At 30.0% G+C, this 278,344-nt stretch overlaps 5 protein-coding genes across 6 annotated transcripts; 1 reads left to right on the top strand and 4 right to left on the bottom strand.

Annotated features, from left to right (window-relative positions):
- Window positions 1-42,414: 42,414 nt before the first annotated feature.
- Window positions 42,415-48,618, bottom strand: LOC136980475 (uncharacterized). Its single transcript, XM_067276594.1, has 2 exons — window positions 48,392-48,618; window positions 42,415-43,086 (listed from the first exon to the last, which is right to left on the bottom strand). Exons 1-2 carry the CDS (start codon window positions 48,458-48,460, stop codon window positions 42,619-42,621), a joined length of 537 nt encoding a protein of 178 aa, XP_067132695.1. The 5' UTR covers window positions 48,461-48,618; the 3' UTR covers window positions 42,415-42,618.
- Window positions 47,159-48,030, top strand: LOC136980393 (putative uncharacterized protein DDB_G0271982). Its single transcript, XM_067276500.1, has 4 exons — window positions 47,159-47,228; window positions 47,299-47,476; window positions 47,545-47,628; window positions 47,695-48,030. Exons 2-4 carry the CDS (start codon window positions 47,360-47,362, stop codon window positions 48,028-48,030), a joined length of 537 nt encoding a protein of 178 aa, XP_067132601.1. The 5' UTR covers window positions 47,159-47,228; window positions 47,299-47,359.
- Window positions 48,619-63,590: 14,972 nt separating the features above from the next.
- LOC136980401 (FAST kinase domain-containing protein 1, mitochondrial-like) lies at window positions 63,591-90,494 on the bottom strand. The gene is made up of 10 exons (XM_067276507.1): window positions 90,398-90,494; window positions 89,779-89,983; window positions 83,215-83,344; window positions 82,742-83,144; window positions 77,706-78,343; window positions 73,157-73,214; window positions 72,642-72,873; window positions 66,870-67,005; window positions 65,387-65,501; window positions 63,591-63,799 (listed from the first exon to the last, which is right to left on the bottom strand). Exons 2-10 carry the CDS (start codon window positions 89,957-89,959, stop codon window positions 63,680-63,682), a joined length of 2,013 nt encoding a protein of 670 aa, XP_067132608.1. The 5' UTR covers window positions 89,960-89,983; window positions 90,398-90,494; the 3' UTR covers window positions 63,591-63,679.
- Window positions 90,495-116,754: 26,260 nt separating this feature from the next.
- Window positions 116,755-134,467, bottom strand: LOC136980466 (sodium-dependent phosphate transport protein 2B-like). Of its 2 annotated transcripts, none has more exons than XM_067276580.1 (8): window positions 134,338-134,467; window positions 134,056-134,258; window positions 133,773-133,968; window positions 130,979-131,251; window positions 125,326-125,517; window positions 120,457-120,578; window positions 120,260-120,371; window positions 116,755-118,409 (listed from the first exon to the last, which is right to left on the bottom strand). In XM_067276580.1, exons 2-8 carry the CDS (start codon window positions 134,074-134,076, stop codon window positions 117,433-117,435), a joined length of 1,893 nt encoding a protein of 630 aa, XP_067132681.1. In that variant the 5' UTR covers window positions 134,077-134,258; window positions 134,338-134,467; the 3' UTR covers window positions 116,755-117,432. The 2 variants fall into 2 exon arrangements, with proteins under 2 accessions (XP_067132681.1, XP_067132682.1); XM_067276581.1 differs by having other exon boundaries at window positions 134,368-134,385.
- Window positions 134,468-156,179: 21,712 nt separating this feature from the next.
- Window positions 156,180-277,307, bottom strand: CenG1A (Centaurin-gamma-1A). Its single transcript, XM_067276506.1, has 20 exons — window positions 277,037-277,307; window positions 218,978-219,036; window positions 207,224-207,311; window positions 199,909-199,994; window positions 197,201-197,342; window positions 195,093-195,227; window positions 191,528-191,781; window positions 188,050-188,256; window positions 186,740-186,814; window positions 186,566-186,670; window positions 184,831-184,990; window positions 172,701-172,844; window positions 168,272-168,345; window positions 168,073-168,150; window positions 167,880-167,973; window positions 166,981-167,098; window positions 164,667-164,771; window positions 163,314-163,398; window positions 160,885-161,055; window positions 156,180-157,723 (listed from the first exon to the last, which is right to left on the bottom strand). Exons 1-20 carry the CDS (start codon window positions 277,212-277,214, stop codon window positions 157,511-157,513), a joined length of 2,571 nt encoding a protein of 856 aa, XP_067132607.1. The 5' UTR covers window positions 277,215-277,307; the 3' UTR covers window positions 156,180-157,510.
- Between the last annotated feature and the right edge of the window lie 1,037 nt (window positions 277,308-278,344).

Here is a 278,344-nt window from a genome sequence, read left to right as displayed (position 1 = left end):
TTTTTTTTTTTTTTTTTTTTTTTTTTTTGTTAATTCGGAAAGCTATATCTTTTTATTGGTCTATTTTTGAAAATAATCAATAAAAAATCGTTTATCTTTTAATGGTTTTATGCTCTTATATTTATTCTGCCCGGAAAAAATAAAGATAAAACTTTATTGGTTAATTTAAAATGTAATTGGCTCATTATTGGTTAGTTTAAATTTACGGTTAGCTATTATTGGTCAGTGCAAGTTAGTCAGTGTAGTTATTGGTTAATTTAAATGCTACTTCGCAATTATTGGTTAATTTAAGCGATGCTCTATTATTGATCGATTTTTAAATACGTATTGATCAATTTATTAGTCAATTTCAATGACATCTTTGTGTTCATTGGCTGATTTTAAACGATTAAATAACCAATGATAGTTCAATATCCGAATATACGCTCCAAGTGTGTGTAATTAACGTTAAAAAATTACTCATACTGAAAATTAAAAGATAAAAATTTCATTTAAAATTACGTTTTTATCTTCTCTTATTAATTAAATTAACTAAAGTAAGAAGTTGATAAAATTTAAAAGAGTTTTATATATTTTTCTTTAAAACTTTTGTCATAAATATAAGAATTAATTTTAATTTATAAATATTATTCCTGAAGAATTATCGAAGTAGAAAATTCTATTATCCTTTCAGAGGAAGTTTAACTTTCTATTGTTTGAATATTCATGGAAAAGTGTGTATACAATATTTAACAGTAAAAAGAATTCTTTAGAAGAAGATTTAACAACACATGTTCATGATTTCTAGCTTCCTTAATTTACAATTTTTCGATGTCGGATTCTTTTATCTGAAATACTTGAATTTTTCTATTGATTCTGTTACAAAAATAGTAAAAGTTTCCCATTACATTATTGGTTGGCTAGAAGGTCTCATGATAAGGTCTTAGCTTATCGCTGTGGGTCCTCTGGTTTGAATCCGATCCAGACATGAGAGATAAAGAGATATTGTTCCCTACTTCGCATCCATGATGGCCGATTCCATTGTAAGAAGTCTGACATAACAGACATAATTGTAGCCAACCACGAAGGCTTTAATGCGCTTTTAAAGGCTTTAATTGATGGTTTTTCTATTCAAACTAGACCAGACACCATTGATTTTTTTCTGTTAGGGCGTCGTTTTTCTCATGCTGATCAGCCACATTGAAGGCTATTCATTGTTATGATTAACCATAAAGCCAATAACGCGCTGATGCTTGTGTTTATGTATTTATTCTAACCAATCTAGACCTTCATAATTTATCATTGACAGTAAAGTCGGGGCATAATTTTCCTATTTTTTACATATTCTAGTCAACCCCATTATGGGACAGGCATGCCTCTAATGGACGTAACTGTGGTCGAGTATGTAGCTTACAGTGCTCTGATACCTAGTGTTATTTAATCAAGTTATTTTATTATTAGCTTCTTTATGAATTGAGCACATAGTTTGCTGAGTATTTCTATCTAGACAACACTAATGAATTTACGTCGGAAAAAAATTTAATTATATCGATAAAGTCGAAACGCATAATATTATAGTTCAAAGTAAAATTTTTTCTAGGTGGCGCTGAGGCGCGGAATTTATGAGAGCACAAGTACAGTACATGCAGCGCCACCTTAGAAAATATCATTTTATCAACTCATATTCTTGGTTTATTGCATATGGGGCGCCCTTTCTGGGATTTTTATAAATTTTTTAAACACTCTCACAATATTGTTTTAATTAAAATCATTGTTTTCATTATTAATTTATTACACGTTTGCTCGTCTGTAGTACATCTGGAAGAAATTATAACACAGTGCAAAACGTACTGTACTTATATATTACTATTGCTATGACATAGATGTCCTATATATGATTTTCTATAACTCTTTATAATTTATATGAGTTATAACTTGTGATTTTTATAACTATTTATATGAGTTTTAGTGCCTAGATGTCCTAGTATTAGTTATAACAGAGGCTAGGACATCTGTAAGCTTAATACTTAAGAGTTTTTTATATGCAGATGAACAATACTTTACAGTGAGTAGCAATGTTTTAAAACTCTGAGCATTTATTCAAGTGTAGAATTGCTAATGATTAAAACAACTGTCAAAATAAAAGAGAAAAAATAATATCTTCTCTTTGAAACCGTGTTTGATGAATTTGTTGGACTATGAACCCAAAGTTGAGTTTTAAGATAAACACTTGGCTTTTTTCCATCTTTATTTAGTTGATGCGTGCATTTGCACGTTTCGGGCATAGAGCCCCTCATCAGTCAACTAAACGATACAATAATTAAAATATTACATTGAGTATTTGACAAACTGAATTAAAACAAGGTATAGTTCTTACCATTATCATATTCAATCTGTTATGCGTACAAGGTTTAAATTCAATCGACACATACATACCTATTTTTACAATAAGCAGAGTAATCCCTTTTACACTAGTATTTATATCTGGTATAAAAACAATGTATAAAGAATACAAGCCGTACACAATAAAATTTTTTAAAATTGTTTAAAAATTTTTAGAAAAAATCTCAAAAAACATTAACAGGAAGTACGCATTACCTGTTGTACATAATCTTTTGCCTATTCCACGATATCCAATTATCACAATATCTAGAAGATGTAGACCATGGTTGTATTTATAAACTTAATATAAATACAACCATGGTACGCTAACATCTTGAATATGATAATGGTAAGAACTATACCTTGTTTTAATTCAGTTTGTCAAATACTCAATGTAATATTTTAATTATTGTATCGTTTAGTTGACTGATGAGGGGCTCTATGCCCGAAACGTGCAAATGGCACGTATCAACTAAATAAAGATGGAAAAAAAGCCAAGTGTTTATCTTAAAACTCAACTTTGGGTTCATAGTCCAAGAAAAAATAATAATTAAATAACAAAATTCCTTTAAATATAGCCTAATTAAAATAATAATTTAAAGCTTTGTAAAGATTGGTTAAAATTCAAATAAAAATTAAAAAGAAAACAATTAGTTAATTAACGAAGTAGAAATTCCTAATGATATACTTAATTCTCCTAGTTTTTTTACTTTAACCAATCTGCGCTTAGATAATAATATAACCAACCAATCGCTGTTAGAATTTATTAGATGTTTTTAACTTCATTTATGCAGAGAACCTATGTTTTCTTCACTTTGTTTTTTGAAAATTATTGCATTAATTAAATAATAATAAAATAACAAATAAATAAGACATATTTAACGATAAGTTCAAAAATTTTACACCAAAAAAAGCTTATTAAAATCTGATTTTTTAAAGTAATTTTCCTTTGTTTTTCTTACACTTCTAACAACTACTTTCCAATTGTATGATATATTTTCTTTATTAAACTTCATCAAATATCTAATTTTCTTTTATCAAATCTTTAATTAAAAAAATAGAAAATTTGTTTTTAAACTTAAACAAGTTTTAATTAAAAATCGAAAATTAATTAATATAATTTTAAAAATATGTCTTATAAATTAAAAAACATATGTATGTATATGTAGTTATATTATGCAACATTTATGGATATGTATAACGAAGATATTTTCCTTAAAGTGCACTTTAGTGATTGGTAATGGATTGCTTTTTTTGATATGGCACAGGGGGAAGGAAATTCTTAGATGGACAAAAACATGTTTTTGATATCACCAAGCAATATTGGCTGGCAATTGAGAAAGTATGTTCCATATATGGCCATATAGGGATTCCAATGTTTTCTTATTATAGGATGATGGAATTTTTGAACAAGAAAAAAAAAAATATATATATATATATATATATATATATATATATAGCCTATATAAGCTCTTATATAAACTATATATAGATCTAACTCCTCTTTAATTTTTATGTTAATTAGTGTATCTAACACAATGTAATATAACTTACTACCAAGTTAAAACATTAAATTAATTATATGGAAGGTTGAGTCAAAAGAGTAACACTGGTTATTAAAATTTGCATATTTCTAAGTTGTAATTTTACATGTAAACTATATTTTTTGTTAATTATTTATACAAATTGTTCTATTATTATTTAATATATTTAAAACATAATAGAAAAGCCACACATTTATAAGTCTTCTTCAATGACTATCCAATCAGTAGCTCGCGATATCTATATTGAAATGTTATAAAATCAATGCAAACATTGCTTCGGCATTTAAAAAAATTCTAATAAAATTTGTATCAACAAATGACATTTTATAGTTGAGCGATTGAGAAATAATACAAAATTGCTAAAAATTTCAATTTTATTTAAAAAATTTTTTTTTTTAAATTAAAGATTTTCGTGTTATTATCTCGTTGTCACTACTCAACAATTAGATCGCGAGCTACCTATTGAGATAAGTAAATAAAAATGACTGAAGAAACTAAAATAATTTATAAAATATTAATCTTAAAGATTACTTTTAAGTTTTAACGAGAAAATCAATCAGAAATATATATATTTTTTTTTCCAAACTCTTTAAAGCCTTTAAAGGGTGTCGAGTTACAGTGATTTTAGAATGTCAACTAATTAAATTAATTATATTTATTTTTATTCCTCTTAACTTACACACGCTTTAATCAGCTGACCAGTTGCAGAAAATCACGTGATTATGCTTTATGAATGTTGTTTGGTCACCCTTTATAATCACTATATCATATTTTGCACCATTGTCGCAATAAAACTGAATGATTGCCAAACTGACTCTGCATAAAATTTTATCATATCACTTCGAATTTAAACCGGATTTTTTTTTCGATCGATTCCATCAACTTTTAACATAAAAAAAATCCTTAAAAAAATCTCTAAAAAGTCCTAAATTGTTTCCTGTTATGGAAATACTTTCCATTTATTTATTATTATTATTATTTTTTGTTTAAGAAATTTTTTATTATTATTTTTTCCATTATTAATATTATTATTAAAAGATCTAAAAATCGCCAATTTATTTCAAGGTTTTTTTTATATTTAATTCGTTTTTTATAATTTTTTCATAACATTTTTGAGGGATGTGACTTTAGATATCGAATAATATAATAAAATTTTATATCTGAAATTTGATTTTTTTGAATTTCTTGGAATTTTTAGTGCTTTGATTTTTGATTTTTGAGGTATTTTAAAATTTTGAATTGGGAATTTTAAAGATTTTTTGTTTTGAATTCTGAATTTTTTGAAACTTGAAATTTTTTATTCTTTTGAATTTTTTAAATTTTTTTGAATTTTTTGAATTTTTGAATTTTTGAAATTTTTGAATTTTTAAAGTTTTTGAAACTGATTTTCCAGTATTTTGGATTACTTTTTAGTTTTGAGGTTCTGATATTTTAAAGTTTGAGTTTATTTTTGAGTTTTCTGAATTTTATTCCATATCTGGTTACAGCTTTAGCACAGAATTTTCTGAAAATATTTTAAAAAGTTCTAAATTTATTTCAAAAAATTTTCAAAATTGAATTTTTTTAATGGAAAATCTAAAAAATCGTCAGTTTTTAAAATAATTTCTGCTTGTTTATAATTCAGATTATATGTAATTTTTCCGGGCCCACCTGTAGCCAAGCGGTTCCGTTCCCTGAACACTGGGAGTTCTGTGGTGGTTTCGCACTAGGATGGGCTAGCCACGTAGAATTTTCTGGTTTTTCTTCACGCCTGAATAGGGCCATTTACCCTTAAAAAGACCTGCTGGAAGGCATCCCTTTAGACATATCTCCCAAGTGTTGCGTTGCCAAAACAAACTGTAATTTTTTTAGATAAAACTTTTTGAATAATGTGACTGACTTTATATATATATATTAACTTCTTTAACTTATAAATGATTTTTTTGAAGGTAGCTCTAATGTAGAATTTTAAAAATACAGTAGAGCATCGATTATCCGACCCCCGATTAACCGACTTATCGGTTAACCGACCGCGTTCTAGTCGGCAAATTCAAATGACCGCTAGTGATGTGGCGCTACAATATTTGGTTATGTCTTGGCTACTTTAATATTATTTCTGTTAAATTTTTGCATGTTTTAGCTGGCAGCACTGGCTCGACCATGAAAGAGAGGCTAGTATTTAAACCAGGCCTAATACACTATACTAATAATGTATTTTTTCAGACTTTTCGGTTATCCGACTTTTCAGTTATCCGACCAACCCCAGTCCCCAATTAAGTCGGATAATCGATGCTCTACTGTAATTCTAAATTTATTTATTTATTTATTTAAGCTAAGACATCGCATTTTAAATCGAAATATCTCAACACTTTTCCCTCGTTACGCCGCAAACTATGAAGAAAAATGAGTTTTTGAAGGTTATATAACTGTCATTTAAAAGAATATATATATATATTATGTAAAAATAAATAAATAATACAGAATTAATTTAGAATTTTAAAATTTAATTGCTTTACATCAAAATATTGCCATTTTTTACACAGTATAATGCTCCTGTAAGCTTAAAATCATTTGTTCTCTTCGAAGAGAGTTTGTGACATTCGATCCATCAATTATTTACTAAATATACGCAGGATGGCCCAAAAATCAGTTTTTGGACCATCCTGCGTAAAAATTTTGACTTTAAAAATCCTCGACGATTTTTAACATAAAGGAACAAGAAATTTCATGAGAACGTGTCAAAGTACACGATAATCTACCTCATTCGTAATCATAAAAACAATCAATTTGCATCCTCCTCTAACTAAGAAAATCACCCGAAAATGGTTCCTCGAATGTAAATAATTTGATTTCTTTTTTACAAAAAAAAAATAACCCCAATCGGAAGACGAAAAACTGCCAAATCTGAAAACCTAAACCCCAAAACCCAAATTTCCTATAGAAACGACGGATAAACGCGTTTGTTTGGATAAGAGACAAGAAGAAGAGGAAGAAAATAAGAGATAAACGAATGATTTTTATGAGAAAAAGTAGAAGAAAGAGATGAATAAGCAAAGAAAACCGCAAATGTCAAATATCTAGAATGACATGTACAGTACAAGAGTAGGCCATGTCATACTTTACTAGATCAAAGTACACATATGGCGAAATTACAGAAGGGGGGACATAAAAAAAAGGCAAAAAAGAACATTTGAGATCTTTAACAAGGTAGGAAATTGCACAAGAAGATCAGAAAAATATCAATTATATTTCAATTGTCCACAACACTTCAATGAACATCAATATAATGATCAAGAAAAGTAGCTTTTTTGTTTTCCTTTTTTTTTTTTTTTTTTTTACTTTTGGGACAAGCTTAAAGTTAACTAAGAAAATAATATGAGAAAATAATAATAATATTATATATAGAGAGTTATATTAATAGGGGTTTACGTACGGAGTTTAATATATAAAACTACGTAAACCCCTAATAATAATAATAATAATAATATTTCTGAAGATTCCCTAATAACGTCTATTTTTGAAGAAATTTTACTTCTTTGTGCTTTAAAATTTTTGCAATTTTTAGGGAATTTCACTTTTCAAAACTCAAAATTCCGCAGTAATGTCTTATTTTGTGACTACCAATGGTTCCAAGCAAAAATAGTCTTTTATGAGGGGTGAACTTTTTAGAGGTGTTTCACTGTATATACATTGGTCTGTCGTATTATAAGAATATAGATTAATATGTTAAGTCGTGTTTGGCTACGTTTAAATTTATACAGATAAATAAGTAAAAATTGTGAGGAAGTTTTAATGATGTCCTACAAGTTTTATGGAATTTTAAGCATATAGAATGTTTTTTTTTTTTTTTTTTTTTGCTAGAAAATTTAGAAAGAATCTCAGCCTTTATTTTGTAAGAAAGTTTCGAGGAATTTTTGATATTAAAAGAAATTTAACCCATTCCATAGAATTTATGAAAATATGTCACGCAAAAAAGAAAAATTTTAGAGGGAATTGAGGAATTTTTGATCTATCTTATAGGCAATTTCTGCAGCTATTTGGGGGAAATGGAGTGATTTCAGAGAGTTTTGGTAATAAAAATGAATTTTTAACAATTTTATAAACATTTTACAGATTATTGTAACGAAAATAAATATATATATATATATTTTTTTTTTTAAAGAAAATTGAGGAATTTTGATCCAGTTACAAAGAATTTCTTCAGATATTTGATGAATTTTTGAGGTTAAAAGTCATTTTTACCCATTTCATAGGAATTTTGAAATTATTTGAGACAATGATTTTTTTCGAAGAGATAAAGAATTTTGGTGTATTTTACAGGAAATTTGATGATATTTGAGGGAAAAAAGAGTTTCGGGAAATTTATTGATGATTAAAAGGGATTTTTTAGCGATATTTGAGAAGAGAAAAAGGAAACTTCTGAAAAAGTTATGCTATTGAAGAACTTGTGAGACATCAAAAGAAGAAATTCCTAGCCAATAAAACATTTAATGAGGAAGTTTCAGGCAAAACAAGGCGAAATTCCCTAAAATTGAAGAGGTTTTCAAGCAGAAGAAAAAGAAATTTTTGGAAATACGACGTTGATTAGGGAATTTTGAGGCAAAGAAAAGTGAAATTGCAACAATTTTGAAGGACAAAAAGGAGAAATGAATAATTTCTTGAAAATAAGACATTATTCGGGAATTTTCTGCCTTTAAAATTTTTGCAATTTTAGGGAATTTCACTTTTTAAGCACAAAAGATTAGAAATTTCTTGAAAATTAGAAAAATCTTTTAAAATTTTAAATTGTTTGATATATTTTAAGACAATAAAATTTTCCACGAAAGTATTGAGGAGCACTCAATACGCGGGATATATATGGAATTCATTAAGTAGTAGGTTGAGAGACAACACCATCAATACTATTTGTTTCTTGAGATTCTACTTCCAGAAAAGACAAAAAAATAACAGAAGTGATTGATTTAATTTTATTTAATCTTTAAAATATTTTATTCAAGACAAGACTAATATTTTATAAATTCTACTCTAATTCTATTAAGTAAGAGTTTTTAACTTTTATTCTATAAGTGGTTAGTGGGCTAGGCAAGGTAATTTTATTGTGAAAATTAGTGAGAAACTGAGAATACCTAGTTAATTAAATTGTTAAATTAATGAGTATCAGTATCTTACATATTTGATGATATGAATGTATGTAATTCATGATTGTGATAATAATAACTAACTACTAGACTACTACTGATTACTTACTTACTACTTTACTAACAGTAATAATTAAATTACTTATAAATAACTACAGACTGATATGTAGAGCCTATATAAGAAAACTGGTAAGACTGATAGCCGCTTAGCCACTGATTATCCGTCATTACATTATTATGATATATTAATACAAATTAATTAGTAGAATTACATTTGCTATTATTTAACTTAGATTATAACTATAATGTAATCTTTAACTAAACATCTAAAGTTAATTATCTCTATCTCAAGTGTTAAACCGAAACAAAGTTAAGTTTACTACCTAAATGTGTAAGAAGTTTTACTGATTTATAGTGACCAGTCTGAATAATAAAAGTTTCTTAAGAATTAAAAAAAATGTATTATTTCTTTAAAAAAAACTATAAATTGCTGGATAAATAGATAGATAACACTTTATTGCACCAAAAATACATTCGCGCTGGATCCAGCTGGAATGATGTTGGTCCAGCAAAAATCCAGCTGGATTGAAAACACTGCTGGATTGCAATCCCTAATCATAACATAAATAGTAATTCCAGACTAAAACTTTCTGAAATTGGCTGATGAGGAATCTTTGTGCCCAAAATACATTCTACTAAAAATTTGATTATGGTTAATTAAAAGCTAACTTTTTGTAAATTTAGTCTATTTTGCTCCAGTCAGTCCCTGATGTGATAAGCCTTCCAATTTATTATAACCATGTTTATTATGCTAATTAATTTAATCTTAATAATAGATTTGTTAGAGACTTTCACAACACAAAACCATGGTGACAAAAGAAAAAAAATTGATGGTAATTATAAATATAACTTAATCAATTTAAAATGTGACTAAATATAAAATTACATTCATCTTTCACAACGCAGTTTATGTTGAGTAATGGATATTCTCACACGAAGATACGTATTTTTCCGGTGCAGCTTTTTAAAGGTTTTTTTTTTGGTCGATGTTTGATTATTATTTAACTACAGTTCGAAAAGAACGTACAGTACCTTTCCTACTAGCAAAATTAGGCTAAATCATTACGAACGGCTCTTGATAAAATATCACGATGAATAAATCCGCTTGTCAAATAATTATGAGCATCAATTGATTTGTATGCTCTCATCTGATCCAGTGTGACAGCGTTAGTTGTTAAAACCAAATAATTTACTACGTCTTCATGTTCTATAGTGGGCCGCATGGTTAAATCGCTGAATGAAAAATCCGTTGGTTTCATTTCATCTGGATCCCATCCAATAAAAGAAATTTTTTCTTTATATTTTATCAAATCATTTTCAAATCGGCTGCATAGCCAGGTAAGATTCTCTTCTTCTACGTCGAAATAATAAAGTAAACAACACGGTAATGCGAAACCAGCATATCGCTTGTGCCAAGGTCCGTATAAGAAGATCAGGACACGCATGACCTACTTCTTGAGCCGCCATTTTGGGGTGTTTTGAGTCGCATGTTTTAAGCAAACTTGTACGAGCAGTCAGTTTTATACGACATTAATTAAACTAAAATTGCATAAATCCAGTGATTTCCAGTTAAAATTATAATAATAACTTCGGATAATTATGCATCCCCAATTTTATGTAACTTTTCGATCAAATAGTTTAAAAGAAACAATCATCCACATCACTTGCTGTCGTATTAAATAGGTGCTAAAACTGATACAATTACGTATATAAGCACTTGGTAAAGTAAAGCAATAACATAATTTATACAAAATTTTATTTTAAAGCATTTACCAATACAATATTAATGCATTAAAAAATAAATACTGGACTAACGTTTAATTAATGAACATTTTTGGCTTTAAGGCCATTAATTAAACGTTAAAACATTTAATAATTTAAATAAAACGTTTAAACAAAGGCTTAAACGTCATATTTTCCTAATTATACAAAATTTAATCAAAAAGGATAATATTAAACACAATTTGATGATATTTTTCACAGAGCTGATCTGAGACATAACTTCTTTCTCTGTAAACACACAAGATACAAATGTAATAAAATACCATTTTTGGAAGTCAGCAGAAGTACGCATAAATGAGTTTTTGCTTCCATACAGTTTTTTTACATTCAAAGTACTGTTCATATCTCTGGCAAAAATATGTAATCTCACTGACAGAAAAGTTGAGATTAACAGTTCTAACTGAGATTCTTCGAAATGAAGCTGAACAACAAATAATTTAATGTGAGCTCACGTATACACTCAAACCTGTTTTTGTGCGGTCTTTTTTGGGCGATTCGTTTGTGCGGTATATGAAAATTTCAATCAAATTGGAACATAATTGACTCCTGTAAAATTTTTTAAAACTCTATTGGATGTTTTCTATGACATCAGCAGGTTTTTTCATTTTTTATTCAGTAAAATTTTTTCTCATACGTTTTTTTCGGTCCCCTCTCATTTTAATAGCATAAAAATCATAAATATTATGTTATATTTGAACAGATGCGGTAAGTTAGCTCCCCTCCGGCTTTAGACTGCGGGTGTGAAATTTCACGCCTTGTTAAATGAAATAACACTTTCTGCAGCTATATTTATCAAATAAAATCATTTTTTAACGATTATTTTTAACTTTTTAATGTTAGATTGGTATTTAAGTGGAAATAATAATTAATATAAAAAATAAAATTCTTAGAGGATTTTTTTTCCCATTAGGGATTGCAGAAAAAGGCCCAAGGAGTTAAAAAAGCAATTCCTAGTTATTTCGTACGGTTTTGAGTTATTTTCTGCGCGAGACTTTTTTTATGCGGTCCCTATCCACCGCATAAAATACTTTTTAATTGTGTTGCGAAAACTATTTTTTATAGCTACTCGTGAAGTTTTGTGCGATTTTTTTATGCGTTTTCTTTTATGCGGTACCTATCCACCGCACAAAAACAGGTTTGAGTGTGCATCTCAAAGACAGTACCTATAGAAAAGTACATAATATACACTACTCTCACATAGTTTAGAATGTTCAGTTGGCTGCCACTTATCCCGTCTGCAGTTCTGCACCCATTTCGCTTTCCTCTGCTTATCTGCAGGAAATCTAAACAATCGAAGGTCGGTAGACTTACTTTTACAATTAGGTGCTTCAACAGCGTGGAAATACATATTAGAACTACTAAAAAAGAATGGGACTTAAAAACCCTTAAATAAAGTTTCTTTTTAGTTAGCTTTGTTTTCTATGTTTTATTTATTTATTTATTTTATTTTATTTATTTAATATACACACTTCTTTCAATTCATTTTAAAGTTAAATTATTTTTTTTTTTGAATTTTAAATACGTAAAATATTCCAAAACGGTACGTACCATTTTGGAACATTTATAATATTAAACCTGACGAACATTTATAATATTAAACCTATATTAGATAGGTTTAAAATGTTTGTAAATATAAAAAAAAAATTAAGCTCAACAAAAATAGGTATTGGTGAAACTGAAGTGAATTATTTGCTGAGAAAGAGGTGGATAGATAGGAAGTTATCAGTTTTAGCATTTCCTCTCCTTCTATAAGACATCTTTTTCGATCACCCACATATTCTAAAATGTCACAAAGTGTAATCATCATGATGTAAACAACTACGAAATCAAATAGGATTAATGTCGGACACAAATGCGGATAAAACGTTTTGACTACAGAGAGAAAAGTTATTTCAAAGACAACACACAAGTAACTCCTATGTTGTCAGGCACGCTATACCCTTTGTAACAGCCATTTTGGTCGACTCACACGTCACCTATATTTACTGGCACAAGCGATATCAGTTAAATTCAGTTAAATCAGTTCAATTATTAAATGTTTTAACGAAGATCCAGGCACCGTGACTGAACGCGTGTAACAGCCGGGAAAGTAAATTGTTTCAGAAATGTATTTAATTTATCGCTACAGAATATTTTGTCTTGTTTAGAAACGTTTAAATAAAGGGTTAAAGAAAAAAATGTCTTGTTTTTTACTTTCAAAATTAAAAAAAACTAACATTAATTCAGAATTTTAAAAACCGTCAGTTTATTTTTAGACGAACGTTGTCTCAATGGATTGTGACAAATGTAGGGTCACTTTGACACGCACCATCTTAGTTAAAGGTTAATTAAATTTTAATTTTAATGTCCAGGGTTCTACCTGACCTATGAACTTATCTTCCGGAAATCGTTACCCGTTATTTAACTGTCACACAACGAAAAAGTAGTAGTATTCGAAATAGTATTCGAATATAGATAGATCACATAGATGAATGGCCAATGGAGTGGCCGAAAACGTTTGTTTTTTTATGATTAAATTTAAATTTAAAGTTCTCAGCATGAAGGTGTGTGTGTCTTACAGTGAAATAGAGTCTGAGTGAGAGTAGGAGAAAAAGAAGTTCCAAAAGAAAATAAAAAGAAGTTAATAATCTTTTAACAAATAATGATGACAATAGTAACATTCTTGAAGATGAATACCATTACGAAATACAAGATGTTAGAAGAATATGATGTTTTAAAATCAAAATATGAAAAATTGAAAGAAGATTATAAGAAAAGAATAAAAGCAACAAACGATTTATTACGATATTACAAAAGAAGAAATATCTGTCGTCCAAATTTATTAAATACATATTAACAAAAAACTTGTAAATTTATTTATGTACACTTATTAAATCCGGAAATTCTATAATAATTTAGTTAGTAGTAATTTAGTAATTAATTAATAAATGAATTTAGTATTTATCGTATTGTATTTGAAAGCATCTGTCATAGATTCAACTATGTGATCTATTCCGTTGACGACATCTGTCCAGGGCCTCAAGCCACGTGTGTGACGTAGAACCGTTGACGTCATACGTCCTGAGGCTCTGGTCATAAACTTTATTTAATTTGCATAAAGCCGTGCGGTAGGATACCGTGTATTAAACGATTTATTCAATCTTCTTTCGTTGGAATCTTATTAAGGTTACGTTTTTTGAATGATTTTTTTGCTTTATTTCAATTAATTACCGATTTTATGGTCCCTTGTCGCGTATCAAATTGTTAAACTGCAATTCCGGTTCGTTTATTACATTTATTACCGCTAAATCGGTCCCCACTGTTTACAGAGCTAAAAATAACTCTTAAGAATGTTCAAACGGTCATTCAAGGACACTAGCTGAGACAGGAGTTGTGGCAGGCGATAAGCGTTGCGCCACGCGACGCGTGACGCGCGCGGCGCGTGTGTCATGCTTGTCAAACTTTTTGTACGTGATAATATTACCGCTAAATCGGCCCTTAGTGTTTACAGAGCTATAATTAACTTTAACACGTGTACACAACGTCTTTCAAGGACAGTAGCTGTGACAGAAACAATTATTTTATTGTGGCGCGCGCTGAGTAACGCGTGACGCGCGTGTCAAAGTTTTTTTTACGTAATAATATTGAAAACATTGTTTTTTGAGACCATATAAAATATTTTGAAATTGTACTTTTAACAATTATTTCTGTGTATAAAAATTTAAGTTCGAAAAATAATTTTAAAAAATTGTTTGTTAACATACTTTATTTTTTATTTATTCATTTATTTATAATGCAAAAAATAAAGAAATAAGAAAAAAGATACAAAATATATACAATATTATTTTTAAATACAATACAAAATTATTTATTATATAAAATAGTAAAAAAATAAGAAAAAAACATACAAATACAACTAAAATACAAGTTTTGTATGATAAATCTCCATACACGGAGTTACACATAGCGCAACATCACACTTCTTGCACTCATATCGGGTTTGAACGCGTTTTCTGGGGTTAATTTTTGAATTTCCACAAACGTGGCATCTTCTGTATGGTTTTTTGCTTTTTTCCGTGGGTGGTATAAGAGAGAGGAAATGTTTTTCTAGTTTTAGTCTCTTTGGATTTTCATATTTACTCGGACGTCCACTTTTTGTATGACAGTAATCATATGAAGGAGTGTATTTATCGACAATTTGCTGTATAAGTTCGAGTCTGAATTCTGAAAAATGTCTATATTTGTTTGGATGTTTATATACTGAACACCCCGGGAACTCGAGAATCTATCGGGGTGAGCACAAGTAACCGTAATTACTCAAATATAACGAGATTTTCGATCATTAAAACAATATGTAAATGTTTATTTGCCAAAACAAGCATTCTTAAAAAATTTTTAAAATACGTTTTTTTATTTGCCGAGATTATTTAACGCAAAGGCATGTGTTTACTTTCAAAGAAAACAAACGCACGTGTCTTGCGTCCCGGGGTTGAAAGTTTATAATTACTTCCTGACTCAACGGGGGAGTGGTGGGGTAACTAGGTCATGTTAAGTCCATTAACGAGTTTTAAACGTATTTTTGCTTCGAGAAGTATATGTTAAACACACTATAAATATTTTTTAAACGAATATTACAATATTCAAATATAATTAGCGATGAATAAATTTTTTCCAGAGAATAGGCAACATCCGGAAGTCATGAGTAAATTTTTCGACTGGAAGTTTCTGATATGTAATCTTCTGGTCTAAATAAAGTCAAATAACATGAAAACTAGTAAAATTACAGCAATAATATGAAGAAAATAGCTATTTCTCAACGTTTGTTTAGGTCTGACTCCGCTCACGTGACTTTGAAAGACATTGGTTCTTCGCGGGAAAATCCTGAATAGACGGTTCTGAGAGAACGCTCATTGGTTAATATAGATTCAATCATGATAGAAATGACTAATTAGAGAGTAAAAGGCGTATAAACAAGAAATTTAAAGCCAATTAACGGCAAGAAAGTCTCCCATAGACTTAATATAGGAAGGTGGTTTCCCGGGAATATTTGACTAGAGATGAACTGATTTGTTGGTGTACAGTCAGACAACCTGAACAAAAGCCAATCCAAGTAATTTTATTGTGAACATTTATTAAATCTTACATATTTGGAAATAATAAAAAATAAGTATCGCTTGTCACAGCGGGGAGCCGCCGCCATGACAGCGCGTGTAACTTGACACTCCCCTGTCATAAATCACAACTTTGAACGTAAACATCTGGCCTTCTACTGCAGCTAGAATAACGCGGTTTGTTTTGATAGACGTAAAAACACTTCAAGTTTGTAATCAGTATGTTAAACAATACAATTTTTTAAATTAATTTTTTTTAAATGAAAATACGTCGAACTTTTGACTTTTTAAAAAACTTTTTTTTGTCAATTATATAAAAAAATACGATAATCAGAGAGACTGAAGTGTTTGTAAACAAAATAAAAAGAGAGCGCGAGTCTAACGCAAAAATTACGAAAAATATGGCAATTTTAAATTATTTTACAAAAAATCCGAGCTTCAAGGCGTGTGTTTTTTCTCATTTTTTTTCAAAAATTCAGTCGTCATCGGGCTATAACAGGGGTGGCCAACTTTTGTGCACATAAGATCTATTTTTTATCGTAAAAATGTGTCGCGATCGACTTGCTGTCATAGGCATAGTCTAAGTGGGGAGGGGGAAGTGTGAAATACATACTATGTTTATACACTGTTTCAGTACGAAGTGCACTCACTGCTTGTGAGTCGAGTCATAACTGCATGCACACAGTTGCGTTCGGTTACAAATATAATACATTAAGTCAAGACATCGCTAGCGATCGACCAAAGTTGGCTTGGCGATCGACTTGTTGGCCACCCCTGACCTATAATGTCACATAGATCCAAGGTCACGTTAACGAATATACACAAAAGTCTGGCTCCAGAGTAAGCATTAATTCTAAATTATACCACTACGGCGGACAGCGCTAATGGCGAGACTCGATTTGTGATATTTTCTGGTCTTGTGCTGCACGCTGAACGCGGTTACTTCTGACACACACATTTGCTACTATGCATGCGGACGCGAATCTAGTAACGAGCGATATAGTTCTCTCAAAGGAAAACCATACACAAGCAAGAAATCTCGCCGGCGAGAGCGAATTTCTGTCTCTGGCAAATATCTGACAGGGTTTAATATTTATCGCGCCTCGCTTCTTCTCGCTGAATACCGCGGATGTTCGCTCACGTTGTGTAGTCGTAACGTAATGTACTCACCGAGAGTGAAAAGTCGCCACCTATTCTCGTTCTGTCGCATATTGCTTGGCAAATTCATTTGCTCCGTCTGCATAATCTCACCCTTATCCCAGGCCTCATAAAGGCTGAAGACGCCCTGAATGTTTGTTTGTGAGATTAGCAAGCAGAGATTCAAGAGTCATTATCTCTTCCTTCATAGGATCTTTATTCAAATCTAGTGTAAAATATACATTCTATTTGGGCTATAATTTGAAAAAGTTATAGATCTATAAATTCCCACTGTCTGTCTGTTTTTCCCAACGAGATAGAATAACATAGAGTGCCAGTAGCAGTGATTACAGCACCACTTTTTGAAGCTGATTGAACAGAAGAACGCCATGACAGTTTCGGTGGATTATTCTATTTCGTTGGTTGATAGCGAAGCGTACCGTTAGAAGTATCATGCCAAATTTTTCTGCCGCTATCAATTGTACCAACAGTTACAAGAAAGGTTCGGGAATTTCATTTCACAAGTAAGTTATAATTATTAATTTTGCTCACACTATATGTCTAATAAAATGTTTAAAGATTAATTTAATAAAAGTAAACGAAAAGTGTCAAACTTACTTTCTACTCGCTGACGAATCCCGTAAGAAATGGCTTAACGAACATCTAAAGACCGTATTTTAGTAGCCCGTAAAGAAACAATTGCAAAGTTAGAATATGAAGTATCATTCTCTCATGATCACACATATTGTGTGCCATCTCCAAAGAAGGTGCGTGAAATGTTAATTTTAACAAGACAGAAATGTGAACAGCTACAAAAGAAACTTAAATATAGCAGACAGTCTAATAAAAGAAATTCAAATAAGATTGTCAATTCAAAAAACATTACCCAAAGGCTCAGAGAAATGCTTTCTAAATCTGATGCTATCATGATAAAAAAATGACTTTAATGGACTGCTTCGTAATCTATTAAAACATCAGCATGTTTTAATAGGTTACGAAATCATTCATTGCCTATATTTCCAAACAACATGTTTGGTAATGTAGGCAATGAATATCCGGAAGTTAAAAAGTTTGCTTTAACTAGGGCCTATTCACTTTTATTCTAGTAAGGCATATGAGTGTCTAAGACAGTTTCTTAAGCTACTTGTTCCTGGTTCTCTATGGAAATGGTCTTCTTATATTGATGGTAGTCCTTGCTTTACTGAACATTCTTTTGTTTTGTTTAAAAATCAATTTCCTTAAAAAAGATCTTTCTTTTAAAAAATAATTGATGAAACTTCACAGTAAAGAACGAAAAAGTTCAATCGTTGTTATTTTATCTGGACCGCATTTCATCAGAGACAAAAAAACTACTGGGTGTTATCTTCGTTATTCTTTATTTTACTATTCATTTCGGATGCAAGGTTTTAGTTAAACTTGCACCCCTCATCAGGTGTTACATTTCTACAAATGGTAGAAAACACATTTATTACAGTAATTATTGTTGTGGAAGTATTACAAGTTACAAGAAGTTATGCAAATTATTACAAGTTAAAAGATGTTATTACAAATTATATTATTTTGAATTATTAACATTATAGTGAACTAACCTTTTTTTAACATTTAGACATCCAGTTACGTAGTGTTGATGTTTTGTCTCCTAAGGCATTTCTAATTGTCGGTTTATTTGCTTTTTAGTCCCTCCTATTTCCTCCCATACTTCGTCAATCTCCATGCCATTATTTAAGTTTATGGTGTTGTTTTTGTTAACGATTGCAAAGTGTTCTTTAAATTTATGTAAATAACTGTCTTTCTCTTTGTGGATTATTTCTACACTTTTGATATTGATTGTACAATACATCCAAACTTGCTGCAGTGATTAGTCCATGGTTATTGGTTATATTTGAGTCTAATTGCTGCTTCATGTTCTTTTATTCTGGTTCTGAGTTGCCTTCCTGTTTCGCCTACGTAAATTGCTGGATTTTTGCATGTGTATTTAATCTCATATACCACTCCCGCTTCGTCTAGTTTATCGTTATTTTTAATTTTATTGCTATTGATGTTGTTTTTAATTTTATTTTTTAGTTTGGCTGCTAGTATAATACCATTTTTTTCTGAAAACATTTCTATATTTTTCACATGTGCCTTTAATATAGGGAAATGACGTGTATGTAATATTCTCGTTCTTATTTTTAACATTGAGTCTGTTTTTTTTATAAATTCTGTTATCCAATTTTTAAATAATCTGTTTGGGTAATTGTTCAAAATAAAAGTATTTATTAGTTCATTTTTTTGTTTTTCTCTGTCTTCTACCTTAGATGTTCTGTTCCATATTTTTGATAGTGCTGTTATAAAATTATTTCTTTTAATTTTTTTTTACAGGACAATACGATTTATAGGTGAGAATTGCTGCTTTTTTGTATGGTTTTACATTGAGGATGTTTTTTCCCGGTTTATAGTTATGTCTAGATAATATAATTTTATTCTCTGTTTCACTTCAAACTTTAAAGTATCGCTTAGTGTGTTCGCATAATTGTATATTATATTTTCATTGGTTATTGCCTTATCGTATATTATTATTATATCATTCACATATCTAGCCATAAATACTATTCCATTTAAGTTTGCTAACTTTTTATCTATTTCTGTCATGCATTTTCGGCGAGTTTTGGTCCTATTATTGTTCCCATACTAATACCATTTTTTGTCTATATATTTTCCCCTCTATGTGGTAGTAATTATTTTTAAAACTATATTTTATTAGCTCTAGTAGCCAGTTATGTATGTCTGGATTGCGTAGGCTTTTTTCAATGAGTTTCCATTTTATTGACGGGTACATAGAAATTATGTCCAAACTTAGTATCCTATATGTTGGTTTCATCTTTACTCCCATCAGTTTTCTTATTAATTCGTCGGTGTTTTTTATTGAGTAGTTTGAGTATGGGATTATTTTTAGTTTTTTCTGTATGAATAGTTCTAAGTTAGATAATATTGTGTGTTTAAAATCTACTAATGGTGTGCGTATATCACCTGCTTTGAGTGTTTTGAGGCGTATTTTAAGTTGTGGTTTTCTAATGTCTTTGTAGTTGAGCATTTGTTTTTTCTCAACTGGTGTTATCTTTTTCTGTTTATATGATTTTGTAATTTCTTTTTTCATCCATTTCTTTTATAAAAATCAGAGATGAAACTAAAATTTCAACTTATCCACTATTATGTTGCTTAGTTATTGATGAAATGGCAATTAAAAAAACAAGTTGATTGGGATGGGAAAGGTAATAAGATATATTGATCTTGGTCATGGAAATCTTGATGCTGATGATACTCGCATGGCAACACAAGCACTTGTATTTTTAGTTACTGCAGTCAACAAAGATTGGAAAATTCCTGTTGGTTACTGTTTGATTAATGGAATACAAAGCACAGTTAAAACCAATCTGATAAAACAATATTTAAAGAAATTATATTCAGTTGGTGCTCATGTAATTGTAATAACATGTGATAGATCTGCATCAAATATTTCAATGTATAAAAAATTGGGAATTAACTTTGATGAAGACAATTTGAAAAACTGGTTTTATCACCCTTCAACAGAAGAAATTAAAGTTTATGCATTTCTTGATGCAGCTCATGTGTTGAAATTAATGAGAAATCTTTTGGCTAATCTTAAAGTTCTAAAGATAGGTGAGAATGATGACAGAATTATTACATTGTTGTTTTTAACACACAATTCAGCGACCACTTGGCTTCTTTTCATCTTTATTTCAGTTGATACGCGTATACATTTCGCGTTTCGGGCTTAATACGCCCCTCTTCAGTCAACTTGTATCTTCTCTGTTTTGGTAGTGTTCAGTTGTTGAACTATGCATTTCTTGCTCTAGCTGGTCTAGCTTGGTCGCTGAATTACACTGCATTGTGTGCTAGAAACAACAATAGAAGTACGACACGGTTTCAAGTTATCAAAAGAATTATTAGGCCTAAATGGTAATATTTTATTCAGTTATATAACTTACAGAGTAAAGGTCTTCGTATCTCAAATATATTAAAATCATATCATATTGAATGGTGGAGACAAAAAATGAAGGTAAATATAGCAGTACAGACATTAAGATCTGTAAGTAATGCTTTTATATTTTGTAAAGAAAATTGCATAAAAGGCTTTAATAATGTTCATGCGACTGCTGAACATCCAAACATTGAAAGTAAATGATATATTTGACCTGCTCAATTCTTGTCAGTTGTCACCCAATGCGGAGATGGACAAAGAGTCCAGTCACAAACAGAAACAAAAACCACTGTTTGAAAATTATTAATAAAGTAATTGATTATTTCAGTAAACTGAATGATTGCAGGGCTAAAGTGACTCTCTTTTCTCGCTTTTTTTCACTTCCCATGTGAAATATTTTTTTGCGTAAATGCGCTCAGGAGCGAAATAGCGACCAGCACTCCCCCATAGCCTTATGGATCATGCGAGACATGATAAGGCACTGTCGTCTACACATGTAGTGTACTGTACATGTATGTAGGCTAACAAAACGAAGAGCTTCCAAGGCTTGATACTCTGCACATGCTGTAGGAATTTGCGCGTGGGTTCTCCTTGCTTGTATCCTTGTGAAATACCGATCTCCGCGGCGCTTCGATACAATCACACTGCATTAAGACATAAGTACACTTCTAGTTCGGCGTCAAGAGTGATTTTTATATGGCATTATTTTTGGCATTCGTATTTATTTAAGTGCAATGGACAAAAGAAATAGATTTTATTTAATACTAACAGTAGAAACTGATGTTTTAGCAACGGAAAATCGTATAGAACCCAATACTTTCTGAAGTAAGTTGCCAAGCAAACGGTCTTTCTACCATTCTTCTTCAGCTTAAACGATGACATCACTCGTTCTTGACTACCGTAGAAAAACCGAAAATAATAATTGTTGAGCGATAATAAATTTGATTTCTACTGTTATTATTAAATAAAACGTTGTAGGACACTCCTTTCAAAGCTTGTATCTTCCTAGCACTCTAAAATTAAAGATCGAGCGAAATCTGGTGCCAGGAAGTACAAGATTTTAAACTAGTATCCTAAATATTAATAACTTCTGTAGAGACAATCTTTAGACAAAGACAAAAGTTTGGTTTTAAGTGGGTGCTTATATATTTGGCATGCACCATGGTTTTCTGCTTTGTAACAGTGTCCTTCATTTTTCATTTCGACAGAAACTATAAAACTCGTCAGGCGCGTGCTCATTCGAACAGCCGCGGTCAATCCGGCACCATATTAAAAAATTAATTTGTATCGAAAAACCGCTATTTTCACTTTAATCTATCTTTTCGATGTGCTTCTAGTCGAACTCAGTCAAAAAACAAACAAAAAAAAATTAATTTAATTATAATTTATTGAAGATTTTAATTTTTTAATATTAGAAGGTAATTAGCGTAAATTACATGGTGTCACGTTTTATCTTTGCTCCAGTTCAAGTAAAAACAAACAGTCCAGTAGAAGTAAAAACAAACAGTCCAGTAGAAGTAAAAACAAACAGTCCAGTAGAAGTAAAAACAAACATCGGCCGTGTCCTAGACACGGCCGATGTTTGTTTTTACTCAGGGCCGGCCTTCTCGATAAAGGGGCCCGGGTGCAAGAAACTATTTGGGCCCAAATGTTTTTCTAAAATAAAAAAATTTACAAACACGAACATATATTAATGCATGTTTATTTAAAGCGTGATTTTGTTCTTGCTAATACATTAATTACTTCAGAAAAATTACTAAAAATACTGCATTCTTGATAATGTTGGGGCCCCCTCAATCGCGGGGCCCCGGTGCGTAGCATCCGCCGCACCCCCCCGATGGCCGGCCCTGTTTTTACTTCTACTGGAGTTTAGGCTTTTATTTCAACCTCGACCGTGTTGTTACGCAAAGTGGGGAGACCGGGCGTCACGTGATCGCGTACCTGACTTTTACAAGTTTCCTTCCTTACCTTGAAAGTTTTATATTTTTTTTCCTCGATTTTAATTATTAATAATTAACTTTTTTGATGGATTCTTATATCTTTGTATTATCTGAAGTTGCAGATATAAATGCGTAAAACTTAATTTAAAAAATTGTTTTTCTTATATTTTAAAATTCAAAAATAAATTAAATATTATCGGAAATGCTAAACTATAAGTACAGTGTGTTTTACATTATTATTGCGAACAGATATAGCCAATTATTTATTATTTTAATTTTTATAAATTATTTAATTTGATGCAACGTGATCAATTAATTACTGTGGCGCGTTAATTAATATGGAGGCGATACTCGATTCAATTACTTTTTCATTTCAGACGTTAATTACAGTGTTATTTTAATGTAATTTTATATATAATGTATGTTTATTATAATTAATAAATCTATATATGAATAATATCTGTGTCTAATAAAACAAAGCGATTATAAAAATAAAAAGCGTGCGTTGCCTCTCGATCATTTGTAAGCGAAATTTTATGATTTTAATTTTTAAGAAATGTGATTTTTATTTATATTTTCTGTAATTTGATCTATAAATGCAATAAACTAAACTTCTCAAATATCAACTCTCTGTAAATAATTTCATCATTTACTTATTGACGTCAGATTTAAATTCCACGGAATTGTATTATTTTTCAACTTCAGGATAGTAGAAAGCTTTGTATGTTTTCTCCTGTGAAAGTAATAGACACTGCCGGTTTCCCACTGTGAAGGACAACAAACTGCTAAACGTTTAATTACATTGTTTTCATAAACTTTCTTCTCTGTCAGTTGTGGGTCGAATGACTACTAACAAATTGTTTTATTGTACTCAGGGGAATAGATTTGGAGACTAGTATTACCAGTAATGAATTCTGTAATTTTATTTTTAATCATCTAAAAAATATTGATAAAATTATCAAATAAATGTTTGGGTCACAATTACTAAGTGGCATTGCTAATGTCAATAATGGCTAATTTTTCGCCTTTGATAAATTTCCGTCTTAAGCAGATTCTTCTTCTCTCAAGTTTTATTGCATAATAATTAAACGACAGAAAATAGTAAATGTAAAATGATGTACAGTCAAACCTGTTTTTATGCGCTCTTTTTATGTGCGATTTTTATTTGTGCGATTTTTTTAACGCGAATTTTTAATTTGTGCGGTATAGTTGGCGACTAGTCTCGTGCGATTCGTCATGTCTTACGTTGACTTATTATAGCTAAATAAACTTATTATAGCATAAATGCACTTATTATAGTAATATTATTGCATGAATATGCGAAAAATGAAATAATTTACTTTTTAAGTCAACAAAACACCACCTGGACAAAAATATGTAAAACAGACGATAGACCAGACGATGCAGTCAAGTGCTGACATCTGTTGTCAATAAATTCTATTTCGTACGGTTTTGAGTTAGTTTCTATTTGAGACTTTTTTTATGCGGTCCCTGTTGACCGCATAAAAAAATATTTTTTTAATTGTGTTGCGAAAACTATTATTTACAGCCATTCGTGAAGTTTCGTGAGATTTTTTTTATGCGTTTTTTTTAATGCGGTCCCTATCCCCCGCATAAAAACAGGTTTGACTGTACTGTATTGTATTTATTAAACAAATCTTATTCGAATAAATAATAATGAAAAATTTAAATCACACAAAAAGCGAAAACGTTTATTTTACTCAAATATTATAATTATCGCGATGAAATTATTATTTATTACAAATGCAAGAATTTTGTCATATACCTCTAAGCTTAATTTCATCGCTTTCTCTTATTCTGCGTAATTACCGGTATTCACGAATGAAAATTCCTTTTATGACTCACTAACCGAAGTTACTGCACTTCACAAGGTCAGATATGTGTAAATATATAAAATGCAGCATATAGAGTCGATTCCATCTATCAGAGCAGCGGGTAGAGGAGATGAGAGGACTCTCGCATTACTGATTTTACTTTGTTTTTACATTAACGTCATTCCTGTAGAAAACCGAATAGTAGAGCAGTCCATTTAAACCGACTGCTTTGCTTTGCCGTTCTCCCTTTAGGATCGATTTACACACAACAGTGACGTGCCGGCACAGTGAGCTGTTTGGTGCATAAACATCAATAAATATCATACATAGCCAATCAGAGTTTCATCTACGACACGTGATCTGTATTCTGTCAATCATGCAAGTGTCGTACATGAAATTCTGATTGGCTGTGATATTTATCGATGCTTACTGCACTGTGCCGGCACGTCACTGTTGTGTGTAAATCGACCCTTTAAACGCCCGTTTAACGGAAAAATAGCGAAGCGAAAGTAATATGACTGTATAATATAATAATGATTATATGACTGAACAGTAAACTAAATTTGAGGATATAATGGAAACCAATATTATGTGATAATGAATTTTAACAATTCTAAATATGTTATAAGTTACATAGAGCTCCAAACATATGAAAAAGTGAAGATAATCGAATGTCATTAACGATCCTCTCCGTAATCTTGTTAATTCGGATAATAGAGAGAGAGAGAGAGAGAGAGAGAGACAATGATGGGATGATGGGAGGAGGGTGCTCTCTTTTAAGAGGATTCGACTGTACTGCTTCTGATTAAATTCATATTTGTATACTAGGCCTACAAAATTCTTAAAGAATGTGCATAAATATTTAAGTCAGTATAAAGGTATGCGAAAGAAAAAATTATTAGTAAGTAATCTCGTATAAAATTAAATTGGCCTAGTTGCAATTTAATAAAAACTTAAGAAATTAATGAATTCGATTACATTATAAGTAATTATCTTTTACATTCTTTTTTAGTTAGTGAAAACTAGGTTTCGTTTGGTGTTGGTTACCATACACCCATTTCTTACAAAGTCCAAGGTCAAACAAGCTTGAACAAGAAAACTAGGTCAAGGACCTTCAGTTGCGTCATATGGATTTTCCACTCTCTTCTCTACAAAATGTGACCCCAAAACTTCAACTAGAGTTCCGTAATGAATCCTTTTGTCTTCCGGAACGATCGATAATAAATCTCTGGCTCTTCCCGTTAGGCTGGCTGCTAAAAACGCTCCTTTCTGTCGTTCGTTCCACTGGCGAACGTTAGCGATGGTCTCGAACTGAATTAGGTAATTCTGCCAATTATCTCGACCGTCGTAAGGCAACGGTAACAGGTCTTTATATTCGTCGCGTAAACAATGTTCTAATTCGTTCACTCTCGCTTCTAAACTTTTCACTCTTGAAATGAAATCGTCGCTGACACTTGTTGTAGTTTTAATTTCTTCTTGTAAGACGTTTAACCAATTTTCGACTATTGTTACTCTTTCCGAGATGTTGCGAAAATACTCACCGACCAAACGAATAAAATATTCGATTTTTTCGATTAAAATTCTTAAATCTTGACAATAGACCGTTGTGTGAAATCCTATCGCCATTTTCTTTATCATTCGTAGAAAATGAACTGAAAATATTTTTATTAACTTCTCGTAATTTTCACGTATTGTTAATGAAAAGTTACTGGATTGGAGTTCGTTGACACAGTTTCTTACTTACACCAGTCAGTCGGAGTTTGAAGATGTAACCAGATTTCCGGTTGGAGATTATCTGTCGGAAGAGGATGGGCGCTGTCGTTTTTTATACCGCGACGCTGAGCCAATCACGGCACTGCGTTGATAGAATTTGATGACATAAGAATTTCTTGACTAATGAAGCGCTGAAATGAGCTATTTCGTTTATCACGTGTTCAGTTTCATTATCACGTGTTGTGCACGTGATAATGAAATTGAAACTATGGCTGAATTTTGTATTTCGTAATATAGTCTAATAGAAGACAATATAAGAAATTTTTCCATAATTTTGGTTTATTATTATTTTTTATTAAATTACAATCACTTCATAGCCAATTGAGAAATATCGGAATTTTTTACAAATATGTCAGGTGTATTAATTCATGCAATCTACTCAACAGAGTTTGCGACGTTTTGTTAAATCAAATGGAAGAATATACTCTACGTCCAGAATCAAATTCTGGAAATAGAGTTTATTCTGTTAAATAACTATAGAAATTATTCACATATTGAATGATACTTGTCAAGGAAAAGGAGTTAATAATTTGACTGAGAAAATAGAGTAACATTTTAACGAGTAACTAAACGAAAAGTTGTAACGTTCAATATGACTAATAATACGGTACACCATTAATTAAATTCTACAACCGCTTTCTAACAGAGACTACCGATGTAATGAAATGGAGGCAATTTATTTTTAAAAATTCCTTGTTTACAATATGCATTCGGCCGGATACTAGGTTCAACCTTTTTCAGTTGTTCTAAAATATGAACAAACAAATGCTTTTTACAATACAACAAAAATTTAATTCTTAACTACAATAAAAGTGCCAAAATATTCACATTAGGTATATATATATATATATATATATATATATTTATAATGTTTAATACATATTGAAGTATTAACACCTAAAAATTCATCGATATAACGATTTAGCCTACATTTTTTGCATCGTGCGAGTTTACATAGGATAGAGATTATTCGTTTTACTATATTGGTTTATGTCATTGCAGCAACTCTCTACATTTTGTATTTAAATTAACTGAATATTTATGTTTTAATATCATACAATGATTTTTTTAAATTCTTCTTTTAATAATATTCTTTTCTAAAAAATTAAGACACAGTCGTTCCGGAAAAATTTTCTTTCCAAGACGATCTCCATTTTTTCTTTTGTTCTAGAACAAAAAATCTTCAAAAAACTTAAAATGAAAAATCGTCGCTAGAGGGACACTGAGTTAACAAATCTACATTTTCCAGCGCTTTTTTTTTTTTGAGTGGATAAAGACCCGAACTTCCGAACGGATATGGATGTAAAAGAAGACGTCGTAAGATCCCATTTTCCAATTTTTATAATTTTAATTGGACTAACTCTGTTTTTAAAAAACGTTTTAATATTAGATGGCTAAGTAGCCTATAAAGGAAGGTCTGGTCATCCAAGGGAAAAAAAAATTGTTCTAGAACAAAAGAGAAAGTGGAGATCGTCTAGGAAAGAAAATTTTTCCGGAACGACTGTGTCTTAATTTTTTAAACTAAAATTTAACATCCGACGGAACTTCAAAAAAATATTCTTTTCGTTATAAAATATTTTAACGTCTTTCTTACCTATATTACAATAGAGAGTCGTAAATCGGCACCCCGGTAATCAGAATCGCCGGTATTCGGCACGATTTTCAGTCTGACTGTATCGTGCTGAATCGAACGTTTTTGATACTAAATTTACTTCTAAAGTATAATTTTCATGTTTTTATATTCTTCAATATATTTATTTTGTTTGTACAAAATGCAGAAATAATTTTTAACGATACGATAGCCTCGATTATTATTATAAAAATTTTCGTTAGGCTTAAAATCGACGAAAATTCAACACGAAGCGACACACAACGGAGAAAAATTTGAACATCGGACAGGTTAATATATTTTTTCGTACATAGACCGTAATCGGAACAAATCCCTAATCTGAACAACCCCAGTCCCCAATTGATTCCGATTTTCGGTTCTCTACTGTACATTTTTGTGTGTGTGTGTGTGTGTGTGTGTGTGTATGCATGAATCAGGGGAAATCTTCGCACCAACGTGCGAATATTGATATTACAGTAGACCCCCTATAACACGGTAGATAGTTCCATGTTATATGAATCCGTGTTGTACGAGTCACTAAATACATGAGCCAATCACGGCCCGGCACGTGTGCAGTTTAGGGGCTACGGCTATTTGAAAGGTTTTCTTCCATAAAATTAATCGATTCTAGACTAATTTGACTAAAAATTTCCAAATCACGTATAATTTTTTGGGAATAATCCATATAAATTATCCTATAAACAAAAAATTGGAGGATTACTTATCGAGTGTGCACCGTTCGAAGACGCCATTGCTGAAGCTTGTTTTCGTCGCGGAGCGGCTCATCGAACGGCGGACGCGTGTTTCCTGGGCCTTGTTCAGTAACGCAGAACACCTAAGTTAGAATTCTGAGTGGCTTAGTGGACGGAGTTAAGAATAGATAAAAGAAGCTAGAGGTGGGAGGAGTCAAGCAGTAGTTAGAAACGAGTTCAACATCGCAGAACAACAAGACTTAGCAAGAATTCTGCGTTACTGAACAGGCCCTGATCAGCGAATTTTTCGCAGAAAAATAACTTACCTTTGGAGACATCATTAATAAAAATATAATTTTTATGGCCGTTAAATAATAATTGGTTTTTAGTAGGTCCAGTGCTCGTTTAAACGCAACGGTTTGTACAATATCCGCTATTGGTCCAGATTCGACCAATCCTGTCGCGATGACGTTTTACTGTGTTATACGAGTCTCTTTTCACCGTGTTATACGAGTCCCTTTCGCCGTGTTATATGAATCCGTGTTATAGGGGTCTACTGTAGTTCAATCGATAATGTGAGCTTCTATTTTACTAATTTTACATATTAAATTATCAGTATTTTGCGTGCTATAGGCTACTCAGAATATGGTATTCGCTTAAATGCCTTTTAATGAATGATTCAAGATAAAAAAAAAAGATAGAATATCTAAAATCAATTAAAATAAGTGGTAAATGCAGACTTGTGTGTTTTTAATCTAATATGTAACTTAGATATTTGTAAATTATTAAAATTTAATATCTGATTTTTATCTATTCTAATAACATATTTTTTAATATAATTTATTTATTAATAATGTAAGCATACTTTTTAATTCTTCTAATGGATCTTGTTTTAATTTTACGTAATTACTGTGATTAACTATCTCTAATTCCTTTTCTTTCACCCCATTTCCTTGTTTTGATTAGTAATTGTTACGCTTTATTTGTCTTAATAATTTATTTTTTTTTAAAGAAATATTTTACATAATTATATTTTCTATCTAATCGTTTTTTTTAACCCCGTTTATCTTTTATTTCAAATCTGTTTGCATCTGTACAAATGTCATACATTATTTTTTTTCTTTTTCTTTGATTCGTATTCTCCATAAGAGTTATTCAATATCTGCAACCATGCCAATAGTCTTATCTTAAACACTTACACCTAAATTTAAAATATATCATACATTGAATGAGATTTAGTATTTATATCCTATTAATTACTAAGTTATTCAGCCAATCATTTCTTTCATTAATAGTTGGATAACTGAATTTTTCTTTAGTTTTAAATCTTCATAACACCCCCGCGAGTATAGAGCAATTTAAGTTGTATTGTTTTATGGTTGTATTAAAAAGAGTAACATTTGTTATTTCTCGAACATGTTTTTATTTTAAACATTTTTTTCCAATTTGCTTTGTTACTTTCATAACGCTCTTCGTATGCGATAAACTTTTATTCTAAAATTGGAGAAGAATGTTGATTGAATTTTCGTTTTTGATTTCTAATTTAGATCTAAGTAGTCTGAAAACGTAATGCTATTCATCCCGAGTGAAACCACGCCTGAATAACTTGTCGGCCTCCTTATGGAATGATGTTACGTCAGTAAAACGTCATTTTACCCGTGAATACTCGGGCAAGTCGACAGTTCAGTTTGAACAGTTGCTAATCGTAATGTACTGTACTTCATATTCTCGATCGAAATATGACCACCTGTGGATATCGAATGGATTATTTTTGATACAGGATAATAGAGAAAGGAATAATATTTATTTTCGTGATAGTTCTACTAGAATAAACTGTGAACGAATAGAAAAATTTACATTTCGAAATGGTAAGTCGTAGATTATAAACAGTTGCTTTTATACCGAATATTTTCTTGTATTTTAAAGTTAACGGTATATTTATATATAATTTGATATAAATTCAAATCGACACGCGAATGTTTTAGCATTATCATTCCGCTTTGTTACTTGTATTAATAATTAATGCATTTTTTTGTTGGTTGTTGTTCAATCCTGGCGTGGCGTTTCGAGTCACTAGCCGCCGCCAGAATTATATCTAGTGACTGTCATTTATGATTAGAATTATAATTAACGTCAGGATTACTTTCAATTTGACGCGATAAGACAGGTTTCAAACTTCAAAACTTGAATATTATTCAACTTCGGTTATGTTCTAAACCACTATTTCCTTCCCAGTAGGGCCCGAGTGGTTATCAACATTTAACTGGTGGTGTTCCGCCTCACTAACTTGTAAGATCACTTTTTCCCACTATTTTCTTCCAAAATTTATCCCTTTTTTCTTACTAATTTTTGGATCCCCTCGCTCACGTTATATCATATGTATTGAAGACTGGTTTTATCGGAAATACCCACTATAAACACGCCAATGTAAGTTGTATTAATGCTTCGCTTTGCACGTAAATCATTGTTACCATGAACTACAGAAGTCTTTAATGTTTTCGAAATCACTAAATGAATATAAATATAAAAGCCATTGTCGCGTTACGTGTGTAGCGTCTGTAACAGTATTCACTCAACCCCGGATACACACCCTGATTTACACACACACCTCCTGTCCACAGAGTTGGACCCACCATGTGGAAAAGGGGGGGTGGCAAAAAAAGACACCTGTTACAGTAATCTGTATATATATGTCGTAATATTATCACGTACTGTACATATATTATCAATATCGTATTGTATATATATATATATATATTAATCTTATTAGGATTAGTTTTTAAGATAAAGAATTGTATATACATATTTATATATATTAAGAACGCCCACTTGGGGGCGTCCCGGGCTACTAGTATAAATATAACGAACAATTTGTTAAATGTACTGTACGTGTGGCCTAATTATTCAAGAATACTTAAAGATTCTTATATTAACACAACAGTTATACAAATTTAACTTCATTTATTAATAAATAATTACTTCATACAATATATAAATATTTAAATTACATAAAAGTTCTAATAATTAACAAATTAGATTATGTATTTATTAAATAGTCATCTTTTAATAATAATAATTTAAAACGTTTTGATAAAATCTTTGTAAGAAGTGGGTTGATGACACAAAGTTGAAGGTCGAACAAGCTTGAACAAGAAAACGAGGTCAACGACCTTCAATTGCGTCATACGAATTTTCCACTCTCTTCTCTACAAAATGTGACCCCAAAACTTCAACTAGAGTTCCGTAATGAATCCTTTTGTCTTCCGGGACGATCGATAATAAATCTCTGGCTCTTCCTGTTAGGCTGGCTGCTAAAAACGCTCCTTTCTGTCGTTCGTTCCACTGGCGAACGTTAGCGATGATCTCGAACTGAATTAGGTAACTCTGCCAATCATCTCGACCGTCGTAAGGCAACGGTAACAAGTCTTTATATTCGTCGTGTAAACAATGTTCTAATTCGTTCACTCTCGCTTCTAAACTTTTCACTCTTGAAATGAAATCGTCGCTGACACTTGTTGCTAAAACTGCAATCTCTTCTTGTAAGACGTTTAACGAATTTTCGATTATTCTTACTCTTTCCGAGATGTTGACAAAATACTCTTCGACCAAACGAATAAAGTATTCGATTTCTTCGATTAAAATTCTTAAATCCTGCCAATAGACCGGTGTGTGAAATCCTCTCGCCATTTTCTTTATCATTCGTAGAAAATGATTTGAAAATATTTTTATTAACTTCTCGTAATTCTCACGTGTTAATGAAAAGTTACTGGATTGAAGTTCGTTGACAGTTTCTTATTTATACCAGTCAATCGAAGTTCGACGGTGTAACGCTATTGTCTGTCGGGGGAGGGAGAGTGCTGTCGCTTTTTATACCGCTAACTCTGAGCCAATCACGGCACTGCGTTGATAGAAGTTGATGACGTAAGAATATTTTGACCAATGAAGCGTTGAAATGAGTTATTTCGTTTTGTACACGTGATGAAAACGAAACCATGGATAGTACTCCTAATATATAAATTTCATTTATTTTAAAATATAAAAGTTTACGTGTATATATTTAATATACACATGCATAAATACATATTGTACTGTGCGTGTGGGGGGGCCGTCCATAAATTACGTAAGGTATTTTGGGGTGGGTGGGGGTCAAGGATTTCTTACGATTTTTTACTCAGGGGTGGGGGTAATAGATCTCGTCTTATGTAATATTCTTATTTTTACTTTTTGATCTCGTTGAGTGGTGGAGTTATGACTTTGGCATCAATTTGGCGGTTTCTATTAACGCTAGCCGAATCACACTCTATACATTTTTTATCATGGGAGAAAGGCTGTGTAGTGATTTCTCTCTCTCTCTCTCTCTCTCTCTCTCTCTCTTTTTTTTTTTTTTTTTTATATAGAATAAGTACACCAGTCATATATAACACTAAGAATACATAAACCAAAATACATGATACAAAGTAAACATAAAATTAGTATTGGGCTTTTAGTGAGAACTAAAATGTAAAACTAGAAATTATAAATAGGCTTTTTTCCCATAATTTTGAACATAATTGTAAAAAGCATCAAACAGTGGCTTCTGAACAAGCTTATCAAGTGAACATGATCACCTGTAAAAATTTCTAGTTTCAGAATAAGTCTATCTTGATCGTAAATTGGACAATGATAGATCATTTGGTCGACGGTGTCTAGGTTTTCTGTAAAGCAAAAGCAAGAGGTATTTTCTGCCCGGTTATACATCGCCAGGTAACTGCTAAAATTATCATACTCAGTAAGTAGTTGAGCAGTAGCAAACGTTAAACCTCTAAGTGGTGATGAGAACCTGCATTCAACACTAGGAAAATAAAGGCTTGCTATTCTACCAGTTTTACTGCTCAACTATTGTTGATACCACTTTTGAACAGTGTTGACATAAATATAATTTTTAGGGCTGCTGCGTGAGAGAGGGATGTGAGTGTAGTTCAATTCAGTGTCCTTTGCAGCTGACTTAACCTCAAAGTCGGTTTTTTCATTTCCTAGTATGCCATTATGACCAGGAACAAATATAAAAGTTATCTTTTTTACAAGATTTTTATGTGGTGCTGGATATATGTGATTTTATTGCTATTGCAATTGAGATTTAATAGAGCTTTTAGACAGACTGAGAATCACTGTAAATGTTGATAGACAAAGTTTTGTTTGGTAGTGAAGTGGCCCACTGAACAGCTTGGTAGACTGCATCTTCCTCAGCTTGATAGATGGAGGTATGTGGGGGCACATTCTAGCATATTTTGGGCAAAATATGTCAGTTTGGAGGAAGATGCAGAAAGTTGAGCTAGTTTTTGGACCTATCTGTGTAGATATTAATGTCTTCATGGAATCCGTGAAGGAAGCAGATGACACCAAATAATCTTGTTTACAGGGTGATGATCAGAGATAGTAGGGTAATTGCAATGTGGTAGTATATGAACAACCGTAGATAGGAGTAGAGACTGTTGTTGAGCCTTAATGTCTGTAGTTTTGATGTAGTAGTTTAGAACCTTTTCTACAACACACAGTGTCAAAGAAAGGAGTTCTGCTAGTATCAGAGAGGCATTAGTAGAAACAATTCTGCAACACTTTGAAATTCTGTGGTTTGCCTTTGAAGAGAGAGAGAGTAATTTACTTGCTACTGAATTTTTACTAGTTACATGACCCCAGCTAGAGGCCGCGTAAACTAGTATTGGTTGTATTGCCCAATAGAGTTTTACAAGCTTTATGATTTAGTCCCCAGGTGTACCTAGCACATTTTAGCAGCATGTACAGTAGTTTATTTTCTTGGCTCAGCCAAGATTTAATCAATATGGCAACGGAATGTGGTTTCTTTCTATTCTCTTTTGTTTTACTTTGTATGACGTTTCTGTTTACACGTTCACTATCTAGTGGATCTGTCAAATTTTTTTGCGTCCTTTTGTGAAAATTAAAATTAATATAAAAATGAATATTGTGACGTTGATTAATGACGATGATAATAAAAAAAATTGTTAATAATTAAAAAAACATTTTTAAAATAAATTGTTCATTCGAATTCATTAAATTTTTATATTTTTAAATTTGTTCACATAAGGTCTTTTGTAAATAATAGTACATAATAAAAACTAATTAATAATTATATATTTTGTACCTAAGGTTTTAAGAGTTTCATAAAAATATTTGTATAAAATCTTGCTTAATTAAATATTACGTAAGATAGGGAAGGGGAGGGGGATCAAAGAAAATCTTACGGTTTCTTACACGGGTGGGTGGGGGTCTAGAATGGCCGAAATCGCCCTTACGTAATTTATGGATGGCTCCTAGGATCAGTTTTTAATTTTATATTTATTAAATGCAATATGTATAATCTTTTTATTACAGTACGTAGCTTATATTTGTTTCGTTGTCTTAGTAAAAGTTTTACTCGATCTTTGTGTTGACAACGAAACAAGTATAAGTTTCGTTGCTAAAACAGCCCATCGTTTATTAAATAAATATAAATAACAAGTAATAAAATGACTATTCGTATATCGGGCTCAGTAAGGATTCTCAAATGGCTAATAAATAATTTATATGTCAATATAATGTGAGTAACCTGTAGGCCTACTGAGTGTGAGTGACGAAGCCTTAGATAATTTTAAACGTAAATCACATTTCTAATAAATTTAAATAATAATGAAAATAGCTTTGTCTTCGTCAAAGTGTTATTGTAATTAACTGTGTAAGTAAATTTGAAAATACAGTACTCGTATGTAGAAAATCTTTGTTCTCTCTCTCTTCCTTCTAATTATCTTTGGTAAAATGTGATTTTTTACTTACTTAGGCCTATACATTTGGTAATTGAATTACTAACCATATAATGGTTTTTTAGTTATATCATTAATAAGTATAACTATTTAGTTAATCTGAATCGCATGTTATTTATATGGTATCTAATTGATTACATTTTCAACGGAAAGTATAATTTTTATTTACTAGCGTAGTGTTTTTCTATACTATATATAAAAAGCAAAAAGAAAGATTGTAATATTTATGAAGTAAAAATGAGTCTAATTGATCTTCATTACGCTAATTAAAAGTATTCAATTACATACATGCATATTCTCGCGCTCATAATCCGAAGCAGGCAAAAGAATACAATCTTATAAACTAACCATTCAGCAACTTTCTCCACGCCTTCCTTTCCAGACACACTCATTTCTGTTTTATCACACTTCCTTGCAATCTCTTTCTGATTGAACACCTTCCGTTCTTTCAGGCACTCATCCACTTGTTTCAACAATGGTCTTTTTCCCTTATTGTTCTTCCTGCCCACCTTTTCCATGTATACTCTCTTCAACAGTTTTTCTTCTTTCATTCTCTCAACATGACTAGGGTCGATTTCCTCACCTTTTCAACCACATTCTTTCATCCCACAGTCTTCCAGCCCTCGTTCATTTTTCACATAGTCTCTCCTTGATAGGCCACGCACTCGTTTCAAATACCTCCACTCACATGCAGTAATGCGACTTTGTGACTCTTCTGCCATGCTCCAGTTTCGCTACCAAACATGAGCACAAGAACCACAACATTCCCATACACAGCTATTCGTGCTTCTTTGGACATCCTTTTATCCCTTGCAAATCTACTCGTTAAACCCATCATTCGAGCTCCAGCATTCACTCTTCTGGGACTTCATCGTCTATCCTACCATTTCTATTTATCGTGCTTCCCAAATATACAAACTCATTCACTTGTTCCAGGTCTTCACCATCTAGCTTAATCATGCAATTCGTTGCTCACCTTTGCGTTAAATTAATGACTTTAGTTTTATTCACATTCACTCGCAGCATATATTCCTCACATGGCTCTTCAAGACTACACCACAAGTGTCTGAAACTCTTCCTTACTCTCTGCTAATAGCATGTCATTTGCATACTACAAACGACAGACTCGTTCATTTCCAATTCTCATTCCACACTCAGGTTCGCTGGATCTCATGCATGCATCCATAAAAATATTAAGCAACCATGGGAACATAACACACCCTTGTCTTACACCCTCCTCAGTTACGAACCACTCAGACACTTTACCATACACGTTTTGCTGTTTTCATACGTTCAGAGTACCTGTACCTACTCACCCGAAAGTCAGGGATTTCCATTAATGTTCGGGAAAAGTCAGGTAACTGTTTGCTTAGTTGCTGCCTTGTTGATTTCGTTTGCGGAATATGGCTGACCAAGTGTAGCCATTTACAGACCGCAAGAAGTAATACTGCAACCGGATCGTCTAAAACTAAAAAAACGTTTCTGCTATATTCATATTTATTATGAATATAGCAGAATTCGTTTTTTATCGAAACATTTTTAGTATTAGAGGATAGTTAAAATAAATTTTGCTCAAGAACTATGCATTATTGAATGGGCTACTAAATTATGTTTTGATAATCATGATGGTCCTTATGAACAGAGTATGGAAGGAAAAATTGAAAACAAATTTTAAGCTGGATTCATTTTTGAAACATGGCCTTGGAGGAGAACAGTTCTTTTAAATAAATGTTATGACAAAATATGGATATGGAATTGGTATATTGTTTTATACATAATTAGAAATTATAATTTTTAAATTTTATAGAAAATATGGAAGAGACAGATATTTTGAGAACAATCTTGTTTTATGCAGGATTGATCTGTGGAATTATGTTTTTCATAGATGGCAAATGATTATATTAATCTATTGATGCATAGGGGGTTGTTCTGACTATTTTATTATAAAATTCATTGTGAAGCAAAAGTAATTGTAAAAACATTGAAAGAAATTACCTACAGCTTACCTTTGAGAAAAAATTATCAAGATGAAACAAAAATAGAAGGTTCTAATGCAGACACAAAGAAAACCAAAAGTTGTGTGTCTAGAATGCAATTTGTGTAAAATTAAAACAAACTTTTTGACACCAAAACTACAATAGAAGAATGGTGTTTTCTAAAGTAGTGTACTTGATACAGTATAATAAAATTTTGCTTTGGATATTCAGAAACATTGGACTAAAATGTTATTCATTAAAGTACTTTGTATATGCTTTTACCATAAACACATTTTAATGTTTTTCAGTTAAATGTGAATGGTTGCTTAAAGTGTCTAGATAATCATCTAGACACTTTAGTAGGGTGGAAGACAAATTTATATGGAATTTCATTTAATGCAGACCTACAGACATACAATCCCCGCATAAAACAAGACCATACTTTACTGCGAATTTGGTAGTATAAGAATAAAGTATTAAACATCTTGAAATTGATATAGTATTGGTATCAATTATAGCTTAATAAATTTTTATATCAAGTATAGTACAAGTTTTCGGCAAGAGTATTCAATTGAATAAATAAATTCATATTAATAATTGAACATAAGTTTACACATACTGTATAAGCATACAAGCTTATATTTAACCAACTAGACAATCTTGTTAGGGATAAAATATACTTGTTTTAATTAATTCATTGATTTGTCACTGTCAATATTTTGAGATGTTTTTATGTTTTTACTTAAGGTTTTGCCAAATTAAACTTCATGTAATTAAAAAACATGTACAAACATTAAAAGATAGGGACTAAAATTTAAAAACCGTTTTTGTTTTCTTTATTTATCTTAAATAAACATAAAGTATTTATTGGCTATGTTTTGAATGTGTGCAGCCACATCAAATAATTTATTAATTAATCAGTAAAATTACCTAAAATGTAGGTTTTTCTATATTTTCACCTTGCCAAAAGACTCACACCTGTATAGCAACCACTTATTCAAGATTCATTATATGTTTTGGCATTTCTTCGATAACTGATACATTATAAATACATACAGGGTTCCTATGCACCTGGAAAGTGAGGAAAGTCAGAGATTTTCATTAGTGTTTGGAAAGTCAGGGAATCTGTTTGCTTAGCTGCTGCCATGTTGATTTCATTTGTGGAATATGGCTGACTAAGTGTAACCATCTGCAGATGGCAGGAAGTAATGCTGCAACCTTTTTTATGAATATAGCAGAATCCATTTTTCTATCAAAACATTTTAGTATTAGAGGACACCACTAGATGTATAAATCTGTCTTTTATAAAATTTTTGTGTCTTTTTTATGTGCTTAACTGCTTTCCTTATCTGATATCATCGAACCATCTTCCAAAACATTGAGCATTTTTTGGGGCTCTTAGTGCCTAGGAACCTTGCACAATCGCATATAATGGATTAATTTTAATTTTATGCATGTAATAAATCTTACTTATTGTTCTATTGTATTGTTAGAATATATTTTAATTAAGACCTTAACCCGAGATATCTCGGGCTGCGCGTGAGGATGCGCAGTCCTTAACCCGAGTTATCTCGGGCAAAGGTCTTAAGGGCCTCAAAACTCAAAAAGGGCCTTGACATAACTTTTCCAAAAATGTATGGATCAGTATATATTCATCGTTATCTATGATCTCTGCAAATTTCATGAATTATTTTGGCCGCGGAAATATTTTATGACGATTTATTAAATTACATAATTAATCGCGCTATTGTTTTTTATGGGAGTTTTTTTAATCAAATTAATTAAATCGTTACAAACTTCTATTTGACCGATTTGACTTTCGTAAAATTTTTTTAAACGCTATTGGATGTTTTTTTATGACATCAGCAGGTTTTCTTTGTTTTTTATTCAGTAAAATTTTTCCCATACCTTTTTTTCGGTCCCCTCGTATTTTAATAGCATAAAAATCGAAAATATTGTGTTATATTTGAACAGATGCGGTATGTTAGCTCCCCTCTGGCTTTAAACCCATATTCCCTTGAAGCATTTATGAGAACTACCCAAGAAAGCAGACGCCAGCTGTTCTCAAGGTCAACCAAGATAAATTGTAAAGAATAGACTGCATGTGTGAAATTTTACGCCTTATTGAATTAAAGAATAACAATCGGTGCAGCTATATTTTTCAAATAAAAGCATTCATTTTAAATTATTTTTAACTTTTTATATAGTTTTTCTGTAAAAATACTTCTTGAACAGCACTTTCAAAACATATTTTGAAAGAGCTTTTAAGAATTCTACATATAAATTAATTAATGGGCTATATGTATAGTGTGTGTGTGTGTGTTGTATTTCAGAAATTAATGATATAATAGTCGAGGACAATATAAATTTGTGATCAATCGTTACATTATATTAACCAATTTCATTCAGGTACAGTTTTTACTATAAAAATTTATCTAAATGAGCTGAAAGTAAGTATTAAAAAACCTCTTCTTGTCTCGAAAATTGTTGAAACTAATATCTCAAAAACTATAGTAGAGATAACAGAGACTTATCACACTGCTACTGGTAACATCAGAATGCAAGTTTATCACTGGTACGTATTTTGGTACACAAGACCCTCATCAGCCATACATAAAAATACATAGAGAAATTAACATTAATTACAATCTATAATTTAAAACATAGCTAAAATAATTTTTATAAAAAACAATATTTTAATTGTAGATTGAGAATTGTAGAATGAGGAGATAAAAGTAAGCAATTATATATGTTAATTAATATAAAGACAATCATTTATTAATTAAAAAGCTTTATTATCATATGATACAATAGCTTTTATATAAAAGTTACAAAATTTATGTATACACTTAACATAGATAGACAGGTAGATGGTAAAGGTTTTGATTAGAAAATAATCCCACCATTCGAATGAGTAACGGAAGCTAATGATCTTTACAAGGTCATCAATTCCGCATGAATATAGACGTAAACTGTACTTCTACATAACTGCACTTAGAAAGTTATTATGTTATTTAATTATTCAAGAATTTATGAGAATTTTTAAATCACACAAACTATTTAAAATAATTTTATGATTCAATTTTTAACAACATATAAATAAATTTCATAAAATTTAAAAGATTAACAAAATTAAATACATGTTTGTTAAATAATCGTCATTTATATTAAAACGTTTCTAGCTAATAAACCAAAACGAGATCTTTTTTAAACGCTTTTTTGTGTTGGCGACCCACTTCTTTCAAAGTCGAAGGTCAAACAATTTAGTAGAAAACGAGATCAACGACCTTCAATTGCGTCATATGAATTTTCCACTCTCTTCTCTACAAAATGCGATCCCAAAACGTCAACTAGTGTTCTGTAATGAATCCTTTTGTCTTCCGGGACGATCGATAATAAATCTCTGGCTCTTCCCGTTAGGCTAGCTGCTAAAAATGCCCCTTTCTGTCGTTCGTTCCACTGGCGAACGTTAGCGACGGTCTCGAACTGAATTAGGTAACTCTGCCAATCATCTCGACCGTCGTAAGGCAACGGTAACAAGTCTTTATATTCGTCGTGTAAACAATGTTCTAATTCGTTCACTCTCGCTTCTAAACTTTTCACTCTTGAAATGAAATCGTCGCTGACACTTGTTGTAGTTTTAATCTCTTCTTGTAAGACGTTTAACGAATTTTCGATTATTCTTACTCTTTCGATGCTAACAAAATATTGTTGTTCAATTCGACGAATATTAGATCGAATTTCTTCAATTAAAACCCATAAATCGTGCCAATAGACGACTGTGTGAAAATTTCTCGCCATTTTCGTAATCCGAAATCTTGAAACCTTTATTTTAATAAATCGGTACGTTATCTTCTAAATATTACCTTTTTTTAAAATCGGTTTATTCGATAACAACTGGGATTTGTTGTTAAATTAATTAGATGTAATTATTAATTAATGATTACAATAAAGTTGACAGCTGTCGATGAACAGAACGAATCTCCCGCCGCCTTTCCGTGTATGCATTCTGTTGAATCATAGATCTCTGACAAGCGTCATATTTCCTCCATCCTGATTGGATGGAGGAAATATGATGATTGAAATTTTTATCCAATTGGGTGGTGGAGAGATTGCGTCATCATATTGTGACAAATTTAATAAAATATCGGAATGTAAGCGTTAAAATAAAGTATTCCTGACGGGACTTAATTAATAATCGTTAATCGGTAGACACAGACGATAAGAACGTTATTTGTTTAGTTGAATACAATTAAAGTGTATTTTCCAAAAAAATATTTGTTTATTTCGATTCAGATCGTGTACTTGTTGTGGTTCTAAGACTAATAAACGAGTATATAAGCAATAATATATATAGAAAACTTTTGTGCGAAATTAAATTTTACACAAACATATGTATGTATGTATATCTACGTAAATAAAAAAAACAGATAAACTAGCTAATTTGTCAATTTTTAACACGCATTTTTAACGGACACCCCTTGCCAGAATTAGTGCATTAAATCGAAGTTTCATTGTATTTTCTATATGTATATTATATACACGTATAAAGATGACTTTTTCTGAAATATTGCGCAATATAAAAGTTTAAAATGTCATCATTTTATTATGAATAATGGAGAGATTCAATGACCCTTCAAGGCCATTATAAAACGAAATTTCTAGATTGCCGGTCATATAACAAGTCAGTACGCAATAAATCGAAATAAGAGCTCCTATGTGTTTGTTCTTTGTAAATCTGTTTACAGTTAATAACATACATAAATATAATAGTTTATACAACATTTATAACTTATTTTTAACATTGATAAATATAATAAGAATATCGTCCACCACAAAATTAGCCATTTTTAAACGAATAATAATGTCTTCTTCAGAGTTCGAATAGCATCACACTTCTACTGGAAAGGAAATTTTTCAAAATCTCTACAGAGACTTGTAATCTGCAATTTTCTCTTTCGGTATTTTTAGGAGTAGATTTCTGGCTTTACCAGACAAAGTAGCTGCAAGATAAACCCCTTTCTGATCGTAATTCCATCGACGTAAGACCGATATCTTTTCGAACTGTACAAGGTAATTGTCAAAATTAGTTGTACCACTGTACGGAAGCGGCATCGGATTATTAACAATATCTGAAAAACTTTTTTCTGAAGCGGTTATTCTCTTCTCCAACATTCTAGTCTTCACTCGTTCTTCTTCTATAAGATTTCTTACATTATAGAATTCATCTGTGAGACTGTTTAATATATTTTCTATCCTACTGATCTTTTCGATGACGATAGCCAACTGATCTACCACCATTGTTCTGTACCTTTCTATCTGCTCTAACAAAGTCAAAATATCTCTCCAGTAAACTAAAATATCAAATCCTTTAGCCATATTCAAACGAGAAACCTGAAAACGAAATTTCGGACATAATTTTATTCAATGTTTAAACAAAATTCTTACCATATAACAACATAATTACACTTAACTGATTAGTTGTAATTAATAGAAAATAGTCTTGTGTATATGTTCGCGTCACACGCTAACGAGTTACACGAAGCAAAATGAAACCGGTTTAGACACTAAACTGACTACAGATGATTAGGCAATGATTTATGCCAGTCGTATGAAGACTTTATTTGACGTCAACACAACGAGTATGGAGCTTACGTACTGTACAGTACACTTAAACATTAGTAACCTATCCGACTAATGCTAGCGCAATATTTATGTAGGCTATATTTTGGTACATTTTTTCGAGATCGTTGTTAGTGAACAGTTGCAAACGTTTTAATCTATAATGCCAATGTGATCTCTTCACCACTTCATTAATAGCATGTTTTACTGTGATTATATGAAATAAATCGTAACATGAAAAAAGCAAATATCACAGAAATTCAATAATTAAATGGAGAAACAAGAATAAACAACAGAAAAAGTAAAGTGGACCTTTATTTATTATAATAGTTTCATTGCAATCAAAAAGGAAAAAGATTTAACTTATTAAATTATTAATTAATACCATTTAATTAATTACATAAATAATTAATACATAAATTACATAAATACATTAATGACATAAATAATTATTTAATTAATGTGCAAAGTCACACTAATGCTTAGAGTACTCTCCGGATAATAACGTAACTCGGGGGAAGATGGTTAAGGGGACGTAATTCGGGGGAAGATGGTTAAGAGGACGTAACTCGGGGGAAGATGGGATAGGACCTCAAAGTTCGTGAATTTTTTTCGACATATGTCTCCACCACCGCATTCGCAATACTAAACGCATCAAAGGCTTCCTGCGTGTTTACTTGCAGAATTTTTTTCTGTATTTTTCAATTTATAACGATTTAAAAATTTGTAGGCAGGAAATTAGCGTTTGAAATTATTGCACGCAAATTATTTAGCGGAAAAAATCTAAGACAATCGGTATTTTTTACAGAAATAATGAAACTAGAACTCTTGTTAGTGGTATCTGGTGAATAACAGGTTCACTTAAAGTGGCTGCCTTGTTGGTGAAACAAAGCAGCCACGTCCAATTGTGAATCACGTGAAAAATCATCTTTCCCCATATGTTGGAGCATTAACCATCCCGTCCCTGTCATCCAATGAAGTGGTTCTGCTATGAAATAAATTTAATATAAAAGCTTATGCTTGCATATAACTGTAATTTGCATAACCAATCATCTAACATTTTATTTACTTTTAGGTTTTATAAAAAAATTTTATTTGGTATTGCCGATGTTTTAAAAAACTAAATTGTCTTTAGTGTAAGAAATATAGGCCCTACATTTAAGGATAAATTACCAAATAATGTCTAACTGAAGAAGGACCAAAGGGGCAAAAAGGCCTGAAATGCATTTTCGACTCGTATTAATGGTGATAAGATACATTAGTGATATTCTTCATTCTTATTTAAGATTACTTACAATAATCGCATGTTATTTGTATTAATAAGAACACTCCTCTTCATTGTCAACGACTGAAAAATTTTAATAAAGCTTATTACATAAAACTGTTATATTAAAAAATGCAGTAGTAGTATGGCAGCCTTTTTTAAAAAACAATTTTCTTTTCTACAAGAGAATCTTTGCCTAAAGATTCACTTAATGTTGCACTTAACATTATACCAACAGTATAGACATTCCGGTATCTTCTAACGTATTCAAACCAGCTCTTGTATTCAAACACTGAGCTTATGAAATACCAGTTTCATTCCATTACTGTGTTTACTTTTAAAGCAACATTTATATATTTTGACAATCAACATTAAATTAATTACAGTGAAGACTGAATATTTTCCAGAAAAAAAGAGATAGTAAAATTTATTAAATTACATAATTTAAATTAGTTTAATACGTATTATACAACAGATTCTAATTGTATTTAATTACTAAGTAAAATATATCATTCACTATTAAAATTTTGACTAAAAAATCTTAAAACTTAGGCTTATATGATGTATTTCTTTACATCATATATCTCTTCTACTTGGCAAGAACCCTTTTATCGTATTATTAATTGATGGGACTAAATTATGTTATAGTTATGAAGCATCTCTAATTTTCTTAAAAATGCCTTTTAGGTAAGAATCTCTGAAAGTTTATTTTCTGTTTATATGCCGTATCCTGTTATGCCATCGTGTACTATGTTTTAATCTAGCTGCTAAGAAAATCATTTACAGTGGCAACATTGTTTTAAGTTATTAATTTCTTTTTGTACTGTTTTTTATTTATAATACTTTTTTCAAGTTTTATGAGTTTTTTAATACAAACATTTCGTTATGTCTGTGATGGTCAACTAGACGTAAAATTTATCATTTTATATGCTACAAATTTTATTCTTTTTTTTTTAAATTTTTATTTCAAAACAGCGTTGTTACGAATTGTATTAACTGGTGTAAGTCTATAGTATAGACTCTATACTATCATATACAGCAGGGTCAACACGTAGACCGCAGTCGACCGGTCGACCGCAAAGGTTTTGAAAGTAGCCCGCGAAGCTAAAGTTGAACAATTTGCTTTCACTTAAATTAATGTTTAACAATCTTAATTCGATAATTTATTCTTACAATAGTAGACTGTGCAACGTACTCATACTGTTTGTATTTATCCCGAGGAACAGTGAACAATGCAATGAATGTTAACTTTTAAATTAATTGTAGTCGCAACGCATGCGCATATAAATGGCAATAGCATAAAATGGCGCAAAATCATGTGTCAGACAGTAACGTGACAGCCTTTGGCTTCAATCCACTTGTTACTCCTTTTTTGTGCACTTGTATTTACTTTCAATGTTAGTTTTTTTATTTATTCATACAGCGAACGGAAGCAGGTATGTTAGTTTATTAATGATTGTTTTAAATGTTGTTAATATTTAACCCTATTGTTTTAGAATGAATAAACAAAGTACAGGCCGGAAAAAAATAAAAAAACTTATCATTATTTATTTATCATTATTAATTATTTATTAAAATATTTATGAAAAATTTGAAAAATCGTAAAATTGTTTGCCCATATTCATAGTCGCCCGCAGACTATATTTTACCGAAAAAGTTGCCTCTAAGGGATAAAAGTTTGGCCACACCTGGGCCCTTAGTCTCGAGTTTTCGTGTTGTACTCGAACTGACATCATTGAACTCACTCGTGAGTAGTAGACAAATGACATACTAATCACAAAAATTGTCAAGTAAATAATTTTATAAATAATTTATTAATACTTATCTTGTGATTGGTTGAATTTTGATATAAATTAAATTTTAAGATATGGTAGAATTTATTTTAATGCTAGGATCGGTCATGAAAGCATACGGTTTTATTATTACCTACGACAGTAACAGAAATTATTCTTTAAGTAAATATAAAATATAACAGTGACTTATAAAATATAATTAAAATAACAGGTTCTAAATTAGCCGAATTTATTTTTGACGAAAATAATCAAACTGTGAATATAAATGTAAAAGATGCGCATGAGTTGCATGTCACTGTAGATCATTCGTCAAAATTACTTTATAATGTCACAACATGCCACTGCCTAACAAAGATATTGTATTAAGGGGTAATTCAATTTATAATTTTCGATTATCAACACAGGATTACTCTGGACAATTTTTTAGGGTTGCAGAAAGTGAATCAGCAATTTTAATAGCTATGTGACCTAAAATTATATTTACGAAAAAAGAAATAGATGGTATCTCGGGCGGAAATGTAGAAAGTTGGTCAAGAATTGAAAGTGGTTTTATAAGAAAAGAATGTTGGGTGTGTACCGAATTTACAGGAAAAGAACAACACAGGCGTGTACAATATAAGCTGCGATAAACTTAAGAAAGGAAGCATATAAATTTCTGCATTGGGTACTGTACCTTGGAAAAAAGTTAAACTAGCAAAATTAAAACAGCAAAGCAATAGTAAGTATTTAAAATAATATGGTTTATAATTTAGATTTTAACTCTTATAGTATTTAAATTATTTTAAATATAGGCCTATTTTATTTAACGGACAACAGGAGATAACATAAATTTTGAGGCAACAGACAGTGATTCTCCAGTAAGTAGTATTTAAAATAATATAGTTTATAATTTAGATTTTAATTTTTATGATTTTAAATAAAATTTAGAGTATAATGGACCTGGTAAATCGGAACGAAGTTGACGGGGATACTCTTCGGCACGCCATGGATGAAAAACTCAAAAGATGCAGAATTATTTGTAATTCCTCAAAACACAGCGGTGCCGAAGGAGCTGCGGGAGGAAATGGATGGGGTCATTCGAATTGCATCGAACAGGGCAATACAAGTAAGGTTTTTTATTTTTATTTTTTTAAAAAAAGAACTCTGATAAATAACAAGGCAATTTATAAACAGGTAGACCTGGAAAAACAGGCTGATACAGAAAGCGATTATGTAGCGCAGAAAGAGGAAGAAGAATTTAATAGGATCATAGAACAAGTAAGATTTTTTTGTTTTGTTTAAATAAAAAAAACTTAGATGAATAACAAGGCAATTTATATACAGGCATCTGCAGTAAAAAAAATTAATAAAGAAAAGCTACAAGATCGACAGTTTATCGAATGGCCCAAAGAAAACAGGGAGGAATTAGAGGGGTACCTGTACTTTATGGAACGGGAAAGAAAAAGTCAAGAAAGAAAAAGACAAAGGGAGGAAAGAGAAATGGAAAGGGAAAGGGAGGAAAGAGAAAGGGAAATGGAAAGGGAAAGAGAAAAAGAAAAGCAGGAAAGGGAAAGAGAAAGGCACCTGCAGCGACCCCGTCTGCACCGTACGCAGGCTGCCATGTTAAGAGAATTCGATGATTATTTGGGGAGGAGCAGCCAGGGGGAAGGAGGTTCATAGACTCCTCCTTAAACCCCCCACTCCCTGAGTTAGCTATATATAATGTTCATCCCTGCATCCGTGAACATTATAAGAAACCCAACTTACCCAATTACCTTTAAAATATAAAAATTTGGTGTAGTTATATTTAATTGACACAAAAAGATCAAGAATTTACAAAATTTGTGATGTTAAAAGTTGTTAACCTATTTATACTGTAAAACAAAATATATGTTTAAAGTTTTAAAGTACTAAAGTTTCATTTAAAAATTCTTTATAGTTTTCTTTTAATTCAAAAATATATATATACATTTTGTTAATTTTAACCACAATTCATATTATAAACATGAATCTCAATTAACGATATAGATCTGTACTTTACCTGAACGGAGCTTGATTCGATAACAAGTAGAGACTGCACAATATTTTTTTCTCCACCGTCAATGGACATCGTCCTCTTGAATTCGGTTTGTTATTAAGTAAGGGTGCTAATTTTGACATTAAAATGTCTACAGTTGTTCTGTTTAATCGAAAATGTTCTTGAAAATCCTTCGATCGGTATCTTGGCACGGTGTACTCAACATACCCTTTTACTTTCTCAACTGACTCGCTGTTCTCACCACTGGATGAATTCGCCTGAACTTCTACTGCAGATATTGCACATTCTAGCAACAGATCATCGTCTTCAGACTCCGAATCTAGAGACTGTAGTTGTGAAATTATCGCTACAGCCGCTGACACTAATCCGGAAGCAGCCATTACTGTGTATACTTTTACGAGCGTGCTAGTATGACGTCAGCTGAGCTAGGTGTCAGCTCGGCGAGCTTGGAAGCTAGCAAAAAGTAAACTCACCCATGGTGAGATGGGAAAGCACGTGAGTTATAACTCGAGACTACCAGTTTGACGTCAGAGTGTGAGATGGTACCACGTGACACCTTCAACACGTTGGGAGTTGTAACACGAAAAACTTGAGACTAAGGGCCCTGATATACAGGGTTCCTACACACCTGGGAAATCAGGGATTTTTATTAGTTTCGGAAAAAGTCATGGAAAGTCAGGGAATTTGGCGCAAATTGTCAAAAAGTCAGGGAATTTGTCTCCTTAACTGCCTCGTTGATTTCGTTTGCTGAATTTGGCTGACCGAGCGTAACCATCTGCAGGCAGCAAGAAGTAATGCTGCAATCTTTAATAAGAAAATATACCAGAATCCGTTTTGAATCCGAAATGGCTTTTTTCACCGTTCTGAAGCCATATAATTTTACAGTTGTGGATTAATAACAGGATAAACTACTATTATGTAATAGTGTTTAATTTTTAATTTTAATAATTCACTGATTATAAAAAGACGAATTTGTTAATTAGAATAAAAAATAACTAATTTAAAAGTTTGTAAACTAATTTTTAAACTTAAAATCGTAATTTATTAGAATGTTCACTTCAAAATAGCTAAATAGATCAGTAAAAATCCGCAATTTAATTGTTTTTCACATTTAAAACATTATTACACAACATAAAAAATTATAAATAGCTACCCGACATTTACAGTAAAATGCTGGCGCCGGCTAGTAATTTTTTACATTTGTTGTTAGGATTTTCCTTGAAAGTACTGTACTAAAGCGTATTCCCCCCCGTTAATTTCCGCAACTTCGATATATAGTTTAATAATTAGTTTAACAGAAATTATGTTGGGTAACAAATATTCACTGATTTCGGCAAATTTAGGGATCATCGAACAGCGTGAAGTTCCAATAAAATCTATGGATATTCGAAAAAATGTCCGAGAAATACGGATTTCGTGGTCCATTGCTGTCTTGGTGACGTTTTTTCATATATATGTTAGGCCGAAGGAACGAAAACGCCCATTGAGCGAAAAAAGTCTCCACGGCGAAATTCGCATTGCGGTGATTAAGAATGGCCATAACGCATTCTGAACGTCAGCTGATGCAACCACAATACGACTGACAGGTTGAAATTGGTTCGAATGTTTTAGTTGGGGTGCCTGATGTTAATAGGGGACGTGTAGCTCCCAGAAATGTTTTAGCTGTTGTTATGAGTTCGGGTCTCTATCAGTTTGGAAACAAGGAAGGTCTTCTCGATCGACTTTACGCTCGTAACGAATTAACAATTTCTGAGAGTAACTTTATTAACATTCAGGACGTACCCTCAACTTTATTAACACTTCGCTCGGCATCCACGTTAACATCCGGAAGTAAGCGAGGGTTTATAATGTGTCACTGTAAAAGATACTGTATTGATAAAAAATGCAAATGTCGACATCTCGAACACTGCAACAGATTTTGACAAATGATTCGGTAATGTTGAAAAGTAACCAAGTTACATTTCTGTATGTGGTGAATAATTTTGTCACCTACTTATATAAGATGATCGAAGATAGATAAATCACAATGAAAAAGATTTTGCTTTTTATCATCACCTCGTTATTAGTTAACATCCAGAACTTGTGGCTTTTAATCATAATAAATCCGTGGTTTGTAACTTTAGCAGCTGATTTTTATGTCATCGTGTAGAGTACAGTACATCAAGATCAGTACATGTAGTTTGACCTTTAAGCAAAAAAAAAAAAAAAAAAAAAAAAAAGTGTATTTTTCTCCATATGTTTTATTTCTTTGAAACTTTTTTAAGTATGAAAATTAAATTTCTAGGGAAACTTGTAGAACTAATGTTGTTCAGCATTAAAAATGTTTCGAGACGAGAACCCATATTTTAAAGTTACAAACCACTCACCCTCAATCGTGGTTGCATCAGCTAACGTTCAGAACGCGTTATGGCTTTTCGTATTCACCGCAACGCGTCGTGGTCGAATATTATGAAAGCCATGACGCGAATTTCGCGTTGTGGACTTTTTTCGCTCAATGCGCGTTTTCGTTCTTTGAGCCTAACATAGCTATTATATCTGTTTGAATATGATATATGTTTTTTTTATTATTGTTTCTTTGTTGTTAATTTTTCAATATTATATTTAATCTTGACTTTATATATATATGTTACCGGCAAAATCCGATTTTACGCCAAACTAGTTTCGCCTAGGACAAACTAGTTTGGCGTAAAATCGGATTTTGCCGGTAACATATGCACACAGAATTACTACATCTTTTTAAAATTCAAGAATTCTTTCATTTTAAAGAAAAACTTCAATGAGAAAACCGAATTTAGTAAATAAATTTTTTATGATTTTATATTTATAATTTTTTTTTCTGTAGCAATAAATCTCTCTCTTGTAATAATTCGTATCTCAAAAATGGTAAAATGGAGACAAGAGGTTTGTTTTGAAAGAAAATGTAATAATATTTTAAAAAATCATTCGAAAAAAGTTGAGATGCTGAAAGATTAGGAAATGAGTTGTAAAAAAATACAGACGATATAAGAAGATTCTAAATCCCTATCTATTCACGAGAGAGAGAGTTTGCATTGGTAAAACTTATACTACCTCGTCTGTTGATCGGTAGTAGTCTTCAGAGTTGGGCGACGATACGATGAGGCGGTAGTGGAATCGAGGAGGAGGATGAGCTAAACGGGAACTGTTGGGCCCACAGGGTTTAATCTTTCTTCGAGAGACTGGGTTTGGAGTACAAGTGTAAACTTTTGGAGAACAATTTCGGATAAAAAGGGGCCATAACCCCGTTCGGGGGTTATGGCCCCTTTTTATCCGAAATTCTGACCATTAGCAATCCTCGAATCATGTCCGCTAATGGGATGTGCGGAGACGTATAGAGGGGGATTAGATACCCAGATGGTTGTCAAAATTGGAGATAAGGTCCTGTGAAGGGAAGTTGATTTCCGTTTTCGACACAAAAGTGACGAATGTGGCTTCCGTTAATGTAAATATGTAGAAGGTACATTTGTTTTTTCGTGGGTAATTAAATAACGATGTAGAGTGAAAAATAATTTTAAAACGTAAATATCACGTTCCCGTGTAGTAAAAGTTATTCTCCACATAAGAAAATAGCATTCACTCGTTTTCTCCATCGAAATGATTGAGCTACCTTTTCGAGGAAAGGTCTCCTATCTAGATTAGGGTTGGTTTCAGATCGATGTATTAAACTCCACATTTTATTAATTAATTTAAATGTATAATTTCTGTCGGATTCTTACATTAGATTAAAAAAAAAGGATAGTCCATAGTAATCTCATAAAATACGGCTGGGTTTCGGAATTGAAAAATTGGGCTACAAGTAGCATAATCAGTGGAATCATGCTCGACATTCCCAAGACCATTGCCAAACTTCTAGGCTTACAGGAAAGCGGCGCCGAATGTCTGACGTACACGTTTTTGCCTTGAAAACTTCGGCCTCAACCTCGCTAATATCTGTGACTTCTACAATAATAAACATGAAGGAATAAAACGATATAATTTTTTCTATTAATCAAAAACACTTTCGTGTGCTACAAGTACCCACATGTCGGCGGAAATCCGAGCATAGTGTATTCGACAAAAAGGTTAATTTTCAACATTCCTGGCTGATATTTCTTAAGTGTTTATATGTAGTCATGTAGATTTAAGTTTGTTAATTACATATAACTTTTGCACTTATAATGAATAAATTTTTCCTTCACTAACATTTCGCCCTTAAGTGATCGAAATTCCTCCCATTATCCACAAGTTTCCAGAGAAGGTTCATGTATATGCGTACTGTGCCGTACTGCAGCGTCACAGTCCGCCATTAAGATACTGCAAAAACTACAATATCAGTGGCGTGCCGTGACATTTGATGAGAGGGAAGCTGTGTTTCTGTAAGAAGCCGACTTCCAGGGGCAATCAGTTAATTGCACGTCAGTAATGGTCTAGGGTCCATTCGTACATGGGTGGTGGCTGTAGAGAAAAAGACGACAAATATCTGACAAAAACCGTTTATTTTAACATAAAATAAACATACACTATGTACAAAATAGTTTGCTTTAGGACAATCAGCCGTTTGGACGTCCTGAGCGTCGATGTGGTTCTTCGATGGTCGATCGAAGGTGGCCCCGGGACAGTGGCGTTGACGAGTCTGTAAGGCACGGGGAGACTTCGTCCGTTGGAGTCGGGGACACAGTCTAAGTCCGAAGTGGCACGGGTTACAGGTTGGCACAATAGATGATAAATTGTATTTTTTTTTTTTTTTTTTTTTTGCGCGTTGGCACACGGCGTTTTGGTTATTCGGAACGTTAACCGAGTGCGAGGTGTCCTCGGTTGTCGGAGATTATATCAATCTCCGTTCTTTCATTCATTTTGATTGGTCGTTCTTCCTCACTCACGCTTCCCGAGTGGTTGGTCCCTGGTTACTAAACGTAACGAGACTTACCTGGAGAGTGAGAAAAGTCATAATCGAAGATGAATTCGATCTTCCACCGATCATAGGACGACTTCCTTCCGCGATTTATGGTTTCTGCCTTGCAGTTTGATATAAACAATGGGTGTCCGATACAAACGACTTTTACCTGTTTTTTTAAACTAATAAATTTATCTCTAAATTAACCGTTTTTTCGCGTCTTTCGTGACGGGTCAGACCTGTTCGGTACTTCACATTTCCATAAAAGTTTTAAACAAATACTGGAAATGACAAAAATAAACAATTTATGTATTTTAGTTTTGAAATACAAATAATACATACATAATACAAATTGATACGATACAAAGAATGATAGAAAAACTTATTTTTTTAATTTTTTATAAACACTCTATTTGGCGATTTTTTCCGCAAAGTCGTTAATTACTTTATCATAAAAGTCGCTGGTCGTCGACTCCATCGACGTATTTAAAACCACTGTGGCCGCCAGCGCCAGAGATCCCGAACACTGCCTGGCAACACTTGCCAACGTGAAAAAGAGGCGCGAAAATTCGCGGGTTTTTGTCTGGGTGTTGGCCGAGGATGTCGATGACAGTTCTCACGTTTTTAATAAAGTTTTTTGTTACTGTTCGTGTTTGTCTGCTTAGTTCTAAAGATCAGTAGGATCGAATGACAAAGTGGTGACCCGAACGTAATGCGATTAACGAACTACCTGGACTTTCGATTGAATTGGATAGTGAACAACTCTGTGTCTATGAAGGAACATTTTTAACAGGACATGCAGGTATGATCAGTTTCTGAATCGTAAATTCAATAAGACGACTAAGAGTGCGTGACTCGGGCTAAGCCTAATCAAAGACTATTCCCGCTTTCCTTGTACCCGCATAGTTAGGCGCCCGAAATGGCGGAACAGAACGAGTTGGAAATCGGACGTGTACAGGCAAAAATGCCTATCTTCACTAAAACCAACATCAAATTATTTTTTGTGCAGCTAGACGCAGCTTTTGCCATTAATCGGATTACAAGTGAGAACACTAAGTACAACTATTTAATCAATTCCCTGGACGCGGAGATTCTATCTAACGTCAGTGACTTAGTATTTGACCGTCCAGCCGAGGCTCCGTTTACTAAACTCAAAGATCGACTCCTCGAAATTTTTCAGAACTCCGCTGCTAAAGAGGCTAAAATTCTGCTTGAAGATCTGGCGCTAGGGGATCAGAAACCCAGCGTTTTACTCCGTAAAATGAGGGAGCTTTCAGCGGGCAAGATTACCGAAGAATTTCTTAGAAACTTGTGGCTCCAACGTCTCCCCAAAAATATTCAGACAGTTCTGGCTGTTAGCAGTGATGAACTAGACAAGCTAGCCATCCTTGCTGACAAGGTTGCTGAACTTACAGAACCAACCCAACTGGCCAGCATCAACTTAGAAGCCGACAATCCTGTAATCAAAAATCTCGAAATGCAGATATTAGAACTCACAACGAAGGTTGCAGAACTTAATGTATCGCGTACTGCTCGTCCCCGTTATCGTAGTAGAGAGAGAAACCGACATGACCCGAATTCGAGGTATCGCATTAGTCCACGCCCTCGAGGAAGAAGCCTCAATCGTCAGGGATATTGTTACTACCATGATAAGTTTGGATCAGCCGCTAGGAAATGTCGTTCGCCGTGTTCCTTCGACCGAACTGCATTACGATCAGGGAAACGAGCGCAGCCAGCCGCAGTAATGGCCTGTGGGTCTAGCCTGGCTCCTAAATATAGCCGTCTGTTTGTGTATGACAACAAAACTGGCCTAAATTTCTTAATTGATTCTGGAGCAGATTTATCGATCATTCCCAATCGCACTAAGAATCAGCCTACAAAGGTTGAATTGTATGCTGCCAACGACTCTAAAATCTTGACGTACGGAACAAAGGTGCTAGAACTTGACCTCAACTTAAGACGTTCTTTCAGATGGGAATTTACCATAGCTGATGTGCAGAAGCCTATAATCGGTGCAGACTTTTTGGCCAACTTTGGACTCATTCTCGACATCAGAAACAGATTATTGGTTGACCCCCTGACTTCCCTTACTACATAAGGAAGATATTATACAGGACCACCTACTTCGGTCAAAACTATAATCAGCAATTCCCCATTGCAGGATATCCTCAAGGACTTTCCACATCTCACTCGTCCTCGACCGTTTTCAGATAAAGTCAGGCACAACACAATGCATTATATCGAAACACACGGTCCACCCGTATTTGCTAAACCCCGTAGATTGCATCCGGCTCAGCTGCAAGTAGCAAAGCAAGAATTCCAGCACATGATGGAGTTAGGTATATGCAGACCATCAAAGTCCAACTGGGCTTCTCCCCTCCATATGGTGCCGAAGGGTCGTAACGATTGAAGACCTACTGGAGACTATCGTGCCCTGAATAGGATAACTGTTCCCGATCACTATCCAGTGCCACACATCCATGATTTTGGTCAAAGTCTACACGGAGCCCGAATATTTTCCAAGATCGATTTGGTTAGAGCCTTTTTTTTTTTTTTTTTTTTTAACTCTTTCCGCCCTGTGGGCACTAAGAGGGCCTCTTTTAGTAAGCCCATTATGGGTTCGGCCAGGCCCACAATGGGGCGACCAGGTGGTGAGGGTTAGAGCCTTCCATCATATACCAGTTAACCCAGATGATGTGCCAAAGACAGCCATTACAACACCATTTGGGCTATTTGAATTTGTTTTCCTCCCTTTTGGTCTCTGCAACGCAGCCCAATCATTCCAACGATTCATGCACGAAGTTCTGAAAGGCTTAAACTTTTGTTTTTCATACCTAGATGACATCCTCATTGCTAGCACTTCGTGGGAGGAACATAAGATGCACATGCGGCAAGTGTTTCAACGCCTTGACAAGTACGGTCTGCAAATCAATGCATCCAAGTGTACTTTTGCTGCCCCACATGTATCATTCTTAGGATACATGGTGTCTCCCCACGGCATTATGCCACTTCCAGAACGTGTATCTGCCATAACTCAACAGAAGCGACCACAGACCCTCAAACAACTGAGAAGGTTCTTAGGCATCTTGAACTTCTATCGTAGGTTCCTACCCCATGCGGCCCATCACCAAGCTCCTTTACACGACCTACTTAAAGGAGCAAAGAAAAACGACCAGCGCGAGATTAAATGGACTGACAATTCGATTCAGGCATTTGAGTCATGTAAGTCACAATTAGCAGATGCCACCTTACTACATCATCCTTCACCAAGTGCTACCCTTGCACTTCACGTCGATGCATCCGATTCTGCTGTGGGTGCTGCCCTTCATCAAGTTACAGCACAAGGTCTCCAGCCACTGGCGTTCTTTTCCTGCAAACTGAGTAACTCTCAGCGTCAGTATTCTGCATACGACCGAGAACTTTTGGCTGTGTATTTGGCTGTGAAACATTTTCGGTTTATGCTGGAAGCACGACAGTTTACCATTTACACAGACCATAAACCATTAACGTTTGCCTTCCAGCAACAACACGATAAGTGTACACCCCGTCAGTTGAGACATCTTGATTTTATAGGACAATTCTCAACAGACATCAGACACATAAAAGGGATCGATAACGTTCCAGCTGATGCTCTTTCCCGTATTGAATCAATTAGTAGCCCATCTATAGATTATAGCAAAATTGCAAAAGACCAACAGCAAGATCCTGAGCTCCAGTCTCTCCTGACTTCAAGTGACTCATCACTTGTACTTAAGAAGTTTAAACTTCCTGATAGTGATGTCGAAATTTACTGTTATGTATCGACAGGTCGCATTCGTCCATACATTCCGCCTAGATATCGTCGCACTGCTTTCAACACTGTCTATAACCTGTCCCATCCAGGTGTAAGGAGCTCAACAAGATTGGTAAAAGCAAAATTTGTTTGGCCATCCATCAGTAAAGACTGCCAGACATGGTCTCGCACCTGCATTTCTTGTCAACGATCGAAGATCCAGAGACATGTTGCTAGCCCTTTGGGAACCTTTCCTTTTCCAGACGCTAGATTTTTAAATATTCATATTGACATTGTTGGTCCATTGCCACCTTCCAACGGCTCAACATATTGCCTCACAATCATCGATAGATTTTCTCGTTGGCCTGAAGCAATCCCGTTGCCAGATATAGCAGCTGAAACAGTAGCTTCAGCCCTGTACTCAGGCTGGATATCTCGCTTTGGAGTGCCTGCCGAAATAACATCTGACAAGGACGGCAATTCGAATCTGGCTTATTTAAATCCCTCACTCAACTTCTTGGTACCCAAAGAGTTAGGACAACAGCATACCATCCAATTGCAAATGGCATTGTTGAACGCTTTCATCGTTCACTTAAAACTGCCATCAAGTGTCACTCTACTGAAAGATGGACAGAAGTGCTACCTACAGTCTTGTTAGGATTGCGAACTGCGCTCCGTGAAGACACCAATACTACCGCGGCTGAGATGCTCTATGGCACCAGCCTCCGACTGCCTGGAGAGTTTTTCGTCCCAGGTTCTCAGGACGTCAATCCATGTTCTTTCGTCGAAAAACTCAGGACGATGATGGCAAACTTAAAACCAGTGCCTGTGGTGCACCACTCCTATCGCAACCCATTTATCCACAAAGAACTGCAGTCATGTTCCCACGTATTTCTTCGCAATGATGCTGTACGGAAGCCCTTGCAGCCTCCATACGATGGACCCTACGAAGTCGTGTCACGTGGTAGCAAGACATTCACTCTATGCATAAAGGGAAAAGAAACTGTAGTTTCTATTGATCGACTGAAACCGGCTTTTATTCTCGCAGCGAGTGAGTCGGACCAGTTACCCCCAACGTCTCCAATGCCAAGACCAGCGCCAACTAAACGTACCACAGACAATCCAGCCCCAACGCGACAAACTACCACACGCTCTGGCCGACATGTAACCTTTCCCGCTCGTTTCGTGTCGCAGACACTGGTGGGGGAGTAGCTGTGGCCGCCAGTGCCAGAGATCCCGAACACTGCCTGGCAACACTTGCCAACGAGAGTTGGCTGGCAACGTGAAAAAGAGGCACGAAAGTTCGCGGGTTTTTGCCTGGGTGTTGGCCGAGGATGTCGATGACAGTTCTCACGTTTTTAATAAAGTTTTTTGTTACTGTTCATGTTTGTCTGCTTAGTTCTAAAGATCAGTAGGATCGAATGACAAACCACTTTTTCTATCGAAAGCAACGCTAGCGACAATTTTTCCTCCCACCGAGTGTTTCTGGCCAATGTATGAATTCGTTCCGTAGTCGAAAAACTGCGCTCAGCAGACCCACTGGTAGATGGTACCGTAAAAATTAATGATATTAAATCATATAATTCTTTTAGTATGTCTTTGTTCGGATAGACATTAATTGTAATATGTTTTATGTTTAAGAGTTACTTGTCAATATAGTCCGGACAAGAATATTGCGATTCGCTACGTAATTTAGATAAATCAAAAAATTTCCCATAAAATTTACTTAATTTAAAGAATTAAATCACGCTTGGAAAAATTGTTAATAATTTTAATATTATGAAAAACATCTAAATGATGATAATTCTAAAGATTTTGTCTGAAAATCTGTCAACATAATTATAATTTTTTTAAAATTATACTGTAATTAAATATAATTTTGCAAAAAAAGTACATAAAAATAACATTGAATACTCTTTACTTTTTAAATCTTAACCAATTCACTTAGTCAGATAGCTCCCTGCCAGTGGCTAAGGGATAAAATCGTTGGAAGCGTTAAACGTGTGTAGTTTCCACCAGCTAAACCGGTTGAGTTTGGTGCTCTGTAAAGCGCACGCGCCAATGCCCTCTGGCTGCTTTACACCATTCAGTTATTCTCGCCGTGAAAACTGTCTCGGAAGCGCTTCCATTCCGCCACTGACATTCGAATATACAATAGCAATCTTATCGTTTTTTTCACATATAGTATAGAATTTTTTAATAAGATACATAATGCAGTTATAATAAAATATTAATTTTAATTAATTCAAAGTATTATAATTCTAAATTTTCATATTTTAACGTACTTTGAACGTCAAAATATGAAAATTTATATTTTAGAAAATACAAGGGACGGTCATTGGAAGGTGGGTGCGGCGCTTCCACCGCTTCCAATGACGGCACGCCACTGTACAATATAATTGATTTTGAAATGACTAATAGAAATTGGTTGATAACGCCCATTTTATTAGTAATTGTAAAGATTTTCATATTTTAAATTATAGAGTTTTTTGAATCGTTTTTACACAAGTTTAACTTGTCTTGTATCAGCTAGTTGGGCATGAACTACTAGGCTATATCTTCCCGTGGTAAAGTGTGACGTAATTGTCATGTAATAGTAGTTGAATGTGTATGTGATAGTCGTTACGCGGGGAATAATGAAGGCAGGAAAGTTGTTTAATCTCTCTGGGAACGAAACTTTGTTGGTAGACACTGCCTTTATTATGATTTTTGTACATATTTTTATGAACGAACGGTGTCTGAAAGTTGGAGTTGGTAGTTTAATCTGCATCATTTGTTCTTCAGTGGTCAGCTATTAGTGGTTTCATATTGTCTGTTTAAACATTCAACAAAACTACTGATGCAATAGAAATTAATTTCTTACATAGGCTGTGAAGAATTTATTTTTATTAATTATTTTTAATTACACATCAAATTTAATTGTTAGTATAGTTCTTTAAAATATTTTTTCAGATTTAAGTAATATTCATTTGATTCTTCAGAAAAAGTTCTGAAACTAATACTATTGAAAATGGATTAAGTGTGGTAAAGGAGAGAAAAAGTTACTTAAACACCAGTATTTAATTACATTTTTTATTCTTTATCCTTGTGCATTTTTCTAATTAACAATATTTTTAGATTATTATTGATTTTTATTAGATGATAAAATAATGAGAATATATAACTGATATTTAAATTTTCTATTAAGTTAATAATCCAAAAGGATGCAGAAGATGATGATTTGCAACAAGTTCTAGAAGATTTAATTAAAGAAAACCAGGTTTTAGAGATAAATTTTAAATTCTTTATTTTCAGATTATACTGATAGACATGACAAAAGCATTCAAACTAAACTTGACAAGTGAAAAGATGAGAATAAACTATATAAATTATTACTAATTTCCATATTGTTGGGCTGCAATTTGAAAAATAAATATCCCAGTCATCCGTCTGTTCACGAGATTAAGGAAAGACAGAGTTAGATGAAATCAGAGTCCAGATGTGGAAACCTTAGGGACAGGAGGCCCTGATTAACTATATAAGAACTTCCCATGCAAACCGGAGGTCATGTTATTTCAATTCAAAAATTTTCCCCCAAAAGCAGTTAATAGATGACTGGCACAAGTCTATTGTTAAAGGAAAAGTATGATGTGCAGGGCAAGCCACTACTAATTTGAGATGGAGAGCATATATTTTAAATTAAATAAATTAAAAATTGCAGCCCGGCATTGTGATGATGTCACAATAAATAATTGCTTGTTAGCATATATTATTTTAGCACCTAGTATACTGCCGTTGCGGAGTACGTTGGAATTCGGCAAGCTGAACCTGCAATAACAAAACTTGTTTGTGACCTGCTAGAAGCCTATGAAGTTCCCTTGAAGCCCACATTCAGAATAGCGTGCTCGTCACAATTGTAGAGTTTTGAAGAACAACAACAAATAAATGTAAGTTATATATAATATACTGTTAATTTAAACTCTTTCCAAATAGGAGAGGTTAAATGCAAAACTCTTCCTGTATGCACAACTTTGGCTCATTCTAACTCTAGTGGAAAGAAATTTATTACATAAATAGAATAAAAACTTTTATTCTATTTATATATTTATCTTGTACATTCATTTATACAGTAGCAAGGTTTTAGCAAAAGCTTACCTTGCTTATCTTTAGAGATAGCCAAGATAAGCTTTTGCTTATTGTGCTTTTAAAGCCTCAGAATGCACAAATATGTTTGTTTGTACTTATTCTTGATCAATACTCAGGATCAAGTACTTGTTAGGATTATAGACATACAATATCAAGGTAATGAGTCCACACATATCTAGGATCTCATACGCCTTAAAACTTCCACTGTAGTTATTGGAAAAACAAATGTAATAATTGTATATGATATTTATTTTTAATTAAAAAAAACAAGTAAAAAAATGTCATGTAATTGACTAAGATAATTAACTATCAAGTCAAATGAGAAAGTTTATAAATACCTTAGATTCTTTAAATAATAAATTCGTTGTTGCAATGGTTTTAATTTTTATCATGCACCAATCTAATTATCTTAAAGCTTTGGCACACAGCTCGGAGGTTCCCCACCAGAATGATTATGAATTAGACAAGTTATGAAAGTAATCTCATAACAAAATAAGAAAAAATTAGAAATATTAATATAATTAATTATACTTGTAAATAATTTCCTCTATTAAAAATATTTACAAAATTTTGAGTTACCACATATTTTTCCAAGTTCTCAACTCGTTTGGGAATCCGAGCATAATTTTTAAATTTGCAATAATGATTTATTTATTTAATTATCATTGAAACAGAAAACCCAAAACATCAACTTTGTGCCAGAATCAATAGGTTTACTAGCTTTAAGAGAACAGTTTTATTTTGTTAGATTATGTTATTATATAGAACTGAAAAAGAAAATCATACTGAACAAAATAAATAATTGAAATGGAAAAATAAAATATGATTTTAAATATACAATTGCAGAGAAGTCAATATTTCATCCATGGTTATATTTTTTTGCAATAACAAGCATTAACCCTGTGGAGTCACATTGCACTATAGTTTGCAATGTGAATATTATTGTATTTGTATCTAACAGATACAATTGTTTTAGATATTATTGTATTTGTATCTGTTAGATACAATAATAAATGATTTCTTTAAAATGTGTCTTGATTGTTTAAATGAAAAAACATTTAAATCAAAATGTTAATATTTCTTCTTGTAATCAGAGTTTAATAAAAAAAAAAAAAATTAGAAAAATAAATTGAAAACCTGCAATAATTGATTTACAAATATCCTATAGTCAATACTTTGAGTTTATGAATGTTTTAGTTGATAAAGTGAGAATATTGACTATATAATCCACTATGTATGCATTAATACATTAACGTGTCATGTTAGCATAACATCATCATCAGAAGTATCTTATTCAATATCAGTTTTCTGTGCCTTCTTCCACTATATCATTTTTTAATCCATATTACTTTCATTTTCAGATTCAATAATCAAATTTTTATCATCTGATTGAAGTGACATCTGTACTTCTTCAACATCTCCTTTTTTCTTGTCAGTTTGATATGTAATCTGGAAAACATCTAAAAAAAATACAAATTATCTGTTAGAGTATTTTTTGTTATGTAAGAGATACCGTGAAGGTAGTGTTGAGAAAAACATGCAATGTCACCTAAGAAAAATATCCAGTAAAGAATTGTAATTATCTCAGCAACATTTAAAACTGTGTGGTGCCATATGTTATGGTATTTTATTAAAACTTTTTATACAATTACAGTAGAGAGTCGTTTATCCGAACACTTTCCAGCTGGACTGTGTCGTGCTGAATCGAACTTTTTTGATACTAGATTTACTTCTAAAGTATAATTTTTATGTTTTTATATTTTTCAATGTATTTATTTTGTTTGTACAAAATAAAGAAATAATTTTTAACGATACAATAGCCTCAATTATTATTATAAAAATTTTCGTTAGGCTTAAAATCGACGAAAATTCAACACAAAGCGACACGCAATGGAGAAAAATTTCAACATCAGACAGGTTAATATATTTTTTCGTACATAATTGGTTATCGAACAACCCCAGTCTCCAATTGATTCGGATAAACGATTCTATACTGTAATTGTTATAAAATGGCAAAAAGTTTAATTTGGGGATAGAGATGAAAAATTAAATTATATTGTAAAAAATTGTAAATGCATTATTAGCATTTAAAATTTTAATAATAGCGAGGTTGAGACCAAAGTTTAAAATGTGAAAACGTGTATGTCGGACATTCGGCACCGTTTTCCTGTAAGCCTAGAAGTTTGACAATGGCGTTTGGAATGTCAAGCATGATTCCACTGATTTTCCAAACGCCAAACACAAAAACGTGAATGTCCGACGTACATGTTTTTGCATTTAAAACTTTTGCCTCAACCTCACTAATAAGTAAAATCTTCATTAAGTCTGATCCTACTTGAGATATAACACAGACTCTCTCTATTTCTCTCTCCCTAAAGATACAGAACTTTTGGCAAGAATACACATCAGGAAAATAGCTTTTATATAAAATAATTTATTTGAATTATCTTATTTTCACAAAAATTATTTTAAGCATATCATGAATCTCATTTGATGTTTCCAGTTACATAGCAGGATATACGTCTTTTTCTAATTCGCTGTTCTTTACAATCTCTTGGATTTCACGCATTAAATAAGGTATTTTTTCATGATCTTGTAAACTCTCCCAATTTCTTAAATTTATCTAAATATGAGAATAAAGAAAAATAGTAAAATCTGATGATCTTTAATACATAATTCTTAGAGACTAAGTTCAGAAAAACAAATTAAAAAATGTTATTACTTTGATGATAATATTTTTGATCAAACTTTGATTATTTACAAGTAACAAAAATGTACAGTTTTATCTTTAAAACACAAGTCAAAATTTTGTGTACTAATGTTTTATTTAACAGTTTTGAATGTTTTATTTCCTCATTAGAAAACTGTGCTTGAAATTATTGACATTTACAAGCAAACAATTTTTAAAATCATTCTAACACAAATGAAAAACTATGATGCCAAAAATTGGACTAAACCTTAATTCATTACATATAACTATCCAAAAAATAAACCAGAAATGGGTTGCTCAACTTTCCCAGTAACATTTAAAATTTTGGTAACTCCATCTGTTATATTTTAGTTAAAAATATAAAAAGTTTTTTTAGTATTATAAAATTGCAAAAAGCTTAATTTTGAGGGTGGGGATGAGTTTTATAAAAAATTGTAAATGCAAATAACGAGTAAAATTGTCATTAAGTCCAACCCTACGGGAGATACACACAACCACACATTATCTCCCCACCCCCTCGACCTTTAACTACCAAAATTTAAAGCATCAATCTCCTTAATAAACAAACCTCCCTGCAAGATTTCAGAAATTTTCGACAAAAAGCACAGCAGTCAAACAGGGTGAACAAACTCGTTTCACAAACACACTAACATTCATTCATACATGCAAAAAAATCGGGTAATTTCTGTACATTTCAAGGTGTCCTAAGTCCAAAAATGTAAAAATCTGGGAGGGGTCATTTTTTTTGGTCAGAATGCCATACTTTCCTTCTTAACAGCCAAGAAAGTGACAGGTATTTGAAATACATACTTTCGGCAATCAGAATTTGGATTCCTAACTCTTATCACAACATTGCCAAAATCCATTATCTGTAATTGTTAAATTAGTTCAATCAGTATTTTCATTTGTGTTAGAATGATTTTAAAAGCTGGCTGTCAGTAATGTCAATATTTTCAGGGATTTTAGATTATATGTACTTTTTAATTAATCTATATTTTAGATAGAGTTAGATAGCCTAATAAACAGGATTTTAACAATTTGGAGGGCTTATCACACCAATTATAACACTAATAGTGTTATGATTGTCCTTTCCTAAATTTGATGGTGTTTGTAAAAGATCTGGTCTATTTTTTGGTCGGTCTTGGTGTGATAAGCTCTCCAAATTGTTAGCCTAATAAATAGGATTTTAACTCTATCTAAATTAAAGTCATCGTTTATTATTAAATTATATTTAATAAAAATTAGCAGTTAATTGCCTTAAAATTATTAAATGACATACATCAAAATAATGCACCATATTTTTGTGCTCTCTAAAATTTTTTACTTATTTTCAGATAAATTCTCATGAGTTGCCTGAATTAGAAATTTTTGGTTACTAAGTTTTAAACACAGAATTTAATGCATTTCAGATAGTCATATTATTAAAATCTATAATATTCAATGAAGAGATAAGCCAATTTAAAATGAATCTTATAATTAATATACTCATAAAATACATACCATTAACGGTAAATATCCTAACTTTCCTAATGTTTGTAACTGTAATTTCATCCATCCTTTCAAATGCCCAGAATTTTTGCAAAAGCACAAATCATCAGCCACAATAATTGTTATACTGAAAAAATTAAAACATATCATCAAGATTTTCTATTATTTTTTTGTTAAATTAAAACACATCATCATCATCGTATTTTACTTTTTCAAACAGCAAAGAAAAATTGATCTGTGAATTTCCATTGAACTTCATTTGTAAGATTACAAAAAGTTAAATAGTCTTCACAATACAAAGAGTAATTCAATATATTGAATTATGAAAAATTAATCTTAATAACTTTTGACTGTCTGACCTGTCAGGTACAATAAAAAACTATAAAGGAGATGGTGCAATGTACAAAAATAATCAATTTTTGATTATTAAGCAAATATTTCATAACTCCTTACAATATATTAGAAAACAACAACAAAAAAATACAAATTAACAAATTAATCTTTATTGGTCACATTCCATTCATATATACTTTATTCTTTTCCACTGAAAACAAGCTTGGTCAAGCCGATCTGATAGCGTGCACCACAAAAGCGAATCAAATATTAATTTTGTTTACTATAAATTTTATAAATTCTTGGAATCAAGTAGTTGTTGCGCATGTGCGTGGACATGCACAATAAATGGATTGAACAGAACATAACACTTAGGTAACAAAAGTGAAGTCATTGCACGTGTGTGGATATCGGACAGACAAACAAAAGTCCTAACATAAGCATTTCACCACTATAGTGGGCGTGCTAAAACAAAAGAAACTACAACTATAAAATTGATTTATCTGTATTTTTCATATTATGCAAAGAATTTTCTGTTTAGTAAACATTTATTATGTTTCCTTAGAAGACTTTTGTACATATGGTCTAAATATGTGTTTGATAAACAAATTTCCTTTTCACATTTTTTTGCATTTGTAGTTTGTTAGTAGCTTTTTATCAGGTAACCAAAAAGTTCATGTAGTTTTACTAACACAAAATTAAAACAAGGATAGTGTTTATTTTTCAGAATAAAATATCACAATTAACAACTTTTTCCCCAATGAGCACCAAGTTTATAAATTTCATTCTTATAAAACTTTTTTGCCTTTAGAAGCAGAATCTTCATTCAACTCCTTTTGTAATTCCTGTATGATATAATTTTTCAAGAAGGACTATGGAGTTTCTCCTAAGTTACTCTTGAAGTTGAATTTTGCAATATCTTTGCAATTCATTATTAAACTTCAATTAGATCTTTAAGATTTAACACTGCTATATTTTAAGCCAAGAATACAGAACTTATAATATAGAACCTTATACATTTTCAAGTTCTAAAAAGACATGAAAATATGTAGCGAGATATGAGAACAAAAAAAAAGAAGAAAATAAGGTATGAAATGGCATTTAAGAATTTTATTTATTTTTTTAAGATAACTTTCAAATTGTACAAATATTTATTACTCACATTTTAGAATCTAGTGGTATTTGTAAATCTTCAACAAATGTTATTTCTGTCCTCTGTTTAATTTCCTCATCTTCTGTAGCTTCTAAATTCCTGATGGCAATTGGATAACCACCTTTTCTCATAACTAATAAATAATCTGGAATATTTTAAACATAAAATATTTTAATGTAAGAAATGAAAATACATTTAAAAATTAAGCATTATTTTTTGACTAAAAAAAAATATCTTTCAAATAAGTATCTTGTGATTTTATAATATATGTAGTTACTGGTTTATACAAAAATTCAGTTCTTGCCAATATTAGCGAGGTTGCGGCCAAAGTTTTCAACGCGAAAATATGAATGCAAGATGTTCAGCACTGCCTTCCTGTAAGCCTAGACGTTTGACAATGGCGTTTGGAATGTTGAGCATGATTCCACTGATGTTCCAAATGCCATTGTCAAACTTCTAGGCTTACAGGAAGGCAGTGCTGAACATCCGACATTCACGTTTTTGCACTGAAAACTTTGGCCGCAACCTTGCTATTACATAACTTGATGTTTTAATTTGTAATTTTGCTTATAAATTTTACATCTCTTAAAAGGCATTTGTGAGGGTTAGATGCCCAGTTGACATGCATTACATGGGATGTTCTGACACCAGGTAAGTAATGCCTACTGTGAAAATTCGAACCCGCCGGAACTAAACCGTTAATAATAAAATATTTAATTGCTTGGTTTCCACGGAGAAAACATGAATCATGAGGAACAACATTCGAATAATGCTGGTTGGTGAAACGGAGAAACGTGACCGAGACGATAAAAGGGCGACGAGAGCGGGAAAAGGGGTCGGTTACGTAGTGTCAATTAGACAAAGTGTGTGTGTCCGAAGTCCCGAGGAAACCTGACGGCGAACAAAGGAATACTTGACCTAGAGGAAAGACCGACCTGGATCACGAGGTATGACCCAAATTCATGTAAACTCTCCCTCCGCGTATCCGAACTTAGGCGACAGTAGCTCGCCCCTATTGTAACTTTCGCTTTAGTCTTAATAAACTGTTGTTGTTTTTAATTCGTTGTTAATGTCAGTTATTCGAGTATCGCCGCCGCTCTACCGTCGAACCCATCCACTTTCTCCACTTGCGTAACGCATAACCCATCTGAACCGCCATCTTGACGTGGGCAGGTCTCAAGGACCTGTGAGCCGAGAAAAGGAGGTGCGTCCACCTCCCGGTGCACCTACACTACTAATCAAGAAACTAAGCAAGTGGTCTCGTGTCTGAAACATGAGATAAGCAGATGAAGGAGGGAATGACGAGAGTCAGTTGGAAATTAGTCACTCATGTTCTTAAAAGTTCAAACATATTCATTTATACAAAGGGCTGAAATTCTAATAGGTAATTAAATCTATCCAAGAGAGGAAGAGAGAGTTTACATACACATTCACAGGAAGATATTTTCTTCCTGTGAATGTACTATACACTCAAACCTGTTTTTGTGCGGTCTATTTTTGTGCGATTTGTTTTGTGTGATTTTTTGTGTGCGGTATATGAATTTCAATCAAATTGGTATACTGCACAAACATAATTGCACAAAACACATTGCACGTATAAAAAATCGCACAAAAACAGGTTTGAGTGTACTTTCTAATCAGAAATATACAGAGGTTTCACATTGATTGGAGCAGAAGGTTCTTATAGGTTCAGTAATAGTTATTGAGTATAATAACTAAACAAAGGACTGGGTTCAAGATTATTATATTTAACTTTTCATGGTGTGCTATCTTGATGACCTCATGTGTTGTATGTCCTGTAATTGCCATTACTTGGTCTGCCACCTATTCCAACACCAGCCTCTAGGGCATTTGCCATTAATCTTCCCAAATCCATTTTTGCACTTGGAAATATGTCCCAAAAAGTGAAGGTAGGATTGGTGTATTATAGTGGTAAGGCATGTTGTGGTTTTCAGTTGTTTTAGGATGGAGCAATTTGTTCGATGCTCCGTCCAAGAGATTCTTAACATTCTTCTATATGTCCTCATCTCAAAGGAATTAAGTTTCTTCCAAGAGTGGCATTTATGGTCCAGGTTTCCATGGCATATGTGGCAATTGGGAAAATTAGCATTCTTATGAGCTTTAGTTTATTAAAGTTAGAAATTGCAGAATCTTTCCAAATTCTATACAGTCAAACCTGTTTTACATATTTTTGTCCATGTGGTGTTTTGTTGACTTAAAAAATAAATTATTTCATTTTTCGCATATTCATGCAATAATATTACTATAATAAGTTTATTTAGCTATAATAAGTCAACATGAGACATAACAAATTGCACGAGACTAGTCGCCAACTATATTACACAAAAAAAAAAAAATCGCACAAAAAGAGACCGCATAAAAACAGGTTTGACTGTACAATTTACAGGTTGCATTGCGAGCAAGGCAAATTCTGCATTTAATTTCATTATCACATATTCCTCTTTTATTCATGAGAAGTGAACCAAAGTAAACAAATTCATTGACTACCTTATAGCCCATGATTTCATTAGTCTGTGTCAAGGAATGATACCAGTTATCATGACTTTCATTTTATTTCTGTTAATTAGTAATCCATATTCCCTGCTCGCAGTTTCAAGTCTTTATATAATATATTCAAGTTCTGATTCACTGGATGCTATAATAAGAGTATCACCAGCATACCTCAGGTTGTTAACTTTTCGGGCCCCAATGGAAATGCCTCCATCCCAGTCATCTAATACACTTCTCATTATTATTTCAGAATAAGCATTAAAGAGTAAAGGGGAGAGAGTACATCCTTATCTTACACCAGCTTCAGTTGTACTGTACATGGATTAGACATAGTGTTGTTAACTCTTACTGTTGCAGAGTTGTTCTCATATGAATTTCTGATTATCGAGGTAAGATGATGTGTGACTCCCCTATTCTAAAGAGTAGGTCAAAATTTGTGCCATTTTACACAGTCAAAGACTTTAGCATAGTCTACAAAACAAAGGTAAGCTTTGACATTAAACTCATAGGCCTTTAGGATAATTTGTCAGACATTCAAGATTTGTTTACAGGTTTCTTTACCAGGAATAAACCCCAACTGTTCTTTGGCTATTTCAGGTAATAGGGAGAGTTTCAAACGGTTATCAATTATTTGGAACATTACTGGCATGACTGTAGTAATTACAGAACTATCAGTCTAATCAATCTGTTGGTGCACCTTTTTTATATATTTGGTGTAAATGAATATTTATTTCATCTTCTGGTCATCTCTCCAATTTCCAAATTAAGGAATAAATTTTATGAAATATATCAACACCCAATTCTCTCATTGCTTTTAAAATTTCAGAGGTTATGTTGTCAGGTCCAGGAGCTTTGTGATTGATTAAAATTTTTCCAAAATATTTTAAGAAATGTATTATCATCAAGAGTATTACAGATTATTCTCTCAAATTCACAATAAAGCATTTTTAAAATCTCAAAATGTTTCAAATTTTAAAATGCTGATTGATCTGACAGTATATTATATTAGGGACTGTTTGATCCCCAAAGTTTAGCAATGCTCTCCTCAGAGTTGCATTTTATAATAATTCTTCACATAAACAATTAATGTTAGTTTTAAAAGTGACCTGCAACTGTCAGTAAAAGTAAACCTTTGTTTGTATTAACTGTCAAAACATTAAACAATTTGATGTGATTTAGAGTTCTGATTTTGAGTGATTTTAAAATATATTCTAACAATACAATAGAACAATAAGTAGGACTTATTACATGCATAAAATTAAAATTAACTCATTATGTGCAATTGTGCAAGGTTCCTAGGCACTAAGAGCCCCAGAAAAATTTTCAGTGTTTTGGAAGATGGTTTCAATGATATCAGATACAGAAAGCAATTATGAACATAAGAAAGACACAAAAATTTTATAAAAGATGGATTTCTACGTCTAGTGGCGTCCTCTAATACTAAAAATGTTTTGGTAGAAAAACAGATTCTGCTATATTCATAATAAGGGTTGCAGCATTACTTCTTGCCATCTGCAGATGGCTACACTTGGTCAGCCATATTCCACAAATGAAATCAACAAGGCAGCAGCTAAGCAAACAGATCCCCTGACTTTCCAAACACTAATGAAAATCTCTGACTTTCCTGACGCATAGGAACCTGTACAAGGAACCCTGTATACCTTGAGTTACATCGTTCTCGATTATACGTCGTTTGTCAAAAAAGTATATGGAAAAATAAAAATCAAGTTTAAGTCATTTTATTCAACTTTACATTCGTCTGCCACAAATATTGAAGTCGTAATATCACTAGAAAAGCATTGAAAGCACATAAAATCATATTTATATTAATATTTACTGTAAATGTACATCTTTTATCATCATAAATCCTAGAGAACAAAACATGAAAACATCTGTGTTTTTGTATTATTTAGCAGTCTTTAAGTGCTTATTATACGCCAATAATAAGCACTTAAAGACCACTAGGCTTGCGTCGTAACTACACAAGTAAATTCGACTTACGTCACCTCTCCTGGAACCAATTACCAACTTAAGGCAAGGTATACCTGTATGTATTTATAATGTATCAGTTATCAAAGAAATGCCAAAACATATAATGAATCTTGAATAAATGGTTGCTATACAGGTGTGAGTCTTTTGGCATGGTGAAAATATAGAAAAACCTACATTTTAGGTAATTTTACTGATTAATTAATAAATTATTTGATGTAGCTGCACATATTCAAAACTTAGCCAATAAATACTTTATGTTTATTTAAGATATATAAAGAAAACAAAAAAGGGTTTTTAAATTTTAGTCCCTATCTTTTAATGTTTGTACATGTTTTTTAATTACATGAAGTTTAATTTGGCAAAGCCTTAAGTAAAAACATAAGTATATTTTATCCCTAACAAGATTGTCTAATTGGTTAAATATAAGCTTGTATGCTTTACAGTATATGTAAACTTATGTTCAATTATTAATATGAATTTATTTATTCAATTGAATACTCTTGCCGAAAACATGTACTTATGATATAAAAATTTATTAAGCTATAATTGATACCAATACTATGTCAATTTCAAGATGGTTAATACATTATAGTGAATTTGGTAGTATAAGAATAAAGTATGGTCTTGTTTTATGCAGGGATTGTATGTCTGTAGGTCTGCATTAAATGAAATTCCATATAAATTTGTCTTCCACCCTACTAGATAATTTATCTAGACACTTTAAGCAACCATTCACAATTAATTGAAAAACATTAAAATGTGTTTAAAGTACTGTACATACTTTGTGTATGCTTTTGCCATAATGAATAACATTTTAGTCCAATGTTTCTGAATATCCAAAGCAAAATTTTATTATACTGTATCAAGTACACTACTTTAGAAAGCACCATTCTTCTATTGTAGTTTTGGTGTCAAAAAGTTTGTTTTAATTTTACACAAATTGCATTCTAGACACACAACTTTTGGTTTTCTTTGTGTCTGCATTAGAACCTTCTATTTTTCTTTCATCTTGATAATTTTCTTATCAAAGGTAAGCTGTAGGTAATTTCTTTCAATGTTTTTACAATTACATTTGCTTTACAATGAATTATACAATAAAATAGTCAGAATAACCCCCTATGCATCAATAGATTAATATAATCATTTGCCATCTATGAAAAACATAATTCCACAGATCAATCCTGCATAAAACAAGGCTGTTCTCAAAATAGCTGTCTCTTCCATATTTTCTATAAATTAGAAATTATAATTTTTAAATTTATGTATAAAACAACATACCAATTCCATGTCCATATTTTGTCATAACATTTATTTGAAAGAACTGTTCTCCTCCAAGGCCATGTTTCAAAAATGAATCCAGCTTAAAATTTGTTTTCAATTTTTCCTTCCATACTCTGTTCATAACTTCTTGAAAAATGTCATTTGGCAAGTAAGGACCATCATAATTATCAAAACATAATTTAGTAGCCCATTCAATAACGCATAGTTCTTGAGCAAAATTTATTTTTAACTAGAAAAAAATTCAATATAAATTATTATTATAATTATGATAATTTTAGACATGCTTTATACAGGGTGATCAAACAAAATGTTTACTTGTGAGGAATAGACTAGGGATTGCAATTGCTGGATCCGCAAATACTCAATTAACTTTCTAAATAATGGCGCAAAAGTCTATGTTGTCGGGGTTGCCGCTTTGCTACGTGTGCTATCGCTCGGCGGCGAAAGTGACGTTGCCGTTCAGTGTGGGATGTGCTACACCCCTCTCTATACCGCACCCCCTGCCCTTTTACCTCTGCTGATGTAATTGCCAGTTGACTTTCTGCTCTTGCTACATAAAGTGTCTTCGTGCTAAATAAAATAAGTAACTCCTCTCCAAGTCCTGGTGCATAATTCTAATTTATGGCCGGTTCTGATGTCAATAAATCACGTGACGAAATGATTTATGATTACTTAATAATGACCCTGAAACCTTTCTGGCAGGCTAGGGTCTCCATATAAACAAGAAAGAAAGAAAGAAACCAACTAGCGTAGAGGCAGAAAGGGCTTTCTCTGCAGCGGGATATATATGCAATTCATTAAGTAGTAGGTTGGGAGACATCATCAATACCATTTGATTCTTGAGATCCTACGTCCAGAAAAGTCCAAAAAATAACAGAAGTGATTTAAAAAATTAAATAAAATTAAATCAAATATTTTATTCAAGACAAGACTAATATTTTATAACTTCTACTCTAATTCTATTAAGTATGAGTTTTTAACTTTAATTCTATAAGTGGTTAGTGGGTAAGCTAGGCAATTTTATTGTGAAAATTAGTGAAAAACTGAGACTACCTAGTTAGTTAAATAGTTAATTAAATTAATGAATATCAATATCTTACATATATGATGATATGAATGTATGTGATTCATGATTGTGATAATAATAACTAACTACTAGACTACTACTAATTACTTACTCACTACTTTACTAACACAAATAATTAAAGTAGTTATAAATAACTACAGACTGATATGTACAGCCTATATAAGAAAATTGGTAAGACTGATAGCCACTTAGCCACTGATTATCCGTCCTTACATTATTATAATATATTAATATAAATTAATTAGTAGTATTACCTTTGCTATTATTTAACTTAGATTATAATTACAATGTAATTTTTAACTAAACATTTAAAGTTAATTATCTCTATCTCAAGTGTTAAACCAAACCAAAGTTAAGTTTACTACCTAAATGTGTAAGTTTTACTGATTTATAGTGACCAGTCTAAATAATAAAAGTTTCTTAAAACATTTTTTTTTAAAAATACTTATTTCTTTTAAAAATACCATAAATTGCTGGATAGATAGATAGATAGATAACACTTTATTGCACCAAAAATACATCTGCGCTGGAGTGAAAACACTGCTGGATTGCAATCCCTAGAATAGACTTTCAACAATCAGCCAACTATGCTTGTTAATTGCTCTTGTGTATGTTGTGAGAAACACTTATTTACTATGGACTTTTAAATTTTATTTCTTAAGTTCATAAATAAATAAAATTATTTTATGGCACCTGACTGATTCATCATGATGGCCACCATGATGAGTCATTCAGGTACCACTCCTGGTTTTTACTATAGTTCAAACAAATGAAAGAGTAGACATAAGTGAGCTTGAGTAGGAGAACAGTATATCTCAGATGGAAGGAGACTTTTAATGTTAGAATTAAAAGCAAGCACTAAAATTTGTAAAAAAAAAATATATAATAAAATTATTTATTTATAATAAAGATGGTATAAAAACATTTTAGAAATGTAAGAGATGTGAGAATTGAGACATCGAATCAAACAAGTTAAACTAAATAATAATATAACTTTGTCAGCAGTGATATCTGTCAACTTTCACACCTGGGAGCATCTCTTCCTGCATGTTCTCGGCATTGAACGCTCTCTCACTTAATATTTCCCGCAACCTTTTGACATGCTGTCCCAAATTTACCAATTTAATATAACAACTAAGGGCCAGCCAAGTCAGTCGTTGCCAGCTCCTCAACCCATTACATTTGCACTGTGCCACATATTTGGATTAACTTTGTCACCAACTCCGGGAAAATCTAATATTTCATCTCTACTCCCAGGACAGAGAAATTTTCACTTGAAATACCTCATCCCAAACTTCTCTAAAGTGCCAACCTTCCTTGTTTACACCATCGAAAGAGACTGATTGAATCCTCTCCTGCTTCTAGTCTACCAGAGGATCAACCAAACTTCAGGTATTTACGTCTGTGTGCATTATCATGTAAACTCTCTCTCGTGACCACCTACCAGTTATTTTGACATATGATGTATATATCATGGAAATCTTTTTCTCTTCAAAAAAACAATTATTTGTTTGTTAAACCTAGTATCTGAGTGCATTACTTCCGTCATGCTGTCTCATAGTCCTCTATCTGGAATCTGATGCATTTTGTTAGAAATTAGGTGCATGCAGCAACTCGTAACCTAGTTTCTAACAAAAACAATTCACTGACACAGATCCTGTGTCAAATGAAACACAATGGCTGAAAAAGATCAGATCCATGTGTCAATTCCCAAGGGAGTAGCCACATATCTCCTTCCATATGACATAAACCCTTCCAGTTCAGGTTCACTCACATCTACTCTTTCACTACACAGACTTTAGTAAGCTTCTTATTTGATCACCCAATATAAAAAAACTCAAATTCTGTTTTTATATTTTTGCATCCCTTTAGTCAAATTAATCAAAATGATCTCAACTTTCCTTTTTTTTAACAATTAGAATAAATATTGAGTACACTTATTATAAGCTACAATTAATATATTCCTTAATGAAGTAACAAAGTCTAAATTTGAATGTTTAATGCCTCATTGCAAGAGAAGAATTCTGTATTGTATTATCATTTTAAGAAATTATTAAAAATAATAAATGCATGTATTTTTAGTTTTAATAAGTGTAGCTAGAATAAATGTGCCCACCAGTGGCCAAGCGTTTCTGTTGCTAAACACTGGGAGTTCATGCTGTGCTTGGACGGGCTGGCCACGTGGAGTTTTCCAGGTTTTCTCCACGTAACACCTGAATAGGAGCCAGTTTCCCTTGTAAGACCTCCCGGAAGGCATTTCCCCTCGCATAACATCGTGCACCAGAGAAGGCAACAGGGAACCACTTCCCCTAGGATACACCTTAGCGCCTTAACTAACCACTTATTAAAATGCACCAGGTGCTTGCCGATGTCAGGATTTCTGATATGGCATGCAGAGAGAGAGAATAAATGCAGTATAAACTCTGACCCTCATCTCAAGTTTTCAAAAATATTGGAATACAGACCTAAAACATATGTAATTCATATTTATTCAATATAAAGTGTTTTTTATGTTAAAATTAATAAAGATTTGAACATGATCAATATTAAACAACTATGGCTTGATCTTTACAGTAATTTTTGTATGGGGTACCCAAAAACTGTCGATGATGAAAAATTGCAGGCAGAAATTGTTCAAAATAGACAAATAACATCTTGTGAGATTGCAACAAATCTTAAATGTTTCACAGACACATATTATTGAAACACTTCATCTGCTTGAAATGATTGTGTTCTGCACGCATTAAGTGAGAAAAAACCGAACTGGATCAAGTATAATTTTGTCTGACGAAGGTAGGCATCTCAAAGGTTTCATTTTATTTTTAAATTAGTTACTCATTTTTATCACAGAAAACTTTTTACTGATGACAAAATTAAAGTTAAAATAAAAATGTTTATTTTTTTATATTTAAATAAGTATTGTTTGGGGAGTGCTGTAAGACAATCTCTATTAAAATCTAATGATCACAACTATCCATGCCCAAAGAACAATTTGAAACAGTCAATCTGATGAACTAGAAGCATATTATCATATTCTATTGCCATATCAGTGTGTCAATAAAGTTTTCAAAAAAAACTGCATAATTTACAATACAGTTAGTCAGAGTTCCAATTATATTCCATATTTGATTATATTTGTTCTTTTCCTTCTTCTAATTCTTCCCACCCTGTGGACACTAAATCGGAAATTTCAGTTATGTTATCAAATTATAATTCAATACAGGTACTCCTCACTTTACGACCGAGTTCCATTCCGACAACTACATCGTTAAGCGAATTGGTCAATAAGCGAGGAGCTTGTGCTGGGAATATAGGATCGTTGTAAAATTATCCAAACTATGCAACAAACTTCAAATTTATTCATAAAAAGACTATTATAGTATGCTATTAGCCTATTATAGTACGTGCAAGCCTATTATAGTCTGCTTAGTGCACACGTCACCATTCGCCACTGACACTCAAGCTGACAAAGGGGATTCCCCTAATTGCAGATCGAAACTCGATTAATCATAAGTGCGAGTGGTCGTTAAGCAGATAGGTCATAAAGTGAGGAGTACCTGTATAATAAATCTTTCATGTTTCAAAACAACTGAATTTCTTTAATATGCTATCAAGATATAACATGTTCTTACATGCAGAATTTTGCAATGTTTATAATACATATAATTATTATTTTTTATATATTGCATTCAGAATATTGTATTTTTAGAAAGAAAATTCACAACTGAAAATTATAGATATACCGTATTTTACGGACTATAAGACACTACAGACTATAAGACGCACTTTAATTTTTAAGCATTTTTTTTTTTTTAAATACCTATAAGATGCTACGGACTATAAGACGCACCTGAATTTTGGAGGCAATTTTTCGAAGAAAAAAATGCGTCTTATAGTCCGTAAAATACGGTAATTATACTAAATTTATAGATAAAATTATACTAAATTTTAGAAAAATTTCACAAATTAAAAACTTACCCTTGTTTATTATATTATTCCTTAAAATTGAAGAAAAAACATTCTCTGAGAAAAATGATGATGATGGATGACACTTCAGTTGAGCTAAATGGCTATTTATTTTCACAAACAATGAAATTGAATTCTTTTGAAATAAGTTAAGTTTTTCTTTACAAGAGCTTATAATTTTACAACATTGAACAATTTCAGGTGACTCGTATCCTACCAAAGCAAATGGTTCCAACACAGTGAGTAAAGATATTCTCTGATCTAGCTCTACTTCTTTTGGATGCATTTTAATCATATTTGCAACAAAATCTAACATCTCTAGTGGAATAAATTCATTCTTACTACACAAATATATCAAGGAACTCAGTTTCCAGAGATCCCATTGTTCATTAATTGCTTTTGTTACTAATGATTCAATCAAACATTTATTAAATAATTTATATTCTTTCATTAAATTTAAAACTGTACTTATTGCTCTATCACTCAATTCTTCAACATTCTGACTAAGAATATCCAATGATTTATAAAGGAGTTCTTCATTTGTTTCATTACATCTATACTGAGTGTTTGCAAGGCAGGTAAAAATTAAATAAGCATCTCGTGTAGAAAGTGTGTTGACTTTTTGAAGAAGCATGCTTGTTAACTTCTGAAATAAAAAGTAAAGATATTTTTTTATAATAAATTCAAATTTTCAGAAAATTTTATTTACCTAATACTGATAAAAATATTTTAGTGTTTTAAATATTATTGACATTAAAAGCAAATTATAATGTGTTAAAGTTAAATATAAAAAAATTTTCGAAATGGTTTGGCAGTTGTCATTTTCTATACTGAATGGTTAATTTCAAAACAGTTCTGTATTCTTCAAAATAAAATCATTTGAACTAGTTACATATTGAGAGAAAATCATTTACTTTTTTGAACTTCTTAATATCAAACATTGTATATCAAGAAATAATATAAAGCATGTTCAAATGAAACCCATTTGAGATGCATAACCATCAGACTAGGAATAAAGGAAAGATAAAACATAAGCATATAAAAAATGGTAGTATTTAATAAAATTTACTATATACAATGCTTCTCAGAAGTCACCCATGCAGGGCCGGATTTTAGGCGATTGGAGCGATTGGTGCCAATCGGGCCCCGCATCACGTCAAAATTTATATATTTAAAAATAGTACGTTACAAAAATAAATATCTAGGTATATTATTATTAAAAATAAAACAACATATTTCAATGTGTAAATTAACGGTTAATTAATCTTGTTATTTAAAGTTTGAGGGGCCCCGCAAAAAAAAATTCAATCGGGCCTCACACCTATTGGATCCGGCGCTGCACCCATGTGGTTTAGACAGTGAATTCTGTCTGCAAAAAAGATTTCAGTTCAGCTTGATCCAATCTTGAACTGTGTTCTTTATGTACTTGTCAGTGTCAAATATTTGTCCCTTTAGGAATTTCTTTAACAGTCCAAAAAGTTGAAAGTCAATAATGACAAATCTAGGCTGTATGCAGGATGTTCAAGGATTACTTCTTACAGGTTAATGCATCAACAACCTTTGCAACATGCAGTCATGCATTGTTGTAGAGAATGACGACTCCTAATAACAATATGCCGAGTTACTTGTTTTTATAGCTGTATACAGATTATTGAGCATTTTGATGTACCACTGGGCACTGATTGTGGATTTTTTGAGTCCTTAAACTCCAATAAGATGATTCCCTGAAAGGTTTTGCTGACCTACATGACAAAGAATTCAGTCAGCAAAACCTTTCCACTGTGTTTTGAATTTCTTTGGAGAAGCCAGCATGCTTCCATTAAATGTGAACAACAGACTTTCTTATCAGTTCAAAGTGGTAACTCTATCTTTCATCTCATTACTGTGCACAGTAGGAATCATTTGCCCTCATTTCTGTAGTGCATCAAATGCTGCAACCTGAGGTCCATTCGCTGTCTTCTTATGGTCTTCTATCAGAATGTGCAGTATCCTTGAGCAACACACTTTCTGATACTCCAGGTTTTGGGAAACAATCTTCTGTACAGGACCAACGGAAATGTCAAACTCACATGCCAAGTCACAAATACTTTGTTGACGGTTTGCCTTGATATTACTGTCAATTTCTGCAATCAGACTATCTATCATAACTTTGTGTACCTGGCTGGGATTCAGCAAATTTGCATCTAAATATGAAGACAGCAGAAAATTTAAGAACACTGTGCATGCACCACACACAGCTGCACTTTAGCATTCATGTTCCAAACCTCAACTGACAACTCATTGCATGACGTGATCAAATGGCTTTCATGTGGACACACCTCATACAATGTTCAATATACAGGGTGTCCCAGAAGTCTGGATACAGGTATATACTGTCTCCATGGATGATGACACCAAAATAAGAAATAGGAATATATACTGTATGTGCTGAATCCAATAGTGACCATGAAGTTGATATTGGGTATTTTGAAAGTCATTCAAAAAATTACAACCATGCATCCAGACCAAAAAATATCAATTAGAAAGTTGTAGATCATACAAAAATTAGTAAGAATCTGCTTTTGTTCAGAACATAAATGTGAAGATCAATAAAATTTTGCTTGCGGTTTTGGATTTTTTTTATGTCATGCAGTGAAGTACCTGCATTAATGTTCTGATTTGAACAAAAAAATCCACAAACAAAATCTAAATAACAAATAAGTTATGAAAATGTTTTTTAATAATTAAAAATTGAAAACTTACTAATGTTATGATTATATCATCATATCCTATCATAAAAGTTAAAATAATTTGGAAGGCACCTTAACTGATCTGCATAAATATTGTAGGAAACTGTGATGCAGTTAGGGATTTTCTGAAATAAGTGAAATAGCAAAGTACACACAACCTGTAATGATTGATGTAGTGTTTCATTATAGGGTTAGTGGAGAAAACTATCATGCTGCTGCAAGGCTGTATAGGGAAAAATTTCCTAACTGCAGACATCCCTCACCACCAACACTACATCACATTATTCAATGGTTTTGGGATACAGGCACTGTCCAGCAATGTTCTCATCAGGTAGCTTGATGGCAGCCAGATATTGGTTTTGGTATAGTTGCAGCTAATCCTCATACAAGTACACAGGCAATTGCTGAGGACATTTGCTCCACAAAAAGCTCTGTAGAGAGAATTCTGCAGAGGGAGAAATTTCATCTCTACCATACGTGCTGTCGTCAAGTAATGCAGCAAGCAGATTTCAAGAAGTGTGTGATATTCAGGGCATGTATTTTGTCACAGCATCCTCATGACAAGTAGTATTATGAAATACTTCTTGAAATTGTTAAAAATTTTACTGATACCGTAGCCATTGGCAAAACTTTGGCAAATATTCTACTAGGATGATGGTGCTCTGCCACACTACGCAAATTACTTGAAATTATCTGAATACATTATTTCCAAATAGATGGATTGGACGATCAGGACTAGTTCATTGGACATCAAGATCACATAATTCCCACTCCATTGGACTTTCTTTGTGAAGTGATGTGAAACAAGAAGTGTATGACATACAGCCAACCACTGAAGATGACCTCCAGAATAGAATTCTTTTAGCCAACATCCAATTATCAACATTGGCATTTGGGCAAGATGCCATTTACCATCAAGCAGACCTTTGTCTAGCTGCTGATGGTCACCATATTGAACATCTGAATTAATCTCATTTCCTCTTATGTCCATTATCTTTTATTACCTACATGTATCATTTTGACAAAATAAACAAACATTTTTGTGCCAGTTTTTTGTTATTTACATTTTATTTGTGAAATTTCTATTTCTATTCATTGGTTGTTTTGCCTGAATCTGAACATTGATGCAGATGCTTCACTGCATAACATCAATAAAATTTTGCTTGTTTTTTTTTTTGTTTTATTTTCATGTTTTTGAACTGAACAAATGCTGATGCTTGCTAATTTTTGATAAGCCAGTTTTTGAAAATAAAGGTTGAATTGAAAGTCTAGGAATCTTGAAAAAGTTATGTTGCAAACTCAGTTTACTGAATTACATTGATGCAAACATCTGTAACATTAGAATTTGGTCATTAGACATTTTTGGTCTGGGATGCATTTTTGAATTTAACATTAGACATTTTTGGTCTGGGATGCATGGTTTTAAAGATTTTTTGAGTGACCCTGAAATGCCCTTTTAGGTCAACTTCATGGTCATTAATGAATTCAGCATACATTGCATCATAACATATATTCCCATTGTTTATTTTGATCTGCCATCATCTATGGAAACATTACATTTATACTTCTTACTATATACTGGATGAATTATAATTCTTCACTCCACGAAAAACCTTTATAGTCCAGTGATAGGTGTTTCTACAACAGCTAATGTTTTCAACCCCTCCGAGGTCTTCCTCAGGCACAGTTCATAAGAAATTTCAAATACCAGTGAACGGAACAAAAAACTGGAAGATAAGATAACAAAAAAAATTGAAAGATAAGATGGAACATTATGAGCATAATGTTCCATCTTATCTTCCAATTTCATGATTCCAAATATGGAATAGAATTCGCTTTGGTTTTTTTGTTCCGTTCACTGGTATTTGAAATTTCTTATGAACTGTGCCTGAGGAAGACCCGAAGGGGTTGAAAACATCAGCTGTTGTAGAAACACCTATCACTGGACTATAAAGGTTTTTTCGTGGAGTGAAGAATTAAACATTACATTATGTGTATTCAGACTTTTGGTACATCCTGTATATTTTTGAAATTTTCCAAATAAAAATTTACTTTCTGAATTTAATATGTTGCTTTATATATGTGAAATTATTCACACAGACACAATTAGTTAGACTAAAAAGTGTATTTTTATACCTTTATGGTATTAAACAACAAATATATTTTCATCTATAAAAATTTTGCTTCTGATCGTTATTTTACAATGTTAGATTGTAAAATCAAATTAAAACCAATTATGAAATGAAAATCAGGTTAAATACAATAAATTATGTTCAATAATTAATTTAAAATAATTAAAGTAATTGAAAAAATACCTCAATTGAAGAATTATTGATCTTATTCTTGGTGAGTGTTTTTAAACAACTAATCATTTCACTAACATTTTCAGGATCCATTTGTAATTCAAGTTGTGACTGAAGAACTAATGGTAATGCTATTAAAAGAGCTTCCACTAATGGAGTTTGCTGTTGCCTTTCTAATAACAATATTAAAAAGTTGATCTGTCCCAGAGAAAGTTCATTGATGTTATGTCTTAACATCTGACCCAGGCTTTTCATTATTGCTGTTGTGCTTGGAATGTTAAAAAAACTTAAAGTCTTATATATCGTAATAACTTCATCGATTGTAAAATGTTTTATACGTTTCATGGTCTGAGTACACAACTGTAAAAACAGCTTATCTTCAAAAGGATTAAATGGCTTGGTATTTGATTGTTCTCTTAAACATAATAGTAAAATGTAAATATTTTACAAATATAACTACTTTAAATCCAATAAATAATACTTACTTTGAACAATCATATAAAGAGGAAAAAGCAAGAGAAAGATGTTTATTATTCATTATATCAGAATGAGTTGAGATCAAATCAAAAACAGCATCAAAATTCTTTGATCTTCGTAATTTCTCTTCCAAAATATCTGGAAAAATTTAACAATAAAAACATTAATTTTTATTCTTATAATGGATTTACAAATATCAGAACATATATATCTACAAATATAAATCAATAATATAATGCAGAGATATTGTTTTAATGGCAATCTAGGTTCATTTGTAATTTGTATATTTTGTTATAAATCTGAAACTTTTAATGAGGACATCAAGTATCTTACTGTATATAAAAATATATATAAGATCTAAAGCAGGTTATATATATATATATATTATGCAAAACTAAAATAATGATATAAAAATCTTTAAACTGAAATAATGACAAAGAAAATGAATAAACAAACATTCTTTTTAATCAGTCAACACTAACAATTCCAGAGCATTGGTTTTATTTACAAAGAATACTGTAAGATTAATTACGGCAGTTATCTATCTTATTACCATAGGTTCATTTACAAAACATTTTTTAACTAACTCATTTTTGGTACTGTTGCAACACTTTAAGTCCAGCCATTATAAATGAATAAAATTGTATAATTATTGAAGTGAACAAAACTTGGTATCATTATTTAAGAATGCAACACAACAGTATTTCTTCTTTAAGAAACACTATTCAACTGAAGATAAGTTTAATAAAACATATTTTTGGCTTTTCTACAGCCATCTAGAGCTTTGATTCATATGTAGTCAACAGTACTTTTATAAAAGTGTGTTCGAAATTGGAAATAGACATGTTTAACATACTAAAAAAATAATAATAAATATAAGCACGTAAACTTATTTGGACTGCATTAAACAAGCCTGTCACATTCTTTAAACCATAATTATATACTTTTTACATTTTAGATTCCAATTAATTAATGAAAAACTATTCATTACAGAGATGTCATACACTACAGATTTCCTTCCATAATCTCTATGGCAGTCATGTGTAAATTATGGACTTAGAGATAACTGAGAGATCATTCCATAGTTTTTAGATATAGTCTTGAATAAGGTTGATAATGCAACACATGTAGATGTTAATGCTTTGTCCACACACTCACCAGTATGCTGAGCCTCAAACCAATCAGTTTATTCAAAATCAATAACATGAAATGTATAGACAGTGAGCAAACTTCCAGTTTGCAAGTGGCTAAGGGTCTATCTAAAAATTTTTCCTATGTAAAACTGAGTTGTACAGACACACCTGTCAAAATGGCATACACTCTTCTGACATTATGATCAGACATGCTGGGAAAAAAGTGTGTATTACAAAGTTCAACTTATAAATCAGTAATGAAAAAAAGATTTCAAATAAAATGTTCTTAATCTCATCACATCAACCAATGCTAGTTAAACAGGCATGAAACACTCATCAAAACCAAAAGCTGTTGGGTGTGTTGAACTGGTGTGGCATAGTGAAAGAATTTTATTTTGTTATCAATGATAGTGTAGATTGATTAAAAATACTAATTATTATTTTCCCAGCTCTTATATAATAAAAGGAAAGTATGGTAATTGGTTAAAAAATGAACCCCAAGTTTTTCACATTTTTGGACTTGGGCCTTTGAAATGCTAAAAAATGCATAAAAATTCAATGAGGACTTTCTGTGTGTATGTAAAGTATGACTTTTTTCCTACAGTTGAGGGTTAGGGAAATATCAATTTCTTAAAACTACATTGGAACCTCGCTTAATGAGCATAATTCATTCCAGAACTTTACTCGTTAAGCGAAACAATTTTTCCCATAGAAATGAATGTAAAATACGATAATGCGTTCCATGCCAAAAAAATACTCAAATACCATATTCACTTGCGTATAATATGAGGTTTTTATTCATTTTTCACTGCTTCAAAAACCTAGGTCGTCCTATATGTGCGAGCAAAGGATCCTTTGCATTTTTGCAATAATTTTTGTGAACCGTGTATAGTTCATGTTGCCATTATAGCAGAGTGCTATCAAGGTCAAGGTGAATGTCGGTTTTACAGAGATGATCCGAAAATAGCTGGGGCCATATTCTGGTCATTTATCTCTCGTCTCTTCTTTCACTGATGAATGATGTCAAAGCAAGAGATGAAATTCATCTCTCATACACAGTGGTGATTCTGGTCGTTCCTAACAATCTCATCTTTGTCATTGACGTCACGATTCTATTCAGTTGATTATGCATGTTTGGGTTATCTGAGCCTGCAACACAGTATAAAATTTTAACCAATGAAATTGTAAAATTTTCGAAAATGCAGAGTATGTAATCATAGATCATGTGGCAAGGAAAGCACATTGTCAAAATTACATGCTTTATTTGAACAAATTATGTTTTTTGTTTTATAACGTTTTTACAGATTGTAATGTCAATTTGTCTCTTAACAAATAAAAATTTTAATATCCTAAGTTAGAAAAGTGTACATACTTAGATATTTTTTGAAATATTACCATCTAATTTCTCCTTAACTATCGAAGTAAGATTAACATCACATTCAATAGTTCAGTAATTAATGTAAGTTAATTAAAAAAAAAAAAATGGAATCAGTATAGATACTGGAAAAAAATCAGAAGCATTTTCTCTCTCAAAATATTTTTTCCCAAGATAGAGAACATTCTCTATTATGATTGAACAGCATGAGTAGAATCAAGTCGTCCATATTGGCTATAACAAAATCGAGGTGAAAGACGATAGATCGGGTGAAAGACAACTATCCGCTCATCTCTGATAAACAAGAGAATCAAAGAGAGAAAAAGTTGTCCAGAATCACATTTAGAGAGACGCGATGATCTCTCGAGACCATCGCGTCAAAAGCCACTCTCTCACTCTCTCAAAAGCCAGATGTCAATCAGCGTCTGGCTTTTGAGAGATGAGAGACGATGACCAGAATACGGCCCCTGGTCACTTAGCAATGATTATAAATGTACACTCAAACCTTTTTTGTGCGATTTTTTATTTGTGTGATTTGTTTTGTGCAGTATATGAATTTCAATCAAATTGGTATACTGCACAAAAAAAAAATTGCACAAAACAAATTGCACAAAAACAGGTTTGAGTGTAGTTATTTCATATTTGTTAAATTGGTATTTTTAATGAATATTTGTACATTATGAATCATTAAAAATAAACTTTTTCCTGTCACGTGCATTATAATCTTTTGGTTTTGCTACATGGGTATCAGGTGCATGGAAAAGCAATCTTCAAAAGTTGACAGCAGTCATTCAGGAAATACTGCATTTTAAATTCACTCGATGGATCAGTGGAAAATTAACCAATATAAAATTACAACTGCCTGGCTGTATTTAAAAGGTTACTGATGTTCATTGATGAGTGCAGGGAAGAACTACAGAGATGGCTAAACAAATGGCAACACATGCTGTAAAATGAAGGCCTAAAAATCAGCCAAACCAAGACGGAGTACATGTTTTGTAATTTTGACGGTCTCCCTGGTACTGGTACATTAAAACTAAATGGAATACCATTGCCAGATACTGAATTCCTTTATCTGGGATCTCTGCTGTAGAACAATGGCAACATTGATAGGGAGGTTACTAAAAGGATCAATGCAGGGTGGTAAAGTGGAAACAAGTGACAGGAATAACTCATGACAAATGCATGCCACTTAAAATAAGAGGACTAATATATAAAACTGTCATCAGACCCATGCTTATGTATGGGTGCGAGTGCTTGCCAATGACAGCCACTAAAGAGAAGAGATTGCATGCAGCAGAGATGCAAATGCTGAGGTGGATGTGCAGGGTCACGAGGATGGATAGGATTAGAAATGACTACATCAGAGGAAGTTTAAAGGTAGCACCTATCTCAGAAAAAATAAAAAGCCACAAACTGGCATGGTTTGGACACGTGAGAAGGAATGAGGAACATGTAACAAAAAAGGCACTAAATATGAAAGTACAGGGATATAGAGGTAGAGGAAGACCTAAGAAGAGATGGATTGAATGTGTAAAAAAAGATATGCTGGACTGTGGGGTGGATAACGAAACAATTAGAAATAGACCAATGTGCCGTGAATTGACATTCCGGGCTGACCCCAAATAATTTGGGATGTAGGTCAGGATGAAGTCTGATGTTCAGATTGTGTTAATTACGAAAATTGAAACTTACTGGTACAAGAATTAAGTTTCATTAGGTAAAAGTGTTAAAAACAAAAAAATCTAGTAATCTGTGGATATAAAAAATAATTTATAATAATTTATTTTTAAATTTACTACTGATTTATACAGATATACCTCGAGTTACATCATTCTCGATTATACGTCATTTCTCAAAAAAGTATATGGAAAAATAAAAATCAAGTTTAAGTCATTTTATTCGACTTTACATCCGTCTGCCACAAATATTAAAGTTGTAATATCACTAGAAAAGCATTAAAAGCACATAAAATCATATTAAAATATGTACATTTACAGTAAATGTTAATATAATCATCATAAATGCTAGAGAATGAAACATGAAAACAGCTGTGTTTCTGTATTGTCGTCTTATTTAGCAGTCTTTAAGTGCTCATTATTGGCATTTTCCACCGTAGTTTCGACTTACGTCATAACTACACAAGTAAATTCGACTTACGTCGCCTCTCCTGGAACCAATTACCGACGTAAGGCGAGGTATACCTGTATTTCAAAAATCTAGTAGTCTTCAAATAATAAAAATTTATTTGAAAATTATTATAATAGATTTCACTATTACTTGGTAAATAATGGAAGACATTTTGAACATTTGTTATAATTAATTCCATTCCAAGTATTCGATTTCATCTTTTAGGTTTTCTGGGAATGTGCTGATTGATAAAATGAATAAATAAATCTGATTTTTGCTTCTGTAAATTGTTATTTATATCTTGAATATTATTATTAATTTTTGTTAAAAGTAAAATTATTTAAGAATATTTGCACCTTTTTTATATCTACTTTATGAAATACAAATCAGTATTAAAATTTAAAAATAAATTATTTTTTATATTCATGGATTACTAGATTTTTTTTTTGCTTTAAACTCTTTTACCTAATGAAATTTAATAATTCTTGTACCAATAAGTTTCAATTTTCATAAAGAAACACAACCTGAACATCAGCAGCCCTTTAAATATAACCAGGCAGTTGTAATTTTATATTGGTTAATTTTCAATGTTATTTCCCTATGTCTCACTTTTTTGGACCACCGGTATAGTGCCTATCAGAGTAAAAAACGTGCACATAGAATGCACACTGTAGGGTGTAGGAGTAGTGAAAATATTTAGAGAGGAATCTCAAAATCAAATAGTACTTGGGTATACAGTTTACTTCAAAATAGGGTCTTTAATAAAAAATACATCAATCAATATAGTTATCACTACAGTATTTATTACACATTAAAAATATATTGGAATGTAATAATATCAATAACAAATTTTTTTTGGAATATTACAAACAAACTAAATCGAAACTTTTCTCATTTTAGTTTTAGCAAATTTATCAATTAGACTTTCATAATCTAATAACATAACTATATTGTTTTCTATAAACATCATAGACAAGTGAACTAAATGGAGTCGAGATAAGGAATTTCTTAAATAATTTTTAACTCTTTTAACAACTGAAAAAGAGCGTTCTCCACTTGCATTGCAAATAAGAATTGTCAAAAATATATTCAGAATTGTCTCTACATTAGGAAATGTAGATTGTAAACCTTCAATTAATAATTTATACATGTCAACAGGATTGGTGATATTTTCTTCTTTTACAAAGACAATAAAATGGACAAGTTCATCTTTAAAATTTTTAATATCAATATCATTTTGATATTAAAAATTTTCCATACAATCATTGAATTGGATGTCAAGTATTTTAAAATGAAACCTGAATTTTGAGACCCCCTTGATTTATAAGTCCTCGTACGCCTGTGCAGAGATCCGCCACTGTATGTGACTACATAGTAAACATGACGTAACTTTAAAACTATGTGATTTTCACCACACGTTTAAATGAACTTCTATGTTTGAAATTATTCGAAGAATCGGCTCCCGAAATCTTTTGCATGAAAGAAAACAAATCATCCTGTATTATGATAGTGTTTTTAAAACAAAGATTACCCTAAATAAACATAAAAGAGTTTCTAACTACCATAATGCTAACTGAAAAAGATCATGTAGTAAAAATATAAATATCATTGATTGTTAGCAATCATTAGAGAGGTTGCAACTGAAGTTTCAACACGAAAACGTGTATGTCAAACATTCAGCGCAGCCTTTTTGTAAGCCTAGAAGTTTGACAACGGCATTTGGAACATCAGTGGAATCATGCTCAACGTTCCAAATGCCATTGTCAAACTTCTAAGCTTACAGGAAGGCTGCACTGAATGTCCGATGTACACGTTTTTGCGTTGATAACTTTGGCCACAATCTCTCTATTGACTTTGTGTGACTATAGTGTAAATGACATTTGCAACTAGCTTTCTTCTTAAATTTTTAAACACGACACATCAAATATACTCACCCAAATCTCTTTGCACTTCTTTAGAAGGCACATCAGCAATAGCAAATGGGTCAGTTTCCTGAATTTCACTACACCGTAGACATTGTGTAGTTCTATGTAACTGTAAACTTTGTTGGGTTCTTAAGGACTTCTCTATGATCTTATATTTTGCAATACTTCTACATAATACTTGTCTTAACATCTTGAAATGGGATTATCAAAAAATCTGAAACATACAAAACTTGATAACTGATATAATTATATTGCTTTAAAATAATTACCAATTGGTAAAACAAGAACAATATGGTTAATGTTACCTATGGTTCCAAGATGGCAGCTCGTCTCTGATTCCAGCAAATAGAAGGGAAACAGTGGGGATGCACGTTCTAACGTAACGTAACCTAACCTAACCTATTCTAATAAATTACCATAATTATTACCAACAAAATTATTAAAATAGGTTAGCTTAGGTTAGGTTAGAACGTGCATTCCCACTGTTTCCTTGCTGGAATCAGACGAGCCGCCATCTTGGAACCATAGGTAACATTAACCAAAAAGATAAAATATATGCAAAACTTTATTTTAAAATTTTAAGTTTTATAACGATTTTAAATTAAATGTTACAACTGTAAATACATACTTAAATAATCCTGTATGTATTTTGTATAACTGATAACTTGTTAACTCATTAAAATAAGAATAAGAAATAATTATTGTTTATTTCATAAATACATAACGTGAGGTCAGAAACAACTAACGCCCTCTACTGAAAATATATGTTTCAACTTTAAATTATTTTATTTACTTAGCGTACATGAAGTTGATACATTAAATAAAATTAAAGTTAAAATTATTTAAATTAATAATATAGATATTCTGTTTTAAATTGTTATCAGTGATTACAGCTACTCGTGGCGACAACACAAGTCTAGCTCTCTGGTAAACATTAGTTCTAAGTTATGCCGCTACTGCGAACAGCGCCAATTGCGGCAACTGGATTTGTCTTTACGAAACATGTTTAAAAAATTCTTGTATCATTCGAAACGAATGATACTGCATGTTACTTATGGTATCTATCATTCATAAAGTGATAAAGGTTTTGTTGGACGTCCGAAGAGGAGAGGGGGTTACGGAAACTTGGACAAACTGGGACTAGAGGGGAGGGGGGAGTAAAAATTAAAAAAAAAAATGTAGACATAATTTACGGACAACCCTATACCGTTCCAACATATCCTAACTCTATGGGTGCGTTCTTTTATTCCTCCGCGTGACTCCGCGCGAGCGACATCCGTTTAAAAATTCCTGCGGAACGCGTTCCTAAATTCCGGTAGGAGTACGCGCCGTCGAACGGCAAAAACGGCCGTTTGTAGCAGTAGTTTACGGTGGAAAGCAACATGGCGTCCTCCGTGGCTCAGATAGTTTCGTTTCGGGGTCCATTATGTGGTTTTATAAATGAAAATTTAGAAGTTATGAATGCGCAAGTTAGTGTACGCAGTCAAGGGCGTCGCCAGAGGGGGACAGAGGGGCAGTTGCCCCTCCCTAGACATACGAAAAAAATTATTTAAATGCTAAGTCATTTATTGCCCGATTTATACTTCCCGCGCGAAAAACCCAAGAAGATTATGTTTTAATTAAAATAATCTTCTTAAGCTTCTTAAAATTTGTGAATCGTTTTTATTTTACCTATATACAATTCATATCCTCTATCAATTTATATCATCTTGCCCCCCCTAGCCCATTGGCTGGCGACGCCCTTGTACGCAGTGATGTATCTTTTCGAATTTTTTTCGAATGGTAGCCGGCATTCTAATTTTTTTCGTGACTATTTTGAATGCTCTTTTAACAAATAATCCATTTTATGATTAAATTTTACAATTGGGACCCTTCTTTTGCCTTTAAAAGCTCATATTTTAGAATTATAGATTCCTCCATCACGATACTATCGATAGTGCAGGCACCGCCATCTTTCTTTCTTTCACCGTCGTTCCTAAATGCCTACAAACAGCAGCACACTCCCGTAGTAGCGGAGACGCAGAGCGACCGCTATTAAAGAACGCACCCTATGTGAATTGATTATAGCAGCTCGTGTCTGTGAGGACGAATAAAAGACTCGAGACGAACTCGTGCAATGATGTGTCAAAATCATTCTCTTTAGAAATAGACACACACTGAAATCACGAAATTCGCCGCAAAATTCAAATTTTTAACATTAAATTGAGTCGCTACGCAACAATAAAATTTTCTCGTCGTTGAGAGAGAATCTATTGTTGACTCGTGCGATTATTTATTGCGGGTGTTTTTTTAGAGTTTTGCTTCATTTGCAGCGATTGTATAAATAAGTTTAGACTACGATCTTTCTAGACTTAAACTTTTTACCTTTGATAAGCAAAATATCACAGTTAGCGGCAGTGGTTTTCAATAACAATTGATCTGTTATCTTCAGAGGAATCGGATCTTTTCATTTATTTTGGAGAGCCGATTCAGTCTTCTCGTTGTCTATATCCAATCGAATTGTTTAAGCAAAATGAAAATTAATAAATAGCCTACTTTAAATCTGTTATTCTCCACTATAGTTTATATATTACATATGTATATAGGCCTACATTAAGATCCCGTCTGAATCTTAATTAATTAGAATAATTCGAGTTCGTTCTTCGACTCGTTTCCTCTCTTTTCACAATGTTTTGTGTGCGGCAGTCAACAGAACAGTACAATTTTTTATAAACTAATTTCTCTATAGAACATAAAAATTTTTCGAATAGATTCAAACTATTATATATAATAAATAGAAATTTTATTACAGCATTCATTTCTGACTTTGAAAGAATTAAAACAATCATTTTTGCATTAGAAATTTACAATTCAGATTAGAATAGGAATATTTCTTAATTAATGAAAGTTCTGTTTTCACAACATTCGCTCATTTTTCTTTGCAGAATGGATAATTTCAAAGAATTGAAAGAGTGGCACACCTCGGACTAGAATACCTTTTTTTTTTTTTAACTCTTTCCGCCCTGTGGGCACTAAGAGGGCCTTTTTTTTAGTAGGCCCATTATGGGTTCGGCCAGGCCCACAATGGGGCGACCGGGTAGTGAGGGACGGGGCCCGACATATCCGAACGGACCACCCCCCGAAAAATTCCTGGGGATTATTCGACCCGTTTGGATTCGATCCCGGGTCCCCCAGAGCGGTAGGCTGCCACCTTTACCGCTCGGCCATCCGGCCGTCGGACTAGAGTACCTAGATATCAGAGTAGCGACACACGAGTCATCGCCGCCATGTTCTGTCGACTGTCAACACGTGGTCTATGGGTTTACATTGAGAAATGAAAATGCTTTATTAAACTAAAAAAAATCGTCATTTCTTAATGTAAACCCATAGACCACGTGTTGACAGTCGACAGAACATGGCGGCAATGACTCGTGTGTCGCTACTCTGATATCTAAGTACTCTACCTCGGACCATGCTGAGCCCGAGGATGATGCTTCGTCTTGGCCTCGTGTAATACGAGTGCTTCCGAAAGATGCGGAGGAGGAGTCGCATACACCCGTCGGGTGTATGCGACTCCTCCTCCGCATCTTTCGGAACCGGGTGGTCGTCATAACTCCGGACGACAGTGCCTCGTCTCTACTCCGTTATCTGGAGCGGCGATACCCCGAAGTTCCAGAGTGGACGGCGGAGACACGGTCACGTAGATGGAACTCGACAGAAAGGAGTCCGAAGAAATGTTGGAAGAATCCGCCGAGCGTAAGAGGCCTTGGTGGAAAAGTTTGCTTTGCTGCCGGAAAACAAACCTCTTCTTTGACGAGGTCTTCTTGCAAAGATTTCGACTTTCCACCGAATGTGACCTTTCATATGACTACTACTTAAATTTAAATCTGGTCTTAACTTTCCATCCCAATTCACGGACGGATTCTTCGACACGGTTTGAGATTTGTTTTCCCACTTCGGTTAAAATGCATAGAACAATGACAGTGAAAATGAAACGTTAAGCAGTGTTCTCGTCTTTAATTAAAAACTGTTTAAACGACTATAACTGGCCAAGGCAACTTATATTTCGACCGGTGTTCTACTAGTAATACATTTCACCGCGGGTTGCCCATCCCTGCACTACAGGAAGAAACTATTTCCACGTTGAATTTTAACTAAACACACCTTGCAGTCGATGTGTTTTCAAACCAGAATTATAATTACATTTGTACGTGGAATTTTTATATTTAAGAAAACTTATTAAATTTCATATTAACTGTTTAAAGATTCGATATTTATCAAAATACTAGCAGATAAGCCCGGCGTTACTCGGGCAAAAAGTAACGATGGCGAAGATTAAGATTATTACATTATAGCCAATCTTACCCATTTTCACAGAATGTAAGAGTTAGGTCCCCGTTTCCAGACTAATTAGAGAATTTTTAGATGGGTCTAAAAATATGTTCGATTTCCCGCAAAAACCCAAAAAACTGCATCTAAAATAGTACAGTAGAAGCAGAGTTCTTCAGGATAAGCCTTAATCCCCTCCCTCCCCCCGTGGGGAGAAGGGATTTCGAAAAATCCCTTCTTAATGTATGTTCTCGTGACGTACCCTGTGTACCAAATTTCAATTTTAAACTCCTAACCGTTTGGGCTCTGCGCTTATTATCATCATCACCTCATCTCCATTATATATATATAGATTAGAACGGCGCATTTTTAGATTAATTTTTAATTAGACACATTATTATTAACAGTTATGAAAAATGACGAAGAGCAAAAATTTATAATGAAACAAAAATCAGCAAAATATGATTTTGAAAAACATGAAATTCAGTAGGGAAAAAATCGCATAAAAAATAACATTACATGAAAATGAGATCCGCGAGCCTTTTGACAAACAGGTTTTTAACATCAGCGGAAAAATCCAGCAACGAGTTGTTTAACTTTTCCGGCAACATTTGATGGCGCCATCTGTTATAAAAAGATTTTTAAAAAATAATATATCTTTAACTATTATAAAATGGCAATAAAAGTAATTTCGAAAATAGAGGAGTTTTATAATAAAAAAAAAAATTGTAAAGTTCTAATTCCCAAAACAGATCCATTTATATTTTGAAAACAGTAAAAGAATTAAAACAATCATTTTTGCATTAGAAATTTACAATTTAGATTAGAATAGGAATATTTCTTAATTAATGAAAGTTCTGTTTAAAGTTATGGGTTTAAATATGTAAAACACTGTTTATTCTTCATCTATTCATTCATCAAGAATTTTCATAACCAGCTCGCGCGAGTCCGGTTATGAAAATAATACCAGTGGCATGTTGGAAATGGTTCGTGCCAGCCAATTCCAAAACGCTACTGATATTACCGGCATTGTCGCCTAGGCATACAATCTTCCCACTAGTTCACACTTCCAGTCCTTAATTTGGGTTTTTTTTTTAAACTCTTTTCGCCCTGCGCCCTCTGGACACTAAGAGGGCTTCTTTCAGCAATCCCATTATGGGTTCAGCCAGCCCCGGAGCGGCCGGGTGGTAAGGGACGGGGCCCGACACATCCGGACGTACCACATCCCGAAAAATTATTGGGGAATTTTCGACCTGTCCGGATTCCAGAGCGGTAGGCTGACATCTTGACCTCTCGGCCATACGGCCAATCTTAATTTGGGGTACTCGATAACTGGGCGATTCACAATGGGTAACGAAAACTTAATACTTGTTAAGCATGACAAAAATTTTAAATTTTTTGTTAACTGGTTGAACTTCAATGGACGTCCGTTTTATTTCATTAAATTTTACAGTTTAACACTTTATGAATAATAAAATGCATAAAAATTTTGAGAGTTGAGTTTCGTTGGACGTGCAATGAGGAGAGGGGATCACGGAAACTTGGACAAACTGGGGCAATGGGGGAAGGGGAGTAAAAATTTCAGGAAAAATGTGGACGTAATTTATGGACATTCCCTAATAGATCATAAATTGATTTTTCAACAATTACGTTTATGCTGTCAATTACCTTTTGTATTAAATTAATTTTTTCTAAACTAGCCAAAATTATATTAAATAGTGATGTAACGAATATTCGGTTACTACCCGGTATTCGGCCTATTTTTCACTATTCGGCCGAATACCGAATATTTAATTACTATTCGGCCAAATACCGAATACCTAAGAACAGGAGTAAGAAATAACAAAAAACACAATAAATTAATCATTTTTATAACTTTTATTAATGCTGAACATTAAACTATAATTATTAAAGTTAATAAGAAATGGCATCTAACTCTAGTATTAAATTATTTCGTAGTTAAATAATATTATAGCCTTTATCTAGCTCTATATCTTATGGCATTGATGGCGTGTAGCTTAGAATGTATCGGGCATTAATGTTATTGTTTAGTTAATTATGTTATATTCGTATTCGCGTATATTTCAATATTTATACGATATTTTAAAATGAGTTACGAAACGTTTTATTGAAACTTATCGTATTTAATGAAAGAATTATTTATCTATTTCTAGAAGATGAGTAACTAATATATAATTTATTTTATATATAAAGCAAAGAATGAGCATTTCTCATTATATACAAAAGATAACATTTGAAATCATGTTAATTTTAAAAATATTGACAAAAACAATAGCAACAAAATATCACAAAACTTCACAAATAGAAACTCCCCAATAATATATTTGAACTGTTCCACAACTGGGGAGAAACTAGACCATATTATGTCACCACTAAAGTATATCCTTAGGGTACTATTCAGTCTACAAATACGTAGTAAAAACAAAATTTTAGTGTTTAATTAAAGAGTTAAAATGATCGATTGCAAATAAAATAACTTATAAGTTATAACTTACATCTAAATACCAACAACTGCCGAATCATAGCGGGCTATTTACGGCTATTACATAAATTATAAACCAATTTGGCACTAGAGGAAGACGTTAGGCTCCATCTCATATTAAGTTTAATAATTATAATTTAATTAATTAATTTAAATAATTTAGACCTAATGGAAGAAAAAATCGTAGTGACAGCGGGCCAATAGAGAGCACGATGCGCGATCTTTGCCATAATGCGGTTTGTGCGCCAATGTTCGTACTGTACGTGCGTTAATCAAGCTGAATAGTTTGGCCGAATATTCGGTATTCGGCCACGCTCCTAGCCGAATATTCGGTATTCGGTTGAGGCCGAATATACTATTCGGCCTCAACCGAAATACCGAATAACTAATATTAAATCATCTTTAATGAATAAGAAGTGTTAAGTATTTAAACTTTTTATAACTTTCTCATCCAAATTATTTTTTCTTACATCAATATAACATGGATTTAAATTGAATTTAAGTGAACAAATTTTACAAGTTAAATAATCCACTTATTAGAATATATTTTATTTTTGTACATTTTATTATCATCCTTTTACAATATACAACAAAAACAAAAGACTATTTTCCATTTCTATTCATATTGTATCAATAAAAATTATCTAATAATTGTTCCAAGTACATTTGGATTGCTTTTCAGAACATTAGATTCCAAAACTTTTACTAACTTCCTCTTTAATTCTATCATCATCTGTAAAGTAAATTTTAAAAAATTAAATTATTGTACTATGATACACTTCTTATCTGGTCTTCATATTAGCTTGGAAATAGAACAAAATTATTAGAAGTATGTAATATGCTAGATTTTTTCCATTAATTCTGGATTTACAAAACAAACATTATGTTCATTTATGTTTCAACATTGTTAAAAAAATTACAGTATGTACATACAGTAGATTCTCATTAATTCAAATTGACATTATCCCCACATGGTCCCCATTTTAAATCAATGCAAAATTCTCTTGGTAATTCGAACTTGATCGTGCCGCCCGTTTATTTGAATCAAGATCACATGTTACTAGATTAAATTTCAAAAATGGGATGATGATGCTATAGATTTAAATTATTCATTAATTTTAAATAATTCAAAAAAATTAAAATTTAACTTTTCAAATAAGTTGGCAGATGATAATCATCCTGTGGTGCATGCTCATTCATTGTGGCTTCTCGTGGACAATACAGTGTCTTTGTTTTGTATTTCTCATTGATTAAACATTATTCTACTTGTTATGTGGTGTTAATGTGTTTTAAAATTATTTCTTTTTTGTTCTGTAGGAACCAGAATGGGTCTCCTTTTCTAATTCAAACTGTTTAAGGACTCATCCCTCTGAGTTCAAATTAACAAGAGTCTACTGTATTTCATGCATTTATGTAATTTTGAATGTAGTACCTGTAATTGGTGAAAACAAACAATTATAAATTTATAAACAATATGTAGGAGTCAAGATTTATATGAATTCTAAAACAGTGTATAATATAATATTTTCTGTTTGATATACAGTAATCTAATTTATTATATCATTGATTAACAATTATAATGTTCTTCCCAAGTCAATTTCACATGTACCAGGTTAAATAAATACTTCCTAACCTATTAAAATGAAAATAAAAACACTTTTTATTGAGGACAATATATGCTATTGAGTGTTACTGTATGAATGAATATTGTTTTGTTGTCATTAATTACAGTTTGTATGGAAATTTGTAGCAGCGGTTGCATGTTGACTGCCTAAAATGTTTTACTGGGAAGAATGCTATGTTGGATTAAATTGTTAGTAAAAATTCATTTGCAATATTTTTTAATCATTGCACATATATAAACAAATTATGCAAAAAGAAAAAATTAATGAAAATTAAAGAAAAAAAAAATGCAAATAAAAGAAAGAAAAAATTAAAGAAAAAAAATATGCAAATAAGTAAAATATTAAGAAAAAACTATAAATACTATTAATGACTTGAAACTGTGTCGTGCTTGATTCTCGTTAACTACGAAACACAATATAGTGCTTTGACGATCACTTTGCTTTCTTCTCCCTTTTATTTAGTTGAAAATGTCCAGTCCCTGCAGTAACCACCGCGCGGTGGACCGCAAGTCTGAATGTCCACCACCCGGTGGTTACTGTAGGGACTGGACATTTTCAACTAAATAAAAGGGAGAAGAAAGCCAAGTGATTCTCAAAGCACTATATTGTGTTTCGTAGTTAACAAAAAACATATAAATACTATATTTAAGTCAAACAGTAGAGTTTACTTGCCAAAATTTCAAACTAGTTACCCAAGAAAACAAAATATCGCATCTGAGTTCCTTTGAATCATTCTTATGAATATGAAATAACTGTTACAGAATTGCATTATTATATAATTATGTGTAATTTAGAATTTAAAATATACAAATATCCTTTGTCTTACAATTTAATTATTATAAATGAATTTAGTTTAGTTTTCTTCATCTGACAAATTGTTTTAATAAAATATAGTAGAGTCCCAGAAATTTGACTCAATATTCTGTAAAACGTGTCATTCAAAAACAAAAAATACACATAACCTAATTTTTAACCCTATAACTCTTGATCAAATAAATTATTCTTTGCTTGCAATACTTCATAATAGCATTAGTTTCATGGATTAACAAAGGAAAAAAGTCTCCTTTATCAAGGTGCCACAATAAAATGCCAGAACATGAATGTCACTTACTCAAAAGTAGCCACTGAATAGTCAGTATTTTTTTAAAATTAAAACTCAACTACAAATAGAAATAATCACTATTGATACATAGTTAATACATTTATGAATTTGCACATAATACCTATATGAAAATTCCACTATTTAGAATCTGTAGCCACTGTTTGTTAAACAAATTTGTTAATTTAGTGAAATTCCACCACAGTTGGCAACATACTCCTGCTGATGAGTAATTATTTTATGTTAGATTATACTGGAGATTTTCTTTTCCTCTGAATGTGTTAAATGATTTTTAATAGATTAATTTGTAGCAATATATTATGACTTGTGAATGACACACAAAGTCCATAAAACTCATTATTTTCAGTAACTCACCACCTTCTCAAGTTTTTGGGAACTTCTGTATATTTAATTCCAATTTGGATTTTAATAGTGTTTATTTATTAAAGTTAAATAATTTTGATAATTATATTTTGAAGTTGAATCATGGCATATTATTAAGTTCTTATTGTGAATGGTATAAGAGTTTGAATAAACCTTTTTTTGATTGTTCTATTTATAATAGTAATTTTTCTTCTAATGTTATGGCCGTATTAATGCAAATAAGATGTAATTCATTAAGTTTTTTATGTAATTACAGAAGGGACATTTGCATATGTGGTGTGGCGGACTTACCATTGGATGCATTTCATATTATTGCTGTTTGTCCTCTTTTGTCAAAATTACGTGAGGAGACTTTTGGGGTTCCCAATTTTTCATTTAATCAGTTTAAAAAAGTTATTTCTGATTTTGATTTATTCTTTAAGGTATTTATTTTCATAAAGAGGGTTAAATTGATTATTTCATAATGTTTATTGTATATTTGATTTTCGATTTCTTTTTCATTGCTTTTTTAGGCTTAAAGCGAAAGCTGTGCTTATTTATGTAAATTACGTTTCGGGGCGTAATCTGCCTACTATTTAATCTGTGGCTGCTTGGACTGCTTGGGAGACTATCCGATTTTCTTTTGAACAATTGGTTTGAATTGCTGTTTTTTTTCTTTTTCTAGGTAAGTTTTAGCTTTGTTGGTTGCTAATTTCTTTTTTCGGATAGTTCTCCCAAGTAGTTCTTTAAGTTTTATTTTCTGATTTGGATTTAGTTTATAAATTTTGCAATTATAATTTTAAATTATTACAATTGATGAATATATTTGTGAAATATGTTTTGTTATTTTATAAGATTATGTATACTTTGTTTTGTTCTATCCCCGCATCAGGGTCTTTGTACCAGAATGCTTAAATAAATAAATAAATAAATAAATAAAATAAAATTCCAATTTATTATTTAAAAAATAATAATGAATGGTATATGACAATCTTTGTTTCCACAAAATAGTTTATATTTTTTTATATGTAAAACACAAAATTAATCTTAAATTTAACAACATTTAAAAAAAACAAAGTATATGAAAATTAATTCAAATTATCATTAAATTGGTTTTTCCAAGATTAATAAATTAAAGAACACAGAAAGAGTAAAACAAGAATTTAATTCAGACATACAAAATTTTCATTCTATTCTATATTATAGCATATGGAATAAAAATTAGATTAGTATAGTATTTAGCTAAACTTACCATTTATTTCTTCAACATTTGGAATCTAACTAATAAGAATGGTGTAGCAAAACCACTTCCAAGAAATAAAATAAATATGCCAGTTAGAAGAAATCTATTATGGGTTGGAAAAGGCAAATTCTGAAAAAATAATAATTTAGTATTTAAAATTTATATGATGATATAATAGCTATCTGAACGTTTTAATATCAATTGATAAATATATGAATAAATAATAATATTCAAAGCATACTAATTTCTCAGTTTTTAATTTTAATAAAAAGACACTTTATTTATATGCTTGTCTAACTGATGTGATGTAACATTTTATGGCATTGTGAAATATGAGAATTATAAATAACTAGAAATTAAACTTAGTAAATTTACTAATAAAATATCTGAAAACAAACTTGTATATTAAAACACATTTTGAATACATTTTTACTTTTAAAGTTAGTTCTACTAAGTAACTTTTTCTTAGTTCTGAAATTTAAACAGTAACAAGGTATTTTAATTCCTCTGTTTAAAATATTAATTTGAAAACTGGCATAATATTTATGATTAATTAGTGAGAATATTTTTAACATGATTATATATAGTAATCTTTACACTAAAATGAAAGTGAATTTATTTTCCATAGTCTACCTATTGTGAAAATTAACTTTATGCAAAATAAGATAATAATAAAAAGTATAAAAAATCATAGCAATTATTTTAATGTCCTAAAATGGTTAATAATGTACCGGTACTTAGTTATTTCTTGCAACCTCAAATGCTGCATAACAGTCATTCTGGTTACAAGAATATTGTCTCTGTTGACATAACAGCCCATTATTGAAGAGAAGAGAGCTCCTGAAGAAATCTTGGTAGAGACTGACAAGATGCAATTCCCCTCACCAGAATATTCTACACATGCTCAATTGGATTCAGAATATTCCAGAGTATCTGTCCATGCAACAGATATCTCCACTTGCTGACCAGCATAGCCCTACAAGTGAGGACATTATTGTCCATAGAAAGAGATCCACATCCTATCTGAAATGTTATTTCAGTATCTTGTACTGTACCTGTACCTTCTCGTAATATCTGTAGAAAAAATGTGAAGAAAAAATTCATTGATCAAAATGGCTCCAACTTTCTTCATATTGTGGTCTAACAAGAATCAGAACTGTAAACAGTATTCTGGCTCATCAGCAAACAACTTGTTCCACTGATTCAGTTCAATTATGATGTTCCTGACAAACAATGCTGCTTTAACCTCCCCATTGTCTGGAACCTTGCTCTAACTGTGGATATAATGCTTTGAGACATATTTATGCTTGTATATATATATTATATCCAATGGCCTTGATACCTTAAACTTCAATAGCATAAAATCATCAATGTATTTTCCTCTCAACCATGCATATGGTGTCTGTATGCAATCAAAGTTCTATAAAAGCAACAAGAACAAGTCATAGGTGTTCTCGTTCTGTGATTTCTATGATCATGAAACAAAGATAGTAATACTTTGTGCAAGTATGCTTTATTTATGGCACTGCATACGCTGCATAAATTTGCAACTTTTTCATAACTGTAGAATGAATACTGACTTTTGTACACTATGGTAACTCTAAACACACATTTTTGCTGTTACTAAAAAAATTAACACAGCTATGTATTTATTTTTTAGACATAATTGTAATACTGTTTGATTTTATATTTTAATCATTTTGCAATTAAAAACTTTATCATCATCTAATATATGCAATTTCACTTCTAGTGACTTCTTATAACATTTGAAATATTTACTTTCTACAGGCTGAGTTATAAACTCTGTACTGCAACCATATCTGTACCATACCCAGTGTTTGAAACCCTGGTACTTATGACAATACTTTTAAAATATCATAAGGATGTGCATATCAAAACCAAACCTTTTTATGGTGTACGAGGCAGTACACTGTACACATGCACACTCTTGATGTAAATTGGAGAAAATATCATCATTTGATATTGCCAAATCTACACTAATTATTTATTCATGTATTTTTTTGATTTGTTTTCTTTATTATCAAAGTAAATCTTACTTTAAATTTTATATTGTTCAAAAGTAACACGAATTGATCAGTTACATTTGACCCAATTTGTTATTTTTTGCTCAACTTAGCAATGCTGTATCCCTGGCATCACTAGCAATGCTTTAATATTATGAAATAATGAACACAGTCAAATATTTAGGCAATGAGTTATTAATACAAGAGTTTCCTTTCTTGTATGACAAAAATCACATAGACTTTAAAGATGTACAGAAAAAAAATGCATGGAAGACCATGGCTGAGACTGTCCAAATGACAGGTATGTGATTATCAAAATGTATATAGCCTAGATGATATGCATCTGCAGATATTTGAAAATAATGCATCTTTCAGTTCCTAAAGTCCAGATAAAAATTATTAAGGGAATGATTTGGAAAACAATACAGGAAATATATTTCATCTGAGTGTGGGAAAATCTTGCAGCTTACATGGCCATTATATTATCCATTAATGTTCCTAAAAATGTTGTAAAACATCACAAGTATGTATGTTGTGCATGATTATATTCTGAAGCCCTCATGCTCTTGCACAGTATTCTCATATAGCTTTACTGGCTTTCAAAACAGTGTAATGTCCAGTCAATAATGAAACACAGCTCAGCTCAAGCCTCAGTATGTAGACACAATCCCCTGGAGTACATTTGTAGTACAGTACTAACCAGGGTGGATGTTTCAGACAATAAACAAGATGCCCTATGAGCATCACAAAGCAGGACATTTTGTTCATTGTCAGAGAACAGAGGGTTGCAATAAAGCCAATGAAGGTACGGTACCTCATTTACATCCATGGGTGTGTCAGATCTGTGACGCCACTTGCTAGTAGCAGCATGCAAAAAAAAAAAAGAGAAGAGGCAGATGGAAACTGAATGAACTGGAGACTAGCATAATAAATGCTTTATCTGCTATTTGGCTGTTTTAGTGACCCAGCAGCTGCAACAGAGGCACACAAGTGACAAGATGTTTGCAGATTCAATTTCTGCAAATATTCAGAGCTATACATATATATATATATATATATTATTTTTTTTGAACGATACTATCTTCAAAAATTGGTTTTCTTTCTTTGCGCTCACTGTTTCTATTTCATGAGCCAACTAGAATTATGTGACATCAAACTCACTATCAGGGCAGTCCATAAATTATGTAGGCATTTTATTGAAATTTTTACTCCCCCTCTCTTGTTTCAGTTTGTTCCGAGTTTCCGTAATCCCCCTCTTCAGACATCAACAAAACTCACCTCCCTTAAAAACCTATATCACTCTACAAACGATAGATATCCTAAGTAGAAACGAAACATACAAGAAATTTTGAAATAAATATTATAAAATTCAAAAACTGTATAAAATTTAATGAAATAAATGGACGTCCACTTTAGCTCGACCCCTCCCCCCACTCTTAGTGTAGACTAGGGTTTCTCAAACAGGATCCCAGGATCCTGGTTGTTTTTTTAACCTGGGAAATTTTTCTTATCCCAGGAAATCCCGCAAATTTCTTAAAAATTCACTTTTTTCTTATTTTATGTTAAGGTTGAGGAAATTTTGCAAATAGAAAGTATAATTAACTCAAACTGTCAGAATACATTTGTATTTATTAATCTTAAACCTACTTAATAGTTTTTTTTTTAATTTTTGCTCATTATGGCTTGTCACAAATGGTCAATAATCAATACATAGTTTATTTGTGGCAGGACTCTCAAAATTCTTTACCAGTAATATCTGAAATAATTGTGCTTATGCTGTCTTAATTTGTAACCATGCCCAGTAGCTTCTATAACTGTGTAACGCAAAGTTGTGCAAATTGGGCAAGGATTCAAACAAGTACGAAGTTTTTCTTCATAACCTGATTATTAAAGATAAACAAACTGCCGAATTATTGGGCTATAATGTTTCTATTAAAGCAGTCAAGGTAAACAAATCAAGAATACTAGAGAACAAAAGAAGTACTAAAATCTCAAAAACGAACTAGAAATCTTTCAGGATACAGGTGAAAAACACATAATATTTGTCTTCTCTTAAATGCATTAAACACGATTCCAATCGCATCAATTGAATCGGAAAAGGCATTCTCGGTAGCAAGACTTTTCATTACTAAAATAAGAATTAGATCGAGTGATCGGAGTATTGACCATCTTTGCTTTTTAATATCTTATAAAAACTTACAAAATTTTGTATTATATTTTATTTAAAAAATGAAAATTACCTTTTAAGTTAGAAGTTTGATCTAAGTTCTTTTTTTTTTTAATTTTCAACTCAATTCAAAGGCATTTTGGCATTTTTGTTGTTATATGCAGTTTCCAGCAAACTTTAATAAATTTTTTCTATTTGTGAAAATTTCTACGTAATTCAAAAGGTAATTTTTAATGTATATCTTACACGGCATTATTAATATGATTTTGGAGGTTGCAAACCTCCAAAATCATATTAATAATGCCGTGTAAGATATAATGCCGTTGTTATATGATAATAATGCCGTTGTTTTATGATTTTGGAGGTTGCAAACCTCCAAAATCATAAAACGAAAAAGCAAAGGTATACCAAAGCAAAAAACAAAAAGACTTTAAATTACTTTAAAAAACGAAAAATAATATTATTTGATTTCATGATATTTTGTATATCTTAAACAGATTAACGAATTAATTATTATACGGAATTACAATACAGTGCACTATTATTACACAATAATGCATTATTTATTATTTATAGCTTTTTACTAAAATGAATTTAAAAGGACCCGATAATTGATAGACCACCTAGTTTATAAATATTTCGGTTAAATTGTAGACGAAGATTAAATTTTAGGGTAAATTGAAACTGAAGATAACAGATCCTTACCGCTCCTGGATATCCTCCATGATCGTGTCCACCTCTTCTTAGAGCAGAAGTACCGAATTTTCTGACTAAACAACCGAGTCTACTAACTGGAACCATTTCTCCTACTTAACACTCGATACGAAAAACGTACCTATTTACAAACGTGAAAAACAATATGGCGCAGAAACGACCTACCGTCCGTCACTAGAGGTCGCACTCAGAGTTGCCAAGTAAAATTAACATCCTTAATTTTTTTTTATTGCTTGTTACGTAAATTTTAGAAAATACAAAATACGTGAATAAACAATCCGCTTTTTGCGCGGACAATTAATAATATAAAAGTTTTTCTTTTTAAATAAAATCTCATAACAGCCGGGAAATCACGCAACTCGTTGCTAGATTATTTTACTTATTTATTGTTTTTCTTTTAAAAATTCGCCCGTATTTTCATGATTTTTATTTATAATAACCCTTTAAATATTAACGTCGAAATATTTCTTCAAAATATGAGAAATACAGAAAAATACGTTAATAGAGTACCGATAAAGGTTTTTTAAGGGAATCGAGTTTTGTTGGACGTCCGAAGAGGAGGTAAGTAACGGTTTTTTTTTTTTTTTTAACTCTTTCCGCCCTGTGGGCACTAAGAGGGCCTCTTTTAGTAGGCCCATCATGGGTTCGGCCAGGCCCACAATGGGGCGACCGGGTGGTGAGGGACGGGGCCCGACATATCCGAACGGACCACCCCCGAAAAATTCCTGGGGATTATTCGACCCGTTCGGATTCGATCCCGGGTCCCCCAGAGCGGTAGGCTGCCACCTTTACCGCTCGGCCATCCGGCCGTCTTTAAGGGTAGGGGTTAACAATGGAAGTGTTAAGTAACAACGGAAGTGTTAAGAGAAAGCGACGTGCAAGATTTACAGGCGCAGATGCGGCTTTGTGCGTTTTTGCAGGAAATCGAACATATTTTTAGACCGTCCTAAAAATTCTAGTTATGCAACGAATATTCGGTTACTATTCGGTATTCGGCCTATTTTTCGCTATTCGGCCGAATACCGAATATCTAAAAACAGGAGTAAGAAATAACAAAAACACAGTAAATTAATCATTTTGGTATTTAGCTTTAATGTTATCGGATTAGTGTTGTTTGTTTATATTTATTTATAACTTATAACCTGCACAAAATAAAAATCAAAATAATATTAGTCACATGTATTCACAATTTATAATTACAAAGATCAGCACACGTACACACTACTTCTTAGTAGAAATAAGTCGAAACCAGTTACTTTGTACCTGAATATCTGTAGTCTTGGGAAAACATTGGAAAGACAAATTTTTATGACAATGAATATATAAATTGTAAATTTAAGGAAAATAAATTCTAGAGATTTTTTTTTTTTTGGTACCATTGTACGTCTCATTCATTAAATTTGGTTGTAAACGATGCTGCCAAAGTAACAGTTAATTTTTTAACACTGTATTAGAATTGTACACGTTTTTTTCTCCATCCCCTTACAGATGGGACATACTAAATCGTAATATCACCGGTTTAACATTTAAATCCGTAAGTAATATAAGATGGGAGAGCAGAATAAATATATCAAATATTTTAATGGAGTTTTTTTAAACTTAAACTTCTGTCAACTATACAGAACTATCATAAAAACATGCCAGTAAACTCCTATCGGTTGGGTTAAGTTATAAATCTAGTTTAGGGTGGGCAACCTTTTTTATAACATGGGCCAGAATAAATTTTACGTTATTTCCACGGGCCGTAGTAGTTAATTGACGCCTTCTTGTGACTTGTAATTTTTTTAGTCTGCAAATATGAAATAAATAAATAAAAAGTTAATTACTACATTTCTCTCTCTTATCGTTTTCGAAAATTACAAAGAATTGGAAAAATAACTATTAATTAGTTATTTTTCCAATTTAATAATCTATTAAAGATCTCGCGGGCCGGATAGAAACTTTTCGCGAGCCGTAGCTGGCCCGCGGGCCGGGGGTTGCCCGCCGTTGATCTAGTCTGCTCACGATTCGCATAATCGGGCGAGGGTGGCCGAATATCTAGCAGGCGGCTAACAGCCCAGAACCGCTCCGGGATATAAAATTGGATGCTTTATGCGTGTGTTGCTTCTACCAGCTAAACCGTGACGTTGGTGCTCTGTAAACCGCATGTCCCAACGCCTATATAATCTGGCTGATTGGAAACTGACCCGGTTTCGACATTCCTTCCGCCACCGAATTATTCGAATATACAATAGCAATCTTATCGTTTTTTTTTCACATGTAGTATAGAAATTTGTAAAAGATACATAATGCAGTTATAATAAAATATTAATTTTAATTAATGCAAAGTACGTTAAAATATGAAAATTTATATTTTATAAAATGCAAGGGAAGGTCATTGGAAGGTGGAAGCAGCGCTTTCATCGCTTCCAATGACGGTACGCCACTGATAGAGTCACATTTGACACGATTACAATACTTTCCCTTGTCGTGTATACATAACAGCCGGGAAAGTAATTAATAAAACCTGACTTTAAGTGAATAAATTCAAAAACTGGTTAACTCGTGATGATAATATTTGTTCAACTCGTTGCATCATTCGCCAAACATCATTTAGTGTTAAATATGATGGAGTTAAAGCATTTACAAGGCACGCGAGGCCGATTGCGAGAAGCATGACAAAGAACTGCATCTTCTCATTTACCTTTCACCTCCGGTCATCACAATGGCCAGCGAAGCCTGTTTTCAAAGCTGGCAACCTTAAATATAGGCTACTATATACAAGGTAAACACTTGTAATGCTCTTTAAAAATTTACAGCAGAAATGGACTCTTGAACATGCGTAATCTGGCATACGATCGTTTTCTAAATCATAAACGAAAAATCTTGAATTTGTGTTTCGTGTTTCTTAAAAAAAAATCAGTTTTATTACGAATATGCATAAATCTGGATTCTGTATGTGTATTAAAAGTAAAATGTTCCGTTCCCACCGAAACTAAAACCAACACTTCACAACAGGGATGGGGAACCCGCAGCCCCGGGGCCCGTATTATTTGTGCAGTCCACATCGCACAAAATATTAATAAATATATCAATTTTCCAACTTAAAGAAGTGTGCAGAGAAAGTTCTATCGTTATTTTCCACAGCTTTGTAAAAATTTAGTAAAAAGTAAACCGAGAAATCGGCTAACAGACTCATATCAACACTAATTTAAAACTAGCAGTGATTAATATTCAACCAAATATTTCGGATATACGTCATTCATATCAATATGACTGAAGTCAAATTAAGTATACTTATGTAAATTTAAAATCATATTATATCATATGAATAATCAAATTAAGTATACTTATGTAAATTTAAAATCATATTATAAGATGAATACATAATTGTGGTTTACCCACATAATTTTTCTCTTTTCTCTTGTGTGCGACCCGCGTCAATTTAAAACGTTTAAATGTGACCCTTACGTAGAAAAAGGTTGCCTATCCATGCTTTACAAAGAAGCTGCGTGTAAATCACACCGGGTGGCTTTTGGGGTCTTTGAAAGGACCACCCGTTAACTTCCTCTGTGGGCCGGGCATGAATTCATGGAAAGGGTTAATTAACAAAGGAGAAGAAAGGTCTTTGCACGGGGATAGGAGACACAAAAACACTACTTTTGACTCAGACTTGGAGTGGAAAGACAGCTGTAGCAGGTATTCTTTAAGTTTGGTTTTTGAATTTGATTATATACAAATTACACATATAAAAACTAAAATTAAGGTTAATGTTACCTATGGTTCCAAGATGGCGGCTCGTCTCTGATTCTAGCAAGGAAACACTGGGGACGCACGTTCTAACCTAACCTAACCTATTCTAATAAATTACTATAATCATTACCAACAAAATTATTAGAATAGGTTAGGTTAGAACGTGCGTCCCCAGTGTTTCCTTGCTAGAATCAGAGACGAGCCGCCATCTTGGAACCATAGGTAACATTAACCAAAATTAATTTGTATATAATTTTTAATATTTATCTGTATGTATATTAAAACCAAAATGTTCAGTCATCGCCACACATAAATAACATAAATTTAAAAGTTAATTTGATTTACAGTTTGAAAATTTCAAAACAACTTTTAAACGATTTTTAAAAACGTTTTAATTTTCAATTAATTTGATTTTAATTAGTTTTGATTTTATTTTTAATTTTGGTTTCGGTTTCAGTTTCAGTTTCCAAGTAAAGGCCAGAGTTTTATTTATTTTATTTTTAGTTTTAATTAATTTTTGGCTTAATTTATTTAATATTAATTTAGATTAAGTTTTTATAATTATTTATTATTATTATTATTTATTTATTTAATTTTGCCTGCATTTTTTGAAAAAATTAATATTGTTTAAATTAATTTCAACTTTATTTTTCTTTTGCCACATAACTACAGAAATTGTTTTTAGTGTTTTTTCGCACAAAAGATAAGTCAAATTTAAATTTATTTTAGTTTCTTTTAGTAATTTCATTCCTTTTTGTTTTATAAATTTGCCTACTTTTTTTTTTTTCTAAATTTTAATATAACAGTGGGGCTACCTAGTATTATTATAAATAACACAGGCCTATATGAGAAAATTGCCGCAAGTAGTTTTATACCATTTAATAATCCTATAAGTTGTGGAAAACTGAAAAGTTTTCTCTTACTTGCAAAGCCGTAGCAATGTTTTTGCACCCTTGGCAATGCATTAGTTTTTTGCCTTCAACGCATAAATGCAGAGCCTCCTCATACCATGCACCCTTGGCACTTGTCATTGTGAAATTTATTGCTAAGGCTCTGCCTACTTGTATCTTTGGTAAAAGTTTACTTTTTATTGTATCCTTTGAAATTTTATTTGGCTCACCATTTAAAAAAGGTCATCCACCTAACGTAATAAGATATTGCTTATTTACAATATAGGTGATATCTTTAAAATATAGTAAATAAATTATATTATATGGAGCTTCATTTAAAAATTACTTTATTATTTTCTTTTGTTTCATTCTTCTAATAAACTTGAAAATGACATAGTGTACATTTACAATTACAAATAATGTTTTTTTTAATATTTAAATAAAAAATAATAAATCTACAAATTATCCAATTTGTAGATTTATTTATGCATAGTTATATACAAATCTCAAATTTTATCTAATCATCAAAATTAATTATTTACTTAATAAACATGATTTCTGATGATAATCCACAAATCCAATTATAACTCGCATGGTAATTTGAGATCATTTAATTAACATTGCATCAAACTCTATTCATCCAGAAGCAATGTTAATTAAGAGATATTTGATTACACATGTTGCAAAAAATAGATCTGTGTGGGTTACCTTAAAAATGTATTAATTCAAGTACTGTAACTTTAGTGTCAAAAATGTTATCAAATAACTGAAAAATGTCTTTGACAAAATTTTTTATCATACTTTATTAACATTTAAAAGCACAACAGCTTCAACAGTTCTTATTAACAAATCTATACATTCAGTTCAAAACTCACTTTTTATAACTGATATTCAGTGATCGTAAATTTAGATCAAAAGAAATTAGTTTACAGGTAACAATAAGACAGGCTCCAATAAAAATAATTTTTGGAGTAACATTATTATTATATATAATATGTATTAATTAAATAGTGTATACATGTATCAAATAATATAATCAGTTTAATAAATTTAACTGATGAATATTTGAAAATTAGTTGACAAGTGCTCGGTTAATGATGGCAAAAGGATTATTCAAATAGTGGCTTGTGAATCGCGAGACCATCAAGACACTTCTCTGTCTTGTAAGAGTTTAATACTAATTTATTGTCCAATACTGATCATCAGGGCCATGCTGATAGGTAAGTCGGAGAGGCAATTGCCTGAGTTACCAAATTGGAAAGGATACTAAAAAGTCAGAATGTTTATAGAAGTATAAATACATTGGTACTCTTCTTAGGGTTGTCTTAGATGCCAAAATTATTTGGAACGGTCCTGCTGATCACTTACATTTGATACAAGTGATCGGCAGGACTGTTCCAAATACTTTTCACGTAAGGCAAGCATAAGAACAGAAAAAGCCTAGCTCTTTTCATAACAGAGATATTAACATTGTAAAATATCTTTGTTTTATATTAATAATAAATAACTGTGTACATTATTTTTGCTTCTTTCTTATTGTGCAGCTTTTGAAACTTTAATTTGATTCCAAAACAAATTTTTCATCTAAATGATTCAAAATATTTATCTCTAGTTAACCATTATAACTGATAGTAAATCTATATAAGTATGTACGTGTGTGTGTTTGTATGTATTGCAAAGAATTTTAATATATAGAAAGATTTTAAAATATTTTATGTTTGTTTTACATAAGACAACTTTTTATAACAAAATAAGAAACAACATAATCATTAATTAACAAGGTCTTAGGAACAGGACTAGCCAGTCAGGCTATGGTAGATCATTTTTATCCTTCTTTCTATGGTCCCAATTAAGAATCAAAGTTTTATCTTCAGAATTTTCTTATTAAATTACAATAGCTATCTATTATAGAAACTTCTGAAACTTAAATTTACGATCTGAAAATATTTTAATTATAATAATTCCCAGTAAGTTTGATGTTGCTTATTATGTTATAAAATGATTAGCATGAAAAGATATATTTTAGAATTATTAAATAATATATTAATTATATATGCGAAAAGTGTTTTTCTAACGGTTACCATCTTTGAAATGCCATCCTAAATATAGCATTTAAAGATGAGTGCCAACAATGTTAAACCAAACTATTTTTATAAAATATATTAAAATTTAAAAATTTACTGGATTTAGTTTCTTAAACATTGGAGTAGTTACATTAGTTAAAGTTTTTAAATTATTCATTTTTTACAATTTTATTAGAACCTGTCTTATAAATACATATTTTGGCCACATATATTATTATACAAATTATATATTAGCTTGATACAGTGATATTTCATATGTGAACACAAAACTATGATAACTGTAATGAATATTTATTTATATTCTGACTACTTATGTGGAAGAGAACAGTTTGTCAAGTTTGTAACTATATAAGATTTTACATGGAAGACCAGAAAATATGATTGAAGTCTGAAAAATTAACATATAACTATTGCTATTTAATGACTAATCACTAGTTGAGATACTGGCTATTAAATCAAAAGTTATATGTATATTATAGGACCATACTAGTTGATCATTTTATAGTCTTTGATATGGTTCCAAAGTTGGAATCAAAACAAAAAATAGAAAATGTTTCCAATGTGAACAAAACAGCAAATTTATTACTGTCCTCTCACAGATTTACCTTCTCAAAAGTACTGTATATAAATACAAAATTTTCCATTATTTTGATTAAATAATTAACAAATTGGAAATGGGAAACAATTTATAAGTTCCTGTTTCAACTTCTCTTAATTCTTCCACAGTAAATGGCAAAAAATTCTCTCATCACAACCTGTATCCACTGCTGGCTTGATTTACTATGATTGTCCAAATAGTAATTAAATAGGATTAATCTTGATTTGATAGCTTAGGCACTCGTGTCTGGTTCAGCTGTTTTTCCCCTTCCCCATTTTCTTTACACAAATATAGGCATTATGTACATTACAAATTGTGTAACAAAAATTTTTGAGGAAAATAATACACATTTTCGTTCAACCTGAGTTTTTAAAAACATTATTAGTTTTAATCTGTTGGCGTCCATTTGCTAAAAGTTAGATTTCTCGTTTATATATACAATATGTTAATAACTTAAATATCAATAGACATTTCTAATTGTAACAAATAAAATTGTGCACATTTTTTTGAAAACAAAATTATGACATATATTGAAGTGCTGCAAATTCACATTTTCTCATCATACATATTTAACTCACAGTTTCACTGATATTTCAAGCAGCCAATCTACATTTCAGAACTAATTTATATTTGTTTTGAGGATTACATAAAATAGTACATTATATAATTACATTTACTGAAGAAAATCATAAATAATAAAAATTCTTACAATTATAATACTTAATTATTGAACAATTCAATATTATAACATTTAACTCTAAATTTTTATGTTCTTATCACACAAATATTATTTCAATTATAAAAATATCACAACATAAATAACGAAGGATAAAACTGTTGTTTTACTTTTGATAAAAATAAGTAGTGCTTTGCAGAAACCCAATATTATTATGCCTATACTAAAAATATATATATCTTAATATTTAAATATCTCACAAAAGTAAATATATAAGATATTAAAATATTAAAAAAAGTACTTTTGCTTGTTATAAATTAATAAAGTGCAACTTAAAAAAAATAATTTGTTAATGTTATTTGGCAATACTAAGCATATGTTCTATTTTGTTCTTTCATATTGCATCCCAATAATTATATAGATTACATTATGAATAGTCTTGCTGCTGTTCTATCAAAAGAATTTATAAATTTTAAATTTTGTTAAAAATAACAAAACAGATAGACTATTTAAAATGTAGCTCTAGCTGTAGTCATTAGGATATAATAAATACAAAATGCAAACATTTGCTTAGTAATAGCATATTAATTATATAAAACAATTTATTTGGAATGTTTATCCTTAAATTATCAAAAAATAAATAAAAAAATAATATTTTACAGGGCAGCATTTATACTAATGAAAAAAAAAATAAAATAATAATAAACATCTCTATAAATGCAATTTTTTAGTGAGCACTCTGTATAATGTAACAGCACCAAGTATCGTTATGTTGTTATTTCATGCTGGCACAAAAAATAAGCACCAATTTTACCATTATGTACATTATATGGCAAATAAAATGTACCAAAATTTTATCACAAACTGTATTGTAATTATTTCTGGATATAGCAAATAATTAGATACTTAATGAAAAATGTTGCAAAACACAAGGTTATCATCATCACATATAATTTCATTTTGCTAAAAAAATTTAAAAACCTGCATTATACAATTATTATTCTATTTTCTCCACTATCTATTATTCAGAACTGTTGATAAAAAATTACTTTTCACAATATCTGTACAATCTTGGATGGATACATCACAGTAACAGGTTCATTGATAATCTGACATTTTTTTTTACAATGTATCTCAACAGTTTTTTTATGAGTGTTTTGGTATCTAAAATGCATTAACAAAATTCCCAAAAATATACAGTCATAAGTACCAAGAATTTTTTCTATACACAATTCACATCAGAAATTGTCACAGTTATAGAGCATATTTAAAGTTACAATCATATACTTTTTAGTTTAGGCAACTCAAAAGTAATTATTTTTATAGTAGGTATCTTATTAAACATTAAGATATAAAATTTTCTAATATGATGATCCGATATGAATTTTGATTCAAAAATCCTTTGTGATGTGCTTTGCTTTTTATTCTCCTTGCAAATGATAATTTATGATTGGCTATAATCAGGACTCGCTCAATTTTAAACTATTACCTACATATATTACAGAAAATCAGTATAATCTGTGATATATCTGATAAGTTTACAAATATTTTTCTAAATATTATTAAAATTTTACAGTGTATGCTAAATCTTCAATGTCACGCATTCTGGAATTGTATTAAATTCAAAAGACTGTTCTTCATGCTTAATTTTCAACTAACATTGAGAATAGGGAATAACTCAGAGAACACTTTTCATTGAAAACTGACTCCAGGAAACAATTTTTTAAAACGAAAATTTCCTAATAATATATAAACTGTAAATATTTTTTATAAAATTTACTTAATGCAAATAAATATCTTTTCTTTGTGTGAATATATTTATAATTTTATGCTATATTGCAATATTTTATTCAGATATACAGGGTGTTTCGAAACTCATGGGCAAAAATTTAAGGGGTGATAGAAAACATCTAAACAAGCAATTTTCACCATACAATGTATGGGCGGAGAGCAAGCAGTGAAACACTAGACGGCGCTGTAATGGAAAGCATGGCAACGTACAGTAATCATTTCGTTCTTTCGTGCGACAGTAACGGTTCACACTTGCTCTCCGCCCATGCATTGTATGGTGAAAATTGCTTGTTTGGATGTTTTCTATCACCCCTTAAATTTTTGCCCATGAGTTTCGAAACACCCTGTATATACTGTAAAGCTAAAAATTTTCATAAGACTGCTTTAATAGTCATCCTAATTTGAACATATTGAAGAAGAAGAATTTTAATTTTGTTTAGTAATGCTGTCAACTTTGATTAAAATAAACAGTGACATTATTTAAATATCTGCTAACTGACGTTCCAACCAACCTTATTGTATACCTGAAGAAGGCCATTCAAAACGGCCATAAATGTTTGTACTTAGTGATTAAACTACTAGAAACAAAATGTAAAAGGTTTTTGTCTTACTTATAACTTGAAAAGTTTATTTTTTTTAAATCTTAGATGATATAATCTATAGCTTTTATAATATATAATTTCCTAGGTTCAAAATTGATGAAGTTTTATGTTGTTATTTTATTTTCACTCATTTGGCAATATGAAATTTCCTGATTTGATATTGATCATTAACTCAGATGTTGGGATAAGTTAATAGGATATTGCACAGATTTCTCAAATATCAAGGAATAGATTTATATTATTTATTAAACTGGTGTTTTTTTTATATTATTTGAGTTTTTAACTATTTTATATAGTTTATTTAATTCCAAAGAAAATAAAAAATTTATATGCATACAATACAGAAAAATTTTTAAAAATTACTGTTACCTCAACAATATTATCTACTACACTTTTATAAGAAATCTTTGGCATCTGCATCAACATTACATATAATAAGTTATATGTATGGAAAAAAATAATGATTTTAGAGACAAGTGTTATGTATGTAAACCTCCAGGTGGATAACCCACACCCAATTGCCCCTTGACCTAGTTAGGCGACCCCGCACCTCTGACCTTTGTGTGTTCCTTTGTCTTTGGCCAATCATGCATTAGCTGTAGTAACACTTAGACCTGGAGGCATAACGTAAGGTTGTATTATCACACGGTTATTTTTCTATTATAATAAAGTTAATTATATACGTTAACAAGTAATAGTTTATTTTACGGACACAACACAAAGATACTGAATTTTCAAAATAATTGAATAAAAAACAATAACAGTTTTTATTACAAAGAATTATTTGTGATAGAATGCTATGACAGTATAAGTAAATAATATTGTACTATCCAATTATGGTACCATGGTCTCATGATTGGATTAATACTATATTTTTGGTATATTGCAAAATAACTGTGCAAGATTCTGATGTGATTTTTAAAATTCTCTGTAATCCATTGTTATATTACATACATATCTGGGGTATGTGTTATCTTACAGTATTAAATTACCAGAATTTTGCATCTGTAGCTTGTGCATAAGATCTCTAGGAAATAAATATGTCGTTGTTTCACAAGTTATTCAATATTCTGAATAATAAATCTTTCAAAACAATTGTCTTTAAACATTTAACCCATATTTACCATAATTTGTAAATGTTCAATAAAAAGTAAAAACAGTGTTATTTTTACACAATTAAAATAAATTCAAATTTCTGTTCATGATATCCTGCCCTTCTTTAATTATATTTAAAATTTGTCATATCACAGCATTGTGCTTTCTGAACTTGGCTTTCCTGACCAAACAAATGCAGAATTTTCAAATCCATTCAGTGCATGGCATTCGCTTGATTGAGAAGCAGATTCTAAAATGTTTACTGCTGATTGATGGGTTGTTATGCCCAAAGCTGCTCCATCATGAGCATTTTGAGGTTGTAGGCAACATTGACAGCATTTACAGACCCCAAATATCCGAATGATCAGCCTGTCTAGAGGATCCAGAGAGTGCATGAATTCTGGTAACCAATTCCAGTCTTTTAAAAATTCGGGCAATAGACTAGGCTTTTTACATTGGAGTATGTTGATAATGATGATGATAGTGAGCAATACTAAAACTATGCCAATAATTATCATGAAGATTGTAGTGCCTGCTAAGCTTAAAGCAAATATAGATGCCGGCAAAACAAAGAACATCATAATAAGGTAAAAGATCGAAAACCATCGATATTTTGCTGTAATATTTCCCAATAACTTAGCCAAAGGGATCGGTACTCTCATGTAGGGAATCGGATAAAACAATAAAATGCCACTGAGATTGAAAAACAAATGACAGAAGGCAATTTGTAGTGTTTCTTTTTTCCCATCTGTCAAAGCTGCTAATAAACTTGTAGTGGTTGTTCCAACATTAGAACCTAATGTCAGTGGATATATTCTTTCCAAAGATATGATACCAACACCTGCCAAAGGTGTTAGAGCAGAAGTAAAGATTGAACTACTTTGAACTAAAATTGTCATTCCACATCCAATTAATATGGCCAGGTAACCAACAAGAATGGAAAATGGAAATCGTGGTTCAGTATTTATAACTTTTTTGATGACAACAGAAATTTGTCCACGCAGCATGGAATGGAGTAGTTTTACCATCAACACAAGACATGAGCATAACATAACAAGAGAAATTATTAGCATTATTCCTCCAATAATGGAATCATCCCAATCCAATCCTCTCAAAAGAAATTTACCTGAAAATAATATATGATATATTTATCATGATTCAGAAACAGTTTTCATTTTACCATAATTTTTGGTATGATAAAGAATGTTTTAAATACATTATATGCTTCAATCAATAAAATTTTTGTAGAATTCAACTAAAAATTTATGGTTTATTTGAATTCTAAGCAATTTATAATTTATAAAATATGTGTTGTTTCTGAGGATAGAATAATTCATTTTGTTTTCAAAACTACAAAGTATTTCATTTAAAAGAAAATGCATCAAAAGTTCTTCAGTTTTTTTATACAAAATTTTGTTCTTTTAATAGAATAAATCAAAAAGATATTTTTAAGATTAAGCATTTCAGTTTTTTAGAATACCATTATCAAACTGGAAAACGTGCATTACTAAATTTTGAAGTAAGGATGTAAGTAAGCAATCAGGCTATTCTATGTTACTAATATTGATTTCAAAAAATTTTGGGAGATTTAAAAATATATTTCCATGAATACGAATAAAAATTTGTCATGCACAAAAATATTTCTACAAGTTTATATAAAGACTATTGAAGATTATTAATCTATGTAAGAAGTTTTGATCTGTACCCCTCATTGACTCTGGTACTAATGTCAAGTTCATAGGATAAATTTATACACAGAAAATAAAATACTTCACAATAAACAACGTGATAACTATTGCATAAAGGTAAAGTATAAATTTATGTGATATTCTGTATAAATCATTTTATCTTCCACATATATTCTGAGCTATATAAATTTAGTATCTAGTTGTTACTCTGATATAGAAAGAATTAAGAGTCCAAAGTTCAATTATAATTTTCTCGTATAAGTTAATCAATATCTTCGATACTCATTAAATACAGAAATTTGTAAAAGACTGCATTATATGCAAACATCTATAGTTTATTAGATATTAAATAAATTTTATTTTTGGAATGACAAAAGTAACTAGAGAGAATATTTTTGATGTTTACTCATCTGTTTTTTCATTTTACTTGCTTTATTTTCATGCACATACCCCATAAATAATGGCATATATCCTGCAGAAATAGCTAAAATGAAAATAAAATCTTCACAGAACCCACCACCATATATCCCTTCCTTTTAGAGCAATGGTTGTTTCATAGTGGAAATTTATAATTTCAATTTAAAATTAGTGGATAACCCATACACAGTTAATCCATGGGCTAATGCATCAAAACATTGTTTTTTTTTTTAAAGATATCATCTAACTACTTCAAAACTCACATGTGAAATATATAAAAAGAAACCAATAAGAAAAGGAAATCAGATATTTTTTGATTTCATTACCCTACTGGGTTATGTTACCTATGGTTTCAAAATGGTGGCTCATCTCTGATTCCAGCAAACAGAAGAAAGGAAACATTGGAAATGCATGTTCTAACCTAAACTAACCTATTCTAATAATTTGGTTGGTAATAATTATGGTAATTTATTAGAATAGGTTAGGTAAAGTTAGAACATGCATCCCCACTGTTTCCTTTCTTCTGTTTGTTGGAATCAGAGACAAGCTGCCATTTTGGAACCATAGGTAACATTAATCCTTTACTGAATACAGAAATGCAGTAACTTAAATGTGTGTTAAAAAGTCAAATAAAATTTACAAGTATTGTTAATTAAATAACTATTCTAAGAGATTACATTAAAAGACAAATTTAAACTATCCTCATAATTTTAAAATTGAAATACTGAATATTAATTTCTCTGTGAGCATTAAAATTATGATTTCTTTAAAATTTCTCTAATAATTACCAAAAACTATGGTCTCATAATATGATATAATAATTATTATTATTCAAAATGTTAAAATGAATAAAAGAAAAATAAAAACTCACAATCTTTTATGCATTCTGTGCCATTCATTTTGCAACATCTTTTAACAAGAGATTTTTCTATTTCATCTGTTTTATTAGAAGTTGCAATTTCTTCTACTACTTTTTTATCAATCTGAAAATTTATATTTTGTATATTTTCTTACATATTTTAATTCTTTTGATTGAATGTAAATTTGTAAATTCAAAAATCTTCTAACCTGTATAATCAAGTTTGTAAATGGTTTAGTCAATTTATTTAAAAATTCAATTTTAACACCTTCTTTGCCTTGTGACCAATCTGTAGAATCTATTATTTCTTGTGTCAGTTTTTTCAGATAACCTGTTTAATTTGAAAAGCAATCTTAAATTTATTTGCTGGGATTATTGTTAAAATCATAAAATAGATATAAAATACCTACCAGTAGGTTTAACATAAATAAATAAACTTTATTTTTGAATAATTTTGTAAATAATTATGTAACTTGTTTGTTATTTTAGATCAAAAAGACTGAGTACCACTGCTCACCTGAACTAGTGGCATACTCACAATTCTCGGTAGCACACCAATGAATCAGTGTCACATCAAAGATGCTTTTGTATATATAAACAAAAAATGATGTTAAAGATCTAAATTTTTTTTATATACACTCAAATCCAAAATTAAAGTAACATGCACAAATGTACATGGCAAAAACACAGAAATGATGATTCTACATCACAATGAATCACCCAAATGACTTCTCTGATGCACTCCTGATTATCTACTGATGTATCAGGAACACTTCCTCACCATTAGTAGTCTTACCTATCTGTCAGAAACAATTTCTCTGTATGTATAATGCATTACATTTGTTGCATGGGTATACTACTATTGTGCTTCATTTGCATGATAGGATGGCACTTTGCTGATTTACATAAGACATAACTTTCAGCTACTTACATTTCATGGTGTTGACTTTACATATATTTCATGTTTATTGCTTTAACTTTGGACAAAAGTATATGTAAAAATATATAAATAATATTAAAAAGTTGAGAAACTATAATTTTTCAATTATTATTATTTTTTTAAACTTTGTGGCACTCCAACATTTTCACAGTACACTAGTGTGAGTTGACACATCAATTAAGAACCACTATTCTAGAGCAATTGGGATTAATAATTAAGACTATATGCTGAAGTAAAAACTAAGATGTATTTAAAATCATTAATAAAAAAATTATCAGAAGTTTTTGTTATGTATCAATATGCAACATAATTGATTCAAATAACAAAAAATAACATTATTGTAATAAAGAAGTCCTATTAATTTTGCATTAAGGTTTTTAAGCTTTAAACTGCTCCATCTTCAGATATCACAACATTCAGTCATGTTAATTATTGTCAAGTAGTTAAAATATGACATAGAAGTTGATTTAGCTAAGGAACAAGCAGACTAGTTGTGACTAAAATATTTTTAAAGATTAAGAAAAGAATAGCATATCTTTGATAATTTTGAATAAAAAATTTATACAAAACTAGAAAAAATTCAAAAACACAAAAATGACTATCAAACTAAATGTAAATGATATTTCTAATACAATAAGACTCTATTTAACACTGCCTCGATTAATGCTGATTCAATGATTCAATATTATGTGGTCTGTTCAAAGCCTAAAAAAAAAAAAAAAAAACGCTCAAAATTTACGCTGATTCAAATTATCGCAGCATTTTATTGTTTCGTATATAATAAGGCTATTTACGAACATGAACCAATCAGCAAAAAGTGGTAATTCATCGTAGCACTGTACTTTCTTTAAGTCTATGCTGGTTTTGGACAATTTTGGAAAAAATATAACAGCATGGATGCCATAGGAAATATTGACTTAGCTTGGCAAGAATTAACTGATAAATGCGTAAACAGTGTGTGGAAGTTATGGCCGAAGGTATCCAAGAATTCTCAACGAGAAGAGCCTATCGTTGTATCGTTAGGTTGACAATTTGGTCAACCTAATCGATATAGCAGGACTAGGAGATGTAGGAGACGAGCAGGATATTGAGGATTTACTGCAGATTTCTGATGAGTGCCTTACCAACGACGACCTTCGAGAACTGGCAGAACAAGGAATTCGTGTAAATATGGAAAATAGAGATTCTGAAAATGAAGAACCCAAAGAATTTCTCTACAGATTTCCTTAGTAAAAGTCTGATAACGTTAACTGAAATCATTGATCAAATTGTAGCGAATGATCCAGATTTTGAAAGTAGTGCAAAAGCAAAATGAGGAGTTTTGGATGTGATCTTCTGCTACTGACATTTGCTTAAGGAATGAAAAAAGCAACAAATGGAACTACTACTTTATTGCAAAAAACAAGAATTTCAGAAAAGCAGACTTTCATCCCAAAAAATGAACTTTAGAATTCTGTGTGCATATGTTTATGTGTTATTTAACATATATTATTATGCAAATTAATATAAAAATAACTAAAAATTAGAGTAAAATTTGTTTATTTTTGGTTGCATGTTCCCCTTTCTCTATTTACTCTATGTTAAAATGACCTCGTTTAATGCTGTTTCGCTTAGCGCTTTGTCGTCTAGGAATGCATCCCCCGTGTTAAGCAGGGTCTTACTGTAATTGAAAAATATAACAATGCAACAGCTCCAAAGGATTTAAATTCTAATTTTTGAGTATCCATTCAACATTTTAAGTGAACCTGATAACTAATTAGTTAGGGTTACCAACCATGTCATTTTCGCATGGAGACTCCAGTTTTGGTGACAATTATCCAGTCTCCAGTTTTACTAGTAATTTCACCAGGAATATCAATGTTTTACTTATTATTCTTTAATATTAAAATTTAAAATTGGTTTGTTAATTATTTTGTAACATTCACATTATTCCTCATATTTCCAGATCGAAAACTTTTGTTGAAAATTTGCATACAAAATCATCATTACGATAAGCACCATCTACATTTCATTACTAAACACTCATGTCATCGAGATTACTGGAAGGGTCGCCATATTTCGCTACCATCGGCAGCGTTGCCAGATTTGGCTACTTTGTGCAAAATTTGGCTATCCTTTTATCAGTTTGGCATAAAAAATATCATTTGGTGCATTGGCTACTTTTTGGGCTAGAGAAATTTGACTTGGCTGCGTTTTTGGCTACATATTATTTATAAATACAGTCAAACCTGTTTTTATGCGCTCTTTTTATGTGCGATTTTTATTTGTGCGATTTTTTTAATGCGAATTTTTAATTTGTGCGGTATAGTTGGCGACTAGTCTCATGCGATTCGTCATGTCTTACGTTGACTTATTATAGCTAAATAAACTTATTATAGCATAAATGCACTTATTATAGTAATATTATTGCATGAATATGCGAAAAATGAAATAATTTACTTTTTAAGTCAACAAAACACCACCTGGACAAAAATATGTAAAACAGACGATAGACCAGACGATGCAGTCAAGTGCTGACATCTGTTGTCAATAAATTCTATTTCGTACGGTTTTGAGTTAGTTTCTATGTGAGACTTTTTTTATGCGGTCCCTGTTGACCGCATAAAAAAAAAATATTTTTTAATTGTGTTGCGAAAACTATTATTTACAGCCATTCGTGAAGTTTCGTGAGATTTTTTTTATGCGTTTTTTTTAATGCGGTCCCTATCCCCCGCATAAAAACAGGTTTGACTGTATATTATTTGAATAAAAATGCACTTTAAAATGGTGTTTCATCATTTTTTATTAATTAGAGACCCAAATAAAACAAATATTTGTGTTTTTCAAAATTTTTGTTTGTCTCCTTTATAATAAATGAATTTATTTATTTCTAAGTAAAAATTGAAATTGTCTATAGAAGTAATTTTTTAAAATATCCTTTTTTGTGATAAAGTTTTAATACTTATTACTATAATGAAGATATTCTATATGACAAAATAATTTTAATTCAAAATAACAATTTAGGAAAACTTTGAAATGAAGTGTTATCAACAGAAAAAATATAGGTGTCTAGTTTTAAAACCCTTGATGTGACTGAAATCAAACAAATTGTTGGCAAAGTTCTAAGTGTACCTGTAAGCAATGCATTTGTGGAAAGAAATTTTTCTATAATGGAATCTGCTTGGAGAAATGATAGAAGTAGAATGTGAGTGGAGCTCGTTAAAGCAGAGTTAGGCATTCGAATTAATTTCGACATGAACTGCAAAGCTTTTCATTCTTATTTATTTCAACATGACCAAAAAAAATTATTGCAAGTAGCAAAATCAGAAAAAATATATAATTTTAAGAAATAAGAAGCATTACAATTATACTTACTATATAAAATAATGTTGGATTGTTAACTGTGTAATACTATATATAAATATATATACTGTACTCGTATATGATAATATAATTGTTGACTAAATAAAATATTGTGACTGTTTATTTTGGGGGGCAATCCTCCAGGCCAGTAGTTGGCAAATGTTGGCAACCCTATAATTAGTTCATTTACAAAATTTTGAATTGAATTTCCAAATGCTATAAATTTGAATCTTTCTCCCAGCATTATTAAATTTTTCAAATTGATAATATTATCAATGACAATTAAAATATTATTTGTTTGATTAAGAAAAAACAATAAAATAGAGTAAGTGTTATAGTCTTGCTTCTTTGTCAATAAACCAGTATTTGTTTATGCTTATCAAGACATATTTTAAGGCAGCTCTTACATTTAACATGTTATAAAATGTTATTAAACTTTAAATATATGACCACATTTTTGTATTTAAAGTCAATCATATAAGAATATTTTATAAAACCTTGAAAAATAATTTATTTAATTAGAGATTTTAATTTACAAGATTGCTTGTAACAGAGTTGTTAGGAATCTGATCGAGAAGCCATGCGACCTAGCTTCATACATTTGGATTGTTATGAGTGGAGAAATATATAATAAAAATAAATAAATTAGAACAACAAACTTAACAAATTCTTATTTTATGAAATACTATTCTAAAATTAATAAAATTTAATTTTAATTTATGTAATGAATTGAAATTAATTTTTTTGAAAGTTAAATCAATATTAAATTCAATACTTTAAATAAAAAATTATGTACCTGTTATAATTTCAATTGGCAATAATACTATAACAGTCAACCAGTTAAACATATCATGGACTGTTGCAGCTGCAAAAGCTCTTCGAAATTCATTACGATCGCTTACTTGACTGAGCGAAACAATTGTGTTTGTTACGGACGTTCCAATGTTGGCTCCCATTATAATGGGAATAGCATTACTGACGGATATAACTATTAAATAAAACTTTTATTTATAAATATAATTAATATTAATAAAGTCTATTTAAAATAAATCCTGTTTTTTTATTATATTATATTCAAATTTTTAACAATTTTTTTTTAATGTTGAAAAAATTCTATAAAAGAATAATGTTTTGAATGAGTTATTTTATATAAATATAACGTATATTTATGTTATAAATATTGTTTACATATTACATTAACAAATTACAGTGCCTATCTATGATTTTTAGTTTACAGTTTATATTCTCAAATTATTTGTTTTGTAGCAAATTATATAATATAGTTAACAGGTAATTAATTACTATGATTGTAGTCCCTCTTAAAAAAACAATAGAAACCAATGGAATTTTCTGTTGTTATTTTAGGGAAATTAAATCATTTAAACCAGTAGACACCAAAACAATTCCTGAAATCAAGAAATTAATATTGCTCAGTCATAATTTTAATTAAGGTATAAGAAATTATGAAATGAAAATTATTTACACTGCCACTTGTGTCATTACAACTGGGTGCTATTAATTTTCCACGTGATAAAACACACATGTATATTTTATGTTTTGGGAAAAACACCTTTAAACTTTTGAATAACCAATTACAGTGATCTTGCTAATCTAACAAATTATTATATGTTATTATTCAGGTTGGTGGAATTAATTTATATGTAAAGAAGAGAAAGTCAGAAAGAGCTAGAAATAAATAAATGTATATATAGGATGACACATATTGTTTCTAACAATTTCAATCTACAATTTCACTTCATATGTTATATATTAAAAATAACTTTTAAAAAAGCAATCTGTTATTTCAATCAAGTATTCATTATCAAAAATAATAATGAATTAGATGGATAATTCTGGGTTGTAACACAGATTCAATAGATACACCATACTGATTTTATGTGGAAGTTTAGACCCAATAGATCATATGGGATCAGTAGGGTCTGTTAGGTGAAAATTTCCATATAAAACCATTAGGAAATTTTCTAACAGAGAAGTACGGAATATTATTTCTATATTTTTTAAAATTATATTTGATAAATAATGAACAACTTTCCATTTAAACTGATTTAAAGTATTGTAAATTCAAAAGAATAGCAATATAGTTACATCTCCAAACTGATGAACAAAAAACTGAATTAGCACTAAATATTCTAACAAATTGTTTCTGTTAAGACAAATAAAAACTATACAATAAACAGCTTGATCTCAAGTGGCAATGGCACTAATGGATGAAGCAGCTTGAGCTTAACAGAAAGTGGAATAAGTTACTTAAACTGACATAAAAGAGTAATGTCATCATTCAGCACCTTCTCTTAAATACAATACTAATAACAGTCACTAAATTAGTTTACATTGATTTGTAGTTAGAGACTTTTTGTACAAAGTGGTTATTCAACCTCTTACAAAGCTTTACAAAACATTTTCAATCTCTTGAAATATTTGATTTTTTAATCTGAATACTGATTCCTTAGTAAATATAAAATTTCATATATTTTACTGATAACATTATGAAATATTTTTTTTTTCCTATTTCATACTATAAATGCATTGACACAAAATATAGTTATATATGGAAAGAAAAATATTCTTTTTAACATATAACATGTAGGTATTTTAAAGTAAAAGAACAATAAAAAGATAAAAACAAATATTTAAAAATTACATTTTGGCATTACATTAGCACTTTAATTACCAATAAATAAATACAAATTAACAAATGATTGTTTTTTTTTTTACTTCAATGTAATAACCAGTTTAGAATTAAATAGCTTTTTTAAATTTTAATCATATACAAGATCTTACATTCTTAATGATTGATAAAAGAAAACCAGTTTCAACTGCAGTCTTTAATTTAAATTTTAGAATAGTTTTACAGTAATGCCAATAGACAGTTTTTATATTTTTATTTATTTTTAGTAAGTGGTGTTGCTTGTTGTTTTTATCTCATTGAACTGCAATTTGAAAAAATTGTAGACCTATAAATTCCCACTGTTGTCCGTTTGTCTTTCCTTAGTCTCAAGAATGGAGTTAGATAAGTGAAAGACAAGACCAGATATGGAAATCATAGGGGCAGGAGGTCCTGATTAACTATATAAGAACTTCTGGTGCAAACCAGAAGTCATGTTATTTCAATTCAAAAATTTTCCCTGAAAAGTGTTTGGTGACTGGTGTGACTCTGTTGTTAAAGGAAAAGTATTATGTACAGGGTCAAACCACTACTAATTTGAGGTGGAGAACATATATTTTAAGTTAAATACAATTAAAACTTGCAGCCCAGCATTGTGATGGTGTCACACTAAATAATTGCTTGTTAATATTCATACATTGTCCATTCACATTCATAAATCATATTGTGAAGATTGCAGGAGATTATAGAAAATTACTAAAAAAGTAATGAATATAAATTAGCATCAATATTGAAATCATCAGTTTTAATTGTTAAAGATATAGTATCATGTTTTTATTTGATGTCTTTGAAGGAGTTCTGTAAACTGACATATCGTAAAAACAAGATAAGGAAATTGTCAGCAAATTAAAATAAATTTTTTATAGCAATCAATATGTTGAATGAATTTTATAATCAAAGGAATATGACATAAGTTAAATAATAGCAAATATTAAATTAGAAGAATATTGTAACAAATAAGCAAAACATTATTAAACAAAAAAAAAATTAATACATTAAGTAGTTTGTTCCAATAAAGTAATTGTATTTATCACTGATTTTCTGAATAAACAACATATTAAACTAGATCACAATTCATTTTCATCAATGAAGAAACAAAAAAACTGATTAAAATGAGAGGAATAATCAAAAATTTAGTATTCTGATAACACTATAATTTAATCTAATCTGATAGTAATAAAATTGTTCTGTTTATGACTGATAAGTCAATGCTTGAATTTCCAAATTTTTTGGAATTTATATTTAACTTTTTGAACAATTTTTGAGCATCTGTTTCAAAGTTTCCGTATTTTTTTTTTTTTACCCAATTTCATAACCTTTCATTTATCCATGATTTAGGTTGGGATTATTTTATTTTAGTCTACTTCTTTGAAAATTCAAATGTCTAAATACCATTACTTAAAATATTGTTATATTTCTATGTAATTTATTTTAATATAAATAATTATATATTTTTTAAATATTTATTGTTTGAAAGTAAAGTATTACTTATATCTTTTACTGTTTGCTAAATTACAATAATTTATGATACTAATTTAGTTATAAGTTATAATAATTATTTGAGGAATGATCTCTTAATAATAAAATATACTTTTTTCTTTTTTCAAAATTATACAGATTTATATATACAAAGTTGATTTTGTTAACAAATTTAAATGAAAGATTTATTTTATTTATATCACAAATTAAATTGCATTCTAACTTTATATATCTCACAACTGGAAGGCTTTCTATCTTATCAATATTGTTACAAAAATTTTGAATTTCATCAATAAAGACAGCATAGTGTCCTGTTTTTATTTTTATCTTTTGTCAACTCAATATAGGAAATTTTTAAACTTTGGCTTTTAGATGGAACAACATTGATGAAAGCTATAACTGACTTCTGAAAGCCATATATAAAAGATCTGGAAAGATTATTAAAGGTTATTGTCCTGTAGATATATATAGGTTGTCTTTGTATAAAATTAAAACTCCAGAATAAACAGTTAAACAATGAGAAAGTTAACAGTAAATAAAGATTAGATAAATATAATATCTTACAATAAAGATAATTTGAATATAGTCTGTTATATACATAGAGTTTTTTTGCATTTCTTTTATCTTATATATACACTGAGTGGCCAATTTATTATGACCACCTGCAAAGTTTACACAAATCAGCTAAGACGTCATGCTGTTGTAAGATTGTTATAAAGAGGAATTGCTGAATGATTGTATAGACAATTGAAGGGTATTGCATGTGAAGGTATGGGTAAAAGATATTATTTAACAAACCTTGAATGTGGAATGATTGTGGATGCTAGAAACAGTGGAGCAAGTATCAGCAAAACTGCTTCATTTATAGCATTCAAGAGCAGCTTTGTACATGTTACAAAGAGTAGACTATCAAACAAAAAAGCGGTCTCAACGTAAGTCATTTGGTTGTCCTTGGCTGCTAGATGTTCGAGCTGAAAAAAGAGTTGCCAGATTGGTCCAGTTCCAGTTCAACAGAAGAGTAACAGTATGTCAGATTACAGCTGATCTTAGTCAGAGAACATCTCTGATAGCCTCTGAACAAACTGTTTGCCATACATTACATTGTCTTGGGTATGGAAGCCAAAGGCCTGTTTGCAGGAAAGCCAAAGGGTTTGCAGACAACAAAGGCTGAGAAGCTTTTGTTGTCTGCATCTAACAAGATCAAACAACTCCAATTTGAATATGATCACAAAGATTGGACAGTAAATTACTGGAAGGGGTAATGTGGTCTGATGAATAACATTTTTAATTGTACCATGCAGATGGCAGAGCACAAATATGGAGAAAACAGATGAAAGCATGGTCCTTACATGCATTTCTACATCACTTCAAGCTTATGAAGGCAATGTTATGGTTTGGAAGATGTTTTCCTGATATTGTTTAAGCCCTTTGCTTTGTGTGAAACAATGTCTGACTGCCCAAAGGTATTTAAATATTGTTGCTGACCAAGTATGTCCAGTTATGTTAATAGCCCACCCCATTGGAGATGGATACTTCTAGTAGGACAATGTTCCATGCTATAAAGCTCAACTTGTCCAAAGATGGCTTAAAGAGCATGACGGAGGCTTCACATTGCTTAGTTGGCCTTCACAATAACCTGATTTCAATCCAATTGAGCATTTGTGGGATGAGATCAAAAGAGCCATCAGGCAACTGGATCCAGAACCATCCATTCTTAGTGAATTGGAAAATGCAATTTATTGGATACGGTGTCAAATTCCTCCAGCCACTTACCAACATCTCATAGAGTTTATGCCAAAGAGAATTGCAGCAGTACTGTGAGTAAAAGATGGCCCAACAATGTACTAAGTACATGGTCATAATAAATTGGCCACTCAGTAAAATAAAAGAAATGCAAAAAAAATTTTATCAGTTCTTTTCCAAAATAATAATTCAATAATGATGAATTTGATGGTTTTTATTCTCCAAACTTCATACAGTTTGAAAGAAATTGATACCTTAAATAAATTATCCATAACTACTCTACTCTGGATACATAAATAATTCAATAAAACAGTAAATCATAAAATAGAGGAATTTTACATTGAGTTTTGTATTGATCAATATTTAACTTCTATAATTTAATTTTTGATTTAAAAAAATTAATCAAATTAGCATAATTATCATATATTATATTTTTGTTATAATTTCATAGAAACTTTTGGTGTAAATTTAATACCTAAAAGAATGTTTAAAAAACTTAAATGTGTCCAACTAAAAACTTGGAAAATTTTATAAAACTTACGTTTGCTTCCAACCATGGTGACAACAATAGATGTTGATGTGGAAGAACTTTGAACAAGAACTGTGGCCAGAACCCCTATCATCAGACCAACAATTGGATTCTGGAGTAATTTATTGTCTTGAAATGCTTGTCCTGCTTTCTTTCCACCCAAGAGGCGGAATGCCGAGCTTAAAAAGTCTAACGAGCAAATGAAGAAGTAAAGCAGAGTGAGAAGAGCAACAACTTTTGCTAATCCAGTTATTACTCTGATGATTTTGCCGCTAGTGGTTAAATCTAGTGAAATAATAACAGAAATAAAATATGAATAAAGTATACATTTTTAAATACCATTTAATAACAAAATATTTATTTATTTAAATTAATAAAATTATATGTTTTTAAATATGAGTAAGATGACTAATGTAAATAATCTACATTTGTTTATTTAGATTTGTTAAGGGCTGAATGCTCAGCTGCTGGACCGAATAGCTGAATCCGAATCTGCCCATCAAACATATAGAATTCTGTAGTGAATGAACTATACAGGTTTGTACATTAAAAAATGATATTTTTTTAGCAAAATGCATAACTACTGTACTTAATTAAATTGTCTTAAATGAACTAGAATGAAAAATAAACAAAATCTCAGAGTATACATGTTTTTATACGTAAAACATTTTAAACAATGTCTAAAATTAAATTTAATAAAAAGAATTATTTCATGAGATAAAATTTATTTAGATTATCTAAATTTTTTACAAAATAAGTTATGTATTTCATGAATTTTACTCAATAAATAGATAATGATATATCTGATATCCTAACAACAGTTAAATTTGTTGAGATAAAACATAATTTCCTTTTAAATTTGCAATACAAGTTCAAAGATTATTATGTTTATATAAATGCAACAACTAAATCTTGAAACTGATTATAATTTTTTTTTTATCAAACAAAAGTTTTTTGTAAAATGTAAAAATTCTGTTTTGTTGTTCAGAATATTGAAACAATATTCATATTTTCACACAATACACGTTCATAGTCAAATTATTCACGTTTTCATACATAAAACATCTTAAACTTTTCAAACATTTTAGGACTAATTTTCAAAGATAGAGCTGATCTAAGGTAATTTTCTTTTCTGGATGAAAATGATTCCAGATAATCCAATAAAACAATATTTTAATAGAAAAAATAAAGAAATTATGATTTCATAACAAATTCCACTTAAAAAATTTATCTGATAAATTGAAAAAGATAAAATTATGGAATAATTAAACCATGTCAAGCTATTAAACAACTGCCAAGCTATTTTTTTTAAATAAGATTAGCTTAAATAGCACAAAAAAATATGATTCAAAACAATTTTTAATATAGGATGCATACTAATTTCATATTATACAGTATAACACACTGTAAAATTGAACTTCTTAGTCTAATATGAAGTAAAATGAATTTATATACATTAAAAATAGTTTTAAATCATGTTTTCAGATGTCATATGCCATTTTGTATATGCAGACTTTATCATGTTACAGTATGTTTCATATGTTTTTCAAGTCCAAACATATTTGTCATGCTTTGTATTCCAAGTATATTTGTAATATATAACCTACATTAGTGTTTTTCTATGTTCGAATATTTAATTTATGTTATATGTTCTTGAATTTAGTACTTTATACAATATTTTATATCAGGTATGTAACGTATTGTTTAAGCTATTGTATATAAGCGCGGATATTTTATATATCGCATATTATTATTCCCACTTTTTATATGCTATTTTCCACGTGTTACATATCTAAATTTATTCTTTTTTTCTCGGGATCAATAATTGAACGTACAGAAATACACACTACAAGGTCATTTTTGTTTTAAAAGTGAAATGATCCGAAAATGTGTTAAATTATTTTATCATTATCTAGAAAGCGGGTTTTTTTATATTCTCACAGACAGACCATAACCAATTCAATAGCATTCAAATACTAATTTAAATTTTATGACACACTTCCATTTAAAAAAAAAATAACGCCCTTATTGATAAATGAACCTGTTTAATTCACGAAAATGACGCCATCGGTATTTACTAATTGTAAAAATAAAAACGTTTGGAAAAATTCCCAAAACTTTAGCAAATAAATTAACGAAAAAGAAATTATTCAAAGAAAAAAGTATTGCAACACGCAAAAATTTGATGCGCGACATCATTGGAATAAACTATAAAAAAGGTGAGCTGTACGGAAATCCTAGACACATCCTACATAACCTGTTTACGTAAAGAAATGTAAATAAAGACGATATATATAATTTTTAACTTGAAAATTTAGGATTTCGTATATTTTCATACGTATCTTTATATAGGGCAATACACACGCGATGCTATACGAAGATAATTAAAAATAATAACTAGGTCCAAAGCTTCTAAATTCGGCAAGAACGAATAAATATATATATATTTAATTTAAGCGCATTTCGATTAAAAATAAATTCACTCAAATCGTCACTTCACTTGTTTATTTCTCACAATCTCTTCTACTTTAATACATGTATTTAATTTAAATTTGATGCTTCGCTAACGTGTATAAAATACATAAAACTAGAGAGAACGATCCGAATGTTCGAGTTTGCGCCTTAACCTTAACTTCTGAACCGGTCTGGACCGCTTTACGGCGAAGCCGATACCAACAAGAAGTAAAAAAACAAATAAAAAAGAAATCTAATTTAAAGTGAAATTTTCTTTTTTCCGTCCCCTCGCTTAAACATTCGTGTTTTTATTTTAGAATTAAATACGAAAAAAAGAAGAATAATCTCTTACCTGACCACGATACTCCAGTTTCTTGAAAATCAGGTAGAGCCCACGGATCAGTATCCGCATCAGATGATGGTGTGTAGGGTCGAGATGGATCTAATTTATTTGGCAATTGAGTTGGAATATATAATTCTCCGACTTTCTTCTCCTTACCGGCATCCGGTTGCAGGTTGACATTGGTCTTTTCGTTCTTCACCGGCACCTGTCAATGTTCCAAAATAAAGATTTATGTTAATCTGCGTATCCGACAAACAATCCGCGTGTTCGTATTGTTACGTCAGTTTCTCACCTCTCCATTTTCTTTGTGCATCTTGTCACCTTTGATACAACTTCCCTGCGTTACACTTTAACTTATAACCTCTCCTAACCGGATGTATAGACGCTGTTATTTCTTTTATCCAAATACTTGTGCGACATTACTAAATAACAGACAAATCTCCGACTTATACTGTCTGTGACGTCACCGGAACAGGATCATCAATAACCCTCTTTCTATGTATGAAACGAAATAGAAATTAAAAGCTTACCGTAATTTTCGTAGAATTTACTAAAATGGTTTATTGCAACGTACGTTTAACCGACATAAATTCGGGTTGTTAACCTTTTACGGTGTAAAAATTACCTAGCAATTTCAGAACTATATGTCGTGCGGAAGAACTTCCCCGCAATGTAACTACTATCGAACGTCATAGGATTATGAAGAGGTCAACGGCGGCAATTGGTCATTACGAGTGACGTCAACTGTCCATCAAATGTTTGAATCGGTTTTATCAAAATCGGTTGGTCGCTGCTTGATGACGTTTAATATTGCGCTTTTATCGAATGTGACGTAATAAGACGGGTTAAGCAGAAAAATATGTGAAAGGTGCGGTGATTAAAATACAATTATGGAATTAACTCTTTTAAAAACAAATAAATTTTAAGTTTTTAATTTAAAAGTTGTATATTTATTAATTAATGTATATAAAACTTTTATTTTACATACTTTATCACATAAAATTGGGTAAATGCCAGTACCTTATACTAAATATAAAAAATATTCTTCACCTTCCAAAAATAACTAAAAACTTATTATTAAAAATATTTAAAGATATTTTAATAAATAAAATGTATAGTTTTTAAACATCCTGTTCTACCGGTTATTGTATACCAACAGAAAATGGCATGAACTTTAATTCTGAGAACGAGGAAAGAGTAGAATTGCCGATTTATAAAAATCTTCAAAAATTACTACTTTTACATTATATTTTACATTATTTGATCATTTTAAAGCTGAATTTTATAGAAATTTCAGCGAAAAGTGTTGGCATCAAGGACAATTTGGACATAAAAATCAATACCTGAGCTAAACAATAGAGCATTAAAATGGTTGTTGACTTTATAGCGAATGTAGGAGGGTGAATAGTTTTTTTTTGTGTGTATTTTTTTAAAGCTTCGTCTACAATCACAAACTTGCACTTTGCCCGTCTAACTTCTAAGTAAGTTAATACTCTTTTATTAACTCCTTCGCTAGAATTTTACGCAAATGAATGCTTTTAGAATAATTATTCGAAAATGTGTCGTAACTCCTATATAGTATGTGTATATCTTTTGCTTTATTGTGATAAAATAACATATTTAGATAAATTGGACCCATGTAAAGCTTTATCTTTTCTAGTAGTTTCGACAAATTATTACTACAATAGTCATTAAAATATGATTACATTGGAAAGTGCAATAAATTTTTTTACGTAGAAGGAAAGTCCTAATAGTGAATATCCTGTACAACCAACCAACTCAAATAAACTTTTCTGCGGGTTCCAATCGTATTCCATTTATTTACATGCATTTATCGTCCTCTTTAACGCACTTCCTGCTGAAAATTGTCCTAATTATCTAGGAAAAGAATTATTACGCGATTTTTTTTAAATAGCTTATTTCACGTTTTGGTGACACTTTGTATTCCTATTCTCGAATTCAATCACATGGATAGACGAAATAAGGCAACTGAACACATGGGTGATCTGCTAATACCCCCGAAAAAACTTTCTATGGAAAACTGGCTCTTATTTAGGTGTTATACAAGTAAGAAATCAGGGAAAACTCCACGTGGTCAGCCATTGGCCAGGTGCTAACCCGAGATCACATCAGTGGCCATTCCGTCACATGAGACAAATGCCATCAGAGATTAAATAATGTTACCAAGTGAGCGATTTTTGCTTATTCTCCACATGTCCTCCATTTTGGCATTCGCATTTTCCTCTTTTCGGAAACCACACAAAGATATTCCTTGAAATGGAACCATTAGCATTTAAATTACTTAAAAGAAACAAGTATAATCGAGTTTTTAGCAAGAAATTTTTACATAATTTTGTAACTATTAATATATACTATAAACAGTATATATAGAATTTGTCAGAAAATTTATTTATCGTAAATAAAGAACATTTTAATTAACAAACTATTGAGAATTTGGTCCTCTAAAGTTTACTAAATTGTATTATAAAATCAAGAAAAAGTTTTGTTTAATTAACTAATTTTATTTTGAATAAGCTTTCTACAGAATTTAGGTCATTGAAACTATACACCTGTATCCAAAAACATGGTAGCTTAGCAATGAGTGTGTATTATTTTTGTTTATTCGGTGTTTTTGGATGTTGTAAAATCTAAAACTTTGAAGTCATTTTATTCCCTTCCTTATAAGTAATGTGTTTCAGAAATGAATTTTTTACGTCCAAATTTACATAATAAAAATTGTAAAGCAAGTTTTTTTTAGACTGAAATGAAGGGGAATGACATCAAAAAAATAAACGGTAAGATAAAGAAAGGCATAAAAAATAGCTGTAACTGTAAAATAATAATATAAAATATAAAAAGAAATTTAATAAATCTTCTAACTATTAAATCCATGTTTTTTTTATTATTATTTAAAAGTATTATTTTTATCTGTAATAAGTATATTTTTGCTTCATACTTCTATGAATTGCGTTATCGATTGATAGATATAATAATGAAAGTAATGTTATTTCAATGAAGCAAGAGATATGTCTGTCTGTAGATAAAAAATAAAATTAATATTTATAAATTTATATGAAAAATTTTAAATAAAGTTTATTTTATTTAAATTCTTCAATGAATATATTAAACACATTTAAAAATATGTTAATTATTTGATTTACTCATAAATATGTCTATGGATACAAAGCTTGATACAAAAGTATGCATATACACAGGAATTTTATATATTATAAATATTCATTTGGCATACATTATTCTAATTTAGTATACATTTGATATAGATGTCTTAGTTCAATATATCAGTATTAAACGGACATTTTATCGATATCCGATTAGAATTATTGTATAGATGTACTGTACTTAGCGTGTACAGTACATACTTTGTTACGCCTTGTATAATTTGAAAGAAAATTTTAAAATAAACATAAATTGAACACTTCTATATATTTTCAATTACAAATAAACTCAATCATTTCCTTCGTAAACAGGATGAATGACAACGTTGATTTGGAAAATTTAATTAAAAAATTAAGAAATACGAAATAGAATTATTTTATACACTTGTATACCTGTTATATCATCCAAACTGACAACCCTTTATTGATTTACAATCCCAACTCCGCCCAAGATTATTTCTTTATAATTTCAGTTTATTCGTCAGATTTATTATACCGAATTGCATCACACCCCCTCATAATTTTTAGTGTTATTTGAAAGTTAATTTTGGAAATTCCCTATAGATTATATGTAAATTGATAGCTATAATGCGTCATTTTTATATTTTAGTAGTAGTATATTCATAAAACCCGATTGTTTCACTCACCTCCAATTCGCTAACTAATGCAAATTCATCATCTTTCAGTTAAAACTTAACCAATTCGTGACGATTAATTTGTCGGACTTATATTTACTTACTTTAATCCAATTTAAATTCATAACAAATGCTTATATTTATTTATTATAAATGATTTTCCAACTTTATTTATTGAATTTTTCTTGTTAAAAGAGGTATATTTTCGTTAACAAAATAGCATTATCACTTAATGTTTCACTCGTAAAATGTGCAAAGTAAATAAACAAATTTTTATATTCACTTTATTGCGAATAGAATTTAAATATTTTAAAAAATTTATTTTAATTCTATAAATAGCAAATCTATATTATTAATGTTTTTAAATATAACCTTGGAAATAAGGCATACGAAATGAAATATTTAATTTTATATTAGGTAAAAAAATATTATTTTATTGATATTACACAATCAAATTTTAAATCTTATAAAGTATTTATTTTCATAAATATTTTAAATTTGGAATATTCTAATAATACATTAATCGGATAAGTAATAACATTCAGATGTGATGTTAAGCCCTGACTCATCCCGAGTAAGTACGAAATTGGGAAAACGAAGAATATAGGAAATAGAATTTCATAGGATATAGAAAAATAAAACAATTAATTGTGTCCAATTAATAAAAGAGTAAAAATGTTTTGTTACATTATGTAGGTCTATTGGATCTTGAGATCTTGAATAAATATACGTATAGCTTACCTGTATAAACTTATAAGTTATTTTCAACGTACAGATACACAAGTAGTACCCCAAAGGATGATATAAATTTCATAAACCTTTGGTATTCTAAGTACGAGCTTCAAAAACAGAATAACAAGATAGTTATTAAATATTTTTTTAAAGGGTTTTAGCTTCTTCAAGATGATTATACATTTTTTAAAAATCAATTATTACTTTTAATGATATGCAACTTCAAAAAAAATTTTTCTGTAAAGGTTAAATATTACTGAAGCTAACATCAATTGAGTTTTATCACCGTTCTGTCTATATATGGCTTTCTATAAATGATTCCAAAGCTCGGAGAGTTTTAAAGTTTAGAGCTGTCTAATGTAATTTATCGAAGAACAAAAACAGTTTTTAAAGCAGCATTATAACATATAAAATGGTCTAATTTTTGTTGAATTAAATGTAAATCGGTATTCTTCGTCGTCATGTTTCCGAAAATGGTTCGAACTTTACTTATTTATTATTATTATTTTTTTTTATTTAAATTATTTCCGCCCTGCAGATATTAAGACATTTTTTGTTTACTAGGTTCTCATTGGGGATGAGGAATGAAGCCCAATATATTCAATTTAAACCACTTATCAAAATTTCTGAGGATAAAATTTGAATTCCAAGTCCTATTTTTACCCTCTGGTCTCCTCCATTGTGAAATTAGTCGATTCACAGTGGATATAAGGGAAAAAACTCATTTTAGTGCCCACAGGGGGAGAAGAGCGAAAATAACTTCATAATGAATAGTTTGTAGTGTCTAAAGAAATTGAAGTAGACCTAATCATATTTTGCCACGAGTAACAGACTCCAGTAATGCTTCTAAATGACTGTCAGTCACTAATCTGTAGTGACTAACAAACAGTGGGATATGGGTTCGGGCATATAGTTGGGTGAGGGGCGACATATCCAGACATTCATGAAAAATATCTGGGATTTTTCGATCGCCTGGGCCTGGGTTCGATTCCGGTCACCCAGAACAGTAGGCTGTTCTGGGTGACCGGACTGTCGCTGACATTTGTGTCATCCGGAACCTCAACCGAAATTTTTATGTAAATTTGGATATAAAAATTAATCTCTGAAACACATTATTTCTATGGAAGAAAGGGAGTAAAATGACTTCAAAGTTTTAGATTTTACAACATCCGATATGAAGATCTCAACCTTAGAAAATCGACTTCTCTGGTTTATTAAAAACTTTATTTCTTTTGTAATTTCCGTTGACTGTGACTATTTCTGTTGTTTAACGTTTTAAGCCAGCAATGATAATTTATCTCGAAATTTGTCCGTGTGTACTGTGCAATAGCGGAACCAGAAATGTTTTGAGGATGTAGAAAGGAAACAATGTCTTACAAAAACACCCGAAGTACCCGGCTTTATCGGAAAAATCCCACAGAAAAGGTATGCAGCTTTGCTCTACGAACCCGCTAAATCGCCCTTAGTACTGTATGTATATATTTTGTGTAACTGGAAATATAAAGTCTTTCTTTTTATATGGGACGTTCGAAATTTTAATGTAATTTAAATAAAAATTAGATTTAGTCTACATTACAGAATCTTCACTGGAAGTGTTCGTGGGTAATAAAAAGAGCGAAATTTTACTCCAAAGCTCGAAGTTTAACCGCTTTGCCTCTCTCATTTCTGCTATTGAGTTACAAAATCTGACATCATTAATAACATTAAAAATTATTTCTTCAAATTTAATTTATGTACAGGGAATGGAAAATCAAATTACAATGTGATATCAAAATTAAATATAAATTTATTTCTAGATTTATTCTAAAGATATATACAGTGAAAACTGTGTAAACCGGACTCGTACGGTACCGAATTTTCGAATTTTCTGTTTTATTAACAAAAAATACAATATATATATTGTATTTTTTTTTGGCTTTGGCTTTTCATTTTGTTATAATACTTAATTATTCTTAATTTTATCTATTATTATTGTTGTTGTTTATTTAATATTTTTATAATAAAATTTTTAATAAAATAGTACGTTAAGTTAATTAAAATATTCTTTTGTAATTAAATATTGTCAAAAGACACGAAGTATCAGCTAACAATATTAAACAATATGAAGAAAGCTTCAATGTCGTAATCATTTGTTTAGAGACTTTTTCCTGGTAAATTGTTATGTAACTTTCATAATAATGAACTTTATACTGTGTTTTTATACTTTTAAAGTTTTGAATCGAATGATTTGGCTTTATGCTTCAATGGTAAAAAAAAAATATTAAAAGAATATGATATTTTGTCCCATTTTTATCATTGAAATTTGTCCCGAAAAGATAACACAAACTCTTCGTGGAAGAACGACGGTTTTCATCTCACCACTTTCTTAATATATAGCCTATAACCTTCTTCGTTTTTTTTATTGATTCCAAACAAATGTCATTGATACGATTTAACATTTGATCGACATGGCAATACTATTTATTTTTCCAAATTAATTTCACAACGTTCGTTTCGAAAGGTTAATTATAGAATAGTTTGATTCCCCTTCACCGTTTACAGGATATACGTTAATGATATTTCCCTATAATAAATCGTAATATTGCATTATAATTATATAGTAAATTACATTTAAATTGTGTAAAAAAAATTTCTCGATTATTAATTTAGGTAACAGCTTACGAAATTTGGGTAATACACCGTCAGTCTAGTGTTAATGTTAATTATGACTCGTACAAAATATGTAAGCCTAATTAAAAACAATCGTTAAGTCTGTTAAAAAAATAATATTATGATTCGAAAAATTTGATGTAATTCGTAATTTATGAAACTTAAGTTTAGCGAGATGCCATTATCGTGTGCTTCCTCTATCCTTGCTCCCTGTCTCATACTTCGTTGAATAGAATAAAGTAATGTTAAATTACATTAATTAGAAAAGCTCGTGATTTAAAATGTTAAAATATTAAGTTTAAATTACAAATTTTTCGGTTTTATATTAATATTTAAAATAATATATAACCTATGTACAGTGCATACGCAGTATTATATTCAATTATTTATATACATTTACAGTTATGTAAAAAATTAAATCGTGTTACATCAGAAGTAATTTCGATCATTGGATTTCTGTAATGCATTTTTAAACATAATTAATGCGATTCCACGTTTATTTATCGTAAATTCTAATTGAACGTGATTTCACTGTTTCAATTATTACCTTAAGTTACATCAACTCGGAGAGATGCTGACATCATCGACATTTTGTACATCGGTGCATAATTCAATTTTTCTGTGCATAAATTGATATCTGAATAACCACGAAGGATAAAAACGGTCATAAACCGAGAATAATTTCGCTTTAAAACCATTATAATAATTACCTCGTAATGTGTTTATGAGGTATTCACGATCTCAATGTAAATGGGAATGGGTTACAGATGTCATTTATTCGCATTAATAAAAGGAGTTATTTCGTATTATTATTTTAAAATGATATAACACAGCTTAAATACATTTTAATTAATCGTTCAATAAAACGATTTTTAGACTGTACTTTACAGCATATTTTTCAAAATTCATCTTTAGTCATAATGGAAGCAGATCTATGCAAGAAACAAATTGTCTTAACTGCATATTTCGACACTAAAAGTGAAGAAAATATCGTTAATTGGAGGATATTCAAAAAATAATTACTTCGTATCTTATCTTAATTCCTTTCATAATAACAAGATGAATTATGTAGGACAATAAAATATATTCACGTTTAGTAAATCATTTAAATTCGAAGTTTGTGTATAACAACCGATTTCGGAATATTCTATACAATTTTAACACACGACGGAAAAGGTTACTCCGTTATATAAAGTATAAGAATGTTTGTTGAAGCAGCAATTATGTGGAAAAATCTTCGGATGTGACATCACTATATATTATCTTGAATGTAGAATCTCTATAGAAGACGAATACATTTAAAATCTAAAGATAGATTCAATTTTAAAAATGTATTTAATATATTATAAGGAAAGCTGTTAATGTAAATACCTTCCAATATCGTGTTGAGGTAGAAGGATAATTTTATTTCCTTATATAAGTCTCTAACGCATAGAATTTCGTCCGAATTAAATAAATCATTAGATATAATTATTGATGTAACTCATCCGTACGCGTAATTTAAATTCCGATGACGCGTTTTCACGTCACACAGTCTATTTGCGTCACGCAAATTCAATAAGTGATTTTTACGTCACACTCTACCCGCGTAACTTTATCCATTTAGAAGACATTTTCGAGCATTTTTGAAATGAAATTATAACAAAACAAAAAAACAAATGTAAAAGCCAATATTTGAATGGCGTTGGCAGGAAAATAGCAATCTACACGGAAACGATTATTGCGTATATTCTACGTCATTACCGTAACATACTACATATTCTTTTGTTGAACGAAAATAAATGTATTTTTCTTGTATTGTGTGTTACACAGTTGAAAATATGCAACTCAACGTTTTTATTATATTACTTATTTACAATACAATATATATTCTTTTATGATTTCATTTATTTTAATTAATTAAAAGAAGCAGGAGATTAGAAATTACTTAATTAAAATATTGGAATATTAAAATATTTTATAAAATAATTGATATAGTTAAGAGTGGAGGAAGAAGCTTGTGAAATTCTAAAGTTATATCCTTCGTACAATTCATATTTGCTTAATTTAATTGTAACCCAAGCTATAAAGAGAGAAATTGTCTAGAGATAGTGTCCCATTTTCTACATAGTGTAGCAGCATCTGAGAAACTTAGAAGCAACCAAACACATAAGAGTTTCGATAGTTCGAAACTAAAACAAGACATGCCAATTGAATGGAATTCTGCAGTAATAATGTTGGAGGGATTAGTTTCGATAAAAGGATCATTATCGGCAGCTTTAGCATTGCTCGCTTCCAGTTCGTCATCTCTAATAGCAAGTGAATGGTCATCGTAGAAGATTGCATAAAAAATATGAAAGCCATCGAATTAATGACTGCAGAATTATCGGCACTCTCTCAAAGATTACTCCTTTAGTAAGAGTGCAACGTAAGGCGCTCTTACTAAAGGAGTACACAAGGCGCAGATTTAAAGTTAAATAAGAAAATTAATTCAGAATTTTCACAAAAGATTTGGATCCACGATATAAATACATTGCTTTTGGACAATAACAAAGATTAAAACTATTCTCTTGGTCAATTATTGCATTACCTCTCATAATAATGTAATTTCCTCTGTAGTGAAATGGACTCGAAGTAAAAATGAGAACTTCTAATTAGTGGTAGTAAAAACTAAACTTACATTTCGAAATTATTAATTAGACTGTCGAAAATAGTTTAATATTTCTCAAAACTTACATATTTTCTTTTGGCTTTCAGAATTTATTGTTTAATCAAGACTGGTATTCGAAATTACATTATCAAAATTAGCTTAGTACTAAGAATTTCTTAATAATGGATTAACTCCACGCTTTTAGAGAGCTCTCGATCATCCGCTTTTCGAGTGTACCGTCCACGTGTCGGGCATTTATCCGCATTTTTTCGCCGATAATTCCAAGTATCAATTTTTAAAAGCGTTATTTCTTTTTATACTTTGTTTCAATAATAAATTTTTTTCATATTTTGTATTTTTCTCTCCAGTCAAAAAAAAAAAAAAATCATAACGTTATGATAGCATGTACGATAAAATACTATAATTATTTAGCTTATGTACAGTACGATAAACAGCTTTTACCAATGTAGCAACGCTAGATGTGGCCCTTAAATGGTTTTTTTTAAACTCTTTTCGCTTTGCAGGCTCTAAGAGGGCCTCTTTTAGCCAGCCAATTATGGATTTGGCCAGGCTCACATGGGGCGACCGGGTGGTGAGAAACGGGGCCGGACATATCCAAATGTGCAAACTTCCATTCATTCAATTTTATTTTTATAACTACATTATGTGTTGTACATAAAACTGATAATGCAAAGCAAATTCTACAATGCGATATTCAAAATGTTTTAGCCCTTTTGAATAACTACAGAAATATATCATTTACGAATAACTAACGAATGACTTAAAATATGGTAAAAATAGGGTAAATTATGAGTATTTTCTAGTATTTTTTGCATAATTGTTTAATTTCTTATGAAATACGTAGTAAATTTCTAGCCACTTTTATATTTATATTTATAAGCATACTGAATTTTTATTCTGAATTATTAATGTTCATTTTCATATTTCATAAACTTATTTACTACTTTTACAGTCTATATATGTCATGCTCTATATCCTAATATTTTAATTAAACTTACTCAATAATTTATAATGCTTTTTAAAATTATTCTAGATCATTTTAATATGTTAGTTCTGGATACCTCAAATTCTCCAATGGAAAAGTTTGGGCAGCACCACTGGGCTATGTCAGTTCAAAAGATTTTTATAGATTGTCGAACAGATGGATGCAGCAGCTTAGCTTTAGATCCAGGTACGATTGCCTGCATTTTCCACGAGTGCTGGAGATCTCTGGGATTTCGGTTGACTGTCAGATCAGTTGTCAAGTCCAAAACTACCCACTCGAGATTCTGCGTTTAATGGCGGCCGCTGGACTCGGTTGAAGAAGCCGCAATTGGCCCCAAGGATATATTCGGATGGGCGGAATGCCGGGTATGTCTGTCTCCCGCCCTTCGATTTCAGACCAATTCCAGCACTGAACACTTTCGGGCCTCGGTGCTGGATGATTCCCTTCATACATTACCGTATAGATTTTAATAACAATTGCGATTAGGCCTACTCTATTTAAAATTTTTATTTCTATATCGTAATTCATAGAATTTTTTCATTTTTTCAAAAATTATTCATAATATTATGTGCTAATTAAATAGGCTTAATAAGTTAACATAAAAAGTTTTTAATTAAAAGAATACTTTCATTTAAACACGCATCATCATAGAATAGAATACACAATTACAAACTTGATATGTTGATTAAAACATTAACGTCGAAATATATTCACGAAAAACTATGAGAAATAAAAAAAATTATATGTTTATAAAGTAATAATAAGACTTCTATTAACCTATTTAATCGAGACAATTTAGAAAAAGTTTTTAAAGTATTTGTCGATTCCTTATGGGGAACGAGGGAATATTCCGTTTTAATTCAAATTTCGCCCATTAAAATTTATAATAAATGAAATTTTGTCCGTTAAATAAAATTTTAAAATAAAAATGGATTTTATTTCCCTTTAAAACTCGGTTTCGGTTTCATTTTTTCGTTAAAGTCGAAACTTTGGTTTGGTAACATGACCGGTTCACAGATTTCCCATAAGAAAATCTTTTACTTTCTTAAGTAAAAGATTTTATTAATGCCACAGCACTGAAAGAATAAAAAGGAATAAACGTAAGAATGATTATTTAAGGGGCCGACATATTTAGCCAGGTCATCCACGAAGATACGACTCGAAGCCGAATCCATTGGAACCAGGCACGCCTTCGCCTTCTAGCCATCTAATTTTCAAGTTTCGACGAAAAGTCATTTTTTAACGTAAAGATACATAATATTGACTTTTAATTAATCAATAGAGATATTAGCGAGATTGAAGCCGAAGTTTTAACCGCGAAAAACGTGTACGCTTTCCTGTAAGCCTGGAAGTTTGACAATGGCGTTTGGAACGTCGAGCATGATTCCACTGATTTTCCAAACGCCATTGTCAAACTTCTAGGCTTACAGGAAAGCGGCGCTGAACGTCCGACGTACACGTTTTCGCGGTTAAAACTTTGCCTCAACCTCGCTACTATTGAAGTACAGTATAACATAACATGAATATCAAAATGCAGCTGTGATAAAAGTCACATTCAAAATTACTTTTTAAATGTATTATTTACAACGTGCTAAAACTGTTTTCTACTCATAATAGATTAATTTTTGGATATCAATCTTAGTTACATAGATTCAAACTTAACAATTTGAAATGTCCACTTATCACATCAAGAAGAAAAAAACCAAGCAAAAATGATAGAAAACATAATAGTAGTATACTAAATCAATATGAATCCCTTTTAAACACTTTTAAAGTTGTTAATAATTTCCTTACCTGGATTCATACAATAAGGTCCTTCTACGCGTCACACATCAGGTCTATAAATAAAATGGCATATTAATGCAATTACCAATCATTATATAGACTTGTAACGACGAATGCTATTACCTATTTCCAATATATTATTGTAATTTTATTCAAAAATAAAATTATTATTATTATTTTTTTTTGATATTTTAAAAAACAATAATGATTATTGTATGTTTCGGTTATAAACAACGTCACGCTTGTTTAAAGCCGGCAGCAAACGACGCGATGTCACGGCATAATCGCTCCGAGTAACGATTGAGAGTGAGAACAACCTTGAAGCAATCGTTTGTTACGTGGTGTCTTTCTTGAATTATTAAAGAAAAACCAATAAATGTCTATCAATAGACTGACTCACTCGAAAAAAATTGTGACGTAAGCCAGCATTAAACCGTATAGAACTAAATATTTTCATTATTTATGAATTCTTAAATCTATTATATTGAAATATTTGTTTTTTTTTATTAAATTTGATATATTTAGGACTTATTTCCCAAATTCTGCTAATAGAATGTGGTTTAGAAAACGATTCTAAAAGGCACTAATGAAAGCTCCCATGAATTTTAAAAATTACTCACTAAATAAATGAAGTACCACATTCTTTTAAAGTGCTAAAAGACCACCGATTTGCTATGTTTGCTCAGTTATTATTTGTATTATTATCATTTTATTCATCGAGTGTTGCGATATTTTATAACAGACATGGGCAAATGCGGCTCTTTTTGAGTTATATGCGGCTCTTGCTGAAAGTGTTAATTTCTGCTTTTTATTATTATTTCGACAATTTTGTGAAAATATGTAATATTTAGTAATTTATTTCCAAGTTGGTGCAATAAATTAAATTGACATTTCAAATCTATTCTTTTAAAACAAGTTCTCGACCCGGATGGGGGACATCCTATCCTTCCCTGCCTTACTATACTATCCGCCACGACAGTACAGAATTGCGGCTCTCATGCATTTTGTAAAACCTATATTTCGGTTCCCACTGAACTCTTCCTTGCCCACCTCTGTTTTATAATAAAACATTCATAATATGCAGTTTTCGTGTGAATTACACAAGTCGAAATTTCGAGTTAGAAACTGTAAAGGCTATAAACAGGATTAAATAATGCAGTACTCTATGTACACGCACTAATTGGGTTGCAATTTGAAAAAAAATTGTAGACGTATAAATTCCCTCTGTTGCCGTCTGTCCTTCTTTAATCTCGAGAACTGTGTTAGATAGGTGAAAGCAGATATCAGATATGAAAAGCATATATAGTTAATATAATTATATAAAATAGATGATAATAATAATAATAACATATATATATATAAGTATACAGTTAATATATATACGAACTTCCGATGCAAACCGAAAGTCACGTTATCTGAACTCAAAATTTTCTCCTGAAAAGAGTTAGATAGATGACTGGCATGACTCTATTGCTAACAGGAAAAGTATGATGTACAGGGGCAAGACACTAATTTGTGGTGGAGAGCGTATATTCTAAATTAACCGCTCCGTCATCCACTGTCGAAATTATGGATACAACCTAATAGGCATAATTAACTTACAAATATAGAAATTTTAAAAAATATTGGGTTCAAGTTTTCGAAGCCTGGAAATTCTTTACGTAAGCTAAGTGCCAGAAGAAATAATAATAAAAATAAACTACTGTACTTCATACAAAATACAGGAGATATTCCAAATTGAAATTTCCTTGTTTACGGAAGCTTGAATAAAATCTGAATTTCGTCAACGTTGACGAAATTATGAATTCATCATTTGTCACGTATTTTGATTTACTTAAATCGATTTTGTAATCGCCGTTATTAAATTTTGACACGGCGCTAAAATTTCACAGTTAAAATCAAACTTTTAATTTAAAATTCAAAATTTCCATTTTAAAAATTCAGAGAAAAATCCAAAACGGGAAAATAAAAGTATCAAAGAAGTCGGAAAAAAGATTAGAATGGATTTAAATTCATATTCACGAAAAATATTTTTTCAACGAACGATAAAGTAAACTGTGAATACCAAATTGTTTTTCTATTATTCGAAATATATTTTTAAATATAAACACTCGACATTTTTCCTTAAAGGAAATGTAAATGAATTGTATTTCATAACAGAAACCCAAGGTGAATGTTGCAACCCAAATGGATAAATTTACATTATTATTCAAGTAATGAATAAATGTTTTTTTCTGGAATGAGGTTTAGAGAATCGAATCTATTCTAAATCATTATATTTTAGATGTTTTTTTCTTATTTGAAACGTGTTAATTAATTTCCACTATAAATTCAATTTTATTTTAAATTACAACTGTAATGTCTGTTTGCAAATAATGAATACGGCAATTTAAAAGAAAAGAATCATCGTTACGAAAAGATATTCCTATAAATCATTTAATTAGAGCAGCGAAAATAGGGCAGGAATCGAATATAGCGATTAAAAGTGCGATTTATCGGAGTACAATTGAACAGAATTCATCGATCTTATTCGTAGATGCTTAGTTCAAGATATAATGATAAAATAATGAGTAAAAGAAAAGTACGCCATAATCTTGATTACTTATTGTTTGGCAACAACTATACATTTTTGTAACGATTCGGAGTAAGTTGAAATCGCTTCGTGAGTCGTGCTTTTACACGATTTGTATTCATAAAGCTACTCGTAAATACCATTGATTATTTATCAAACATTACACGCTTTGCGTAATCAAACGCAATCCTCACCTTTAAGTTCCCGTTTGCATATTTAAAACTCATTAACTTTTAAATACGACTTTCTGTCACATTTCCAGTCGAACTGGAATAAAAACAGATTTATTTTCATTTATATTTTTTAAAAAATTCTAATAATCGTTTTACTTTTTTATATTATACTACGATATTTACTATTAAAACACGTTTGTTTTTAAACTTCTGTTTAACAGCCCGTGATAACTAAAACCTTTCGTGTGATCAACAAGAGAAAAAAAAGTTCGATTCTCTTTGGGGATAAAGGATCCCCCCTCTCTGTTGCATTTAAGCATAATTTTGATGCTTTGCTTATAAGCAAAAAAAGGGGGGTGCCATAAACGTCTATTGTAGAACTTGAACTCCGATCGAGTACGAGTTGCTTTAGGATTTGCCTAAAAGTTCCCCTTCTATACACGGACGACTCGCACGTTCACACCCAAACCTGTCTAAAATGACTCACGACCGTATCTAAAATCAACGGGTCTCCCTCGCATCGTCATCGGGCATACCGGAAAAGCCCAACGTTGAAATTGCCACATGCTGTCTCTAACTTTGTTTTCTTTTGGGCTGGAGCTAAGACTATCAGCGCTTGCATTGAATTAATGGAATAAGTAAATTTGGGTGATTTTCCATCCTATAGGAAACTTGGTCCACTTTGGTTGGTCAGGTGCGAACCAACGACCAGCGGTTTTATCCAGCGACCACTGTTCAGAGGTTTTGTCCATTACGTGGGTATAGTAGTATTTAATATAAAGCTAAAATCAGCAATATTCGCAGGATATAATCACTTATTTTGATAACCACTAAAAAGGGGGTTACGTCCTTCTAATCGGACGTTGACAACCATTCTGTGAATTAAAATTGTCTTCAAAGTGGATCTCTGGTGAACGCCGGATCACAAGACAAATTTGTTTTGTCTATAAGTCCCTTTTTAGTGGTTACCAAAATCTAGTAGTGTTGTTCTTGCATCATAACAAGCTAGAGAAGAAGAATCAAGATTTTTAAATAATGTGTGAAGCAGGGTGGCCTGAGCGGTTAAGGTGGCGATAAACATCAGAAATTTTTTGGAGTTGTGGTTTGTCTTGATATGTTTGTCTCCGTCCTTCACCGCCCCATTTTGTGTCCGGATGAATCCTTGGGATTACAAAATAAAGGTCCTCTTAGTGCCTACATGGCAATATTTTATGAAATTAATAGCTTTACAGTAAGTGTCTGTAAATTAAAGTGTTTTCAACTGTCGCAAATCTAGATCGGATACGATTAAGAAAAAAACACCTTCAAGCTTCAATTTTTGGTAGTTTCTGAGTTTGTAGCAACTGTTAAAACAAATATTTTTTATCTGCCCCATCAGAATGTTTGGTTGTACACAAAAATATTCAGATGATGGAGCAGAAAACGTCTTAGTTGTTCTTCCATGCCAGTGGTTCATCAAGAGAAAAAAGAAATGCTAAAAAAATTTCCAAAAACCTTTTTCTAATTAAATTCCTTTTTTGTTTATAGTGTTCGGATCTTCTATTTCTAAACTACTTTTTTTAAACTCTTTCTGCCCTGCGAGCCCTCTTTTAGCAAACCCATTATAGATTCGGCCAGGGCCACAATGGGACGGGGCCCGACATATCCGGTCGAATCACCCGCGAGAAATTCCTATGGATTTTCGACTCCTTCAGATTCGATCCCGGGTCCCCCAGAGCGGTAGGCTGCCATCTTGATGGCTCGGCCATCCGGCCATCGCTGAAATTGGATTTATATTGTGTATACCAGTAATTAAAACTGTATTAAGAATAACACAACAGAATAAAAATTTGTTTCGAATCGTCAAACAGATCATCATCTTGCTACGGTACATTATAGTTAATATCTTGTGTGTGTGGCATGTTTCTATGATAAATTCTTCATTGTCGTAACAGACAAAAAACGTCAAGAAACATTTAAAACATTCACATGTGAGGCCAGCTGCCTACAAACTCCAGCAACTGTGTTGAACGATTAATCGGAGCTTCCCTAAGACAGTAACGAATTAACGATGAAGCGAAAGAATGGTAACTTTCACCATGTGAACTTTCCTATTGAAATACAATTAACTTATTTGGAGCTTTTAACATTAATACAAGTTTAGAAATTAATAATAGAAATTAAAGGTCAAGGTGATCGTGTGTCATATCTCGAATGGGGTCTGACTTAATATTTAAAGTTACGCAACTCTTTGCTAATTTATTATTATTATTATTAATGTACTGTAATTCAAATTCTCTTAACCTTGGTTTTTAAGACCTAAGTTAATTTTTATGGGAAAAAGCTGTATGTGGAAAAACTTATGTAATAAGTATGTTGTATGTTAATTTATTGTAAGATTTGCCTGCATTCATTTACTTCAGATTCTTTATTTTCTAAAATTTATCTACTGCTTAGAAGGAATGTTTCAAACGCTTTTTTTTTTTTTTTTTTACCTAACGAAAGGTTTAGTTTTCACGGTAATAAAGCGACGCATTTCTGAAGCATTAACCGTAAACGTTTATAAAAATTGCAAACAGAGAAAAACGCCGTTACTCCAACGTTACCAACCTTCGACACCACCCCACGACCAGCAAGAACATGCGAAATTTAAGTTTTAGACGTGAGGTCAAATTTTTGTAAGTTTCCGAAAATTCGTAAGGTCCTGTATAAATTTAAAGTGATCAACTTATAACATTTGTTGCTGTTACTGTAAATTTTAATTTTGTAATGATTTTTTGACCATAAAGCCCAATTCTGGCCCAATGGCCAAGAAAGTTTAGGTATCGGCCTACTGTTCTGGGTGACCTGGTATTCCGAACAATTCCCAGAAATTTTTCATAGGCGATGGTATGGCTATGTCGAGCCTCATCCTTCCTAATCCAGCTTCTCCCTTAGTGATGTAGGATGCATTGTCTGCCTACAATGCATCCTACATCACTAAGCATCTGTATAGCATGAATGTTTTCTACAAATAAAATGTTTGTTTTCTTGCAGAACACTCAAGTGCCAGTGGAGAGTTTTGGTACCAATTTTTATATCTTGGTTCATTGCAAAAGAAATACCAGAATATTAATTCAACTTTTAAACAAATTCTAACATTAAAACTAGAAGATTAAAATAATTTATGGCCAGGGCTCTGCATAAAGGCTTTAGGCTTTACTCAAAGATTGCACATTTAATCAAGTAAAATACCATAAAATTTATTTTTATGACACCATTTAGGGAATTCCAGAGTTAAATACACAGTATCTGTATGATGTAGCCTGTTTGTAATCACTTAATATAATACCAGATGCATGCAACCATGGCTGCTGTCATTAAGGGAGTGCATGTTTGTGACAAAGTTAGTGACATTAAACATTGATTACTGTTGTCACCAATTGCCTCATTTGACCTTCACAATTAAAACTGATTGATTGGATATGGAATGTTGACAAGTTCAAGCCTGTTGTCTTCAATATCACCTTAGTCTTGTATCTGTCTCGTGTCTTGTGATTTTCGTAACAATCAATTAAAATTATATATATGACTTTCAAGGGGACGGCTTTTCAAAATTTGCACAAAGGCAGCTCATATGCACCAGCAACCATATTTATGGCTATTCTATTATAGATTTTTCCTACTGTTTTCTTTTTGAATATATGTAAATGATCTATAAGGCAGTCTTTTGAAGTCGAAAGTGCTTTGTTTATTTTTTTTTAAACATTTTGATATATGTGCGAGTATAGTCAAATGGATTTATATATCCTCCAAGCTTGTAAACAATTTATATATTACAGAGAACTGTCTCAGATATACTATTCTGAAGAAATTGAATCCATGTTACTATTAGTGCTTTCACTTTATTACTAATATGAAAACTATATATATAAATTCAATTGCGAAAATGAATGAATGAATGTGGTTACCACAACTATAAAAAAAACAGAGCATTTAAAATTTAAACTTTTATTGTGCCTAAATTTATAAGCATTTCAAAATATCAATTCAAGATTTATTAATAAAGTTGATACTTAATACACTGATTTGAGAATGTATGATACAATAGTTTAAAAGACCAAACTGCTGCAAATCATTTTGTAACAAATCATCATTTATTACAAAATGATTTTGGCCATTCAATGGCTGTTCTCGGTCTGCAGTAAATATAAAATGAATGATATATGGAGAGTTTGATTCTAAAGTGAACCAAGTCTATGTAAGTAACAAACTGGCAAAAAATTTAGGCCCAAAGTATATACCAATTATAGGCCCATGTATTCAAATTGCTGGGTGAGGCAGTTAATATGGCAGTTAAAACCTGGAAGTCAGGAATATCCCAATGAGCCATTTAACTTAAAAAAAATCAAAATACACTAACAGGTACTAAGTATATTTAATGCACTGTGTAACGTATCATCTTTCCAAACATAAAATGCAAAAAAATTACAAATAACTTAAATATAATGTAGATAAAAAAAGAAATTTTAATTTGAACTCTGTTCAACTTTACAACTGAACCTTCCATGAACAAATTTAAAATCATTTGCTAAATTTTAGAATAAAGTTACCATGAAATAAATTAACTTTAAAATAATTTATAAAAGAAATGAACTTGCAATGAAAATATTAAAAACAATTTTCTTAATTTTATATTACAGTAGACCCCCTATAACACTGGTTCATGTAACACGGCAAAAAAATTGTGACCATGTTCATATAACACGCTAAAAGAGACTCGTATAACACGGTAAAACGTCATCGCCGACTCATGTCGTGACAGGATTGGTCGAATCTGGACCAATAGCAGATATTGTACAAACCGTTGAGTTTAAACGAGACTGGACCTACTAAAAAACATTTATTATTCAATGGCCATAAAAATTATATTTTTATTAATGATGTCTCCAAAGTTAAGTTATTTTTCTGCAAAAATTTCACTGATCAGGAAACACGCGCCCGCCATTCGATGAGCCGGTTCGCAACGAAAACAAGCTTAAGCAATGGTGTCGTTGAACGGTGCACACTCGGTAAGTAATCCTACAATTTTTTGTTTATAGGATAATTTATATGGATTATTCCCAAAAAATTATACGTGATTTGGAAATGTTGAGTCAAATTAGTCTAGAATCGATTAATTTTATGGAAGAAAACCTTTCAAACAGCCGTACCCCTAAACTGCACATGTGCCGGGCTGTGATTGGCTCATGTATTTAAGTGACTGGTACAACACGGCTTCATATAACACAGAACGGGGTATCTACCATGTTATAGGGGGGGGTCTACTGTATTAACCAAAATGTAAACATAATAAAATCAATTTTAAAACTTTAAAACCATGATAAAAACTACATAAAATTAACAAATTTCCTCCTAAATTTTCTTAAGAAAGAAATATTCCCAACAGAATTATTTAATCTGTTAAAACAGTTACAATGGAATTTTATTGTTACAAGAAGCTTCATGTATATTAACAACTAACTTGTTGGATAAAAATACACGTGTACAACTATTCTAATAATCTACTAGACAAAAAAAATTCTCATTTCTTTAAGACTGGTTTACAAAATAAACCATTTAATTGATATACAGATAATGAAGATGCACTTTAGGGGATGATTTCTGGATACTTATGATTTTTATTAATTTTCTAAAGAGTTTCTATTAAATAGGTTCTGCCGACAGATGTTCTTTTAAAAAGTTTAACTATATACATATACACACACACACATGCCTACTTTTCCAGCAAAAAGAATATAACTGCATGACAACACATCATCTAATGTAGAAATTAAAATTTATAGAATATGAAAAAGTTTTAAAATACCTGTTAGTAGCTTACCTCCAATCATTGAATGCTTATTAATGAAAAGTTTGCTGACTCTTAAAGTTTGTAAATTGTGTTTAATAGTGTAATGGGAAACAGTAGTCTGTCATCTGTTTGATTTAAAACATCCTTTAAAATTTTTTATGAATGAATTTGTAGAGGGATAAATCAAGTACAGTGGAATCTCGGTATACGTCTGCTTTAGAATATGTCCAATTTGGAATACGTCGTGTTTGGACGAAACAAATTTTGCTCGGTATACGATTTAATTCAATTATACGTGCCATCTATGAACAAGTAGCACTATCGGTGTACTAGACCAGACTAGACGTTCGCAATTCCATGGTTTATAACATTGTTAAATTTCTTCCGATTTTAATTTGTAAGTAAAATTTTATTATTTTTATTAATCATGAATTGCAAAACGGCAAATGAAAAGCAACAGAAAACTAAACAAATGACTAGAATCACAATGGAACTGAAAAAAAGAGATTGTTGAGAAATATGAAGGTGCATGGGTGTTCGAGATTTAACTGTTGCCAAACGTATTCCGAGAACAACGATACATGAAAAATAAAGACATCATTAAATCTGCTAACGTTGCAAAAGGGGTTTAATCAATTTCTAAACAGATTATTAGTATTAAGGAGAGTTTGATTTGATTTTGATTTAATGATTTGAATATCATCATACAGTATACTGTAATAACTTTAATAATCTATAATAAAATTTATTTTTTTATTAATGTGCTCAAACAGTGTTTAAAATTATTTTACAACTCCATTAATATATCACATCAAGAGGTTTTTTTTTTAACATGAGAACGGATTAATCATTTTTACATTACTTCTTATGGAAAAGGTTGGTTTGGTATACGTCCCATTCGGTATAAGTCCAAACATCAGGAACGGATTAAGGTCGTATACTGAGGTTCCACTGTATTTCACTTCCAAAATATTTAAAAATTACCAGAAAAAAGTTTGTAATAAAAATTTTTCATATTTAGAAATACCATTTCTTTTTAAATTAAAATTCTGATGTATGAATTATGCACTAATTTTAATATCTGTATAATAATCAAACTTATGTAATTGTTGTTATATAGCGTAACAGTGATTATTCAGTTTCTTAAGTGATAACATAATTTTTAATTATAAATTAATAATTACAGTTTTTCTGCATTTAATATTCTGTAATTGTAAATAAAACAATAAAGATACAAGGAAAACATCCAGTATTTAGTACATTTATTTGAAAAAAAAAAGAAAAAATAATATAATTTGTAACATTGAAATGACATGTACACAATAACAAGGTGCAATTATTATACAAATTACAAAACCAAACACACATCATACAGATTAAACTAATTTGTACAAAAGCACACAGTGAGAACATGAATTGATTATAACATGATGTATGCTGCAAGTTCGTAACATTGTGGTCCCCTTTACATAAACTGGGGAAGACTAGATGAAGAAATGTAATAGAAAGAATGAAAATAATATATTATTCTATATATTATAATTACATATTTACAAAAAACTGCAGAGTTTTTCTTTCCTCAAAAAAAAACTCTTTCTGGCAAAAGTAAATTATACAAATTGTAGAATTTCATCATATATAATATTTCTTTTTGATCAGCTCAATGTGTATTTAATTTAACAGATCATTGACTTTTCTTATACGTCATGTTAGACAACTAGCTTTCTATTTTTCATTGATTATTATAAATATTTATTTTCTGTACAAATAATACAAATTCTGTACAAGTGCAGGTATTTGGAGACAAATTTGCAAAATCTTAAGAAATTATCATTTTCTTATTTTTGGAATAAATTTTCAAACTCTTAGTAAGTTTAGTACATTTTATAATTTTGTAAAGAGAAAAATTATGTTTTAATACATGGCTTTTTATAAATAACGCTCATATTAGAAGATAACTGGCAGTGTAAAATCTAAGATTTTTTTTTCCAAATATAATCAATTGATGAGCGATCTGGACTAAAGGCAATAGTTAAGAAGCAATTATTTGCTAAAATATCTTTATATCTCGAATAAAAGGACCAGCAAGGCTTACCCTGTTACGCTTTGAGAAGTTTTTTTTTTTTTTTTTTAAATATCGGTTCAATTTGAACATTATATAGATTGTCTATCGAAAATTTAAATAATGTCCGACTTTTGTAAAGGAGAGGAAAAAATATATGTAAAAAATCCTAAAATATAATTTGATTAATTCAGAGATAAAATTTATGTTTAGGGTGGGAAGATTTTCATCACTATAAATATTTCTGATCACAGTATACAAAGGTTGGCAGCAATTCTAAATGATATAGAAATTTTTCTGTAATAAAATTCAGTCAAAATTGCACATTAATATCTCCTACTTGCAAAAAATATTTATATAAGCTGCCTTTTTAAAAGCATTAATACTATCTTGTGTTGAGAAAATAAAAACTCATCTCTATACATTTTTGGCATTAGATATGTGCTGGTATGGTTAATGTACTTCTCAAGCTTTCCCTTTCTCCAGAATGTTATTATTTGGCCACAGTTACTGACTTTATATAATACTAGCAGGCAATTTATCAAATACTTCTGAAGATTTTTGGGAGAGACTACCTCTTCTTTTTGGCATGGTGTTTGAAGTGTGAACGACAGTATCTGGACATCCGTTGTTTCTCAGTAGATCTTGAATCTCTTGTGAGCCTGCATTCTTTGCATAGACCATAGGACTCCTACCATCAGAATCTATAGCTTTCACATTAGCGTTATACTGTCAGAATAAAAAAAACACACATATATATATATACATAAACTTTTTTTTTTAACATATTAACTGCAAAGTGTTTTCCCTTTTTGTGATGCTACATAAACTGTCAACTATTAAATAAATATTCACTCAGATCATATGATCAGGGCCAGTACTACCATATAGGTAAACTAGGCAACTGCATAGGGCACAAGCGATGAAGGGATGCAAAACTCCAAGATATGCTTTATTCATACTTTACTAAAATAACAAAATTGTGACATATGATTTAAGTATTGATTCTTTTTCCTTATCCTTCATAATATTTTTACTATTTAACTCTTGGTTCTTTTTTTGTTCCATAACTAAATGATTTGATTGATTGTTTGATTAATGCAATGCAATATGTGGGCGATGCCTTTCAGGAGAACTTTCTTCACATGAGAGGAGTAATGTTCATTTAGAAAACTATCAAACTTGGAAATAACTTGAATTACGATTAATCACAGAATAATTTCAATCAGCAAACAATCGGAGAAGAAGAATACTTGGAGTCAAATACTGGAACAGTTGACTGTTTTAGTTGAAGTACTTGGCACACACAATCTTGCATTTCACAGTACTAATGAAAAGTTGTATATTGCCAGTAACAGTAATTTTTTGAAGTTTGTTGAATATTTAGCTCACTTTTATCCTGTAGAAAAGAACTTGTACATTGAGCCAACAGTCAAGAAAGAATGATCCATTATTTAAGAAAAGATATTCAAAATGAGTTTATACAAATCTTGACAAATGCTATAAAAAATAATATCTTATCCCTTGTAAAATTGGCAAATTATTATTTAGTCAACTTGGATGCAGTCCAGACGTTAACCATATTGAACAGCTGACAATGATTGTACATTTTGTTGATATTGTCATTCCATCAGATACTATTACCTCAGATTTGGACATAACTAAGAGAAATTTTTAGGATTTGTTCCTCTAGCAAAAACTACAGGTTCATTCATAACAAACTTTAATTGAACATCTAAGGCAACTGGAATTACCAACCAAGAATCTCTGTGGTCAAGAATATGATAACGAAAGTAACATGAAGATGATGGCAAAGAAAATGATATTCAAAAGATGGTTCTAGATGTAAATCCTCGGGCCTTCTTTATTCTTTATAGTTCACACTCTTTAAATTTAGTGGTCAATGATGCTTCCAGGTGTTGTTTAGATATAAGTCTGTTGAATTAAAGTAATGAAACTGATTGTAACTATTTCTCTGCATCTACTTGTCATTGGCAAATTCTTTCTACTTGTATCTTGGATTTGAGTATTAAACTGTTGAGTAACACAAAATGGGAGAGCTGTATTGACACTTTAAACCACTAAGGTACCATCTTTTTGGTATACATGATGCACTCATGCAAATTTTTGATGACCTGAGATTAAATAATTCAACTAGAAATACTACCTGACATGAAGCAAAAGTCTTTGTTGATTCTATTTGTAAATTTAAGTTCATTGTATCCCTTTTCACATGGTACAACATACTTTATGAGATAAATACTTCAAGTAAAATAATATAGAAAAGAGAGACTGATTTAAATTCAGTTACGAAGCAACTACAAGTAACCAAGACTACCTTCTAGAATGTAGAACTTGATAAGAGTTTTGACTAATGCTGTTGAAATTGCAGAAGAACTGGAGATTCAACTGAATTTTGAAATACAAAGAAACAAAGAGAAAACAAAGTTGACAGTTCAAATATGAATGTCAAGATGAGGCTTTGCAAAATTCTCAGCAGAAATTCAAAATAAGATTTTACTATTGTGTCTTAGATATGGCTATACAGTCAATTGAGAGGTTTCAAACAACTACAGCAGCATAACATTCTTTTTGGATATCTTTATGATATATATAATATCACTGAAAAAACAACTGCTGATGTACTAAATAATTGCAAAAATCTTGAAAATGTTTTGACTCAATTCTAATAAAGATATTGATGCTGAGGATCTCATCAGTAGCTCGAAGACTTCCAAAATCCATGCCACCATAAGTACAAGCAGTCCTCTACTTACAAACATTCGACTTACGAACTTTTGAAGTTACGAACAAAGCCGACAGATGGCGGGTTAACATGAGCGTGAGAGGTAGGTGAGAGGCTCTTAGTTTGGATTGTAGTCGTGTGTGGTGTCATTTGTTTACTATTAAAGTGCAGTTGGTTATTTTTTATGTACAGTCAAGTTTATTTTTGAACTTTTATGTTAAAACCATTTACAGTACATACATATGTATATTTGTAGTTGTTTTAAATGAGTAATTTTAATAAATAATGTACATGTGATTGATTTGAATTTATACTTCCCTTTAACAATTTTAATTCAACATTATTCAAGTAGCCTAAACATTACATAATTGTAAAAACAACATTGTATTTGAGTTTTTGCGCCAAACATAGTCTTTTCGAGTTACGAACTTTTCGACTTGCGAACGGCTGCTACAAACGGATTAAGTTCATAAGTAGAGGACTTACTGTACTACTATTCTTTGTACAGTTTGTCATAAAGTATGTTAGTACAGCAAAAGCTTGTCAACTGCATACTCAATGCTTTTGTTGCACTAAGAATTCTCCTGACACTTCCAGTTTCAGTAGCAAGAGGAGAACATAATTTCTCGCAGTCAAAACTTGTTAAAACATACTTGTTAACAGGTTAACAGATTTGGCAACAATCTGTTAACCAATCTGTAACCTGTTAACATCAATGACCCAAAACAGGTTAACAGATTTGGCAACAATTTCAAACAGCCACGAGCAAACTTCTAAACTAGATTTAAAGGAACTAGTAGAAAAATTTGCAAAATTGAAAGCAAAAAAAATTAAAATTTGATTTTCATACATTATACATATTGTATATTACTTTGTATATTATAAAATTAACAAAGCATGCCAAAGTAATAGATATTTTTCAAAATATAACAGTATAAAAAATGTGTGAAATAAAGAGCCATCTGTAAACCTTGCCTAGGGTGCAAAATACCCTGGTGCTGGCCCTGCACATGATAGTCTGACTTTTGAATATATATATGGTTATTACTGTGTGTATAGCAGTTAACATGTTATATTTATTTAATTTTTCATGTATCAATTGATTAAAGACCATTAAAAATGTGTGTGTGCGTGTAACACTTACCCAAATTAATAGTTGACAAATTGCCAAATTTCCAAGAGCAGCTGCTAAATGAAGAGGTAAGCGCATATCTCTGGGACTAACAGGAACATTGACTTGGTCAGGACTTGTTACGTGAGCAAGGACTAAGGCTACACTTTTAATATCCGACTTGCAGACTGAATCAATCAATTGCTGCAAAAATGTAAAATTAAACTCATTCAGATAATAATAATGTATTACTGTTAACTATTACATCAGTTTATATTAAAAGTTAAAACCTAAAATTATATGAAAAATCATAATAAATAGATTACATTTAGAAGCATAAAGAAATATCTCCTTGCAGTTTCCATGGAGTATGAAAGAAGAAAGAATCTGACATAAAAAATTAATTATCACACAAAACTTTAAAAGAACTGTATTGCATTAATAAGGTTTTCAAAACCTTAATTAATGCTGGAAAAAATATCACAGTACTGATTAACATTTTCCCACATTAATGATTTTTAAATTTAAATAATGATTTAGCAGCTCAGGGAAATGACTATAATAATCTTGAATGAGTTCAAAAAAATTGCTTGCTGTCCATAAGTGCCTTGCTTATTGGCATCTGGATTGACTGATGCATGTTAAAAAATTGAGCTATCATCCACAACCTCTGACATATGTTGCAAGTGTATTTATAACCTATAAACAAATACTAGAATAAGAAAATTGTCTTAATTTCTACTTACTCAGTTTTCTGCAAAATTAAGATGCATGCATATTCTTGTGAAGATTGTGTGTGTGTGTCTTTGCAACTAAAAATATGCAGGGGGGAGGAGAATGTAGCAAACTCAAAATTGTGTCTTAACTTTGCCAAGGAACATTTCTTGAACAAGAAATATTACACTTTAGTTCAACAATTCGTTTTTGTTCTTTAATTCTAACTTGTAAATTTCTCTTTCTCATTTATAAAAGTATGGATCGTGGCATATGCATGTGCAAACAAACATTAGATTTCCTTTAAATATCTTCTAACTTTAACTGCTTTTTGTTATTCTCTATTAGTCTTTGTTTTAAACAATGTTTAATCTCTGGTACTAATTGTATTTTAAATTCTGTTGTTATACTTTTTATTTTTTCAAATAACCCTTTATAATTAGTAATCAATACCTATTTGCATTCTAATAGTTTTCTATTATTATTGATGTCATTTTTCTTTTATTTTCTCCTTTAGTCCATTTATTTAGTAATTTTTAAAATAGTAACACAAAACTGTTGTTTTGAATAATTCATCTATCTTATTACATTAGAGTAGAAGTAGTCTAACATGAATATTAAAAATTATCAGTTAAGAATGTTCAAAAACGATTGCAAAAAATTGAATCTGATTAAACAACTTCTAAAATAAATGACAATATTTCCATATGCTCTAACTGCTTTGTTGTTCTTTCTTTGAGTACAAAAATGTGCCAGTAAACTTCAGCAAAATGTGTCAAAATATTTTTATTCTTCATAAAGTTGTTATAAATTTAATGGATCAACATAAAAAGTTTTTTAATATAAATGAAAGAAACAATAAAATGGTTTTCACCTATTATTATATATATATGTGTTACTAAAGTTTAATTTTTTTAAACAAAAAACGTAACTGATACATTAGGATTCCACAAAAAAAAAAAAAAAAAAAAAAATGAAGTTATTAGTTTTTAAAAATCACAAATCCTAAAATTTTGAAATGTTTTCAGAGTTTCCTCTTGTCTTAAAAACATACTATGGTATAAAAACTACAGAAAAATATTTTGTTATTTTTTCAAAGTACGTTATGAACAAAATACAAGATATTTTATCACAAAATTTTCTTAATATATGCAAATCATTCCAAAAATCTCAAGCTTCTGTGCATGTAAAAAAGGACCCTATGTAAAAATTTCAACCAACCAAGAATAAAAATAGCTGTTAGTTGCAAACATGTATAAAATATTTTGTCAAGTTTTAAAAGCTTAAAAGAATTGCCAGAACTCAAGCTGATTTTTCCCTAGGAATCAATCTTCAATCAGAAATTTTCCAGGATTCTGAGAATTGGGTTTCAGGGATTCCTGTATCAGAAACCCTATTTAATATCTTATGTATTACTAAGATGATATTAGTTATCTTTTTATAAATAATGCACAAAAATAAAAAAAAATAGTTATGTATATTCTATTTATTAGAGAAATGTATATATAATTGTTTATATATACAAGTATATAAGAATAAGGCATGCATCACAACAAATTAGATAGTGTTACCAATCACTTATCACCACATTTAAAAGAAAGAAATTTCTGCAAACAACTTTTTTTGAAAGATTGCAAAAAATAAATATATAATTGGCTTAATATCTTTTATCATTAAGTTCTTACTTTATTAAAGCATTTACAATTTGCTATTTAAATTTTTTTTTTTTTTTTAAAGTAAAATCTCACCTGTCCAATTGTCATAGAAGAATTTGTTGATGCTAAGAATTCTTTTAATTCATATTTAGATCTTATCCACCTTTCTTTTTCTTCTCTATAATTTTGATAACTTTTATTAAACATTCATTATAATATTTTAATTATATTTTATTAATTACTAAATATTACATATTGCAATTTATAAAGATATTAGTAGTCAGGAAGCAAGAAAAGTTAACTCTTTACTCATTTCTTCATTATGTCAGGCTTTAAATCTTATTTCACTGATAAAAACAAAATACTTATTCTTTTTGTTTAATTCATAAATATCAAATGTTTAATAATAGAATGAATATAAATTTTTAATATGCATTGAATCAAATGTAAATAGCTGTCTTCATAAATCAAAAACTGTTACACAAATATATAAACAGCATTTATTAAAAATACAGAATTATGATAAATTATTATTTACTGTAAAATAATTTCAAAAACAGAAGAATAAATATGCTTTACTTTAGAAAGTTTTATACACTAAATTCAAATATAAGAAAATCATAACAATAAAAGTATTAATTAAGCAAGAAAGGAAAAATTTATTAAAAATTTTGAAACCTAAAAAAATTGAGTTTCTAAAAACTGATTTGAAAATATTTAAGAATAAACATTTTCAAATCAAATACTATCAGTTTGATTTACAATGGTCCAAATTATGACAATTTGAAAAAGAAAAAAAAAAAAATTCATAAAATAGAAAAATTGGTATAAAATTTTCTGAAAATACTTAATGCTAATAATGTAAGTTTTTCAACAGATGTTAAACCACTATCAAATAAGAACAACAAAAAGGCTTGGAAATGGCTATTACAACACAAGGAACTCAACATTAATTTAATTTGTACTGTAATTGTTCAAAAATGTGTATTTATGTAAAAGATACACACTTTTATATAGTTGTAATTATTGAAATAATAATATAACTTATACACAAATATTTGGAGACAAACATAAATCATTCAACTACATTATAACTAAACTAGGATATCTAGGAACTAAAAAATCATAGTTAAAAAACCATAAGTTATAACTTATGATTTTTAGTGCTTGGATGTTCTAACTGTAATTATATTTCATTTACAACAGTTCCTCAAGGAAGATATTGTCAATGGATTATACCTCTAGATATAAGTCCCTGATTAGTATTGCATAACACCAATCATGGGCTGCCAATATATGTAAAGCTTAACGAATTACCAAGTCATTAATTGTTAGAATTTGTCTCATAGTATTTATAACCAAACAAGCAAAGTTTCAAAATTCACAGTTCAAAATTTTTTTCCTAATTGTTTCAAAATGTGTGAATAAAAAACTTTCATAACTTACCGGCTAGAATTTGGAGTAGGCTTGGCTCTTCCACGAATGTTCCCTTCCCATATACTGTTAGCTATAGTATTACCTAATGACATCATGACACTGATATGTTCGGGCCTGTAATACATTATTCAATTTAAAATTTTTTTTTAAATTTACACAAAAAAGTAATTTATAATAAATTTTAAATAAACTTTCTTAAATTAAATATTTGAATGAATATTATATATGTATACTATACAATATATTCAAGATGACAAATGAATGCTGGAATATCAACTGGGTCATATTAAGGTCTTAATATAGCCTAACAGATAATCTGACAATTGTTTGGCATATTGATTTTTTTACTCAGTTTTAGAACAGAAATCAATTCAGACATAAAAAACGTATGAACAGAATTCAAAATCTCTTTCTAATAAACCAACAAATCCAACTGATCTCTTCTAAAAAGGTTCATTGATATATTTGTTTGCACACAATCACAATAAATGACACTTTTATAATTTATGAAAACCATTCTGTTAAAATAGATTAATAAGAACATTCAAGGTTTTTTAAAAAGAAAAATGTCCACTTAAACCAAACACTATAAAATCATAAAGCACAACAATGTATTTATGAATATTAATGCAAATTACTACAATGTTTATAAAAAAATTAAAGATTTTAAATATTAAAACAACGTTTGACAAGTATTTTACTTCATACAATTTCTGCATAGTCAAATGCAGTGGGTGATTGGTTAACAAACATAATCTGTTCCAAGACTTTGTTCACTATCCAAATTATTAACCAATTATCAATTTACCACTGGTTTTTATGGAAATTTGATTAATTCGTTCTGGAGACCCCCAAAAATAAAAAATATATACTTTCTTACGAGATTTATTTATATGTAATAGTAAAAATACATATATACACAGTCTTGTATTTTTATTAGTCATGTTTTTTCATTTGTGGGGTTAAAGAATCTGTCCAGTGTCAATTGCTTCTCTCTCTTCTTCAGGATTTTTCAGAATTAATTAATAGCATTGTAATTGTAGAGATCCATGAGCCTATTAATCTCAACCTGGTTTGGATGCCATTCTAAAACCATTGTTCCGACATCTTCCCACTTTTTTAAAAGATGTTTAAGAGCAGATATCAGCATTAATCCTCTTTTTCAGAAGAAAACATATTTCATCGAGTTTCTTGGTATTCTTCATTCAAGAGTTCTTGGCATTCTTCTGTCGTCAGATCAGTTTCAGGTTCCAGTATGAGCTATTCAATGCTCTTTATTTCTCAGATGTGATTTTTGTTACTCCTTTAGCAGCTTGAATCATCCTAATTATACTGTATCTTTCTTAGATAAGATTGAACTGCAGCCTACTGTAAACCTGTTCAAGCCATACTGCCCAGCAACATCAGAATCACCTGACCACTCTATACCTTTGTTATTATACTCTCACCTTTCGGAAATAAAAATCCACGCAATACTTAATGAGTGCCCACCTAACAGTCTCGCGAATACTACAAAAGAGTTGTTTCTGTCAGAAAAATAAAAAGCTGGAATTACAATAGAGAGTTTCAAAGTTTGGAGGAATACTATCCGATCAGTATATACTGGGTTGAGCGTCAGTGTCGACATCTCCTACACTCCAAAAAGTTTTGAATTGTTGTCTGAAGACAAGGGAAGACCAATTGGTATTCATTATTTTACGTCGCTTCTTTGTGTTTGTTCTGTGAGGTGTTCGTTGTCTGCACATAAAAATCTTTTGCGAAAGTGTTCATTATCCGATTTGTTTGTTAACCGATCACCCACTGTACATTTTATATAAAACTGGGCAAGAGAGAGAAAATTACATTAATTTCTAAAACCAGCACAATTTAACTCAAAACAATAATTCTAACAACATTTTTGTCTGTAACAAGCATCTGCTGGGAGAAATAGTTTTTCTAGTTTTTGAAGAGTAGTTGGCTGAAGATGGCTTTGTGGCCAAGTCCTATTGTATATCTGTTCTAAATTTATGCAGAACATCAGCTAAGTTATGTTTTCTATTTTCATTTAGCTCTGCTTTCTACATATTTTATCTAAAGGTGTCTGTTACAAATGAAAACATTAGTAAAATTACTATTTTGAGTTAAATTGTGCCATTTTTGAATGTTGTCTTCATTTATGAGAGTTCTTCCAGTTTTTTAAGAGTAACTAATTTGTTTAAAAAGGTAGATATATTACTTATTGTATTAAATTTTATAAATAAAATAGTTTGATGAAAGAAAATTTTAGTATTACAAAATATTGTCCTCCCTTTAAATACCTTAAAAATTTCAAACTTATACTTACGGCCATTCATCTAAATCTAATGATCTAATCCTAGATATATGAGATCCTAAATTACGATGAGTTCCTGAACATTCAATGCATAATAATGCTCCAATGTTCAAACTGGCCCAATCTGGATCTAAAACAAATGTATCTTATGATCAAATAAATATTAATAATGAAAAAATTTATAAAATAGGTTTTTGTAATCTAGAACCTATTTGATAAATTTTAAAAACCTTTAAAAATAAATACATGTACAAATTTTTAGAAGTTTTAAATTTGTCCTTGACAAATATCATAAAATGATGTTATAATTACATTCAGCTGTTAAAAAAGCCAATGCAAATTTCATAAAGGATATTCATGATCTATAGCTTTTCTTGCTATGCTGGGTTTCACAGTTTTCTTAAAAGTCACAAAAGCATCACTTCTCTTAATCTTGATTTTGTTAATATAGGTTCTATGGCAAAAGCATCAACTTAAAGGAAAGCTGTCTTTGAGCAGCTGTATTTTTAAACTTATAGAAATGGTACAAAATAACTCTCTTAAAAAGATATCGTCGTCAATCAATAAATGTTTAATAAAAATAAAATGATAATTTCAACACTTGTAGTTGACAAGGCTGAAAAGTTTTAGATTTATTACTTTTCTGAAACTGTCCAGCCTGCATGTTTGTTCATGATTAACAGCTTTTGTATAATCAGCTTTTCTAAAAGCAAGAAAAGCTCCCATTGCAAATACCCCTATAATGTGAAATTAATGCCTTGAAAAATCCATTTCACAATAAATGCAAAAGTATTTTCTGCCAAGTAATTCCTGCCAGAACATGCGAATAATAATAACTAATTTAGTCTTACTTAATACTTAATAATTTTTCAAGATTATAATAGATTCTGAGAGAATTAAATAAAACTTACTGGGTGCATCACAGTCAGCACAATTAGTATTTCCTGGTATGCTTGTCCGAATAGCTTGAATTGATGCAGTATCAACCAGATTATTAAGACGTGTCTATTTTCAAATAAGTTTTATTATAGATATTATTTTCATCTAATAAATTATTATTGTTTTTAAAAAATTATAAATGGTTGTAATTTTGTAATTTCATACCTTTGACTTACTACTTTCGTTACCCTGCAAACTGTTGAGAATTTGTTGTTCAATGGCACTCACCCAAGCTTCTCTATCCTGTTTGAAATAAAAATGCATTAATTATTTTAATTAATAGATACATCCAAAACAAACTGATATAATAATTAGGTATATTATTTCTTTATTCAATAAGAAAAGTATTTAAATTTATACTAACGTCAGTACTAGTAGCTTCAAAATGCCACTGCTTATTGTCAAGTGAAACAATGATGAATTCATAGCCATCAGAATCTATTGAAAATGTAAACATATAAATTTTCAACAACCATAACTAAATATCAAAGATAAAAAATGCCAATTTAAAGAAAAAGTGTAACAAATAAAATACATTTTACTTCTGTAAAGCAATACTTTTATTTGAAGAATAATAATTATTAAATATAATAATCAATCAGATTAAGTAAATATTTTTATAAACTTTATTAATACATTTAATAAGTAAGTAATTATAAGAACAAAGTAATAAAAAAAAATTATCTTCTAATTCAGAATACTGGCTTTGACAAAGCCAGATTATAAACTTTGCCAGTTTTATTTATAAACTTAAATTTAAAAAAAAATACAAATATTGTACTTGTTTTATTACTTTTTCCCTTTAATCAACAAATTAGTAAATATTTTAATTTTATAAATGATTAAAATATTATTAAACAATCTAACAAACTGAATGTTTACCAAGTACACAAAATATATGAAGATAATGTAGTGACATTAATATAATTAAAATATATAAATTCACTTTTCTTAACATACCAATTTTTGTTACATTGACAATATATTTATAATATGTATATGAAAATAAAATGAAAAATAAATAATTGATAAAAGATGTTAGTAGTAACTTAAACTAACCTAATAAATGACAAATGAAGACAATTATTGTCATTAGTATAAGGAAAAACTGTTACAAAGTCTACAGAAAACTCACTGCTATCAATACATACAGACACATCACTAAGTGATACATACAGATACAGAATCTATTTTGTTCAAATCTTTAATAGAGAAAGCTATCCTATACTTAACAAAAGAAGGCAAAAACAGTTAAATCTAATACACGAAAAAAAAAAAGTATTTTGATAACCACTATCTGATCTTTAATCTAATAAAGAAACTTTAATTCTCTGGTTCTAGTCTCAATATTTAGATCAAAGAAATAAGTGAACAACCATGGTAACAATCATAGATCAAACATTTGTAAAGTAACCAAAAACATTAGTTCCTAGAAATACAATAAGAATAGCAACCATTAGGAAGTTTACAATGTACTGTTCATTAAAAATAAAGAATAAAATTGCATAAAAATATGCACACACTTTATATAGGTAGTATATACAAGAAGTAGGAAAAAAGAATTTAACATAGGAACTGGTCTCAGAACAGAAAACGACTTCAAAATATGGGTTTTGTTTCATTTGTTGTTATAATTTAGTTTGAGAACATTTTCTTTTGTTTAAAGGATAAAACTCCACTCTCCATTGTCCAAAATAAACTGAAAACAGGAATGTGTGAGAAATTGACATGGACAAACAAAAACACTAAAGTAAGGAAGGCTAGAATTGAGCCAAAGAAGATCATTACCTAATTCAAAATACCAACCAGCAGAACACAACAAAAAGTAATAAACATCTCAACAAAGTATCTTATAAAGTAACATACAATGCCTTGGGAGTTCTAACGTAGAGCAGTTACATGGCTTGTTGCTGGTGATACAAAGCTTCTCTATCAATGGATGGAGGAATTGAGTTTCTGCATAAATGGGCTCAAACACAAAAGGCTACCCTAGATAACTCAATTGCATGTTTGACCTACTTTACATCTTTCTAGATGCAACAAACTAACATCCTCAACATGGCCTCAATATAATAGATTCAAGTACTCACAAAAGAGTAGAATCACATAGATCCCTGGCTTTTCTAGTAAACTGTAAGGATTCCTATCATTGCACAATAATTAACAAATGTTTGGCTGAGGTCTAATAGAGATAATGTAATTAAAACAGTAAAGAAGTCACAGCTAAAAAAAAAACAACTTAAATGAGTAATAACACTTCCCATAAACTCCCACATTTTATTAACTATCACATAATGAAATCAGGATTCAAATTTTAAAGGGCAATACTGTTGATATACTTAAATTTTGCATAAGAGTAACCATCATACAAAACTATTGAAACAATGCATTCTAACTACCGTTACTCACTGTCGGTAAGAGGGGTAGAGATAGCCTCCTACAGATTAAAACAAACTGCAGTATTTTTGTACACGCTGGACTGAAAGATTGAGGCAAAAATAACTATAGGATTCACGTTAAACTTATGATGTACACCAAATAAAAGTTCAAAAAACAAAGATTCTTCTTATTTTAAATTAATTTGAGAAAATTTTACTAAACAAATTTACAAGAGAATTCAAAAACTGTCTTTTTGGAGACATTTGCAGTCTCCAAAAAGACAGTTATCTCTAACAAGTATAATAATAATTAAGCAAATTTAGAATATTTAACTGTATGTATCTGGTAAAAAAAGTATTAAATCAAGTATTTGAAAGGTGTACCCAATAATTTTCTCTCATTTTTTAAAGTTGAAAATTCTGTTTTAACTTTTGTTTCCTAAAATTTGATATTTTTAAAAATTAGTAATACTTTAGTTTTATGCGCACTAAAATTTTCAATTCAAATTTTAAGCAATAGTTAATTTACAAATAATATATTTTCATTACAGAATAATTTCTCAAATTTTTTAAAAAATTATTATTATAATTCTAGTTTTAAGATAATGTGAATTCTTTAATTGGAAAAAATTTAGTAGGTTACCAAAGTGTTTTGCAACTGAAAACAGAATAAAGCTGGGTCTTTAAATAAACCCCAGGGGATATGTACATTTTAGAAATAAAACCTCCGGGGGTTTAATAGAAGAAATACTGTATCACGAGAGAGAAAGAAAAAAGTTAGTCAGTCTTAAATTATTTATATTCACATATACCATGTAAAAATCAATGCAGAGATTCTGAAGATTCCAAACAATAAAAACATTTATAATAATTGATTTTTTACAGATATTTACATTAACAAGAAGCAAATTTTAAAATGCGAATACTCTGTTTTAAGAAAGAATTAAATTTGTAGAATTTTACCGTATCATTTTTCATTCTTATTCAGTTACGTTTAATATAAAGTTAAGGTATGTTAATTTATACTTTTGTTGTAAAAACCAGCTTTACACAATCATAAAATTATTCCAAAAACTCAAATTAAAAGAATGTCATTTAAAATTTATAGAAAAATGGGGTAAAACATTTTTCATAAAACATCAAAAAATATATTAAAATATGGTCGAAAACATTCTTTTATCAAATTTTACTAGAACATTGTGTAAATTTGTTATGTCAGAATAGATTTGAGGCAGAGCTAGAAAGAAAGAAGTAATCCTTGCACTTGTTAGGCACAGAAGAAATGATTCTTGTACCTGATGGTCACAGACAGGCAACTTTGCACTTGCCACTGCAAAAAGAGTCCTTGTACGTACCTATATATGTAACTAGAACATTTGGGACAAGCAAAAAATTTAAATATAGCACCTTTTGAACAAGACTTTCGTCAGTCTGTTACAAATTTTAAAATTATAAAATCACCTTTTGTTAATATAATGCATATTATATTTCATAATACAATTTTTCATACTCATGTCTGAAAGTTTTTTTATTAATTTATTAGTTCACCCATGTAATAATTTTGAAATTTTGTCACCCTGGGCACGCACACTGCCCCTGCGTTTACACGACCCTGCTTGTACCTGCCAAATGTGAAAGGCAATTCTTGTTGCTGCTGGCCATGGAAGATACAATCCTTGCCCTTGACGATATGGAGAGGCAACCCAAGAACATAGCAATTGCCATCAATTACTTTGTTATTGTGTTTTGTTCATTTTTTGCACCTATTTTCTGTTAGGCGCACACAATGCTGTTTTTATTTTTGACCCCTAAATTTCGTTATACATGTTCAGTCACATGAGGGAGCATGGACATTGTCACTTTTACTCCATTACATATCGAAAATAAAATCATGGACTCCCATTTTGTATAATATTTTTGGATTCCTCATCACAATAAATGGAAAATGGCAAAGTTTATCAAAAATCAATCAATTAAATTTTGAGATTGAATGCAATATTTTAAGTCATATAGAAGAGACTTCACTAATGCTCCACCTCAAATATTTTTACTGGATTATTGTTGTTTTTGTTATATATATATATAGTACTTGCATCCAGTTTAATCTGTACATTGGTGTGTATTATATATGTGCCTGCATATTTTTAAATGAAGACAGATATAAAAACAGCAAGGCATTCAAATATTAATTTCAAAATTTTATAGCTAAACACTGCAACATACAAATAATGATAATTTTTTTAATGTATTAAATTTCCAACATTAGCTAGTATAGTTAAGTGTTGAGAATAAATTTAACATTATAATCATTATTCATGCAAAACTATTTCTTGATCTAGTAGATCAAAAATTTTCAGACCATCCTGCATACTTTTTTTAATTTACTAAGTAATTTTAAAGAATATTTTCAATTACCATCCATCATTTCAAGATTTTTGGCACCAGTACTTTTCATGCGGCGATGACGTTTTTTGATATTTGGCGTGTCCAGTTTGCTTAGGAGAGGATTAGTACTCGGAACAGCAGGTATTAAATGAGTATCATTTCCATTTAATACACCTAAAAATTTAGAGAAATATATTTCAAAAATTTCTTTTCAAAGAATATTAAATTTTGATGAATTTGTTCCTAATAAAATGAAGATGAAGAATAACTGTATATTATTTATAGAAATGAATTACAAACTATTTTTATTTTAAAATATTTTGAATTTTATTTTTAAACACGTTTATATTAAATATAATTTATGGAATTAAATTTTTTTTAAATTGTATGCTAAGAATTTATTATTAAAAACAATCATGCACATAAACTAAATCTTAATTCGGATATATCAAAGTTGTATTCTAAAAGCTCAATATTCAAAACCATAATAACTAACTTCTGTTTTCAGTAAAAGTAATTTTTTATACAATACAAACACATAAGAGATCCTTAAATATCTCCAGCACAAACTTTAATGTAAGAAAGAATATGGACAACATTTTCAAACTGTAAATAAGATCTGCATCAGGTCTTACAGACATTAAGTTAGAATGCAAGAACAATTGTTGCTGGAGATATTTAAGGTCCTCTTGAGTTTATATATATATATATAATACTCTTCTGTCCTGTTTATATAAACATTTACAAATCATCGTGTAAGAAAATATCAGTATAGTAACATGTTCAAATATAATATAAACGGGGGAAAATTAAAAAACTTTTTAACAATCAGAATTATGTGGAGCAAAATTATTTCTAACAGAAAAGAGAAAAACTGTTGATGTTAGAAAAAAATTAATATCAAACAACATCCCAAGTACTTTCAACATTGCATTAATGTTGTCAAAAGAGGTAGGATTCACATAACACACCCATAAAATTTAAAAACTACCTTTAGCATATTCAAAAACAATTTAAAGTAATAATAATCATATTTCAAATGGAAGCTTACAATGCAAAAACACTTTAAATTTTTTAAACAGAATTACATCAAGTGGAACAGATTTTTAAAAATAGACTTTTCCATGGAAAAAAAAAAGAGAAAAAGTTTCTTTAAAAATATTTATAAGTTAAAAATATATATATTACTAGATCCAGTATGGACTGATTGCATGCATTACTTGGGAGACTTTATGTATACCAAGATACATAGTGTCGCAAATAAGTAAAATACTTCTATCTAAACATGAACAGAATAGATGGTGTCTGACCAAAACATGTCTGTGTTTAAGTATGCTCTTGGACAGTTCTGTGTTGGTCTGTTACATTGGTTGTCATCTTGATGTTTACATGTTTGACTGTAAAGTTATAATTTCAAAAAATGCCAAAGCAAACTTTGGAACATTCCAGTTTGGAATGCTCAGTAGAAAATTTGATTTGGGATAGTTTAAAACCCAGCACGTAAAAGTGACTGAAAATGTTTGTTTTATTAAAGATTGTTGCTGGAAAATGTGTGGAAGGTGGCGTTTTCCATAAGAAGGTTCCAGCTTCACATAAATGTTCAGAAATTCTAAAGCATTCTTGTAACTGCCACAATATACAAAAAAGTAACAGCATCTGTACCTTGTCTTAAAAAAAAGTTAGTGCTAATAGGGTGGGCCAAGGCTTGAGGGAAAAAATGTAGTCATATTTATTAAATTTTTAGATAATTTCATAAATTACCAAAAAACTTTATTTAGTAATGTTGTAATGTAAAAATATTCATCACTTTTTTAACTTGTAAATAATTAAGGATGTTTTTCTATAAAAGTGTCTTTAAAAAAAAAAAAAAAACCAATTTTATAAATCTGTTCCACTTTAATGTAATTCTATTTGAAAAGTTTAAAAAGAGTTTTTGTGCTTTAATCCCGCATTTTAAATGATCTTTTCCAAATTCTCTTTAAATGTGTTAAAAAAAATATTTTTGAATTGTGTGCATGTTTTGTGCATTCTAACTCATCTAAAGAAGACATTAATACAATGCTAAAAGTTTGATATTAAATAAGGCATTTAATATCAAACTTTCAGCATTGCATTAATGTCTTCTTTAGGTGAGATAGAATGCACAGAACATGCACACAATTCATGCTAACAAATTGTTCTTTTGCCTTTATTACAATTCTTGATGTATCGTGTGTTGTAATAAATTAGAAATTTTCAAGTAACATCTAAATAAATAAATGAATTTTATAATAAATGTATATAAATAAGAAACAACCATAAATAAAAACTTTAAATTTAAAGATTCGTAGGTAATGTCAAAAAAAGAGCAAAATAAATTTCCATTATATATTCAACTTTCACTTTTATAAATAAGAGAAAACAGCAAAATGATTGCTTAAAATAAAAATATTTAGAAACTTCTAATGTCAAAAATATTTTTAAATATTCAATTTAAAAAAATTAAGATTTGTGATGTAAGATATACAGAATATTTAAATAAAAAAGAAAGGTAAAAATCATGCAGCAAATGTCAAAAAGGAACAAATTAGGTAATAAAAAGACGATCAAGCATGAAAAACAATATATATTAAAATATTCGATAAATTTAAGAATTCAATCAAATGTTCCATTCTTTCTGTAAAATTATAAATTATCCTTAATGATACTATTTAATCAGATTCATTTCAAAGTTCTTTAGTAAAAGAATATTTTCTGTACTTAAATATGTATTTGAGAAAACAAAAATCCAACAGTTATGAATATGTAATATATAGAAGTAATTTATGTTGATCATTATGTAGTGTGGTCCAAAAGTCAGTTAATAAACCCATTTGTAAAATTATAAATAATTAAAAATGTATTCGAAACAAATGCATATTATTCATGATTCAAATACTTTCAATGAAATAATTGAATTACAATCATTATCATAGTTGTTTAAAACCTATTTTGATAAATTTTAACTGTTATTAAAAAAAAAAACATTTTAAAGTAAAAAATTAATAAAAGTACATGGCCGGCATTATTTACATTTAATAAATATATAAAAATATAAATACAACTATACAAAGATAAAACTTTCCTTCTCGCCGTTCACACCATCTGCAGTCCTTAGACGATTCACAAAAGGGTCTCCGAGATTTTGTGAATCGTCTAAGGACTGCCGATGTTGTGAATGGCGAAAAGGAAAGTTCTCTTTGTATAGTCATATTTATATTTTTATATATTTATTTAAAAAAAACATATCTTAGTATACCATATTTACTTGCATATAAGACGACGTTTTTATTCATTTTTTGCTGCTTCAAAAACCTAGTTGTCCTATACGTGAGAGTGAAGGGTTCTTTGCATTTTTTGCCAGATGATTTCTGTCCACCATGTTTTTGCATTTTTTACCAGATGCTTACCCTCTTGTATTTAAAAACATAAGTATTTCATCTGGGTCATTTGAATCATTTTTGTGTATTGTCAGGAGTAAAGAAGAATAGCAATAGGAAAAGCAAAGCTTTTGAATTGAATTTCGAATTGAAATTCCAAAATCGGCCCACCAGTGGCCAAGCGGTTCCGTTCCCTGAACACTGGGAGTTCAGTCATGGGTGTGTGAGTTAACAACGGGGTTGATAAGATGTACAGTACATATTAATTAATTATGTTGGATTGTATTTATAGAATTTTCTTCATGATTTTGCCAACAGTCTAAGATCAACAGTTTATGGTGTCTCAAAATATAATTTAAAAGAGGACACAGTTTCAACACAGAATATCATCTTAGTTAACTGATCTTTGGATCATATTGTATACAGACTTGTACAGTACAATGTAATGTTTAATGGTAAAAAAAATTAAGTATTATAACCTCTGTTTTTAACAAAATACAGATTAAAATGTTTTCATTCTTTAAAACATATCCACAATATGTGGTTTTGCTTTGGTTTCCGTATTTTGCATTTTTCAAAATTATTCTTAATGAAAGCTAAATTTGTTACCATAATTTAGTTTACTATTAACAACATAAGATTTAACACTACATAACTTCTTCTAAATGCTACTAGTTTATATCCAAAGGGGTCATTGGAGCAGGCAGTTATAAAATAGAGTTGATAATCTGGTTAAAGATAGAGGTTCAATATCAATATCAACATCTATCTAACCAGATTATCAATCCTATTTTATCACTTTCCATTCCAATGACCTCTATGGATATAAACTAGCAGCATTTAGAGCATTGGTAAAAAAAACTTTCACACACTGCTCCAATATATCTTAAACAAGTTTGTCAAACTTAAATGCAAAGAGCAGATAAAAATTTAACATCGATCCTCAATGAAATAAGGCAATTGACAAAGATACACAAAAGAACACAAGTACTACTACTACAAATGCAAGATATTCACCTGATATATTGCTGCTGCCTTATCACTGTATTGTTTAGTACAACAAGAGACTGGGAAACATTTAAAAAGACATAGCAAAGCACAGGGATGGTCTGCATTCATAGCACAGAGTGCTATGAATGCAGATCATCCATCTACATGCTTCTGCAGAATGAAAAGGTTAGTTAGTATAAACAACACAAGAACCTTAAACATATATATCATATCCCCATTGCAGATGAGAGAGTGGGTTGCACTTTGCAGTATATCAAAACCACTAACAGATCTCCAACTAGCAAACCAGACAGATGTATAATTGAGAAAAACTAGCCAGTAACCACTTTAACAATGTATGCTACAGTGCCAGGCATTGAAGCTCAACTACAAAATGTGGAAATGATAAATAAAGCTTGTCCACAGATAGACAAATACCTCAATCTTCATGGCAATCTGTGGACAAGCTTTGAAACCCCTTTCGTAGAATGTTGCTGTCAGTGACTTGAGATGGGACTTAATGTTGTTTTGAAGATTGTCATTAGTCTTGAACCTCTGCCCTCCTAGCCACTTTTTCTGTCCAGGAAAGAGGTGGAAATCTTCACACATTAAAAAGTTCCAAGCTGGGTGGAAGTCTTCACCACCTTTAAACACTCAGCATATACCCTGATTTAGTGCCGAGAGACTTTCCTGAACAGAAAAAGTGGCTAGGTGGCAGAGGTTTGAGACTAATGATAAACTTCAAAACAATGTTAAAACCCATCTCAAGTCACTGGCAGCAACATTCTAAGAAGAGGGTATTTCAAAGCTCGTCCACAGATAGACAAATACCTCAATCTTCATGGTGATTATGTCGAAAAGTAACTATTTTGTACCTAACTTTTGGTAATAAATTGATTTTGTTATTTACACTTGTCTTTGTTTTATGAACCATTGGAGGTTGAAAAACAAAGCCTATATATATTGGAAAATTGGAAATAAACATTTAAAGGTTTTTTAATAATTACTGCCAAAACTAGAAAAAAGAATAACCAATCTGTCAATTATTTTTATAATTTAAAAAGAATAGATAGCATTTATCATATGAAATACAAAGTTTCAATAAATAAAAAAATTTTTTATTTTGGGGCACTAAACAGAATGGGTGCTGAACTGAAGTTTTGTACAGTACATTTTAACAGAAAGATCCCTTCGGACGTATTCATTAGCACTTTACAAGGGTAGCGCTATATAGGAAAGAGGTATACCGAAGTTTCACTCCTTGGCCTTTTTTTAAACAAAAGATAGTCTTTCCTAATAGACCCAATCAACTTCAGCTGAGTGTTACACGAAAGTGCAGCCAATCTAGCATCACCAACTTCTATAATAAAAACAGTTATCATTCAAATACACACATGTAAGACTTTATACTAGTTATAATACACTGAGTATTAGTGGCCCTTTTAGCTAGTTTGAAATGAATTATATTCACTCATTTACCCATTGTCAAAGCTCAATTGTTTGTTAAACAGTACCTAATAAACACTGTTCAGAGGTGAGTGCACTTTTGTTTTTACTTTCTGATAGAGAGAAAAATGAAAATATTCAAATTACCTATTAGCATACAGATAAATCTGTCATAAAAAGAAACTCATTTCTCAACCTATTTGTTTTTACAATAAAAAGAAATAGGTTGAAATCTGATAGCATTCATTTAATAAAAGTTACTTTTTTTCTCCTATTTCTTTCATATTTGAAATGAAAAGATTCATCCAATATTTTACGGTTCATTAGAACTAATATTATTTAATTTCATTAATTTGTTCATAAAATTATAGTACAATATTAATATTTTTTTATTTAATGCTTTAGTTATTAATGATAAGAAACTGAACATAACATTAAATAAATTATTGGCAATTCCAACAAACTATAGAGGACACTATACAAATTAAAATAGCAGATAAACAGTAAGTTTTTTTACATTGACATAAAATGATATCATGTGTGTTGTTTATGTAGTTTCAGCTTTTTTCAAATGTAAACCTGTAAGTATAGTGGATACAAATAATAAATTAAATTTCCAAAAAGTAACTTGATTATTATCATCATTATTAGATTGTATTTGAAACTGCTAGCATTTATTCCCTTTCATAAGATCAGTTTTATTATTTATAAAAAGTTCAATAATAGTTGTAAAAGACTACAAATGTACTTGTATTGCTGGGAGTTTAGAAAAAGGTACATTATTATTGGGCTGCAATTTGAAAAATTGTAGACCTATAAATTCCCATTGTCATCAGTCTCTCTCTCTTTCCTTAATCTTGAATTTCATTTATTCAACACCATTCTCAAGATCAGATATAGAAAACTTAGGGGCAGGAAGACCCCAATAAACTATATATGAATTTCCAATGCAAACTGGAAGTCACACTATTTCAATTCAAAAATTTTTCTCTGAAAGGGGTTAGATAGCAAGGGAGTCATGCCAATTATCTAACAGAAAAGTATGATGGATAGGGGCAAGACACTACAGTACTAATTTGAAATGGAGAGCATATATTTTAAATTAAATTAATTAAAAATATGATTAAAAAATTGTTATAAGCTAAATGTTTAAAAATACAAAAATATGATATGGGTATGATTATTTTAAAATTCAGCACATTTTTAATCTTAAGGTCAAGGCCACCTACAGATTTTTTTTGAAACACTTAAAAGTATTCTCATTTATTACAAAAAATATAAACAAATAATATTTTACTGCATTTATAAAGATAAGTCTAAGTACTGTTTTACACACATTAGATAATTTAAAGATTAAAAATTGCAGCTCAGCATTGTGACAATGTCACGATAAATAGCTCATTGTTTGTAGGAGAGTTGCATTTTAACACAAACTTATAAATGATAAGTTGGATATTAAGAAATTTCAAATTCAAAAAATTTAACATATACAGGCAACTCTTACATAACTTTTACAATTTCACTAACAAGATTAAAAATTTGCAACAATCTCATATAACATCCATGTCTGAGCTTTTGTGTAGAAAAAAAAATTACATTTTATATTAAGAATAAACATTAAAAGAAAGTCTGACACAGCTGACCAGAATTAGCATTTCATCTATCTCACATAATCTAGTGCAGTCATTCCCAAACTTTTTCAAACCACTGCCTCCATGATTCCATAAACTTATGCTTAACATCCCCAACTGTACAACAATGCTTCCCAACCTGTCTTCCCTTGTGTGAGATAGGCTTGAAAATATTCTTAGAAAAGCTTTTCTACGAACCTCATATTTTGTGTCCTTACTGTACATTGTTCTCAAATCTGGAAACCATTAAACACAATGTTTCTTCTTACCTATTTTATTGAAGGAAATGAAAAGGTTGTCAAGGACCTTTTGGGTCCTTGACAACCTTTCCATTTCCTTCCTTGCCTACAGTCACTGTTCAGTCAGGACCCTTTAGCACCCCTTGCCACTCCATTGCTTCTGTTTGTCCCCTAGATTTATTCACCACCACTCAAGGGGTAGTAGCACTTTGGGTGCTACTGCCCCCTGATCTAGAGTATGTCAATCACACAAATTTAATATTGCATTTCGGCAAACCAAAAGTGTTGCCATTATTTCTCTCTGGCTTCCAATATTTAATTGCACATTAAAATACTTATAGCATATTTTGAGTTAAAAGTACATTTTAATAAATATATAAATAATTATATATTTATTAAAATGTCCCTAATTACTTTCATGTTTAGTTGTTTGAAATCAAAATAGAAATCATTTTCATTATGATAACACCATATCAACTTCATTACAGTACAGTTCTATTTTGCTTTTTAAAAAAATTATGTATATTTTAAAATAATTTAAAATTTTTACATTCCATAGTTCTTTTTATCCTAAGTATCCATCTGATGCTTAGCCAATCAATGCAATTAACTTGTGTGTAATGTGTATTATTAGGTGTATGTAATATTTGAAATAATTCATGATTTTATAAGCAACTTACTAGAACACCTTGTGAACTTGCAGCCCAGTTTTTATTACTTCCAAACGTTTTCGTTCATATTGAATGAACTTTCTCAAGAAAAAGAGAACACAAGCAGACCCACAAGACGTCAAGAAGTAATAAAAACTGGGCTGCAAGTTCACAAGGTGTTCTAGTAAGTTGCTTATATTGATCATGATTTTATATTTATAAAATTACTTTTGTTTTGTATTATGTCAACTTAGTTATGATAAAACTTTTTTAAATGTAATGAAGAAAATGACAACTCATATTTAATAAAATTTCATATCAAATAAAAGAATGAAGCAGAGAGGGGGAGAAAAATAGATGTGACAAAGATTTGTCAAGAAAATCTTTTTTCTAAATTATTATTACTGTAATGTTTCAAAATGGAAAGTAAAACAAGTAGCATGCTTGTTTATCTCTTATTGCTTTTATTTGATCTAATATAAAACGTCTACTTTATAAAATACAATTCATAATTTTTATTTAGACAAATACAGATATCCCTTGCTTAACATGGTTTTGCTTAACACGGGATTTGATTAATGCATGAACGTAATTGTGGCAATCCTCTATATATGTGACAGAAGTTTTAATTAATGTGACTTTAACAGCAGTCTTTACTTAACATAGATACCATATTTGATTAATGTGATTTTGATATACATGGTAGCATCGAAGGATTAATTAACTGCATTAATCAAGGGATACCTTACCTATAGTATTGAGTAAACTATTTTGAATAAAATTTTACTTAAATAAATAAAAAAAAACGCAAATATATATATAATATAATAAAAATATTGTTTTATATTGACACAATGGAGTGACGTTTTTCAAAACACTTGGCATATTATTCATCTCTTTATTTAGTTAGGTGGCTAAACAACCTGTGTCACAGGTTGTTTAGCCACCTAACTAAAAACTTTATTTGATATGCCAAGTGTTTTGAAAAACGTCACTCCATTGTGTCAATATAAAACAACGTAAATTAGAACACGATTTCATTAGAATAAAATAATGAAAACATTGTTTGAAATGATAAATCAAACTGAAATATCAATGAAACCATTTTGAAAGCTACAAGTATTTTAATATAGACAAATGATGTCAATTAATATATCAATTTTCAATGTAGGAAAAACTGGCAATTAGCTTTTTCAACTGATAAAATATAAATTGTCCAGTCTAATATTTTGTTGCAATATTCTAATCTGCAGCTCTCAAAATGACAACTTCAGAAAATATCTTACCCACTAAAATTTGTAAAAAATAATACATGATTAAATTATTTTTAAACACTATATATAAAGATAGTTAAGTTTGAATTTTTCAGTTTTATTAAAAAATTTACATTTCTTATATATTTTTATATTAAATAAATTATATACATTTAAATAAAGTACTAAAGGTATGCATATCATATGTATTGCCAGCATAAACATTGTTTTATTTTACATTAAACAAGTGTTTTATCTCGCAAATATCTAGTCAAGTTTCAATTTTGAAAACATGCAGTGATTTGCTTTTATTTAAGTGCATTGTTAGTTTTCACAGAAGCAATGTTGCAAATCTTATGCAAAAACTAGCAGCTGTTTCTCATTGCATTGTGAAAATATTTAATCCATTGATAATTTTGCAGTATAATTTCAGTTTCATTGACTATGATTTTGCTTCCATTAACAACTTTTGTCTTTCACACTTTCTATTTTTTCACATTAACTAAATGGTGATTGTTTAAATCAGCCAAAAATGTTTTTCTTGTAAAACCTTACTGATAATTAAAAGGTTAGAATTTGCATTTGCCATTATAATATGGAATAAGAAGTTTTTCTAAAATATGCAATTAAAAATTTAATAAAACATGGAAGTAAACCATGTTTGCATTCAATAGCAATACGTACTACATACAAAACAGAGGAGTCTTCATTGAAAGCCCCCTCCTCTACAGAATGGTACTCAGATCTTTGGAAACCAAGGCATTACCTAAATATGATGGAAACATTGTCCTATATGCAAGATACATAGATGATATATTGACAGTATGGAGATAGCAGTCCAATATCCAACAGTTCAATGATATCAATGCCAACTCATACAAATTGAAAATAAAATTAGAGCAAGAAAGTGTCACACATGCACACTTCCTGAATGTTTCATTCAAACTAAAGGGAGGAGCTATAGCCACAGATATTTCTAGAAAACAAACTCACAGCTCGCTTTTCACACCATGACCTGATAAGCTATAAACTAGCAGCATTACGGGCTCTCATCAGAAAAGCCCAGGTATACTGTACAAACATACAGTATTTAGAAAATTTAGAATATGAGCTGAAATATGTAAAAGCTTTGGACAACAATTAGGATTCAAACCTCAAACAATTAAGAATATGATCAAGAAGCAAAAGTTAGATAAGAAAGAGATTCAAGGAAGGGACACACAAGTTGAATACACAGTGATTGAATATATAGCACCTCTACACAATATATATACAAAAAGATAGCAGCAGCTATGAAGAAGAAAATTACCTACAAAAGAAACCCAACTATATAAAGAGCCCATCGATCCAATGTAAATTCCAGGAAATACCACTGAAGGACAGTAGGATTAGTGAGACCTGTACTACATCAGTACTACTAGTTGGTCATTAACATCATGGATTAAAGAACACAACGACAGCATCCAGAAGGCTAAAATTTTGAAACAAATTGTTCCAAAGGACACCTTTCATTCTTATTTTTAAATTGCAGGTTTTTATCTGTAAGAAGGGTGTTTAAAACAACTGAAAACGTTTAAAAAATTGAAATTGGCACTGCATTTATAGGTGTATGTTGTAGTTTATGACAAATGCAGTTTTACTGAATAATAACTATTTAATTATTATATGGATTATAATAGAGGGGTTTGGTAGAAAAATGGCATATAGGAAGTTCCACACTAGAAAGTTGAGGGAAAAAATATTTTTCCATACTTTAATATGCATCATTTTATTAATGTGGGTTGTATAGCCCATCAGAATATGCAACGGAATTGTGAAAGTTTCTTAGAATGGGAATCAATGATACTAATAACAAATTTGGATTCATGCAACTTGTTTTTTGTATTTTTCCACAAAGCCCATCAATTGTTAGTAGAGACTAATGAAATTTTAATAATGTGTGTACAGATTACAACATATCAAAAAACAACTGATTTTACACATAACATTTATATATTACACATCAAGCTAGTACTGTCTTGCAAGTTCTCTATGTTGCCATAATTGACATCACAGGGAAAATAATATAGTTTGGTCTATATCAAGATTTTAAAATTCTATTAAATAAATAAAACTTAAGAATGAATTAAAGAATCTAATACTTATTTAAAAAAATATTTGTTAAGAATTGAAATTAATAAGCTAACTGTTTTATAGCTTATGTATTAACCTTATTATGTTGTATTAAGAACTATATTTTAATTATATTTTCAATGTTTCCTAACATTAAACTGATGTTATAGTTTTCATCATAGTTTTTAATTTTAATTAAAATTTTAAAATATCATAACTAATGAAAAATTAACTGAGCAATATTTACTGTAAACTTAAAATTATTTTAAAATTTTAATTAATTAGTAGATATAGCTAATAATTTATGATTAATAAAGTAATTTTTTGTTTGGATAAATATATTCAGTGTAACTTTTCATTAATTTTTTAAATTTCTTCGGTATCTTTAGTGTTTTTTGATGATGTTTTGTCAGTATTATTGACAAAAAATAAAATACTTACTACTTGCTAAGGAAAGACTGCTGATATCAGAAGCCAATTCATTTATATGTTGAACAGAAATTGTTCCCTGAGTTCTGGACCCTCTTGGTTTTTGTCCAGGGATTTTTACAGTTGTGTGCATTAATGGAATTTCCTTTCCATGAATATCATCCATATAGTCCTAAAGTTAACATATAATTGTAAGATGTTTTAAATTTATAAATTAACTATGCATTATAATTTAAAACTAATACTTCAAGTTTAACAATAATAGAAAAAATATATTGACTGAATATCAAATATTCTATATTGAAAATATTTGGATGAAGTTATAGGAATATAGTATAATGAGCAAAGTAAAGAAGATAAGCATAATAGAATAACAATATAGTGTATGATAAAATGATAGTATATTCTATAATAAAATGATTCCTATAAGTAAAAAGCTTTTTATATATGTATATATATTTTGTTGTTGAATAATTTGACCATATTTAATTCTTTTTTCAAATTAATCATGTCCATTTGGAATATAATTTATTCATTATACTATAATTTATTATACTTTTAAATCACGTAATCTGCAAAAATTACTTTAAAGTAGAAGTGCAGAATAATTTCAGGATTCAAAATTTCCCAAAACGTAAGTAATTTTCAAGAAAATTTTGTAACGCTAGCACAAAAATAAAAAATTTTATGAATGAATTAATAATTATTACTATGAAATTTGGAAGATTCAATTTTTTTTAATATACCTATTTATTTAAATAGGTCTTCCATATGGATTTTCTGTACAACACTAAACTGATAAAAAATTTTTGTTAACCTTTTGTTAATTTAACTTAAAAGGACACTTTAATTTAAGCATGTATCAACATCATTGAATAGAATATACAGTTATAAACTTGATGTAATACATTAATTGAGTAAAAAAAATTGAAGTTGACAAATGATCTAGTTTTAGTACAGGGAATTAGTTAACAGACTTTTTAACACATTAAGCACAACAATAAAAAAGCATAAAATATCACACCAGGCCACACTCTTTTATGGACAAAATAGCACAAAAATTATGGCCATTTAAAATAATTTTGTTGTGGAATTGAGACACGTGGCTTGATTGACTTTTTTCTGAATGTGTTGTGATCTTTTATGCTCATCAGGTTCTAAATTCAACATTACTTCTACCACATAAATGCATACATTCTAGGTTGCATAAATAGACCAATACAAACCTAAGGAAAATAAAATAATCTCTAAAATAACACACTTATTGTATTTGTTCACTAACAGAAAATACAGATTGTTTCTCAAATATTTGTTTTTGTGTTTTATATTTTCATGATATTGTACTGATTCACATTCATTGTGCAAGAAAAACAGAAAAAACAAGATTTGCATATTTCTCATATTTTCTAGGAAAAAAAATTAAATTTATTCTATCATAAAAAAAATTTACTGAGTCAAGTGCAGTTTCCATTCTCACAGACCATGCTCTATTTCCATTATTTTTATATGATAAGCATTTCGTTCCAAAGTAACACGGCTCAGATTTTAATGTATCCAACCAATTAACCCTAGTCATGTGTTGCAGAAATGCAACATGCAGCCTGCGTTAATTGGTGGGTGTGTTGCATATTTGCAAAACATGGTGCTTAATGTGTTAAACTGTTTATATCCATATAATATGAGTACAAATATAATGAGACCTCATTAATTTAGAATATATCAGAATAAAATTAAAAATTATATTTACATGAAGACTTGGATGGTAAGTTAATCTTGCATCATTTGTTAAAGTAACATACTTTTTCTTCCATTCTTTGTTTAGTGTCTTACAACTTCTTTTATATAAATAACCCTAAAATAAAAATTTACAATTTTAAATATTTATAATTTATGTAAATTCAACTATAACATTTTTACTTACCTGTCTCAAAGGTATATACCTTCCACTTCCTACTTCACCATTTTTCAATTTTTTATCATCATCTTTCTTCAATGGCTGAAATATTTAAGTAAGTAAATAAACTTATAATAATCTTGTATTAATCAAATTTTTGGCAAAACTATGTCTTGTTTATAAAATCACAGTGCCAACCAGCGTTACTAGCTTGGAGGTATGAAGGAGTACATGTCAGAAGTTGCAATTTGGCACAGAGTATTAGGTGCCCAAATCATGCACGCATAAAAAAACCAAACTTGTAAGTACTCGAGGGACTGAGAACAGAGTCAAAATAAATACAAAATGGTGACACTCTTTCTATAAACAGACACTAGTGTGATTTGCATATGCATTGCTTGTTGGGAAGTTGGAAATGTAAATGTTGTAAAATTAAATTTTGACAAATGAATCTTTGAAAAAACCCATTTACCTGTCCCGTGTTATTTCTGACATGTCTCTGGTCGCAACCTGCTGACCTTGACCAGCTGACCCAAGATATCTCATTTCAGCATCGGAACATTTTTTAAAGTAGATGGCACTAGTCGTTATAATTTCATATTAAAACTAACTTCCGAAATATAATTAATATAATTTTTTTTTCTTCTTACATTTATTAATATCAGTAGAGAGTCGTTAATTGGAACCACCGGTAATCGGAATCGCTGGTAATCTGAACGATTTTCAGTCGGACTGCGTCATGCTGAATCAAATATTTTTGATACTAGATTTACTTCTAAAGTATAATTTTCATGTTTTTATATTCTTCAATATATTTATTTTGTTTGTACAAAATGAAGAAATAATTTTTAACGATACGATAGCTTCGATTATTATTATAAAAATTTTCATTAGGCTTAAAATCGACGAAAATTCAACACAAAGCAACATGCAATGGAGAAAAATTTGAACATCGGACAGGTTAATGTATTTATTCGTACATAATCGGTAATCGGAACAAATCACTAATCTGAACAACCCCAGTCCCCAATTGATTCCAATTAACAACTCTCTACTGTATATATATATATATATATATATATAGAAATTTCAACATTGGATAGGTTAATTTCACCAAAACTGCATTGTGGATGACCTCGCAGTCATGGCCATGGCCGGCGAAGTTTGAATAATCACGCTCAAAACCAGCAATACCAAAGATTTGAGAAAGAGAACGAGACCTGCCTTGAGCATCAAAGTGATCCCGCTTAGTAGTGAGTCTCCAAGACATAGTCTTATCCCAAATACGCTTTGCCATTTACTTGTTAAAAATCCAATTAAGTTTTTGTTTTGCATACCGTAAAAAGATTTGATCTCCTCCTGGATTTCCTGGAAGTTGTTGGAGTAGAACATGGAGTTGGAATATCTTTACTCTCTTTATTTACAGTATTAGAAATTTGTTGAGAGTCAACTATAAATGAACGTTCTATTTTATCTGATTTACTTTCTTTCAGAATATTTGTACCATTTACATCAGATTTCATTTCTCTTTCCCACTGATGATCCTATAAATATATATTTCAAATTTACATTTTATAAATACTTATTAGATTGATCTATTTTTAATATTTACAGAATAACTGAATTGGTAATATAAAAATAATCATACTTTAATATTTTGTTTATTATAACAGTTATAGTAATAAATAAAATAATATATTTTAACAAATTTTTAACAGTTCTTATTACAAAAATAAAATGTAATAACAAAGAAATTAAATTCATAAAATGGTAAGTAAAATTACACTTAAATTAAAAACAAAAAATTAACTTTACAGTTTTCAACAATAGTTTCCAATGAGAAAGTTTGGAAATTACCAATGCTTCCAATGTTGATATGTAGTAATATTGTTTGTGAAAACTGATCTATTGATTCTAAACATTACAACTTAATGTTAAAGTCACATTTTGAAAATTTTTGTAATTTCAATAAATAATTATTTTGTGCAGTGTGTAAAATCAAAAATACTCCACTTGAAAGAAAACTGACACAGATAATATATAAATTTAAACAGTCATTTTTTACAAAATTTAAAAATTTTTATTAGAAGCTAAATCATTATCTACCTTAATTTTTTTGCAGATAAAATTTTATTCTCACACACAACAATCAATCAAACACAATGAAGTCATAAATTAATAGGAATTACAATAATAATACCAATTTTTCAACTGTAGCTAGTGAAATGATCAAAGCTTGTTTTGATCATTTCACTAATATTGCATTTTCACATATAAGACCATGTTCTCAGGTGTGGAAAAATTGACACCATATTCTGCAAAGTACCTAATACTATTTTTTAAAAACTTTTACAGTATCAGAAGCATTTTTCTACTTTGGTTTTTCATTTTTAATAATGGTTACCATAGATGTCACTGAATACTTACTGTATCAGTACTTTTACATTTAATTTACATTGACACAGCAGTGCAGTGCTTTAAGCCAAAACAAGCTGGCATTGCTCTTATATACAAGGTATGCTCTTATAATCTAAGCAAAACATACTTCAAAAATGCAAAAACAAGTAATTTCACAAAGAAAAGTATGCTGTTGTTTGCACAGAAATATAATAAGCAATAATCAGCTTTAATGTAACTTTTCAAAAAAATTTTTATATCAATAAACATTGCCCCAATAAAAATAAAATGTTGGTGGCTGCTTCCAAAATTTGAAACATTGAAGGGATTAACATTAACTTTTGCTACAAACTTCAGATATCTTATAATAAAATTCTAAAATATGTCAAGAATAGTCTGTACTGAAGACACTAAGTTGAATATACAAATGTATTAGTAGTATACAAAATTCAAAGAAAACAGAAGTGAAAGATGGCCCACATCCAGACAAACTAGCAACAGTACACAATGCAGTAGAAGTGATTGCTAGGATTCAGAAGAAAACAGGACAAAACTATTGGCAAAAACAGATGATCTGACTCATACTGTGGGTATTTCACACAGGGTGCCTGTAAACAAGATCAAAATCTCAAGATTTACAACATATGTGTAGTGCATTGAGAACCTTCAACATCCAACAACACCTGGCCAATAATGGTATAGCCACCTACTACTCTAATCTGGCTCCAGCAGATTTTTACCTTTTCCTAAGATTAAGAAGGTATATCTGAAGGAATATCATTTTGAATTATGTGATATTCTGGCCCCCCCTTTTTTTTATTGTTGTTTCACTATTCTCCCCTCCACACCAGTAAATCGCAAGGAAAAGAGAGATAGTTTACAGCGACAAACGAGCCGATGAATATTACGTGGTTTTGAGTAAGCGTGCAGGTGTCTGCAGACACGTGCCACGTGCAGCAAAAGGAGGTGACAAAGGGTCATGCATTGATGTCCTTTTTGCGTCCGTTATTGCGTAGTTGAAGCTATCGGAGATCGAATTTATCGTTTTTGTCTATGACATTTGACCCGAAGAGAGAATTTCGGCCGTCGATTATAGACTGTCTGTCGATTAAAACGATGTTAATGTAAACAACTGAGAGTAAGTCGGCAAAATTAAGAAATTATTGTCAAACATTACAATAATTAATGGGAAAGAACTGTCAAATTCACAGAAATTTATGTCATAATATTTCACCTTCAAGACACCAACGTCAACAATTCGACCCAAGAATATGTCTGTAACAACCCGTGATGGCTGGATATAGACCCGGCACAGCTGACAGGTGTCCATATTAATCTTCAACTATTTGACAGTTCTTGCCCCTCGAAATTAGTATAAAAAGGGCGCACACCCAACTGCCTGGGCGGCGTCCAAGCAACTGACAAGAACTGGTCAATCCCATCTACTCCGTCCAACCAATGCCCCAAGCGAAGACAAGCGACGAGGTAAATTTAGCTTCAGTTACTTAAGATCTCTCTCTCTCTCTCTCCCTCAATTGACCACGAGTTAACTTTATATATTCGGAAATTGAAAGGGGATTAAATCTCTGGAATGTCGCGGACGCCGACACCCCTCTTCCAACGTTTTGCCTTGTATCACTCGTTTATGTAACCACTTAGTTAATGTTATTATTAAATTTATTTGATTAATTATGCGAGAGTGATTACTCGTGTATCGCCGATGCCTAATCAACTTATCCGCAACCTTCCACTCTATTTTTGCCCTCCTAAAATGCCATCCACTGACCACATGAGCGGGACTCACCTCCCCGTTGTTGGATAACGGGTTAAGCCTTGATTCTTAACCCCCAATTCTCACAATTATAACAAGAAATTGATAATGGATGCATTTTAAGTTATCTTATCAATGTCCAAAAAGTTTAAGAACTGTTTCTAATCATAGTCTGTTGGTAAAAGTTTGCGATTGCAAAATGTTCATATTTCAAACAAGTATAATTTATTACGTTTACTCGTACAATAAAACCATTGTTCTTTTCCTATTTATTTTTGACTACTTTGTACACACATTAAATGATTAAGCATTAGAAAATATTTTAGTAGATTTAACTCTAAACAAAAAAAAAATTCAATTATACTAGCATTTTGAAATTGGAATATATAGCCTAAGGATGCGTGAAATCTTCAATATTTAGTGTAATTGATAATTTCTTTTGTTTAGAAATGATTCAATTAAAGCAGTATTTCATGTTCTGAGTAAGTGAACTTATTGCATTTTATTTACTAAATAAACTTCACTTAATTATATCAAGAGAAGCACTCTCTAATAAATGAATGTTATTTCGATGTTTATACAAACAAAATGAACACAAATAAAAAATGCAAAAACTAATTTTAACAAAACAAATTCATAAAACATACCTTCATAAAATTTTGTCCATGATAAGCATGGCTATAAGAAACTGATCCAACCATTTGCGAAGAATTAGGAATTGTTGGTGTAGCAGCTGGATGATTGGTATAACCATTACTTTGAGCGATAATATGATTATTTGATAATGGAACTGAACCAGGTATGTAATAATTGCAGCGAACTGGATGATTAATTGGAGTGCCTGGTCTGGAACTATTTGGTGTTAATCCTTGAATTTTTTGTTGAACAATTTTATGACATGCTTTAAAAATAAATAAATGTGTTACTTTTTATTGCTAGATACAATAATTACATAATAAAACATTAAATATGTATACAATTTAAATACATTATTTCATAAACCAGTTACAGTTTCTTTATATCCATAAGTTATTTCATAAATTTTAATTTATAATTTTAAACTGAAATAATAAACCACATAATGAGTCCTATGATGATTAATTATTGAATTTCTTTCTTTTAATGATATATAAAACAAACACAAAACTATAAATAGATTTGGATAAAAAAAATGGCTAACTATGAAAGAAATGGTTTAATGGATTATATATAAACAACTGTTGCATGGTATGAAAGTACTTTCAAGTTATCTCACTCATCTTTAGAAATGAAAAAAATGAACAAGATCAATGCTGCTATGGAAACCTTATACATTGATCTAATAAATTCGAATACTATCAAAATAAAAATAAAATAAAAAATAAACAAACATAAAAAGCAAGGAGAGATTAATTCCATTTTATAAATATACTGTTAAAATAAAACAAGGTGAGGTTATTTTAACAGGACTCCATAACAGTTAGCCATTTCCAAGATGAGACTCAGATAACTTAGTAACATCTTGTCTTATTTATAAAATTAAAATAAGACTCAAAAAGGAAAGACTGACAAAACATTCAGTATAAAATTCATTAGTTTTTGATATGGGTAGACATTACCTCAAGCTTTCAACAAATTTCAAAAATTATCAATGCCTTTTAACAAAGAATTATCTGTTAATATGGCACAGTGTCAATTAAGTTCATAAGATAGATTTTTATGAAAAAAACTAGCTAACTTTAAATATGATATATCAGAGTTCTGAAATACCCTTAAAATATATTTAATTTTTGAACTTGACATAGCTTTAAACAATAAAAAAAGTATAGCACTTTACTATTATTTTTTTATTTAACACTATATTATTTTAAACTTTTCTAGAATCTACAACATTTAAAATATAAACTGTATCTTAAAAAGTTATATCTTTGGGCATAAATTTACTATTATAATTTAAATTTTAAATTGGTATATGGTCAAAATTAATAGTCATATTGTGAAAAGTGTCATAAAGACAACCTATAATTTAGAAGAATTATAACCTATAATTATTAAAGAAAAATTAAACCTGTAATTATAACAACCACCTGATTCTTTGATTTTAATATTTAATATTAAATAAGAAGAAAAACAAAAAATATCATCATCAAACTTTTATACCTAAAAGTTATAAAAGTTATGTAATCCAATGATTTTTTAGCCCCATATTTTACATAATTATTTTTAAGTGTAATAGCTTTACTACAGATATTAAAATATCTATTACAATATATTCACGTAATTAATACATTTTCATCATCATAAAAAATAATAGCTAAACATTTAAGACAAAAATGTGATTCATAAATAAATTATACAGTGAAACCGCTATTAATGGACACTCCCGAATAGCAGACACCTCAATTTAATAAACATTTTTATAATTCCCAGACCCATCAAATAGAACATCTATTATATTTATCTTCAAATAATCAACATAATGAATATTAATTGTCAAGTGCTTCATAATCAATATGATTCTAAAATTTATTTCTTTGTTCTAAGTTTAGAAAATGTTGCAAGAAAGATTTTACTGTGCTCTTCAAATCCGAAAGTTATTTAATATTGTTTTAAATTTATAAAAATTAAAACTAGGACAATTAAATTAAAAACAAAGGGGGGAAAACCACCAGTGGTTTCACAATTTCTTTCTCCTAATTCAATAAAAAATCACACAGCAAAGTTGATATTTATTTGGAGGACCTCCTGTATTCAGACATTCAAAAACTTGTCTATGAACTATCCTCTGATGGTAGTATAATTATAAAACTGTAATTGATAAAGTTAAAACCAGGATAATAAACCACCATCTTCTATTTATGATTTATAGTATTCATCTCAGGTGAATAATACAAATTTAAATAATAAGTTTTGAATATGTAATTATTCCCAAGGTGTGAGAATGATAAAATTGTAGATATTAAAATTTTTTCCCTACATTTTAATTCAAATATTTTAAATTATATGCAAATGCTACTTTAATTAATATGAAAAGTGCATCTGAATGACAAGTAATTTAAAAAATGAAACAAAAATAGAAATGGATATCAACATCTTAAGTCTAAATTTCATTAGCAAACAGCAAAAAGTACTTGTGTGTAAACAAAACACTTGGTCAAATAGGGATAATAATTTGCACATATAAAATTATTTTAGTTGTAAAAATTTGTTATATACTAATAAAGAGAAAGTTTATTGCCTACTAGCAATTCCAATTATCAAGACATGTCTTTATAGTCAACAAGACAAATTATGTTTGGATAAATAATGTTTTTCGGCATTATTTATGCTAATTAACACTTGGAGACAAAGTTCGCCCATGCAGGGACCATCATTTATTAATTCTGTGTTCCAGACAGACAATACAATCTCAGCGACCAACCTTCCTTTTTAGGCTACTAGCCGCCAAAACGCTAAAAAGTCCTTTTAAAAAACACAAAAATTTCCAATTAAAAAATATAAAATTTTTCTAAAAAAGGAACTGGTGATACGAATGTCTTCTCAATGACCATCTTGCCTTCTTGGGGGTGTTTCGGCTTTTTATCCACAATGAAGAAGCGCTAGAAAATGCAGATTTGAAAAAGCTCCCTCCAGGCGACAATATTTTCCAATTATGATCAATTTTTTCGTCTGATGGTTGTTTTAATTTTAATTAACACTTGGAGACAAAGTTTGCTCAACTTTGTCTCCAAGTGTTAATTAAAATTAAAACAACCATCGGACGAAAAAATTGATCTTAATTATTTATCCTGTTTTTTTTTAACAGACTATTGAAATTTATATCATCATCATATTAAATTATTGTATAACATTACATAATTATTTCATAATTAAATTAACGTTAAAATAAATATCTTAAAATTTTTTTTTCAACTTATCTGTAGCATATCTGATGTTTAAAAAGCTGTTTCATAATATTTTAACACAGATATAAAAGTAATTTCCTAGAACTAACTAACTAGCTTTATATACCTTAAGTTTACAAATAAATTTGTAATCACAAATTACGTGAAATGGTCTTTACAAATAGATTTTTATAATTTATAAGAAATCCTTCAAATGCATTACATATTTTTAAAATCTAGTTCAAAACATTGTTGACATGCTTGAAAATATAATAATAATAAATAATAAATAATAATAATAATAAATCATGATAATCGCATCATAATAATAATAAAAAGGAATTATTACCATCTTGAAAAACTCTTTCTACATTTAATCCATATGTAGCACATGTTTCATAATAGGAACACCTTTTAAGATCACTAGCTAATTTTCTTGCTCTGCTATCATCAATAACACGAGGATTACTTTCACTTATTGCATCTAAAAATAAAAATTTTTCAACTGAAATTTATAAGAAAAACAGTGTATTTTAAAAATTCAACATAGCAAAAAATTAAGAAATTATTTTCCAGAGGTAAATAGAACAAATTAATATAATTTTTAGATATATTTAAATCTTGTCATCAGAACAATGCACAGAAATCTATTGAAGATGGCAAGAAATTCTATGAAAACATTATGAAATTAAAAAGCAACAATTAATATCTCCATAAAAACATAACCAAAAACTAAACTAACATGAATATAATTATAAAAAAAAAGAATGGATTCGTGGTACATTTTCAAAGTAAAAAATTAGTGATAATTAATATTTATTTTTTAAAATTATACCTACATGTGTGTCATAGAAATGAAGTTATTCAAATTTAGATACTAATTATCTACAACTTTTAGTCTCATGAGATTATAGCATTAAAAATTGATTTAATTTTAATTGAGCATTCTTTTTTTTATCATTCAAGAAATTTTATAAGTTTTTAGTATCTATACTAAAAATAAAACTTATCATTATGCATTATATTATCACAAAATACACAAAACTAACATTTTTATTATTGTAATAATTATTAATTTGTAATAGATATGCAATATATGAATTAAAATCCAAAATCTACACCTACAAAACCTGAATCTAAATACAGGATTAATTGAAAATAAAAGTTTAACCTTAATAGACTCCAAAATAAATTGCATTTAGATTTATGCTTGCAATTGAACAGCTTTTAGTTATAATTTTTCAATATATGATAAACTATTAAAAAGTAATTATTTTTTAAAAAAGAAAATTTTTAAACTACTCCAATTCTCATTCAAGTAATATCTGAATTAATCAGAATTTCTAATTAAGAATCTCCCATTCTTAGAATAAAGTTCAGAATATGTAACATATGCATCTACAATTATATAAACTTATTTCCTTAATTTAAAATATTTAAATCATAAAAAAATGAAATTAAATTTTAATTAATATCTTCAAAATATTCAAATAGTTTGTAAAATAAAATTATATTTGAAAGTTTATATTATGAATGAAGTAAACATTATGAATTAAAAAAATAAATTAAAATTGATTTTAAAAAGTCACACAGGTAATAAAATCAATTCATTTATCAAAGTTAATATTTGATGAAAAAACATATTTATAATTAAAATTAAGTAGGACTGAAGGGATGAATTTTCCATTTCAAGTTCTCAAACTTGTTAAGAGTAATGTTGGCAGTATGCAGTCTTGCATTGCCTAGCAAGATCATGCCATCTGACATCATGTACCACACTTATTTTTGATTATTGTATGAAGTTGATGCAGGATTATGTCCTGCAGTCTGGATCTGTCACTATGCAAGTTAAGTTTCACATGTTTAGTGATTGAAAAACACCTGAAGGATCATAGATTTACCTCAGATGTAAAGATGCAAGATGTGGTCATAGACTTCCTGAAGCATCAATAACCAAAAGGACTTCTATAAGGATAGTATCACCAGACTTGTTACCCAATAGGACAAATTTCTCAATTACAAATTGCACTAATGATAAACACTGTATGGGCAATCAGATTAACAAAATGTATTGGTTAATATGCTGGTAATTTGATACTTTTTACTAGTAAATTTGGTAAGAAAGAGGTACACATAATGTTTTAAAATCAAATATATTATAAAACCAAAAACCATCTCTAGCATTAGTCTGTTTGCATTAATTACCAGACTGCATTTGCTATTTTCTGATTTGAAGAATATGAAGAAATTTTTTTAATGATATATTCTTGAGCTGTAATACAAGTGCAGAATTTGATTGTATCTTAATGCCAACATGTAGTAGTATTGATTTTTCACTACAGAATTTAATCGCAAAATTAAACTGTTTCAATTAAAATCATCTCTAGATAAACAGAAATAAGAATAAATAATACACTGAAATATATCTCAAATAAAAAATAAAGCATTTTATCATACCTTGTGTACCAACTAACACTAGTGGAACTTCAGCAGCATTTCGATAATGTGACATCTTAGTATAATAATTACAAATGGCATTGAATGATGGTTCATTTTCTAAGCTAAATACAAAAATGACAGCATCTACCCAGCAACTGAACTGTAAAGAGTTAAAAAATTACTATTATTATTGTAAATATAATTAAATGCTTACTTTATTATATTTTCTAGCATTATCTTATAATATAATTGAGATGGGTTGATGATAATGATAAGCATAGAACCCAATTGGTTAGGAGTTGAAAGTTGAAATTTGGTATACAGTTAGGGTATGCCACGAGAATACATACTGATAAGGGATTTTTTGGAAATTCCTTCCACGGGAGAGAGGAAGAGGATTAAGGATTACCCTGAAGAACTTGGCTTCTACTGTACTATTTTAGATGCAGTTTTTTGCAATTTTGAGGGAAACTGAACACATTTTTAGACCCATCTAAAAATTCTCTAATTAGCTTCGGAAGAGGTGGGACCTAATTCATACACTCAGTGAAATTGGGTAAGATCAGCTATATAACTATAAAGGTTATCTTAGATAAGGGTTTATCACACAAGGTGGTCAATCTAACACATTTTAAAAATTCTTTAAATTGTGTATAGTAGAGGAATAAAGAATTTTTAAAATGTGTCAGATTCGGCACTCGGTGTTATAAACTCTTATGTAAGATAACCTTTGTAAATATAAATCAAATACCATAACATAATATAGTAGAAGCATTAGAAGTACAAAATAATCTAATAATCTTAACCTTTGCTATTGTTATTTTTTGCCCAATCAATGCCAGGCTCATCTGCTAGGAATAAAATAATTTTTTAAAAATTAAAACAAAAATTCATAAAATTATTATTATAAACTTCACTTTTTCCAACACCAGAATGTAATCAATTACATACCTCAAAGCCTGTTACCAGTGTGCAATTAACATCAAAAATGAAAAAATAAATTTTACGAATTTTTTTGAACTTTCAACGTTTCTTCTTCAGGCAGCAACGAATTTGTTAGAATGTCTTTTTTTTTTTTTGTTAATTGTACACCAGTAACGGCTTTGAGGTATGTAATTGATTATTATTATATAAGTAAATACATGAATTCTGAGCAAGAGCTAAAGGATATAAAAAAGGATTAACTGATATACAAACAAAGTATTTGTTTTTTTCAATAATGTATGCATAAATAATGAGTGCCAACTCAAATTTCTTGAAATAACATAGACCTGTTTTATAGAGTTACTTAATGTGAGCAACTTGATGAACCACACATTGAAAATCTTAGAGAGAGTTATTGAGAGAATGCTGAGAATGTGTTTCATCATCAAGGGAAATAAATCAGTGTCGGTTCATGCGAGAAAGATCGACAGTAGAAGCAATTTTCCTCCTGTGCCAATTTAAAAAAAAAAAAAAAAAAACAGATTTCTGTGTTTTCATTGACCTGTAAAAAGCCAACAATAGAATTCCAAGAGAAGTGATTTGATGGGTATTAAGGAATAAAGAGGTGAAGAAGGGATATATTAAGATCATTGACTATATGTACAAAAGGGTCCACAACAAGAATAAGGAGATCATGTGGGATTGACCAATGAGTTTCCCCATAGACATTGGTCTGTACCAGGGCTCAACTCTTAGTTTTTACTTATTTGTCTTGATTATGGATGTATTGACAGGCAACTTACAAGATGAAATATCTTGGTGTCTGCTGTTTGCAGTTCATATTGTGCTTATTGATGTGGACAAGGACAAATTACACTAAGCTGGAAAAGTGGAAGGAAAAAGCTTAAAGATTAGTAGAAAGAAAACTGAGTATATGAAATGTGCTATGGGGAAAATGCTTCTGAGAATGAATTTGATATGAAAATTGAAGGAGCAAGAGTGAAAGATTAAAATATTTGGAGTCAGTACTCCAACAAGATAGAGAGTTGATGAAGATATAACAGTCGTAGCTGGTTGAACTAAATGGAGGGGGGCTAGTGGAGTATTTTGTGATAGAAGAATGCCTCCAAGATTAGAAGAAAAATTTTTTTAAATGGTTGTTAGGTCTGCAATGTTGTATGGTTCAGAGTGCAAGACTAAAGAAAGTGCAGGTACAGAGATTTCATGTTGCAGAAATGTGGATGTTGAGATCAATGTGAGCAAGCTCCAATAAAAAGCAGACTTTTGTTATTTAATATAAGCATGATCATAGCATAATAAATTAACTTACTGGTAGTTAAAAATTATTAAATTACAATATGTTTACAATATTATATTAACTGTAAACTTTTAAATGAACATATTAAAATAGTTGTCTATATTAATTATATGTAGATAAATATATAAATATAGATATAACAACTTAATAATCTATATATAACTTTTGAATGAATTTGAATACTATACTGCATGTATGCTATATATAACATATACACAGTACATGCATACGATTCAATTAATATAAAGGAAAATAATTACAATCTAAAATTTCTACTTATAATAAATAAGCAGGTTTACAGTTGTTTAGAATAATTTTGGGTCAAATTTTTATGAAGTATATGATTTTTACACTTGACTATATTACAAAATTTTACTACTACATTAGTATAATTTTCTTAAATATTTTCAGTGCAATAACATTAGTATTCATTGCAATTTGCAATAATTTATCTTGTACGTTGCATGAACAATACAACATTTACCTGTAATTCTGGTGTGCCACCTTCGTCTCTAATTAATAGTAAATAACTTTGACCTTCAATAACCACTTCTTTTTTAAATCTTCCACCTGTAATAAAAATATATTTCATATATCAATATCCCAAAAACCCAATATACTAATAATCATCCAACCATCAGTCAAATTAATTGGGCAGAAATTATGCTACAAGGTATGTATTAATTAAAAATTATATGATTAGAACTAGGGGTAGGCATGTTCTAATCATGTAATTTCTAATTAATACATATAGCATAATTTCTGCCTGATTAATTTGGCTGATGGTTGGATGATTAAAAATATTTCATGTTCTGTTATATTTAGCTTAACAATTTAATTCCTAAATACTACATAATCTATAATCTACAATTATGCATACAAAATGTATAAATGCATTTTTAACAACCTGGTTGTGTGTATAATTAAGGTAAGAGTACTTATAACTGATGTCACCTTGTATTTCCTTCATACAGAAATACTGACATGCTAACTCATTCATATAATACACTATACCAGCATTTCTCAAACTTTTTGCTCGCACAACCAAATATATTTGTAAGGGTTCCACAGCTAAAACGTTTATAATATAAAATTGGTAAACTGCATCACTGTATATTATATAATAAAATAAAATTTATGTATTATTGATAATAACTTGTGTGTGTGAAATGTAACATTGAATACATTTCTATTAGGTACAGTTCAGGCCATTTTCAATTTGTAACATTTTTTAATAGGTAAATTTCAATAATAAAAAATGTAAGACCGACAATTGTAAATAAAACACTGTTTCAAAATTATTCAGGAATCTATTTTACATTGAAAAATATTACAAGTTCTTTTTATAAACTTAATGAATCCTTAATCTTTGTCTCCTTATTTTGTGCAATTTATTATATAAATGTCTACTAGGACCTATTGTGTTATTAGGACTTATTGTACTGGTGTTCTGTTTTTGCAAATTGAGGAAAACTTATTCAGAAAAAACAATCTTTATTGTTCACCTGGAATTTCACCTGTACACACTATATTTGTGTTTTGGACCTCAAGCAGGTATACAACAACACAATGCTTAAAACAAAATTTATATAAATTTATTTTGTTTGCATCGTGTTTTTGCAAACTTTGCTTACACTTACAGGCAAACTTAATGTTGGTAATCTTATGGCTCCCATTGGATTACCGTCTTAGGAAGTTTTTGGGTGCTCTTTTGCACATGTACTGTTGCTTAATTTTATTATATTTTTAACTCAAAATAAACAAATGTTGATATGTGTTTATCTATACCATCTTCATTTGTACCATGAAATGTACAGTACATATTACTGATAAAATTTGGATTTAAATAATACTATCAACTTTTTTGTCTAAAATTTATATTATATATATAATAAGAATATTAATGCATATCATATTCATTTTTGTTAATAACTGACATGTTTTTACATAACTTATTTGTAAATTTTCATATACAGCTTTTACAATGAAACACACACATTTATGCATCTAACATTTATTGTCAGTAGTAGTGGTTTGGGCAGCTTTGATCACAAAATTAATTTTTAAGATTTGTTTTATTATTATTATAAAATTAAGTTGCAGTGATAATTTAAAATTTGTCGAGTAAATTAAATTAAGATTACAAATTATTTTTAATATCTGATGAAATAATATTTTATTAAGATGCACTCATAATTTTTAAAATAAAAATTTCTCAAATAAATTAAGATTACAAATAAAAACTTGTCGAATGGAATTATTTCAGATCACAAAATTAATTTTTCGAGTAAGATTACAAATTATTTAATTTAATTAATAAATTATTTAAAATTATAAAAATTTGTTGAGTAAATTAAGATTATAAATAATTTTTTAATAAAATTATTTTTAGATCAAAAATTTGTTCAATAAATTAATTACAAATAATTTGTTGAGTAATAGTTTTATTATCAATACTGAAATTTTCTTGATTGATATTCGGGTACACAAAATATTATAACTGAAATTATTTTGAAAAAGGTTTTTACGTTACAGTTTATGTAAGTGTTTCCTCTTTTTCCTTCAGTTTATCTAAAGAAAGGCATATTTCTGCAAGTAAGTGCAGGAATAAATTTTCACGATTGCTGATGATAATTCTCGATTTAATTTTTGATATTTTAAAATGTGACACCAAGAAAGTTGATTTTGGAACTCGTCAATAAATTGTTGGTCAAGTTTTTGGTAACGAGAAACAAAATTCCAGTTAAGTAATCTTGTAATTTGTGTAAAGTTGTGGTTTTTAATTTTTGGTATTTTAAAACTTTTTTTTTATATCTAACTTATGTATGAAGAGGATAATAAAATTATCTGAGAGAGGTTGGAATTTGACGACTATTCCAATCAAGTTGTTCCAAAGTTGGTTAAGAATGACTCGTCTAAAATTAAATCCTTGCAAATTAAATCCCACTTTGCATATTTAATATGCAAAATGGGATTTAATTTGCAAACATTAGGTGTTAGAAGAATGTTAGACAATAATGGGATTCTTGAAAAATGGCCAGATACAAGAAAACTTACAGCCACAGAAAAATTTAAGAAATCAGGTATTAAATTCATTAACTCTAAACTCTAACTCAAATGTAATTTTTTTTACCTCTTAAGTTCCAACTTGGATTTTTTACTGTAGATATAAATTATTTCTAATTTTAAAAAATTTATAAATCAGAACAATTGATATGTATTAAATTACTTTGAAAAATATGAGTAACACAAATTTATTAATATATATTTTAAAATGTCAATGATTCAATGACAAATAATGTATATAAATGAATGAGTCATCCATACTAACATATGTAAGTGAAAGTAAGAATTTAGACATCTGTCATGTAAGTACAAAGGAAACTGTATTTTGACTAACTTACATATCATCCAAATTCTGAATAATTTAATTAAATTCCATCCTTTAACATAATTATCAATCATCATCTTATATAACTTCAATTAGTTATATATGATGATGGTTGATGCAATCATCGCAGCCTGCAGGTTAATGGAGAAACACTGGGAGAAAAATAAACCACTACACACTGCCTTCCTCGACTTGGAAAAGGCCTTTGACCGCATACCCTATCAGCTCATTTGGTATGCACTCCATGACCACAGAGTGCCTGAGGACCTCATCAGCTGGGTCAGAATGCTGTACATAAATACCAGCAACCAAGTGAGGTGCACAGCTGGTACATCTGACAACTTTCCAGTGAACATTGGCATTCATCAGAGCTCCGCACTGTTACCACTGCTATTCATTCTCATCATGGACACTATCACAAAGAATACACAGAATGGTGTGCCTTGGACGCTGCTTTATGCTGACAACATCATGCTTGCAACCACCACTCGAGAAGAGGTACAGTGCCAGGTGCAGGCCTGGAGCAACCGTCTGAGTTGCTTTGGCTTGCGCCTTAACACCAAGATGACTGAATATCTAGAAATGTTTCCAAATGTGGGCACAATCGAGATCAACGGTGATAACTTGTATAAAATGTATACTTTTTGCTACCTTGGCTCAACCCTACAGAGTGAAGGAGGCATTGACGACGAGGTACGAGCGAGGGTAAATGCGGTATGGCTACAATGGAGAGAAGTCACTGGTGTTCTCTGCGACAAAAAGATGCCCATGTACCTAAAATCAAACATCTATTAGACTGTAATACGACCCGTTGCTCTCTATAGTTGGCCATCAATGAGAACAGCTGAACAGCGTCTCCGTTTCATGGAGATGCCATGGCTCACAGGATGCTTGGTGTTTCCTCCTCAACCATATCACCAATGACATAACATGCCAACAATTTTGCATTGCACCAAAAATGAGAGAGAGACGCCTGCGCTGGTTTGGCCACGTCCGACGATCAGCCCCGGATACAAGTTGCCAACATTGCCTACCACCTAGAGGTGAACAGCCGAAGGCCACGCGGAAGACCAAAGCAACGATGGCAAGATGCTATCAACGCAGACGTAAGGGCTCTGCACCTGAACCCAAACAATAAACTTGATCAAACAAAGTGGCATTTGAAGATCCAAATAGCAGACCCTACATCTGTGGGACAATGCTAAGATCTTATATAACTTCAATTCTTACATATTAAAATCTAAATTTTATATAGACTATAGTAATTTTAAGATGATAATTTAACACAGATAAAATGGATAAATTCTTATAAGCAAGACTGAACAAAAATGTTCATATTTTGTGTAGCCTATATATAAACTGATTACTTTAATAAAACTATCTCTAACAGTTGGACAACTAAGCACTAAAATTTAACAAAATTGTTTCTGAAACTAGTTAAGAATTTCAACATTTTAAATATTAGCTTATGCCTCTATGAATAGACTTCATATTTTTGTCACAATTTCCATTAACAGAAATATCTTATTTTAATTTTGTCAAACAAAAAACAAGTTTACAATGTTTTACCCCATTGTCAATTCAAATAGTAAAATCTATATTCTATTGAAATGACAAGGGAGCAAAGATTTTATTTTTAAAAATTAAACTTTGATAGCTGCTTAAGATTATTTCAATTAAAATTTCATAAAAATTTATTTCTTTGAAATACATGTGATAAATGGAAATTTAATCTAATTTATATGATCTCTCAACTTTGTTTTATCCAGAAGTTCAAAGCATTTTTCTTAATGGTGCAGAAGTTAAATCTATAATACGCCTACTGATCTCACCACAGATTTTTCCATTCATGCATTTACTATATATTTAAAATAAATTTAACAAGGTGCCAGAAAAATGTTTAATACCAATTTTTTCTCTATTATTATACATATATATATATATATATATATATATACACACACAGGTAACCCTTGTATAACATGGCACTTCTCTATAGCACGGATTCACTCTAACATAGTTTGAGAATTAAGAACATCCCCTGTATAACATGAGTTCACTCTAACATGGTTCGGGAATTAGGTAAAACACTCGTACAGTACAACATGAAATGTAATAAAAACTGTTACCAGTTGATGATGCTCACACTGAGATCATCATATAGGATGAATAATCCTCTGGTAGAATATTTACTTAAATAATAAATAAGTATTTTACCCATGAAAAAAATCTACTATATAAAGTTGAAAAACCAGATTCTATCACTGTATCCCAAAAAATGGCCACTAGGGGTACCCCTGGCTACTATTTAAATTAACAATATAAATTATTTTATATTTTTACAGTATAATATTCAGTATATTATTATTTTTATTTGTAATTTTGTATGCCTCGATGCATGCCTGCAACTGGCCTTTTGACTTGTGAATAATAAATCTGATTTAAAGAAGGATTTAACAGCATGTTTTTTAATTTTTGGAACCTAACCCCCTTTTCACACTTCTTTGTTTTGTATAACACGGATTCGCATAACATGGCAATTTTTTGGAACATAACTCCCGTGTTATACAAGGGTTACCTGTATATAAATACACACACCTTGACTTATAATGGATCTTGACATAATTCTGACCAAATCCCTGACAAAAATTAAGAAATCACTTCATCATGGAGATGTTTTTGCAGTTTTTTAATCATATAGCAAATAAACAAAACAAGCAATTACTACCAAATGCTTTTTAATAATAGTCAAACTTTTGATTACTAAAAGTTATTAAAATTTGTATCTAAATTTGTTCTTAAGTTACGAATCTTAACAATTCAAATATTTGATGAGTGAATCTTAATTATGTAAAGGCCATCATTTTCAAAACAAACACATTAACATTTGGAAATATCCATCATCTTTCATAATATGCAGGAAATGATTGCTAGAGCATAATGTCATTAAAACACCAATATGTTGCTGAGTGCTGTCTTCTAAGCAGAAAATGAATGTTTGTGGTATTAGAAGTTAAAACAGATATATGTAAACAGTTTACTTTTGGCAATCTTGCAATATACAGTTAAATTTAGCTGCATATAAAAATTAGCTAATTCTGTATTTTTGAAAGCTACTTTATTTTTTAAAAAATATTCTGAGTACCATTCCAACATTCAAAAAAGTTCTGGAGTGGTGCTCCAGATAAGCTCTGGCACAAAAAAACATTAAATATTTGTCTCTGGTATTGTGGTTTATCCATAAACAGAAAAAAAGGATAAATAAAAATCACACAGTACATCTGACCTAACATATTCTGTAAAGCTTCCATACAAAGATGTTTTTGCTGATCTAAGAGAAAATGACACTTTACCAGTTCAAGTCTCAGCTTATGTCTTATATTATGGTGTAATTAATATTCAGAAAATAACACTTTTCTTACTTATTCCGGCAACATTTATTCTGAATTACAATTTTCTACTTTATTTTACAATTCTGAATTAATCCATGTCAGTTTACTTAAGAATGTAATTTTTTAAAATCAAATCCATGATACTTGTAGAACATTTCTCCATTTTTTGAATGTTTGATAAATGGAATGGTTTTTGTTTTACTTTAAGAAAGCCACTAAATGCAGCCAAAAACATTTGTAATTCAGAATAAACATTGTTGTAGTAAGTAAGAAAGGTGTTATTTTGTGCTTGTCAACGTTAATTGAAAAGTTCCAGTTTATTAATTAACTTTATAGTGTAATCACATTTCTACAATTGTCTCCAGCCATTCTGCAATCTAACAGTTGCTCTTCCATCAGCACCAATAATTGATTAAGTATTTTTCAACACTTCTTGTAAGTTTCTTGCACTTTAAGATCATCCACTATGTTTCAGTTGTAATGATTTAACCAGTTTTGAACTGTTCATGTCAATCATAACATCTTAATTTACCTCTTTTTCCAATTTAACACAAAAATTAATATATTCTCAGTTCTTTTAAACTTTGAAAACTTTTCTGAAATTTGCATGCAAACTTAATTCTCTTTTATTAATGTAAGAACTATTACATGGGTACCTGTGAACTAGTTCAATGTTTATTATCACATGAAAACAAAAAACCGACCACGCACAAAATTACAAAAAATTGTATCCAATATTTTTTCATTTTACCTATTCATTCAGGAAACATTTTGAATATACCACACGTACCTGAACCAATTACCAATGTTGGAAAAGACAAAAAAAATATGTTGTTAACGTTTTCAAACTTTGAAAGTTCTTCCCTTTTGAATATACCTTACACCTTATATATATATATATATATATATATAATATATATAAGGTGTAAGGTATATAAGTGCAAGATTATGTGTGTGTAAGTTCATTCACACAGATTTTTATATAAATAATATAAATACACACAATATCTATTTACCTTCTGGAGATTCATCTTGCATATAAGATCCAGTCAGATATCTATGAACCAACGCTGACTTTCCACTAGAAAGACTACCTACAATACCCTATAAAAGTATAATATATTATAATTAGAAAAATTTTTTAAACATAAAAATTCAAATTTTTTTTTATTCTGAATACTTCAAAACTACATTTAAAATAAAGCTGTCAAATATAAATTTAAAGAAAACAAATAACAACATATAAAATTAAAAATATCATTGCTGCTATCAATTGCCCTTTTTTTTAAAATCCTGCACAAGTTTTAGAGATGGTGATAATTTGAAATTGACAACAAATTGATTAAAGCAGTGATGAGCAACCCTTGGTGTGTGTACAAACAAGGCCTGCCAACAATTTTTTCTGGTGCATGTAATCCAGGGTTCACTTAAAATAAATATCCAACATCCCTATATATCTTTTTCATGTTTCATAAAGAATTTATCAGGTTTCTAAAGTGTATATATATATATATATATATAGTGTGTATATATATATACACTTTATAAGTGTGTATATATATATATATATATATATATATATATATATATATATATATACACACTTATAATTCAAAATTTTGAAAGTGTATATATATATATATATATATACACACTTTCAAAATTTTGAATCATAGATTTGATAATTTTAGTATGTATGACAAAATCCCTGAGCAAAAGCATATACATTTGTAGAAAAAACTGATCATGTGTTTTGGATCAGTGAAGGAAGGAGCCAAGAATGAGATTTCCTATATGTTTGTTTTTGTATCATCAATAGTGAATTTCTGCACAGGTGCACGAGGCGCACCCATGTGGCCTCATAAATCAAGGCGGCCTCAAAATTCAGCTCTCAAAATAAAAAAAACTATTTTAATTATTTTTTTTCATAGTAAAAATAATTAATAATTTAGCAGTATTCCCTAAATTAAATTACCCTTAATTATTTACCAAACAATAGTAAAATCTATTATAATAATTTATTTGTAAATTATTATTATTTGTAGATTACTAGATTTTTGAAATACAAATCAGTAGTAAATTTAAAAATAAATTTTTTATATCCATGGATTACTTGATTTTTTTTTATTTTTAACACTTACCTATTGAAACTTAATTCTTGTACCAATAAGTTTCAATTTTCATATAATTAATACAATCTGAACATCTGTAACCTTTTAAATACAGCCAGGCAGTTGTAATTTTATATTAATTAATTTTCAATGTTATTTCCCTGTCTCACTTTTTGGACCACTGGTATAGTGCCTACCAGAGTAAAAAACATGCACATAGAATGCACATTGTAGGGTGTAGGGGTAGTGAAAATATTTAGAGGGTGCCTCAAAATTAAATTGCACCTGGGGCCTTTCAAGTGCTGAATCCACCACTGTCAATTCATGTCACAAGAGACTGTAGATATATACAATAGGGTGATGGGAGCTTGTAAGACAGGCCATATCATGGGCTCTTACTAGGAAGTGCTTCCCAAGCTGTATTGTATTTATGCTGTTTTCCTTGCAATCTTTGTCTTGGTTGCCACACTAGCTGGCCCCCTACATTGCCTTGTTAGCCCTTTGGGCCTAAGTGTAAGCCGTGCAACGGGCCTGGGTTAGAAAGGTCATCCACGCCCGTTTTTGTATTAACCAGGAATTAGAACAAACATGGTATTATGTTTTGTTTGTTTGCTCATTAGTAGCCCCACAGTTTTGTAATGTTCGTCAATTCACGATACTGCATCCTGTACACATTTTCCCTGCATCGCAAGAGGCAGCACCATAGGTGTCCTCACCAACCTGTATATGTTATATATTCTGTTTATGTATAGGCTGTGTCCCATGTCTTGTAATTTCTGAAAAATTCAAGACAGAACCGGCAGATGCCATAGGTCCCATTTTTACACTTTCCTATCATTTGTAATATTACAAAATTTAATAATATAATAATTAAACTAAAAAGTAAGGCGATCACAAGAACAGATGACTTCAACGTCTGTTACACACATGTCCGGTCTAAAAAGTGGTGACCTTTCTCTCCTCTCTCCCCTGTCCAATTTTCCTTCCCCTTCGTGACCCCTCAGTTCTCCGAATTCTTGACCATCGCAGATGTGGAGTTAAAGGGGAGGGGTGCTAATGAATAGCAGATTTTAAACTCTGCTTACATCATTCTTTGCTTTCCTTCCTCCTCCTCACTTCCTCTAGAACCCTTCATCCTTTCTTTTCAAAGGCTATGCCGTATGATTCGGCCTTCTAACACTTTTCAACTATGTACTATGTCTTCACTGACTTTCATTGACTTCCACTTGCAACAGATGTGAAAAACCCAATACCTTGCTCTTTCATTTCAAAATATGAAATTAAGTTTACATGCTTTACTCTGCTTTAAAATGTCCACCATAATGTCCATGCTGCCTCTCATCACAGATGAATGACAGGCAATTAAGGTATCAGCCTACCACTCTAGAAATCCAGAATTGAATCTAGTTGATTAAAAAAGCTCAGCAATTTTTCAGGGGTAGTTTGTCATATGTCAAGCCCTGCTCTTGCAGGGCCTGACATAAGACAGACTGGCCACTCCTATAATGGGTTTAATTATTTTTAGCACCCACAGGATGAAAGAAATAACAAGTGTTCCTGTAAGAGGCATGATTAGAAAATAAAGTTGGTCCTATTTATTATACCCAGAAGAAAAGTTCCTCCCATGTATGATAAAATGTATGAAACGAAGCAACAGAATAGATATATTCCCATGTACGATACAAATAACTTGCTGATATGAGAAATTACAATAGAAAAAAAGAAAAAACAAAGGCATTAATGCTAGTTTTCATTAAATTTTATATTTTTAAATCAATAATGTTTTTTTGCATTTTTTGGATACTGCACTTGCATTAAATAACCACACCAGGAAAGAAACTTCAAAATGCAATGACATTGATCCTGATGTAATTAGCATTTTCTTGATTTTTATTCCTCCTGGGAAATTCCAAACATTCCTTATAAACAACTAAATATATTTCATAATTTTTGATTAATATAATTGCTCTCATTCAAAGATATGTTTATTACAGTAGTTCTTTATGATCATTGTGCACCTATATTTTGACAATTTTTATATCAATATTAAATTCATGAAAAATATCTTTAATTATATTTTGAAATGTTAAATAATTAGTATTCATTCTTCACAACATGTAAAATCTAGCAATAAAAGTTACATCATAAATTAATCCATTTTTAACTAATATCCCAGTCATTTGTACAGTTTATCAAATCTGTATATTTTATGCTTTGAAAGATTTTTTGGAATTAATTAAATCTAAAATTGAACTTTTGACTTTAACACATTAACAATCACTACAAATATAAACATCCGATAATCCAATTTTTTAGTTTAACACCGAACAACTGCCAGATTACATCAAGCTATAATAATGCTACTAATTATACACTATGTATCTGCATAGCTAGTGGAAACTACAGGTTCAAGTCGTTCTTTGGACCGATTATTTTCTTTCAGAACCTTCTAAATTATTAAATTTATCAACAGATGGCACCTAATGCCTATCCCTAAGCAAAATTATTTTACTTTTAAAAAATAATTGATAGCATTATTGCAGCCCAATGTAATCTGGCAGTCGTTTGGCATTAAATTAACAATCACTTTCTTTATCTGTTATATAACTTTTTAATGGAAAATAACTGAAATCAATGTGGACTATATATATTTTATATATCCACTATTAATTTCATGTTAACTCAGTTACGTAAGAAAAAATTTTGCATAATAAAAATTCATAAAGAATTAAATTCAAAAAATAAATAAAACAAATTATTAAGATATACAACTAAAAGAATTTTCAAAAAAATAAAAATTACATTTTTTAACATTCAATAGCTTCTTTACAGTCAATTATTTGTAATAAATTACATTAATTGCTTTCATATACTTTGTACAGTGAATTTCCATTAATTAACATGACATCAGGACTGATGCATTGCTGGATTTTCAAATATGCTGCCTTATCAGATGATGGAAGTTTTTCCAGTTTTTTTCAATCCTGTGGACACAATTTTACATATCTTCACTTGCAAAATCATACAAATCTGCCTTTTATAATTGTTTAACATGCCATTTAAATTTTTCCAGGCTATTCCTACCCTTGGTTGGCTTGAAAGAACACTATTCTTACTTTGTGCTTTGTATATTTTAATTTAGTATAAATACAGACTTACACTAATTATCGAAGTACACGAACAGTAATGTATTGTAGCTGTTCATGATAATTATTGATTCCAAGTGTGCTAAATATTTCTTTTCATATCAAACACATTCACTAATGTCTTTACAAAAATCATGCATAAGGTAACTGATTTTATCTAGCACATCATGTCATCTTGATCTTCCTCTGTTTCCACAATGTTTATATCAAAAGTTGATAACAATGGTAAAAAACATTGCTTAACTTTCTGATGAACTCTCATGAACATGTCTCCAAATGCCACTTGCTTACATGATTGTTCCTTTTTTGTGTAAAAACTGTGCAACACACTATGACAGTTTATCACTTCTGATCTGGTTTGTCAACATTTTAAAACTTTGGAATAAAAGAAAAATTAAGTAGTTTGCTGATTAAACTTGATCAAAAATATTTTTGTTAACTTATCTTTAGTGATCATCAAGTCAGACCATTTTGTTCAAGCAACAAATTTAAAAACAAAAAAATTTTTTTCAATCTGGCTTTCACTTAATGAAAAGTAAACATTTTCCATTAAAGTATTAAGTTATAACCAATAACTTAATACTTACTACATTATTAATGATTGCTTATTTATCACCTATTAGTTTTTAGTATGTATGTTAAACCAGAGAAAAAAGAATTTTTATTCTACGAAGCATTTATATTTAAATTATCTTTTACTATTAAAAACAAAAAAAAAGTTAGTTTTAAAAACCATTTTTTTATTTTTAAAAGATGCAATTCATTATCCTTACAAGATCTCAACCTGACAAACTTGAAATCTCACGAAAGATAATATATTATTTTTCAGACAAGATTTTCACTAAGTTGTAGTCCAACAGTGAAAAAGAAAAAATCTTAACTAAAAAAGCACTATCACTATACTGGTAACTAGTACATTGACCCATTAATAACTAGTACAGTAGCATAACCTCTTCAACAATAAGATAAAAACTAGTATAACTTAAGAAATACAAAAAAAATTAATAATCTAATTCTAAACTAGAAGAAAACTAATAGTGATGAAAGAATAAAATTTAATTTTATTTGTATTAATAATGAAATGTAAGTAATAAATCATATTACAAACCACAAATTCTATTTCATATGATAAAAAGACAAGTACAGTTGATTAGATATTTATATATATATATATATATTCCATTTTATATGTTCCATTATTTGCAAAGCATGGCAATTTTACATACACAAATACCAAACTAAGAAATTCAAAAAAATTTTTTTAAGTATTAACATTTATATTTACAATTATTAAAACAAGTTTTTTTTTATAAATTTCACAATAAAATCATAACAAAATTCAATGTGCTACTATATCATTTGAAACAGAATTTATAAAATGGATTATATGGAAAGAATGAGAAATTTCTCTTTTATTCTTTCATCACTACATATGAAATATCTTCATATAATTTTAAATGACAAATTCATAAAAAGGTATTAAAAATTAATTTATAAATATAAAATGAAATATAAATTTTTTTTTTTTTTTTCAAAAAAAAAAAAAAAAAAGTGATTAAACTGAGTCATGTCAAGTTTCAACACACTAACTAATCAATAAATATCACATACATAGATATAATAGGATATCGATTACCTGAAATAATTGATGATAAAAATTATTAAATTATATTATCTATATTAATAAGCATTACATGCATTACGCATATCAATAAAAAGAAAACTGATAGTACGTAAATCTCAGGAGACAGAAATTATGCGTATTTTTCAATTATTAAAAAAAAATATTTAAAATTGATAAGAAATATATTACAATAATTATAATAAGAAATTATACTATATACTAGAACATATTAATAAGAAATAATGATTGTTTAATTCTTTCATCAAAGTTAAGTTGTACAATATATATCAAATATAAAATTAATAATAGTGGAGTCCCAATTATTTAAGATCTTGTGGATCAAAAGTATCTCAGAAAATCTGATAGAACAGCATTTTTGATGAATTACTTAGTAAACTATATTTGATTATAGTAATGTATATGATATACTCTATTTTTAGGTTAAACCTACTTAGTGATCATGAAAACTTAAATTACACAATAAAGCAAATTAAAGAAATTGTAATTGTAGGTTTAAATCTTTTTTAAAAAGTCTTGTTGTCATGAGATGTCACCAAACTAAATTCTTTTTAAAACTTGTAAATATTCAAAAATAGACTTTTAGCTATGAATCTTGATTGATGAGTAACTATTTACTACATTAAGTGGTATTGTTGTCATTGGCAAAGTACTCTTCTACAACTCACCTTATATAATGTTTAACTGGAGGTTCTATAAGGCTCAGTTAATGGGGATCCTATCTTATATTAATGCTCTCATGAGTTACAAAAAAAAAATTCAAATAAAGAATGGCCTAACATAGCCTAGTTTTTAAAATTTTAACAGTAAAACAAATAATCATTATTAAAAATTACATATATTAAAAGAGCTGTGAGAATTCTTTGATAATTTTTATTATAAATGTCTTATATAGGATTACCCTCATTAAAAACTAAAAGTAAGTCTCCTATTTTTATAAGATTTTTTCATTCATAAAAATAAATCTATTTTAATAGAATTTCAACTTTCATATTAGCAAAATCAAAATTACAAGTGACGTCATTGCTAAGAAAGTTTAAACGATATTGTCAATATCGTTTAAACTTTCTTAGCAATGACGTCACTTGTAAGAAGAAACCTTCATAAACACTGACATCACGTAAATATCTGCTAATGTTCCAACCGACCTTATTGTACCTGAAGAAGGCCATTCAAAACAGCCGAAAACATTTGTACTTAGTGACTTGCTAGAAACAAAGTGTGAAAGGTTTTTTTGTGTTACTGATTCTAATTTTACTCATCAGAACCAAACAAATTCTTTTTGTGGTCTTAAATATAGATATAAAAAAAACTATCAGAGAATTATAGCCAATCTCAATTTGTTCACTGTGTGTGGGCCTAAATCACAAGTTTTCCATGTTTTGTTCATATTTGCAAAGTTCATCCCTTTTTTAATTGAATTGGAAAATTGGATTCAAATTTCTTATGGTAGGACAACTATTTTTTTATGACAGCTATTTGGTCAATTTGTCCTCGGAGAGAGGAAAACTTTCATAACTCTTTGGAAACAAATGGAATGAACCTCAAATTTTGAATAAAGATTAATACTTCAATAAGAGCACTGCAAATTTCACAGTATTAAAATCATAAATAACTTTAGAATGTAAATAAAATCCAAACACACAGCATATTTATCTATTGACAAAATCTGGATTCTAATATAGTAGACCCCCCCTATAACACGGATTCATATAACACGGCGAAAAAAATTGTGATTGTATTCGTATAACAAGCTAAAAGAGACTCGTATAACACAGTAAAACGTCATCGTCGACTCATGTCGCGACAGGATTGGTCGAATCTGGAGCAATAGCGGATATTATTTAAACTCGTACAAACCGTTGAGTTTAAATGAGCACTGGACCTACTAAAAAACATTTATTATTCAACAGCCATAAAAATTATATTTTTTTAATGATGTCTCCAAAGTTAAGTTATTTTTCTGCGAAAAATTCACTGATCAGGAAACGCGCCCGCCGTTCGATGAGCCGGTCCGCGACAAAAACAAGCTTAAGCAATGGCATCGTCAAACGGTGCACACTCGTAAGTAATCCTGCAATTTTTTGTTTATAGGATAATATATGGATTATTCCCGAAAAAATTATATGTTTTGGAAATGTTGAGTTAAATTATTCTACAATCAAATTAATTTTATGGAAGAAAATCTTTCAAACAGCTGTAGCTCCTAAACTGCACATGTGCCAGGCTGTGATTGGCTCATATATTTAAGGGACTTGTACAACACGGATTCATATAACACAGAACGTATCTACTGTGTTATGGGGGGGGGGTCTACTGTAATTTAATTAAAAAGTTATTGTTTCACTTAAGTATGAAATAAAACTTAATCTAAATAATCTTATATTTATCATTGATTATCATCTATATGATTTATAATTATAATTTAGTACAATTTATTAATAATATAATAAATAAAATTTCAGGTAGTAAACACAATTAGTCCAAATAAAATCAAAATATATTGATGTATTTCCCATTTCTTGAAAACCTACATAATACATTAAATGGATTTTTTACTAATATATACAAAAGAAAATGCTATTTGCAAATATTTAATCAGCCCTGTCTATCACACTGTTGCAAACAAATTTATTCAATAATATGTTGAATCTGTATTACTGAACTGCTTTATGAATTCCACTATTTAATCAGATATAAATCCTAATTATAAAACTGGCAATATATAATACAGTAGAGCATCGATTATCCGACCCCGATTAACCGATAAGTCGGTTAACCGACCGCGTTCTAGTCGGCAAATTCAAACGTCCGCTAGTGACGTGGCGCTACAATATTTGGTTATGTCTTAGCTACTTTAATATTATTTTTGTTAAATTTTTGCACGTTTTAGCTGGCAGCACTGGCTCGACCATGAAAGGGAGGCTAGTATTTAAACCAGGACTAATACACTATACTAATAATGTATTTTTTCATACTTTTCGGTTATCCGACTTTTCAGTTATCCGACCAACCCCAGTCTCCAATTAAGTCGGATAATCGATGCTCTACGGTACTTCCTAATATTTAAAAAAAAAATTGTTTTTGAATTTATTAATTTAATAAATATTAATCTACATAATTAAATTATTTCATGTTTACGTACATAAATTTTACTGAAGATATATAAGAAAAAGTGTACAAATTTTCAATTTAAAAATATTAAAATAATAATAATAATAATAATAATAATAAATAAACAAAATTATAAAAATTATAGTTTTCTTCAAATACAATACAAACACTTATTTGTCACTTTTTGAATGTCTTTTTAAATTATTTATCCCAAAAATACTTAAAAATTAACAGATAAAATTAGATTGTTTGAAAATATTCATTACTGAATTATGTGAACAGCAGCAAAATTTTGTTAGAAATTGCAGTATTTACTTTTGTTAGCTTTATCTTAAAAAATAATTTAATTAGAATATATATAATATTAAATATGAATTAGTATTTGGTTTATGAGTTCTATTTTAAATAGAACTCAGATACAATTTAAAGAAATTTAGCATAGTTTTATTGCAGGATCTCCTTTCATAGTAATTTTTTTAACTCCAAAATTTGGAATAAAAGCAGTGTCATCTGTTTGTGTAATTATTATTAACTAGAAATTAATTTTGAATTTAATTAAAATAATTTTAATTAACCACAATTATAATCCAAATAAACTAGCTTTATACTTATTAGAATAATATTTAAAAAAAAATGTATCCAGTTATACTGCAGAATCCTATATAATAATGAATTAAAACACCTATTGGCCTAATTTTCATAAAATTTAGAAATTAAATAAAGATAATTTTTCATAACACTTAGTAGCATAATTAAAAGAAAAATCAATCACTCACTCACATTTTTAAAACAAAACAATCTTTAAAAAAATTATCACCACAAAAGCATAAATCAAAACAAAAGCATTAAAATTATATAATGTAATAATGATAAAGCTGATTAAATGATAAAATTTATGATGAAATAATTTTAGTCACAAGATATTTATGTAATAAAGATTCATATTTTCTGTAACTGATTTCATAATTTAAAAATATTTATAGAAATACAAATCATTTTTGTGTTATTTATTTTAGTATTCAATGAAAAACTAATTTTTTGCCTATTTTATAGTAGTATTTTTATATATGAAATTTTTTAAAACCCAGTCAAAATTTATTGTGTCAAAAACAAAGTATCAAATTTTAAGTACAGTATAATATACCTAGCAAATTTTTAGCATTTGAGTAAATTTTACAGTAAAAAAAAATGATTTAACATGATATGAAATGAGAAATAAAAATATTTTGACACATTAGTAACAAATATTTATTGTTTTAAATATCTTTAAATAAAAATTAGAAGAAGTGTCTTAACTTTTAAATTTAAAAAAATATTACATAATTTAAAAAATTATTCTATCTATTATTAAATAAAATAATTAAATAGATCTGTACATAAAAAACATTTAATCTCACTGAGGAAATATTAAATTTAAAAAATATATTAAAAAAACACCACTTAAGATTTTAAAAATATTGGTTTCAATAAAAAATTAACTTGCTAATCACTTGCTAATTCAATAAATTAACTTGTTTGAACAAGAAACAAGAAACTAAATTCAAACATACAACACACATTAAACAGAGAAAACTGAACTTAAAGCAAAACATAGAACTGAATATTAAAACAATATGCTCTAACATCAAGTATTATTAGAGCTAACTAATTAACTTAAAACATAAATCATCTTAAATAAATATTTATTTTATGTAACACTTCAAATTGTTACCTTTACAATTTCCTGTATTTGTTATATATGTTCAACATTTAATATTGTAAGATAAACTAAAATAATATACTTCCAATCCTGTTTTTATATAGTTTTTTTACATGAACTGAAAAACAGAATTTTTGATTTAACATGATCACAATTTGTTTTGTTCTAACACATTTCAATAACTGTCTTTTTAAAAATCCCCATTTGATTTTAATTTGAAGAAAAAAAAATATCAATACTTACACTTCCTCTTCTAGAAATATAGTACTTTTTTAAATAACTTATTTGAAGGTGTTTAATGACAGTGTCACTATCTTTATCTTGTGAGTGAAATAGTTAGAAAACATTTAATTCAAAGTTTGACTAAAAGTTACAATAATTGACCTTCCTTTGATTTATTTATTATTTAAAATTGAAATATTTTGTTTAAACACATCCTATTATATTAGCTGTTTTATTGCATTATTTTTTTTTTACTGCAATTAAAACCAATCTTACATTTTCCAATAAACAGTATTTTTTCTTGAATTTTTTCCACAGATTTTTCAGGAACTTATCTACCATGTAAAAATGGAGCTTGGTGTACTTCAAATTCTATTTCAAAAGCCATAACATAAAAATGCATCTGACATTTGAATGACAACTCCAGTTAATATTACATGATATATTTGAAAACAGATTTTGAAATCTATAATAATTACTATTCGATATAATTAATTTTATAATTAAAAACATATTTACAAACAATTTTATTCACTTCATAATTATTACAAAAAAAAGTTATTTACATTAGTTGAAAATGTAAGGTCATAAAAATTTAATCATCATTAGACATGCATTTACATATTTTTTTTTTTTTAACCAATATCACTAAAACCTTTATAAATATAAACAAATGTATTTTGTTAGTATTCAGAGTATTTTAAAAACTAAAATTAAAATTTATTTAAAATACATGTACTTAAATATCAATTTAAAATAAATCCAATATTATTTCAAAAATTCAGTCAGTTTACATTTGAATAATGAATTGCTTTAAAAAGAGGCAGAATACTAACCAATCGAAGATCTGGAACTGACCGACTTAAAGTCCATTCTTGACTGTTGACAAAGGAATCTGAAATCAATAAAATTAAAATTTATGTAAGAGAGTAAAAGAATAAAATAATTTTAATTTGATCATTCTTATATTTTTTATTTTTTTTTTAATAATAAATTTTTAATTATTTGTTAAGAAATTTTGACTTTAGTTTGCTAGAAATATCAGTAAAAAAATTTTTCAAAAAGCATTCTAAATTTTATCAAACGTTTTTGACCAGAAGTAAATCCCAATTAGAATCAAAAGCGCTTGTCATGGCATATTTATATTAAAATTATTTGCCGGTTTTATTTTGAAGGTTTTGTTGGTGTTATTTAAAAAAATGTTATAAGATACTGAAAAACATTAAAAATTATTACTAATTCTAAAATAAACTAATTCATTTTAGATGAGAAAATCTTTGTTGGATGAATAGTAAAATAACAGACTATTATTTTAATGGCCATTGTCATGTGAATATAGGTATTTTACACCCAATAAAGTCCAGGCACCACCTTTCACAGAAGAACCCACCCATGTTTCATACTGATAAGTCAACTTTTATTCAGTTAATTTATTAGCAAATGTTCCATAATTTACTAATGGAAATTCCCATTAACAATTTTATGAGGAAACAATTTTATAAACTTTCTTTTTTCTAAGATAAAATTACATTCAAATTGAAATTGAAATTACATTGAAAACACTTCCCTTTTGAATCATTCTGATTTTAAAATGTTTGTACACTTTAATACTTAATTGAAAAATTTAATATTTCTACTTAAATTATATTTATTTTTTAATAAATAACAAAACATAAATTTATGAATAAAAAAACTTTGTTAAGACTTGAAAAATTTAAACTGTTTAATTTATTTTGTTAATTTATTACTATTCAACTTAATTTACATTTATTTACTTAATTTTTAAATAGCAATAAAAAAAATATATTAACACATTTTATAAAAAAATTTTTAAAAAGTCTCAATATAGATTAATACACGAATATTAAAATATTTTCAAATTCAAATTACATTACGTAAAATTACTATTTGTCCTTCCTGGCTTGGCTCACTTACTCAAAAATTTCATAATTTATCAATTCCCAGTGCCACCATTCTATTTTTGTTTTTCAAATCAACATAGATTTTCTTGAATATGTGAAAAAAATTCTGACTAACAGAATTATAAAAGAGCACAAACTTTTGAAATAGGTTTGAATGATACAGTTGTATTTGACAAATATATTCAAGAACATTTATTACTAAAAAAAATTGTTCGTTAAGTGATACTCAAAAATCAAATGTGAGGCCGAAAAAGTTTTATAAATAAAAATAGGCAGTTCCTGAAAATTATATATGAGTAGACATAAAATGGGTAGAATATCCAGATATTTCACTCATTTCATTGACAAAAAAGTTATGCGTAAAGCTATTTCTAGTAATTCTAGTAATTTGTAGTAATTGCATAGAGAATTTCAGCATAAAGCAATAGCTTTATGCATGTAAATCATTACAGCTGTGATCCAATTAGATGCCAGGTAATGATTGAATTACCTTAAAATTGATACACCAGTATCCTATAAAAAATGCCTGCAGATGCTCACAGGATTTGGAACTATTTAGAAGACTTCGATCACCACACACAACCATTTAATGCAATCAAACAATTCACACAGTGAATAGACAGAAAAGTCACATTGAGCTGAGTCCAAAACAGGATGGACATTTTGTTGAATTTTCCATTATTTGGACTTTTCTAACTTGACTGTATGGTAGTGTTGGAGCAGCAAATATATCAGTGCACATACATGGCAAACAGGCTTTAGATAACCCAAGACATCTGGAGAGATCATGAGACAAGCACAATATCTTTGTCTGCCATCCAGAGACAGGTGCAAGCCTTGCTACAAAATCTTCCCTCTTCCAGTATTGTTGATTGGCAAATAGCAGAGACAAACTTGCATGAAAAGCAATAACTACACATCTGCTATTAGCATTCCAATAATTGATTTTGTTTGCAATGTGACAGAAGAATGAACTGCTAGCTTATCATCTTCAGTAACACATTCTGGTTCTATTTTGAATAACTAGTGGTCTAGGGAGCTATCTGATATCACAGTCACTCACTCTGCTATGAGGGATATTGACAGCATAGCAATATGTTTAGGAAATCTTACACCCTTTATGGTTCATTTCAAAACTCTGTAAACAATCATTTTCCAGCAAGATAATGCTCCACAACACACAGGGTTTCTCAAGAATGTCTCCATCACAATGCATACTCCTTGGCTTGTCTGGTCTAAAAACTTGTTGTCCAATCTAGAATTTGTGGAACCAAAGTTGGCATACCAAGTTCAAAAGATCTGGAGAGGCAGTTACAACATCTATAATCAAATTTGTTGCAGGGTAGCATATAGTGACTATATGCTTCCATACCTGACCACAATGGATCAAGGTAACAAAAGAGCATACAAAGTACTGAAAGTTCTTTTAAATTCTACCATTGTACCACAGGAAATTGTACCTCTGCTATGATATTGTAATTATTAGCATGAATATAACAATGATGGAAATAAGTTCCATTCAATTCCTATGCCTCCTCCTTGATGAATAAACTTGTTTTGTCAATGAGTGTATTATTAGCAAAAAATTTGGTACCTTTGCTATAATAAAAATGAATTATAAAAAACAGTAATGAACTAATTCATTATTTACAAGATATTGAATAAAATAATAAATCAAATAAAATATTGATTTGTCAAATCAGAAGAATTGTATAACTGAAATTTGTAAAATTTATTATAAATATTAATGCATTTTTCATAAAATTCTTGACAACTTCATAATTGTGCAAGTTTCATAAAACACTTGAACTTCCTTCAATATTTATTAAATGCAAAGTGATATAATTTTTAATAAAATTTCCTTAACTGAAAGTAATTCTGTTTGATTAGAAAGGAACTGACTAAAAAAATTTAATAATGTTTAAATTACATAAAATATTAAGAAAAAATATTTCACATGTCAAATTTTGTTATGAGCTATCAGCTCAAACCAAACACACTGACCTAACATCAAATGTCAAATTTCTGGAGAGTGGAACAACATGGTAACAAATAGTAGTTAAAATACACAGTGGTGCATAACTCTGTCCTGTATGCATGGCACACCAAGCAAAACATAACTACCTCCAATTAGTATTTGAGTAAACCATCTAAGCTGATGTAAATAAACTAAAAACAGAATGGCAAGGTGTAAGGAAGTGTCAGCTTTCTGGTCTGCTAGAATGGATGAGTCTATAAAGGTTTCTTGTCCACAGAGAAGAAAAACTAAGACAATTCGTGCGGAACTGGAGACACGATTCATTGCTTGAAATGGCTAAATTTTTTTTTACATATTACAGGAAATTATTAAAGTAACAGATTCTTCAGCAATTCTAAATGATGCACAAATGTATTTTAATAAAAACATAAAAACAATAACACAAATCCTGTATCATATTTAATAAAATTGTGAATTTGATTAATGTCATGGTTGGACAGCATTGACCTTCATAGTGTCATACAGCATATTAGTATATTACACTTGATTTTTCGTTAGTATAAACTGAACAGTGTGTTTTGGAACTAAATGTAATGAAATTAGTCATTAAGCTTCCTTTTGATATATAAACAAGTTCAATAAAATCACATCATAAAAAACAAATATTTAGTACAGTAATACAATTTATAGTAACAACTGAACACTATACAGTAATTATAAATTATCAAAAAAATTTAAAAGTGAAGTTTTAAACAGTGTAAAATAAACTTGAATTTTTCCATTGCATAATTACTGGTAGAAAAACAAAATGAAACATTCACTAAAACCTCTTAAAAGATTCATCCTGCAAGCTTGTTAATTTATAAATCTTACCAGATTTATGAATTAACAAGTTTGCAGGATGTTAAAAAATTAACATAGAAAGGAGTAACAAATTTAACAGGTTTGATGGGTTTAAAAGGTAATTAATTATTTTATTCTTTCTTTTTGATATGCACAGAAAGAATAAAATATTGGGGCCATTTATTATGTGTGGAGAAAGGACAATGACTTTTAACAACAAAGGTCATCAAAAGATGGGCAGAGACCGTAACTCAAAGTTCTTTGTCCATGAATTTTTTTAAATTTATTGTATTTTCTAAATTTATCTCCCGATTTAATTAAAATTCTAAATATTGAAAATACTCTAAATCAATTCATTAATGTCTCTAAATTTACATCCAGAAGTTAAATTTTTTATTTAATAATAATAAATGCATAGATTAGCTTTTGTATTAAGCAATATTCAAGTTTTATTTTAAGAAGTGTAAAAAATGTAAAAATAATTCTGTAAATAGATATCTTGTTTTAATGGTTAAAAGGTTAAATTTAGATTAATTATTAAGCTATATAAGTTTTAAAACGATGTGATATAAAGTATAAATTTGACAAATTTGTTTCTGACAAATATTTTGGGGCAAATGAGTAATTTAATGAATGAATTCGTTTTTTGAATAAATAGATCAATGAAATAGACATATCAAAAGAAATCTATGTATTTACAAGAATAGACTAAAAATTTTGTAATTTAAACTAATCATTTCATTGTTTCAATAAAAATATTCTGTAATATATTCCATCCATAATTCTTTTTTTTTTTATTAAAGAACGATTCTACCGTTACATATAAAAAATAGTCATAAACCATTGTACGTTTGTCACGAATAGTGGTACTGTACATTAAACTGGTTAAATAGACCGTACATTAACACACTAAGACTGTTTTGTTTCTTATAATCTTACGAAAAATACAAACAAACGAGTACGACATAAATTAATAATCGACCTTCGAACTAAAAAATTGCAGCCATCGGAACTAATAGGGGGTGTTATGTATTTATACTAGTAAGGTGACATTGATAAAAAGGCAACGCGATAATTTCTTAAAGGTTATCGTCATTACCTGCCACTTAGGAAAGATCAATCGTCACCGTTACACCGCCTTACATTTATCGAACGTAACCTGACAGTAGGCTACTTACATCATTCATATTAAAAGGAGTAGGGAAGTGGAAGACGATAAAGACAATAGGATAGAATCGAACAGCTGCGACAAGCCGAATATCCATCACGTCAAGAGGCGGAGTCAAACGTGACGTCGGAAAAACGAAAATTAAAAGCCCAAAATTAAGCGATTACCTGAGAGAGCGGCTCGTTTATTCTTTGACTTTTTCCTCTTTTTAATTCGGAAGGAACGACGACGGAGCCCGGACATCAACGGCGGCATCTTCATTAGCATGGTATCAACCGAGCCGATAGGCACCGACTGACTCACTAGGCAGCGTTACTATGGTAACGCCTACCGAGCACGTGATTCGGACGAGGACGAGTAACAAAAAAGCCGGAGTTCGAGTCAACCTCCGTTCACCTGTTCGAGTGGGGCAGACCGGGACATCCTACAGACACTAAGAACGCATCCAAAAAAATATTACAATAATAAGAAAAAAGAACGGAGGAAGAAGAGATAAAGTCTTCCAGATGGTAGGCGCTTATGCCATTTCCTTCCCGGAAATACAGAAAACAGAACAAAATGAATGGCGGGTGGGCCTAGTGGTTATCGTCGACGTAGGGCGCGCGCGGTTGCCACGGCGACCGGACAGACCTAGTGGAACAGAACACGGCAGCAGCCTACCTGTACGCTACCGAGGAAACGACAGATGCGGGGATGTCGGCAGATAACGACTTCCTCGCCTCTAAAAACCGGTCGATTTGGCCGTTCCGTATCGGATTACGTATTCATAGGAACGCCTTTGTTTTCCCTATCTCCGGCATCGGGTTCGGCGCCGACGACAACACTCGAGCGTGTCGCAACCGGTCATTAAAATTGCCCTCGTCCCCCCTCCGTCGAGAAGTCTTTTCCCGATTCGAGTGGAACGAACTACTCGAGAATTAAGAGCTCGCCTCCAAACAGCTTCGCCTTCCCGAAGTGGATTAAACGTTAATAACGCGCATAATTTTGTTAGTCAAGTAAATTCCATAACTGAATAGGAAAAAACGGATAGAGATTTCTGCACAAACTTGCACCTACTCATTCGAAAAAGAGCCCTTACCCCCTTTCTTTCTGCTCCTAACTAGTGTTTTTACGACTTCTGTAAGTTTACCTTAAATAAAATGCTTGTGTAATAACGAGCAGGTGTGTTCGCTTCGTTTAACAGTAATGCACGGAACGACGTAATTTGTTGAAATAAAGCGATAGAGCTGTTGCGTGGGCGAACCTTCGAACAGATCGAAAAATAGCTTTGAAATTTAATATCTACGAATTAAAAACCCAGTAGAATACAACAACATGTTGGAACGATTGATAGAAATGCTAAACTATAGATCCGAACGTCGATTTTACGTCCTTTATAAATACATCTGAGGTTGTAGAAAATACTAGATTCTAGCCGTAACTCTTTTAAAGCATTTTGGAATAAACAATATGGATGTTAAAAAGAAGTTAACTCGAGAAGAGTAATCTGAGGAAACAATAAAATTTGAACAGTTTTGGAATGATCTTAATGAAGGTGACTGTTTCGAAACCTAATACTCTAACGTTATTCTAAATTTTAGACTTCTCCAAGTACCAGAGCGTGTGAAAAATCTTATTAGCTTGGAGAAAATATTAACACTAACTATTCGAAATTTCTAGTTATGGCTAACATTACAGATAAATATTTATACCTTTCGCCTTATATAAATTTAATATTTATTACTTTAAACGCGTAAAAAAATATAAAATATTTAATGCGGGAAGATTATTTTATTTATTTTTTATCCGAAAACGAACGAATGCCGATAAGCACTAACTTATTAATTTTACAAGAATTTCGAAAACATTCGGTACGAGCTAATGCAATTTTAATAATAATATTAGCTCTGGAGATTTTAATATTGAAGATATTTCCGCTTTCGTTTATTATAGATGAGTTAATGACTCCGCTGTGGCAATTTTTAGGTATACTGTACGGACTGACTATGCCACGCCAGTTGTTACTAATGTAATAAAAAAGGAATAAAAACAGTTAAGCTTGTAAATTAATATATATTTTTTTTTTTTAAATGCATTTTACTCGTTATTTTTTAAGTAAAATAATCGAATTGTCACGCAAGAATTTTCTAGTTTTGCAACTTTTAAAAACTGAAATTTAATAAAACGATTGTATGTATATCTTTTCCGGTTATCGTATATGATTCGAGCGTTATGCAAGTATTTCGAGTAAATATAGACGGTGTGTAATATCTGTAACGATCATTCTCCAATAAAATACGGATACATTTACGGATATTTTCCGTCGTTATCTAAGGGTCTTCGAATAGCAGACATTTATAAAATTATAAACTACACAAGTTAATGGGTGTTTTATACAAGCTAAGTTATTTCGGTAGTAACAAACTCAAGCTAGAAGATAACCATTGAAGTGATATTTGATTAGCCTATATGTCAGAATTAAGCTTCAATAAGAGTGAATCTCAGTTATGTCCAGTTATACGGATATTCAATGAAGTCATGCATCAGGAAAAGGATGCTCGGGGATTCGATCATAACTGAATATCAAATTACAAAACCATTTCAAAATTAATTCCATATTATATAACATAATTAAAATTAATTTAAATAAAACGTTATTGCAACGGTTTGAAAATTAATTTAAAACGAACGATTATTCTGTATTATGAAATAAAATTAATTATTCAATAGAGGTTTAAAAAATTACATAAAATTCAAAGCGATTGCATAAAAGACGTTACTTCCGTTCGATGATATCCGTTACAAAAATAAAAATTACGTACCGTGATTCAATTGTACTACATAAATAGAATATGAATTAATGAAAGCGTAATATCATCTTTGATGACTGGATATTAAAAAATAATTTTAACATCCTTTAAAATTAAAAGAATGCTTTTACTGATTAGCTTTTTGAGAGTGAAGTGGGGTAGCCTTACCCCCAGTACATCACTACGGTGTATTTACAAACACAAATGATTAAGTTCTGCATTTAATTATGTTTATCAGGTTTCGGGTGGGAGTAGGTTGGTTGGGTGGTCCAATCCTAAAATCATCATTAAAATGCATTTTCATCGGACTTAGAAGGCTGAAACTTTGAGAACACGAAGCAAGTTAAATAAAAGCGTTTAAAAAAAGAAAATAAGTCTAAATTAATTCCAATTTTCTAAATTAAACAACGATATTTCTGGAGCCACGGAAACTATCGAAAATTACATACATACGGATTTTATATCTTGCATCACAAATCTTTACTCAAAATATCACTCTAAAATGGTTCCAACATTACCGATCGTTTCGCAAATGAAGAGAACTAATGACCATCGATAACTTATCGTTTCGATGTAGGAAACTGGTAGTTCGAAAATATCTGGCATATAATTGACACTATTATTATGGAAATGATCCTTAACCCGATTTAAAGTAACGAATCGAAATTCTTATCACTCCTTTCAAACAGATTTTAAAATATTACTTTAATATGAATTACTAATTTCTTAATTATTACTATTAAGCTTATAAATGAGATTCATATTCAGATTCCAATCAATCATAATATTAGCCGTAAATTAAGAGCTACTCCACAAGATATAAACGAAAATTGTTTAATATATAAAAACTTATGTGACGGTAAGTTGTGGGCTAAGAAGTTAAATAAGAATCTTTGTGTTTTCATTTGGGAATACCTAAATTTAATTATAAATTTAATGTCTGAATATTTAAATACATAATGCCTAAAAGTATTTGTCTAATGCCTAAGTAGGCAATACATACAGAAGTTTCATTTACAGAACTGAATAGCAAGCAATGAATCAGTAACCATCTACCTGAGTGTTGTCTGTCCCTAACATGTATACTATATACAAACATGTTTCTATTAAAAAATGCACCAAAATGATTACATGAGATGATAATATGCAAAATGAAACTTTCAGTTTAACAAAAATACCAGTTTCATCCTATTTTTCATATGAATAATTCCTTTGAAATTTCTATTGATAAATTGTAACATGACGAATGTTTCAAAATCGTGCTAACCTTTACATATTTAGATCATTTAATAACTTTCCTCTATACCGAATTGTTCTACAATAATTATTAAATCTTCGAACTATATTCTAATAGTTCCTTATTAAGCTATTTTATAACGTGAAATGTAGGTTAGTTTTAGTATTGTTAACGGTTAGAGAAAGGTGTACGAACTCTTTAAAACTGTCACTGGGTCACCAGCACAAATGACGTCATATTTACCTAAATATAAAATAAGGGAAAACACGAGAGAAACGTGTTGCTCTATTGTTTTTCGGGCATTCAAATAGCGGAAGACAGAAATATTTTAGAAAACGTTAGGTTTTGTAATTTACTGTTTACAGGTAGTAATTTATACGTTTTTCCATCGCTAGATGGCAGCAACTGTGGCGTAATACTTTAATACGATAATAATACTCAGATTACAGAAAATTTCACGTTAAAAACAACATTTACGTGCAAGAATGTTGTTTTATACAATTATACGATTCTTAACAACTAATATTCATTTGATTTCTAACCAAGGAAACAAATCAGAAAGTAAAAATTGCATTTCTCCGATACGAACAATATATTTTTACAAGTTATCCGTAGCTACTATGGAGTGTAAGATTCGAATTAAAAACAGACTTCGAGAAACGATCCAAGATCCATCCACCCAAAGAAAAATTAATAGCCAACAGGATGTGTTCCAAGGGTGGACAAAAGATACGTCCTTCGGAAGGACGTGTCCGTGTGTCCACCCCAATAATTTCAAAAGAGAAACTTTGTTCTCTACACTATTACAATGTCAGAATTTAATTATTTTGTGGCCTTTTCCAAGTACATATTATTATTATTATATAAATTACAACGATAAAAAAATAATCTCAATTTACCATATTTCGGCGCATATAAGGGCATAGATAGCTTTAATGGGACCAAAATCGGCACCATAAAAATCAGTCTTTATTTTTAAAAAGCTTTTCAAGTATCGGAAACATTTCTTTTTTCTTTTGGCTTTTTATTTTTTATAGCAATAGTAACTACTATTCAGTGTCATCTGTGGTATTAGTGTACTTAGATTTAATTTACATAAGTGTAGGGCTCTTGTAAGCCAAAACAAACTGGCATACATAAGAGCATGCACTTATTTGAGCGGAAATACGGTATATAATAATAATAATTTGAATTGGCTTAGAAAGAAAAATAATTTTTATTAATAAAAAAAATTAGAATGAGATGCTAATTAGGATGTTCTACAGTTTCTATTAACAAATCATTTATTTATTTATAAAAAAACCGAATACTATAGACCTATATAAATCGAAAGAAAAAAAAACTGTTTCGAATCACTTGATTTCAAACTATGAAATTAATGAGAAAAGTTCAATTAAGGAAAGCGAATCATCTTCACACACAATAATTTGAAAAACAAAACTTGTCACTTGATCAAGTTAGGAAATTTTCTTTCTTACATAGCAAAATTTCTCATCTCAAATTCTTTAATTGTAACATTAAAAACTATTGCAACAACAGAAAATTAGACTATAAACGTTATTTTTATTTTTTTTTTAAAATATATTAACAGTTTGACTGCAATTCTGTCATAAATTTGTCAAGGCAACAATGGAAGGAAATGCATTCGAAACGCTTCAATAAATTCTCAACAGATGGCGTTATCGTCGGAAAAAATCAAATTTTCAAAGTGCTTAATAGTTTTTATGATTCTGAAAAAAATTTGAAATTTTTTACTTTAAGTTTACCCACAGACCGATTCGCTTCATTGTGTTATCGTAGTGGATTCAGGTGGTTCTTTTATAAAGCATAAAACGAACAGTATGGGCACGACCTAAACAAAGCAATTAGAGTTCATTGGAAGAGGTAAGCATGATAAAGGATAGAATGCGTTTAATTGTTACTTCTCAGCGATGACTGCAGTGAGTAATTATTTCGATTACTCCGGCTACATCCACTTAAGGAAACCATTCGGTACGAAGTTGACGTCATAAATGAGAGTAAGGGGAGGAGGAGATTCTTCTATCCAAAATTATACCAACGCCTCGTGTAAGCCGGTATGTGACTAAAATAAAAAGTAAAGTTTCTTCGAGGATAATAAAAACACCTGAAGGACTAAAGAAAGCATTACTGTCATCATCGCAGCGGGCCAGAAATCAACGGTACAGTAAGATGTCACGTTGCAGGCCAAGCGTGGAGGGAGAATGGTAGAACCGCTTTTATAGCCGAATTTTGTAACTCCCCAGACGCCGAGCGCATCCGAGCATCGAAATAACAAAGTGGTAATTGTCCAGTTTGGCATACAATCCTATTGTAGAAGCATTTGTACCGTTTTCGAGTTTTTAGGAATTCTACGTCGTCAATAATGCGGTCGTCACCGTGAAGGTCTGTACTTATTTAAATGGCGAAACCGTAGTCGCTGCCAGGGAAAAGTAGCATCTGTTGGATACAATCTCTTGCTACAGAACTTCTAAACAACATAGAAGTGTTAGTTGAATCGAGGATATTGTCCGCAAGATAAATGGTGACGTGCTATCGCTACCAACTTAAACAGAATCCAGTATCGTGCAACATCTGGATGATTCGAGTGTAGGGTTATGTCGGGAGGAAAGAAAAAACATATATATAGTTATTGTCTTTTATCATGGAAAGGAATAATAAAAAAGTAGTAAATTGTTTATTTTAACAAAAGAAATTTTTTCGTAAAGGAGAAGAAATCCGCGTTTCAATTGTACTAACAAAAAAAAAAGTGGGGTGAAGAAACTACAGGTCTATGTACGAAAGAAAACACTTTTTAACAATTACATTTAAATTTAATTTTGAAAATACATATTTAAAGAAAGACGATAATTATAAAATTAGAGTAAGAAAATATTCTCTCTCTAAATTTAATATTTAGATTTGTATGAAAATAATTCTAAGTTTTATTTTGTTTATCAACTTTTTTAATGCTTTTATTTAACTTTCCTTGTATCGCCTTCAAATCTTTAAAACTCAAATTGCATCAATATCTAATCCAAAAACTCTGAGGGCATACGTAAGTCCGATAACAATGCATTTTAATGATGTTTTAGACCTCCCACCATCCTCCCTACTCTGACAGGATAAACATAACCAAATGTAGCATTTAGTGAGTGTGTGTGAATGCACTGTAGGCTCCACCCAATCTCGAAAAACATGACCAATAAAACTGTTTTTAAATTTATTAATAATAATAATATAGCGGTTGTCTTCAGTAAAAATGTTTGGAGGTCGAACTCAAATCGGTTAAAAGAAATTAATTTGCTTTGTTTAGTTGTATTCCAACTAAAACACGACATTCTTTGACAGACAAACTACTCTAAATGCTAACTAAAATACTTCGCAGACTTCATGAATTTTCAGTAACGAACTTCAACAAACTCCAAATAGTTAAAAGTAACTAACTTAAAAAACAAACATGTTGATATTTTTGTTAAAAATGTCAATTTTGGCGTGCATGTATGTATGTAACTTATATAAAGATTAAAAATATATCACTATCAAAACATTTACCTGCTACGAAACATATAGACTGGTTAACAATTCTGAACAAAATATCGATTTGAAATATGCAAAATTTCAAATAAATATATTCATAATTCTACAGTTAACATCGAACTTCTAAAGAATAAAAGATCAAAGCAGAGACTATATTGAGATTGCATTTCAATATGACGGTTATTTTATTCAAATGGCAAATGCAAAGCGATACAAATGCTCATTTTTTTTTTAAATCATAACACCATAAATCGAAGTTTTCCTTTCAATACGAAAATCAATACGTGATTTATCTGTCATTATACAGTATACAGCTATTTATTCAAAAAAAAAAAAAAAAAAATCAATGTACTATCAAATATAGAATCTTTGTTTATTTTCGACGTTACAACAACACTAACACAGTTTCAAATACGTAAATATTAGCAAATAAAATAACTAAAAATTTTATAATCGAATATGTTCTCTCCGTATTCCTCACGAAACGACTTTAGCATAAATTAATATGAAGAGACCAGAAAAAAAAATTTGCAAATGCTTATGACTAAGTTAACACCATTCACAGAACACAATGACATATGGCAGGTAATACGGAATTATCCCCACGTCTCGGTATAAATGACAGAAAAGATGATTGATTGATAGAGCGGAATTTCGGCATTAACGTCCATATTCGTTATACCAAGAATATTCTCATGGTAGATGCGTTTTAAATGAAAAAAAAAAAACTCATAACGCCTCGTAACACTTCGTAAATAATCATTACTGAGATTTTCATTTTAATGAAATATTGTTTGCATTTCATACTCTAACAGTTTTCGGTCGCAATAACGAATATATTAAAAGATAATGGTTTTCTTTCTACTTCCGCTCTTGGACTTACGGCGACTTAATTTTATAAATACGAAATGTCCTTTATTTTTCGTTATGGTGAGTTATACCAAGGGATATTTTAGTTCATTCGAGAAATTTTATTTCTGCACATTTCTGTCAGTTAATATTCTCTTCTTAAAATAATAAATTGCGACATATTGTATAACTTTAATAAATGGATTATTATTAAGATCGATATAAAATTGTTACAGATAAAATGAATTTCAATTATATAATATGTACGCATACATACTATACACACGTATAGTACTTACAGTACCTAGTACACACAGTTTAACTTATATTGCAATATGATTCATAATATAATAAATATTTTATATTAGATATTTGACAGATTAGAAACAACTATCAAAATTCTAGGATTCATACCAATATAGCGAAATGTTTAAAACAACGAGAAAATTCTGAATACAGTAATACTCATCCTTGACAATCAATATACGCTTTGAAAATTTATAGTTCCATGTAAAATTGGATTTTTCCCTTATTTTATCTTCATTTAAAACGCTTAAATCCGATTATTTCGGTGATGAAATCAGCACAAAACGTATTGAAGAAACAAAAGCGAATATAACACGAAATTATTATTTAAAAAAATTCAAAACACAAACCATTAAACTATTTTTTTTTTGTGCACGAACAAGACAAGACACAACATTCTTTAAAATTGGAGCTAAATAGTTAATTCAGGAAGTGAGCAGCAGAAAGAAAAACTATTATACCAAAAGAAGAAAAATTACAACCCCAGGAGGAGAAATGTTTCCTCTATTCAATACGGGGTCTGATTCTTTACTAGTGTTTTCATCTTCTGGATGATATGTTACCTGTTTAATTTTCCTGTGTTTAATGCAAAACCCGGTCACATTACCGAACGCGAATATAAATTACGCTTCGAGTGTTGAAACATCGATTAGATTACTCATTGCCATAGTAGGAGATTAATAAGATTTATGCATTGGAAGGTAACTTGTTACTCGGGTCGGCAATAGACGACATGTTTATTCCGGGAGAAGAGGAAAAAATGGCCTGCTACAATACACTAATACTAAACACTCGACTTGCGTAGAGCGCAATTAATTTTTATGGAGCGTTTGTAATGCAGGATGGAAAATTACTTCTTTTATGCGTCGTTTAAAGTACGAATCACCACTTCGCTATATTGTAAACACTATTCGTGAATAAAATTAATTAGCCGTTTTAGAAAATTTCACAATAAACCACAAATCCAAGAAATCATTTACTTGCTGCAGAATTATAAACAGTTTGATGACGTGATCGCGTACATATATAAAATTAATTTTGTAGTTAAAAATGATTAAACTATGCAATAGATAATTTGAGAGATACGATAAGACGAAAATTCCATTAGGTTAACACTGAATAAATATTCGAAATTTTATACTATTATTCATATTTTTAATGGATGCATTATTTCTATTATATAAATTCAATTTTAAACTCTGAAAACTACAGTGTTTTTTACAATAAATATCAAATTGATAACGAAAGGAAGAAAAATCGAAAATTGATATTTTCTCAGCATTATTGTTAAATCGATAAACTTATTTTTTCACATTAAATTCTGAATGTTTTTAATGTCGATATAAACATGCGATTTGTCATATATATATAGCCTATATATTACTATTATCGATCTTTATAAGCATTTTCCTAGTTTATCAAGAATTCTGTTTTAAAACAACCCTGCTTATTATTTATTAGCATTACATATTAATAACATTTGATTCGTGATAAATGCAATCTAGGAAATGTAACGCGAGGTATAATTTAATATTTCCTAATTAAAACAATGCACAGGTCTACACAAAGAAAAGCGTAATGCGTATCGAAATTTACAATATAACTCGATAAATAATTCGTCCGATTTTACAAAACAAAAATCTCAAAAATTTACAACCGAATCTAAAAATGGAAAAGGAAAACATTCTCAAGTCGTTCGATAAAAAAAAAAATGTTAGGAAAATAAACCAAAAGATACCAAAATAATCTGAATCCATAGAAAAGAGTTTTCAATTTACTTTATTTTTTTCTAGTTATCTAATATTACAGATTTTTATGTTAATTTTATGTAAATAAGATTTCGGTGTTCCATTATGATTATTTACTTTAACTATTTACACGCGATTCAATTTACTTTGTCATTGACCGAGCACCAGGTTCAACTAAAGCAAATTTACCCAATTCCTTTTTAATTATGTACATCTTTTCTACTCAAAATTCGATTTACTTTTCTCTGTAAAATTTAAGTACTCAAAATCTTTAAAAAATTTGATTTGAAATAAATTTGACATTACGGTTTTAAGAAAGCACTTAATAACATTATGATAAATTAATGCCGAAGAATTTGCGGGTTATTAAAAGTATATGCAATTTAGGTAGATGAAGAGTTGCTATTTTAAAAATCAATTCTACAAATCAATATTTAATTTTTTTAAAATTAATTTTATAGTTTATTAAAATTAAAACAAAAAAAATAATTTATGACGTAAATCCAATTAGGAAACTGCAGCTAAAGAAACTGATGATTAGATCAGTATCAGACTGAATTAGAAGACTCGCGGTTGATTGTTGGTTATAAAAAAAACTTGCTCAATTTTCTCTATTCTGATAAAACCTAATTATCTTTTGAAAAGAAAAAAAATCTAATTATTGTTTATAATTCGTTAAAACATTTATTAAACTATATTAAAAACTTAATCATTCCCAGAAACTATACACTATACCAGCACTATAATAAAGTTATGCCCAATTCTATCTTTAAACAGATTAAAGTGTGATCATCGCTTGTGTGTTTTTCTACGAAAATACGAAATGTACGACTTTCAATACACAGAATTGTATAATAGTTGATGGGATAAAACAACTCAACAAATGGGTGATCTGCTAAAGTGGGATTACTCCCGAGAGGACTTTCCATCCTGAGAAACTATGGGAAACTAACTATTATTCAGGTGTTAGATACGTAAAGAAAACACTGAAAACTCCATGCGGCCAGTCCGTTGGTAAGGCGCAAACCGACAACCAACCAACTACTAGCGTTCGACGGTTTTATCCAATCGGTCACTGGTGGTCCATTTTCAAGATATAAAAAATACATATACTAGTTTTTTTTTAAATTTAAATCGCCGTTGACCTGATTTAAATACTTTTACCAACTATCTTTTAAAATATTAGATGAAGTATCTAATTTGTTTTTTAATAAATGTAGCTATCCATTCCATAAATATAAAAATACAATTTTACAAATATTTGGTTTTTTTTAGAAGATTTTAATTTAAAAAAGTATTTTTAATACTATCTATTTGTTTCACATGTGATGATTAGTATTAAAAAAATCTTACATAGTATTAAATAGCACAATTTATAGCGATTCATATTTTTAGGGAGGGCTCAAAGTATCATTTGTTAGACAATGAAAAATAATTTGTTTTTTTGTTATTAATTAACAAATGCCAAAAAAATGTTTGTATTACAGATGTTTGAAAATATCTCTAATACAAAGTCTCTCACCCCGGAAAAATTGCCTTATACTCTCGGGGGACATGCACTCCAGGTTGAAAGAACCATTGTTCTAGAGTAACTACACTTATATTATTCTACAGAAAATAATAAGCTATTATTTTTCTACTTTTCCCCCATACTCTTAGAAATTGTCATTATTCTTTTTGTTTAACTTGATTGGAGAGAATGAACACAGTTAATCAGTGGAGGACTGGTCCGCCGAGAAATCGGGGAATTTCCCGGTGGATCGTTACTTATTTTAATGCAGTATCCATTACATTTCACTTGAAAAATAAATTAATAAAAGACAAACGCGATTTACCTGTCTGATGTATTAACTATTAAATTTAGAAAACAAACACAGTCTTATTCTATAGAATTCAGGCTGTAAGTCGCCATGGGACAGACACCTGCTCATGGAAAAAGCAGTCTATTACTTGAAATTTTTAAATGACTGGGCCTGTTTCTGACGTAGGCCGCCGTGGAACTGACATTCGGACTGCCATGATTTGCATTTCGTAACTTTAATTTGAAAATAACTGATCACAGCTTTGGTTGTCGACTGCCATGATGGGGTCCATACTCGAGTAATGTTCGGCATCACCCAGATTCGATCCCAGGTCTTCCAGAGTAGGGAGGCTGATGATAACTGTCGGTTAATGTTACCTTAGGTAGCCAAGATGGCGGCTGGTGCCTAATTCCAGCAAGGAAACAGTGGGACGCACGTTCTAACCTAACCTAACAAATTACCATAATTATTAGCAACCAAATTATTAGAATAGGTTAGGTTAGAACGTGCGTCCCACTGTTTCCTTGCTGGAATTAGAGACGAGCCGCCATCTTGGCTACCCAAAGTAACATTAACCCAACCGTCTGTCGTCCAGCCGGCGATATATATAAATACAGAGACTGGAAGTGAAAATGAATAAATGTAGTCCTATATTTGGTATATATTCTAAATTGGGCTGGCAACAAATGTATTTGAAATATTGGTTTTTGTGGAAAAATTTTGTAAGCTGTCTTTGTTTCTCATGGGAGGATTCAAGTTCGAAGAATCACCACCCATTCCTCCATAATTCTATAAAAAATTTTCTTATTATATATATTTTTTCTATAAAATTCTAGAGAATTTTCCGGCGACTAATATCTTGCGATTTCCAATAATAAAAGCTATATATCGTGATTTTAAAATGGTGAATTATACACGTATTTAGCCTACATCCATTTTAGATAGTTATGAAAAGTATTTGACAGAAGCATTCGCCTCGCTTAATATTGAATAATATAAAAAAATAAAAAAAACTGATATTAACTTTAAAATACACGATTATAAATGCCATGACAAAACTAAGTTAACATATTCACAAACAATACACGTCAGTACAGCAGCAATCTTAATGTATTCAATAAGCTTTATTATGCAACAATGAACTTGTTTGTTAATCTAATTCTGAACGGTCTTAAACATTGCGTTTGTTAATCGATTCGTACTTAGCTTATTTTTATTACGAAAACATTCGGAAAAAATTTGATATCTTAGCGCATATTTGATTTAAAATATTGTTCCTCACTCAATATATTCTCTTAATGGTGAACAATAATATTTTCATTTTTGAGCATTTATGAAGAACACACACACTTAATATTCTTTCTGTTAATTACTTCATTAACAACTATAGGCGAATCGAGTCATGCAGGGAATGACACGATTTTGCGGTTAGTTCGAGCGAAATTAATTTCCATCAAATTCCAGGCAATGACCGCGAGCAACTATTTCTCAACATCTAATTATTCCGACATTTAAAGTATGGAAGTTGCCGTGGCCCACGCTATGATTTTCGAATACGAAAGCACCCACTCGAAATACATAGAAATTTTTCTTCTTTTGTTCATAAACGAACAAAGAAGTCTTTTGGAAGATGTAGATGACGACAGGATTGATCATCCCGTTAATGAGCGTGTACAATAAATCGAAGAGAGTAGAGTTAAAGGTATCTCGATCACGCTCTCCCTCCAAACAAGTATAAACTAATTAGAGAGACATTTTCCACATTGGCGCCATGGTGTGACAAACGGTCACCTTTTTCAATGTGGGTCAAGTCAAACCGGGTCTTATTTCCAAGGTCGTAGATGCCTAGTATCCGCGTTAACAAAAGTCCCGTTGTTATCTTCGTAGTTAAACTGTTAACAAAAGTGAGGCGGATTTACATATTAATGCTTTATTATCGACTGTACCGATGAGTTTGCCAAAACGATCTGCAACATTCAGATAAATACGACATTCCTCCATCCATCTAGCGTAACGCAATCCGATTATAATTAATGTAAACGACGTAAAGAGTCTCTGAAATTTATATGGACTTATGTAAATCCGCTATTAATGGACGTATGTAAATTTATTATTAACGCAAAAGATGCTGCCCTTATTTCATTGCTCTTAGTGGGATTCAAAGTCTAATGGCCTGGCTCGATATAGGTCAGGCGAGGAAACATCACAATCAAGCAAAAGGTCATTCACTTCGTCCGTTCTCACGAAGTGACGGGACTGGCATGACTCATCTTTAGCCAGTCAGTAGCATCCGTTCGTGTAACGTTCTATCGATATCCTTTAGAGTTCCGACGTGCAGAAGAGGATCCCGCAAACCCTAGAACTTATTTTGTAACAATTTATAGAAAAATGCCGATGATATCGATGATTAGATAAGCACGAGCGAGAAATTTCCGTTGCATGACTACATATTTTCCTTAAATCGTTTATTAAAATAGAATTTGTACTTTTATTTTTCTATTTTCCTAAAAAGCGCTTCAAATTGTTAATTTGTTTTGCTCCTAAATTATTAACGCTTTTATTCTTTGAACAAAAACCTATTACAAACATTTCTGCTTTCTTAAAATAGCATTTCGAGTAATTTAGTAGATACAACTTTTGCAACTGTGATTCAATTTTTAAAACGTCCGTTGGTAAAATCGATACTTTGATGCGGTTTTTTCCCTCTAACATTAACCAAAATTTTACAATGATTAATTGTTTGTTATCAGTTCACCTCACCTTACATTCACGTTCAGTAAACGATTTATCGAAAGAGAAAATTCTTATTGCGATAATTATTAAATCTCTCTACTTTATCTGGAAGATATTAGAAAATTTATAAATTTCCACGTTCTTTCTCACATTTATCCCTTGTATAAACTACTATTTTGATTGTCTCAAAACCGTATAATCCTATCGATGTATTTTATCATCGGCAATGTAAATTTTTCGATATTATTCTACAGCTGATAAGTCAAAAGATAGTTTTCAGTTTAGTAAGGTGTGTATCACGTTTACATACAACAGGGACTAAAATTATTGCAAATTGTAAGGAGTAACGTCACGATCGCTATAGTTATACATCTCGCATACTGATGCCTGTATCTCAACTAATTATAGTTCGTACGCTCGGCACAAAATTTTTCCTCTCTGAGATAAACACGAAAATATTCATCATAAAAATGATTCTGGTGGGGAAAAAAATTCGCACGACAATAAATCGATACTAAACTGTAGTCGGAGAAAGACAGAAAAGAATAACAATTAGAAATAAACGATGACGATTGATTAAAATTATTATTTTGCACCATAACAGAATATATAATTTAATTATGAACTGCCAGAATTATACGAATTATATCTGATCTGAGATCATAACCAGTTCTCTTTCCTGGTCATTTTTCGGTAAATTCAATTTAGAAAATAGGATATTTTAAGAGAAGGAAATTAAAATTTTAAGATTTCTGTTAACCAAACGTGACAATCTACGTTAAAATAATGATAAACAAGGTCACAGAACTAACAGGAGCCGCAATCCATCATTATTACGTCGATTAAACTTAATTTCTTTGCCTAGTAATATAAACATTTTATAGCTAAGCAATCTATCCATAACGCTTTTATCCGATAAATAATTTAAATCTGTACCGGATAAAACCTATCCATAAAACATTAAGATCAGTATACTGTTATTTACATTGATTTGTTTATTTAAAATAATCATAATGCAATATTTTCCTATTTTTCCCTTTGGAATTTTTATTTTTACTTATTTAAACTTTCATCTTTCCTTGGAATTTTCTAGACTATGCTGCATGAATAACAAAGAAGTATAAAAATAACATTCATTTTCTATTAACTAAATTTATGAAATTAAAGAACAGCAGTAATTAAATTAGTGGTGTTAATTATTACAATTCTTGCTTTAATTCCTAAAAAGGTTTTATATATAATAAAATAAAGGTAAATTTTAAAGGAATTTGGAAAGAAAATCTGAAATTATTTAATTATTAATTTTAAGATATTTAAGTTACAATCTAAATTAAAATTTTAATTTAGATTCTGGATTTAAATCCAGAATCCATTATAAACTATGTTTAACTACTCCGAAATAATTTTAAAAAATGAAATTTTGGTAAATTATTCAAATAATTTTAACAATTATGAATGTAAATATACTGCATATCTGATAAAAACTTAGTAAATAGGTAATCAGTATCCATTGTTAAGAGAAGAGTAAATGGGTAAGTGTAGTAGAGAAGAGTCTCTTCACTGAAGTAACCATCTACTTAATATAAACAACTGAGAGAAATGAAACATAATTCTTAGAACCTCTCTTCTCCCTCAGTTTTTATTTATGTATATGAAAACTAATAAATGATTAAACCAGTGAAAAATAGTAATCCTTATAAAAGATAGCTAAACAAAAATTCAATATTTAAATCTTTAAAATTTAACTTTTGTAAAAGTTTTAAAAACTAAAAAGGTACGTTTTCACGAATTTCCTTTATTGGATGAACTGAATTTTTTTTTATCACTTATTTTATAATTTCTTTCAGTCATAGAGCTACTGATTTTATTTGATCTGCAATTTAATTCTGTTATTTGTTTTCTTAGTTTGCCACTGTTTCTTTATTCACTAACTTGCCCTTCTATCATACATAATCCATTTCTATGATGGACGAGTATCAGAAAGTTAATGCATATGATATGATCAATTTTCCTAGTAATGAAATATTAAAGACAAGCTGAGGTGCCATATTCTAAACCATTTGCTCATAAAAATAACACATGTCCTTTTTCTGAAAACACGATAGAAAAATATCTTTTCACGTAAGAAATAGATGGTTGGAAACATTTAAATTTTTTCTCTCTTCTGAAGTTTCTAGAAACATTTTCAAATTTACTTCATTTTTTTTTTTCTTTTATTTTAAAATGTTTGATGACAACTTTATAAATTTTTTATTAAAAATACAGTATATTCCAAATACTTTTATCACTAGAATATATATTTAAGAAGAATGTAATTCAGAAAATACATTTGAAATTTTGTCTAAAATAAATTAACTCTGAAATAATTAATACAATTATAAAATTAAAACAATAGCAAAAATAAGATTTTTTAGTTTGATTTTGTAACATTTAAATTTGAATAGAACAAAATAAGTTGCATAAAGTTCAAGAATAAATTTATTCATTGCTTATTTGATAAAACAGTAATGAAAAGTGATAGGATAAAATAAATCAATAATATTAGATGGTAGTTAAGTATATTTTTATGTATAAAGTAAAATCTTTAACTTGCTTTTGATATTAAGAATAAATACATTATTTGATATATTCTACAGGATTGAAGAAAAGTATCAGATAATTAAAAATGAATTTATTAAAGAGAGAAATTGGGTTCTGATTGGTTAGATCTATTATTTAGAAAATGATTTAAATGAAAATTTTTATTCTGGTTTTTTTTGCCAATATTTGGAAGCTAATGCTACTACCAATTTTCAAATCTGCAAGCAATAATCATAAATGAAATCTATAATTTATTTTTGGTTATATTTCGATTTGATACTAAAGGAACAATTTCACAATAAATTCTTTTGCATATTTTTTTTTATTTTCTCTCTCATATCTTACTAATTTTTTTTAATATGCTGACAGCTTATAAAATCAAACAAAAATCATTATTATATGGGATGCAATTAATATTCAAAATCAATGTGCAAGAATGTTTCTTGCACACACATTTTAAATATTCATTACATGTAAAATGAATATTTTACAAAAAATTATATATTTCATTTATTATGCATTTTTCTTCTTATATTAAATGAATAATTATAAAACTAATTGTTTAAATATATCAATTGACTTTTAATAGTAAAACACACACACACCAAATATTTAGAACAAATAGTTATCAAAATTGCTAAGAATTTACAAGGTAATTTTAAACTAAAAAAAAAAAAAAGATTTTTCATTTCTACTATCAAATAGATGAATGAAGTAAAAGAAATAAGTACTGTAATTCATTTATTCATTTATAAATTAATTCCCATGATTTAAAGACTACCCACATAAAAAGAAATCTACCAGTTTTGATTATCAATTGATTATTAAGAATAGTTTAGATCTAAGTATATAATCAATAATGAAGTCTCTCAAAATTTACAAGATAAAATTTTTATCATTGATACTATAAAAAGCTTTTAGTAGCAAGTTTGCTTTTAACTTTTAATTATCTTCTGTTTGTTTTCAAGAATTTAACATGATAGAGAAAAATGTTTTAAATTCACTCTGAGCTTAATTTTAAAAATTTGAAAAAGGGAGAAAAAAAAATTTAAATGAATATGACAAAACCTGATCAATCATATCTCAAAGATGAAACATACAATTTGAAAATAATAAAAATTTAGAATTTGACTTATGAAAATATATTAAATACTTATCAATCAAGTTATTCTACAAGATTTAATTAGAATAAATATTCTACTTTAATAAATAAAAGTAACATTAAGTGAATTAATTATATACTGCATTTAAAAATTCAATTTTTTTTTTATATAGAAAAAACTAATTAGATTTCTTTATCAATATACAACATTTATCATACTTTCTTGAAAGCATCATAAAATGTAGAATAGTCAATAGATTACTATAGAAACAAACAAGATACGGAAAACCAAAAGATGTATTGTTAACATTCTGTTTAAATAACAGAAGTCCTGTTAGCATTGATTTAGATGGTCTATTTCTGATAACCAGTGTAATATTTCTTTGATTTCCTCATACTCCTCAACTTTCTAATATTGATAAACTACAGCTTTCTTTTCAATAATATTGCTGATATATGTTAATGCTTAACAATAAGATTCAAAAACATATAAACCAACAATATCTGTTTATTAATATTTATCTCTCTTCATTTACTGTCTTGCATAATTTCAAAAATCTTTAGAAGCACTTAGCGATGTTTATAGTCAATAATCATACTGAATATAAAATATATGACAAATATATTTAAGTGATTATGCATGAGTTATTGCTATTTATTTATAAATACTATATATTTTTGTTTTGTGGCTACTTGTCTAATACACAATTTCCTTTGATATAATCTATATTGATTCTTTGTTCTAAGATTTTTCTTGTCCATTTATCTATGAAAGGGCATCGAAGCATTTTTAACTTAGGATATTAACAAAAATCTGACCCCTAAAAAAAGGACAAAGACAGACATCAGCTTTAATCAAAAGAAAAAAAAAGGGAGAGGCAGCATGTACCATATTTTATGGCATACAAAACATCATTTCAGTGCAGAATATTTAGGAAAAGTATTAGTGTATTTAAGCCATCCCATGCCTTTGGCACTCAGCTCTAAATTTTTTTTACTGTATTCTGTAAAATTATAATGCACCCTTTAATCCCTGATAAACAAAGTTTTAAAAAATCATTTATGATTAATTAAAATTTAAAATATTTATTGTGAATACACACTAAAGCTGTTTAGCTACCGCAAATAATAATAACAATAATACTAATATGTTTAAACAACATTTTTACTTAAGAGTTGGGCGAGGTAGAAATTACTTGCAGCGTACTGAAGGCTGAAGGAAATTTATTAGCCTATGGAAAATTGCATCATCATGTATAAGGTGTAGGCAACTTTTTTAGCTTTTCTGAACAAAATTTGCATCTTATTGCTGTAAAAAAAATTAAGTTTAATTTTTAAAAAATGGATACAGAATGTGGTTATAATCTGTTGATTATAATGATAAAAATGCAAAATGTTGTTCAACATGCAATATTAAGTTTAATGTAAAATGGAATGAAAAAAGCTTTAAGAATGCATATGGAAACAACAAAAAAACCCCTGCATGAATTTGTTATAAAATCAAGCACTTACAAAACTTCTTGACAATGACAAAAATGATTCAAGCATAAAGCTGACATGATAAGTATTCAGTAAGTACAGTCTTGACAAACCATTTCATTTCTATTCAGAATTTTAATTTGAAACTGTTCCTAATATTACTTATATTCCTAATTATTCCTAATATCATTTTCAAGATGTGCACATCTTGAAAATGACAAAGTGAAAAAAAATGGGCATTTATCCTAAAAGAATTCAGAATTTCATTTCTTACTACGATGCAATACTAAAAATGAATTTATAATTCTTATCTACACTCGCTGTAAGAATTATAACTGAATCAATTAAACTAATTTGTCTGGGCCTCAGAGCGATGATAAATGCTGATGATAGTGATATGAACTGAATTGAAATAGGCTCTTATCTAGCAGAAAACATATTTCTATTATAATGAATTAATTCAATTACTTGCTGTTTCAAATTTAAATGATTATAAATAAATGTTACATTAAAAACAATAGATTTTGAGGTGGAATTGTAACTATAGCAATATCTATAGTCCATATGAATCTATGAGCACTAAGTTTTTGGCTCTAGGGAGGACTTATCACACACTATTGATGATGTAATCCTGGTAAATCACACAGAAGTGGGTAGACACAGGTTTATTGTGATAACAATTTGCATTTTGGACAGGCTATCTGTCCTTCTTCAGCAGTATTTGTTAAAATTTGGTGAATTTACAGGAGTCTACAAAATACAAGCAGTTTGTTTTGTTAAAAACATTGGGTGCTAAGTCCTCCATAGAGCCAAAAACTTAAGTGCTCATTGATTCATATTGTAATATAAGGGCAAAAAGTAAATCACCAATCTATAGTCCAATTGTAGAGATTTCAGCAGCAAAATAACCAGATTTAGAATTTTTTCTACCAGCAACATTGCTATGGCATCAAAGTCCAACAAAGGAGTCAAGTCTTGCCTTTATATAGAAATTTCATGGATTCATATATTACTATTCTCTACTTCTTTCAACATAATTTCCCCAGATGTCAGGAGATTGCACTACAGTGTAAACTAATACTAATGTGATCTGACAACTGGGAAAATTATGTTGAAAAAAATTACATCATTTAATATTGTAAAACTGGATACTTGTAAATTAACTAGTACAGTAAGTCATAATTTCCAGCAGAAAACTTTTAACTAACAAGTGTTTTTGACCTTAATTAAAAGTCATCTTCAGGCTAAATAGAATTGAATTATCAAACTGCTTAACAGCTTTCAATAAAAAACATATTACAGAATTCAAACAAAGTTGAAAGTTAAAATGTAAATTTAAAATGTTCTACTTATGTATCATTTAAAGTAAAAGAAAGACAAAGTTGGTTTTTAACATTGATAACAAATACTGATATTCAGCATTGTCAATAAAAGTCTTTATTTTAAATCTGTTTTAGTATTTTGATGTTCTAGTATTAAAATATCAATATGATAAAAGTTTATTAGTTTCAGTTTGACATATCTGTTATTGATAGTCTCAGACACAAGCATTTCTTTCTCAAAGTATTTGCACAGTGACAAAAAAAAAATGTCAACTACAAGTCATCTGGGTTGAAAAGTTAGCAAGGAAGAAATTTTTTCAGTTTCTTTTTTTTTACAAAATTTTAAATATTGATTAAAAAAATATTCTGTGGGTCAAAACTGCACACTATCCTTAAATGTTAAGTGAATTCTAACTTAACCACTCAAATCCAGCAAAATCACTAATCTGACACCTTATATTTACCAATGATTCCAGATTAGTGATAGTCAACTTATATTGGCTTTTCCAGAGATTTGTACAACTATCAATAATTGGCTGTAACTAAAGCTATACACCAACCAAAGCTGAACATAATCGGGCGAGAAATGGCTATAATACTAATAATATATTCGGCTTTGGTTGGTGTATAGCCTTACATGTATCGGGTGTAGTAAAGATGTTTGATTAGCTGTAACTAATTTTAAGTTTTCCATTAACCAGTCTTTTTTCCCCTACAGACTGGTACTAACTGAATACTATACTATGCAAAACAGTGTAATAGAATAAGACCATTAATACATCTGTAGAATTATGAAATATATAAAAATTACCAAAAAGCATATTAATATATATTGTTGTATTTCCCAATAAAAATGTCATTTTTATATTCAATGCACTTAATACTTCTAGCATTATATTTAAAGAACTTACGTATTAAATAGTTGTATTTTCAATTAGACTTAAGGACTATATATTTATACAATATGAATGTAAAGATAATTATTTGTAGTCCAATCTTTTTTGATGATTGACAGAAAACATCAAATTTTCCAGAATGCATCATCATATAACTGTACTCATTCATCTAATCCAAATTTTAAATAAAATCATCATTATTGATTTTATCATAAAATTAAGTTATTTGTGATGGAATTTATAAAAATGTATTAATTAAATATGATAACAATAGTTATAAATTTTGATTACATTATAGAATAAACTTAAAAATTCTTTTTCACACATTTTATTGAAAAATATTGATTATTAAAAGGTTTTAAAATATCATATATATAATTTATGTATAAAACTTGAATTTGGTTAATATCAATATCAGGTAATCTCAACTAGCAATATCATGTTACAGTTATCTAAATTTCATTACAAAATAAAAATTATATCTAAATATATAAAAGAATATTTCAAATTTTCCTGTTAAAATTCAGTTTTTCACAAAAATATTTTAAAATTTTTAAAATAATTTCAGTTATTATACAAGAAAAATATGTGAAACAATTTTTTTAATCGTTCAATATAAGTTTTTAGTTGATGTAATATATGCTCTGCTGTAGCAACGATTAAACATACAATTTATCAAATATATGTTTTAATTACATATGTGGATTTCTATTTTTACTAGACTACAAAAGTTAAACTTATTACATATTTACACACACATTAAAATTATTTAAAGACAAATTGAACTTAACTCTAGAAAAAAGAAAATAATAATAAAAACCTTATTTTAACCTTAATTGAAAAAAAATTCAAATATAAGAAATCAAATAAGAATCTTATTTAATCATGTCAAGTACATTCACAAATTATAAAATTGCATGTTTGGAAAAAATGAAATTTTCTAAACTATTAGAATAATAAAAAAAAACAACAACAAACATTCTACAACATAGAAAATATATTCTATTTCAACTTAAAATCAAACTTCAATCAATTTAAATATACATATAATAAAACATTATATATACTGTTCTGTACATTTGAATGCATTTAAAGTAAAACTAGTTGCATTATTATTTAGTTACAAAATTACAAATTATATTCTTATAAAATTCTATTTGTTTTGATAAAAATATGTTCACTTATATTAAAGCTTACATATTACAATTATTATTAAGGCTTGATATCATATCAAAAATAATTTTGCATATTGTGTACAAAATTTTGTCTTTAATGAAAACAAATTTAACAGTTAAATCTAATAAAATTCTATAAATAACTGATGTATTTAAATGAATGTAATAATTTGAATCTATCACCAATGCAATCTCTTCATTTAGAATTAAGGAAAAAATTTATGTACAATACCAACTATATTAAAAATATATATAATTTATTCTGTCAACTGAACCAAAATACAAAATATATATATATATATATATATATATATATATTATTTAGATGTATTTCAATCTAAAACATTATTTTTTAATCTCAAAAATTTTAATTATTCAAATACCGCAATATTTTGAAATTAAGAACAGTTCAATTATCAATCTAAATAAAGATAAATTAAAATATTTAAACCAGTTCTTAATATAATCAATTTATATAGATATCTCATAATAAATAGAAACAAACTAAAAGATTGCTATTGAAATATCATTCAAGCACAAAAATCTATGGTCTTTATTTTATTCTAAAACTAAATAAATCATTAAAAAGATTTAAACAAAAATATTTAAATTTTGTAAACTGTGAATTGAGTAAATTATAAACAGTTCAATCCTCTTCCAGCAAAAAATACTTTATCAAATGTTTTCAGCTGTCTAGGCAGCCATCTTCAGGATGGAACATTAAATAATTGAAATATGGAATACAGAACACAATCTTAAAATTAAAAAATTATAGTTTAACATAGGTAAATAAGACAATACATAAATAAATAAAAATAAAACAAAAATACAACAAATAAAAGTAAAACAAAAGATACACTAAACTTACAAACTTCATGTCAGTAGCGCTTTACTGGTCTAAAGCAGCAGTCACCAACCAGTGGTCCGTGGACCACTGATGGTCTGCAAGAAAATTTTGGTAGTCCGTGGAAAAATTTGGACATTAATCAACTCAAAGTTACATGAAGTATTACAAAAGAAATGCAAAATGCTTGGTTGCCTTTTCTCCCTAATTGGGAGGTGTTATTCAAACCTAAAACCAAACACAAAATGACTTATCAATAAATAATCAACAATAAATAATTTTGTGAGTACAATTTTCATTCTTTGTGAAAAGAGCCAAGAATCCATAAACTTATTTCAAACAAGCAACAAGAAACTTTACACTAATTTGTTATAACTAAACAAATGAGTTTCAAATTAATAAACTACTGTAAAATGGAACTTTTATGATCATTACTTCTATAGATGTTTATATTGTTTAAAAAATTCATCCAAAATTGTGAGTTTAGTAATCCGTGAGGTGAGAAAGATTGGCAACCACTGGTCTAAAACATACTTCCAAGCTGTGAACAGGCAGCTAGCATCTTTATGGTTGATGCATAATTTTTCATAGAATGCTTAAATGTCATTATCTTTTCAATAGTTTTACTTAAAATATTCTTAAAGCAAACTGAATGTGAAACAATGAAATACAAAAACAAACCTATGAATAGGTCAAAAACATTTTTATTGTATTAAACCCACTGCTGGAAATCAGCAAGGTGTGTTTTTGTATCTCATTTCAATAGTTTTTCCAGTGGCTTGGTCTCTGGCCAGTTGTAGGAATTTTGCCTCTTTAATGTGGGAAATATTTTCTACAACAGGATTAGAAGCATAGTGACAGCACTTGGTTTAACCAACACACCATCAGAAGTTTAACTGATACATACATTCACAATAGATACCATAAGAAGGGCAGACCCCCCCATAATCCTTGGCAGTAGCAGTGACATACAATAAATTGCTTGATAGCAAATTATACAAGTTTGGTTTCTGATTTATTGGCTATAAAGCCAATAAATCAGAAACCAAACTTGTATAATTTGATGATTTTACAGTAACCTAAGCAACTCTGTGTACACTATTCTTTCCATGATATAAAAACTTACTGTATAAGGGTGTGTAAACTAAAAATCTGAAATTCAAAAATGAATTTATTCTGGAAGATCATATTAGGATCAAAAACATTTGTTATAACATAGTTATATTAAATTATATTTGCTGGTATATTTTGAAGGTTTTGCTTGTGTTATTTATTAATTTTACATGTATATATAAGCAATCTATCAGTTTAACAAAATTGGATGTATATTATAATATACTGCCTATCAAATTTTTGTTTTCATGCATTTCAAAATATTCTAGAATTCCTTAATTGTACAGTACATTAGTAGAGTTTGTTTTAATGAGTTTAAGGAATGTGTCATATCCCATGTTGATCAAAGGCATTGTATTCATAAATTTTGAACTAACTGGAGAGAAGAGAGAGAGAGAGAGAAAGATCAAAAAACTCACACTTTTAAATCCAACAATAAAATAACATTTTCGACCAGTTTCACTGACCTTCAGTTACAATAGAATGGAAAAACAGAAGAACGTGAATACAAAAATTTAAAAAACAAATCCAATTGTAAAAGAACAAGAATTTGAATACAAGAAAATACAAGAAATTTTTTTTGTCTTAAACAGTGCTTCAAGAATTGGATTAAACTCTTCTTGATGTACTCTACATTATACATCGTAATTTCAAGTGGATAACTTGCAGGTTAATTGTTTGAAAGAAAGTATAGGTTATGTAATGAGGTGTGTGTATGTTGATTTTAAATTCCAATCACAAATTACAGTTTATTCACACTACACAACTAACCAATAGCAGGCAACAGATCCACCAGACCAACAATAATCTACTCATATGGTCACAAGAAATTACACCAAATGTTTAACTACAGTATAATATCTACTGTTTTTACAACCCTAACCTATTTTGATGTATTAAGATATCAGCTTTTAATAAATACTTATAATTAAGATACATATTAATCTTCAGTCTAATACAAAATGAATGCCAAAAGAAATTAAATTTTACAAAATTAAAATGTTAAAACAAGCAAAATAGAATTTTGCTTGTTTTAAACAGAATTTTGTCACAATATTTTGAACAAAATTAAACAAAATTTTAACATAAAAATAAAAAATTTTTTGCCTAATTTTCTCTGAATTTAATTTATTATTATTACTATTACTGAATAAAGGAAATTAGTCATAAAATAAAAACCACCTTATATTTTTGCTTAATCTACATAACTGGAACAATTCATAAACAGCAATCAAATTACAGCAATGACCAGTGAGGAAGGTAGATTCCTCAATATTTAAGAGAGAAATGGCTATTGAGAAATCTCTCTCTAGATTTAATATCACACACAAAAAGATATTTCAAATAAGCATTAGCAAACAATACCACGTCCATAGGCCATAGGCGTTGTTAAAAATTTTTAACACAATGGGAAACCCTATCTCAGGAGGATCTGTGTGAACTCATCTTAGGAAAATTAGAAGAAAGAGTTTTAAACTTACAAGACAATATCCTTAGTTATACATTGTATGTAGACAATATTTTGATTATATGGAAAACCAAACCTGATATAGGGAAGTGTTAAAAATTTTTAACAATGCCTACGGCCTAACACTAGAATTAGATCAGGAAAGTCACACAGAAGTTAATTACTTGAATGTCAAGATTAATATGGCAAATAAAAATATTACCAAGTATATACACCACTGTACTAAGCTATTGTATTTGCTAGCACATGCTCAACATTAAAAGTTATTTAATATTTTTAATTTTATACAAAATGTTAGTTTAATTAATGTCAAATGAATTCCAATATTACAGTTTTAAAACTAAAGCAAAAAAAAGTCATCTTATTTTGGATTAAATTTAATAATTAAATTTGAAAATTATTCTAATTATTAGTTAATGTTAGTATAAGGCAGTGGTCTAATAGTTAGTCAAACTGTAATCCAAATAATCTGGAAATATTATTACATAAACAAGCACAAATATTCTGTATATTAAAATGATTTGTTAATATGAAAAAAACAAAAAAAAACAATATTTTAAATGCTTGAGATGGCAACTAAACTGCATATCAGTAATTATCTTGCTTTCAACATAAACCCTTGAAGTGTGGTATATGACAAGGTGGGTTATAGAATGGTTTTATTTGTTCTTGCAATTTTCTGCAGGATATATGCTGTCATGGGTTAGCTGCCTGAATTTGCAGTTCTTCTGTGTTAAATTTTTTGACCTTTTCACATTACTCAAAAGACAACAAAAAGTTACATGGAATTTTCACATTTACTTTTATATAATGAGGTGGAAGAGAGCATCAAACTTGTTAAACATGTCCCTCTGGCAGTGACAAAATATATTTAAAAATTGATTTATTTTTTAATTTCTTCTGTTTTGTGAATTTAATATCCTTTTGACATTTATACAATTTGTTCATTCCACAGAGAGACATCTTTACTAAAATTAATAGAAAAGATACATTCACGGTATAGATCTTATGTAAAAAATAACTACTGTATAAACAGAAAACATTGCAACTATTTTGAATCTGTTATTATGACAAGTGTGCTCTGAAGATGTCTATTTTCTGCCTTCAATACTCCTGCTTTTACTTCATGATGATCTTAACTTGCTTGACCTTTTCTCCGTTCAGATATTTGTCTCTTTCTACTTCTGCTTTCCCTCAATATAAATCTTGTCCTGTCTTTTCCAATTTTTCTTCTTCTCAATCTCTCTTTTCTTCTAGATCCAGTGCATTTACAAATACTAAAAGAAGAAAGCATGATATTGACAAACCCTCAATTGAGTGTCTCTCTCTCTAATCCAGGAAATTGAATCCTTAAAACCAGAAGTTGGTTTGCAATCTGAAGGATGATGAGCAAAGACTCTTGGCAGGAAACATCAGAATGTTAATAGGAAAAGATGGACAGGATGAAAAAGAATTCATAAACATACTGGATCTAAAAGAAAAAGGAGATTGAGAAAAAAAAACTGGAAAAAGTGTGCACTACAACTCTTAAATTAACCAAAAAAAATTCATCGATCAGATATTCATGCCAATATTATACACCATCTGTTAGATCCATCAGTACTGTGGAGTCAGAATCTGAGGCACATTTGTTGCTAAAGGAGGAGTTGGTAATAATGGACCAACTCAGATTCCTGTTTTTTTTATTATGTATTTTATATTATGTTCCTAATAGGAGCATTAACCTTTCTTGCATTAGAGAAGGTTCCTATAATGCAAGATCTCATTTTATGATGATTTCCCTATTCATGATCTTTCTTTGCATATCACTAATTATTGCTGATTTTCTTTTCAGAAACTTATATTCAAATACATTATGTTAGTTAATTCTAAATTTTTGTCATCAAAAGACCCAAATAAAATGGCTATTTTAACCTTAGTTTTAACTCAATTATAACAACAGATGGAAAACATTGTGTATCAGTGTATACTTGAAGATGGTGGTGGTGATGATAAAAACTATAAAAAGATACTCTCAGTATCTATAGGAATGCCTAACATTTCACTTAAATGCTTAAAAAGTAGCCTGATATTTACTTGGTAGTGATGAAATGCCATTCTGGGTTAATATAATCAAAGTATATTTTAAATTATTTAGACACAGCAGTTAGAGTTAGACATTCTAAAATTCTAAGTTTGGATCTTGGTGAACCAACTCCAGTCCTGGTTATAACTAATAAGACTGAAAATGGAATGTCAAAATATAATGAACAACAACCTTTAGGGCAGCAAAACAATCTGAAAGTTAATGTTTCCAGCCATATTCAGGTTTGAGTACAGAAAAACAAAAAAACAAGCAATTATTTATTGTGACACCGTCATAATGCCAGGCAGCAATTTTTAATCCTATTTTTCATTTATTTAATTTAAAATATGTGCTCTCCACCTAAAATTAGTAGCAGCTTGCACCTGAACATCATACTTTTCCTTTAATAGTGTCATGACAGTCATTTTAACTGCTTTCAGGAGGAAAGTTTTGAATTGAAATAACGTAACTTCCAGTTTGCATTGGAAGTTCATATATAGCTAATCAGGCCTCCATAACTGTTCTCGGATTTCATCTATCTAACTCTGTTCAAGATTAAGGAAAGACAGACAGATGACAATGGGAATTTATAGGTCTACAATTGTTTAAAATTGCAATGCAATGACTAATTATTAGAATGTCAGGTGTATAAATTCAATTTCACATATTTAAATTTAAATAATTACAGGACTAATTGATAAGTATAAGATATTTATTTTCCTTCAAATTTCACATAAGACAACAACTCATCAGGCTATAATTTGGAATAAATAATTATAAATTACAAATGAATTTGGCACAAGAGGAAGGTGTTAGGTACCATCTCGTATTAAAATTAATAATTAAATATTTAATTAACTAATTTAGATTAAACTAGAAGAAAAGAATTGGCGCGAAGCAGGACTTGAACCCACAACTTCTGCTTACTGTGCGGATGCATTGCCAATTACACTACCCGAACCTCCAGTTCGATCTCTTCTTCCAGTATATTTAACATTAAGCTATAACCATTGTCGACTTGTGCCAAATTCATTTGTAATTTAGAATTATTTATTCCAAATTATAGCCTGATGATTTATAGCAGTTGTTGGTTGAGTTATTGCATTACATCAGGTTTGTAGGAAAGTTTATGTAAATAAGACAGACATTGATAAAACTGAAAAAATATTTAATAGACTGTAAAGGTAAAATTTAGAGATTTATTTTTTCTAGAAATTACTGGAAAAAATTATGTACTCATATTGAACATTCTAGAAGTACAGTAACCAAAGGGCATTTCTTCACATACTTCACTGGAAATAACCATCAGCAATGTCTGACAACATGAAACTTTCAAAAGAACATATTCACATGCTGTTGCTCTATCACACTTCAAAAGCGGACACAATGCAACAAAGGCTCGTGCTCTCATCTGTAAAGCATTTGTTAAAGCATTCATAGGTGAATGAAAGTCAATCAGCTGTTGCAATTGTCAAAAGACTGATAATGCAGAAGAAAGAAACAATCAGCATTTGTTTGATATCATCACGGAGCTGCTTTAAACCAACATCATTGTCATGAAAGAACTCTGACCAACTGGATTGTTTGAACACCAAGATCAGAAAACTTCATCCAAAAAATGACAAAGTCTGATACTGCTATGACAATGCACCAGAACAAAACAAAGATGACTTTAAACAAGCTGGCCAGTCTGGACTAGGGAGTTCTGCTTCATCCATCTTACAGCCCACATTTAGCATCAACTGACTACAATCTATTTTGTAAGCTGCAAAACTATATAGCAGGCATGGGCAAATGCAGCTCTTTTTGAGTTACATGCGGCTCTTGCTGAAAGCGCTATCCTTCCCAGCCTTACCATACCATCCGCCACAACAGTACAGAACTGCGGCTCCCATGTATTATGCAAAACCTACAATACAGTACAGTACAATACAATACAGTACGGAACTGCGGCTCCCACTGAACTCTTGCTTGCCCATCTCTGCTATATAGCCAATAAACACTTCAACAATAATACCTGATGCTCAAGACTCTTCAAAGAAAAATCCTAGATTGATTGATAAAGTTCTCTTTATACTGTATTTGTATATTTCAATTATTTCTATGTGATTGGCAATGCATTTTTATATGCAACTCATCTTAAAGCAAATCATTTTGAAGCCAGATTCACAAATAGCTTGCATTATAAGTTATCACAACATTCCTCATAATTAGCCAGATACATGAAGTCTTATATAGGTATTCCTTATATTAAATGGTAGTTGCATTCCAAAAAAAGTGCCATGTTATGCAAATTTGTGCTATATGAAACAAAAGAATAGTGCCAAACATATGATTAGGTTCTAAAAGTTGAAAAAAGAATAGTATGCTTTTGTTATTACAAAGAGAAATATGCTGTTGTAAAGGTCTAGCATACACTCCAGATTTTTTCTCTATATCATTGCATTGCAAAGGATCCTATACAATGATAGAGACTGTGTTTCATTCTTATTTATTGCTTTAATAAACATATTTATCATTTATTTCCAATCAATAATTAACTAACAAACACAATCAAAACATACTGTATTTATGATTTAATATTAATTTTATTTAAATGAGGACATTTTATTTTTACAAAGTACCATCATCACCTGAGCTTTTTTGTTAAACTTGTTGCTGATATTTTTGACCATCTTCATTTTTTTTTAAATCACAAAATTTTTATGGATAAAATAAAAATATGTTATTAATCAAAAATTTGTTCTAGTGGGTCACATTTATTCAAATACCGAGTGGTATTTTTTTCCAAAATTTGTGTTCAAATGCTGAATTGTTCAAGTACTGAGATAATACCATATTTTGTTTGTAGTTTCCATGAATGATTACTTACTTATGGTAAAAAAACAGCTTATCATCACTTACCTAAAAATGTTTAAATAAACTTTACTAAATATAAAGATTAGTCTACAAAACACAGTCAGTCTTAAACGCTAGTCTGAAAGAAATGACAATAACCGGTTGATAGGAAAGCTAGAACAAGGAAGAAAAAATTTGTACTATTACTTTTCATTAAAGTAAACCTTATGAAAGGCACAAAACAAATTAAAAATTTCAATATTCTAAAATTCATGGGCAAATTTGAGACAATATGCATGCTTACTTGAATAAAAAAATATTGAAAAACAGAGTTTGCACTTAAATTTGTACAGGATTTTCTCAACCTTAAAACTGTTTAGAGCAAAACAGTGTTGTAGAGGTGTCATGTGTACAAGAGATACCTGTACTCAAAAACAGTGTTGTAGAGGTGTCATGTTGTTAAAGCTAAATAATTTCCAGATTATATTGGGCTATATTAATGCTACTATTTGGAATAGAGATAAGAATATAGAGCCCAATATAATCCAATAACCATTTGATTCTAATAATAATTATACAAATATAAACATCTGAAAACCCTATTAACATATTTTAAGTTATATGATAGATATAAAAAGTTTCAAAAATACTATAATTCTCAGGTTTATTCACTAGAATAGTGGCAGAGTATTTGGCTTTATTGTCAAATCAATTATTTGTAATTGTCTTTATTAAAATATTTTCTGATTTGAAATTTTTAAAGATGTTATCAAATGGAAAAAAAAATTCTTTACAGTGGAATTAAAACTGTTTATATAACATTGTAAAAAAGATTTCATTTTATCTTTTATAAAAACTTTAGTGTATTTCTCTTAAACTTCAGTATATCTTATATAGTTAACAGTATCAGTTTTAGATAATTTTCATGCAGTGTCTAAAATCTTAAATTTACTGTTAAATATTAGTTATTAATGTAATAGATGACATAGGATGAAAAATATACTATGAAGAATTTTATATTTTAAAGAAGTAAACGTTGGTTATCTGTTTTTTTCTCTGGCATTGCAAACATGAGAAACAAGAAAGTCTGAAAATACATCACTAAATATACTATTGGCATTGGCAATATTAAAATGGAAGTAGTCACTAGCATCATAAGACATTCTCTTGTTATCAAGTTCTGCTTTCCTGGGTTCCAAAGGACATGATTATTGGGATCAAACTAAAAAAACTGTTGGTTTATAACTGTTAGGTCAATTTGTATACACCACACAGTATTCAAATAAATCAAATGCACAATTTTCCATAAAAATTCCTGTATAATAATAATTGTATCATCTTTATATATTTTAGTAAAATAAAACAAAAGTTTTGTCTTTTATTCATGGTTTATAAAAAAAAAAACTTAATTCTTATTTAATTTCATTCTTTGCAGTAATTTATACTTATTTTTTAATTAACATAAAAAGAGATCAGGGAATGTTTACAAACCATATAGTCCAATATTTTGCAAATTTTGATCCTGTCACTTTCTGATGACTGACAAGTTACCCATATCTCTAAAACCACAGTCTAATAAAGCCAGACTTTCCCAAATACTTTTATTTTAAATACCAAATGAGAGAACAGCAAAAGCTTTTATGCAACTCCCCTGAACAAACACACACAATAAAACAAACATGTAGATCAGTTACAAATGACAATTGTAACAATTTTTAAACAAAGAAACCATTTGGGGAAGGAGATGAAAACCATTAGCCACTGAATTTTGAATTGTTATTGAGTGGCTCTCAGACAAGGACAAGGAGACAAACAGGGAGCTTTCCCTATTTCACTAGAATAATTTGATCATTACAAATAAAACAATCTTATATTATAATCACCTCAGTAACCTTAGTTTTATTCCAGTTTTTATTTGTTTCTCTAAGTAATAAAGCAATTTTATATGAGAAATGACATAAGATTAAATTAACCATTTCAATAAAATATTTAAAACTGATTCAGCAAATATAATACATGAACAAGGTCTATTCAGAAAGTTTATGAATGTTGCAAATAGAAGTTATTTGCATTTACCTAAAAGCTAGTAAGTTTTGTTGTCTTTGAAGTATTCCTCTTCTGAATCATGTACCAAATCCAGCATTTCTTCCATGAAAGGAATGCTTCCTGAAGTGCTTCTTTTGGGATGATGCATTAGCTCTGCTAGTGAATTTTCCTTAGTGGCATCAATGTATTCAAAATGGAGACTCTGAGAGCAGGTTTTAATTTGGGAAACAAAAAAGTCTATTGGGGGTTAGTCCAGTGAATATGGAGTACAAGTGGCATCAAGTTCTTGGTGAAAAACTGTTATCAGCAGTAGTGTATGAGAGGGTACGCAAAGCTATTCTCTCCAAAGAGTGTGTCTTTTCTTCCTCACTGCTTCATGAAGACATTTCATCACCTCCAGATAGTATTCAGGGTGAATGACATCTTCAGAATTGAACAAAACAATGAGAAAAACTTCACATTCAACTGAATTTGTCACACCTTTTTGAGTCTCAGTGAAGATTTCTTCACCCACTGATGACTGATGTTTTGTTTCAATCAAATTTTTGGAGCCCAATATATTAAATTCATGTTGTCCTATATTATTCTTTAAAAGCCTGATGAAGGCCATTTAAAAGAGCTGAAAATGTTTGTGGTAAATAAATTATATGCCGATTTTAAGTGTTTGTACTGTATCATATCATTTTAAGGGAATTTTCTATTTTTCCCCAACAGAACATTGAAATCATATTGAGTCAGTCAAAGTATTGGAAAAATTTATCATCAATACATTCTCTGAGGAGAGACCAATATTCTATGTGAATAGTAATGCTTGTTTTTTTGTTTCACATTTTAGGAGCATCATAACAATGACATTTTTTTACTTTCTCATCATCATCATTTAATAAACTTTAGTCTTTATAGAAATAAACTAGAGTCTTTATTAATAAAACCTACTTAAAGCCTGTTACCGGTGAGCTTCGCTGAAAATCGTTACAAACGTTTTCGAACTATAAAGTTCTTCTTCAGGTAACTGACGACCGTTAATCGAATGCAATTCGAATAAAATCCTAATGGAATACGATTCCGAATTCTATCGCTTGGATCGTTGACGTCATCCAGGCATGCGCTCTTACCGGCTGTGTACTATCTTAAGTTCTTGTTTATGAGTGCTTGCCATGCCGTTGACAGGGCGATTTCGTCCTTATTGTTGATGCAGTTATCTTCCTTGAGATTAGCCTTATATATGCACAGAGCTTCTAGCCATCTAAGATGGTTTACGCATTGAGTTGTGTGTATTATTTTGGCTTGATTGAGAAAAGGTTCTATTTCCGGATCCGAGGCATAGATAGCAAGAGCGGTGGTGGACCTCGCGTGTAAAATATCACTCTCGTGTTCTTTTAGTCTTACTTCCAGGGAGCGCTTCGTGGATCCTACGTAGATTAGACTTCTGTCTGTTCTATGGTCCATAATCGGGATGGAGTATACGCCCGGAAGTCGTTCCTTGTTGGAAATGTCTTTACCGTTCTTTAATATATCCGAAATTGTAGCGCATCTTCTATAGGCTATGCGTATATTCTTTTTCTTAGCTATTGATCTGTATATTGCTTCAAGATATGGATTATATGTGACCGGTATGAAATTAGGTCTAACCTCCTCGTGAAGCTGGTTAGGTTGTGGATCTTGGCTATTGTGTTTGCGGATCAATTTACTTGCAATCCCTTGGTAACCATGTTTCTCGGCTATGTGATGTATACGATTCAGTTCGGCTTGTAAAGAGCTCTGGGATGACGAGTGTGTATAAGCCCTCTTAATTAAAGCGTTAAATGCTGCTGTTTTATATTGCGGCGGGTCGCAGGATCCTGCCGGTATATAGAGATGTTCGGCCTCTGGTTTACGGTAGACCTCTGTGTGGATGGACGTTTGGTCGATTTTGATGTTGATGTCGAGGAAATGCGCTTCCGTAACGTGTGCTTGGTCTATCTCTAGGGTCATGCCATAAGGATTATCATTGAATGCCCCGACAAACTCTGATATGTCTGGTTTCCGTCTCCACAGGATGAGAATATCATCTATGTATCTTTTATATAGTAAGATGTTCGGTGAATACTTCGTGATGATCTTAGATTCCAATTGCCTCACCACCATCTCACATAGATCTCCTGCGATGGGGCTGCCCATCGGGACCCCTCTACCTTGGGCATATGTGACCCCCTTGAATTGGAAAAAGGAGTTATAACATAATAGATGCGCCAATTCTAAAATCTGTTGATGCAGAGAGCTGTCATTTACGATGTTAAAGAGTTTGTCTCTAAGGGCGCAAAATACCGGCGGTAGTTTGATTGACGGGTATAACGACTTAAAGTCCAACACTGTTATGAAGCCGGGAGATGCTGGTAACTTTCCGAGTTTGGATAATAGTTCCGCTGGGTTCGTCAGAGCATATGGGTATCCTTCCAAGTCGTTCGACAGTAGCTTATGTGCGCGTCTCTCCAGTTCAATGGTTGGAGCTCTCGCTTTGTCAATAACGGGTCTTAACTGTTGACCCGGTTTGTGGGTCTTCGCGAAGGCGAAGATCCTAGGACTGTCCGGAGAATCTATTACGATATTCCTTAATCCAAGGCGTTTAGCTAACTTCGTGTTGGAAAATCTTTTGACTTTCGCCTGTAAGCTATCTATGGCATTAATGGGAGCCCTGGTGCATTGAGTGCTGTTAATATGTTCCTCTATACGACTATTGTACGTATCCCGCTTCATGAGAACGAAAGAATGGCTTTTGTCGGCTCTGACTAAGGTGACTTTATTTTGTTGCATCCATCTTTTTGTGCGTTCCACGTTATATTTTATTCGTTTGCTGTCCTGAGGCTGCTTGGAATTTTTAAGTTTGTGTGTGGCTTTCCATCTAAAGTATTCCTTCTCCACCTGCGTTAAACCTGTTATCAGGGATTCTAATTCCGGAATGGTGTTTATTTCTTCTGTAGACGGTGTGGGTGCAAATTTGGGACCCAAGCTCAAGACTTTGTGAGCGTAATCGGGTATCTTCAAGTCGTCCCACACGAGGTACGGGAATGAGGGTTGTCGCGGTTTTCGTGGTGTCTGCAATCGAAAGATCCACTTGAGTTTTCGATTATATCTCTTCTTCAATGAGATCCCGAGCTTTTCTTGTATGGTTACTAGCCGTATGTTTTCCTGGGATAACAAGTAGGGGTTCCGATCAAACAGTGCGTTCTCAATCTTGATCAGCTCTGCGATGTTGGAGTATATTTGCTTCCTCGTTATGCGTATTGCTCGGTTCAAGCACATACTCTGTATTTTTGGCAGCAAAGGTTCACTACCCGGAGGGAGTCGAATTCGGAAAAACGACATAGGTAGTACTTTTTCGTTTTTGCATTCTCTCAGAAAGTCGTATCTGGCTCTTGCCTTAGTTAGGCAAGAGCAGATACGACTTTCGCTTGCTAGATACGAGCAGATACGACTTGTCTATGAGCGTTCGCTTGTAGCTATTAGCCGGCATCGCTAATTAATACGTTGACAACCGCTACTTGGATTAAGGAATATCGTAATAGATTCTCCGGACAGTCCTAGGATCTTCGCCTTCGCGAAGACCCACAAACCGGGTCAACAGTTAAGACCCGTTATTGACAAAGCGAGAGCTCCAACCATTGAACTGGAGAGACGCGCACATAAGCTACTGTCGAACGACTTGGAAGGATACCCATATGCTCTGACGAACCCAGCGGAACTATTATCCAAACTCGGAAAGTTACCAGCATCTCCCGGCTTCATAACAGTGTTGGACTTTAAGTCGTTATACCCGTCAATCAAACTACCGCCGGTATTTTGCGCCCTTAGAGACAAACTCTTTAACATCGTAAATGACAGCTCTCTGCATCAACAGGTTTTAGAATTGGCGCATCTATTATGTTATAACTCCTTTTTCCAATTCAAGGGGGTCACATATGCCCAAGGTAGAGGGGTCCCGATGGGCAGCCCCATCGCAGGAGATCTATGTGAGATGGTGGTGAGGCAATTGGAATCTAAGATCATCACGAAGTATTCACCGAACATCTTACTATATAAAAGATACATAGATGATATTCTCATCCTGTGGAGACGGAAACCAGACATATCAGAGTTTGTCGGGGCATTCAATGATAATCCTTACGGCATGACCCTAGAGATAGACCAAGCACACGTTACGGAAGCGCATTTCCTCGACATCAACATCAAAATCGACCAAACGTCCATCCACACAGAGGTCTACCGTAAACCAGAGGCAGAACATCTCTATATACCGGCAGGATCCTGCGACCCGCCGCAATATAAAACAGCAGCATTTAACGCTTTAATTAAGAGAGCTTATACACACTCGTCATCCCAGAGCTCTTTACAAGCCGAACTGAATCGTATACATCACATAGCCGAGAAACATGGTTACCAAGGGATTGCAAGTAAATTGATCCGCAAACACAATAGCCAAGATCCACAACCTAAACAGCTTCACGAGGAGGTTAGACCTAATCTCATACCGGTCACATATAATCCATATCTTGAAGCAATATACAGATCAATAGCTAAGAAAAAGAATATACGCATAGCCTACAGAAGATGCGCTACAATTTCGGATATATTAAAGAACGGTAAAGACATTTCCAACAAGGAACGACTTCCGGGCGTATACTCCATCCCGATTATGGACCATAGAACAGACAGAGGTCTAATCTACGTAGGATCCACGAAGCGCTCCCTGGAAGTAAGACTAAAAGAACACGAGAGTGATATTTTACACGCGAGGTCAACCACCGCTCTTGCTATCTATGCCTCGGATCCGGAAATAGAACCTTTTCTCAATCAAGCCAAAATAATACACACAACTCAATGCGTAAACCATCTTAGATGGCTGGAAGCTCTGTGCATATATAAGGCTAATCTCAAGGAAGATAACTGCATCAACAATAAGGACGAAATCGCCCTGTCAACGGCATGGCAAGCACTCATAAACAAGAACTTAAGATAGTACACAGCCGGTAAGAGCGCATGCCTGGATGACGTCAACGATCCAAGCGATAGAATTCGGAATCGTATTCCATTAGGATTTTATTCGAATTGCATTCGATTAACGGTCGTCAGTTACCTGAAGAAGAACTTTATAGTTCGAAAACGTTTGTAACGATTTTCAGCGAACCCCACCGGTAACAGGCTTTAAGTAGGTTTTATTAGTTTAATCCGGTGTAGTAGCGGTTGTCACGTAGAGTCTTTATTAAACATAAAGCTTCAAAAAATAAATGGTCAAACATTGGGAAATAGTAGCAGGCTAAAAAGCTGAGGGTTATTGTCTATATAGAAACTGCTCATATCTGGAAGGAATATATGCATGCCTGACAATGTCATTCTCAGAATGTTACTGTTACATATCTGAATGGATAGCATAAATGACCCTAACTCCTTCAATTTTTGTATCATTAATAAACAACCTAGTCAGATTAACTTAAACATTTGATACAAGACTTGATTTTTTTTAGTCTTTAAAATTTCAAGTGAGGCAGTGAACCAAAGAATTTTTTTTCCACTTTTCAATGATTTAGAATAAATTTGTGTGTGCGCTCTAATAGTTGCTTAAAACTTAATTTAGACCATAGTTCATCTATTAGATGCAGATTAAAACATTTTCATTAATACAGCAATACAATTTTTATAAAATACAGGTATCTCTCATATAATATGGTAGTTGCATTCCAAAAAGTGCCATGTTATGCAAATCTATTATATGAAACAAAGGACTAATGCAAAACAGTTATGTTCCAGAGATTAGCAAGGGTATACTATTATTTTTTGTTACTAAGAGAAATGTTTATTAAAGAAATTGATAATTTATTTCCAATTAATAATCCCAATTAAAAGATCTATTAATATTAATTTTAGTTGAACGAGGATGTTTTCTTTTTACAAAGCGTTGTTGATCTTGATCAGAAGTATCAGCAACATTTTATTTTTATCATAAAAAATTTTTTTATGGATGATAAAATAAAAATATATATTACTAATCAAAAATTTGTTCTAGCAGGTTGCACTTGTTCAGCTTTTTCTAGACCAAGTGACTTTTTTCTAGACTATTTGAATACTGAATTGTTTGAGTATCAAAATACTGTTGTATTTCATTCACTGGGCTACACCAATGAGTGCAGCCCATAACCAACTTCAAATGTTGTATTTCATTCGTCATTTTTACAAATGAAGTAATTTCATAGGTTACCTACAGTTAAAAAAAAATTTAATAACACTTACTTAAAAATGTTTAAATAAATGTTACTAAATATGAAGATTAATCTATAAAAACAAAATACAGTGATAGTCTTAAGGGCTAAAGTCTAAAAGCAACAACAATGACACCTGGTTGATAGGAAAGTTAGGGGAAGGAATACAAAAATTGCACTATCAGTTTCCATTAAAGTAAACCTTATGAAAGGCACAAAACAAATTGAAAATTTCAATATTCTAAAATCTATGGGCAAATTTGAGACAACATGCATGCTTACTTGAATAAAAAAAATATATCGGATAACAAAGTTTACACTTAAAAATTGTGAAATTTGGTACAGAGGATTTCCAAAACTATGTTAGAGCAAAACAGTGTTGAAGTACTTGTTGTATGAGGGATACCTATATCAGAAAGTAGCGAGGTTGCAGTCAAAGTTTTCATCTCTAAAATGTGAACGTCAAATGTCGCTTACAAGATAGCAGCACTCAACATTCGATGTTTTAGGAGATGAAAACTTCAGCCACAACCTCGCTATTGATAATCATTTTTTTAAAAAATAAAATGAACATAACACACATTCAAGAATTCCTAACCACTAAATAATAAATATTCCACAACAGATAAATAAATTTTATGAATTTTAAAAAACAAAATTGTTTCAAATGGAAAATATAGTCATGAGTTGTTAACTCAGCCTTTCCATAGTTCTTTTCCAAATTCTACAATAAAAGTAGGGATGTTAGGTTCAACATGTGGTACAAAAACAGGACAAAATTCCAATGACGTTACCCATGGAAGAATTGTTTGTTACATTGTCTTAGATAGGAAATCTATGTATTTTATTTAGTTTGGTGCATTATTTATATAGGATCTATTTTAATTTATTAATGAGTCCATAAAGTAGATTGGCTTAGTATAAATTTATATTAAGGTTTATACTAAGATTTACACTAAGCCAATTCACTTTATATTCTGGCAAGTTCATGTGACTATTCTGGCTAAAAGTTGTTGGCTTTCAAAGCAGTAATTAAAAGAGCATATTCTCACTGCATAAAGGATGAAGAACTTTGATATCACAAATAGAAAACATACTTGAATATAAGAACTCCATTTGCCACCTTATACAAGCCTATTGACTTGTATAAGATGGCACCAAACAAGTCTGTCCTAAGAGCTTTGTTAAGTTCACTTATTCAGCTAGAATGGCTTCAATACAGTTAGTAGCATCATATGACCCTGTGTTAGTTTATAAATGTAATTTCGCTGTCTACAGATAGTTAAGAATTGGCAGCAACAAATTCTCAGATGAACATAGATCCGAGGTTTACATTACAGTAGCTAAGAGTAATATCATGGAGAATAAAATGGCATACATGGAATACACCAGCAAGAATTTTACATAGCAGTTGTATGATCATCAAGATACACTAGCCAAGTGTTTGTCAAACTTTTTGCTAGTGCAACTCTAAGTATTTGTTTGTAATGGTTCTGTGACCCAAATGTTTACAGAAATATTTTTTTTTAAATCTGGTAAACTGGTGTCACTTTATATTATATAAACAAAATAAAATTATGCATTATTGATAATAAGTTCTACCTGTGAAATGTAATATCAAATACATTTCTATTAAGAGCAGTTTAGGCCAATTTCAATTTGTAACAAATAATTTCAATCTCAGTTTTTATTATTGATATGTAACTATTAAAAAATTTCAGACTGACAATTGTAAATAAAACAAACTGTTTCAAAATTATTCAGGAGCCTATTTTACTTTTAAAAAAACTTGTAATATTTTTCAAACTTAAAGAATCCTTTTTTAAAATGTACTTTTCAAATTGTAAAATTATTGTCAATTTCATTTTTTATGTAAATAAAAAAATTCTTTAAAAATTATTTATTGACCCACTAATAAAGAAATGATGAATTTTAGTGCAATTTATTATGTATGACAGCAGCATGCAGTTACAATTTTCAAAAGGAATCAGATGTGAGAACACCAATTTTTCATATAACAATTATTATTTAATCACCCAGAAAAATGCATTTTATTTGCATATTTATTTCCTGGCTCTGTTATATATAACAGAGGAAAAGTATGGCAATTGGTCAAAAAATGACCCATAAGATTTTTATATTTTCGGACTCAGGGAACCTTAAAACATCAAGAAATGCAAAAATAAAATCAGGGTTTTTTCTGTATGTATAGATAGTACTGTCCGGAAAAAGGCATTATTTTGTTCACCTTCTTTGAAGCTTAATAACATCAGTGCTTTTAGTCAAAAACAAAACTTCTAAAATTTTGATGGTTAAAGGTCAAGGGAGTGGAAGGTAAAGGGGGAGTCATGTGTCAAGTAGGTTGAACTTAATGACGATTTTACTCATTATTAGCATTTACAATTTATTATAATTTTGAATGTAGGGATAGGTTTTAGCTTTTTGCCATTTTATAACTATTAAAAATAAAAAATTTTTTAAATACAATATCATAACAGATGGTGTCACATGCAGTTTTAAATGTTGCCAGGAAAGTTCGGCAACCCTTTGCTGGACTTTTTTCTTGGAAAGTTAACACTTCAAATGACATTTCAAGCAAGCGATCCAGAATACAGCATGGAAATCATTGATTGTCTCACTCTGCTGTGACACTCACTTAGATCAGCTGCATCATTCACAGATTCAAACTACATTGTGTTTTCCTGCAAAGGACCTGCTTCTCCTAACGAGTCCCCTTCAATGTTGAACTCAAATACTATACATATCACATACTATCTTTTAAGTAGATTCACACTTTGGATAAAAACTTTGTTATTTTATAATAATCACACTAATGCAATGTTGTTTTCAATAAGCACAGGAAGCTAAAAATTTCTTATTACAGAATGCCTGGATGTACATAAAACAACAGCATGACAGAAGCACATGTCTGCAACTAGTCCTGTCAATGAGTTGACTAAAGGAGCCCTGAGCATTGTTCAGGTTGGCTCATGGAAGAGTTCAACTCAGCATAGAGGAGGGGAGGCCAAATGAGAAAAAAGTATATATTTCAACTGAAAAGTTTCAAATATAAATGCATTAAAAATAATATTTAGATGGCATTCCAAGGAATTTAGGAGACTAATCCCCCGAGTCCATAACAAGGGGAAAAGTTGTTAAGAATCTTCAATACTCAATAAATGCATCTGTTGTTCCTAGTTCTTAGAATATATTTTAGTAGTATGAGTATTACAAGTATTTCTGCAGAAGGTAGTATCATTTTGCAACTCATTAAAATTCTAATGCAACCCAATATTGGGTTGCAATCCATACTTTGAGAAATACTGCACTATCCTGTTGTTTCACCAAAGCCAAAAATATGGAGATTTTATAGAATGATGTTGAAATAATCAAGGACATCAGGTTCCCTACATATGTGGTAATTGCTGAAAAACTGAAATATACAGGCAGAAACTAAAAGAACTGTGTTTGAAGCAAAAGGATGGTGAGCAACAACCCATGGCATAAAAGTTTGTTATATATAAATTGCACTTTCCTAAAGCTGGAACTTACATCCAAGTCAACCTAGGTACTTTTCCAGCAGTGAAGTATATGATTTACAAACATTTTCGACTACATTCACAAGTCTGCTTCAGGTCTAACTAGAACTTATTTTTCGAAAATGGAATGCATCAATACATTTTAGAACATTGAGACATTCCATTATTGAAAAATAAATTCCAGTTAGACCTGAATGTAGTCAAAAACATTTGTAAATCATTTACTTTATTGCTGAAAAATTAAGTTCAATATTAGTTGAATGTAAATTTTTTTATATTTAACTTCTGGAAATGTTCACTGTTTTAAGATCATAAAGTCTCACAAAAATGACCTTGAAGTAATAGCAAAAAATTTAGTAACTATAATGTTTTTGGACGTTTTTAACATCCTTCTTCCAGTAGAATACGAAATGAAATGCCAATTCAAATTTAACATCTGAATGTTAAGACATCACAAAACGAACAAAAGTTTGAAAATACTCAAAAATACAAAGATCATCGCATATAAATAAAATGTAAATAAAATAAATAAATACATAAAAAAAAGTGAGTTTATTTATATTTGCAAGACAGCTCTGATTTTGTCTTAAGATGTTTGAGCCTTATATTTATGCTATATTTTTAATTATGGTTAATAATCTGTTTTATAATGTTTTACGTTAGGTATATAAAACATTTTGTGTAAAATACGTAAGTGTTTTACATTATGTAGATTTAATTTTATTTATTTATGACATTTATTTGTGGCTTTTTGTAATTAAACTCTATTAATATTTCAAGTACAAAATTCAAAAATCTATTTGTTTTTGTTTGAATTTCAAGTTTAAAAATGCATAAAGTGATCATTTAAACAGATTAACTTTTCCAAGTGCCATTTATTTTATTCAAAAATATTCTGTATACAGAAACTGAATTTCTAAAGTTAAATAATGTTAGAACTAAATGAAATTATCTTAAATGCCCATTTACAGTAAGTGGAAAATTGCAATTTGCAATAAGCAATCTTAAAAAATATTTCAAAAACTAATAATTCTGATTTTAAAATATTTAAAACGAAGTAAAAGTCAAATTACAGCTGTGGCAACTTCGTCATATAATTTTTTAAATGATAACATTTATTTTTATAATAAGTTTACCTGTTGACAGTTATGAAAAATTAAATAAAATTGCCTTTTTGAAGTGATATTCAAATCATTCAATTACAAATTTCGTTTACAGTAGGTGCTAACTTACTTGAAATACATAGAAAATTATTCTTCAATAGCCTGAAAATAATACTAAAGTACTACATTGATATTTTCTGTTAAAATCATAAAAATTATTTTGCATGTCTAATTAAATATATACAGATATATATTAAAATATTATTATATTATTGGCATTAGCAATAATTATTACTATCAAATTATTTTTATATTACAGAAATTTACTATTTAAATTTAAAAAATTTTTTTATAACTCAAATATCCACTTGACAATCAACTTCATCTACCACATTCCAAATTTCAAAATAACACAACTATAACACTTTTAATGAGGTCATAAGAAGAGATGTTCTCCTTGATTATTAATAGATATTCTGCACAAAATGAATCTTATAAAACTTTGAAATTAACAGCACAAACTGAAAATTAGATAATTCAAAAAAATCTGATTAAACTGTAATTAATTAGAAAATTCTCTACAATCTCTTCTTACTCAATATGTATAAAATGGAGAGAAAACAAAGATTCTAATATATCATCAGGTACAAACGGTAATAAGCTAATACACAGTACATATATAGAATAGAGCATATTCTAAAAAGTATCTATGTTGAAATTTAATCTCTGGATAGGAGATAAATTTCAACATATATATATAGTAAAGGCTATTGTAAATGTAAAATAACTTATATAAATGGACAATATCTATTTATTTTGTTCATAAAAAAAGGTACATTTTGTTTATAATTTAACAGAATTAATTATTAAAGATTATCAAATTATTTAAATTAAGAGAAAAATTATTTTCGAAAAATATTTTATAAGCTCAAATACTTCTAAAAATTCTAATACTACTATCGTCATTTTCTTATATAAATATATTATTTTTTTTGTTTTCTTACTTTGGAGAATTGACTCATTTAAGAATTTTATTTTATTTATAAAAATTTTGTATTTTTACAATTAAATTTGACCTTAAAATACACAAAACAAAAAAATTAAACATTTATTTACTTTTTACTATCTTTAAGACAATTTTTTATCTTCAAAAACTAATTTCAATTCAATTCTTTATTATATGAACCTTACTTACAAGGGGGTTAAAGTATTACATAAAAACTGTAATAAGTACAATTTAACAAATCAATATAACAACTTAGTATTTTAAACAAATGTATTCTTTTTAACGGAATGCCAATGTTCCGTTTTGCAAGTTAAACCTGAGGATGGCCTGTTGAGTAGGCCGAAAAACGTTAGTTTTTTCAATAAAACTATCTCGGCAACACAAAAGGTGTAGTGTGGTGAATTAAATTAATTATTTGCTGAGCACGTATCTGTTTTATGTTAATATGTATAAAAATTATTGTGTAATACTACGAAAATTGGAAATTAGCAAAATTTCACAAATTAATTAAATAGCTTAGTACAGGATAACAAAATAAAACACACTAAAATAATCATTTTGTGAAAAATGCAATAAATTAATTATATCTCTCCAAGATTTAAAACTTGTCAAATACTTTTTCTTATTTGTTTCAAATTTGATACAGTGAAAGAACACCTTCCCAAGCTTCATATGTTTGCAAACTACAGTTAATAATAGACCCTGAAAGAATTTGCATTATTAGTCTAGTGTTTTACATCATAATATAATTTTGATAACATCTCAGCTATAGAATTAATTGTTTTGCATGATAATTTTGTCCATAGACAAATAATTCTCACACACATAATTTGTTTTAAAAATACAATATTAATTGAAAATGTTTGTTCTTTTCCAAATAAAGACCAATCATCTTGTATGCTCCGCTTGCAACACACTATTATAATTAATTTTGATAACTTTCGATCAAATGAGGATCTTGAGACAACCATAGAAATGACAAACCGTGATGATTAACAGATTTTTCAATGCCAATGTCCAGTTATGTTTAATGATGGATAATTATACATATAATTTATACAGTTTGTTATATTCTAACATAACTGTTTTCTTGTAGTTTCAACAGTCTAATCCAAAAAGAAACTATTGCTTTTATTATTAAAACCAACATTTTAGAAACCCCAAACTCCAATCGCCACTCATACGCTAGATATTTTATGGTATAACATTAAAAATTCTTCAAAGATATAAGGCAAGAACAATTTCCATTTATCATGATAAGTAATTGCCCGTACAGAAGCAGCATATAGTAGTACAGATGAAATCATTGACTGAAATAATTTTATATAAATATGAGCAGAAATTAATTTTAGCTTTTGAAAGAATAGGCCACATAGAACCCAGTGCCATTTTAGCCTTACGAATACTATAACTTTTGCCTGTGAAAACAGTCCAGAAGACGAAAATAATACTCCCAGGTATACATAATTCGAAACGACTTGTATAGGCTGATTATTAAAAAAATCATCTTCTGGGTGATAGTCTACCACCCTTCTTAAACAGCACACTTTTGTTTTTAAACCTTTATAGTTAATCTATAGTCACAACAGAATTCCTCTAGATTTGTGATTTTCTTTTGTAACATTTGTGGAGTATCAGCAAGGATTATAGTGTCGTCATTATACCTTAGTACATGTAACTCAACTTGATCAGAAGTGAAATTCCAGGTAAGTCAGATTTAACAAGTTGCACTATCAAACCATTAACATATAAATTAAAAAGCAGTGCACTCAGAATCTCACCCTGCAACACTCCAATGTCAATACCAAATGAGTCAGTTGTTTGGCTAAAATCTACTCTTGCAGTAGCTTTGGAGTATATGTTAATTATAAGGCCAAAAAACTGCTTATTTATACCCATTCTTTCTAATAGAGACCATAAAACTATATGATTAATGGTATCAAAAACAGATTGAAAGTCTACAAAAACAACAAAGTTTTACTCTCTTTTTTGTAATTTCAATTGCACCAATGCATTTAATACAAATATTTGATCCTGGCAAGATCAACACAGGTTGAACACCTGCTTGCTCCTGACACAAAATATCATATTTAATAATCCAATCTTCTAATCTTTTATTTAATAAAGATGTAAATAGTTTTCCAATTACAAGAACCAAAGATATAAGCCGATACTTTTTGGGATCATAAACATCACCTTTTTTTATATATTGGAATAATCAGAGATTCAATCCATTTTTCCAGGAAAGTAAAATTTCTTTTAATAGAGTTAAAAACTTCCAATGTTGTAAGAAGAAAATTTTCTGAGGAAAACACCACTTTAAATATTCTGTTCTAATAAAATCAATTCCAGGTGAAGTACCAAATTTAAAATGATAAATAGCTCCTTTTAGCTCCTCCAGTGTAAAATATGTAAAACGTTCAGTTTCTATCAGAAATACATATCCATTGACAATTGTTCATTAATAAGTAAAGAATGTTCTTTAGAGAATTTAGTAGCATAATAATTGAACCATCTTTTCAAAAGGAATTCTTGAATTACCCAATGAACTTTTACATTTAAAACTATTAATTATTTGCCAAAATATTTTAGAGTTACTGCATGTCACTATTCTGCAGTTTAACTTCCAAAAATAAGACTGTTTTTCTTTTGACATAATCATTTATATTCTTTTAAATAATTTTTATATGAAACATAACATTCATCCATATTTAATTTTTTGCTTTCTTAAACAATTTCCATAGATTTTTTTCTTGTGGAGTAACACTTATCATACCATGCATTTGTGTGCACCTTTTAGAAGTTACAGATTTAATGTCATAAATTATATCTAGAGATATTGTCACCTTAGCTATATATTCCACCAGATTGTTGAATGTGAGGTTTCCTCCATATTCATCTAACAAAACTTTATCCAATTTAACAGCAAATGAAGATTTAAATTCATCCTTCCATATTGCACATTTATCAACCTATTGTCTATTAGGAAACTCGACGTTATCAAAGGGATCACTGAAAGAAAAACATGTGAGTGATCAGAACCTACCTCTGATATAGCACATTCTTTATAATATTGTAAATGATCTATTTCTTGTGACACTATGAAAAATCAATTACACTGCCTTCCTTAGTTGCATGGTAAGTAAAGTCACTTTCTTTATCTCCTGGCAGTAGACCATTTAAACACACAAGACTATTATTCACACAAAAATGATAGAGAAGTTTCCCTCTATTATTAACAATAGAATCCTTCAAAATTCTCAAGGCAATTTGTCAATCGCTGGTAAAAAATAAATAATTGGGGTGTCCCATTCTAGCATTAAAATCTGTGCATAAAATTAAGTTAGTTCCACATTGCAAGTAGTTTTCTATAAGTAACAAAATATTCTTGAAATCATCATCATCATTATTATTAGGCAGAATATATGACACTATTAGCTGGATAGTGGTTAAGTCTTCAGTATCAAGCTGCAAAACCAGCACAAATTGTGACTGAAATATCAGTTTAACTTCAGAGACTGCATCTACTTTAAGACCAACAATCTGCCATTGGGTTTTCCAGGACACTCACAGCTATACACTACCTGATAATCAATTTTATAATTAGAAAACATTGAATCAATTGCAAGAAATGAATGCAATGTTTCTACCAGACAGAACACATCCATTCTGTATATCAGATTCCAGAAGTTATAGCAATGTATTATTACTAAACCTGCGATATTATTAAATAAAAGCTTTATATTATCATTATCATCCAAGTACAGAACTTTATATTCGTCATCCTTATCCTTTTTCTCATCATACTGTTTATCATTGTAAACTATATTGCTAAAAAAGATTGTTCTCCATCTGACTGGATAGTTTCACCTTTGTAATTACATGCAAATGTCTTATTGTCTATGATTAATCTGTTATATCGTAATTTAACATTCCTAACTCCTTTTGAATGCATATCTTTACTGTATAGCCTTAATTTGTTTCCGATAGTTCTTGTATTTGTCGAATAGTCATCAGTAATAAATATATTTAAGTTATCAATAAATAGTTTGAGCTTTAAATATGCTGTCCATTTTATCACTTTCCTCTATACCTGAAATTACGATATTATTTCTTCTTTCCTTATCTTCTAACCTCATTAACTTTTCATGCAAATTTCATTCACCGAAATTGATACAATATGTATTGCATCAATTTCAGTAATTGATTTATCACTTAACGTTTTTCTCTATCAGTTTCAAGGACAGTGTCTGGATTCAAGATCTACCAAAACAATGTCTATATTTTCAATGCTTGCATTCTATCTAAATGCTCTGAAAGAATTTGTAATTTACTATTTGAAGAAGGTTTGTAATTTCAACAGTCAAATTCCTTCTTGAACGTTAATCTCCTTTTCGCCACTTATATAAGACAAGATCAGCTGTTTCATTGACTCACCTGAGACATTCTCTTTGCTTCCAATTTGTTTTCTTACATTTCGTGGAGATCTGTCTTAAGATAATGGCAAAAAAGTTTTCCTTTTCTGAGATGGAAATTGTCATTTTCCAAGAAAAAGACAAAAATAAGTCAAATCACAAGATAGCAAAAAATTCATGCCAACAGCTATGACAGCTCCCCTATCAAAAACTAATTTTAAAAAAAGTTTAATTTGCATGCTTAAGGATAAAGGACACTTCGTCCTCAAATAAAATCTAAAGTGAAAATATCAAAATAAGTTTACACTATAATTATAATCAGTTTCAATGTATTATTTGAGAAAAACTTTTATTATTTTCAAAAGTTGAATTATATACAAAAAATGCTTTTATAATAGTAATAAGCAAATTTGTAATAATCTTTACATTAAAACAATAAAATCAACAACAAAAGTATTTTGACATTATACAATAGTCTTTCTTAGGTGTTGTTATATAATTTTATTCCATACATCATAAATAATAAACTCATGAGGAAAACTTGCATATAGCATTTAAAATTACAACATATTATTAATAAAATAAAATGAATTATTTGTAATTACCTCAAACTGCTTTCTAACATGACTAATGCAGAAAAGTTTATGTTTATGTCTTTTTATTTTCATATTATTTATATATTTATTTTAGTAATATTTAATGTAAAAGTAGGTTCTAACAGCTAATACAAAAATTATAAAATACATAGATCTAACAAAAGCAATTCTGCTATTTTTTTTATTAAATTTCATCTAGACAAACTATTGCTTCAAAGCAAATTTTGGCATATCATTGCATGTTGCATGTCTATAAAAAGTTAATAATAAATAAAATTAATTCTGCAAAACACAAGTTGTTAGAATAAAAAACACATTTTGGAATAATTATGCTAATTATATGACACAGTTCTAGTTTACTCAACTATTCTGTATTGTCCACCATGTACTAAAATCTATTTTATTACAAAGATTTCTAATTTTTTAATAAAATCATTGTTATTATTATTATTATTATTATAAGGTTAAGAAATTTTTTATTAAATATATTCATCAATATTACAAAGACAATTATTAAGATAAGTAAATTGTTTCATATTTATATACATATCACTTGACAAATAATTTCTACAGAGAAAGTATATTAAACTACTTTAAATATTGAAATTTGACATCAAATTTTTCCTATTATTTGTATATAATAGAAAAAAAATACTGTATATAAAGAAATATATATTGCATATTTCTTATATTAAATTAATATATACTTATATACTTCAAAATTTAAAAAGAAACCTATTAAATCTCTATTGGTAAAAAATACAGTACAAAGTAAACAGAACAATATTAATCATAAATTAACAGACATGTGTTTATCTATAATATAAAGGATTACAATTCCATTAAAACAGAATGAAGTTATTGGTAATAGAATGTAAAAGAAAAATTTAATTTGAAAAGCTTTAGGTATGAAAAAACACACATAAATTAAAGTAATAAAAGAAATGAAATAATCCATTTAACAAATGTACAAAGATAAAATTTTGTTCACACATACAGCACTTAACAAAAATTAAAATTTTAATAAAAACAAATCCTTTGACTATTTATTTACAGTATCTAAAATAGAATATTTCTTTTGTAGATTTTAAGATTCTGAAATAAAATAAGCCCGCTTATATAAGTAATTAAATTATAAAATTTATATATCACACTAACCTTATAAACCTTTACGGAATTTTTAACGTATCGCAAACGTTTTCAGTTCACCCTAGGACCCTACCCTAGGACCTTCTCTACCCGAAGAAGGTCCTAGGGTAGACCGAAAACGTTTGCAATACATTATAAATTCTGCAAAGCTTTATTTATAAGGTTAGTGTAAAATATATTTGTCAACACTTTGTTTGAGATAGATTTTATATATATATTTTTTTTAATATCTCTGAGGGAGGTTAAATTTACAAAATTCAGTCATTTTTATACATAGATACTGTATATCAAAACTGACAATTGATAAATTTTCCACCGTTACCTGAATAAAATATTGTATTTTTAAATATCTCTTATGTAAAATCATGCACAATTATATCACAAGTAGATAAAATTCTATTCTGTATCAAAATGTCAATGTATAAGATTGCAACAATGTGGATTTAGGTAGCACATCAGGAAGTACTCTCAATTCACCCCAAGGCAATATCAAAAACTAGTGAAGGATGGGCTCAATGTATTCTTTCAATGGCCTCTACAAGGTTGCCTCTGAACTAAAGAATATCTTGCCCTCAGTTTTCTTTCCTTTATCATCTACAACACATCCTACCTTTGGGCAATAGTTGACAACCAGCAACATAGCATAGCATTTAAATCCTTTCAAGTATTTCTACGTAACACAAGAGAATTTAATCACTTCTTTCTCCATAATTTAAATAATATATTAATTCTAACCTATCTACTTTGAACGTGATCAATTGTAAATGACACGAAACATGGCTAAATGATATGAAAAAAATTTTTTTTTTGTGCGCGCTTAAATGACATTCTCACGGTTAAGACGAGTAAGTTCAGGGGGTGAAAAAACTGCCGAATAATCCCTTAATAAGCTTAAATTTCGAACTATACAAAAGAATTAAGTCATTTATAATGTATATTAAGGAGAAAGCGTATAATTAATGTCATTTTGAACCGGTATGGTGGACGAAAACCCCTGCAAAGAAGTGGACTCACCTTCAATGCAGACGACGTGTTCTCGTATTTGTTGAGCTAACAGCGGATCTGGTATTAATTCCAATAGATCGTATATTGCATATATACTAGGATGAACACTCTCGAAACGTTGTATCTCTTGACGAATAGCTAACGAATTACTATAATACGGTTGTTGTACGTGACACTTGTTACTCATGTCGACCAAATTCTAAGGGCAAATCATCTCCGAACAAAAACAAGACATCGCTAGACCGAATCTTTCAATGTCTGAAACAGGAATGAACGGAGCATGCGCTAGGGCGTATGACGAATCTTATCAATATACGCATGCGCGTAAAAAACAAACGATTTTTTTCCCCCATTTTATTTTATACTGTTTTTTTAAATTACAGTATTATTATTATTTTTTTTAAATTCGATTACGATAACTTAAATGTTTTAAATGTCTTATATATGTATACATTAAAAAATTTAATAGTCGAATTACAATTTAATTAGTCTATCGTTACAGAAAAATAATTATTAAATCACGTAATACGAACTAAAGACCGAACGCCATTACTATAATTATAACATGTAATTTACGAAAGAAAATGACTAAATTTATTCGGAAAAATATAGAATTCATATAGAGTTTTTAAAATATATTTTATTTTTGTTTATTTTATTATTATTATTTTTTAAATAAAAATTAAACGAGATGTCGGCAATTTAAATAATTCGAAACGAAATTAAAATAGTTGCATTACACTTTTTTTTTTAATTGTGACGAAATATTATTATTATTATTTAAGTTAAACATTGTTGAAATATAATTTAAATTATTTCTTTAAAATATATTCATGTCGAAATTCAATTCATTCTATTTTATTTATTATTATTATTTTTTTCCTATTCTGATCGAAGATGACGCAATGGATTTATTTACTCGCAATATATTTTTTAGAAAAATTGTTTTTTTTTTAAATATAAAAGAAAAAAAACGTTTTTGTTGTTTTTAATAAATAAATAAATTTAATTTTAAAATATTATTTTTCATGTACTAAAAAATGACAATAACTTCTTAAATCTCATATATTATATATGTAGTATGCCGCTTTAGAAATAAATAAACAGTTTTAAAGTTAAAAAAATAATATTATAAAATAAAGAAATAGATTCTAATTAAATTTAGAAAAAAATAAGAAAATTTTAAACATAAATAAATATACAAAAATAAAAATAAAAAAATATATATTTTAAAATTTAAATTTAAAAAAAAATTAAGAAATTTAAAAAATTATTGTTAAATTTTTACATCTTTTCAAATTAAAAATAAATTTTCCT

This window comes from Centruroides vittatus, unplaced genomic scaffold (assembly GCF_030686945.1).
Source record: "Centruroides vittatus isolate TY-2023 unplaced genomic scaffold, ASM3068694v2 contig_7, whole genome shotgun sequence".
Classification (NCBI taxonomy): domain Eukaryota; kingdom Metazoa; phylum Arthropoda; class Arachnida; order Scorpiones; family Buthidae; genus Centruroides; species Centruroides vittatus.
The sequence above is the reverse complement of the archived record's forward strand: the minus strand, read 5'-3'. Positions and strand labels throughout refer to the sequence as shown.

Coding starts and splice junctions, on each gene's coding strand:
- LOC136980393 (XM_067276500.1), top strand. CDS start 47,360: ATGAAAAACTCAAAAGATGCAGAATTATTTGTAATTCCTCAAAACACA. Junction 47,477..47,544: donor CATCGAACAGGGCAATACAA/GTAAGGTTTTTT, acceptor ATTTATAAACAG/GTAGACCTGGAAAAACAGGC. Junction 47,629..47,694: donor TTAATAGGATCATAGAACAA/GTAAGATTTTTT, acceptor ATTTATATACAG/GCATCTGCAGTAAAAAAAAT.
- LOC136980475 (XM_067276594.1), bottom strand. CDS start 48,460: ATGTCCATTGACGGTGGAGAAAAAAATATTGTGCAGTCTCTACTTGTT. Junction 43,087..48,391: donor TCGAATCAAGCTCCGTTCAG/GTAAAGTACAGA, acceptor TTTCGTTTTCAG/GTTTCTCGTTTGAATATGGC.
- LOC136980401 (XM_067276507.1), bottom strand. CDS start 89,959: ATGTTAAGACAAGTATTATGTAGAAGTATTGCAAAATATAAGATCATA. Junction 83,145..83,214: donor TCTTTATATGATTGTTCAAA/GTAAGTATTATT, acceptor ATTATGTTTAAG/AGAACAATCAAATACCAAGC. Junction 67,006..72,641: donor AAAATATGGACATGGAATTG/GTATGTTGTTTT, acceptor AAAATATTCCAG/ATTATTTATTAGTTATGAGA.
- LOC136980466 (XM_067276580.1), bottom strand. CDS start 134,076: ATGCACAAAGAAAATGGAGAG. Junction 125,518..130,978: donor CACCATGGTTGGAAGCAAAC/GTAAGTTTTATA, acceptor TTTATTTAATAG/TTATATCCGTCAGTAATGCT. Junction 120,579..125,325: donor GCCAATTGAAATTATAACAG/GTACATAATTTT, acceptor CAAATTAAACAG/GTTATCTGAAAAAACTGACA.
- CenG1A (XM_067276506.1), bottom strand. CDS start 277,214: ATGAGTAACAAGTGTCACGTACAACAACCGTATTATAGTAATTCGTTA. Junction 219,037..277,036: donor ACACGTCGTCTGCATTGAAG/GTGAGTCCACTT, acceptor TATTGATTTCAG/ATTCCTTTGTCAACAGTCAA. Junction 161,056..163,313: donor CTTCTATGACAATTGGACAG/GTGAGATTTTAC, acceptor ACATTTTTGCAG/CAATTGATTGATTCAGTCTG.